This window comes from Anabas testudineus, chromosome 23 (assembly GCF_900324465.2).
Source record: "Anabas testudineus chromosome 23, fAnaTes1.2, whole genome shotgun sequence".
NCBI lineage: Eukaryota > Metazoa > Chordata > Actinopteri > Anabantiformes > Anabantidae > Anabas > Anabas testudineus.
The window spans coordinates 8,493,971-8,782,328 of NC_046631.1; the positions used below are offsets into that span (position 1 = coordinate 8,493,971).

The 288,358-nt window shown below is 39.8% G+C and overlaps 8 protein-coding genes across 12 annotated transcripts; 5 read left to right on the top strand and 3 right to left on the bottom strand.

Moving 5' to 3' along the window:
* Positions 1 to 778: 778 nt before the first annotated feature.
* Positions 779 to 54,774, bottom strand: chchd3a (coiled-coil-helix-coiled-coil-helix domain containing 3a). The gene is made up of 9 exons (XM_026363748.1): positions 54,532 to 54,774; positions 53,589 to 53,822; positions 52,937 to 53,027; positions 46,760 to 46,853; positions 39,256 to 39,436; positions 23,865 to 23,948; positions 16,061 to 16,131; positions 4,578 to 4,713; positions 779 to 1,446 (listed from the first exon to the last, which is right to left on the bottom strand). The coding sequence occupies exons 1-9, from the start codon at positions 54,607 to 54,609 to the stop codon at positions 1,423 to 1,425; spliced, it is 993 nt and encodes a 330-aa protein (XP_026219533.1). The 5' UTR covers positions 54,610 to 54,774; the 3' UTR covers positions 779 to 1,422.
* Positions 54,775 to 59,565: 4,791 nt separating this feature from the next.
* exoc4 (exocyst complex component 4) lies at positions 59,566 to 158,328 on the top strand. Its single transcript, XM_026361889.1, has 20 exons — positions 59,566 to 59,672; positions 60,600 to 60,789; positions 60,996 to 61,190; positions 64,284 to 64,477; positions 65,753 to 65,862; positions 67,801 to 67,901; positions 68,064 to 68,218; positions 73,465 to 73,645; positions 84,356 to 84,501; positions 84,755 to 84,843; positions 96,307 to 96,403; positions 121,806 to 121,908; positions 122,033 to 122,149; positions 133,195 to 133,331; positions 134,687 to 134,842; positions 136,387 to 136,565; positions 143,506 to 143,644; positions 146,165 to 146,343; positions 146,528 to 146,687; positions 156,187 to 158,328. The coding sequence occupies exons 1-20, from the start codon at positions 59,593 to 59,595 to the stop codon at positions 156,422 to 156,424; spliced, it is 2,946 nt and encodes a 981-aa protein (XP_026217674.1). The 5' UTR covers positions 59,566 to 59,592; the 3' UTR covers positions 156,425 to 158,328.
* A 661-nt stretch (positions 158,329 to 158,989) lies between these two features.
* Positions 158,990 to 172,349, top strand: lrguk (leucine-rich repeats and guanylate kinase domain containing). 3 transcript variants are annotated; one of them, XM_026361890.1, is made up of 20 exons: positions 158,990 to 159,012; positions 159,489 to 159,584; positions 159,723 to 159,804; positions 159,967 to 160,067; positions 160,380 to 160,461; positions 160,658 to 160,782; positions 161,935 to 162,078; positions 162,716 to 162,796; positions 163,058 to 163,144; positions 163,228 to 163,334; positions 163,977 to 164,096; positions 164,592 to 164,688; positions 166,609 to 166,722; positions 167,363 to 167,564; positions 168,139 to 168,252; positions 168,408 to 168,571; positions 168,883 to 168,971; positions 169,368 to 169,436; positions 170,771 to 170,886; positions 171,130 to 172,349. In XM_026361890.1, exons 1-20 carry the CDS (start codon positions 159,007 to 159,009, stop codon positions 171,339 to 171,341), a joined length of 2,208 nt encoding a protein of 735 aa, XP_026217675.1. In that variant the 5' UTR covers positions 158,990 to 159,006; the 3' UTR covers positions 171,342 to 172,349. The 3 variants fall into 3 exon arrangements, with proteins under 3 accessions (XP_026217675.1, XP_026217676.1, XP_026217678.1); XM_026361891.1 differs by having other exon boundaries at positions 171,157 to 172,349; XM_026361893.1 differs by lacking the exon at positions 161,935 to 162,078.
* Positions 172,350 to 188,032: 15,683 nt separating this feature from the next.
* Positions 188,033 to 231,979, top strand: col7a1l (collagen type VII alpha 1-like). Its single transcript, XM_026361089.1, has 107 exons — positions 188,033 to 188,108; positions 192,528 to 192,708; positions 192,897 to 193,056; positions 194,475 to 194,568; positions 195,704 to 195,877; positions 196,212 to 196,375; positions 196,486 to 196,615; positions 196,701 to 196,817; positions 197,184 to 197,339; positions 197,794 to 197,910; positions 198,039 to 198,185; positions 198,282 to 198,401; positions 198,632 to 198,790; positions 199,125 to 199,238; positions 199,379 to 199,528; positions 199,984 to 200,121; positions 200,706 to 200,852; positions 201,008 to 201,127; positions 201,658 to 201,804; positions 202,307 to 202,534; positions 202,655 to 202,794; positions 203,289 to 203,412; positions 203,753 to 203,896; positions 204,006 to 204,193; positions 204,321 to 204,392; positions 204,521 to 204,538; positions 204,635 to 204,661; positions 204,776 to 204,841; positions 205,082 to 205,162; positions 205,257 to 205,283; positions 205,475 to 205,519; positions 205,640 to 205,714; positions 205,794 to 205,889; positions 206,051 to 206,077; positions 206,268 to 206,321; positions 206,504 to 206,575; positions 206,700 to 206,759; positions 206,870 to 206,905; positions 207,006 to 207,050; positions 207,199 to 207,234; positions 207,378 to 207,422; positions 208,029 to 208,100; positions 208,189 to 208,221; positions 208,861 to 208,932; positions 209,078 to 209,137; positions 209,274 to 209,309; positions 209,667 to 209,747; positions 209,966 to 210,001; positions 210,136 to 210,180; positions 210,660 to 210,731; positions 210,830 to 210,865; positions 211,135 to 211,161; positions 211,332 to 211,370; positions 211,461 to 211,523; positions 211,809 to 211,847; positions 211,984 to 212,019; positions 212,143 to 212,175; positions 212,685 to 212,750; positions 212,958 to 213,002; positions 213,137 to 213,172; positions 213,279 to 213,305; positions 213,386 to 213,457; positions 213,629 to 213,691; positions 213,951 to 213,968; positions 214,058 to 214,093; positions 214,179 to 214,217; positions 214,316 to 214,351; positions 214,452 to 214,586; positions 214,774 to 214,866; positions 215,325 to 215,522; positions 215,765 to 215,872; positions 216,687 to 216,731; positions 217,146 to 217,223; positions 217,607 to 217,639; positions 217,745 to 217,789; positions 217,934 to 218,023; positions 219,287 to 219,334; positions 220,587 to 220,640; positions 220,711 to 220,770; positions 221,037 to 221,606; positions 221,738 to 221,773; positions 222,510 to 222,536; positions 222,632 to 222,691; positions 223,082 to 223,207; positions 223,308 to 223,379; positions 223,593 to 223,628; positions 223,794 to 223,853; positions 224,180 to 224,224; positions 224,335 to 224,370; positions 225,401 to 225,436; positions 225,543 to 225,599; positions 225,707 to 225,778; positions 225,852 to 225,923; positions 226,041 to 226,076; positions 226,191 to 226,271; positions 226,365 to 226,418; positions 226,520 to 226,573; positions 226,702 to 226,764; positions 226,853 to 226,915; positions 227,141 to 227,257; positions 228,307 to 228,384; positions 228,567 to 228,620; positions 228,723 to 228,771; positions 229,992 to 230,165; positions 230,991 to 231,062; positions 231,623 to 231,808; positions 231,915 to 231,979. The coding sequence occupies exons 1-107, from the start codon at positions 188,033 to 188,035 to the stop codon at positions 231,932 to 231,934; spliced, it is 8,928 nt and encodes a 2,975-aa protein (XP_026216874.1). The 3' UTR covers positions 231,935 to 231,979.
* Positions 231,980 to 235,335: 3,356 nt separating this feature from the next.
* On the top strand, positions 235,336 to 236,760 carry ucn3l (urocortin 3, like). Its single transcript, XM_026363794.1, has one exon. The coding sequence runs from the start codon at positions 235,338 to 235,340 to the stop codon at positions 235,797 to 235,799; it is 462 nt and encodes a 153-aa protein (XP_026219579.1). The 5' UTR covers positions 235,336 to 235,337; the 3' UTR covers positions 235,800 to 236,760.
* A 1,377-nt stretch (positions 236,761 to 238,137) lies between these two features.
* copg2 (COPI coat complex subunit gamma 2) lies at positions 238,138 to 245,090 on the top strand. The gene is made up of 24 exons (XM_026363022.1): positions 238,138 to 238,264; positions 238,836 to 238,888; positions 239,020 to 239,100; positions 239,191 to 239,262; positions 239,387 to 239,466; positions 239,620 to 239,695; positions 239,817 to 239,909; positions 240,035 to 240,121; positions 240,209 to 240,366; positions 240,509 to 240,642; positions 240,868 to 240,935; positions 241,102 to 241,290; positions 241,502 to 241,597; positions 241,862 to 242,105; positions 242,295 to 242,370; positions 242,491 to 242,594; positions 242,685 to 242,810; positions 242,916 to 242,984; positions 243,155 to 243,336; positions 243,457 to 243,586; positions 243,701 to 243,798; positions 243,940 to 244,078; positions 244,218 to 244,316; positions 244,684 to 245,090. Exons 1-24 carry the CDS (start codon positions 238,228 to 238,230, stop codon positions 244,812 to 244,814), a joined length of 2,622 nt encoding a protein of 873 aa, XP_026218807.1. The 5' UTR covers positions 238,138 to 238,227; the 3' UTR covers positions 244,815 to 245,090.
* Positions 245,091 to 245,128: 38 nt separating this feature from the next.
* On the bottom strand, positions 245,129 to 249,672 carry mest. Of its 2 annotated transcripts, none has more exons than XM_026363023.1 (12): positions 249,599 to 249,672; positions 249,195 to 249,384; positions 248,937 to 249,016; positions 248,721 to 248,798; positions 248,473 to 248,609; positions 248,317 to 248,375; positions 248,164 to 248,204; positions 247,985 to 248,055; positions 247,791 to 247,892; positions 247,632 to 247,708; positions 247,271 to 247,334; positions 245,129 to 245,680 (listed from the first exon to the last, which is right to left on the bottom strand). In XM_026363023.1, the coding sequence occupies exons 2-12, from the start codon at positions 249,346 to 249,348 to the stop codon at positions 245,563 to 245,565; spliced, it is 981 nt and encodes a 326-aa protein (XP_026218808.1). In that variant the 5' UTR covers positions 249,349 to 249,384; positions 249,599 to 249,672; the 3' UTR covers positions 245,129 to 245,562. The 2 variants fall into 2 exon arrangements, with proteins under 2 accessions (XP_026218808.1, XP_026218809.1); XM_026363024.1 differs by having other exon boundaries at positions 249,195 to 249,399.
* Positions 249,673 to 251,856: 2,184 nt separating this feature from the next.
* On the bottom strand, positions 251,857 to 285,551 carry atp2b1a (ATPase plasma membrane Ca2+ transporting 1a). 2 transcript variants are annotated; one of them, XM_026361691.1, is made up of 22 exons: positions 285,457 to 285,551; positions 276,086 to 276,570; positions 268,671 to 268,868; positions 268,130 to 268,387; positions 267,826 to 267,951; positions 266,205 to 266,366; positions 265,285 to 265,323; positions 263,158 to 263,313; positions 262,740 to 262,954; positions 262,036 to 262,278; positions 261,686 to 261,927; positions 260,816 to 261,053; positions 260,283 to 260,462; positions 260,111 to 260,198; positions 259,885 to 259,991; positions 259,526 to 259,717; positions 259,140 to 259,353; positions 258,806 to 259,017; positions 258,533 to 258,640; positions 257,505 to 257,693; positions 256,792 to 256,881; positions 251,857 to 254,356 (listed from the first exon to the last, which is right to left on the bottom strand). In XM_026361691.1, exons 2-22 carry the CDS (start codon positions 276,276 to 276,278, stop codon positions 253,970 to 253,972), a joined length of 3,837 nt encoding a protein of 1,278 aa, XP_026217476.1. In that variant the 5' UTR covers positions 276,279 to 276,570; positions 285,457 to 285,551; the 3' UTR covers positions 251,857 to 253,969. The 2 variants fall into 2 exon arrangements, with proteins under 2 accessions (XP_026217476.1, XP_026217475.1); XM_026361690.1 differs by lacking the exon at positions 256,792 to 256,881.
* Between the last annotated feature and the right edge of the window lie 2,807 nt (positions 285,552 to 288,358).

Here is a 288,358-nt window from a genome sequence, read left to right on the forward strand (position 1 = left end):
GCACACACACACACACACACACACACACACACTACCTCTCTCGCTCTGTCCACCACACACACTTTCTCCTTCTGATGCTGAATTAAGATACTGTCTCTTCTGCAATTGCTCGCCTCCACATCAAACCCAGACTTTGGCCCGTCATACTCAGATGTGAAGGTGTTACACACACACACACAAACACACAAACACACACACACACACACACACACAGTGCATCTAATAAAAGTGTGGCTATCTGCATTACTTCCTCACCCACGCACACACCAGTCAAAAACACACATAAATGCATAGTGTTTGTCGAGCTAGTTAAACCCAACCTGGAGTCTAGCAGCGTGCAGACCGGATGGAGAGACTGTGTCCTCCAAGGCAACAACAGACGTAGAAAGACAGAGAGAAGTGAAGAAACCACAAGAGAAGAGGGAAAAAGAGAGAATAAAGAAGACGCAGGGATCATTGCTCTTTCCACTGCACCATTACAACGCACACAGGATTCATAGAACAGAAGTATCTAAAGAAAGACAGAAAAACAGAGGGAAAAATAAATGAGAAAATCCGAACATCTGGGACGATCGTTTCCCCTGCGGTTCAGACCCCCTCACTAGAGCTCATTCACTCCATTTGGCAAAATGTCGTTGTGACAACATGAGGGCTGTGTATCCATCAAAGATGTACAATGCTTGCTGTAATTAACATAACACGCATACACCAGCACACACACACACACACACACACTCAAGAGACCACTGAATATTTATGGAGAAAAGTTCGACAACAGTTCCTGCAACGTTTCGTCTTTTATTACCTCTGATCAGACGCTGTCACAAGTGCTGCTGCTGGCTGGATACTCAACATGATGATTGTTTTATTATTAACACAAACTTACACAAACAGATGCAAAGAAGACACAGATGGATCCGTGTGTATGTGCACAGGAGAGACGCACTGGGAGCTGAACAAAACACAACTGACTTTATAAATATAGACTTATATTTGACAAGGTGTTACAGTGAGTGTACATGGGTAAAAGTGGTTTGTGACAGAGGTGGCTGGCTTTCCTAAGGTGGTTTATTGTCCTGTTGACACCCCAAGGTCACTGGGTGATGGGTGCCATTGGTCTATGCTGTGATGCCAAAATGGCGGACAGTACCGCCGCCTCTCTGCCACTCTCACAGGAGAGATAGACAAAGGGTAAAGGAGGATGGGAAGGAGATAAGAATCGTGGAAACGGGTGTCTCTTTCACGCTCAGGATGCTGCGTTTGGTGCCTCTAGTTCGGTTCGATTCAGTTCTCCACAGGGTTTTGAGGGTGTGTGTCTTGGTGCTGACTCATTCCTCTCTTCTTCCACTCTGGTTTGGTCTGTCAGTCGGTCGATAATCAGTAATCCCACACAAATAAACTCTTCATTGCTCCCTCTCTTCCTTAACCTCCGGTTCTCAACTTGTTCTGCAGACAAAAACCGAGAGCCGAGTGCATTAGAGGGATGAAGAAGCAAATAACAACAACAGCAACAACAAAAGAAAATACATCAGAAACAGACAAACAGAAGAGGAAGATATTATGTCACACAGGATAGACGAGGCAGAGGGGAGAAAGGCCTGAGAGTACAATAAAAGGGAAGAGGTTGGAGTAGGTTCAAGCAGTAGAGAAAGGACCCGAGGGCAGTGGATTCCATGTTAGCGATAAGTGCAGCCACAAATCCCCAACACTCCCTGTCAATAATCATTTGAACCGGCCAATTGCAGCTGATGCCACTGGATGAAAACTGTCTACGAGAAGATGAGAAAAGAGGGAGGGGGGAAAAAAACACTGGGTACAAGGAGGGGAATAAGTTACGAAAGCAAAAATGTAGAAAAATCTAGTTTGAGTTGATAACAGTAAATATAGTTAATAACAGAGTTGTGGATCGAATACGTTCATGTGAGTAGCATTTCATTTCTCAAAAGGAGTTTATTTTCCACACTATTGATCAGACCGTAAAATGATAATCAATAAAAAAACAGCTGCTTCTACTGCAGATTTAAAAAATATACACTTAAGGGATGTATACAGTTTTTTTTACGTCTTGGATATATTTTTTTTTGTAGTTCTGGCTGTCATCATTTCTATTTGTTATCCTAACACTATCTAGAGCACCAAGGTAACTGCTCAGATCTGGGAACAACAAATTCCAGTGGGGCAAAAAATATCAGAAATGCACCAACTCAAATCACATGTGCAGATACTGATCTTAATAAATGTTCCCTGTGGAGGCTTCATGTAAACAGAGAAATATGTTTATATTCAGTGTTTGTCACCAAATTGCATGTATCCCAGAAGTCTATCAATTGATTAGTGTAAAACCAATGTGTGCATATGCATCCTTCAAGAACACTTAAGAACAATATTGATTCAAATAAGGTCTGTATTATAGATGATGGGACATCTGTGCGAGCCTGCTGCAACAAAACATCCTCCGAAATCACAAACAGGGATCTAGCTTGGTCCTTTGAGAGTAAAATGGAGATGGAAGGGTCAGTCTAAAAAATGAAGTGGAGAGGCAAAAGATAGGGAGCAAGAGGCGGTCATGCGGCAAGAATATGGAATGAGGAGGCGAGCAGTGGATGGAGAGATCGGCCTCCATGATAAAGTCTTATTCATAGAAGGAGAGGCAGAGAGAAAGAGAGACTTTATCTGTCCTTCAACCGCCTCTTCTTCACTGTTTGCTATCTAGACCTGTTAAGTGGTGAATGCATTAGAAATGTGACAAGGGATGAAGGGATAGTGGATGGAGGGAGTGAAGGAGGGATGGCGGCAGGGCACAGAGGGCACAAAGGAGAGCAAAAGTGGGTCTAAATGTTATCGCTGACTGTGCTGATAAGAGCTCTAATTATCAGTGACAAAGGCCAGGTGGCTGACAATCCTTCTGTCTCAGCTGATTCCACATGAGGAGTCAGTTTTGTCAAACTAGGATCTGGGGGAGGGTTTTGTTTTCATCCTCAGTGAGACGGCCTCCTGGGCCTACCTAGACCCATAGTGCAGCCGCCTTGAGTGGAATTTCAAATTTGAAGGGGAAGGACGTAGAAGGGGAAAGAGATTTGGCTTTTTGCTATCAGGTGTCTTTGACAGGGACAGCAAGAAGATGAGACAGATATTTGGAATAGAGGGTGTGTTTGGATCTTTTGACCTTCAGAGGTCAAAGTCACGTCCTTTAACATTTCTTCTCGGTGCAGCTTCCTGCTCGGCTCTGATAAAGCTGTGTAAACATCCTAATCATCAAGCTGCATCAACTCATATCAATCCTCCTTCATTCCTTCCCCAGTTTTGTCGGCTGTGTAATTCTGCATATTATTCCTTTACAGCCTTATCACAGAACTGTTTCTTTTGCACCTAATGATTTTAAAAGCAAGTCTTATCCAGATAAGCACAGATGAACAGGAGTGTGCCGTGATTGCTGCAGGGTGATAAACACAAGCGGATTACCATATCGTCTCAGGCTTGCTTCCAAACAATTTACAAGATCATAACAGGATCCGGACTGTGAACATACCCTTGCTGAATCTCGACGAGGCTACAGGTAGCTCTCTTAAACGCACACACAGAAATCCACGCGATGAATAAAACATTGTGCAATTTACATGATGTATAGCTTAAAAATCTGCCTGCATCTGACTTTTAGATGTAATACTAATACCCATGAGAGTGAGTGGGAAACACAAAACTCAGTTTTCTTCATTTCCGGCAAAACAATGCAATTGTAAAAAAATCTAATAGAAAAGCTCTATGAATGTAAATTGAGTCTTTCTGAAGCAAATGGATGTTACATATTGCAAAGTGAGAGGGGGGGGGGAAATCAAGTTAATATCAACCTGGGTGACATTACTCTTACCATACAGTGTGTGACCGCATGAGACTGAGGGCGAGGAAACATTTGCACTTGGCAATGAAAGTAGCAACGGCTACTCCCTTGGTCTTATTACATTAAAACACACACAGAGACAGCTGGTGGAACGCCAGTGTCAGCAGGTATTATGGAAATAGGCCGCAAGGTTTAAACTAGATATTTAGAGTAAGCTTTATTCAGGCGCCAGTAGCCCAGTGGAAATCATATTCGTCTGGCTAAAAGCAAGGAGCCAGCACATGTAAATGGACGCTAGTATGTATGCGTGTATGGTGTATATATTATATTAACTGGTTTAGACATTTAAAAAGGGAATGGCCACAGAAATCAGTGAGCGAAATGACGTAGGCTATAGCCAACATACAGGGAGCTACTTTATAATACACACTGATTAAGCTGAAAGCTACACTACAGGATTTGGAAGCATTACAACTTACACATCATCTGTCCATGACGGTGTATGCGCATACTTGTCATTCTTGAGAGGGAGAAAAATGAATTATCTTGGAGGTTGTTTTAAGAATTCAAGTTCAGGTTTCACGCATTTGTTTTCCGTGTACAGTAAATAAAAAGTCAAATGCTCATTCTTTTCACTTAACGAGCATGCAACACAAACATACATCACTTTCTTATCAGATGCTAGTGCTGTGTGCAAAATTATACTCAAAATGAATGGCTTAGTTCACTGAATACGTACCTGTTTGGCATTGTTGACACACTGTAGGTAAAGGGAAGCTATGTTGGAGCAGTGAAGGGTTTTTCCAACATTCTCTTTGTAGCATGCCAGGATCTGGCCCTGCAGGTCAGCACACACAGGATATGTCTCATAGCGCCTGAAGGGGTGAAAAGGAGAGAGAAATAATGTCAAGGTGGGGGAAAACATGGTGTTAAAAAGGACGGGAAGAAGGGGCAGCAGAAAAAGTGTAAGGATTGAAGAGATATGGAGAGTGGATAAAAGTATAAAAACGTCTGAGTCATAAATATGTGAGTGAAAAAAAGAAAGAATCAAGAGGCAGAATTTGAGGACTGTGCATACAGATAGGCAACACAGAGAGACTGAAATTGAGAAGACAAGAATAGAAATAAGGACTTATTGTTGGTTTGGAAAATGAGCATATTGACAGTCATTTTTATCTGAAGAGAGCTCCCGCATTATCACAGCACACTGAGCTATACTGCAACAACAATGTGTGTACATGGCTGCCTTTTCTATTGCTACTGTCCTTGCCGTCCACAACACCTTAAGCAAAACTCAACATCACTGTATCTGCACGGTGGAAGATCAAAAGTCAATCTAGCCTCCACACTCCGCTGTGGCAGTGAATGCATTGTAACATGCCGGCAGAGGCCAGAGGGTTTTCTGAAAATGGATAATAAGAAGTGTCAAATAAAGCTTGCAATAATGGCTTCAGCCCCTAAAAAGGAAGATCCATCAGTGTCACGGGACTGCATGGAAGAGAAGCCAACTCTGCAGATCAATGGGTACTGCAGAGCGAAACAAGACGAGAGCGCTGGTTTAATCTAGACGAGCAATAATCTTTAGTTGTTACAATGTGATGATGATAATGATGATTAGGTTAGAATTACCTGCAAGCTAAGTACACTTTGCTGTTTGCAGTTAGCCCCTCCTTCTGTGTCTTAGCGCTAAAATCCTTTTAAAAGGCCTCAGAGAAGAGAGCATTGATTACTCTACTGGACACTAAGGAATCCATACATTAATACAGAATGAATACCTGAAAGTGTTAACCATTTACAAACTGAGTTTCCCCTCGCACTGGTTTAAATCACACTCAAATCTGTCCTTAAGCTCCTCTACATCTTTACTGCTGCTGTCTCAGCTGCTGTGATCCTAATTCTAGCTCTTCTAATGACAGATGCTACGCTAAACTCCAGTGCTTTCACTAGATGTATACAAGAGTATGATCCTTTAGCCAACGTAAGCAGTGGGACGTACCACCAGCACTGATGCCTCGCCCGATGTTAACTGCTTTTGTCCCGTCTCTTCACACACCCCATAAAAATCCATAATGACGACACATGCCCATGTGAGGGCTATTATGTTAATGGCGGTGTCATCGTTTTGTTCACACCAGTGCTCAGGACACTCCATCTGCCCCACTAAACACGCTTTGCATGTGTGTGAAAGAGAAAAAAGATTTTGCCCGTCAGCAACTCTGGAGATCTCAAAGGAATATTGGGGAGTGAAGCAGAGCCCCTTTTGTCAGAATTGGATGTTTGATTTGCTCCCTGGAGTGAGAAATTATCCCCCACTGGTTACAAAGCAGGGGATTGATCGCATGGGTCATTACACAGGGTGCAATGCAGCAGGAACCCAGTGCAGTGAAGATGTGTGCAGGACTACATGGTCATATTTGTTTTGGATGCCAGAAAAATCTATAGTCCTTGTATGTGCAGGTCAGTCAACAACGGGAGAGGTGCTCTCCACATGTTCAACAACTTAAACACTACTCTGAATAATCAACACACATTGTCTTTGCTCAGTTGCCACAACAGGCAAGAAATACAAGTATATACAATACAATTCAATTTTATTAGAATTAAAACATGAGATTGGGACACTATCACACTAACTGACTTTGTTGGCAAACATTGCATGAAAAGATTGATACCAGTCTGTATATATATATATATATATATATATATATTTATATGTTTGTGTGTGTGTGTGTGTGCAGTATATATGAAGTCAAAGCCAGCAGCCACTTAGCATAGCTTAGCACAAAGACTGGAAGCAAGAGCCAGCCTGGCAATGGTTCAAACTTCGTCTGGTAGTCACTGGAGACTGGAGAATTTCTAGTCTATGCCAAGAAACAGTCTGACACGTGACCTTTTTTACACTTTATTTATGCTGAGGGTTACATGTGTTAATTAGTGAGCTTTGTACATTAGGTGCAATAGGCTCACTGTTTCCCCTGCATCCAGTGTTTGAGCTAAACCAAGCGGCTGCTGCCTGTAATCTCTATATCTACTGTATAGACAAGGGAGATGTGCCATTTTCTCCACTAACTCCCTGCAAAAGAAGATAAGTTTCCTTCAAAATTGAGTTGATCCCAGGATAGGTCTATGCCTTGAACAAGCCCTGACATTTCCCACTCTGTGAGCAGACTGGAACATGATGATGCTGGGTTTGGAGAAGGTTCTGTATTTGTGGACCCATAAGGGATAAATTCAGTCATTTGCTGGGAGGCATGACAAGGCCATTGCTTTGCGTCAGGGTATTGAACAATGACAGCAGTGCAAGCAGAAATTGCTGCCATCCTATGGATCCTGGCTCTCATTTATTACACCGCCTATGGGCATCTCGAAGGATGAGAGGAGCCACATACACCCACTAATTACTTTCTTAAGCGTTAGCGTTAATGCCAGGTGCATCCTGCTGATACAAACCACAGTGTTTATCACCACTAATGGCCTCTGAGAGAGAGAGAGAGAAAGGAGGACAGAGGAAGGGAGGGAGAGCGAGAGAGAGGATGAGGGGTGGATATAAATGAAGATGATTTCTTGATGAGAAACTAGACAGTAGTACTTCTATTTTTGCTTGCCCTCATGTTCTGTGTGGGGAAAGGGCTGAGACAGTGGCGGAGTTAATCATGGAGACAATAACACTGTCACACACTGTCTGTGGCGGCACACTGCATCCTCTATCATCTATCATTAAGATTAACATTAAGTTCCTGCCACCAACCACACGGAGCTGGTAGGAAAAGACCACAACCTTCCCTCCCTCCTCTTCACTTTTACATTAGGTGTCCTCATATCATTTACAACAGTAAGACTGCTATAGTGCTGTGTAGGATGGAGCAGATGCAAATAAGACAAATAACTGAGACATTCATTATTAAGCTATAAACCTTAACAACTGGAAGAACCACTTGAAGACGGATTCTTTGTGTTCTGTGTATGAAACTTTGCATCTTTTCCTATTCAATAATAAAGCTTGTTGTTTTTCAAGTCCATTTCCAGCCCTGTCATAGAAATACGCTAAAAGTACCAGGAGCTATATGCTGCACAGTAAACGCAGCGTAAATCCTTCTACTCCGAGAGTCATTGGGTAGAATTAGAAATATACTTACAAAGAATCATCCAGTACAGTAGCTTTAAAGCATTTTGACATTTTGGCATTGATAGTCCTGATTTGTCTGATTGTGCTTTTTCTTTTAATGAAGCAATATCTACATGTGACCTCTCATCACATGCACCCACACTTCAATTTCACACAGGTATGTGAAGCATGCCCATGGGTTGGAGGCATTTCAAATGAACAGTGATTTTCCCTTTTCTCACTGTGTAATTTGAATGATTTTTAGAGGGCAGGACATGTTAAAAAAGCAACTATTAGAAATTTCTGCTTTTATCTGTTGATCTCATATTCACTCTGGGACCCCATCTGGGTACTGTAACACTTCTGTTCTTTATACAACACTGTCAGATAAACACACACACACTTCAGTTAACAATGCATAATGAGAGAAATGTTACAGTCAGTGTCTACACATGTGAATCAAAAGATGATTCTACAAGTTATAGAACCAGACGTTCATTAAAATGCTCCAAAATGCCTGCGCTTTCTCTCTCTCTTTCTTTTTTTAACTATCACCTCTTTATACTTCCTTCAATTCCCAGATGTTTGTGGGATATTTAATAAAAGTCCATGTGGAAGCAGAACCTAAAACAAACAGACACATCTAACCAGATGCATTAGGTTATTTATTTGAGTGTGTGTGTGAGTGGGAGTAAGGGACAGAAAGGGAGAGAATGAGAAAATGTGCATGCTGCTCCCCTGCACCCCAGAGACAGTAAATCCAAACAGTCATATAGGGGTCTCGCTTCATGCCATCAGTAGCAGTAAAGGTCTCTTCTTAACGCCTCATCCAACCCAACCCCCAACCTACACAAACCAAGTCCATATTGCTATGATCCACTGACAGAGGGAGGGATGAAACGGAGGGTTGGTTTAGATATCTATATCACAGCTTCACAGCTCTGTGTCATAAATCACACAGCGGAGACAGGGAAAGACAGAGTGGAAAAAAAGGAAAGTGGACAGAGGAGGAGAGGGGAGGCACTCCATTGAGAAAATAGGCTTTATTAGACAAACAGAGACAGAGAGGGCCGAGATGTGTTTGTGAGACAGAGCACAGAAAAGAAATCACAGAAAAAAGTTGTGTCACTGGAGAAATGATATAAGAGGTAAGAGAAAGATATGAGAGAGGTTTAGGACTAGAAGAGAAACCTGTGAAGCGCTCTCTTTTCACTTCCTTTGCAAAGTTTTCCCTTTAGGAGAGAACAGAAAACGAGGTTGAGAGGAAGGGCAGAAACGATATGAGAGGGTGAATGTGTCCCATTTAACATGTAATAAAAGAGAACAGATTACCTGCTCGCTCCCTCTCACTGTCCGTCTCCCTCCTCAAGGTGTCCCTATATCATTTAATACAATCCCTTCTTTGAAGCCTTCCGCTGCAGCAGTCAGCACATTTCCATGGATAGGACATATTCTGAGGGGTTTATGGCTACAGCTTCATATTTTAAGAACTTATTGACTGCAAGCACAAGAGAACGCATTGAGATCGATATTGAGATTTACATACAATATGCGTATTATGCCAATAGTGTGTGGAGTGCTATTAGTCCATCTTTCAAACCAACATATATTGACCATGACTACCATCTGCTGTAACAGTGTAGAGCTGTCCACTAAAATAACATTCATAGATCTCTGTTAAGAACTGAACGTGCTTCAATAGTTCAACAAAGTGCCAGTCACATCTGGAAACATGTATGCTCATCTTTCATAATTTGATATTCATTACAACTCTGAAGAAAGACAAGAGAAAACCACCAACACAGACGCCTGGGGTTTGGATGCATACACACAAACACAGAGACTTTAGACACAGGGCCACATGACAACTAATGGTGTTATCATTCCTTTATGGTTAAAAATCACTTGACCACAAACAAGCAGTAGTCATATTATGGTCTGATTTAGCCAGCTGTCATACACGTTGCCAGAAATCCTCTTACTGCACATCTAACTGCTTTCTTTGTCTGTAAAAACAATGCATTCTGCATCTCCATCGACAGTATGGATTACTCCAGTCTACCATCAGATTGAGTTCCCAATCACCACATTGTCTATTTATCATCATTTGGGTCCACTTAGGGGTTAATAGGGTTAAGGGGCGGGTGCCGGTTTCCCTTTAAAAAGCCCTCATGTTCTCTCTAGTTAAAGCAGGCGTCAGGACCGAGGGGGGTAAATAAATACAAATGATCCAGTTAAGGAGAAAAATGACACACATTTCGCTCACGCTGCTTTTTAAAAGCAGACCTGAGTGACCCCCTGCAGTGAAATCCATCAGCATGGATAAGAGGCTGAACGAGAGAGAGAAAGAGAGAGAGAGAGAAAATGAGAGAGAGAGGACAGAGAGTGTGATGGGTAGAGAGAGCGAGCGTGAGAGACAGAATCAAGAAAGCGTCAGGGACAAAAGACTGTCAAAGAACGCTAAGAGATAATGTATGAGCGAGTGAGGAAGGCAAAAGCAGACAATAACAAAGATGGAGTGAGTGAGAGACATTTAAATTAAGACAGAAAACTCGGCTCCTAAGTGAGCAGTGATGGAATCAAAGTAGTGAGAAGAAAAAGAAAGAGAGCGTATGTGTCTGGCCTCAAACAGAAGAGTGCTCCAGATATTTAACACAGTGCTGAAATCCTGGGCTGAAATATGTTGACTGCTTCAGGTGTTCTTCTTTAAGAAGCACACCATAACATTACTGTAGAGCTTCGTGTAAATATGCAGGAGATACATATCCAGGAAATGCTACATGTCACTTTAGTGTTCCATCATTCATGTCACCGTACACTTAGTATATGGGAGGAAAAAACACAAACAAATAACACTGAAAAGCAATAAAAGCTGAGTGGCTTTCTCAACCATTTCCAAAGTCACTAAATCATCCACTAAAAGGTGTGCATTGTGTGTCTATGTGTGCGCCCACGCAGGTCCCTTGAATTCTGTGTGCTTTTTACAGCCAGCACTGCAAAGCTCTTAAGGCCAAAAGAAGAGCTTTTAAAGCAGTTATTGACTTTTGTCTCCTCAGCTGACCACCATCTTGTATCTGTGCCCTGGTTGCCTAGCTACGGGATTGTGGTTCACCTTTACCTGACAGAAGGGTCAAAGCGCTACTCAGTCCCTCACCTTGCTGACCACTTCACAGACAAATACCCTTCCAGCAACACATCAAGTGCTTGGCAATAAGTTGCCTGCTAAATTAGTTCCTGTCATTTTTGGTAATTGCTTGGCACAATTAAACGTTAATAAATCATGACTTAATTAATTTTGGGGTATATTATAAATTAAGCATTGCTCCCTTAAACAAACAGGACCACTGCCAAGAAAATAGGAAGCCTCTACACCTTATTTACATTTTCTGGCAGCAGGAAACCTGCTAGATCCCCTTTAGCTTATTTATCTTTTTCAGATATGTGAAAGATAAAACAAATGCACAATGCAATAATCCTGCAATGCTACTGTATGTTGCAGGGGTTTTGTGTTAGATTGCATTAGGTTCCATGTGATTACTACATTTTGTGTCCAACCTTCTGACAAAATTAGTGGTTTGCAGAAAATTAAGTAAACTAGGTATTAAAGCTAAGTGACACTACTGGTGATAAACAGGACGGCAGTCTATGCTTACTGTAATTATACTGTAAACATAGACTACAGTACACAAAAGCAACTTCATTAATAAGGAGGTTGTTGGTAATGTCACACAATGCGTTAACAAAGAAGAACGCTGTAAGTAAAGCAAGTCTGCAGTTGGTGAATTTATGTATTGCTGAAAGTGTATAATGGTCTAAAAGACTTTCTACTTTCTCCCATATGGTATGACGGAGAAGACAGATTGTCAGGTATGGTCTCTTGACCGAGACAGTACAGCACACAAATGTTGAGAAGCAAAACAATGAATTCATTTACATTCAACAAGTTTTGTTCCACTCCTACTCGTTCCACCTTTGTGTGTGTACGCAGAGAGACAAAGAGAGGACTGTGGCTGCTGTTTTTGTCGACTGGATTAAATTTGAAAAAAATAAAAATAAAAAATTATTCAAAATAGCTAAAATATAAACAACAGAGAAAGGGAGTGAGTGTGTAGCCTGAGGGAGGAGAAGAGTGACAGAGAAGTGACAGACGAAAATGAGATTTTATTCTCTATGGCAAAGTGTACACACACTGACACACACATGCACACATACACACATACACAACTGTAAAAAAAAAAAAAAAAGAAAAGCCTCATAGCCTTTTCTGATCTTATGACAAATGTCACCATCAAGGCAGAAAACTTAGTCTCAGTTTGTCAGACTTCAGAAGGGCGATAGAGACATTACAGTTAATGTTCTCCATCCTTGCAGCATTACACAGTCTTATCAGATCCACCCATTCACCAATATGGGATGTCCGTGTCCCAACTCAATCCTGCAGGGACCCTGGACAGAAACAGAATGACTGGCTTCAACAAAGAAGCCCCAAACCCAACCAAAGGTTAGCACTGATGGGAGGGCTTAGCACTACGCCACCGTCCTTTCATTCCCCATTCCATCTTTTCACATAATCTCACATCTATCATTTTCTTCTATTGCTGTCAGCTCCCATTTCAAAGTAAAGCCCCGTTGGGTCACTGCAGCCTGTCGAGACATCTCTCACGCACACCTACACACACACACACACACACACACACACACTCACACACACACAGTGTTGATATCCACATGCAAATCTATGTACGTGAGCACACTCAAATGCATTCCTCTTCATATAGAAAAGCACACAGACATAAGCGCTCTTACATACATGTACTGCAGTAAAGGTCACACATTCTGAACTGGACAGTGTGATAATGCATCAGACTTGGATAAACAACTAGTGGTGAAAGTGGCAGCATATAAATCAGGTGCAGAGAGAGATAGCCTCCTTTCCACAGGCAACTGGGAACTCTTATCTGCAGTCAGTGTCACAGGGAGAATGAATAAACACTTTGGTCCTACGTGCATGCCTGTGTGTCTAACAAACGGTGTTATTACATTATCTACTACACGTTGCGTATTTTCACCTATACGTGGAAGAACTGTACAACAAATGGCTTTTGTCTAGCTGGGGTTGAAACCCTGCAGTTTATGACAGCAACAATTTCAGACTGAAATTGTAGTGACTTTTTTCCTTTCTCATATTGTGGGGAAAACTTTTTGAAGCATGATGTATTTTTTGTTTTTCTTTGCTTTATGGTATAAAATGCTCAATTTCAAAAAATGTAGCTGTGAGAAAGATTGAAAGTGTGAATGTGGATATGTGCAATTCTTAGGAAAATGGACAATATTCAATCAAGATTGATTTAACGTGACTCTTATTTAATGATAAACAAGTCTCCATTAAATAATATAACTTTATTAAAAGTATAAAACTCAAAAAAAGGGATCTGCATTTAGTAACCATGTGAAAAGGGGACTACTAAGGGAGGCCACCAAGACACCACTGACCACATTCAACTGTGTGACTTTCTTCCTTAACCAAGTGGCTACAGTAGTGATGATTTAGGTGACTTACTTTCTTTTTATTCTCATGTTTTTATTCTTAAATATATTTTTATAGCCATTCTCTGCGATGGTTTTCTGGTTATGTGTTTGTGCCACTGTATGTGCGTGGATGTAATGAGGTCACAGTGATGCAGTAGCGTTCTGGTTTGGAGAGCTCTATCATTCTCATATAGCTCTGGCGGGAATACTGCAGAACCGCGGGTAACACCTGTGCTGCACACCTACTCAAACAGCTACACACAACAACCCCCTCCCTTGAGTAACTATATCTTACTTTTTAATTTATTTCTTTTGACATTGAGAAGGGGATTCACCACACTGTACCACGGCCGCTGTATGAGGGGAACATGTACATGGACTGGATAAAATCACATATAATAATAGACCCGAAAAGGTGAAGCTGTTCCTGGCAGTAGAAATACAAATTCAAGAAGGTGATACAGGAATGACATATTCATCTCAGCGTAATTTCATTAAATCGTTTTTTGCTTGTTCCGATCCATCCACTTACACTGCTGATCCTGTTTCAAACCAAAATAATTATTTCCCAGGCTGTCTATTACAGAGCATCCAAAGAGCCTGTAACAGGTGCTGCATATACCTGCGGCACAACTATTCTTCCCAAATCCTATCCAGTCGACAAGTTTTCTGTCCTGTCCTGATGTCACTTAGGAACAACAGCTTTCGAGAGATATTCTATGAATATGGCTGTAATGTATATTTGGCAAACACAAATTAACCAAATGTCCTAAATACATTTTGAAAAGCATATGCACAGACATTATAACCCTTAACAGACCATCTCCTCTTATTCTTAACTATAATAATCCATAACCTGATATCAGCCCGAACACTAATCAATCCCTGGAGTACTATCACTCTCTTTACGGATGACATGAGATAACGTGGGGAAATGAAGACACTGTAATAAGAAAGATGTCATCTCCCTCACTTTATAACATCCTCACATTAACATATCAAATGTTAATTCTATCAAGTATGGATAAGACCTCAGCTTTTCTTTCATTTTTTTTTTTTTTTAATCTCTGGGGGACATTTTCAACTTTGAGGAAATCAAAAGCCAATGTGAGACAAAAAAAAGATTTCCTCTTATTATTCGACAGAGGCCACAGATAGCATCTTATCTCTGTAGGGTCTCTGTTGTCAGAGAGAAAGCTTTGAGGAAAGGCACACATATTACGTTGACGTACGAGTTCATACGAACACACACCATTACATATGAACACACACAAATAAACAAATATGGGCCAAACACGCCCTGTTAAATCCAATTAGCTCTCTGCTCGGATCCCCTCAATGCATCTCTGCCCAGGCCTTGTAACACCAGACTTTCCCGCCATTTCATTAGCACACACACACACACACACACACACACACACACACACACACACACACACTAATGCATCTCTGCTAATGCAATCCTCCAATCACTGCTCTCCGTGCTAAAGCCTGCATCCCGTGACTACCCGCATGTTAGCCCGGCGTTGGCTTGCAGTTAGCACTGTCATTTGGCACTAATGTTATTTGAATGTATTTTCTTCTTTAATGTGATTTGGGAAGTCTCAGCTCCGGCTTCCACCAGTCTAGCGCTAAACCCTCTGTGGGCTAGGCTAATCAGTTTCCAGCATTTCTGAGGGAGACAATGATCCCAGTGTTAGCGCTGGCTAATGACAAGCTAACACAATTAGCCGGGCCTCCCTGGAGTAAAGCTCACAGCCACAGCCCATTCTTGCCCCAACTCCTGTGGGCTCCTCATCCACTCTCCCTACATTACTATGGAGCCTAATGGTCTCTTATTAGAAAGACAGATGGAACACGGATGGGGAGGGATTCTGCGTCTTCTTAGGTTACATACAGTATACGTGTCGGATATGTGCTACATCCACAACGGCTTGGATGTTTAATATTATCTCCTCTGCTAACAGCTTCAATTAAGCAGCCTTTGGTTTTACTGCAAAGTGCAGCTGTAACTTGTTTTGGATCATGATGTAGGGTGTAGTATAGCAGAGTTAAGGTGTCACAAGCCGACGTGTGTCCACTCATAATAATATGATGCACTTTGGATACAAACAGAAGCCAAGAACCTTCTTACTATGACTTCAGCACAGAGATATGTTAAAAAAAAAAAAAGATGACAAATGAGAAGATTAGGTCCGGCCGAAGTTAAACTCTGCACAAACACTGAACTATAAAAAGAGCCCAAGGAAAAAACCCTATCAGCTGTCATCAACATGCTGTGAGGCGGCTTATCAGTGAACTGCATCATCAGCACCAGCTAATGCGGTTCTGATTGAAAGACATAGGTTAGATTGTGGCGAGCATAATTAAATGCTGTATTCACTGCTCCACATGGACTTCTAATCTTTTGTAAAAGCCCAGTTTAATGTTTTAATGCTTTTTGTCACGTGAAACTCCACACGAAGCTTACTAACATTTAAGATCGCAGATCATCTGTGCATAACAGCACATTTTCTGTAATATTAATATTAACACAACAATAACTTAAATAGTTACTGAACTTCATTGGATCAGGTCGTTGCACTTACTTGAACTTGGCATTCACTTGATCTGCAGCTTTATGGTAGTTTTCTGCCGTGACCTTGTAGAACTGAGCACTCTGCAGGGAGAGAGAGAGACAGTCTGAGGAGCCAGTTTGTGAGAAAATGCATCAAAATGATTGTAATCTCTTATATAGAAAGTCCATCCATTGCATTAGTAGGTCTTCCCTCCTTTCAGGTTGAAGCTATTTAGGCAAAAGAAAATATTAGAGCAGAGTGACTCTTAACAGTTTAGATCGAATACAGTCATAACTACAGGCCTGCCTCATCTACCACCGCTCAAACTTCATTTAAACTTCATGGAGAGTGACACCGAGGGCAGACGTTCATTATTAGTCTAGTTTATTTTCCATAACACAGAAGCTATCTCTGTATGTAAGTGGTTAAAATATCTGTTGTTGTTTTGAGGCTGTATGTTTCTGTGTCTGAATTATTGTTATTTGTGTGTGTATGTGTGCGTTTATGTGTTATTCCTTCACAAAGACTTCTGTAATAACAGCCAGCCATCCTGTAAGGTCAGAGGGTTGCTAGTCAACAAAGTACAGGCCACCGGTCATAATCCCCCAGTGACCCATAGCGAATGAACTCATAGCAGGGACCACTCAACCTGAATTACCTCCTCAAACATCGCTATATAACCCAGCTCCTACACACTTTATACGATTCAAGAAAAATCCTTTTGTCAGCTCTTAGTGGCTGTTCTGCACATTTATGATGAAATGGTGAGAGGTTGTGAAGTGTGATGGATATCTTGATTGAGAGCTGTAAGAGGTTTAATCCAGGGGCCAAATTAGGAAATGTCTTCCACTGCCAGTGTCTTCAGATTAAGAAAACATCATACTGGGATGTAAGGAAACCTTTAAATATAAGCAGATGTGTTGTGCCATTCCTACGTGGAACCAAAAACTTTAGTGATCACGCACGAGTTATACCTACAGTAGAAATGTGATAAATGTAAGCCTCTTGGTCCTTTCTGTCTTAACTTAACCTCCTTACAGGGAAGGCATTCATCATAGTTCAGAAAAGATCAATGAGAATGAACAGCGCTGCTAAAAAGATCAATAGTCATGTGTTGTGGAGCTAAAAGAAGATGAGACATGACAACGCTGACAAAAGGTCTGATACAGATTTGAGCCCTCTTCATTTGAAGAGTCCTTTGCAAAGATTTCAAAGTCCTTCACATTTTTACACTGCATAGACTTATAGATGTAACGGAAGTGCGTTTTTTCCTACATCAATATGCACACGATTTTCATACATATTCAAAAATAAATGTATACAGAAATAAATAATTACCTTTTTTATGTATTCAGCTCTTTTGCTATTGTACATTTATGGACACGTCATTGCCTCAGTTTTAGCACTGCCAAGGTGCTGTGTGAAACAGAATTGATTGGAAATTACTGACGCCTATAAAAGGGCCCACAAATACCTTAGTTTAGGAAACCCTCATTACATTGCCTCTTATGCTCAGGCATAAATTTGCAGGATGGTGTAAATAAGTGAGATAATTAGGTTTAATTCTACTTTTAAATCTTTAATAATACACATTTAGTGCATAACATAAGAAAATAGAGTGGAATACTTCACTGACCCACTGTAGTTGTCCATCAGGCAGACAGACGTTTGCCTGATGGACAATACAATTAAATAAAATACAATATAATAAAGGAGTATACACAAAGTTTAGGAGTTAACTTGTAAGCTTGTGTTGTATCTGTGCCCCCTTTGGCCTTGAATCAAGCGATTTTCGGTATAGACAAAGAAACTGTCAAGAGCTACGGAAAAGGATTTAAAAAGAGAAGCTTATTCACAGATAAAAAGACTAAAGAGATTTTGGGAGTTGCTAAAGAGGCAAGAATAAGACTTCTCCTGGGTGCTGAGATTGAGCCATTGGAAGAGAAAGAGGGAGACAGAAAAAGCTGGATTTGGGTCTCTGTATAGAATACTAAGTGTAAGGTAATAATACCTGCCTAAATGGCTGAGCTGGCACTAATCAGTGCACTAATCCACCTGGGAGGACAAAAGGCCACGTGTGACAATGACTGTAGAATCACTCAAATAACATACACTCAAATAACATACACACAAACAACACACACACAAACACACACACACACACACACAGGTATTGGCATAGGTACATCGCTATGGGTACACAGCCAAAAGCATCTATGCATATCCTGGTGGTTAGATATAGTGACACACACACACACACACACACACACACACACACACACACAAAAACACACACACACAAAAACACACTCTCCTCAACAGACAGAGAAGCGTGCAATTTGTGTGATTACTGAGTGGTCTCAAATTGTGATTGTAGTCCTGACCTTTTATTAGACCAGAGAAAGGAGACCATGCTCAGTGCCCCTAAAAACATTATTCCCTTGACCAAAATGAAATCTTTTCAGTGGCTGTAAAACTCAACCTTGATTTATGTTTCACAGAAATATGCTTTTTGATCACTGCTGAGCAACTCTTTGCCAATGGATGAACAGAACTGTGACGCCGCAGGAACCTGGTGCTGTGTATTTTCTCATCTGGAAGTGACTATCTACAATCTCCTGGATAAAATGCTTCTGGTGTTCATTTTTACCCTGTTTATTTGTTTTCCACTAGATTTTTAGCTCATCTGGAGCCAAACATAATGCTGGTAGGGGGTGTCATAGACAAATTAAGTCATTACAGCTAATGCGCTGCAGCGATACGGAGAAGATAGAAGCTGCACCCAAACACAGGCTCCAGCTCAATTTAGAGAAAGCCCTACAATTTTTAATGAATAAAACAAATGACTCCCTGTGCTGATGGCTTATTTCTCTTATCTGCCGCTGAGCAGGAGGGCTGAGATGGTGAGAAACCCCACCATGGCCAACATTATGGTTCTGAGGAACTATAAAATAAAATAAGACATCAACTGTGTGACTCACTGACTTGCTCATGAAGAAATTAAAGAGATTAATGTTATTGAGCAAATTCTGCATCCATAGAACAAACGAGATGTTGTAAGGTTTGGCTTTGAGGGTACAAACAAACAGATAAGACATCAAGTTGTCAAAATTTGCAGTTAACTTCCACAACAACATACCGACACCTATAACCACACCTGCTCAAAAGATGCAAAGTAAAAATTCACGCTGTAATTGGAGTGGAAGTGTAAAATGAAATACAGGAGCGGTAGATTCTACAAAGAAACAAGACAAACTGATCTTCACTAACAAGTAATTTTCAATGCTGTGAGTGCCACAAACTAAATTTGATTCACCCAAACGGAAATCTGTGAAAGATTTATTTCAAAATGTGGCCAAATAAAACTATCACATGCAGAGTACAATAACTGAGGCAGTGTTTCATATAGTTCAGGTGGAATAAGCAATTTAATCACCGCCTGTCTGCAGTCTTTGTGCAAAGCTACGTTAACCAGCTGCTGGCTGTATGAAAAGGAGGGATAGTTAAAGTTACCAAAACCTGGTCATAAAATGTGGGAACTTGACTAACATTTTAAGACAAACTTGTCAACCTATCCCGTAAACGAAATGTATGCACCACTGATTCTGTACACGAGGACAGACTGATACAACACCCACACCTGTGGCCTACAGAAATGTATTACTTGAAACTAAATCTCTGGGACTTAGGTTGAACCAAAACTGAGCCCTATAAGCTGACATTTCAAAAGTTGTGTCTCAGCATTCATTATTTTATCTTGCAGAGCCTTACTGTTGTAGTTTATTTCCTTTTTATAAATGAACATGCTGTTCTGTTGCCGTAAAATCACCATGAAAAGACTTCCAGTTAAATCCCTGTGAATCCCATCATGCGGCTATAACAGCAAACAGTCTCAGACACAATAATTCAACACTACAGCACGCTGCCATGTGTTCACTCCGGATTACTGCGTCTCCACTTATACAACCAGCAGAGCCGGAGACACTATATTGATTGCTTCACGGTTAAAGATTAATCCTAAAACATCTTTATTCTTATAATACAGTAGCAAGGCGAGAAACAAACAACTGTTCTCATTTTCAAATTTTAACTTTAACACACATGCACTTCAAATTGGAGCTCCAGCCTCCAGAGACAAGGCAAAAAAAAAAAAACTGACAAGGAGAGAGATTCTGAAATGACAGAGACAGAAATGAAGATACCAAGTCAGAGACAGAGAGAGAAGCCATTACTGTTTTTTAATGCTCTTTCCCCTGTATTTCTTCCTTTCAGAGTGCTGTGGAACTTTGCTATGAGATGGCAATTGCTGCCGTGATTGTCCTCCATGGGAGAGCAGAAAAATCCAATTTCATCGATATACAATGCGAAAAAGAAAGATAGCAAAAAAGAGAAGAAAAATCCCCTCCGAAAAAAATGAAATTGAGGCATGCTGAGAAAAAAAAAAAAACACTATTCAAAAAAAAAAAGCTGAAAAGGGACAGATACAGAGAGACTGATGTGCAAAGGGAGGGCTGGAATGAGACATGGTCCAAAAAAAAAAAAAGAAAAGAAAGAAAAAACGGCAAGTTGATTGTTAAATATGAGATTGTTTTACAGCAGGGCAGGTATTGAGTGAAAATGTAATAAATATATAGATATTGTTTTCAGGGGGCTATTTGGTAGTTGTGGCCCCAATGAACAGCAGCAGCAGAGGCAGCAGGCTGAGCTGTCTGGGAGCCTCGTGATGGCCTGTCAGTGGAAGCCCCACTGATGAATGGCCATGTTGGATTGGAACAGACGTGTAATATATATCCGCCTTACATTCTCTCTCTCGCTCTCCTCTGCCGCTTTCTGCTGGTGTGCAAGACGCTGAGGAATCTCGAGGTAAAGGGAGGAATGGAGGAAGGGTGAAGAATGTGATGGGAGATAATATTAAGCTGGCAGTTCACTCCGACTGAAATCTAATTTGGTGCGTTTGTGCTAGGAAAACTGAGGCTTTGCCACCAAAAAGAGACGTAGCACTGGGATGTGATAGCTACAGTGTGACAGACTGATAACTGAGAACTATAGTTTTGTGTAATGCCCACCACACGCACCACATTCAACTGGTCCTGCATATAATTATTTTTCTAGGCTGATACTTGTGTACTTTAAACACCTCTACTTACAATGAATGCAAAGCACAGAAACAACCATCTACAAACCCTTAATAAACAGAGTAAAGTAATAATCTGAGCCCCACATGGATACATATGTTCATGGCTGCTTTTCTTTGCTTAGCTGTATGTCGGCATCTTCCTGTAAATTTGTTCTTGGTATTGTCCTTATGTATTGAGCTTATTTGCTATTAATCAAGTGGGAATGTCAGGGAGTACACAGTGACAGAACATGCCAAAAGTAATTTTGTTTTGTACACTGCTGGGCTTATGTTGGACAAAGAGAACCGGGAGTGAAAGAGGCTGGACTGAGTGCCAAATGGGGTGCTGTAGCCAGAACAAGAAAAGGGAACGTTATTAACACAGTCCAAACAAACTGCACTCCCTATGGAGTCCCAAGCCGCTTTCTACGCAATAGGGGCAACATGCAATATGCCCACCATTGATCCTCAGTTACACACACGATCTCCACTCAGGGTCACACACCATCACACACAGCACACACATAATCGCCACTGCTGTTGTGTTGTGCCTCCACAGGCCATAAATAATAAAATAATCATTTGCAAACTAAAATATTGTTCATGTGTGCAGATATTCAGGGTAAAGTGATTTGGATATATTATTAATTCATCATAAATTTCTTGCACATAAATCAATAAATAAATCCATGTACATTTTCACAGACCTTTGCAGCGTGTCACGCTCCCAGTTTCTCACACTTTCGTCATCTCTTTCTTTTACTTTTGTTTTTTTCTTGCTCTTAATCTCTCATAACTCACTCATAAATCACTTAGATGCTATAATTACTTGTGATACTTTCTCTGGTATCTTCTCTTTTTCTATTATGTAATAGAAAAAGAGAATTTTGTTGAATCTTTAGGTTTTTTTTGTTTGTTTATTTTGCTTTTAGCTTTTGTCTACAGCGCAGTATTTCTTTACCTGTCGTCTGTCCATACCTCTCTCTAAATCTTCTGTCTCTCTCTACGGTGCTTTGTTGACAATTTGATGTAAGGAATATTGACCGGAGGCCAAAATGGCTAATAAGTGGCAAGTGCCTAAAGGTGATGATAAACTCAAATTTGCTCCAATACAGTATGAAAGAGCCAACGATCCAACAGTGCAACATGAACACAGAAATTAGAAGTGAGGTCAGTGGTACGGATGATTCTGTGGAAGTAAAAAGTCATCTTTATATCATTGTTTTTCTTTGCCAAGCAATTAACTTTCTAAAGCAAAAACAGGAATAAGTATAGTAAGTAAGTTATAGCTTTCTAGAAAATGACCCGTCAATCACATTCTCCTGAAGGAAGTAAACGGCCTCCTCTCCTCTCGGCTGCTGAACCAAAAATTTACAAACCAATGCACTTCCAATTACTGACCACTACCTCGGCTTAAGAGTTCATCTTCAGTGAAGGAGAGAACATTTGCAAGCTTTATTGACCCAGAGGGAGACTGTCTTGTGCATAATGGGGACTAGCACATCCACACTATAAATTTTAAACAAGCATAGTTACTGCAATAGTGAATTATTACAAGTCTGCTGCTGTTAAATCATCTACAAAAAATAATAAATTATGAACTAGATAAAAGATATGATATTTTACACACTGCATTCATGTGGGCTTCTGAGGAAAAGAATATCCAACTGCCTCTTTTTTGGACAATAAATATCTGGCTTCATAACAGTATGGAATTTCCATTTAGCTTTCTCTATAGAGGGCATTTGACTTTTCACACTCTCCAAAGGGGAGAAGACTCCTTCCCAGCATGAAGGTGTCATTTTAAGCACATTAAATAGGGCATTGCATCCTTCCTAAGATACACGTACGATTTCAGAGCAGCATGAGGGCGTCCCTTTTACCAGACTTTAGTGGGGCATTTGACCCTGGTCCCCTGCCTTGCAGGCATCTCTCACTGGGACCAGCATGGAGCTGCCATTAGAAGAGCGCTAAACATGGCAGCTGACCCTTGTCACCCTCCATAGGGCACTGATTTGGCAACAAACATCAGGGTAGTGTCATTTTCAGGCAAAGGAGGACACACGCAGGGATGAATGTGATTTAACCCTCTGTCCTTCAGGTGAAGGAATGGAGGGTGAAAATTAGAAAAATGGGGGCAAAAGAGTGGAAAAGAGACAACTAGAGAGAGAGAGAGATACACCACGCTGGGGCAAGCATGCAGAGTTTAAGTTGAAGGATGATGATACAAACAGTGGGGCAGTAGGATGAAGAGAAAATAATATGACACTGTAGTTAGGCTGAGCCTCATGGTGACTGGGCTCACTGTGTATGATGGCTGAAATATGTGCATGCATCTGTCTGCACCTCTGTGTGCATGATGGTAGTCGTGTTTCCATGTATGCTACTGAACTTACTAATAATTGCATATTATATTAACAGGGTTAAGCCATGAATACTCCTCCAGTGGTAAGCTGGTATGTTTTAAAAAATTGGAATGATGAAATTAGCGACTTGCCTGCTGGACCCTGTCTGTTACATTATGGGTTGGTTTCTATTTAAAAAAAATCTGGCATCTGTATATGTGCTTCTCCATTTTTGGTTAAGAATTAAACACAGTGAACAGTTATAAAAGTCACATTATCATAAGATGAATTACCTAGGTGGTGTGGGTTAGATTATGCATTTATATTTGTCAAGTCCATTTTTTTTTGTGTAAATGGTGCCACCTTTTCTTACCCTCTCCTCCAGACGGGCCACCTGCTCCCTGTAGAAAGTGTCCTGCTTCCTTAGGTCAGCTTCTCTGGCTTCTAGCTGCTTGGCCTAAACACACACATACGTGCATACATACCAATGCACACATACCACATGAAGCATACCATACACACATGCACACAAAGAAGAGAAGAAAACCCGTTATTTATAGAGTGTGGAGCGTTGTCAACTCCCATATTGACAACTTAAACAGTTCATATAAAGCTGAGACAGAAGCTATGTGAGTATGTGTTGTGTCTGTAAGCATGCAGGAATATGTGCACACCTTCCTTAACGTTCAGAAAGGAAGTGAGACGTGTGTGAGACTGGTCATGCTTTGGCAGGTACTGTGTGATCTTCTTTGACCTCTTGTGTTAAATCTTCAGACAAACTGCTATCAGGCCAAGAGGATAACATCAGTTCTCAGTATGGACAAGCACCATAGTCTGGCGTATATATTTAGCCAGCCTACCTATCTCCATTGTGCTCCCTTCTACTGTGACCTTGACTAAATGTACGGCTGACTTTCTGAGTGATACACAAAGCAGATAAGACCTGGATGCATCTGCTACCACAGTTAAAAAAAAACCCCAAAAAACAAACATTTGAAAAGAGGGAGAGTGACTCAAATTGAAAGAGAACTATGGATTAAAAATCTATTTCTCTCTATAAAAGTCCTCACAAACAGGACAATGCTTTTCAGAGCTGCACATACCAACAACAGTAGGAATTGATTCAGTCGTCATACCACTACGCCTCTGCCTAAAAAGAGCATGCAGGGACGGCACCTCTGACTGCTGTTCATTTCCTTGTGTGCATATGAACACCGTCATAAACTGCCTATGTGTGATTTGACTGGTGTAAATAAACACCGTACAGGGTACACTGGCATAGCATTGCTCACTGCTGGCTTAGTATACTCTGTGCTGGCACATGAGTGGTGGTGCATGGGGTGGCGATCGTAAATGCTGAATGCTGAATGCTGTTTCTGTAGTGTTAAATAAAATTAAACTAGATTAAAAGAGCAATAAAACACCAAACGGTGGGGAAAAGGAGAAGAATTATGACCTCTCTGGTCTCCAGTAAATTTTAGGACCCAACCAAAAGCATTTTGTACTGCTGTTCCTTTCTGTTAATAAGTCTTCAGAAACAACTTGAAATCATCCAGCCATATATACTCCAGAAAGCATTTAGAGCAAGAGAGCTGCAACAAAGGATAATCAAAATATAGAGAAGGTAAAATACCGAGTGGAAAGAAAAATGTAACATGTCAAAGACTCAGAAATCATTCAGAGTCTTGGAGATGGTAAAAACCTGCAACCTACCTTACGTCCAATCTCCTGAATAAGGGAAGCATTGAGAGAAATCAAGAGAGAGAGAGAGAAGGAGAAAGAGTGTAAAGAGGCACTGATTCATCCAACTTCTTCAAAGTGACATTTGGAGAGGTTTAGTATTCAGAAGCTAGGGGTGACTGGCTGCCACATTGTTCTGCTTGAATACTCACACTCCACCCTCTCCATCTCCTCTCTCACACATGCACTGGTACATATGTTAAAACTTTCTATGGAAAGCAGCCACGCAGCTGGACCATTGAATCTTTTTCCTTAAGTACTACAGAATGTCAAAGGACACAGAGTAGGAAGAGAAGTGTATAGAGAGAAATATATCCAATCTCTACTACGCTGATAACCATCTGTGTTTGGCTACTTAATGCGCTGCAGGCAGAGCTCTGTGCTCTGTGCATTGTGGTGAGGAGCTGTGAAGAGGGACTGTCTTTGCATGAGATGACTGAGGGAAGTTTTAAGCCACGAGGATGCCCCGAGCTTACCCACCAAACACAAGACAAAAAAAAAAAAGAATGATGGCAACTACCTGCATACACACATTATGCCACCTTTGAACACCACTTCATCACATTCCTGACAGCGTCATCAATTTGCTGCTGTTGTACTCAGAACAACCTAACATTAGCCAGTCTTATTGATGCGGTCAGATAATTGTTATCATTGTTCCCCCTTTCCAATCCGAAGTTTTATTGTGTGGCCAGTGTTACACTAAAATGCATACTGCCTGCTAGTCATGATGGAAAGTTCCACTTTAGCATCACTGACAGCAGTGGGTGAAGAAACCCTGAAGTTCACCCATAAAAGAACGTCGTAAGTACCCTTTTAGTAGAACTATTATGACCTTTAAATGTATTATAAGTGTGCAATAGAGGCAAATGGCAAAGTTTTTGAGTGGCTGAATTACATTGGAAGAGGTGCCAAAAAACTGTCTCCCACCAACAGCTCAATTTAGGATGAGGAGAAAAGGGATGGAGGGGAACAGACGACGGGATTGGCTGGGGGTTGTGTACTGTCACAAGTGTGTCCAAACTCAATGTTACGCTGATAGGTGGTGACTAAAGAGTTTAGCTTTGCAGAGACAGACAAAAGATGCACACAGACACAAACAACAGCTCAGACACTGATCCGAAATGCACACATCATCAAATACACATATGCACATGCTCACACCAGCCGGAGCAGCTGTGCCCAGAGAGAGCGGGTGCAAAGATAAATGTGTGCTGATGGCGAGACTAAAGGGGTCATTAAAAGAGGAGAGGTTGTGACAGAAATGTGCACCCAGGGATTTTCTCTTTTTTGCTGTGTGTGTGTGTGTGTGTGTGTGTCTATGTATATGTACATGCACCCATGCATGTGTTCAATTTCCATGCAAGCAGGTTGGCCCTCCTCTTTGACGACACACAGAGGCCCAGACACACAGGGATTACTTCCAACTGATTAACCCCATTCAGCAGACTTTAAAGATAATCTAATCATACTAAAGGCCAAACAATGGGACAGACTTCACCTCTGCCCATTCACCTTTTGTTCCTCTAATGAAGAGGTGGTCGCGGGTGGAGGAGGTGATCTGGGGAAGGCATGGGGGAGGAAGAAGAAGAGAAGCGTAGGATAAGGCTGGAAAATGGAAGTGAACTTGAGAGTAGAAAGCCCCGACAGATAAGAAGAGAGGACAATAAAAGGTGATTTATCACTGGAGGTGTCAAGAATGGAGAACTGGCTGTTAGATGGGACATGGAGCCTGAGCCAAGTGTGTCTGTATAACTTTAGGAAGAAGTTCAAGAGAGAAAATGATCACATAGAACAGGAAGTGACAGAAACAGAAAAAAGGGGGACACCTGAGGCTGCTGGGCTTTGTTCCCACTGCCTTTTAGCACAGCTTATTAAAACTAGCAGTCGACAATTAATCGGGCAGATCTTTGATAATTCTAATTAATCAACATAGGTCAATGTCTGCACTCACACTGGCCAATTAATAAACATTTGTAGACAGATGAGCATTCAACACTGTGAGCAAGCTGCATTTTTCAGACTTAGTGAAACTTTGCCTGGACACAGTTCACAGTACAATTTTCTAGTTTAATGTGTAATGATAATGTTTTCTTATGTTAAAAAAAGAATGACAATCACACTCATGTTTTCCTGATTTTAGTTATATGAGGAATTTCTAAACTTTGCAAGTCCAATTCATTAATTCTAATACAACCTAACTCTGTCTAATTTTCCTGTGCAGCAACCCTTGACATTAAAAAAAACAAAAGCTTTGTAAAAATACAAACATTCACAACAACACTCTCCCACACGGTTCAGAGTACACACACTGTTATTTAGTAGCCCAGGAACCCATATTAACATCTACAGCCAACTTTTACATTGCCCTTCTGGTATCCATCTCCCCCTGGTCTCTTATTAAATACAGTAGCACAATGGTTGAGGGTGACAAGCGGCTGCGAGACCGTGGTGGTCAGATTAAACGGATCGTTTAGGCGAGGTGAACGCCTCTGTGAATATCAATTAGCCAGCCGCTGAATAATTAAGAACAGCCATGTTTTTTAATTAGCCAACTGCCGCAGTTTGAGCTGGGAGTGAGAGCGGCGAAGAAGCAAGGGAGACGGAGAGGAGGGGAGGAGAACAGGAGAAGCGGATGGATGAGGGATGAAAAACAGGTGGATTTTGCTGTGTCAGGCAACCCCTCACCCACCGCCTGTTCTCTCGCTGATTTGCTCCCCTTATACTCAAGTTTCTTTCACACCTGCTTATTTGTTTAAAGTCTTCTCTGACTTTCTCCCCTTTCTTTTAAAGAATTCAAAGGGACACATACAAAAATAACTCCTGCCAAACAACTGCATGTGTAGTATATGTATGTGTATATACTGTGTGAGACCACAGATAAGTCTGCTTGCCATAAAATACTACTTTATTTACACTGATAGTGTGTTACATATTTACATTCAAGTTACAAAGCCCTCAAGCTGTTGAAGGAATCTTGATGAGGGCAAAGAAGGAAGTCATATTATAATGATATTGAATAAAAGTCTGCACAGGCTACACAGACAACCCCACCATATTCCCTATATTTAACCAAATAATTATGAGCCTAAACCTAACCCTAACCAAGTCTAAACTATAGCACTGTGACGAGAACTATTAAAAAACTAAGTGACTACTGTCAGAGGAAGGACTTCAGTCCTGCCTTATTCACTTATATCCCATAACATGTCTACATCAATTATTGCAATTTTAACAGGTCTCTAAATTTCACCTTGCTCCTTCTTAAATTGTTTCATTGTTTAATTTCTTATGTCACATCAGTGGTCCAGACCTATGTAATATGGTGTTCATGGTAATGGTGAATTATCCATTACACTATATGCTGACTACATGCAAAATCATTCTAGATGAAAATAATGTTGTGAATTGACATGATCAATAAAGCAAAAATCTAATCTCATCACATTAACCAACAGCACCTCATCCATAACCTCGGTTTATGGAACCTCGGCTCCTTTGTCTTCCCACTGCCACCATAAGCTCAGCCCTGATTCACCCCTGTCACAAGTAGCATCATAATCAATGCTCCCTCACATCATCCAAGTGAGTGTTGCAGCACGGTGGGTCAGAGCTCCTCAGTCGGGCCCATCTATCACAGACCTGTGCGACAGGGCGCAGTGACAAACTAATACTGAAGCCAAGGGCCTCAGGTCCTATGTGCTCCGACAGGCAGAGGAGGGTCAAAGGGCAGCACAATGTGACCGTGCTCGGGTGTTAATTGGCATGGCAGAGGTGTCTGTATTATGTTAGAGGTTAGAGATGGATAGAGGGAAGGGGGTAGAGAAGATGAAAAGGAGGGAGAAACATGGGTCAGTATGTGGAAAGAATAAGAATGACAAGAGACTGGAATTTTTATTTTTTTTTTACTTTTATATGAATATTTTAAAAAAGGGGGGGGGGGGAGTCATGAAAAATACCTGAATATTTTACTTTTTTTGCATATAGAGACAAAAATTTACAAAGCTCATTCAAACTCGGTTTTAGACATTCGTCTCCCTCACCAATCATCCTGGAACTGTCTCTAACACCACTGCAACTCTATCTTCAAAAGCTATCACTGGTACATCAAATCTAAGTGATGGGAGTGTAAAATGATATCATCTAAGGCAGGACTTACTGGCAGTGTTACGCATTACCCTTAGAGTCACTAATAAAGCATAAGTCCTGGTAGCAGTAGCTGTAAAACTCCATTGGAAACCACTGTGTTTTGATGGTTAATTAGCATCACAATGTTTTACTGCACAGCAATAACACTTAGGTTCAAGGCTAGCTATTAGTCTCCATAGGAGGTTGTAGGGTTGTGGGCAATGTGATTGTGTCAGATATAGAGTGGTCAGTTAACGAGCTTAACCTTGACTGATAACACTAGAGGACAAACACACTGTCAAACACTTATTCACACATACAGACAGCTGACGGTGTGTGAATGTGAAGGAAATGATTCTAACAAACTACAGCACTAAGCCTGTATCTACTGTAGTCAATTTAATTAAAGTTGCTCTGAAACTGGACAGTATGGCTGCCCTGTCACAACATAATAAGAAAGCTCTTCTAGAGAACTGTTAGTGGAACTGGAACTGATCACATGATTTTTATTCATCAAGATTGTCATTTCTAATTACACCTTAGAAAACGTTGGTAACTTGACTTGATCTTGTTCAGATGACTGACACATGAGCTATCCTTGTAGAGAAAGACATCAACGCTACAGGCTGCAGACAGAATTACTCTCCCCGGGGATCTCTTGGCACGTTGAGTAATGATTCAACGACCTTGTGGGTCAAAGGAGTGACCTGACCAGGACAGGGACTAAGGGGCCAGAGCAGGGACCAAAAGGCCAAGACGTGTAGGTAGTACGTGTGGGTGTCTCACTGTTTGGGCGTGTATCTTAAACTGTGGCTGTTTAAGGGAGCATTAAAATGAAGTGTCCTTGTGGAGTCTGCAGCTCATTGACTGTGAACAGAGGTCAACAAAGGGCTTGATCTGAACCAGCTGGCCTAAATGATGCTGAGACAGGGGAATATACTTTCTTGCACTCCTCTCAAGTCTGTATATTTCAAAAATGAAGTATTTTATTCAATACACAGTGCAGTTAATAATCATAAGCCTAGATAACTCGGACTATACTTCCTGCATTAGGACTTAAGTGAAGGGAATAACATAGGAAAGCTGTGAAATAAATGATCCTGTAGTGAAAACAAATGGGCCTATTGAGCGCACAAAGGTTGAAATCCTGGTAGAAACATGAAAAATTACTTTTCCTTTTAACTCCCACTTCGAGCCCCTCGGCCTTTGTTGGAGACACCATCTCCACCACTCTAGCGCCAGTTCTTTTGCTGAGGGACAGCAAGAACATCTGCTGGCTCAGAGATTGATTAATTGGCTGATCAGGCACCTGCGGTGTAAACTGATTGATTGATCATCTTGTGGTTGGAGCTGCCTTTATCTAGAGCCCTGGGGAGCAAACCTCTGGAGGTCCCCAGTCATCTGTCATGTCCAACACACAGGGGAAGAAGAAGGGGAGATGAAGAGCTGTGGGTTCATTACCAAGACACGGGGGGCATGTATGGAAGTAGTCTCAGCCAAGATGGGAACAGAGGGCATGCTAAGAGAACAATAGGAACATGCAGACAAAAAGCCTGAGAATCAAAGGAGGGGAGAACATGGTTTGGTGCTTATACACACAGAGATGTACGATTACATAAATGTAAAAGGAAGAACGAGAAACAAGTGTTTCCAAGACAAGAAGAATATGGTGATCTTGTCCATACAAGACAAGATATTCAAAACAAGAAGATATATGCAGACATATAAAAATATTTATTTAACTAACTTTCACAATTCAGGATTGTGTTTTATTTCCATTGTAAAACCCACACCAAAGAATACAGGGAGCAGAAGGTGGCAGATTTAAAGTGCGGAAAATGCTAGTTCGCGTTTAGACACAAAAACCAAATGCCTTTCCTTGACAGCAAAGGACACAGTGAATGACCTGAGAGTCGAGAGAGGCGTATTGCCTGTGGACAGTAGGTGCCTCTGGGGAGCAAAGTGAGCCGGGAAGAGAGCAGGAACAACCCATAGCTAAAAGAAGGTGAGAGGAATGTAGAAGGGAAAACAAAAGTGGAAGACATACAGGGAAAAAAGCCCCTAACCATCAGCATATGTCGCTGACATTGGACCTTAAGGATAGCTCCAACCGCATGTGTGTATGCTTAAGCATATGTTTAAATAAGAGGCTATGTTCCAAGGTCTGATGAAGCTGGAAGTGGTGCTTCTGTCATTCAAGCCCATGTCAGAAGAACCAGGATCACCTTTAATTGACCATCCTCTTTGGCTCATTATATGCCTTTTCCCTTTCCTTACGCTTAAATTATATTATCACTTAGTCATCTGGCACTTTTATCCTGACAATAAGGTACAAGGCAAACTAAATATCTAAGCCTATATCTAGGTTTAATGGGATAAACAGGTAAGATCCACTTCAGTGTTGATTTCCTGTCCTAAATCACACTTTAGCTTAATTTATACTGTATATTATTTATATTTAAATTCCATTATCCTTTCCACCTCTATTTCAAATCCCATCAATGAGTATCTATTCCTCTAAAATTATTCCTGCTTGCAGATACAGTGCTATGCTGTTACTATTCCTTTCAGGTTTTTTGGCTTTTGTTTAAAGTTTACACTTTTTTTATACAAGAGCTGTTTTCGATCGATCTGTTTCCTAATTGGAGTTTGTAACCCTGTTTTGAAAACTGCTCAGTAAATCAATATCATTTTCTCTCTGGTCTGTTGTTTCAATACACCTCCATGTACTCCCCATATCATTTATCTTTCCATTCTCTCATCACTTCTATATCTCATCCAAATTTTCTGATGCTCAAGGGCTTCTTGGGTCCCCTTTCCTCTTCGCTATCTCCATATGTTTAAGTTTTTCCATCATTCAATCAAAATCTCTCCCTCTGGCACTATTAGTTGAGCCGACTGTTGCCTTCCATAGAACCCCATTAATACCACTCTCCTGTCAGAGCCAAGAGAGAAAACACAGAGCAAGACCAGGAAAAGAGAAAGGGACGAACTACCTGTCATATTACATATCCAACATATCTACTGAACTGAACTGAGCTGAGCTACACACATAGCTTTGTTGAAGCAACTCAACACACTTGTTTCTCTCTCTATGGTGTCAGATTTAGAAAATAAATACAAATAAGAAGCTAAGAAATCACAGATATACAGCACAGTCAAACGAGCAAATACTTAAAACCTGTTCAAAACTGACACGACTAAGATGCACTAAAATTGAATTACCTTTACGGAATAAGCTTGTACAGAAAAAGAAACGTTTTGCTGTATGTATCTTTAGCTGTAACGACATTTCAAAAATGATAAATAAAGTTTTGACCAAAACAAACACAGGATGAAAACATGCATACATGCACTGCCCAGTGAGGCTAAAGCAGTAATTTGACTCTCTTGTCAGAAAGAAGCATTCCTGACACCAGTATCCATCCATCAATCGAAACACCGCAGTATCCCAGCCCTGCTACTGGACGCTTGCAGTGCCAATTAGCTGGCAGGGTGAGTGCCAGCCACAGGCCCTGCCAATTAGAGACTGGCCTCCTGTCTAACCCTAATACTGGCCCGGTGTGTGGGTGTCACAACTTGGGCAGGGGTGAGGTAAGGCCACCAATATGTAAAGAATGGTGAGTAGACTACGTCAAACACGAGAGAGAGAGACAGGAGACAGGAGAAAGTGTTGGAGTGAGAAAAAAGATGAAAACAGCTACTGTTTGTATATTACACTGTGAGCAAGTTGCCCTCTTACAGTATACAAATCATTAATTATACTTTATTCCTTAGACCTAACAGTTACATCTCTCCTCCAGAACGGTTAGTATCTGCTTGTTAGATGTAATTGTTGCTCCCCTGTGAGCCAATCAATGGAATTCTGATAATGTTGGAGTACAAGTGCCACTTACGTACTTTCTATCTAAAGCTGCTTTCACACATGCGTTGATGGCCTGAACTTCTCTAGACATTACTCGGGTGGGCTGCATGTAAGAAAGCAAACATCAGAGTCAGTCATGGACATTATCCTGCATGTACTCTAGTACAAAGTCCATTTAATGTCCCTTTAAGTCCATGTATGAATACAGGAAGTAACAGAATAAATCCATTCAATGTTGACTCAAATATTGTATGTCATGGGTGAATTGATAAATAAAAATACAGAGTACAGCACAGTACACTGTCTTCAGCAAAGGACAGGTGTAGGGTAAACAGATATGGAGGCTGTTTCCAGACTTCAGACATCAGTGTCAGTGCCAGTGTGTGTTCCACAGTACATGTTAAGTACATGTCTAACATCAACACCTTCAGTTTTGGGCACAGCCTGTGATCCATACAACATCACTTTAGAGTAATCCTACTTAATGAATCAGCAGAGCAAAAACACTGGAAAAAAAAACACTTTTAACTTCATATTAATCAACCAGGCTGACAGCACTCTGAAATATAGTTATATCAACCCTGCCAGGGGTTACTCTTACTCAGAGAGCTGTAATTAGAAATAGTATGAAATTTGTACTTGGCAAACTGAGCAAATCCAAACTATATGTAAATCACACTGTACCACTAGGCCTCTTTATTTTCAAAAGTAAAACGACACGAAGAACCTTTCTCCCCTCAATTTCCCTTACAATCTGTGATGTGGAGGGAAAAAATAATAAGTTGAGAGAAAAATAAATGCTCTCTTTTTTTTTTTAACCATTTCAAATACCACCAACCGGCAACAATTCAAAAACCAGCAAGTCTCCTTTAATACCTGGGAAATTAAATTGTCGGCCCATTATCAGCCAGGTCCAGTCGTCTGTATCTGAAGTGCAACAGCGCACAACTGAAGTACACAAGATTCCCAAAGAAGCAGGACATTTGCTGGAGACTGCAGTTTTTAGGGAAGCCAGTACTATGGTGATCAGGGTTTGGAGGGGAGAGGTGGGCGAATGTTAAGGCTTTACCCAAAGTAATTTTCAAGCAAGCCAAGCATCAAATGGAACACAGTTTAAGGAAAAAGTAGGTACTGACTTTCTCCAGGAGCTCTGACAGGATGTACAAGTATGTGTGTGTCTGACTGTGTGCGTATGGAGCAAACAAACATTGTTGGTACGCTGTATTATCCCTTGCTGTGAAAGCATAGGTGGTATAAAAAAATCACGGAACATCACATTAGCAATGGGTTTGCGTCACGCTGTGCGTGTGTGTGTGTGTGTGTGTGTGTGTGTGTGTGTGAGAGAGAGAGAGAAAAAGAGATAAAGACGGAGACAGAGGGAGCAATAAAAGCATGATAAACAACTACAAAGTTAATAGGTGGAACGAGGCTCTGGATTGATGCTCATGGTGCACTCTGTCCTTATTGCACTTCATCACCATATCAGTAATTTATGTCTTTATGTGAGTACAGCTTCAAGCAAAAGTTAAAAAGCTGCTAATGTTAACTGATGCCTGGTCTTTTTCCATTGGTATTTTTTCTCAACACATCTAAAAACAGGCCCATATTCTAAATTATAATCTGCTGAGAATCACAACAGAAAGGTTTATTAAGGTATGTACTGTATGAATTTGTAATGGTCAGGTGCTCAAGAGAACGACAATCTGTTCTAAATAAATGAAAACAGCCAATGTCTAAATAAAGCCAAATACCTGTATGTGGAAGGCATGAAAGAAACCCGTTCCTCATAAAGGTTACAGTATTCGGATAAAGTGCATTGCATTATACAGGTGTATTATGCTGTCCACATTATTTATATGAATAGGGGTAGACTACATAAAAGAAACACCTCTCAGTATAATGCACAGTAACATATTTATATACCGTGTCACATTTCATAGTTACATTTAATCAGAGTATCAGCTTAAGGTCTAAAATAAAGAAGGAAAAAAGGAAATGTAAAATCTGATCAAGTGTTTTGGACCACTTGCCAACAGTAGACAAAACCATTGCTGCCAGGTAGAAGCCACCCAAGCCACTGTTTGGAGCTAGGAAAGATTGATGACTCTGGGTTTGATTGAAAAGTCTGCCTCAGGGTTAGAGCTTGTGTCTGGGTGAGACGCTGTGGCCAATGATTGATTGGCCACTGGGCCACTTTGGCACTGCAGGGAGCAAAGTCGTTGAAAATCAAAAGAGGGGACAGCAGAAGTCTATGATTTCATTAAAACACAGATGTGTGGACTGACAGATGGTTGTAGACTGAATAGAAGAGTTACGTACACAATTTGTTGATGGCTAGTATATCAGTGTCACAAATTCTCATTTGACAGTAAACAAAGACAAGACTATATCTGTACTATCTTAGTCAACAGATCTTCACTACTTTACATTGAACTGCTTTCCACTAAAAGGAATCACAAATCCTTAATTGATGCTGCTGGATAATTAAGTGCTAACTGACCTGTTATCTGATTAAGGGTCTATTTGTGTGTAACGATGCAATCATTTGACTAAGTAATACCTTGATAAGGTTAACTTGACCATGCAAAGTTACCAATAAGAGTTCCCCCAGACGGTCTACTCATTAAATCAAACTCACCAAGAAATTATTCAGAACAACCACATAATAACAACATAAAGTCTTAATGCTTTCAGAGTGAATTTGACCAGCTTGATGCTTATTCTTATTTTCATAAGATAGCTGCTATTTCCAGCTGCAATCTAGAAAATGTGTCTTTTTCTCATCATGAGAAAATACACTACCTGACCAGCTGGAGGGCTGGACTCTGTAGTGGCAGTTCCATGTGTAAAAATGATGCATCATCATCACTATTTCACAATCTGAGCCTTACAAAGCCTGGCTCTGTCATCTGGGAATATGCCTGTGTCAAAATCCATTGATGGAAAAACCTGGCCTTTCATGGTGGTATCATCTGGAACATAACGCATTCATCACTGCAGTAATTATCCAGTGAAAGGCTTTTACTTATCTGCTTTTGGGACTGTTGTTTTGGCCAAGCTGTGTATAAAAATATCAAACACATTACAAACCTCCATTGCCACTTTTTAATAACTGTGGAGCAAGGGCTCAAATAAATGTCAAGAATTGAAGTAGTAATTGCTTCTGCTTGTTTCCTATCTTTTCTATAGCTCATATAGCGAAACATGAGTCTATGCAGAACTCTTATACAGCGCTGCGCAACAAGCATAAACCCCTTCTGTATGCTGGCGACCCTCTTTGGTTACTGCAGTTCCCCCTGAGTGGCAGAACATGTGTGAGCACTAACACTGAACATGTTTCCTTCAGAAAACAGAACCACAGGAGCCCAGCGACAATGACAGCGCACAACCCCCGCCTAGACTGCTGTGAAGTTTCAATTACTGGTAGACGAGCTGGCTACTGCCAGTCAAGCTGACAGGAGAGGAGAGTGACTGGTGGTTCAAAAGCCTGAAGGACAAGCACTCACAGCAGGGTGGTAGGAACACGTAAGGCCCTGGCTACACTTGATGCCGGTGCAATGTTTATTAAAAATAACTATGTGGCAAGTTTAGTTTTAGAGAAACAGTATTGTAACAGCATGCTCATAATTCCATATGACATAGCTAAAATAGTCATACGATGTATATGAAAACACACAAAGAGACAAGGGACACAAAACTCAAGTATGCATGACAGGAAGGAGAATAATCGTATTCCTGTGTATTATAACTACTGCTTGAGTTACAAGCTTGAGTGCTTGTGCTCTGTATCTTAGGGAGTGGGACAAAACTTTCAGCCTTTCAGGTTTTGAGCTATAGTTACAGCATTTACTTTCGCCTTTTCATAGTTTCTATAGTTCTACAGTTACTGTGAGGTACCATCTCTTCCTGCTCACATCAAAACAAACTAAAGGGAAACTGTCAAAGCAAAGTCACTGCAATAATAATAAGAACACACATGAAGTGTTAACAGGTTTGATGGAAAACAAACTGAACATATAACCTCTGAAACCTTCGTCAGCCACCAGATTATGTGGTTATTACAGCAAACCACAACTCTGCCTCAGGCTCAGCGATCAGAAGCAACATCACCTTCCAATTACTGATGTCTATGTTCTTTACAACAGTGTTAATGGGATATAACATGTACACAAAGGGTTTTGTACTTAAAAGTAGTTAAAATACTTCGTAAAACGGGAATGAAAGGTTTTTATATTTCAAGTTAAATTTCTAAGGAGTCGGCCTTGATATTATCTAAATTTTGACTAAAAAGAAATTCTCATACTATGAAAAGGCGCGCGCACACACACACACACACACACACACACACACACACCGACCATTAAAAATGTTTTATGTTTCATTAAAGATGCATTCACTGTGGGTAGCGTGCAATTCTGTAGTTTGACAACACACAAAGTGAAAAGACAACTAGGGACCATCTAAGGCAGGATGCTGCCTTTTAAACAGAACGTCCATTCCCAGTTGAAAAGAACAGTGACTGTGTGGAAACATCTGACTCAACAATTACACGAGTTGTGTGAATGGCACTGCTCCTCCACTGATAACCCGTTGAATTCTATTGAAAGAACACACGTACACACACAGACAGACACACAATTTTCAAATGTGAGGTTCGAGAAAGTCACGACAAACTGGAAAGTTGTCAAAATCAGCTAAATTGATATTAAACAACTGTACTGAATCGGCAGCCACACCAGCGTGCTGTGCTATCTGTAGATTCAAAGCCAGCTCATGGCCCTAGGTTAGCCTTGGGGCTGCAAGCGAAAGCTTCACAGGGCATAGGAGAAAAAAAGTTCTCTCAAGCACAGTGAGTTTGTAGTTCAGGAGGATGCAGGCAATGACTGGCTCAAGGACTTTCCTCTGTGACACTTCAGTAACACCCACCACCTACTATGCTGTTTCATACATAACAGATTCAGAGCAGGTGTTAACATTCTTGTCCTTCTTCCCATCCTACTGTCTCCTTCCCTCATTTGTCCTGTCTCCCTCCTTATGAAAAACATGATAAATTAAATTACAGAAATGGCTGAAACAGCTTTCTACACAGATGCTAGAGGGAGAAACACATCACATCATGTGTCTCCCTCCCGCATGTCTGTCTCTCTCCCCACCTTTTTTCCTCCTTTGATTTGATCGCCGTTCCAAATGAGGGATCCCTCATACACTTGTCCTGCGGCGTGGAATCACGTCAACGCGCCTCTTCTTCTCCCTCCCTCTCTCTCAACAAAATGATTCATTTTTCTATTATGGCAATGAGCGTGTGAAATGAGCTATATAATCAACAGCATAGGTTTGTAAACAGCAGCCACACTCCAGGGAAAATCTGTTTTCTTTAAAAAAAAAAACAATATGCTGCCTATATGTGTGTTGAGGATCACTCATCTGACAGTGTTTAGAAGGACAATTTAAAGAAAATAAAGACACAGGCTGCCCAAAATGAAGATAGCTTTTACGATATAACAGGCCAAGATAAACAAAACTAAAAATTACTACTAGATTTAACTGTGGATGAATAGTATGTTTACTTACTGTGTGTTGTAAAAAAAATGAATTGAAACTGAGTTTGTATTATTATTGTAGATAAAGCTATGATATAGAGACTGTCCTATGAAAATAAAAAGTGGTTATTTTGTGTGCATATGTGTCCAGACTGCCATAAATTACTGCTCATAGAAATACATGCACATTCACAACTGTGACATTTGGAACTGTGACCTGTTGATTACTGCAAATAGGTTCACTTCAGTGTGTCTGTGTGATAGAGCAGGAATGTGTGAACATAAAATGGGACATATCTTAATGTAAAATGGGACTCATCAGTGTGTCTGTGCTTTCAAGGTCATACGGTTCAAATATTCAGTGTCTTTTACATTGTAGTGCACATTTGAACCAGCTGAAGGTGTGAAATTCTTTGACATGATAAAATGAGATAGCAGAGTTCACAGTAGCTACCATACAGAACATCAATGCTGGCCGAAGACAGACTTACAAAGAGCTGGGCACGGAGCTTCTCATCCTCAGTGGCGATCCTCTCTCTTATAACCGCTTGCTGGATGCTCTCCTTGGCTAAAGCCCGCTCCACAGACAGGATCCTTGACACTTCATCCTGGACCTGTGACTGGGCCTCAGCATGAGCCTGTGCTGATGCACGGGCCTTCTCCGCATGAAGCCTGTGGAGGGTCAGTAAAGTTTCACATGATTAATACACTCACCACACTCATTGCACCAAGGGTATAATAATATGTAGCGTTACCTAACAGTGCAGGACTACAGTACATTCTTTCCTTCTACAGCTATCTGTGTAATGGATGACACTGTTGATGTGTGAAGTTATGCTTTCAATAGCATGGTGCACTGAGTGTTTCTAGCACCACCTACATTCATTTTACTGTTGTACTGCATGTTACACTGTAGTGTGTATCCCAGCAGAATTAAAAAGGTCATAAAGGCAATTACAGTGTTAATGAACCATAGATATAGGCCAATATACTTGTATATTGATTTTCAATCTTAATGTCAGATTCATCCATGCATCCTTGTGCTGTCTATTCTACAGTTGCAGGAAGGGCCAACATTGAGAAGTCATACTCAATCAACACTGAAAGGTAAATGTTCAGCTCCAGTGTAAAAAAGCCGGATGTACCGCAGTCAGAATCCATCAGACAGTTCAAATCAACTTATATTATTTCCAAATAACTTCTAATAAAGAGTGGCTCAACTATAGTTAGTAGCAGCACATTCTCTGCAGACACAAGACCACCATTTGAACCCTGTCACTGGGTTCTCATAGTTGCCTAGCAACGCACTTCCTACTTGGCGACAGCGTGCTTGATTAGAGAAGAGGAGGAACGTCCCTGAAACCCTGAAAGTCTTCCTCTGCTAGGAATCACACTCGCGATAAGGTAAAATAAACACAGAACGGTGCATGCCTCAGTGAATTATAAGAGACTGAATGAACACAGTGAGGATCTTAATACACTTCTGCCTGAGGAAATTCCTAAGAGAGACCTGAAAGATAGCCTTGATGACAAGACGGATGGTTGAGAGTGATGGTGAATGTAGACTCGTTGTGTGATGTATTTCACAGATAGGAAAATAAATGCCGCTTTCAAAAGAACCATCTGTGATTCATCATTTGTTAGACGGTTAATTTATCAGTTATTGTATGATGGCTCCCGAGTGGAAACACTGTTTAACCACAGCAGTTAAAAGGTTGGCATATCGGAAGGCTTTTTCTTCTGTGTTGACATTATTTCTTAAGTTGTGCTTTAAAAAGGTGTTAAAGCCTTTTCTGATGTTCATGAACACCATGACTCGTTAACAACCTCATCAGGTACGTTCATTGCTCATTATGGTAATTTTAGTGCATCATCTTGGTTGTGAAGCGTGGGGTAACAGGCATGGGTTTCTTCTTTTTTAGTAGTAGCAGTATTACTCACTGAGCTATCAATGGGAATGGTTTTGATTTGTTATTGTTATTTGTCACTCACCTGTGAAAATACCCGAAATTCAGGCAGTGGTGAATAATGATGGACAGACCGGTCTAACTGATCGCCACCCCGTGTCTTTGTGTTTGAGCAGATGACAAATAGGACTAATAAAAATCTGTCCGATTTTTTAAAGCCATCAGTGGCCCTGCAACACCACTACTGTAAATGTCAGAGAGCAGGGGAGAATATCACAAGATGGGAGGACAGAAAAAGAAGGAGAGAGCCAGAGCAGTGGCGACATGACATGTTTGGCCCTCAGGAATTGAAGCAAAGAGAGAGTCAGGCAGAGAGCGGGAGAAAGAGATGCAGGAGACGGTGAGAGTCCAGCCATGTCCAGCCTCACAGTCCACTGGGCTACACGTCAGCACACTCCATCCATCATTGGGCTTAGACTCACACGCACGCAGACACATATGGGGAGCCTCTTAATGGCCTTTTACATTCACCATTTCCCCACGATCCACACCTCTCTGCCTGCACTGCTAATGCACCTAAGCTACCTTTACTCAACAAGCTCTGGCTTTTGCTATTGCTACTACTATGACAGAGAGGGGTCAGTTTAAACTGGGTGGGCCAGCAAAAGCAGCAAATTCACCCTTTATTACATTAACCCTACCCCCTTGCAATTTTAGACAAATGTATATTTCTCTAAATTAGAATAAAAACCAACCATAGTTAACAAGTGCCTAACAAAACCTGCTAGATACATGTGATTAGACAGGATTAAATGCCAGATGACATTTTTCACCAAGACTTTGCCTCCATTAAACTACTGAATGTTGTTTAAAGAGCAGCATTCTTCTACGCACCTGTCAGCAACACTGACACTTGGGAGACGAGAAACCCACTGTTTGCCTTTTTTTTTACTAAGTTTCATAAATAAAAGTAAACATGACAGACGGCGAAGCAGAAGTGAACCAGGCTAAGTCAAACCATAATAACAGAAAATTGGTCTCTAGGCATTTTGTTTTGCCAACTTAAGTAAAACACTAAAATACTGTTGTTCTTAGGGATTCAAATAAACAAAAAAATAACACTGTTAAACACACTGCTAATTATATAGAAAGAAACAAAAGCATGAAATGTAATGGTGACCAAAAGTTACAACCTACACAAATGAGAGGCCAAGAATAGACAGCCTTGCAAAAAAGTCTATCTACTCACTTCTTCACAAGTGCTAACCCAAGCAAAGACTGCTATCACTAGCTGGATGCTATCTGTCTGCTTCACCTCTATTGCTTTCCAGTCATTATTACCCTGTCCCTGGGATATTGGACACATTTTTCATTCGACCATAGAAGATTGGCAGTGGGTAGGAAAAGAGGGCTTTGTGGAGGAGAATGGTAGAGTCAGAGAGTGCGAAAAAAGAAAGACAGCACCTATGTATGAGAAAGAAAAAAATATCATGTCTTCCGAGGATAAGTGGATGATGTTCGGTCTTTGCACTGGATAGGAATGGGGGATCATCTTTGTCCAGTAGCCCGTGTTTTGATGGCTCAGTGGATCAAGCCACGATGGGAAGACAGAACTAGTGAGGTGTCATTAATTTCAGAGAAGTGGAGTACAAGTGGGAGGTTCTGTGTTGGCTTTTCCAGAGAAATAAGCCTCCTTTTAAAACATGGGAATACCTCCCAGTTCTTTAATAACTCCACATGTGAAACTAGATTTGTGGCAGCTCACATGATTTTACAGGTGAAGGACAGAACATGCTGCAACGTAAGGTTAAGTACTGTGTGTGCACATATGTGTGCATGTGTGTCATTTCAGATATGATTACCCTTGTGCAAATATCAGAAGAACAGAACTCTTAAATCCACGTCTCCTAGTCTTTCCCTTTTACCTCTTCACAAGCTACCTTCTGCCTCTCTCCTCAGCTCTTCACCCATTAATGCTCCTTGTTGTCAAGCTGTCATCTACACAAGATGTGTCTCAATACCGACAGCCTGGCAAAATGGATCCTGACAGACCTGCAAAACAGGGCAAAGTCGACCCAAGTGCCTTGAAACAAAGGCATTTAAAGGCCCAATGTAATATTGATGTTAGGAATAATGTTGCTGAATGCTGGCTATGAATATTTTATGGGCTATGCACTCTCCCTGACACACAAGCGCTCACACATAGACACCAGCATACACCACACCTGACTGTGGGTGTTATGAAATGTTGGGACAGAGTTAAAATTAAGTGTACGAGGAACAAAGAACAGCGCAGTGGGAAGATTCATTTAAGGGCCCCCACACTGCAGAAGGAACATAGAAAACATTTTGTACTCCCCCCTCTACTCTGCCCACAATGAAACTGAAGAGATAGCTTTAGTATTCTTAATGCTACAACCTTATATCAGATTCTAATATTCCAATATCAGTTCTAATAAATGAAGCTCACACCTGTAACATCCAGCTAAATAATACAGTTAAAGAAGCAGAGGTGAAATAGATGGTTATTATCAGCAGGTGTGTCTCATGTAGACGTGTGGACAGATTATAGACTGGACTAAAGACTTAGATGATCTCTAAGATGATCACACACAGACATATAACTCCCCAAAAGCAACACATAAATGTGTACAGAGTGTGAAATGTTCTGTTGCGATTAGAATATAATGAGTAAATAGCAAATGCAAGTAAGAGTCTTGGACAAAGACTAATAATGGTGCTGATTGAGACAAATATAAGGAAAGTCGATTAAAGCAGGTTCTATTCAGGAACTGTTTGTTTTCAAATAACCTCCCAATTTTCTAACTATGTTAATATGAGTGGAACCGAGAAGAAGCACTGAGGAAAGGTCAGCGTTTTCACTAAAACGTGTGACATGCAATTACATCGCAAAAACCAATTGATGCTGTTTGTCACTCAAACACGTGTTTTCCATGCGTGGGACAAAAGATAGAAAACGGTACAAAGAAGACATGAAAGAGAGCGAAACACAAACAGAATGAGATACAGAGGAGATTGAGAATAAGACAAAGAGATGACCTCAGGAATCCAGAAAATGTAAAAAAGCTAATACAAAGGGATAAGGAGGGGACAAAAGACGGGGAAGGTAAAGTGGAGGAAAGCCTGATAGAATAACAGAGAGGAAGATCTGGATCGAATGGTGACACAGGATTTGTTAGGCTGAGCGAGGAGACACAGAATGGTGTAAAAGTTCCCCCACCCCCCCGTCCCTCCTTCACTCTCATCCTTTTTTCTGAGTCGTTCTGCTCTGATGCCTCACAGAGAAGCGGCAGAGGCAAATCTGCTCCCTGCAGCCGCTTCTAGCTACAAATGAGTTTAGGCTGCAACCAAATGAACTCCTCGCAGAGCCCTTACTTCACCCCTAACAGAGCAAAACATGCAAAGCCAGATCTCTGGAGTTCATTTAGGCCTTAAAGCCAAACAGAAATAGTACCTAATCTGTTCCTCAACATTTCCGAGAGCTGTAGCCTGTACGGCACCACTGCATAGGATAGCATTACAAACTGTAGATGACCATGTAATCACAATGTGCATCATAAACCTCTCGAGGTGAACGACCACACTCTGTCCTTATTTCCTGCCTACGCTGGATTTCCTAATAAAGCCATAACAACAAAGTTTCCTAGTGTTAACTAATTATCTATCAGTCTACAGTAGCTTCATCACTCAGACTGATGAAGCTACTTGAATAGGTAGTTAAATGTTGCCATGATTCAACTTCCAGAGATCTTTATTTTGTTGCCTGGGTTCATTTATTTTGGCAGGTTGAGTAAGAATTTCATTTTAACAACCAGTACACTGCAGGAGCATTTGTTGGGGTTGAACATGACCTTCAGATTTTGGTTTTGTGTGTTTTTAACTGTGTGTACTCTATCCCAGTGACCTAGGGGGCGATCACATATTCTTCCATTTCCCTGGGTTCAAGCTGTGCAGCAGTTTCACTGCAGGGTTCTATAACTAGTAAGGCACTGTGCAGTCTTGTTAGCTGAGCTTTGATACACTCACACAGACACAAAAATATTTTACCTCTTACTCCAATTTCGCAGCAAAAGCTATTCAATCTACTTGCTGAGTTTTCCAACACAGTGAAGGCCATAACCACTGTGTCTTAAACAACTCAAAGCTCCCTGTAGTTTCTGCCTGCTCTGATGGAAGCTGAAATTTAATTACTGTTTAAAAGTCCAGAAGAGAGAAAAATACATTGTGCTCCTCTCGTCTTTTTCAATTATAACGACAAATTAATAAATGTTTAACTGTGTGTAACCAAAAAAAAAGTGGGAGACATCAGCTGTGAAGAATGACGGCCCATTAGCATAAATCAACGCACCGATTTATAAAGTGATTATTTTAGAAAGCATTATACAACAGATCTAACCAGAGTTGATAGTGAATGCGATGAGCTAAGCCACACCCTGATATGGTCAGACTTCAATTATGATCAAATGTTGGATAAGTGTGGTGCAGCAGTCTCTGCACAATCTGAGCAAACAGTTATAGTAAATATTTAAGTGTCTCTTATCTCAGCATCATTACAGTTTTTTTTCTGATACCAGTGAGCCAGTCCTTTGAATTTATCCCTAAACTAATTACCTGAATTAATGCACCTTGATGATTGTCCCATGTATTGCTGCCTACCTAACTATTAGCGAGTAAAATCAACATTCAGGCACAAATATACTTTTATATAAAACATAAATAAAAAAGGAAATTTGACCAAGAGGCAAAAAACTCACAGCAAACGAGGATACATTAAAAACTCAATAACAATTACAATATACTTGGACACCAAAACACACATACACAAGTGCTGACTGCTGATTTCCCTTTCCATGTTCAGTTAAGTATTCTTAAGTGAAAAAGCAGCACATGCTAAGCACAAACCAAAGTTGAGGGCTTGAAAGCTACGTTGATTTCAATTAACTGCAAAGAGGGCGTAATTTTCAAGCACTTACTCCCCTAAACAGACATCAATAAGTGAGCTGTAGGAAGCAGTTACATCAAAAAAACTAAATAGCCAGGAAAAAATAATCAATCAACAAATGATGTCTCAACACCACTTCTTGGTTTCTCTTTTCTTGAATGACCCTCAAAAACGAGGCTAATCGCTGGGTTAGTGCTACTTCCTACAGGATATAGAAAGGTTGTTTTTTTTTTCATCCCCATACAGTACAAGGATGAATTTACTGACTAATCACAGTTGTTCAATCACTAGGGTCTGCTGGAAATCATCCAGGCCTATTAAAGAAGGAGCAACATGATTATCACACATAATGTGCATGTGCACCTGGTTCTTTAAGAGAGGAGAGGAGAGGAGAGGAGAGGAGAGGAGAGGAGAGGAGAGGAGAGGAGAGGAGAGGGAGAGGAGAGGAGAGGAGAGGAGAGGAGAGGAGAGGAGAGGAGAGGAGAGGAGAGGAGAGGAGAGGAGAGACTAAAAGTGTGTTTCTTCATCAGGCAAGGCTAATGGATCACCCACTCTACACCCAGGAAATTACCTCAGGACAGCACACTCCTTTCTTAGGCATGATTAATTGATCTGGAGAGAGCCAGAGAAGGAGAGGAGAAACAGAAATAGAGGAAGGAAAAAGTGCTGATGTGCCTCAGAAGAGAGGTGGATTGGAAACCATGGGGATCGGAAAGACTGACCTTTTTGACTATTAATGAAAGGAGAAAATGGTCACATCTGAAAATGTCTTCGATTTCTCATGACATCCTGGAACAGGAATTCACACTAGTGTAGTACCCTGATCCAGTCTATTTTAAGCCAAAAGGAGAAAGGTAGGGGAGAGAGGAAAATGAGAAGTGGGGCGAGGAGAAGGATCCAAAAATGCACACCACATCATGAACACCAGAAACTCTGGCTTTTAGCAAACTCATAGATCTTAATTTCAACTCCAGAGAATAATAACATAAAATACATTATTACTGAAACAACAACAACTTTGCACCATCTCCAAACCAGCCATGCATTGTACAAACAAAAACCGGCTTACAACTGCAGGCTAGAATCGTATGTCTGTACGTGTGTGTTTGTGTTCTTGTATCTAACCAGGCTTGCAGCTCTTGCTCTGTCTTGGCTCTCTCCTGCTCCAAGCCTTTATACAGCTCATCAGTGATCCTCTTCCTCAGGGCTTCCTCGTCAACTGGGGGGCAAAAAGACAAACAGAAGCAGAACCGGAGAGAAGGAGAGTTAGAGAGGGTGATTTTTAAGTAAACAGCTATTGTTTGCTGACAGGCATACTGTATTTATTTGAACACTGAATACAGGAAAATACAAAGGTGGGTGTTTTTCCAACAGGTGTTCGAATTCTGCATAAATCAAAACATGTTTTGCTCAGAATGAACATTTAGACATTAATGACTGAGTTGTTTTTGTACGTGTTACATTTGCTGTGTGCTATTAAATATAATGGAGTGCTTGTGTTGATCATGCTTGCTGTGAGTGAGGTGAGCTGGGACAAAAATCTTGGCCCTCAGGCTTCCATGTAATATGAGGTGTTTGCTTGTGTGTACACATTTGAAGTGCAGCAAAAACACACCTCAGCCCCAGCAAGGTACGATTCAGCAATCCTTGAAATCTACAAACAGATATTTGCCTAAACATACTGCGCATGCTCAAATCACAGCAATATATGTGCACCCTGGGTACATATATTGCTGTGAGAAACATCATACATGTATGATTATATGTCTTCACTGGTCTATCTCTGCAGGTAATTAAGCATGAAAGTAAAGATGACAGCCAGCGACCAGGCTAAAACGTGCTTTGAACACAGAAGTGCCATGTGGTGTGCTGTGACACTGCAGTGACGGGGAGTGTCTGAGTGTGTCAAGATTACTTTACCACTGCATTAGTTAGAAGGGATAATCCCTATTGTCAGAGTCAATTATTACCTGGTAATATGTGGTAATAGCAGGCTAGCCGAAATGCAAACAACACAAAGAAAAACCTCGTTGCAGCTAAATTGGATAAACAAGAAGACCTAAAATGTGCGATGTTACTATTTTTCTTGGGTAATCTATTTCACCATGTGCACCAGTAGGCCTGCATATTTTATTCCGTGATTAAAAAAAAGTGTTATTATAGCCACATCTGTCCCTCCTTAAATCCATGTGGTGTTAATGGTGGCTTGATTTCTACACGGTTTTCTTTTAATTTTGCAACAGGATGCAGTAAAAGAGAAACTGTTCCTCAATTTGCCTCCGTCACTTTGAATTTAAATAGATTTTTAATAACATACGGGTATGTGGTTAAAAACCAGGTCTATCCAGTTTAGTTTTATTGTTTTGATTTGAAAAAAGTTAATGGTTTCAAAGTAGAGCCCCCAATTCCAGATCAATATCATTGTCTAATTAAATGTTTTAAATGTTACTTGGCCCAAAGCCTGTTGTCATGGATATCTATTACAGGCTTTCGAGATACCTCGTGGACACAAAACTAAAAAATTAAATATTCTCACAGTTAAAAAACAATTAAGACAAAATTGCTTCAAACTGATATGTTCTCTCGTTTTGATGCAGCCGATTTAATAAGAGCCACATGCATTAATCCTGTAAGTGATACTAATTTTCAATCACTCGTAGTGAAAGTTTGATTTTAAAGTGGATTTTTTCGCCTAAACTTCAGCATGTTTTATTTACTGTGAATATATAAAAAAAGACCCACAAATTTCACACTGAAAGTCCATGATACTGTTGAACTGCCTGACACCTGTTGACAAGAGCTGACTAAATTTAACGCAACTCAAATCACGGATAAACAAAATTACTCCGGGTTTCAGGTTTCTCTCTCTCCACTGTTTTAGTTTTCTTAAACTTGTCACACCCACACTATAAATTATATAATAATAATGCTCTCGGGTGACATTCCTATTAAAACAGAAATATACAGCTACAAATAATATTTAGTGCAATAAAGAGAATGAATGAGCGCCGGATAGAGAAAGGTTTAGGACAGAGTTTCAGAAGAAGCACCGGTGCAAACAGAGGACATGACTGACAACTTGACAACTTTTTGCTGCACAGTGTATCCTCACAGACAGACAAGGGTCCTGTCACCTACTGTCCAGAGCTTGAGAAAACAATATCCATCATGTCTGACAGCACTCAGAAGCAGCATTGATCTCTCTGCACAGAAGAGTGTAATTACAACTCTGTTACGAATAACAGCAGAATGACAACCTAAATACCATGGCTAAAGTCCTGACAAAGGTTTTGCCATAAGCACATCTGTAAAGTAACAAGAAGACTGTCAAAAATGGGTACTTCAGCCACACGTGAGACAACAATGAAACCTCTGTAGAGAGTTGATGAATACAGTGCGTAGTAGAATCTATCAGATGATACTGACATTTACACACATTCAAAACGTACACAGATCAGCCACAACATAAAGTGTGTTCTGACACCTGTTGATCTCAGATCCAACATGTCATTAAAATCCAGAGAATGTGTTATGTTGGCTGATCGGTGTATACCCTTTAACACAGCGCTATGAAAAGTAAAAATTTAAAAGTCCTCCAAGTTCAGGCAAGCCTAAGCAACTCCTAATTTATCACCACATCCTCTCTAGCTCTGCAGAGAGAGGATTCAGATAGCTAGCAGGCCCACAGGGTCAGCCAGAGAACAGGTTCTGATATGATAAACACTGTCTGGGGTCCTTGAGGGAGGCTGGTTAGGGTCAGAGACAATTCCAGATTGACAGAGTCTCTGTCAATCCTGAGTAGGACATGTAAATGTTAAAAAGATTAAAAACTCATCATCTTTTTAAATGTATCCCCCTCCTCTCCTTTTCCACCAATCACTAAACCCTGTGGAAAAGGAGGAGGAGAGGCGCTGAAGCACAGGCTATTGGCAGTGGAGATAATAGATGAAGGCAAATTGCGTTTCTCATCAGAAGTTTCATTAACCCCAGGACCCGCGTGGAGGGCATAATCTGTAACATTACCACTTCCTCACGTTTCTAGCTTGCACTTAGTTGAGTCACCACACACCTTTCACTATGTTCAAATAGGAAAGGGGAAAAAAAAGGAGAAGCGCCAGCAGCAAGCTTGCAGCCCTGGCAGGCAGGTGTCATTTCTGATTCTCTTTTATTCACACACTTCCCTGTTAATTCAATCTCATGTTATGGAATAGGACATAACTGATCATTTCACATTTTCTCAAGATAACAAGAAAAGTCCATTTCAAAAGCAGAGTGATATATTTCTCAAGTTTCACACTCACATTTATGTAGACACATACTAAGTCACCCACGTCTCTCCCATTCTCCTATTGTCTATGCTGCACCTGGGAGACATCTTTAAGCAGGCTATTAGTCCAGCGCAGTGTGTGGGCTCTGGCATATGAATATTTATAGCACATTGGAGAAAGTGTAGGAGGTTCAACCTTGACTATGGTGTAATCAGCACACATTCTGACTCTGGTCATGATTTAGAGACAGTGGACCTGCTGAGAGCCTCACTCGATTTCAAACGCTCGTGGACACACATAATCAATGTCCGCCTCATTAAGGGCGTACCCTTTCAGGATTGGTCTGAACTTTGCAACTTTTTAACAAGATTCACATTCACATTCATCATACCTTTCTGCTTGGTTCTTTAAAAAGAACATGCTTGATCAATCATCCAGGTTGACCTTTTTTTTTTCTCTCCTTAATACTTTGGTAGGTTGTTACATGCTAAGCTCTAAGGTGACCTTGCAGAGGGTACATTCAAAATACCTCCGTTCACGTTACTCACATTTTTGCTGTGTGACAAATATGAGGGTGAATGCCTGTCAGCAATCAGCTGCTTTCTTAGAGTTAAATGGAATCTCTGTAGTTTTGACTGTGTAGTAATATAAAAAATACAAACAAAATAAGCACATAGTCACTATCTTGAACACTGCAGATACTGTGCACACAAACAAATGTCGAAAGAAAATCGAAAGCAAAAAAAGACCTTTGTTATAATGCAGCTTTCACACTCCACACCTGTAACCAAATTAAATTAGATATTGTTATATTTATCTTTTAATCTGAAAACCAATTAGTGCAAACAATGGAGAAATAATTTTATTCAACAGGGAGAAAAATGAAACCCGGTGCTGACAGCGCCCCGAGAGCTAACGGAAAATGTACGACTGACAAACGTTTTGTGGAATGTACATGAGTAACTTATTTGAATTGTCTAATTGTGTTGCTACTGTGCTCAAATAAGCAAGTAGTTCACATAAAATTCTGTGTCACATCATGGAAGCCCTATAGCAAAATAAACATTTAACACACAAACACACACCCACCACCTCCTTCCCTTAATGAGGCCTGGTGATCTGTTGTGTGAAACTGCGGAGGTGTCGTTTTAATCACTAGAGTCAGTGTGGCGTGGCATAAGTTGGCCTTTTTTAATTACCTCACTGATTGAGCACAGTCAAGGATGGGGAAGCCTGCTCACCCCTTGGATGCCACCCTCTGACGAATCTGCGCCCACGCCCCATTGTGTACTGTGTAATGAGCAGGTGACATTCAAATGCCCTCTGCAAGATATGTCAAGTGATAAGGGACTTGTGGCCACACTCAAAAAAAAAAGGCTAAAACTTTACTTTGACAGAGAGACAAATGGGAACTAATTAGTTTGTCAGTTTGTTTAAGTTCTTACATTACAACTCAATTAACCCTGCAACATCACTGGAGTTTGATTTTACATTATCTTTAGTGAGAGGTATCAGCTCGACAAATTGTCTTTCATATCTTACTTGTTGTTTGAAGTTCTAATACTCTCTTTGCATTTCTCAATAGAAACTCTAACAATTTTCATTATGAGCAACTTAGAGGTCAGTTTCTTTCCCAAGAAAACTTCAACATGTAGATCAGAGGAACTGGAATTTAAACCTCCAATGCTCTATCCCCTGAGCTACAGCCACCCTAATTTAGACAACAAGAAACATTAGAATTCATTTGGACTTAAACATGAGTCCATGTCCAATATTAGTTATCATCTCCACCAACTGCAGAGGAAATGATCTGGCTCTTAAACAGCTGAATGCTCCATTATAGTCACCAGCTAGTTGACAGGTAATATGTATTGGGTTTTTTTCATTAGATGAAAGTCATAAGATTGGACCAAAGCAGTAAAGCTGTGATAATAAAAACAAAAAATGCTGTAAAGCTGCAGAGACAGCTGTTCACCACAAGTGATCCCTTACACATCTAAGTTGTCATGATTCTCTGGATTATGTTTGTCGAAGTAAAAGTAAAACTATTGATTAAAGCCACTTTGCTGAAAGGTAAATTATAAAAACTTCCTGAACAGAAAAAAAAGTCTAAATACTGCAAAAACAGAGTCTACGAGTGAGGTGAGACTCCTCACTACTCTGAGTGCTCTCACGACTGCAGGAAGGGGAAGAGTTATCATGACAGCTTCAGCTTCATAGTGATGAGGCAGAATCCAGAGAATTAGTGGCTGAGGAGCTCCACTAATTACAGCATCAATTTATTAACATTATTACAAGAAAAAATTAATCATTTCATGAACAGTTAGGGGATGGCAATGAATCATAATACGACCATGGCTACCGTGAGGCCCATTTTTAAAATGAAGACTAATTACAATCTGAATGAATAGTTGAGGACAAAAAGCTTAAGGTGGCTTAAAGTAAACAGTCGCACAATAAACATCATTATAATTCAATGTAACTGGACTTAAAATTAAATCCTCGGACAGTTCATTTCCTCATAACCTTTACTTTCTAATTATCCAATGCTACTGAAGAAGTAGTAAACACATTCCAGGATAAAATGAGCCACTACTAAGAACACGTTTTTATAAATGAGCATTCAATCTCTCCTGCTAGAAGGAACAAGACTGTTTGTCTGACTGCTTTAGAGGTCAAAAATCACAACTGCACTGCTCTAGTAAAGACAAAGACATTTTGAGTTGGAAAATGTTTCTGGTCTGCAACTGTATTCGCTTTAAATCCAAAAATCATTCCCTAAATCCTCAGACTACTCTTCCATCTGTGCTACTAAATTAAGTGGGATTGTTCTCAGCTTATCTATCTCTCAACATTGATTAAGTTACCCTTGACCACAAGAATATTACATGGTTTAAATCAGTACAATATTACTGAACAGCATACATCACAAAGCAGTAAATCAATTGCATTTTTCTTTTCTGCAACTGATCCCCGATTTGTTTGTAAAATATGTTACTAACAAAGACTTTCATTATCTGGGAATACAACTCACCGGCTGGTGCAGCAGGAGGTGTAACTGGACTTGCCTTGGGCACTGCCACTGGCTCAGACACTGGAGCAGGGGAAACTGGTTTCACTGGGGGCTGAGAAGGAGGTGCAAGAAGTTCACAAGGAGCACTAAATTCAGGTAGGGGAGGTGCAGCAAATGGCTCAGGCTGATGGGACAGAGTGTCTCCTGAAGGAGGCATAGGTGGTGGAAGGATGGTGACAGGCTGAATAGGAGGGGAAGCGATAGGCTCTGTTTTGGTAATAGCGGGAGCAGTGATAGGTTCAATCTTAATAGGAAGAGGAGATGGTATGGGTTTAGCTACAGAAGAAGAAGCAATGGATTCAATTACTGGAGGAGAAGAAGCAATGGAGTGATTTATAGGAGGAGGAGAGGGTTCGAGTACATGGGGAGAAGGAGCAAGTGGAGTTATCACTTCCAAAACAGCCGGGGCAGGACGGGGGGAAGGAATTAGGGAATCATTAGGAGGAGCAGTAGGAGAAAGAGGGAGCGATTTAAGCAAAGTTACCGGCTCGACAGCAGAAGGAGGAGGAGGTGTTGCCACAAATTCAGTAGCAGAAGCAGTAACAGCATTAGCAGCATTAGCAGAAGATAATGAGGCTGGGAGCACCATTTCAGAAGTGGTGGGTGCTGCTACCTGTTCTGCAGAGGGTTGAGGAGGTGGTGGTGGTGGAGGAGCTGGATGTGCAACCGGTTCTACTAGAGGAGGAGGTGGAGGCAAGGAGGGGACTGGATCAAAGACAGGAGGCACTGGTCGAAGGACAGGTGGAGGAGTGTGGGTAGGTGCTCTGGAAGGTGGTGGAGAGGGGGCATTTGGGTTCTTAGGAGGAGATGCAGGTTCCCTCATACGGTTGATGACATTCTCAGAAAGCTGCAAAGGAACAGTAATATCAGAAATATTGACATAATGAATATTACAATATTCAACAACAACTTTAGATTAATATGTTTTATTGAAAACTATCTACTGTGTTTATCCAGTGATAATAATAAGATTATTAATATCTGTTAATACAAACATTAAAGCGTTGTCATGAACAGGACACCTCACTGAAGGTAATTTTAGCATCACTTGGTTGGGTTGCCAAATGAGTGATAATAGACAGAGCCATGCCAACTCAAGTCTTATCTGTTGCTAAAGCCTCTCAGTCTATATTTAACATCAGCTGACTGCGGCATAGGAGAACTCGTGGCATTAGTTGTGTGTAATAACAGAAACTGACACTCACTCCACTGACAACACGTACATGTCTCCAGCTTTAAATGAAAACTCCTCCAAAAATACTATTATCTCCAACCAACAACGCGACTGCCTCTTGCTTTCATTCATACACGAGGCTGGTGACGTCGATGTCAACATTGCTAAAACTACATCCAAAAGTTTGCTCATCATAACCACTGCAGGGGCTATTAACTATCTGTTACTGAGCTTGAAACCTTTTATTAGCTTACGTTAACCTACTGTGCAGCTCCTAAAACTAAAGTTGTGCACATTTCACCACTGTATTCCTGGATCGTGGATTAAGGTAGTCGTGTCACACCTATTTACCCAGCACTGAGTAACTTTGTCTGTCACATACCCGTATGCCCTTCACCACCGTGATATTCTCGTTCTCATCTGATTCAAATGACACTCGGCGGGTGTTGTTCGCTCCCATGATCAGACTGCAGATTGTCAATAAGTGTCAGTTATCTACATGGAAAATATAAGACTGGTATCCACTTGTGTTTTGGGACAGTTTACTTGCGTTAGAGTCAGCTATAACTAGCTAAGTCCCGCACTCCACTGACCGAGAACTGTCCGCGCTTCCTTAGCATGACGTATTTGAAGAACAAGCAAGCTGATTGGACGGAAGTGTCATACGGCCACGTAAAAGCAATTTTGATTGGTTATCATCCAGCGAAGAAGCTCCTGTCTGCAACTTGGAGTGTCAGGGCTACTTGTGTGAGTATGACACTTATTCTCTAAATAGCCTACATCATTTTCTACATGTTATTGCTGAGCATGAAATATATACAACATTTTATTCAAAATGCAAATGCATAACTAAATAAACTCGAACCTTACAAATTATGACTGAAGTCAGACCATGCACCTGGTTAAGAGTATGTCTCTGCCTTAGCTTTTGGTGTGGTCTATTAATTCAGAGATTGACAGTTTTATTACAAAATGCTACAATTTACCATGTACAATGCTGTCTGAATTCAAAAGTAGAAGCTTAGATATCCCACAAATTGAAGCAGGCTTGGCAATCATTTCATTTACTCTGCATATATCTGCATAATGCTGTTCTGCATGTAATATGTTATCCAAGTTAAACAATATGAATCACAAGACTAGTATTTTAACCACAAGAAACCTAGTAGGCTATAATATTTAAACTGTTTTGTCAGTTGCGTCACAGACAAATGGTTCAATAAATTATAAAGATAGCAGTTGAAGTCAATACAAAACTATTTATTCATTGTTATTTGTGTTGTTCCTTAAGCTGAACAAAAAGAAAAAAGGAGAAGAGAAAAAAGACAGAGAGAAGAGGAAATATGTGGCCCAGTGGATGGAACAATTTCACCAGGTTGGATTTAAATATGGCATGATTGGCAGAATGAGTTGCCAAACTCATCAGGGTAAGCAAAACAACAACTAAAATAGAAAAAGTGCTGCAAAGAAAATAGAAGGAGACAGAAGTGAAATAAAATATGACCAAATTCAGTGGCATATTCTAACTGAGATCCTTTGCTCCCAAACTGTTGACTGCTCAGTCTTTTCCATTCATCATTGCTGATATTGTAAGAGAGGGTGTCTCACATTTGTCTTCAGTAACTTACAAATAGTAAACACTTTATGATGTTTTCCAGTGCAGGCCTTTGTTATTTGTATAGCGAAATATCTAATCCTGGAAATTAATGTTATTATTGATTTTCTTTTCCACAAGTGTCTGAATAATGCTGCTCATTTTCTGAATGTGCTCTCTGCTTCCTGTAGAGGAGATGGGTGAATACAAAAGGAAGGCTAAAGTCAGCGTGGACAGGTCTTGGATGCAAAAGCAGAATGATGAAGCACTTACTAACACAGGCTAATGTTTTTTCTATATGAAACACTTCATATATGATCACCAGCCGTTCTTCTAAGACAACGGGTTAAAGGATTATAGCCTATACTTTTTGGTGATATATTAATTTGGAGACATCACATGTAACTGCACCAATTAAATGGCATCCTGAAAAAAGCGATAAAAAAATAAATTCTATGTCATTGGAATACCAGATATATGATACAATAAGCAATCACAAAAAATAGCAAAAGTTCCCAAGATCTGTTGTATGGAAAAAACTAAAATTACTGATAATCAATTGAGTACGCAAGAAAGGTCAAAATTACAGTACATGGTTTTTCTTACTTATTTTCAGCTCTACTGTCAGCAGGGGTTTATCAAGTAATAAATCACTCATTTAGAGATGTACATACAGTATGAATTGATTTAAGTGAATCAATAAGTGCGCTAAGAAAATCCAAATTGTCTGTGTAATTGTTTCCTTTTCATTTTATAATATACTGTTTGCGTTTGCAGGGCATAGCAGCTGAAAATTTGATATACCTCAAGAGGAGAGGATATTATAAGAAACAACCGTTCATGAGAATCATACTCTAAACTTAATATAGTGCAAGCAATAACCTAATACATATTTTATAATGCTATTTTCTGATGATTTTGTGGGTTTGTGTTTTTCTGTTTTATATACTTTGGATTCTGTGCAAACATAAATCAATAAAAACCTTTTTAAGTATTCATTGTGGCTGCACATGCTGCAATGTTATTGGGAAATTCCATATACTCTGAAGACTCACATTCAAATCTCTCAACTAATACAAACCTTCATCAAATCAAATGTGATTATTTATGAGATTTGGCTGACAACACACTACAATACAAAACATAAACACATACATCAACCTTAATATGTGAGCAAATTGAAAGACAATGCAAAAGATAGAGGTTTAAATGATGCCACTCCTCTACTGATTTAGATTTGAAAATCAGATATGTTTACATTGATATTGAAAGATTTCACAGATGACGAGGTGGTGATTCCAACACTGCTATCAAAGAAAGTAAAAGGTAAAGTTGCCTGAGGTTTTTAAAGCAGGACTTTACGTTGGCACTATGAATCAAAGGTGAGTCTGCCCAAATTACATTTGCGCTATCAGCCACCCATTTCAATTTATATAGGCTACATTTAATCACACAGCATAGTGTAATTCATGCAGATCCTGAGGTTGTGTTTGTTTTACATAATAAAGAATTAGAATGTGTAGCAATGCCCTGAGGGCAGTCTCTGAAAAGCCTCAGGCTGTGCTGAGAACAGAGACGTAATTAAATAGTAAAGTGTAGAGAATAGCACTGCTGTTTATGACAGCATTATTGTAGTAAACAATTGTATTGTTATTAATATAACTGATGCCTCCTTTTGATACTGAGCAATTATGCTGCTTGGTGATGTGATTAATTTACCTGTAATACTTCATTCACCGCAGAGGTAAAACTGGTTGCTTCGTGTTCAGTGTCCTTATACATTTTTCTCACATGTTACTGCCACCTAGATGTCTGATAATGTGAATATAATTTGCATCTTTACCTGCCACTGTGTTGTTGTTGCACTTCATTCATACGTTTATGTGAAACTGTTTCCATTTTTGCCTTAAAATATTAAATGACATGAGACAGTATTCCTTCTGTTTATGTATACTTTGTTTGATTCACATGTTGTTACCTTCTGCCAATATCTCTTACTTTTTGTGGCATTTGAATTGATGCATCCTTAAATCGTTATCTAACTCCATTTCTCTCTTTGTCATTTCAGCAAAATTAAGTGCTCTCATCAGTAAAGATATCATCTGAATCCAACATGTCTGTAAAAGGAATGGGATGAAATCTAAAATCTAAAACTAGTTGGTTCATTGACTTGAAAATCTGAAACAAATGTTTTGTTTGTTCCAGTTCAAGATTATGTGAAAAATTCAGAGAACATACAATAGATGCAAACCTCTTAACCACATTTCCATGGAAACAAGTAAGGAAGTATCTTCTCCTTAATCACCAAAGGATGACATTTTGTTACAAATTTTCAAGGGTAGTAATTGGAGAGGTGAAAATATTTTTGCAGCCTCTGTTTATTTCAGTTGTATTTCTCTTTTGATAATTGGAAAAGCTTTTATCATACATTCACAGTGAGTCATCAGTTAATTAACCTACAACCCCAAATCAAATGAAAATAGATCCCTTTTAAGAACATTAGTTATTTAATGATCACAAGGACCATACGGCATCTTATTCCCTATCATTTTGTTTGCTATTTGTTTAGGTAAAGTGGCTGCGTCCTTATTCAAAGTGCTGTAAAAGTCAGAATTTATTCTTTAGTTATGAGATGCAGTTTTGACTTTTACATGTAGGCCTTTATTCTGGATATCAACAGATCAGAGAGGGATGTCCTACAAAGACCTTAATGCCCTCATACTGTATTTAATCCACACACAGGTTAGTCCTTCAATGGAACCACTTAATGTCCAAATGTGCACCACTGAACTGAAAGAAATAACCTTGGTGCTGTTTTATCACCCTGTGGGGTGATAAGAATTTCAAAATTAAACTTGGACCTGGGAAACTAGGCGCCTTCAGGAAAAAATCAGTGGCTCCTGAACGACACAACATTTGTTTCTTTTTCTTTTCTTTCTTTCTTTTTTTTTTTTTTTTTTTTTTTTTTTTTGAAATGACTCAAAGATCACCCACAATGTTATCTCATCAGTCCACCACCACATCAATCAAGGCCCAGGTTGCTGGGAATCGACCTCTTTTGCTCCAGAATCAATGCCCTCTCCTATTCTCATTGGTACAGCAGTGATTGTCAGAGATATGGTGTAGGAGCGCCCCACCAAATCCAGCGCTACATGTTCTAAATGGGAAAGGCTATTAACTCGCTGACACACACTCTCTCTTGCCTTTCTTCTCTGCTCAACCTTTCCTTTATCAGTCTCAAGAGGACTGGATTGAAAGTGTTAGAATGATTTTTTTTTATTGAAGCCTACTATTTGTGCTGTATATGAACAATACTTAAAATTGCATTTTAAAATGATCAACATAAATAACTAACAGAATCATTATCACTATCCATAACAGTGTGCACAGCAGGCTGGATATCTCCATGATGGGATCAATACATACATACAAGGATGCCAGGAATATAGGATTTAGAATATACAAAATGTGACAGTTTAAATGACTTATTTATTGATAAAATAATTTTCAATAAAAATATTCCTACAGTTACAGCCTTATTATTGTATCATGCTTAAGTTTTTAAGTTGCTCAAACACAGCACCCACTAACATTTGGAACATGGCTGTAAAATACCTTTTCACAAATAATATTTTAACAATTTACCTATAAAAAAAATGTGTTTATTTATTTATGTTTGTCCTGTTTCATTTACTCTATAACAAGGTATTTACACAATACGTTTCATTAAAGCAGAAGTCGCTGTTAATGTACTGTTACCGTAGCAAAGCTGCTCGAACTACAGCTCCCATAATTCCACAGTGTAACCTTACTTCCCTGTCTTCCTGTTTGGGTGACGCAGCTGTAAAAATGGCAGCTGATACAGGGAGATATAGGAGTGCTGTTAGCAAAAACAAAGACCCTTCTGGTCTTCTCATCTCTGTTATCAGGTAATGTTTATCATAGTCTATATAAAATATTATAAACCCTGGTATAATGTCAGGCAGCTTTTGAACGGCGCTCGCTTTTGCTCACGGGTTGACAGGTAGCTTTTTATGCTAGCTATTAGCTAACGTTACATCCTTCCTGTATTGTTAATTTTCTCAAACCATTTAAAACGCACACATTTACCATTTTTATTTCAAATAGAGTAACGCACTATCGCGTAGTTTGTAGTTTTACAAAATAAGTAACTAACTAGCTAACTAAATCAGTCAATCCTAACTTACAGCTCAGAAAGTACTCTTTTCTGTGGTACAGTAATGTAACGCTAAATATTTTTGGCTAGGCAAGTGCAAGAAGTTCATTAGTTAATTGAACTGAAGAGATGTTTCTTAATAACGCTGACTGTTGCTGAAATGACTTGCTAGGTTTTTAAAAGTTTAACTTAACTACAGTTTGCTTTATAGGAATGCTGTAGCTTATATCAGGATGCGGATGTAATCATTACTGTAAAGAATTATGAATTACCTACGAGTCACATGTTCAAGCCCTCTATAATGGCATCATCTTTTAGACTGAGAAACAGGGAGCATGACTTATAAAAGATTAACTTTTAAAGGGTTTTTAAAGCTGAGGTCCAACCACTCCTCAGTATAAAATACAAAATATTGTTTGCTATAGTTTATATAATGTAAGTAAGATGTAAATGAAGGGTTATTTTTTTAACTAGTAGGATCAAATAAACATATGTGGCTAATGTGATAATATGCAGTCATTGATAATTTGTTAGATTGTGAATGTATATCTATTAATGTTGTAATGTTATGCTGCCTATACTGCAGGGGTATGTTGGCATACAACTCTTGTGCCATTACTGTTAACTGTTTGGATTTGGTTATTGAGCTGAATCCTATCTTTCCTGTTCCCTGATGCAGAACTCTGTCCAGCAGTGATGATGTGCAGGACAGGGAGACAGAAAAGGGTCGTCTGGAAGAGGCCTTTGAGACATGTGACAGAGATTTAGATGAACTGATTGTTCAGCATTATGCTGAACTCACCACTGCCATCAGGACCTACCAGAGCATCACAGAGCGTATCACCAGCTCACGGAACAAGATCAAACAGGTAGGAAGAAGAGACATGTTTAAAAAAATGTACACTGCAGGAAATCATTTGGAGAATTGGGAAAACCATTACTAGAATTTGCGTATACATAGTTTTCACTTTGGATTTTAGAGCAGTGACTCTAAACTGTCAAATTAAAAACAAAAAAGAGAGGCCTAGTGTATAAGATTAAACTTTGCATTACTTTATCTCACTTTTATGTGCAGGTGAAGGAGAACCTTCTGTCTTGTAAGATGCTTCTCCACTGCAAAAGGGACGAGTTGAGAAAGCTGTGGATAGAAGGCATTGAGCACAAGCATGTGCTTGAGCTGCTTGATGAAATTGAAAGCATCAAGCAGGTGCCCCAAGAGCTGGAGGCCTATATGGCAAGCAAGCACTACCTTCATGCCACAAACAGACTGGTGAGTAAACTGATGGCCATACAGTAGATGGTGTTGTATTGAAATAATTTTTTTAGGTCTGAACTGTGGAATATTTTGATAGGGAAAGACAGACTGCAAGAGGACAAAAAGAAAAATGATCCAAATATGTTTTGTCGTGGTTGGATGGAGGGGATATGAGCTGAAGAAAGTGGGAAATTGAGTGAGAATAAAATGGTTTTCTTTGTTTGAAGTTATGGGATACCTATTGACATATGCAAACGCAGTGAGGCGATTCTGATGAGAGACTCATGGTGTACCCAGGACACCTACATAAACACCAGTGTTTTTGAAGTGTTTCTGCTAAGATTGATTTCATCCATTTAAAGAATCACTTTCTAGCCTTGAACAGTCCAGTGAGTGCAACTCTTTTACTTCAAATGAGCATCATCAAGTGCAGTGAGGGCGCTGCAGGTGTGTGTGTATGTATGCATGCATGCGCTCCTTTTCTTTTGATGTGTGTTTTGCAGTATGCACAACAGGGGAGCTGGAGGATGGCATTGAGGATGAAATGACCAGACTCTGTGATCTCTCTGTTGTGTTCGTTTCCTTCTCTTTTTGCTCTCCCTTCCTCTGTCACTCCCTCACATCTTCCTTCAGACGTCGGTAATAATTAGTTTGCTAGAATAGGGTTATCTGAGGAGGAGGAAAAAAGAGGAATGGTGGTGCACCCAAAGGACCATGAAAAATCCTCTTTGTGGGGGTGGAAAGAAGTGGACCTTCATTCAACCTGTCCTCAGTTAGTACAGCATGTTTTGAAAGGTTGTGGGAAGTTCAGTCAGTTGGACGCTTTACCTCTCTCTTGCAAACTTCCAAAGCGCTTTAGTTGATTAGGATTGTGCAGTTTCATTGGTATGTAAAAAGCACACATTTTATTTGCCTTTACATATCAAAAAGCTATTTGTTAGTCACTCTGGCTTTTGCTTTGGTGACATATTTTTGCAGTTCATGAATAAATAATCTCTGAAAAATCAATTTGAAATAACTTACACTTAAGGGAAAGAAGCGGCTGTTAGCAGTTATAAATGGCAAAATGGCATTCTTGAAATAACATATTTGGTTTGTGAGTGATTATATAAACCTTCCCGTTATTTTCTATGCTTCTGATGTGACGTGATTAAGGCAACTTATGACAGTTCATATATGCTGAGTCAGTTGTCTCAATGAACCTGAACATTTTGTTAGATGTTTTGATTTGTTTTTTAACTCTCTAACCCCATGTGAAACTTTTTCTGCATCTTTTTAAAAATTTGATGTTTAGACAAAATATAAGATTTTGATTAACAAATAAAATTTTAAATTGCTGAATTTTTCAGTATTTTCTGTGTTGTATTGTATATTCACAACATACACACTTTGTGTCTCTACTGTAACATCGCATTGCCTGTGTCACTTCTTTGAATCCCTGATGTGCTTATTCCCATCACACTGTCACTCATTATAGCACTGATCCGTCTCCTTGGTTTTCACATGCACCATGGTTTTCACTTTCCGGTGCTTCTTCTCTCCCACTCTATTCCTTTCTCACTTTCTTACTCAACAAAAGTTGCAATGTTCTGGGCTTACAGACACATTTTCTTTTATTTTGCCATTACTACAGCATAAGGAGACAAGCAAGGGATATATAGTACTTCCTAGCCTCCATATCACCCTTCTTCCACTGTTGCATGCTGTCTATAATATTATATGTAAGTGTGTGTGTGTGTGTGTGTGTGTGTGTGTGTGTGTGTGTGTGTGTGTGTGTGTGTGTGTGTGTGTGTGTGTGTGTGTGTGTGTGTGTGTTTATGTGAGGCTTATCTCTAAGGGTTGGCAATTAGAATTCAGACTATGCTATCTGTCTGCTATTGAATGGCAGTCCCAGACCGCATGGGGTTGGTTAAAAACAAGACTGGCTTTGGTTTCAGAAAATCTCCTCTCCTCTCCTCTCCTCTCCTCTCCTCTCCTCTCCTCTCCTCTCCTCTCCTCTCCTCTCCTCTCCTCTCCTCTCCTCTCCTCTCCTCACAAAATCCAGGTGCACACACATACGACTACTGATACCCCCCTTCGAGTTGAGAGCTTCACTCCTCTCCTTCTCTCAATTTTTCCCAAGCAAATTCACTAGAGGCTTCATATCCCTCATTACGCTGACAGGCCTGGCCCCCTAACGATGTTAACCAGCCTTCTTCTGTCATCCCAGCCCAATAGTAATGAGATACCCCCCCCCCCCCCACATGAGTGTTAAATGATTTACAGTCATACAATCACACACATATAATCATACACAGAGAGAGCTGAGAGGTGTGTACACACTCACACAGAACATGCAAAGCCTTGCAGACATGCCAAGTTATTCTATTAAGACAATGGGTGCTGATCATGCAGCACATTAGCTCATCTCATCACTAATACGGAACTCATTTGCATCAGTACACACTTGACCGATGCTCCCTGCCCAGTATCTTTCTCCCCTGGTTCCCATTCCCTTCTGGCCTTCCTTGACCATGCAAATATGTATTCTTTGCAGTGCTGTGATCTGGCCATTAGCGTCCTTGGAGTACACACATAAATGCACACATTTAATTACACAACAATTTATTAATTGTTGCTTATCTTAATACAAACTGAGGAAAGCGTTGACGGGGAAAGAGTGCGAGAAAAGGGTGTGTGAATCAGAGGAGTCTTGGATTTGGGAGGGAAGTATGTTCCTCCTAAATGGTACAGTATGTATATTTGGTGGTAAATTAAAAATAACGTTAAATCCTCAAAGCATTTAATTAATAATTAAAATGAGAAGGTGTTGTTTGTGTAATTAATGTGTGATGGTTTTATTCAGAATTGCTACAAAATGAGCAACATTTAGAGGCCTGTCATAGAGTGGAGTGTCATCTGTGTGTGTGTCTCCTATCCAAGCAAAATTTGTCTTGCAGTGTCCCTCTTAGTTGGCAGAATTTCCAGTTGATTTTATTTCCAGTTGTCTTTGTAGAGAACTAACAAAAACAACATGTTTGTGGGTTTTTTAAGTTGTCAGCAACCCTATGAAAGTTAAATCTATAGCTAAGGTTAACTGATGCTTGGCTGATATGTTGTCATATGCAGGTATCAGCTGTGGAGTCCTTGGAAGGCCCCTTACTGCAGGTGGAAGGGCTTGGTGATCTGCGTCTAGAGCTCCATAGCAAGAAGCTCAACATCCATCTTGTGCTCATTGATGAGCTGCACCGACATCTCTACATCAAGTCCACAAGTCGCCTAGGACACAAGAACAAGGACAAAAATGCAGCTCGCCTTCCAGGGTAAGGGTTGTTTTTTTTTCTCTCTTGAATTCTTTTGTTATTTTTTTGTAGTTGTATCACTAATATACCATATAAAAGTGTTCAAGGCTGTGAGAGACAGAGGGAGTGAGGGTGAACAGTCATAGACTATCTTTAACCAGTTTGTTTGCTCTGATGTATCAAAGGCCTTTATTGTTTGCACATTATGTAGTCGACAGAAATATAGCCTTCAAAGAGCTTTCTTCTGTGAAAAGTTTAGGCTGTATAGATGTGCCTTCATTATAAGTTATTTCATTGCTGGGACAATGAAGTGTAACTTGCCAGTTATTTACTACATGGAAACCAAGCCAATTACTGACAAAAACAATTAGAGCTTGTTTAACTTGTTGCTCTGTTTCTTCATGTTTGTACTTTGTGCTCTGAAGTTAAAAAGAAACACATGAAAACCAGCCTACATTAAAAAGGGAAACATCACTCATAGGGAATTAGGAGGGATGCACTTAGAGTCACGATAGGTGCTACGGAGAAAAAAACAAAAAACAAGGCATGGATATGCACAGCGTGTTTTGGTTTGTTTTTCAGGAAGCAAAGCTTTAGCTTTTTTTTTTTTTAAGGTGGGAGACAATATCAGTTGCCAATTGTTAGTTATAAATAAATAAAACAATAGAATACCACATCCACAGTTTCTGTGTGGCACCAGTAATTCTTCAAATAATAGTGGTTTTGCAGCCACTGGGAGAATAACTTAAGCTATGCCTCCATGACCCAAGAGCCAGTTTCTTAGTTTCATGATGCAGTCGTATAAATTATTAGGGATAATGCGGCACAATGGTTTCAAACACCCTGTTGATGCTGTTGTGTTGTGTTGTGTGTAATGCATTCAGTCTAAGTGTGTTTGCACTTTTACACGTGTGTCTGTGTGTGGGTGTAGTAATTATGGTAGTGGTGGGTTGGTGTGTTAAAGTGATTTATTACTGAGGGTGAGCAAGTGACAGGTCTTGGCCTCATTGTATTGGGTCGCCTCTAACAACAAGCCAGCTTCCATATACCCCACTCACTTAGCAGGCACACTGTGTTTATACCACCCAGCTTAAAGAACCTGGATTGCTTCCACCTCCATCTTAAAACTTGATAAATGGCTCATTGGAAAGCAGCACCAGACCCTCGCAGAGATTCAATGTTATAACAGTGTGCTGTTTTGCTAGAGATGGGGAGGTTGCTGTGTATTTTCTTTTAGGGCTTTCTAAACTTTGTGTATGTGTAACAAGCCATAATTCCAGCTTATTTTCTTCACAGCTCCACAACCAAAGACACGTCACCAATGCCTGTGTTGGATGTCAGCAGCTTGTCCACTCCCCGTAAGATTCTGGATTCATCACAGTTCAGCACACCTGGATCCAGCAGTGGTATGGACCTTTGGTTATATTGTATAGGAGGGTAAGAGGTCATACAATACAAAAATGTGTGTGATGGCTTTACAGAAAGAGGGTAAGAAGCCAATAGTGAAATAAGGGAAAAGATGTGGATGTTGGTGTGTTAAGTGTTAAAATGAGATCAATTTAATCAAAATGAAAAACCTTAATTTTTATGAGTAAAAAAGCCAAAAGCGAACATTAGGAGAAAACATACTTGCACACAAACATATAGGGCATCATTTACTAAGATCTCATAGTCAGTACTAAATTGCATTGTTTCATTGGTGGGCACTTTGCAGATGATCTGCTAAGAAAAACTGCACGACAACAGGTGCAAACATGGTGGAGGTGGCCGTAGGTAAATTATGGTTTCTCGTGTTTCACTGGTGTCTCTCACAGAGAGTTTGCAGAATAACTATACCATATAAGCTCCTTCCTTTCATGCAAGTAATGATTTTACAAATCTTACAGTGACACAAACTCTTGCACAAAGGACTGAATACTAAACGCTGATGCTTTCCTGCACATACACACCAGCTTACACCCACGTTTCTTTCATTAAGTGTTTGTCATAACATCTCTGTGATCATAATATACATTTCCTTTGCTCACATTCTAATTATCTTGTCCCTCCTATCTTTACGGTTAGTCAGCCAGCGTCTCTGTCATCACAGCAGGGGAACAGCATTCATAACAGTCAAAACGGTAACCAGTACTTTAGCAGGGACTGATATGGGGACTAGAACTGTGTTCGGGAACACATGAATTCTCTCTTGATTGTAGGGGCGTACAGTCGGCACTGCATTCCTTCCAGGCAGAGCACAGAGGAACACAAACAAGAAGATAATGAAAAAAAGTTAATCCTGCAATAACTTGGCGTTCCCTTGGTGCTTCTGAGTTTTTATATTAAGCCTGCCACTTTTTTCACCACCCACTCTTAGCATTCTAAGTTAGCGATTCACCATTTCAGCTCTGTGGATACCAAGCCACTATACATTGTACTGTATCATTTAGAATCCACAGACCTATTATCATATTACTGCTGCAACCCTACGTGTGCGTGTGTGTCTTTAGTTCTATTATATCATGCAGCTGTTAAGTAAAAGTTACAGTTATAACAGTGTGTCTTTTTATTTTTGCATTTACCTCATACTTAACTAAGCTACGATTGTCATTTCAGTGATTTGTCCTCTACTCTGCCTGTTTGTATTCACCACATCATCGTGTATGTGTTTACTCTGACCTCAGACACACACACAAATGGACAAATTACCTCTAATGCACAATAAATATCTGTTCAATTCACCCACTCCATATGCCTAAAAGTAAAAGCTGAACCACCGTTTTGCCCGCATTATGCAAAGAGAAAATACACAATTAGCTACCACCAGGCAGTAAGTGCCTATACACCATCATGCTAACAACTGTGGTCACGACACAGCAGTCGGCTTCCATCAATGGCCTGGCTTGCCATTTTGTGTAATAGCATTAGAGCACCTCATTTGTAGCTAGTAATTGTCATAATTATTAACACAAACTACAGTTGGAATGGGGGGAAAGAGGAAATACACCCAAAGTCCATTAACTTGCCATAAACATTAACTCTCTTAACGCGCTTTGATGGGGAATTGGGAGGCCCATCTAATGGAAATTAGAGCATCACTTGATGCTGCCACTCTCAATTTAGCTGCTAATGTGGCTAAGTCATGTGGTAGGATAATTTAGGGAGGAGCAGGGGTAACAGGATAGGTGGAGGTGTGTGTTTAAAAGAGAAAAATTGAGATGTACATAAAACATAATAGACATTAATAAGATAATATTATCTTTTTGTGTCATCGTTTTTTCCATGTGTCTTGTCCTGAAATAATTGGGCTTGTGTATTTACTTGTGTAAGCAGTTACAGTATGTGTATATATCTGTCTGCTTTAGTGCGTGAGCTGCAGCAGGATATGCGAGAGCTGAACCAAACCGACCTCTCTGAAGCAGATCCAGAAGAGAACAGTGCTAAGTTCATGGGCATCCTCATCAAGGTACATACTCTACATGAACCTTGAATTGCTATGCACATGTTTAATTGTGAATTGTAACAACTTGATAATATTCAAATCATCTTTGCGTTCTGTGTGATTATTTCAGTGTCCCTGTAGTGTTAATTCTTCAATTACTATGTTCGTGTTATCTTTTTTCTTCAGGCTCTGGCCAAGTTGAAGAAAATTCCAGAGACCATCAAGGCCATAATGGAGCGGCTGGAACCTGAGCTGAAACAGATCGTCAAGAGGTCCACCACTCAGATAGCAGACCACGCTTACCAGAGAGGAGAAAACCTGGCCCAGGAGAGCCAGCCAAGGTAAGGCACGGATATAGGGAGGATAAAGGAAGCCCACTGAAGGAAGAAGGTGTTATGTTAAAATATTGTGGCAGCAAGGTTGCTGCAGATCACAAAAAAATGAAGTCATTGGAGTTTTAGAAATGATTAGTCATTAAAGAATAATACACACGGATGAACGCCACGGAGTGGAAACTATAAGTAGTTCTGTGGAAGATGAAACCTGTCTTTTTGAAATGATAATGTTTACCTCATAGAAAACAATAAGTAGCACGAGCAGTGTTTCCCAAAATTATCAGTGTCAACAGCAGGACGCAGCGACTGTTGTTACTAAAAAAAAACTTAATACCCCCCCCCCCCCTTGATGTTATAGCTATGCAAAATAGTTTTTTAAGCAGCCTACTTGCTTATTCTTCTGTAGGTGTAATATTCCCATTAGAGACAAGTCCCCAGTGTCATTACATAAAAGGTGCCCACTCTGCTCAGTGGTTGGTGAAGTTCTGTGTATTCTCTTAATATGTCTTGATAGGAATTTATTACTCTCCCCTAAAGATTCTTAGTAATACTTGATAACTGTTTATAAAATAAATGCTTACATAAGTCATTTTAGTGTTGCATGCAGTGGGCCTTTTAGGTATATTAGGGTTGACATTGAAGGCAGTAGACAGCATATTTTGAATGCATTCCCAGGGTGTTCATAGTCAGACAGTCAACCAAGTATGAAACACAGTAAAAGCCAGGCCTGGTGACATACCTGCCTCAGACCATGAAAACAGATACTCTGCTGCTTTAAATCTAGACAAGTCATGGTTAAACACACCCGTACACATACAAACAATTTCACACCTGCTGTAGAGGACTGCTACATTTTAAAAGCAGTCACGTCAGCTCCTGCAGGCATACACATACAGAGAGCCGACTTGGGAAGCACAGGTCTCAGTCCACCGACCTTGAACCATTTAAGAGGAACGTCTTGTTTTCTGTCAAGGATGTTCTCTCCGGCCTCATCTGCCATCTTTTTCCTGTTGTTCACTGAATCTCATTTGACCTCAGTGTAATAGGCCACATGTAGCTCATCCCCAGCTCTGCACCTTACAGATTGTTTCAAGTTTACCTGCATGTGTGCATGTATTTTTACGCTAATAATGCTATTTGAGTCCGAATGCAGTGTGCAGTGTTCCATTTGGACAAAGGTGTGTGTATGTGTGTGTTTGTATTTGGATACATACACACCTTGTTCTGCCTATGTTCACTTCAACTTAAAGTCAAGGCTTGTTGCTATGGAAACTCCAACCGATGTACCACTTGTAGGGAACAAGGGTCTTGCATATTGCACACTATATTTTATAGCACTGCAGACTAGCTGGGAACACTTAAGCACTTTACAGCATATACAGTGGTGTGTGACTTGCTTTTAGAGGCTTATGTTCTCATTCATATCCTCAGTGATCAGCCACACAGGCGGTGTATTTTCATCTCTATCTTGAGCTTACTTTGACAGAGATACTCCATACAGGTTCCCAGTGCATGCACTAGAGTTATTTGCATGCACCACTGATCTGTGAGTATTTCGATTTAATTTACAGCAAATTAGACTTGTTGAACTCATTCACTATTTTCTTTTTGCATTACAAAAACAGAACCTTATTACTCTTTTTTTTGTTTTTGGTAAATGGGCGATTCTGAATCTAATCTGAATCCCTCAGAAAAAAAAGTTGATTTGAAATGAAGAAATGCATGAATGATCAAAGAACATTAAAATAAAGAGCAAAGTATTTTAAATCTAATTTAAAAAAACAAGAAAAACTCATTGATCACAAAATTGATTGTGTTTTTCTGCTGCCCTGTTTAGTTGAGTGGTCACTGGAAAAGTGCTATCATACATTTATGTATGTTAGCAGGATGACCTGACACCTCCGAAGATGCTATAAACACCTATTTACAATTGTAATCAATTGTAAGCTATCAAAGCTCTGCCAAAGTGAAACACTCTTGTGCTGTTGATCATTAGTCAGGGACTGTATAGCCACATGTGCGCTCCCTGCTGTCTCTGCCAACTTTTCATCCGCCACGTGTGTCGGCTTCGATCCTGAGGGGAAATGAGAAGTGAGGTCTCAAAGAACAGCAGATATGGATTACCATGGCCTATGGCATGGATCCACTGAGATATAATGAGGAGAACTGGGCTCTTCACACCCTGTGTGTGCGTTTGTGTGTTATTGGGTGAGATCGAACAAAAAGAAGAGGCGACAAGGTCAGAGCTGTAAATTTTGCCTGTGTCCACCTGTATGCAGCATATGTGTATCGTGTATTGTTTGTCCATTTCTGAAGGTTGTTGTTGACGGCCGATCCTTTTTCTTGTCCATTGTTCATGTTTATACATGAGAGAAAGACAGACATAGAGAGAGAGAGGGATGTCCACACTTGTTGGCATTTCACAGCTCCTATCTGCGCCTCTTCCATTCTCTGAGTTATAGCTCATAGTGATTTGTGCCTGCTTTCCCCTCCATTAATAACATTTACTCACTGCTACTGCCAATGTAGTGACAGACAGCCAACCAAAATGCCCCCTAGTGAAACATCCATCTTGCCTCTACATTATCCTTATACCTTCACATGAAACCTTGGCCACTTTCCAAAACTTTGGCCATGCTTTCTTCTTTTTTGTAGCATTTAAATCTGTGCTAATTTGTATTGAACCAGCATTAATAAGGCATGAGATGAGGTAGTTTTGAGTATACATAGCAGAACAATGTTTGTTTTTGGCACTCACAGCTTTTCTGGTTTGGAGACTAAATTTATATTTAGTTTTGTATGTGTCACTGTATAAGCACCCAACTTGTTTTTCTCAGTTAAGTGAGTGGAAATGCTGATTAGAAGCTAGCTCCATCAGTGACCTAAAATAGCATTTACACTGTAGTAAACTACAAAATAAGGGGGCTTTACTTACCACCAATTAAATAAAACCCAATTGAAATGCCAGAGGAGCATTTTAAAAGACCTGTGGTAGACAAACAGTGTGACTATATTTATATTAAGTGTAATATAAAAGTGGGCACTCACTGGCATGGGTGCACTGGGTTCTCATTCAAACTCAGTTAATGTAACCTTTGCTTTGAAAGCTTTGTCCTTGTACAGAAAGCAGGTATGGCAAAGTCTGCATGAAAGCATTAGTGTAGATGAGCCAACTGTGAGTTTCTAATCCAGAGTGTAGCACTTAGATCAAGTGGAAGGTCAGTTTGGTTTTGGCGGCACTCTATTCTTCAGCCAGAGCCTTTTAGGACTAATGGGACTAGCTGTTCATTTGAGTCCAGGTTGGGCTCACTACTGTTCAATAGCCAGCCTAGGTGTTGGTCTATTATTGCAGTAAAAAATCAGTGGGTATCAGCTGAATAGGAATCTGTGAATGAAAACAGAAAACTGCAATAACTTGGTATGAAGAAATATGAAGTGCACTGCATGCTACACATTAAGAATTTTACACATTAATTTAATTTTATATTATGTAAGTGAATACATTGCAGTAAGAATCATTTGATCATTCAGAAGAATCCATCTGTGCACATATACTTGCTTCTAAATGAGGAGTTGAAACAAAACTTAGGATTGAACAAAAGCTGGACAATAGTCTTCTCACATTAGTATACGGCACACTTGAGCTGTTATAAAATCATGCTATATTATAGATATTATGAATTCAGAAAGCAGTCTGTAACTGAGGCAGTACTCTAGGGTAGTGTTTAGTGTGCAGACTTTTCATTTTCATCATTGGTGAAAAAGCTGTTAACTAGTATGCTGGCTGGCACCAGCAGTATCACCACATGCTCACCCCTTTGTCTATTATTCAAATAGAAACTGGAGTCCTTCGTCGTTTAAGAGCAAGTCATTTAGTCTAGGACAAGTCTTTCCTAAATAAATATACACTGCTCAAAAAATAAAGGAAACACTTAAAAAACACATCCTAGATCTCGATTAATCAAATCTTCCAGTTGAAAATTGTTATTCATTACATGGTGGAATGTGTTGAAAACAAAATAACATAAGAACGACCAATGGACAACAAATAATCCCATGGAGGTCTGGATTTAAAATCATACTCATAATAAAAGTGGAAAAGTCAGATCACAGGCAGATTTAACTTCTGTGGGAATTTCTGAAGACATTTCAAAATGCGGCTCAGTAGTGTGTGCAGCCCCCACATGCCTGTATGTACTCCCTACAACGTCTGGGCATGCTCTTTATGAGACAACGGATGTACTCCTGAGGCATCTTCTTCCAGACCTGGATCAGGGCATCAGTCAACTCCTGGACAGTCTTTGGCGCTATGTGGCATTGGTGAATGGAAGGAGACATGATGTCCCAGAGGTGCTCGATTGGATTCAGGCCAGACCAGGCCAGTCTATTGCATCAATGCCTTTATCACGCAGGAACTGCTGACACACTCCAGCCACATGAGGCCTAGCATTGTCATGCATCAGAAGGAGCTCAGGGCCCACTGCACCAGCATCTGGTCTTACAATGGGTCTGAGGATCTCATCCTGGTACCAGTCAGTGTACCTCTGGCTAGTACAAACTGGTCTCTGCGGCACTCCAAGCCCTCCCCAGTCCATTACTGAGCCACCGCCAAACCAGTCATGCTGGAAGAAGTTGCAGGTAGCAGAACATTCTCCATGGCATCTCCAGATCCTCTCACATGTGCTCAATGTGAACTTGCTCTCATCCGTGAAGAGTCTGTTTGTCTGGAGTCTGTTTCTGACAGTTTGATCAGAAACATACACATTAGTGGGCTGTTGGAGGTCATTCTGTAGGGCTCTGGCAGTGCTCCTCCTGTTCCTCATTGCTCAAAGGAACATTTATTGGTCCTGCTGCTTTGTTGTTGTCCTCCTATGTCCCCCTCCACATATCCTGGTGTCTTGTGGCCTGTCTCCTGGTATCTCCTCCATGCTCTTGACATTGTGCTGGGAGACATAGCAAACCTTTTGCCACAGTGCGCATTGATGTGCCATTCTGGATGAGCTTCACTCCCTGAGCAAGTTCTGTGGCCTCATATGTAGTAAATGACTTTTGCAACTCCTATATTTGACTGTGAAAGAGAAACTTTCAAACAATTATAGCATTTCATTAGTCTTGTTATCCCAAAAATGAAGACTGTATCTTTGTTATGTATTTATTTATGTTTTTTATAAAACAAATATGATTTTTTCTGTCCCACTCTCCTCTTCTCTGTTCCTTGTCTCCGTTTCTGCTCTCTCTGGCTCCCTCTGCAGGTTGCTGCTGGAACTGCTCGAGCTGTTGTTTGATAAATTCAAAGCAGTGGCCCAGGCTCATAGTGTGGTGTTGGCCCATCTGCAGGAGATAGCGGTGCAGTGTCCAGGTGGAGCCCACGAAGAAGGCATCAAGCTCTACGAGCAGGCGGACGTTTCTGCCAAAATCCAGACAGTTCTGCAGGTCAGTTTTGAGCAACAGTGAAGACCACCAATGGACAATATGTGGTCAGTCCACTTTAAAGTAGCATGATGTTTGTGGCAGATATCTGACTGCTACAACCTTATAGATAATAATGAAGACACACTGACATCCATGACATACGCATGGGATGCATTCTACATTATACAACCAGAAGCTAAACATGTGTCTCTCAGTCCAGTAGATTCTAGTTATTTAGTGAATATGTATCAGTCTATGGGCAAAAGCTTGATTTTACCACTTAAGACTATGACATTATTGTCTCTTTCTTTTTTCCATTATAATTAACATTATTTAAATATTGATTCATATTGTAACATTACACCTAATAGACTCTCTCATGGTGTTTGCTTTGTCTTTCCATGCTTTGTCCTTTACTTTTCATTCACTACTTTAGAGATGTGATCCTTGATTTATCTTCTACTCCTTCTTTTAAAATAGTGTTTTGATTCACCTTTCTTGCAGTATATTGATCAGTGGAAAAAGTGGCAGCAATGTGATAGTGATAGTGTACATCTGTCAACAAAGACAGGGGAAGCTTGACTGGTTGGACTAATTTTAGCTTATTTAATTGGCATGTATTTATGCTGGGTTCTTGCTCCCTTCTCCTGTTTGATTGGTTGAGGGGATGAGCAGCTGTTGAGCTGACCTATGGTGAATCTCAGAGGAGAATCTGCGGCAGTAGTGCCTGTGTGTCTCCCTGTGTGTGTGTCCATATCCAAGAAAGCATTGTGTTTCAGGCTGCTTCACTCAAAGAAATGTTAATTTATTAATGTTTGTTTAATTTTCTGATTTATTAGGTGTATATCTCTAGACATTAACTGTTATGGCAGATTCTGTTTAAGTGGTTGTTCATATATTTCATTTACAGTATATAACTATAAAGACACTAGACTTGACTTCGTAGGACAAAATAGTTGCAGCAGGAAGCAAATGTTTTCAGAGAGCATTCCTGAATGCATCCATTGTCATCATGGTAATTAATAGCAAGAACGGTAATTAAATGTGTTCTTTTCCTCTGCACACAAAGGTGTTTTTAGTCGTCATAAAAGTGTACAAATGAAGACAAGCACATAAAGCAGTTGCCCAATTATATTCAAAGTGGATCCTTTTTCTAGCTCATGGACCATGGCTCATCTGCTTCCAATAACTTCAGATTTCCAGCTGGCATGCTTGGATGTATAAATACAGGAGTGTTTAGGTGTGTGTATGTGTGTATCTGAGGCTGTAAATGTGCATAGGCATGTACTGTAATAGCTCTGCTGTACCAGTGCAGTTATAGAAAGCATTAAGCTATTCCCCAGCTTGTGACCACTGCCAACACCCAGTTGCCAAGGGCTCCACTCTCTCCGCGATGTGAGATAATGTAGTCTCTTGATTAGAATGCTCATTACATGAAATGAGGTTTTCTTATTCACTCACTCGTGTTATTATTTCCTCACCGATTGTATCAATATGAAGGCCCCTTGTCCATTTCTCCCTCGCTCTCGCCATTTCTCTCATCTCTTGCTTGTTGATTTGTCTTGCTCTCCCATTCCACACTTCCATTTCCCTTGCTTCTTCCTCCTTCAGTATGATTCCTAGTGGCTTTGTATGACAGGCTCTCAATTTTCCCAATACCTCGTGCGTACTCCTCTTGCACCTTGTAATTTCCTTCTTAATCTTATTATCTTGCTTTCTTTTTCTTCACAGCTTTCATACTCCCATTCACCCCCTTCATTTAGCCCTCTCTGTTTTAGAGAGTCACATATCAGCAGTAAGAAAAATTAAATTCCTACTGCTCCCACAGTGGCTCTGTTAAATTGAACTGGATACTGAGCCAGTTCTTATCTCATGTCTAAAGACATAGAAAGGGGTAGAAACCTACTCAACACTGGTCAGAATTTGGTTATGATCTTTTTGCTGGTCTAGCTACTGTAGCTCTTTTTTGTAAACTTTCTAAATAGAACATTACTAATGTTTATAAAATATGCAATTTATTTGAGTTTACACCAAGACAATTTCTAGTATTTAAAATGGGTCCAAGTAAATAATCGGGTTATATACTTGGAGACTGTTGAAACCTACCTCTTTGCCACTGACTAAAAAGACTGTGTTTTAGTATATTTTCCCCCCTTCACAGTTAAATCATTTGATTCCCTTCCTGTCTGTCTTATGCCTATTACTTATTGCAGTTCACATCTTTGACAAGTACAGAAACCTCTAGGGTAGGTGTTATCTTTCCCCCACTTTGAGTGGTGGAGAAACCAGGTTGACCTTTCCACGCATGACATGCCAGCCGACAGATGCAAGAACCGACAGAAACACAGGGTGCGCCCAGTTACAAGGCCTTGGCTGAGAAACGTTGTTCATCAATGTGTGACTGAAGCCCGGTAGGCATAGAACGGGGAGTAGGTAAAGAAGCTTTTGAAAGTCAAGATTCATGTATTACTTTTAATCCTTGTTCAGGAGTGGTGCAGATGCTTCTGCTGCTTGTTTATTTCAGTGTGGAAGTATTGATTCAAGGCATAAAAGACTGGATGGTAATCGGTAGTATTGATGCTGGAAGGAGTGTTTTATTGCCACTTCATAATTTTTCAAGCATCTTTCAGTAGAATGTGTATGAGTATATACATCGATTATTCACACCATTATTGAATTTCCATTTCTAAGTGTACACCATTTCGTGCCGTCACTGCTCTCTGTCTGTCTCCTGCTGTCTTTTTCCATTTGCCATCAGAAACTATCGTGTTCCTCAAAGCAATCTTGCCTTTTCAAATAAATCACAGTGAGTGGAATTTGTGTGTGTATCCATAAATGTTTAATATGCATCTTTTTCCTCACCGGAAAAAGCAGCACAGCACCGTCACACAATTAAGACAGCCTGTCAGCTTGGCAAGTTTAATGTGCTGTTCTCTGAGTTAAAATGTTAGCCTAAACAACATTAGGTGCCAAGTTAGAACATCCACAAGTTGCTTTTGAATCATTAATGAGATGGAAGTTGCAATATATTATCAGGTAATTGGGTAACATAGTTCATAAAAGATGGCAGTTCATAAACCTGTCCATGCATTCTTCATTAAGACCACCTAGTGGGAGTGTTATTAAATGTCGAGTGTCTCTGGCTCTACACATCCACCACCCTTTGACCTTGATGGCCGTTTGGTTTCAGGTGTGTGAGTTTGTTAATTAGCTCGCCATTTGCGCATTCTGCAAGGTTTTGTGGCGTGGTGGCTGCTTGCGGTTGTCTGCTGCAAGTGTGTGACCAGAGTGCAAATCACACTTTTAATGAGTTTCTCGCTGCAGACAAGAAACTCTGAACCTGCACTCAAAAATATGGATGGATTCTGACTGTTATCTGAAGACATAGTCCTTAAAAAGGAAACTTTGATTAAATTAATAGTTAGGCAACTGTTCTTATTTGTTGTAATAAATATATGAAGCTGTATGAAGGTGGAACAGTTGCTTCCTTACAGCTAGAAGATATCTGGTTCAGGCTTTTCTGTGTGGAGTGTGCATGTTCTCCCTGTGGGTTTCCTTCGGGTAGTCCAGTTTCCTTCCAGACATGAAAAGACGTGCAGGTAAGTGTGAATGGGAGTGTGAATGGTTATCGGTCTCTGTGTATCTCTGTAAGTCAGCCTCGATAGACTGGCAGCCTGTCTAGGTTGTACTCTGCCTTTTACCCAGTGACAGTTGGGACTGGCTCCAGCACTTCAGCAACCCTTAACAGCAAAAGTGGTTTAGAAAGGGGGTGCATGTAACAAATAGTAAAGGTTTTCATATCTTTTTTTAACATTTGAAGTATGTTAGAACACCTTTCTTCGATCCATTTCAAAGTTTAATGTATTCCTCATCACATTTCCATTCATTTCTTCCCTTCATAGGAAAGCCGAGGCTTAAACTAAATCAGCATCATAAATAAATGATTTTATTTTATTAGGGTCAGGGTTGGCCAATCCTATTCCTCGAGAGCCAGTGTCGTGTTTGTTTTCCAACTATCCTTGTCCCACCCACTGCTGATTACCATCAGAAGCTGTAAGTGCAGGGATGTTTGGAAATGAGCAGGACGGTGGTGCTCGAGGACCAGGGTTGGCCAACCCTGCCATAAATTGTCTAAGGCAAAGGCGGGCTGTCATATTTGTGCCAAAGTATTTAAATACACAAGTGGCTTAAATATGCACCGCCTTCTCTCTGCTCCTCAGTAGAGTGAAACCGAGGCGAATTGAACTGCCAGAGAGCAGCCAGAAGACAATGATCTCTTTTAATTAGATATGAAGCACAGACAACGCTACGTTGTTCTCACCCAACATTTTAATCAATGTGTCACATTTCTTCTGCCCTCCAAAGCACTGTCATATTTACTCATCACTGGAGCACAGTGAAGTCTATCATCATAGCGTCTGTGGTGTTGCAAAGTCTCAAGTCTCTCAGCACCATCCTGCACTTACATCTATTACATACTTAATGAAATACTGATTTATGTTTTCAAACTCTTTCCTTGACCTGTTGATACATGTTATGACTGTGTTGCAAAAGGAGCAAAAAACATTTTGTCCTTTGCTGTAAAGACTATTGTTTTCAGTTTTAAATCAAATGTATAGGTACAGTCAGACTACTCAGAGAGTACAGTTGAAATGTCAGCCTTACCTAAAGATTGTGAGTGGCCAGATTTGTATATGTCTGTCTATTACACTGAAAGGATGTCAGACTCGAACGTGAGGTCATGTGACATACAGTATAAGCCAGAAAGGTTTTGTAGCTCCCACATTTGCTTTTGTGTTGTGCATCCCTTCTCTCCCCCTATACTTAGTAGATACTAGTTACTAGGTTGTAACGACATCACAGATTTATAATGCACCTTTAAAGATCATGGTTCACCAGCAACAGTAACTTATAAGAAATGCAGAGTCTGTGAATGTGTGATGTGCATAGAGGTTTGTGTGTTTCTTAGATTAAGTTGCTATTTCCACCTTTTGGAAGCTCATTAATGCTGCACTATTGTCAGCATTTATACCTTTACACTACAGTTGGTTTATGAGTTCTTAATGAGCTTTTTTGCCACTGTCCTCACATTCTCACAGACAGGGTGGTAAGTTAATCCAAAAGGTTCATATATGACTAAACAACACAACATTATCTTTAATCCAATAAAGATTACTCACTATCATTTTAGTGCACTACAACACAAAGAAAAAATTACTTTTAAAGGTTACTACAATTGTAAAGTTCACCCATAATTTAAGACAAATTGTGATGAATGGTAACATTATCAGTAGTATATAATTTGCAGTTTTATCAGTTCAGTTCTCAGCTGTTTTTCCTTTTAAAGTAATATAAATGGTAAATGTGTGTATTCTTAACAAATAGTTTTCATAGAAACCCCGTTCTATTTTTCCTCCTTTATTTTAAGTTGAAACAAAAAGTAAACATTGAAATGTTGCTGCATCAAAAACAATATGGTGGGGATGCAGCAAGGACATGGAGAGGAATAAAATGGGTTTCAGGGAACATGCTTCCTTTCCTCCATCAACAAGATCGCCTTCAAAGATTGACTAGATGTGGCCCACGCCAGGTGGGAACCCCCACTGGTTAACGGTAGTTCAGTGCTGCGGGAGTAGTTGTAGCTGAAGCTCTGTCAGAACTTGTGAAGGTTATTGAAGTTTCTGGAACACAATCAATACGCTGTGTGTACAGAACCCTTTCTTTGACGGCCAAGGACACTTTGAGCTTTAACTTCAAGCTAGCAGCAAGGGATATCAGTCAATATGTTTTGTGACAAGACACCAGCCAGGGGATTTAGTGGGAAAACAGCCGATTTCAATAAGGCCTTGAGAAAATCCAAAGTGTTGAGATTGTTCTCTGAGCTGCTTTTAGTGCAACTTAATAAAAAAGGAGGGTGGAAACAAGGTAAGAGGATATTAAGTAATATTTATTTCTTTAATTTCAGCCAATTGACTGACGAGTTTAACCAGTGACAAGTGCTCACCTGCAGAGCCTTGAGTGTTGTTCTCGTAATTGCAGTGATTTGTTGGGTGTAAAGGCTCTAATGGAAAGAATAGAAGATGAGTATACACTTTCTCCCAGCACAAAAGGTGACATTTGGTTAGGAACAAATAAATGGGAGTGCTGGTAATGAATGACAAAGGCAGACTTCCATGAAGCCTTTCTCCTTCTTTAATACAACTTAGCACTCAGCCCAGTAGACTGATGTGAGTTTGGGATGGGGCCCAAGCCACTCAAGTGCAGAACAAGGTTGATTGGTTGATAGAATTACATTGAATAGTTGTGGTGGAAATGACTTAGTCAGAGGAGCCCTTGAGAGAGATGTGTTTTGCATGCACACCCACTCACACATAAACAAACACAGACATACACTTGAGTTGAGGATGAACTCTTGAGCTTAGTCTTATTATCTGGTGTGAAGAGCCATTTGCCGTGTCTCACATCTTTGCATACCACTCCTTTTTCCATTCACTGTTTCACAGGTTTTCCCCACGAATATAGAGATTTTGTGAATTCAGGCAGCTCTTACCCCCCTTTCTGTATATTCATCAACTGTCTGTAACCTTTGACTGGATGTCACAGTGGAAGTTCACCAAACTAATGTCATGTGGACTTTTTTGCGCTAACTTATAAAAATCCATTTACACTGAGGACTGCAGTGGCTACAGTTGATACTTTAGGGTTTATTTTCCACATTTCCAGACTGAACTGTTCAAACAAAGAAGGACGTGTGGAAACAGACATGAGTTTGTCTCCATCTGGTACTAGCTGTTGCCAGTGTTAAAGGCGTTGAGAGTGGGAGCCAGTGTGTTAACATTATACTGGTGTCATTTCTATAAATTTCCATTTTCACCTGATAGCAAATCCATTTACATCAGATGTTACCAGTGCTTCTCATTTTTTAAAATTAGAACTGGTTCCCATTTTGGAAATGGGCTCCAGGGGTCATGGCTAATTAATTTTAATTAAATGAAGGTTGTTAATTTCTTTATTTGTGTCACTTTTAGACCTGTGCAGTTACGCATAGTTGCCATTCTCTGAGTCACTGAGCCAGCTCTTTGCAACTGCAATGATGAACCTCTTCTATTACTACCTTTCTCACTTTTGTCCTTTTTATTTGCATTTTGTGTCACCATTGTGTCCTAATTACACTGTTTTGTGTGTGTCTCAGTGCATTGCTCTCCTTCACCCATTCATTCACCATATTTCATTCATTCAATAATATCATTTGGCACCTTTATGTCTTTTTTACACTTTTAGCATAATTCTGATTGGAGTAATGGCCATTTAAAAAAATATTTATGCTTGTCCTGAAGCGTAAGAGGCAGGAGAGAGTAAAGACAAATTGTCCTGTTCATCATAGTATAGCATATTCAACTAATGTATATGTATATGTATATATTTTAGCTAATTGCTAAAAATACTTCATAGATAGGACAAACAAATGTTGCTTAATGAAACAAATATGTTGTTTTACCTTTAGTTAATTAATTTGTTTTAAAATAAGTTCTTGTGTGAGGTTGGATCAGTTGAAATGCAGTTATATTGACTTATATTCTACTTGTTACATTTGTAATTGTGCAACAATTAATACAGTAAATTTTTAGTAATGTGAAGGTTAATGCAGTTGTTACCCTTAATCACTAAGTTAATCAAGGATTGTAGCCTTGCGTGCACAGTTTTCTGCTATATTTGGAACGCTCAATGCTAAGCAACTAGGTTGTACGTTTTTTGTATGGAGCAGATGCCAGGGAGTGTCACGTAGGTGGTTGTTTACTTATCTCGTGTAGATTTTAGTTTGTGGATATTTAGTTTCTCTGCAGTACTTGAATAGAATAGCTGACAGCTAGACATGACATTCAGTCACACCAGTGCTTGTTTTAAAACTTTAAGGTAATATACTTCAAAGATAAAGTGACTTTAATTAAATAAGTTGCTGCCAAGGTGCATTTGTAATTGTAATAGTTTGTTCTACGACACTTTCTTGAGAAGAAAGTGTTCAGCTTCAAAAAATAGTTTTGTTGTTCTTGATGGCTGTCGAACTGCACTGTAAGATTAAGCATATTTAGTCAGTGTTATCCTATCTTCTTGTAACAAGATTTTTTCTTATTTAAAGAAATTTGGCTTGTTCAACAAAGTCACTTTTTTAAAACAGGTGTACTACTTGTTGCGGAGGCAAGACCTAAAGAGCTTTGAGAAAATGTAAGGTGAAAATAACAAAAATGTTATTTTTGTGAGATATATAGAATGCATGTTGTTTGTGTGTTCATAGAGTGCCTGAGTTGTTCTTAATACGATGTCTGTAAGCTTTATAATGGTGTTGTGGCTGTGTTGCTATGCAGTCATTGGTGAAGAGGGCAGAAGATCAGCAACACCTTGTTGTTTAACTTCTCATTTTCTTCTTCTCATTTCCATTTTCCCATTAGCATTCTGTTTGCTCTTCTTTCTCCACTTAAAATCATTTGCTCTTTCTGTTCTCACAACTCTTTTCCACCTTTATCTGCCCTTCTCTCCTTGTATGTTACTCTCTGCCTCCTGTCCCTGTATCGTCCTCTCTGTCCTAGTTAATTGTCTCCAAAGTTCACTCAGTCTCAGGGCTAATGCAATTTAAGTAGGGTCGGAGCCCCTTCATCAGCCCAGCATTGGCATTTCATTAAGTCTACTTGGGTATTAGCTTGCAAGCAAGTCGGGGTTTTGCTCCATCAGCTCATCATTAGTAATTAATACACTGATAGGATTAACTGCAGCATGAGGCTAGTGGCAAGTGGAGGCCCTGGTGTTGCCAGTTGGAGAGGGCGTGTGTGATATGGCCTCCATCACTGCCTGTGATGAAAGTGAATTAGGGAATAATGGTGTGTGTGGTGGAAGATTGAGTGTGCATGTTTAACTTGCATATTTACACTTGGACCCCAGACTCATTTAATGAGACATGACATTTTAAGTCACAAAGCCACTTTTTTATTATATTAAACAGAAATCATATTTACGTCTTTTTTTGTAGTGCTCCACTGAAGCCTTTTAACCCACTTATCAATAAGCTTTTTAAAAACATCAGATTTTCCTCAGGATCCTTCCTCTTGCAAAACTTTTTTTATGGATGTACACTTGCAAATGTGCGTGCACTTGAATTAGTATCAGTGCATGCATGTGAAGGCTTTCCCATGCATGACGGGGGGTGCTCTCCGCAGTGTTAATTACATCATTATGGTCAGGATGGATCTCCATCTGCTCTGCCATTACTCCTGTCCCGTTCTGGGCTGACCCACACTGCGCCACAGAATTAGACACACACAGGCTAAATGGCCCTGCTAAATTATGCAGCTATTAGATATGGGAGGCTATTTTAGAACATATGTATTCATACAGTGAGAGGAATGAGGGAGGGTGAGAGAGAAAGGGAACGATGAACTGAGTTAGACAGAGCAGGAGAGAGAAAATAGAAATATGAGAAATGAGAGATGAACCACTAAGAGATTTTGAAGAATGAGAGCCAATGAAAGCAACAGAGGGAATGTACAGATATAATGATGGAGTAGAGGAAGTTAACTTTCTCTGTCTGGCCAGATTTTCAACGTGCTTGTCCTATTGTTAGAAGTTGATAAGATTTTTATGAAGCATGATAAGACGTTGATGGATTTCACCATGGATCATGTCGACAGAAAACGGAATTGGGGATGAGAATTTTAACATTGGTCGTCAAAAGCATTCAGTCTCCGAGATTTGATTTTATTTTGTTGAAAATAAAAAAATGTTGTTTGTTTTATTCTACTTGTAATGGAAAATACTTCAGACAAGGTTTTAAATGTACTGTATGTGTTGGTGGTGCGTTGGGGTAGTTGACTGGCAGTATGAGAGAGACACACAGACACAATGCTCTTTTCCACAGCGCAAACTGTCTAAATTAAATAAATACACAGTGCAAAGTGACTTCTTCAGACATCTACAGAGCACTTTGTGTTGGTTTTAGTTTTAGTCTGATTTTGGGCAGAGTTGAATTTTAGAAATGAGACAGCGTTTTCTTCGTGTAATGATCTCTCCTTTCATCCAGCTGCTCCTCTCTGCTCAAAGTAGTAGAGTGTCTATGTCTGCAGCCTTTGTCATGCAGTTGCACTCTTGTAAAAAGCTGATTAGAAACATAGTCACACATATACATGGCAAAGATATTGGAGTTTTCCAAGAGAAATCAGGTTTCTCTAATCGCTTACCCCGATTACGGAAATTGAGGTTCCCGTTTACATGACAGTTAAGAAATGAGCTTACACAAGAAAGCCAGCTTGTCATTGGGAATGAATGTAATAAATTTGGTAGCAATATAGTGTCATCAAGAAATCTTTTCATTTTTTTCTGTAGTTTGAGAGCCCTTGTAATTGTTTATGATTATGTAGCACACATAATTATTTAGTTTTCTCTGTTTCAGTGCACTTTATATATATTCACATTCTCACCTCACATGCATATTAAAGGCCCAGTTTAATTTTATGCAGAACGACTGCTCTTAATGGGTTCGCACTCACTGCTTCACGTGTTACTACAGTATAACATTTTCTTTTGACAAATGGTGAAAAATCTGACACCAGTACTAATGTGTTAAAGATTAGTTAGTCATATAAGTATTGTAATATTACAATTTACTTATTTATGGAACAATTTCACATTTAAGTAATGCTAAGATGTATCTGATTCCTTCATTATTCTGCCTGTTTTGTTTAGGTTCTGCTCATGGAGTATCTTGATGTAAAGAACAGCCGCAGTGCCACAGAGCCGTCGGCTCAGCTGTCCTATGCCAGCACAGGCAGTGAGTTTGCTGCTTTTTTTGCAAAGAAAAAGCCACATCGTGCCAAGCAGTCTCTCTTCAAGTAAGAATAACAACCTTTACTTTATTAATTGCGCTTGTCACATATGAAAGGTTCCTCTGCATACAAAGTATTTTTCATCATGACCCTTTTGCACATCTTTAATGTAAATATCTCAAAAGACTAAAAATATATTTAAGCTTGGGTTATTCTGTTTAACATCTGAAACTCAAGGTCAATGCTTTTTGTCATTTGTCCTGTAGCATTCTGTTCTGTATTTTGTGCCCACTTGATGAACCTTTTGTATGTTTTGTAGGTTTGAATCATCCTCCCATGCCATCAGCATGAGTGCCTACCTGAGAGAGCAAAGGCGAGAACTCTACAGCAAGAGTGGAGAATTACAAGGTGAGGGTGGAGATTGAGATATATTGCAGAACAAAGTGGGCAGATAGAGAGAGCGGGAATACAGAAGACTCCTAAACATCTGTGATGGTGGATAGATAGCATGATCAAGGGAGGAGAAAAAGCGATGACTGGGGAGACAGTGTGAAAAGTATTGACCTAATAATGACAAAATGGGAAAATATGACAGAGAAAATTAAATCTGTATCAGTTTACAAATAAAAGAAAAGAGATCTACTGAACAAAGTGAAATTACAGGTAAGTGCAGCTGTACACATTGAGAGATTATTAAGAGAAGGCAAACAGGTGTGTGTTGGGGACAGGAAACACTTAGCCACACAGTCAGGGAGAGGTTTTGAAAAACGGTGAGGTGGAATGGAGAGCACGAGGAAGACGTAACAAGGTGCTATGGTGATAGGAAGGACATGTTGCAGGTCAAGAAGCTGCACTCAGGAAAAGAAGGGCAGGCTACAGGGGTGTGGAGAGGGAAGCAACCGTAGAGAGATTGACGAGAGGCAGAGAGTGGGGTGACTTTGCAGAATTCGCCTACAGAGAGAGAGGCCTTGAAAACTTCTCACTCACTCACACACACACAGACGCACACACTCTAAAGAGCACAGTGAGTGAGCCACACAGCCAGACCCTGGAGAGTCCAGGCTGTTGTACTGCTCCTACTCCTTCTTTCTCTCTCTCTGGCTTTCTGTTTCTCTTCCTGTGACCTTGAGGTTTCAATCAGCAGTGCCTGACAGCGCTGTTTGTCTGCTACTGTTCCTTTTTTCACACCAAGCTCTTCATTGACATTGCTGGGGTAACATAGAAAAGGATGAGATGAAGAGATGAAGTGACAAAATAAGAACATTTAATCTATAGAGACTTATCTGCATGAGTAATTGGTGTTAGCAATGTAAATAATGTAGCATTACTTATGCTTAAATGATCAACATTAGTAACAACTCCATTAGACTTCAATACAGGTTGTACTTTTTTTCTAAGAAACGCCACTCATACAATAGGTAGTATGGTAATGTATGCAAAATTTACTGCCTCAGCCTTACAAAAAGAACACTGATTAACTGTGGATAAAGGAAAACCCCAAATGGTCTTCAAATAACAGCTCACTTTTTTTCTCCTTCCATCTGTCGGTGCCTCAGAAAGAACAGGGAGAAAAAAATATTTTTTTGACTGGCTGAATGCCTCGGAGCGTTTATAAGAAGATGAGATTTCTCTGGGCTTTCATTTCACCTGTCACAATGCGTAGCACCGGCCACAAGCCCAGGCCGGGGCCTGAATGGCTGCAGAGAGATTGAAGGAGTAAGAAATCATTTAGAAAGTGAAATAAGTCGACTGTGATGGAGGGAGGGGAAAGATGGATGGAGGGGAGGAGGGGGAGAAGAGGAAGGTTAAAAGTCATTGTTTTCATCAGGGTCCAGCGAAGAAGCCATTAAGAGATTTCTGAAGGAAGAAATTAGAAAAATATGTATTGAGATGGTGTGGAAAGGGACTTTTTCTCTTTCTTCAAATTAAACTGACTGTAGGGAGGGAGTGAGGGAGAGGAAAAGAGTTAGAAAAGAGAGATTGAATTGATGAGTTCTCCTGGCTATGGGATTACTCAACACTTAAAGCTTAGTCATGTGTGTCTCTTAGTCTCTCCACTTGGAGTTTCCTAAACTCTTTTTTCCTCATCGGTCTGCTTCAAGTCAATATAGTTATTAACTCAAAACCACACCAACACAGCTTTGGAAATAAGAGTTTGATTGTTCGTTTTAAATCCAGCTACGCGCATTTAACAAATGCATAAAAATGGTCATGCTCTAAATAGAGTATGAAGTTATAACTACAGCTAGTAGTAGTTTGTGCAGAAGTTGCTTTCATATTTGCTGTTTTTTGCATTGTTACATTTTTTTATGTGATCATAACAATATAAAATACATTTTTACCTCTGAGAGGTTGCAGTATTTTACATCTTTTATAAGAAAAAACTGAACAGCAATATTGTTGAACATGTAATGGTCTTGCAACCTCGTAACACTCACATGTCTCTAATGGGTTTTAAATTAATCTGTAATATCAGTACGTTGTGTCTCCTGAGTATAAGGACTTTCATATATCATTACACAGATGCCTCATATACACATGCAAACACAGGGGAGACTTAATCACTTCCTTTCTCCACTGAAGCGCATCTCATGCACTTCAATTAATCCAATGCATCATCTAAAGACTTTATTACAGCTCCATATATAGCCACATCTGGAAAGATTATTTTAAATGCACTGTATGTGGGGAGTCTGCGACAGTCTGCCCAGTATCTAGTCTTCACATATACAGCAGATCCTCAGCTGTCTGTCTAAAGGTGTAAACATTGGTTGTGGGTGTGTTTGTATCCTCGGCATAACCACTGGTCTAGGATCACACAACCTCATCCAGATTCAATCACATTCCCTATGAATAAATAATGAAAATAACAATATTCCAGCTATAGATATGTGCCCAACACAGTCCTCCACATGTCTCCCAGCCTCCACACTTTTATGTCCTTGCCCTCTGCTTTCTTTTTTATTACGTCTTTGTCGTGTGTGTAGGCAGCGGATGACTCTGAGTGCCCCAGTGGTCATCTGCGAGGTGAAGTGTGAATATATCTCAATAACTACTGCAGTCTTGCACCATGCCGAGTTAGTAATGCATTTACAGCATTTCTTTGATGTTATTTCTCTTTATGCTGTGACCGTTCATTGTATTTGGTGCGAGATTATGCTGCCCCAGGGCACGTTTAAAGTGACAACCCCCCCCTGCGTGACAACTATACACAGAGCCTATTCCCACACACTTGCACATAAATGCACATAAATAAACTTACAACTTTCAAACCTGCACCTATACCTGCAGACATATACAATTGCTCCCATTGTCAGTTCTCTCTCAAATCACACCTCACCCCAATCCTACAATATATATATATATATATTTATAATTAACTCATTTCACACCTTGTTTTCCTTTTCATATTCAAATGGAGTTGTTTACAGGGCGTCCAGCAAACAACAGAAAGCCGGTCTAAGTCGTCTATGCAAGCATTTTAGTTACAAACAGCTCTTCTAGCCCAAACAAAAAAGAGTCTATGTTGTTTTAGGGGTTTCTTGTTTATATATAATAGCATCATGTTCCCTTGAGAGAGGAAGGAACAGGGAAAGGGGGAGAAAGATAAGAGTGACTGCTGGGGGCGACCAGAAGTGGTGTTCCTTGTCAAGCTGATTTGTACACCCCAACGGGGAAGGGAAGGAGAGGAGGTGAAAATGGAAAAATGTCTAGTGGGGGTGGAGGTGCCAGTGGGTGGGATGCTGGGTGGGGTTGGCAGATGTTGATAGCCACGTGTTCACAGGAGAGTGTGTGTGTTTGTAAGGTGAAGTAGCAGAAACAGCATGTTCCTGCCAAGTGATGTGTGATGTTGCACGCTTGGCCACACCGGGATTGTGATTATTTTTAGGGCAAGGTCAGTTTTGATCTCATTATGAAATTCTAAACAGCTTATAGAAACCTTAGAAGAGACGCGTCACCTTCCTCAATGCAGCATATTCAGCATCACACCATTCACAATTTGTTCAGACAGCACCTTGGGATTCCAGTATGATCCTAATCATTATCAGATCAGTTCCTCACTTTTACATCACACTCCAGATTGCCCTTAAGTCCCTTTTAATTTGAAAAATCAGTTACTTGCTTTTCCAATGATTGTTTTTCCAATAATTCATTCTTTGCATTTGCTGTCAGAATTCGAGCATACTGTAATGGTTGTTCGCTCATCATATGGAATGATCAATACTTGACTTCCACTAACCTTGCAATTATGATTTATCATAATTGCATTCATAAATGGATGGATGGAATTGAACTTTGTCAGGTAAAAAAAAAGTCAATAACTATTAAAGGATTATGATGCTGGAATGTCAAAGCTCCTGCTTAGCTGTGATTGATGCCCATATCTTTGTATTTTCTTCGTCCACTTCTTGCTCTCCTTCTTGTACAATGATGCTCTGTTTCTTGTGTGTGTGTTAAATTTTTCTAGCTCTTAGCCACTAGATTATTATAATGTTTTAATAGATGTGGTCGTGAGTGTGTGGGTGTCTCAACATTGAAGACTTGGTCTACAAACCATAAGCAAATTAAATTCTGTTAAAGTAAGCAATGTGATGGATTTCATATAAAAACACTAGAAGTAAATGTCAGTGATATAATTTAAACAAACCTTGTAATAAGAACCATAGTTCTCAGAGAAATGTAGAATCACTTTTTTATATTTCTTAATATCTATAGAATAAACTAAACCAAACCTTTAAACAGGAATAACATTTTAGTTTCTTTATATAGCAGAAAATGTTATTAGCTTTACCATTTTTTAAAGTGACTTTGAATTTATTTATTTATAATAGAACAATAAGCATAAAGCTAAGTGATGTAGAAAAGACATGACGTTAGCTTTCATACTGGCCAAGCTGTGTGTGTGGGTTACATGTATGCATGTCGAGTTATGTCATATATGACAAGTACGACATACTCTAACTGATTGACATGTTGTAATGGAGTCTGTACAAATTCAGACCAGTGACGGATTGTCACTAGAAAATGATGTTTCCCCTTTTGCTCTAGTGTCAGACCTTTATGAATTCCTTTGTTTCAGCACCAACATAACAGGGCTTGTAGATAATATGCAAGGTACCCTGGTTACCTGACAGGCTATTACTGTGAATAGCCATTACTTGTGTTCAGCATGAAAACAAATATGGAGCAATCCTGCATATTGAGGAGAAAATACACACGCACACACTACTGCAGATGTCCTAGCTCTTGGTAGTTATTCCAGCTTCCCTCAAGACATGAATGCAGGTACAGTTTCTCCAGAAAATATTCAGATTCCCTAACTTTTCACACACTGTGTTGTAGATGTAATTTTAAATAGATAAAATTGCCATGTTTGCTTATAAATTGGTGCTAAGTAATCCATACCACCAGAGTGAAAAAAGGTTTAGGAATGTTTGCACATGTATTAAAACTCAAATACTGAAATGTCTCACTGACAAAAGTATTAAAACCCTTTGCTGTGACACTCCAAATTGTTGGCAAATTAATCCTGCCCATGAGTTTTGCTTGATGTGTCTTTAAGCCAAAGTTGCATAAGTTGGATTCTCATTTACTGTGGGATAAATAATAATTAAATTACAGTTGCTCTGGTGCTAAGAGTAGGGGAGTGAAACATGCACTGTGGCTTCTAATAAGAGGTTTTTACCATAGTGTAACTCATCAAGTGAACTAAAGGAGAGAATCTCTAAAATGTAGATGACATTGCAAGGTTTTCAAAGATATTTTAGAGTTGCTGACATTTGACTCACTGTTGTCATCTCTAATATTTGTGGACTTTTAGTCTTTACAAAATGTATCCTATTATGTTGCTCCTTGATTTTTCACTTCATTTATTCTCTGTGGCCTTTCACTTGTAGGCAAAATGTGAATGTGATTATCCAAAAATAGACCAGGAACACCTGCTGAAGTAACATAGCCTAGGAGTAAAACTGGATGTCAACCACAATTACTGTTACATAAACCAAAGCACTTCCACACTAAACAGGGCATGTGTGTTTCATTCAGTCATTCCATGCATGCAGTGAGGGCCTTGAAAACAAATATTACCAACAAACGAGAATGCTGTTTCTTGTTACCATGCATCAGACATTGTTAAATAGTGTTGAATTATGAGATTTTGGTTTAACATCAATATTTGCTTGACATCAAATGCAATGAGAAAATTGAAGTAGGAAAACTCAAATTGACCGAGGGATCCAGAGGACAGCTGAAGGAGAACAGAACAAGGATGTAATAGTTTACACAGTGCGGACATTTAATTAGAGGGAAAGAGCTGGGTGTATTTTTACAACCTGAGGCTAATTTTAATCAGCATTGGTCTTGTCATTATTGGCGGCTTTTGCTGCCACCTCTTTGTTTACTTTTAATCTCAGACCTGCTGATTGGAGAAGATGGAGGGATGAGCAAATGAAATAAAGGGAGGGAAGGAAGGAAGAACTGGTGCAAGAAGGGCACATGGGACTTGAGGCTGTAGAGACCTTGGCACTTGCACTATAGTGGTTTCACTAGCCAGACAGGAAAACAGAAAAACACCCACATCTCTTCCTTTACCAGTGTGCAACAGGCACTTCCAGTAAAGTAGAAGGAGTCAATATGTGGTCTGATTCCCTGCTGGGTCCAATCAAAAAAGTGATCACTTTGTTTTTTCGCCAATTAGTTCTTTCAGTTATTGACACACACACACACATGCATGTACTCAATCAATATATGTTATCACCACTGTGGTTGGTGCAGTGTTATATATAAGCACTGGGCTTACTGCCAGTCCTTGAGCTTGGGGTTCTTTGCTGTAGGGAGGAATAGCAGGTTGTCTTCAAATCACTGGACTGTGGTTTGATACCTGGTTCCCAATTTGCTCCCAATGGCTAGGCCAAAACCTTGAAATAATGTGTGTGTGTGTGTGTGTGTGTGTGTGTGTGTGTGTGTGTGTGTGTGTGTGTGTGTGTGTGTGTGTGTGTGTCAACATGCTTTGGAAAAAGAACATAACAAATTTGTGTTTCAAATTCTTCTGAAGTTGGACTTCTATATTATGGGTGTGTCTGAGCCTCAGGGTAGAAAATTACAGACAGACAAACAATCACACTCACACCAAAAAACAGTTGGGTTTCTAACATGTCGTTTAGTGTGGGAGTTGCTGTACTCCAAACACAGACGAATATGAGACCATGGTGTGAAACATTTAATCAAACTGGGAGTGATTCAGTGTGTTGGATAAATATTTAATCTCTTTTTATGTTTTTTTTTCTGCTCAGACGTAATGTGCAGGTTGTAGCTACAGGATCTGAACATTTTAACCAGGAAATGATTCAGTTTCTATCTTCTTTTAGAAATTTAAAAAATATGATAAGGTCTGATTCTCAAGAGTTAGATAATAATATTTCAGCATGAAATGTGATGTTTACCTTTTGCATAAATTTAACAAATCGATGTTTGGAATCTAATTTAAAAGGTGTCAGTTTTCAGTGTTTTGTACAAAGATAGCTGATTTTGTTTGTAAATGAAAATTTTAATTTTCTTGACCGTCTAATGCCAATTTTCCAGCAGGGACCAGTTCACAGACTCAAACTGCACTGACATTGCTAAAGTTTGAAAGACAAACACCATATATCTCCAGCTGTTGAAATAGTCCCCCGGCCCAAAACGTCCCATGTTTGAGATGACACCTTCTCATGTCTCAAAAGACACATCCTGCACAATTAATATTCATCTTGTTACCGGAGTGCATTGTTGTCATACCATCACTGACAGATGTGCATTCATTAAACTCAAGACCACAGAGACACATTGTATGCTACAGTGACACTTTTAATAATTAATTCAACTCAATTTACACCTGAATTTATTTCTACTGTCATTTATTTATACCGTTTATTCTCAGCTGAGCAGTGAATTTGGTCTCCTGGTTGGTGGAGTAGCAGACACCATCCCATCAAATTAATTTTAATAATAGAAGACTCTCATTAAGACCCATTCAGACATGAAGACAGTCTGAGTGGAATGGGATGCCCGAAATTGACCGGAAATTCATACATTATTGACACAGAAACCGATCTCATTAGATCAGTGGGTTTCAGTTCTGTGAATATGCAACTGACTGCCAGTTTGATTTCTTTGCTAGTGCACACACACACGTACACAGCCCCATTTAAATACAACTGATAACACACGGAGAATATTACCTGAATTGATCATTCCTAAACTAATTTTCGTAGCATAACAGCTACACACAGATGAGGCCATCGAGGTTGAAAATTGGATTCTTCTATATGTTGCTTTCTACTTGCACAATTTAGCTTGGAATGTGTATTCAAGGCTAAAGGCACAGATTAGTGGCTTCGATCAAACAAAGAGCGCTGCCTCACTCTACTTGTTTATAGACAATTACTGTACACACTGTGAAAATGTGCAGATATGAAAGAATCCTCTCTGTCACATTTCAAGTCGTACTGCTTGAACGTGTACTGCTGCATTACACCCAAAAAAGGATTGTTGATTGTTTTTATTTTGCCATTAAATTCTCCTCATGCTGGCTTGACCAGCACCGCCGATTGTTTACAGCTTATTGAGCCTACATTGTATGTTTCTGAGTGAGGGACATGATTGTGAGTCAGTCAATCACCTAGTTGCCCTCCTGCCAGTCCCAATCAGAATCTAGCCAGAGTGATCACAGGTGTCTTTGATCATCTTGAGTTGACCTTTTTAGATACAGGCTTAGCGGCTATAATTGAGAGATTACAACTGTGATCACAAGGTGTGCGTGGCTATTGCAGTGACACATATAAACAAACACAGGTGATACACATTTATTTTTTTATTGTTTAAAGGACTCAGTATGTGAAAGGGCAATGATGTACTGTAGAATATAATATGAAACCATGCTATTTACATACATGTTGTTGATGCACTGTGTTTGCTGGTGTCCTTTTCTCTGTGCACACACACATTTACACACGTACAACAGATTCAAACCACAGGTAATTTAGGATTTACTGCTGTTCCTTTGCTCATCTGTCTAGATTTCCTCATCTTGCTTCTTCTCACACTCACTAATGCATACAGAAGCGCACCGGTCCCAGGAGATGTTGAAGTGTGTTAAAGAAAGCATCACACGTTCATTCTGTCTCTGCCTAAATCTGGGCAGGCCCAGAATTCATCACAGGATCAAACCCGTTTCTCATCAAACCCAAGAAAGTGTAGCTAATGCAATTTCACTAAGTCAGTGCCTGACTTGATTACATGTTGGCTGGGGAGCTCATGCTAAGGCTGAATGGGTGTCACTGTGTGCGAAGTGACAAATGTGTATGCCTTGTTCTGTTTTTAAAGCCATTGTTTCAAACAGCTTGCTCTGTGTGTGTGTATGTGTGTATATATATATATATATATACATATACATACAGTATATAAATATATTTGTGTGTACCTGTTTCTTTTACCCCTTTAATCCATGTATGCTTTTAGAAGTTGTGTGCCATGTCTGCTTAGGTGTGTGTTACAGATGGGAGCTGTGGTCCTCGAGGGGGATTTCAGGCAGATTTGGCCACATTAGAATGTGTCAGTTCTTCCTTCCCAGCTTGCAGTTGCCGTCCCACTGAGCACCACACCTCCACACACCCCTCTCACTAATCCTGGATCAAACCACACACACAAATTGCACTTTTACACATTGTGTCTAGAGAGGACTGGCAGCAGTTTGGTGGCATCCTGACCTGAAACCGGAGAAACCCTGTCACGTCTAGACAACTCTGAAGAATCCCATGCATATTAATGCTGGCCTATTTAATATTCATCAGTGCTATGCCCTGTTGGCAGCTGGTCCCAGACCCCATGGATCAATGAGGTCTCTTCCTCACCCCTTTGTCTGACACGGATGCAGATGTTTAGAGCATGAAATTAAATTGGTCACTGTCATTGGGAATACATGCATGGTACTCAATTTGGTGTGTGTTTTTTGTGTACATGGATTTGTGTGTTGTTGCCAGTTAGTCGTAGCTTTTGGAGGAAACAAGTAACGCTAACTTCTCCAGAGTCTGTGACATGTTGATGTTATTCATGGTAACTTGTGTGTTTGCAAGTTGATGACAAGGAAACAAAAGTTTAGCCAGCTTTTTCCACATTGATGATGAGTGAGTGAGAGGGAGAGCGAGTGAGAGAAGTTGATGACTGAGTAAGGATGAGCAAGAGAGTGCGTTGGCGGCAGCTTTGTTTAGGAGCCAGTAATTGAGTCTTAATTGAATTGGCACCTAGGGAAGTATGAATGGATGGAGAGATGAAGAAAGAGAGTTTGAGTGAATTGGACCTCATCTCGGTCTCCACTTAGCAACACGAAAGTGAGCTTACCGTGCAAGCAAATTTCATGGCAACAGATCAGAATCAGAAACCCTTGATTTGAAAGTTGTGCATGGAATGAAAGCTTCCGTTTTCATTTAAATGAAAATACGCCGAGTGTTGTCTCCCCCACTTTTCAAATGAAGAACTTGTTCCATTAGAAATATATTATGGAGCCCGGCACAGGGAACAAAGGGGTTGATATGCATTTGAATGCAAGGCTAGGCAGGCTGCGCAGGTAATGCAGAACAGGCTTTCGCACTATGGCGAGGTGCCTTTGTGTTATATCACATGAGCTTTGCAAGACATGGAAATGAAACAGATGAAAACAGCAGAGCAAGGCTTTGTGCCCAACTGAAATCTCACCAATTCAGAACACACACATGCATACACACCCTTGCTGTTCAAAACTCTATAGAAGTAGCTTGGATCACAGACTTGTTTGATTTATGTCCAGCGTTTCCACTTAGCTTACTCACTTCTCTCAACATCACATCACATCTCACTTCAACTGACCAGAATATAATAGAAAGGTGCATTGAGCAAACTGTGTTATTCATACAAAGTCCTACAACTTTGGACTTTATGCAAGAGATTTACCATACAGAGTTGAATTCTTCACGCATCAGACTCCCTTGGTTTTAAATCTAGAAAGTTATTGTTGTTTACTGTCTTTATTTTCAACTCGTCTATTTGTGCTGTTACTTTGTGACATGGAAGTTGCAAAATGAAAAACATTGTCTTGACTGCATGAAGACAGGAATGCCAGCGCCTCGCTGCTCCTTCACAATTTGCTTGTGAACGATGTATGAACATGTGTGCAGGCATTCATGCGTAGTATTCTTCTAAAGATGCATACACACACACACACACACGTTCACACATAGACAGTTCTCCTGCAGTTTGCTGTATTGACAAGGAGATGCAATTTCTTCTCCATCAATTATATTGATTACTTCAGGATGAGTCGAGGTAATGAGCTTCGGGGTTCTTTCTCTGTCTTATGATCTCCCCTGTTCCACTGTCTGCTGCCCACCCCCTTTTCTCTGCACTGTCTAAGCCCCCTACTCTTTTCTAAGCATGTTACATGGCAATTATTTTCTGATTAACCCTGTTAGCTATGGGGTTCACCCATCCAGTGATGCAGGGGAAGGGAGTAGCATGAGCATGTGGGATGGAGTGATGTGTTCATTATCGCTGAAAATAAAATTTAATAAAAGGATTATTCTGAAACATATGGATTAATGGAGGAAACACTATTGTTGTACACTTGTCTATGGGCTAATTAGAATTCAGGGTCACTTGAAGAGAAGCACCCTTTGGGCTGGTTGGGATTTGATATTTTATTAAAGGACACAGCGTAATGGTGATTATTAAGTTTTGAGTGTGGGTTGAAAGCAGACTTGCAGAAATACCTGAATGTTTTATTTGCCAGCCTATATATACTACAGTGTATATGTGTTCACTGTGACATTTTTGAGTCAGGTCCTGGTTTCTGTATTCTAGGTGGTGCAGATGACAACCTGATTGAAGGGGGAGAAATGAAGTTTGTGTGCAAGCCAGGAGCAAGGAACATCACTGTGATCTTCCAGCCTCTTCTCAGGTACACTGAATGAAATGCTTAAAATGCAGCCAAAAATAGATTTTAATGTGATTTCATGGTGTGGTTTTAGTCGGGAATGTGGCCAGTGACATTAAAAAGCAGTGTATAGTATATAGTCTTTCATCTGTAGTGAGACTTTGTAATGATCTCACTAGCTGCGGTGTCACTGCCTACTGTATGAGTAACAACTAAAGTACTAGTGTGATGACAGTGGGCTGAAGAGCAGAGACACAAGAAATGATATTTTCAACATTTTCAAGTGTTAGCAAATTATAATTTCACACAGCCTTTACTTTTAATTTGATCTGGGTGCCAGTGCTGCAATGCAAGTAAATTAGTCATGGCACACTGACTACCAAAGATGCTGTAATATTAATACTAAAGTGCTATCGTGGCATGGACAAAAGCATCACAGTGCTGCTTTCAGCATGCATAACACCAAGACATACTGATGCATGACAGCTCAGATTTCCAGCAATATAGGACTTAATGGGATCAGATTAAAATAAAGTTAATAAAGTACAAAGCCTTCTGTCTTTACAGGACTAGTTTGGCCAAGATTCCATTAACATTACAAAATGTATGTGTTAAAGTGCCATAAAGTAGTGTCATACTGGTCTGTCAAACAGGAAGGGCCAGGCCACAAACATACAGCATCAAGAGTGGAACATGACTCAATACCAGTAAAATGCAAACTAATTATACTACAAAGCCTCTTAGTGACTCTGTGTTGATTCAGCCTTTTTAATGTGCAGTAGGATATCTTAAATTAGACTGGAAACATTGAGTAATATATATTCTATATATATACTATATACAATACTGTATAGTTGCTATACTGTATTATAGGCTCAAAAATATTTTGCTTATACCATTCGGTAAATCGGTGCAACTCGCACACTTGCATTTATCAAAGTTTATATTAAGGGTAATGTTTGTAGTAATGATCTGTATGTCTCGCACTTCTATACAGCACCTTCGTCCCAGTGGAGTTGTGTAACTCAGTGTAAATCTAGTAGTGAAGCAATTTAGTTGAATTGGCTCGTGTGCAGTAACACGCTACCTTCTAGGATCCATTAAACAGAGATGTTTTCTACTTCCACACTACAGTGCTTGACATACATTTAATTTTAACATGATGGTTATATAGGAGACTAGCAACGTCATGCTGTTTGCAGCCTACAGTCTTTCTAATGTGTGTGTGGGTGTGTGTATGTGTGTTGAAATTCTCGTGAATGCATTTATTTATGCATGATTTAAGGTTTTACTTTGCAGGTGGTTGCCTGTGTGTGTGTGTGTGTACCTGTGCTCATGCTTTGGTCCTGAATCTTACTATTTCCCTGTTTAACACGTGTCATTTCTCTCTGACACACACACACACACACGCTGACGTTCCACCTGTGTTCACTGTGGGTCTGGCCATCTTTTTGTCTGTACAAATGACCAAAAATAAAACCATGACTAGCTCTGTGCCTACCTCTCCCATGTTGTCTGTAATGGTTCATATCAATCACACCAAAGTGCCTTGCACACAGCGCTCTCTCTTCTTTCTCTCCCTCCCTCCGACCTGCCCTCTCTAGACTTCTAGTGCCAACGGAGCACTGTTGCTTGCAGATGGTTTTCTAATGACAAAGCTCTGGCACTTTGCTGATGGATCACTACACCTCCTGCAGCCAACCATGCAAGTCATGGCAGCTTTAATGACAAAAGCAGTCGGGGGGCTGCAGCACAGGAAATCAGTGGTGTGTGTGGAAAATCTGTGGGAGTATGAGACAGAGGGTCTTAATTTTAGTTTTGAGTGTTGTGGTATATTTCTTTTTCTTCCTGTTGTTTTATTTCATCTGTGGCACATGTCACAAAGTGAGATAAGTAGGTTAGCCAGCTGCTATCTTTGGACTTGAGTGTAGTACCATGAAGCTAGGTCACCTCTAATTAGGATAGCTCACCATGGTAACCTATACCAAATGGCTAACGTAGAGAAACAGTTTTACTTTAGAGGATCACATCAACGTGTCAACAGACTGACTAGTTATCAGACAATTTTAAAGCCTTACATTATAACTCCCGCTGCTATTATATTTTATAGTTTTATTCTGTTCTGTGACTATATTTCATCTTTGCCTCAGTGAATATAACTTTCTGCTGCTGTATTTCCCTAATTTCCCTGTGGGTTTCACCATTTTATCTCATGTCATATTAAGTGCCCACTGAAAATGAGCTTCATGATATCGGCTGTCCAGCATTGTCCAAAAAACAACCTCCCACTAGGAATATCCTTCAGGCCGGTTTTAAGGTCTTTGTCAGGCTTCGTATTAACTGAGCGATGAAGATTGGTTCAATCCTCAGGTACAGAATGGCAACCATATGTGTCAGAGCAGAAAGTGTACCGTATGCCTGTAGATGTGCTCACAAATATGGGGCAGACATGGGGGAGTGTTTGTGCATGTAGCAGCCAATTTAGTTTGACTTGTAGGGTCTCCTGTTGACATTTGGGTGGCATTTACACCCCTTGCTCTGGACGAGGTTGGCATTTTGAAAAGCTTCAGCAGGCCCCTAATCTCTCCCTGTTCACCATGCACAGGATGGCCAGGTATGGCCATGCCTCTACAGTGTGTGTTTTCATGTTTGTGCTTTGTGTATACAGGTAAAGTTACACATGCAGTTCACACCATATGATCACTAATTAATTAGAGCCAAAGCACACACACGGAAAAACACTTCCATATTTAAATCAATAAATGTAATCTCTGATGTTTTTGTGTTTTTTAAACTGTTAAAGGGCAACTTCTCAAATTGGGAAATAATTACCATGGTTTCTGTTGTTGGATTGCGATTACACCTTCAGGAGTCTGGGATTTTATACATAAATTATTATTTCTAATCATGTTACTGGGGAAATATATGCCATATTGAAGCTGAGAAATGAAATAAAACAAAAGACTTGACAAACATTGAGGATAGCTTATACAACAATTTGTAATGTCTTTTTTTTTTTTTTAAAGTATTAAATAATTATGAGAGCTGTGAAGAGGAACCCAACAAGAGCAGTCAACCTCTATAGAGCAGAGGTGAAGACTTCATTCATCCTGAACTCTTCCCCAAGATATTAACCCCTCATCAGAACTAATAATCCAAAAAAGCTAGGTTGGAATTGGCAAAAAAAGGTGAGCCACAAAAGTTCTGTAACAAAGTGGACTGCTGAGAACAAGATTAATCTTTACCACAGGGATGAAAAGGTCAAAGTGTGGAAGAAGAACAAATCTGCTCATGATCCCATCCATATACTGTAAGGTTGTCTGAGCGGCATGGTAAAGATAGTTTCACCAGCTTCTGGAACGGGATAATCATTGTTGATGTAACTCATGCGGGCGGCAGCAGGATTAGTGGAGAGATGGACAGATAGTCTGCCAAGTTACAGAGAAAGACTGATACTGTTATTGCAAACAAGGGATTGGTATTGTTAAAATCTGGGTGATCTGATACAAATGCAGCTATATTTTTTGTTACTTACCACACACCTTCAAATAAACTCAGATTTATCCATTAGAACTTAAACCCAGTGTTCAGCTAAAACAATTGAATTAGCCTTACCATCCTGATACCGTTTGAAAGGGCTGTATATGAATGATATTAAACTTCCATCTGCCTTCTTCTTATTAAATTATCCCTATGCTTCTTGCAGAAACACATTTCTGATGATGTCATCTGGTTGCTCATAATACAGAGATTTTAGTCTTCGTCCGTGTCGACCTGCTGCTATAGAACTCCTCCAGATCGTAACTGATAAAACCTTCAGGTAATGTAATTTGGAGGGTTTTTTCAGCTAGAATCAGAGAGATATTTTAATATAGATGAGTGAGGGAGAGGTTAGGCCATATTGAAGCATTAAAGATTTCCAGCTATTTGAACCAAAAGATGGTTTATGTAGAAGATTCAAGTGAACCATCTTGTGGTCAAAAGAAGCTACCAAAGAAATTTGAATGCTCATTTTTATGTGTATTGATACACTTTGAAGCAGTGCATCTTAGTTAATGACTTTCGAATTTCAGAAGGTTGTGACTACATGTCAGTGTGTAAGTTTTTGACATTCAGAGATAAGATAAGGAATGTGTCTCCAACTGAGCGTGTGTCCCAAACAGTCGCTGTTTTCTTCCATGTGGGCAAAATAAAGAATAGAACAGTAAAATAATACAATAAATGCCAAATACAGGGAAATATCTGAAACATATTCTAAGAGAGTCAAAGTTATTTTTAATAACCCAAAGTCATCCACTTGCCAAAGGGCTTAGTAAAATAGTAACAAACTAATTTACATTCTGACTGACTTTATTTAATGTAGTTTCTGTTTAATTACTCGGTATGACTCTAAATAGGATTTTGGCCTGAACTTTGGAATTACCTGTGGGGGTGCTGCTTTTGAAGAATTCAGTCATCTTACAAAATTAATTATTGTGTCATTCAGAATTTGACTCAACTCTCTTTTACATGTATATGTGAAAGTCTTTTATTTTTTGCCTGTACATTTGGGTACAGGAAGCTTAGCAACAAAGTGCATGGCCTTCACATAATATCCAACTGGTAGGTTGTAGCAGATCAAATACTTAACTACTGTTGCGGTCGACAGAGAACAGAGCTCTCAGTGTACACACACAGTGATAGCTTATTAAAAGGACAGTACTTGTGTTGATGTGCAGATACTTAAAAGCATGCTCAAAGTTGGTTGTGTTTCAAGTGTTCATGGTCAAGTGAAAAAGTGCGAGGAGAGAAAAGAGTCGGAAGGTCGGAGATTGACAGAGAGTGCTTGGGGGAAGCACAGAGGGAAGGACAATGGCACAAACGCTGAAAGGAATAAGTAGCGGATAGAGAACTAGATGACAGGAAAAGGACAGAAGGGCTCAGCCTCCCACTGCTGTAGCATGTGGTGAAAACGATACACACCATAACTCTGCACTAATTTCACACTCTCATTAACTCCCCTCCTGAGCAGCACACACAGACCAAGACAAATAGACAGAGCAGGAGTTAGAGGTGAAATAGGTGTATCTTTAAAGAAGTTTTAGAAAGAAAGGTTTCTCAGAGGATTTAACTCAGAGTTGCACTGTTGAATTCTCAGTGTTTCCAAAGGAAAAAGCTTTAACATTTAACAACTTTCCACATTACTAATGGCACTCAGAATGCTCTGCTGAATTTCAATGGAATTACAATTATTGTACTTAATAGGGATATAGTTAGTTGTTACAATTGTTATAATTGGTGATATGATTTTTTTTTTAAAGATGTGATTGCATAGTGTACGTTCTGTTTTATGTGCAAATCATACATATCATGAGTGAGACAAATATAGTGTTTCATCAACACCGTGCTCCTTTATCATTTTTTGTAGGTAATAGTACATACAGTAATGACCTGACATGATTTGACAGAAGCAGGCAGTTACAGTGTTTTTCCACATTTTATTTATTATCTAATGATGACCAAACAGATGAGCAAGTTTTATTGTTGTCTCTTAAACCGGTACTGCAGTAGTCGCTCTTCATTCGCTCCCTACTGCAACATGGAAAATAGCAGCCGTATTTATGATCCATACAAGTCCTGAGATTACACATTTTTATGATGTAGATCTACTAGGCAAGTTGTAGGTCAGCGTGAGCAGCCACATTCTCAGTAACAGACAAGACAGTAAAGAACGGGTCCAAAAATAATTTAAAAAACCTCACAGAAACAAGGTTTGTTGGATCAAAAAGTAAATGTTTAAAATCAATTTGTGACTAGATTAGTGTTTGTAGGTGCACACTAAGTTGGCCTGTCTATGACCTATCTCAAACATGCGAGTTCCCACTGTGGCAGTACTGTAAATGGCAAAAATAATTTGTGTTTGAACCCTAACCTTCATTTAGTTACGCAGCAGCTTCATAATTAGTGGTGAAGAATGCAGTTTTCCTTCAACAACAACATCTGTAGTCAACCTCAAAGAGGTGTCTGCACACAGGCTATTAAAATGCAGCATGGAAGTTCTGTCTTAAGTCTTGCTCACACATACAAGCACAAACTGCTTTTCTCTGCCAGCCTTTGCTCTCTTTTCTAATCTTTTCTCACTCGTTCAGGAGGCTTTTCTTCAGTAAATAGCACCAACCTTCTCTCTCTCTTTCTCTCTCTCTCTAACCCACATCCAGTAAAAACTGGGAGTATAGTTGGGAATCAGAGGAAGAAAGGATTTTACACTGGAAAGGTCAAAGAGAGAGAGATAAAGAAGGTAGAAGAAAGAAACCAACAACAGAGAAAACGGCACAGATGGGAGGCAGCGGAAGAAAAACACAAAGGAAAAGATGATTTAAAAAAAAGCCACCAAACAGACGTGGGATGAGAAAAGGACGAGATAAGACCTAAGAGGAAGAAAGATGCAGATGTAGAGAAGCTTAGATTGGGTGGCATGTTAGGTGACTGAATTCACGTTGTTGATATGCACATGGAAACTGTTCACATATCTGCACTATAGTGATCTGTACATTGTGAGAAAATAAAAAGGGGAGGATGGAACAGAACTAGCCTATTTAAAAGTGGGTTATAAACAGTACGTGAAGTGTTGGGAAGTATTGATAAGAGTCTGAGAAAAAGATTTGGCTACGTTCTTTGTGGATTTGTCAATATAGCTGCATATTTGTTTCTTGTGATGGTTTCTTTTAAATAGTTGCCTCTGTTGTCTGCATGTTTTCAGTCGGTCTCCTTCTTGTCAAAAGCTCCATTTAGACAACACTATGTAAAACTTAACCACATATCTGGCATAATACAGCCATCTTTCTAACCATCTAAGTGGAACAGCACAAAATGCATCATAGTTATTGCAAGTGTTAGAATGACACACAGATCAATCTTCTGCTAATCAATAATGTTAGTGCTGTTAATCCTACAAACACATCTATCTAAAGAAAGCATATAGGGTTATTAAAATAACCAAGATTTTTGCAGTAACTCCCTCACCATGAACAATATCTCTGAATCGGATAATTACACACACCTGCTAAATGGTAAATAACTTATTAACTTATTTGAAGCTATAACTAGCATGTCCCAATAAAAAGACTAGGACAAAGAAACAAAGACCCGTATGAAACAAAAGCACCAATAAACAGATGTAAAGTTAGTGTCTATTAAAAAGGTAACCTGCTGGATGTGTACAGATCACAATGCCAGTTAGCTATGAATTTGTCAGGTGCTTCTACTTGTCAACAGCTGCACCACCACCACCGTATCTTTATTCTTTTATCTGCCTGGTGCCCTCCCCACAGGATACACACACACACACACTATACACACCATGCTGTAAATAATACTGCTGGTTTTATCACTTCCCAAAAAGTGCAACTTCAGCCTCTTTCTAGTGAGGTGTAGAGTTTTCAATCTCCTCATGTCGTACAAGCACATGCATGCACAGAGACGGGCATACACACTGTAGACATGAACACTGCATCCGCACACGTACACCAGATATTGTGCAGCAGATTAGAGCCATCATTGTGGGGGTCTTTTCTCTGGCTATAGAAGGTGGATCAAGTCTTTGATTGTATTTATCCATCCCATAATGGAATCAGACTGGGTTTCTGGGCAACCTGTCCAGCAGTCTCCTGTGAAGCAGGCAGTCGTCAGTCTGAGCTTAAGGGGGGTGGGGGTCTAGTTTATCTGGATGCTCAGCAGTCGACCTCTTATGAAGTCGGCTTTGAAGGCCCAGAGGTTTTAGGTCTATGTGGGGAAAAATAATGGGAAACGTTAGACAGATTAGAGGCAGGAATTTACATTTATATATAAACACACACACACGTTTTCTACATATGAAACGTTTCCAAATGACCAGGTCATAATCGCACAAATGTTCACACAGTCATGCTGTCCCCATTAATGTCGTCCCCCACAGTTCCAGATTGTCTCTGATTGGTTGTTTTTGAAAAGAGATTAGATTGTAATCGCCGGAGATTTGTAGGTCTGTGTGTGCCTTGGTGTCTTGTGTCACCAACAATAATTTAATGAAAAGCAAGTCTCCATTTTCTTGAGTGTACAATAATTTAATTAAGCCTAATATGGTTCTTCAGACCTGTTGCTATGAAAGGACAGAAGTGGGAGGACAGAATGCCCTTAATGCTCATTGCACGAATGCCAGAGGGAGCCACTGCCAAGGAGAGAATTACTGCACCACAATGAAGAGACATTTTCACCATGTATTGCTTTCTGCCACATTCTTCAGCCTTCTATTTGTCTCACTACCTTTCTTCAATTCCCTTCATTTTACAAAGATGCAATCAGCTAAACACAGGTAAAAAAAAAAACAGTTTTACAAAGTTTTATTACCCTCTAAAAACTGAAGTCCTGAAAAAAATATGTATTGCATTTATGAAGAAACGTCTTAGCATCTCCTGTTCTTCGGCGAGGGATGTCATGGTGAAGACAGAGTGCCGGAGATAGGTGATTTACAGATATTCTCTTATTCCTGCCCAAGACATTTCTTTCAGTGTTTTCCTCTGAATTCAGCCTTAGACGTCTGTCTTTCCTCCTTCCATCCTTCCATCCCTTGACAACATGAGCTGCCACTCTGTGTTACTGTCACATGAGTGAGCGCCAGCCCCCACATCACAGCAGCCTTTGATTGGCCAGGCCTTTCCAGGTCGGTGAGCTGCTGCCTGATAATAACCTTGTTTGATTGCTGGAGCAGAGATGTAATTGATTGATCTGCTCACCCTGTCTGGGGCTAGGCTTCTGAAGTAGCCTCACGGATGTGTGTGTGTGTGTGTGTGTGTGGGTGTATGTATTGAAGTGGCGAGGGGAGTCTGTTGATTGTTGAGGGGTGCTCTAGATACGTAGACATGAACACAAAAAACGTGGCTTGGTACTGATCAAAGCACACCAACATGTATAACCACACACCTCTATGATTGTATAGTATGCAGTAGGGACCAAAGGTGTGTGGATGACATAGAATAAGGGCTTCGGCACATCTGCCCTGTGCACCTCTTTAAACAAACCCTACCAACTAATCAACAAGTCATTAAATCTCATTAAATTTCACCAACTCCCTTTGAAGGAGTTGTTTGTTAGTTCCTAATTGGCGGTTATATAAGTTAGTCTTTGCAGATAGTTAATTATTCTCAAACATAGATGGTCTCAGCTCAATACAGCACCTAATCCAATAGTGACTAAACAGACTCTAAGCAGTTCTAAGACACACTATTTGACAGTTAATAATTGGAGTTGGAGAATTTTTGTCATTTATGTGGGTAAAATATTGAGTTTTAAAAGCTTACTGAGGTTATGTTTGTGTTTTTGTGTCACATCATGTTGTTTGCTTTACTTCAACTCATACTACTCATTTGCTTACTTTAATTATTATTGGGTTATTCACATAATGGCCTTGAAGTTTTATCTCATACTGCTCTCAGTATGAGCAGAAACAAAATAAACCAGTTGTTGGATAACGAGTTTATTTGCTGCTCTTGTCTTCAATTTGTATTTTTTGGGTAATTTAGCCTCTAGCTCTGCTCACATTGCTGTTGTTCTGAAGGATCATTTTTGTGTATTGTAATATTTATTTCACCCAAAACACTTTGAGTCTGGCCCAGTAGAAATGACTTATTTCTAACTCTGGATAGAATGATTACTTAATGTGACTCAGCCGTGTTTATTTTGAATGGTTTGATTATCAACCAGTCACACTGGAGTCATGGTGTACCTAGTAAGCATGCAACCACTGGAAATGTCAAACTGGCAGCTTCTGATTGAGTCTCTCCTCTCCTCTCCTCTCCTCTCCTCTCCTCTCCTCTCCTCTCCTCTCCTCTCCTCTTCAAAGACTATAAATTTGAAAGCATGCAGCTGAGACAATAATCCTGTTTCCTTCCAAGGTTTTAAATTCTGGCTCAGAAAAAGGAACGTCGATGCACATGTTCATCACTTCCCTTTAAAAGTTCTCTGAACCAGCGGAAAAACACATGGTTTATCCACTTTGCACTATCTGCTTTCCTGTTTGTCACTGGAATAAGTGAAGCATGAGAAGTCAAGGGATTGAAACACTTTTGCAATAAAGTGTAACAGCACTGAACTGCCAGGCTTTTCCTTCAGGGTTGATGAGCACCAAAAGTGTAAACACATTCCCTATAACCCCCTGTGCTTGTAAGTGGCCTCTTCTCGAAACCTGTTTGGCTAAATTCATTACATCCACCCAAAATAGAACTCGCATCCACAACAATGAAGATTGGAGGGGAAATTCAACCATAACAGGACCGAAACAGACTCTAAAAGAGGAATGAACAACATAAGGGAGGTGGGGAGTGAAGGGAAGAGGCGAAAATCCATTATGTTTGATGTTAGTGTCTGATCCTGGCAGCAAATGCTGGTGGAAAAACCCTGTGAAATGACATTAGGGGCGTCTTGTAATGTGATTTTTGCTATGTGTGAATATGAGATTTCTAATGGATTTGAGCACATTAGAACAGTCTTTATCTGTAGTATTTATCCCCCCTGGTTTCAAATGCAATTTGCTAAGGATGACGTTTCACTCTTCTCCAGCTCACTAGCTTTCTGGCTAGAAGGGATGTGGAGGTGGATTATATTATTTTTCCTTTTTTGTGGCGCTACATAAAGATATCATGATAAATATTCGAGGCACAGCCTTTGTGACAAATTGGTATATTATGAGAAAGAGAGATTTGTTCTACAATGTGTGCAGAGAGTGCAAAGAAGAATAGTTTGATGAGACCTTTAAGAGTCTGTTTTGTCCTGTCTCGGAATTAAAATTGTTGAAATTATGTGAAAGTGGATTTAAGTTAGTTCACATTTACTTATTCTGCTACAGTAAACTCATAAATAAAATAAAATTAACACGTTTTGAGCTGTTACCATACTTGCATACATTGTCAATGGCAAAGTCTTTAGCATGTAGTATAATGGTTATAAACAATGCACATAGGAATGTAATTTGTTCCCAGATTACAGTTCTAATGTAGACGTCAAACTGAGTGCTTTTGAATGCTCACTGAGAAAACAAGTGCATAGGAAAATGAGACAAATAAGGAAATGAATAAATAAAATGCACGTCAGCACTGTTTACTAATTTGTAAACATAGAATAATCTGCAGCAGCTCTTTTCTAGTCAGGAGATCCAGGAGTTCTCGGTGCACTTGTCAGCACAGTGGTGTTCTGAATAAGATTTCCACCAACCCTTGTGATGAATGAACAGACCAGTCTGGTGTAAGACTCCAGTGTTCTGACAGTGCCATTTCCATAGCACTCCACCCCTATCTCCCACTGCTTACATTATAAAAAAGACAAAGACTTATGCTCGTCTTCAATTTTCCTGACATCCTAATATCTGTCTCTGACTGATTGGGGTCATGGCATCCCTGATTAGCATGCACATTTACGTGTTCCTGCCAGCATTTCCGCAAATTGTCCCAAATCAGCCAATGTGGTGCACTCTGAGCTCTCTGCAGGCTTAATGAGCTAGATTAAGAAGGAAGTCATTTAACCCCTGCCTGCGACACACACACACACACACACACACACACACAGTCTAGATAGGGATATGTACTTATCACGAACAAACAAGCATGAGCACAAACATGCACACTCACACACCACCTTACCTCCACCCTGTATTTCACTAGATCGGAGATGGAGCGAAGCCATTATGCAAATGTCAGGTGTCAAGTGTAAATGAGATTGGAGGGATGGGAAACAGAAGTATTGAATATCACACTGGCTCCCTTGGCAACTGCACCAAGGTAATGAGAGCATTCCAGGACGTAGGTTGGCAAAAGCCTTTGTTACACTGTAAGATAGCAGAGTGAGATGAATAAAAATTGCTAAGAGTAAATCCACTGGGTCTAGTTGATCTAAGAAAGAGTAGATAACACTTTACTTTTTCGGACTAAGCAAGGAGTGCTTTATGTTGTTTCCTATGTTTTTGAATTGTTACCATGTTGCTGTGCATCACAATACAAAGGAGCTTAATGTTCACACCTTGTATTTTAGTACATTGAATGCACATTGGCATATCTTTGACAGTATATTGGCATAAGATCACTGAAACACTGGATATGCAGTTTCAAATATCATTAAGTGTTCAGGCAAAAACAGTATTTTGGTGAGGACTGCCAGATCAGGAGAGCTTTAATGAATTAAAAGGTACAAAATTAAAAATTAAAAGTTAAACTCTTAGTGATTAACAAACTGTGCTCAGACACCGTTTGTATTATGCATGTGTTATTTAAATGTCTCTAACTGTGGGCATACCACAGGTGCTGTAGACTACAGCGCAGTCAAAGGTGTTAGATGTGCACCAACAGTACTTTATTTCACAGTTGTTGAGCTAAAACATTATTAGTTATATCTTGAAATATGTCATACAGAAATGTTGCAGTGATTCTGGTCATTACATCTTCTGCCACAGACCTTTGCCACAGCTGTTGAAAACTGCTTACATATATCTATCTCACAGTCTCTCGGTTCTATCAGAATCTCTACTCTAGCTATAACTGTAGACTGTGTACTGATTATTCTGACTTCTCATGCCTAATCCTCTTTTATTGTCTTTCCATCTCTCCTTGTTCCTCTGACTCCCCTCTTTGTTCCTTTTACTCTTCCTGGCTTATCTGCTTCTGGCTTATGTTCCCCTGTAAGAAAAACAAAAAGATGAAATTTCCCTGTAATTACTGAAACCTCAGACTACAACAGTGAGTTTAATAATGGTAGCTCTGAACAAATAATTGTACAAATGTCATGTAAATGTTAAGTATAAGCTTTCTCATTCACATTCAGTAAACGTACATTATCAGAGTAACTGACCCACGAAGACAGAATTCTGACTCAATGTAAAACCATACTTTATTAAAAAGACTGACACTTTGTATGAATAAAATCTGCTGCATCTTTTGATGATGTACATTATATATGCTAAGTTGCCTTCAGATATTCCATTGGAATTCAGTTTTTGGTTTAAATATTGATAGCAGCTACAAATTTTCCCAGATAATTATTTCTCTGTCTACTTGTTCAGCCTAAACAAAGCAATGAGATTTCTGCTGACCTTTAAGAAACATGCTTTTACCCAACAGTGTCTTGACTGTTCTCACGTACATTTACAGTGGCAAGAAAATGTATGTCAACCTTTTGGAATTTAATTGTTTTGAATAATGACTGACAAAAACAACTCTAACTTTGAGTCTGCTCCACAACAAAAAAAAGGAGATGCTTATGTGAGCAATGTCTCACTAAAAGGAGCTTTCAGAAGATCTATGATCAATGATTTACATAAAACTGGAAGGGGTTACAAAGTGATTTCAAAGACTATAGAAATTCATATAAAGACTAGATACAATTTGTCCTATGAGAAATTTTAGATGAGACAATCCCAAAACTAGATGAGGCAAACATTATTTAAAGTCCATCATGGAACTGATATGATTACCAAAGTCATATACTTGTGCCAACAGTGACAGGAAATACTACTAAGTATGTTAATCACTTGGAGCATCACCATCTTATAATCCACACAGAGTGCAGGACCTTACAGATTCTCCAGTAATTGGAGACTTCACCAGGCATGACTAATAGAGAAACGGCCCCCACAACCAATTGTAATTGTAATTCGTGTTTTCGGTACTCATCGGTCATTATTTAGATTCCAAGGCCACCCTGCATTTGTCACATCAATTTTGAACTGTTCTTGGCAAAGATCCTGACCAGTGAGCTGCCACTTCCATGACAGACTGTTCCAACACCCTCACACATGCTCATTAAATTAAATTAAAAGTCCAAGCCGAATTCAGTTTATACAGTAGCCTCTAATTTATCCTTTTATTAGTTAATTGTGTAATTATTGTCTGCTTTAATAAATAATAAAGACTGTTTTGTAATGATGTTTTATGCTAATTTATTTCAATTATAGTTAATTATCTTGTTCAAGTTAAAACTGTTCTGATGTGAATTCAAAATCACTCAGTGGATGTGATAATTTCACTCATCGAGAAATAGTTTGCATTCTTAAGTCCACTGCCCTTCTCACCCTGTCTCTCCCTTTAGTCATCCAGATACCTGAGATATTTAATGGTTTTGCCCATATGGCCATGTAGACGAAAACACACCACTCACACACAACACCCACACACATCTGTCACTTTTTAAAGTGAAACACACAAAGTTAAAGGTTACTGCCAGCTCAAGGTTGTGTCTCTGTCTCCACAGAGAACCCTTTCAAGTGGACACACAGACAAAGACATGACAGTACAACAAGTAGACTTGGACAGGATATGAAAGGATCAATGAATAATTTAACCCCTAACATCATATTTCCCCTGGCAGTAATCTATACAGAAAACCAGCATGTGCACGTGATGTGTGTGCCTGCTCGTGTGTGTGTTTCCACGTTCATTTCGTGTACGCTCTATATGCTGAGAGGTGGCTATTTCGGCAATATAATGTGATGTGTGTGGGTATTATCAGAGCTGTGGGTATGACAGACACACAGCCCTAGAGCTGAACTTCCTGGAATTGCATTTTGTTGGCTGTCTCCAATATGAGACCTGTCACCTTGCTCCCTCCAGGCCATGCAAACCATGATTGAAGCATTTCTGTGAAGTGTCACTATCAAGGGTGCATGCTTGTGAGGCTTTTTGTGTTTCTGTCTATGCACTTGTATGCGATGGGTAATAGGTTGGTTTTCGTGCTGATGAAGACTTTTATATATTGTCAGTCATACCACTTTCCTACTTTCTCTACTTATATTCTCTTCTCTTTCCAACCCCTCTTCTTTCCTCTCCTTCTTTCTTTTTTCCTGCCACTGCTTCCTTTCACCTTCACTTTGTCCTCATTCCTCACCTCCTTCCATCTTTTTCTTACGTGTCTCCTTTCCACCCATGCTCGCCTCTGGTGCTTCCCTCCCTTCCTCTCCCTATCGACACAGTCATAGCTTGGGGAGCCCTTCAGTGTATTACAGACCTCTCACCACTAGTTCTCTTTATGGCACTTTCTCTTTTTAAATTCAATCAGGCTTCAATGGAATCCCTTGAACCATTTCAATTTACTACCTGGACGCCATGGGATGGAAAGTCCTATGCTAACAGAAAGGTCTAAATGGATTGGAAGGCTAGCACACAGAGGGAGAGAGAGAAGAGAGATGGTGCAAAGGTATGGTAAGGTAGGAGAGGAGGTGTATTGCAATGGTGCCATGGAGAGATAACAGCAATGGAGTGGTAAAAATAGAGAGAGGCAGGGGAATTAAGAGAAAGATGAGGGAGAGGGAAGACTCTGAAGTGTTACAGGGGATAAGAGACCAAACATGACAGCAGGGGAGAGGAAAAAAGGAGTAAAATGAAGGGTGGGACATAGAAAGGCGATAAAGGCATACAGTAACGAGTAGAGCTGATAAAGTGTTTTGTTTTAGTCAGAGGAGATTGGGATGTGAAGTGCCTCACCTAGTAACTGAAGGAAAGCTTTAACCTTTATATGTTTATGATACTATGTAGTGCTTGTACACTGTGCTGGTATGTGCTGGCTGGGAGCTATGAAGAAAATACAGAGCACTGAAATACTGAAATGGAAATGTAGAATGGCATTGTTTCAGCTTTGGCCAAATATCACAAACCATTGCCCATTTCATCGCAGTAGTCCTTTTGACCTCAACTTGCTTATTTTCTTCAGGGCAAATTTCCATTCACTCTCCGCTTTGGGCCACAATAAACTCCTCGCGTCCATCTTTTTGTGTGCAGGTTAAGTGTTTTTCTCAGTAGTTTTCAGTGGAATGGAAAAATGCCTTTGCACTTCGCTCTCCCAGGGATAGTTGCCATTTCGGTCTCGCTGAGTCATTCGCTGAACCACGAGTGTCCTCCAGTGGCTCAAAAGGTCTGCATCGTCACCATCAACTGTGATTACAAAAGAACACAATATGTGTATACAAGTGTGTCAGTGTTTATGAAGGCGAGGAAAGATGGGCTTTAACACTCACGAGTTTGGCTCCTGAGCTTATCTGCTGCTCTCTTACTGCAGCACAGAAAAAGTTAGATTGACTGTGCGATGACTTTCTCCAGAGGCGGAAAATATTAATCAAGACTTCACTGGCCCAGATAAACATGTCATGTCGTATGAGCTCAGTGGTGACACAAAGTATGTTTTTCTCGCCTTTTTTCTGGCTCTATGTAAAGACTGCAGAAATCATAGTGTAGATGGTAGCTTTAATTAGGTCCAAACCATCCCTCTCCATCTTCATTCTTTGACCTGAAATCCTTCAGTTGTTGCTAAAAGCAAGATGTGAGTCACACAGAGATATGCCAAAGATGTGCAAAAAACTCGGAGGATGGGTATCACATTTTAAAGAGCGTATACACACTCAATTACAAGATTGTTGTCACACTGGGTTCATTTATTGAGTCCAAACTCGAGTTCTGTCTTTAGACTTCCTCAGTTATGTGAATTTGAGCATGTTTCAGTCCAAAGCAGCATTCAGAAAAAAATAAAAATGATGTACAGTCTGCTGAAATAAAGCTGATCTAAGATGAACCGTGGATGCAGTTTAGTTAATAATTTGAGTCACTTTATTATGAATAATTTATTGTTGGTGTCTGTGCATTGCTTTATCAGCTTTGTTTTTTACTTCCTGCCATACTTTAATAAAGCTGTCTCCTTCCCCCAGTTTCTGTAAATGTCACCTGTGGGAGGCCACTTAGAGCTTAGCTTTTTAATCAGACCTGTTTTATAAGAAGGAGATGAACACTTAAATACTTAAGCATTGAACAGAGGACAATCAAACCAGAAAGAGTTTTCGTCTGCACCTGCCTGACAGACTAGGGAGTTGTGGTGTGTGTGTGTGTGTGTGTGTGTGTGTGTGTGTGTGTGTGTGTGTGTGTGTGTGTGTGTGTGTGTGTGTGTGTGTGTGTGTGTGTGTGTGTGTGTGTGTGTGTGTTCCAGAATTAAGGAATAGCCTCTGCTATTTAAAAAACACAAAAAAAAATAAAAAAAAGAAAGATTATAGTGACACAGACACACACAAGGGGACCAACAATGAACAGTGCTTGTCACCTGCCTCTCAATATTGACTGACATTGTAAAGTGTGCACAAAAGCAGTAATTTAGGCTCGGTGGTTGGCGATTGTGACAGTGAGGCATCTTTGTCTCTCAGTGGTCTTAATGGCTCAGTGTAGCATGTGGCAAACCAAAACTCCCTTTGCAGCCCACATCTGTCCGGCATTCACTGAATAGAAAACACAAAAATTACAGCAGTTAGCTGCTATTGTAAATAAGTGGGAGATGTGCTGTGTTGCAGTGGGAAGATTTATGCAAAACTTTCTTTCCAGTATCAGTAAGAGCATATAACATGAAGTCAAATCAAGACTTCATATAACTCAGCATATAACTGTTGCAATGTTATTTTTATTCTACTTCTTTGTGTTATAATAACTGGTCCTCACTCATTAGCCAGTTTCTATTCCACCAATCTGAGTACTTATCATTCAATTAACAGCAAAGATAATTCCATTATATAAAACTAATATTTCAGTGACAAACTAAACAAATAAAAAGCTTTGGTCTACTGTTAGTTAGTTATTCCTGAATAGGAATGGACCAGCAGTGGCCAGTTTTGTTCCCCCTCGCCTTAGACAACACTCTAGGGAAGGTGTGTTTTTGTGTTTGAGTCTTGCAGTGCTGTACACACACAGAATCTAATATAACACACAACTGTGAATCTAATATTATTAGAATGGGGAGTAGATAATGATTCACCAGTAACTATTCTTCACCAGTATGCTGGTGTCATTGTGCAAGTCAACTAAACCTGAATTTATTTTAATAATAAAACTTTGTCTCCACGTTACTAAACCGACCACATTAGTGATTCTCATTACCTTGCGTTTCTTCTGAACTTAACTTGACTCGCCCGCCCTGAATGCCAGGCTTTTAATGACCAAAGGCTTTATGTGGCAGTTTGGGATCAAAGAACAGGCATAGTGTCTGCCTGTGCACATCTATACTTAGCATCTGCACTATATTAACTGAATTTACCTTGACAACATTACTCACAGGAAAAAAAAGACTAATGAGAGAGATAGTCGGGTAGAATTAGAGAGAGATAAAGAGTTGGAGGTGGGAGAGCACGCTTTAGGAAGATGGAGGAGTAGCCCAGTAGCGGCAGCAAGGTGGTGATTTGTCTTTGAGGCTCTGTACCGTTGGTGTTGGCAGCGTCAGCTAAACAAGGCCATCTCATTTCCTGTTGTCTGCAGGAAGCAGCTGTCTGCTACTGCTACTGCTGCTGCAGCCCCTGGTCATCAATCTCCCCTGTTTTAATTGGTCTGCACCACACTGCGACGGGCCAGTGCACACACACAAGCACGCTCACATTGACAGAAATAGGTACAGAGACATACAGCAGTTGTGCGTGCAAGCAATACGTGTGTGAAATCACACTCATGTACATCCAGAATGAGCATGTGGTGTAAATATACACATATACACCTGTTTACTTCTATACCAGGAATAGATTACTACTAATGGGCATCACGCTAATTTTGCTATGTTTAACCTAGTTTTACACACGAGCCACAGTTAGTATGTTCTATCACTTACAGGACATGTACTACATATCCTCATCATTAAATGTTTGTAATATCTCTTGAGATGCATTATGTTTATTAGGTAGTTGAGAGGCCCAGGTCCCTTAATATCACTGTTGTATGCTAATGCAGTCCTTTTTTTTTTGGATTAGACATTTGGCTTTGTCACAATATTATAATGATAAATTCATTGGGTTCAAATGTCCCATTAAATCTTGATTTTAAGATGAAGAGGTCATGATATGTCTCCTTTTCCCCAACATTCAGAGCTCTATACCTGTTCCAGTCTAATTTAAATACTGTTCTCCCAAAGAAAAAAGAACCACATCCTGCATTAATTACGTATTTTCATTGATTAATATCTAAACAGACTGATCACATCTTGCAAATGTGTTAGAAAGCAGTATTCCCATACTAGCCATTAACATCTGGTCTTTGGTATCTTTCTTTGAGTTCTTGAGGAGAGCCGCAGGATATTACGGTGATGATTGTGTGTAGCAGTTGTGCTGCTATGGTGATGTTTTACAAAGCAATATTTTATAAGGACTCTGTTTAAAGAATGACACACATTTGACAATACTCTTTAGAGGTTTTGGGCTAAAGATGCATCTTCAGCATACTGGGAAATTGGAGTTGCCACCGTTTGGGATGGATGTAAACATTGTGACCCAAAGACATTTCATGCAAAACAACGTATTTATTTAAGACACATAATTGATAACATATCTTCATGTTGTTTCAGCTGTAGTAATGTTGGACCTTTCTTTTATATCATATTATCCTCACTCTCCCAAGGAAAGGTCCTAATTATAAATCTCATTTGTACCTGCATGTGGACACGACGACATCATTTGCATAATTCATCTGCTTCTCTTTCTGTTTTTCATTCTAATGCCCTTCCCACCTATTATACACCCACATACACACACACACACACACACACACACACACGTTCGCACACATGTACAAACCCACCGAAAGCCGTGATGCAGCAACAGGGGCAAGAGCAGGGTATAAACAGCAGGGACTCTGGCAAAGGCGTGGGCCGTGTGTGGGAAGGCTATATGCTTTTTACAAGGCACTGATGAAAACACACGCTCGCACACTTAATCACACCGAGTTCTGTCACATCAAAAAGAAAAGTGGGAAAAAAACAACATATTAACCCATCTCTTTCTATGCGTCTTTGAATTCTCTCTTACCCTTCTCACACCCATGCAGCAAATCCTGCGCAGGTTTCTGAAGGTACACACCAACTGGAATCTTAATTTTTCCTCAAAACCATTTGTGGAAAAAAAAAAAAATGAAGAGATTTAAGTTAACTGGTCAAAGCTGACACAGTGACATCCAGTGGTTGTAGTGGCAATTGCTTAGAGTCTTAAAAATTTCACAGGACAAGAATATGTGTATATTTTAAGCAATACATATTGTGGATAAAAAGGTGTTCTGAATCAAGCCAGTAATCATTCACAGTCTTTCTATTTTTAAGTCCTGAATGCTATGCTACAGCTATGGGCTTTGAAATCATTTGACTAGGTCTGTGTATTAGCACCACTGTAGAAATAAGTAAGTAGGGTGTATTAGAATGTATAATATTTCCAGAGAATCAATAGTAGATAGAGTTGTGAAGTTGAACAACAATTAAAAGCTGCCATTCTAGCAGTTCTTTTTATGTCTGATCTATTGGAATGAAAGCTAATGTTGGTTGTGCCATAAAATCCATAAAGTGTCCCCATCCATTAAAAACATTTTATGACTTTTAAGTCTTCCAGAAGTGTCTGTGCTGTGAGTAAGAATAAATGCATAAAGATAAGTGCTTTCAAGTGTCACTGGATGTGGTGTATTGATGTATTGACATGTGGCTGGAGATTGTATGATTGTATGTGCGTGGTGTGTGTTAGTGTGGCAAAGACGGGCTGATTTAGTATGTGTGGCACACACAGGTATGCACGCACGCACACGTCAGCACTCACTGTCTTTCTCTCTCTGAGGCTCACTGTGTCCTGTCCTTGGTGTGTGACAGGTCTTTACAGAACAAGCCTTCCTCTCTGGGCAGTAGAATCAGAATATCACCATAGCTGATAGGTTCGTGCCTGAGGGGAATTCTGGGAGATTTAAAAATGCTGAGTCTCTAATCGATCTTAGCACACTCTTATTCTGCTGTCTTTCCTAAATCTTTGTCTTTATCCCATTTCTCTTTCGGCATCATTACGCCGCTGCCGCAGATAGAGATGGATGATAGGATCCCAACCCTTTCCATTTAAAGGAGCATTTGTTACCTTAGGTTTAGTTTCCAGTGGGAAATGAATTCAGAGCTACTGCTATAAAACATCTTTGCTCAGTCTCTTCTCATTTATTTGGCTATCTAAAACATAAAACGTTCGTGTTTTCTGAATAATCAGAGAACCATTAGCATGCAGCAGATACAGGGATTTGACTCATTAGCCAAATCCCTGTTGGTATAAGTACATTATGCCATTCAGGAATGTTATTTCTTGACATACATACACATAGGGCATGGCATCGACAATTACCCAGCTCCAACACCTAAGCTCTGACATCTGTTTCCTAATGACAGATAATTGCATGCTGTCAAGAGCAATCATCAGCGGTTGCTGCTAAGAAACTGCATTTGGAGTGCAACTGGTGAAGCCTTGTTGCTTCCAGGGGGAGATGACACACCCTGGGGGGAAATGAGGAAACGCTATGGCACACTCCTCGTGAATCTGAATATCAGTCTGAGCGTGCATGTGTTTTTGTACCTGTGCATATACATGGGCTTCAAGTGCAAATTATGAGTCCTTAGTACCAGTATGAAAATGCTTCTGTGCGTCTGACTATCATCTTCAAGATAGACAAACTGATTCAAACTAGGATTTTGTGATTTGGCATGGTTAACGTAGCAACAGAAATAATTTGGTTGTATTATTAAAACTGACATCAGTAGTTAACTATTAACCTGTGCACTATTTTCTTAGCTAATGGATTAATCACCTGGAGTAAAACAGCATACACCCAGATATGTCCATTATAATTGTAATAAGCCATTTTCATAAGCCACTGGTCATGTGTTGTATCAAATTAATAGTGCAAAATCAAAAGATGCTTCGATTCTTCATGAGATAAAAAGACCAGAAGATCCTTAAAGTGAAGCACTATAATGTTACTATACCCTGTTACTATACCTATAATATACTATATATAGAAACTATAAATAATTTCTATTATGTTAAACAGGCTAAGAAGCAAATTAATTGCTTCAGTTCTAATAAAGTGTCGTATCCCAGTTACAGTTTAAAAAAAACAATAACAAATAATTCTGAAAGTCTTACAGATATACGTTTTCATTATGCATTCAGTGGTTCAGAAGGGTGGCCTGTTAGTTCAGCAGATTTCTCTCTTTACTAACGGGCATGGACTAAAGTTCCATATTGTCAGACATATGCTCTGCTTTAGTCTCATTCTAGTGCATAGTTTGATAATTAGTGCATCATTTATGTTTTAATTGATTTGATTGACTACAGTGACTAGCAGCAGTGCTTATTGAAATCGGTAAATCAGTTATTACCACTAACTTCCTCTTGTTCTCTTGCTTTGATCTCACTCTCATCTTGTAACTGATGCTTACTATCACAGCTTTTGCTGCATGCCAGTCTGTGCGTAAATGTCTGGCACTGTAATATTTAGGCCAGTTGGAAATAGTGTGTGTGAGAAGGTAGATAAGCAGATTATTTAAGGTTATTAAGATTTCACACACAGGGGCGAGTTCACACTGTGTTGTTGCTGCTGTGTCTCTGCAGCGCTGCCACAGCGTCTCCTTAGCGACTTGGCTGACACCTCTGCAGCGTACAGCTGCCATATGGTTGGCTGGTGTGTTTTGTTGTCACCTGGCAATGAAACTGACATTGTTAACGTCACGTTGGGTCCAATTATAACAACCTCATAAGATGAAGCAGACACCATTACAGAATTCTTGTGGTTTTGAATCAGCTGTTAGCATTCTTTGAATAAGTGATGTTTTTCTGGTTGGTGTTTGTATAAACTTGTTTTTTTCTTGTTTTATTTGTTTCATTTATGCATTTCTTTGCCATTAAATTGGCTTTTATGTAGGATGATGTGCCTCTAAAGAGAGTTAGGCTTTTGCCAATGCAACTGTGCAGATAAATTTATTCTAATGCCAATAAGGACTTAAAAGTTACCAGTTACTTGGTTTTTTAAAACTATGCTATATTTCCCTTAAAACATGTCTAAAATATGCTTTTGTTATTTAATGTAGAGAATCTTCAGACTTTTTTTTCCATCACTAATAGAGAAGGAAATAATAGACAAGCAATCAAACTGTGTCATTTTCTCATGTATTGTACGGGGTCTCGTGATAACTGAAGAAAATGTCCATTTTGACCAATGTAAAGTCGAGCTCTGATTTAGCCTCGAGAGATAACGCGAGACTAACTGCCATTCTTTGCCAAGGGGTCAGGCTGTCTCACTATGTTTCTGTGTAGGAGGTTTGGCTCAGAATAGGAGTTTCTGCAAATGACCTTGAACAGCATGCAAACAGTGCTCTTCTGAAATTTTGTTTGTTTAGTTTGGTGATTCATTTGGAGTTGAGACACTTTGATGGCTTTTGAATGGGTATATGTGCATGAGTTTTTGGCTGAGTGTGTGTGTGTGTTTTAACTTGTTTGGTGTCCTTTGTTATCACCTCCATCATCATCACCAGAAGCTGTTATTTTCTGTACAGTATGTCATGCCATCAGCAAGGCAGACGTTTGGAAGATGTGCTTGTAATGATAATGTCCTGAGATAGATTTTCTTTCAGGATCCATTTGGAAATCTTTAAGCTCTGCTGTGCTTTGCCCCATGTTATTTATCCATTTGCATTTTAACGAGCCTCACCACTCCATATTCCAAAAGATTTGTCTGAATCCTCAGAACATTCAACATAATGTTCTGTCCAATGCATGTTGTCTTACTGACTCAACTTATATTCCTAAAATGTAAATTTGCCAACATGTGCTCTTGAAGCAGTTGAGGTCCCCAACAGTGCGCTTAGCCCAGTTATCTTGTCTAAAGTTCGTTGCAACACTCATGGGCATGGCGCCCTCGTGAAGGGGCCTGCGGCTCGACTCCAGATGGCTGTCTGGATAGACAAAGCCGTTTTACTGCCTCATTGCTGCTACATTACTCAAATGTTATCACCCCTGCCTACAAAAATCCATCTGTGCTCACACACTAACTTGAAGATCCATCATCTTGACACTTGTATTGAAACAATGACAATAATGACATCACGAGATGGATTTCAGAACAACACAATGCATGTTGGAACTGGGAACTTTTGTGCTAAGAACGACTCCTGGAAATGAAGTTGTCGGCCACAATTGTTTGGGTTTTTTTTTTTTTTTTTTTACAAAGGAGGGGCATTTAAGGTATGCTCTGTACATATTTAGAGAGAGAAGCAGTATATCTGGTCTCCATTGTTTTTGCAAGCTTGACGGCTTTAATGAGGCCACAGAAGAGTTTCTCCTACTTAACTTTCTGTTGTTGTAGAGTTTCAGTGGGAATCAATGAAGGATTTAGAATGGGTTTAAGTTCCTCGCTCACTCTGTCTTTCTCTTGCTCACTCTGTCACACGAGGATGCATGCATAGACCAACACACACACTCGCCCCAGCTCCTGCTGACTAATTGGGTGTGGATGCTGAGTAGTGTGATCTTAAAGCTTGTGCTTCTTGTGTGTTTTCTTCCATATGTTTTTATGCGAGCGTGTGCGCACACATGCAAGCTTTACTTATCCTAATCAATCATCCGCCCCCACTGATCTATAGTTCATGAAAAGACTGTGTATCCATGGTTGTCTACAATGCTGCAGCCCCCTAATTCTAACTTCCTCTTCACATTACTACAGCACAAACACTGTTTCCAAGCAATGAAGTCTTCCTCTTAGTGTTCACAAGTGACTTTGTCCAATCAAATCCACATCTACAGTCATCTTTGTTGCTTCCTTTTCAGCGTCTAACCTCGTTTTTTTTCTTCTTTTTTTTTCAGATTTTCTATTATAAAACATTCATCATTTTCTTCTTCTTTGTACTGTCTCTCTCTTCTAAGTTTAGATCATATTTGGTATATTACAGGTCTTGTAGATCATAGAATTCTTTAGAGTTTGATTTATCTGTGCATTTATATGTGGTGAGCGCTCGAGAAGGTGCTTGCTCTTGCATGGTTTGCCCTGTGGTGTGTGTGGGACGAGGCCAGTGACCAATGATTCTCTGACAAACGAGGTGTGCATGTGCCTCTACCAACCCATATATAACTGTCTGACCCTATATGACCAAACAGACACCAGCTTCCCAGGAGAATTTAGAGAGCATACATAACGGAAGCTGTGATCTTTTTTTAAATGCTGTAAATAGCTTTGGTATTTGCAGTTATCCTACCCTGGAGGATAGTTAGACTTTTACTTTACCTTGGAGAGCTGTTTTGTGGTACACATTTACTACCGATTAACACACTAACATCTGAGATTTGCCTAATTTAACTAAGGTCTACACTAATGGCACCGAGCAGCTCCTTTGGGGTCTTTTAGGTGCTCAGAAGCATTTTAAAAGTTATACAGAACTTTCCAAAAGTAGCTCCCATGGCAGATCTTACCCTTCCAGAGGATCCACTGATACCCAGTTACTGTGTTTCTAGTCGCAAGGCTGTGTCTCATTGCTCCTGTGATAATATTATACTGGTAAATTAGCCTCCATTCACATCTGGTGCTATGCTGTTGATGGTGTAGCTGATCTGATGTTTGTTTGTCTTGACTGTTCTGCCCAGATTCATTCAGGAGATAGAGATGAACATGGGACCGGGCCAGGCCAAGCCATGTCAGCTCCGAGCTTTCCTCACTTACTACATCAACGACCTCTTCCTCAACCAGGTTAGTGAAATGACTAAGCAACTAAGTGAGTGCAACCCTCACTTAAGTAAGTTCTCAAAACTAATAACATAAGTGTCGACTCAGGAATCCCATGTAATGTAAACATTTGTTATTGAACCATTAGGTGCGAACAGAAATAAACAAAGAAATAGAGGCAGTGAGCAAGACAGCTGACCCCTTGAAGATTCTTGCAAGTGCAGATACCATGAAGGTTCTGGGAGTCCAGAGACCGCTTTTACAGGTAAGGAACCTCAGACATATTCAAAATATGAATGTATGGGGGGAGGAAGTCTTAATGAATTTGTGTACAAAATAATAATATGTCAGCTTTACAAAGCATGGCCTTCAAAACTACTGTAGAGTTTAAACAGCATGCTTAATTAAAGGTGGACTCAGTAGGCTTCACAGCATGATTATACAGTTATTGTAGGTGTAACTATGGATTCTCCAAATATGTTTAGCATTGATTAAATTTAACTGGTCTGCTTCATTTAAACATAGCATTTTAAAATGTTATTTTTGGGTGTTCATAACCTTTGATTTTTGCTGACACTTTTAGTCAGATTCCCACACATGCATGCGCATTATATGCGTGTAGCATACCCACATGTGAGCAGTTAGAGAGGCCTAAAAAACCCACTACGTGTTTGTTTGGCACCACTTTGCCTTTGTACCCTTGTTCAATAGAGGAGGGCTCTCTTGAGTACACTCACCTTGCAGTTTCCCTGTGATCTCTGTTGGTTCAGGGGCAGGCAGGCACACACATACACTTTTTCACCCTCTCTGTTTTTCTCTGTTTTCCACCCTGTCACCTATCTCACAGTATCATAATTGCGGCTGAAATAGTGCTTGATCTTTTTTGAGTGTGTAGCTGTTGCTAACTGGTGGTTATATAACTTCACACGCGTACACACACACACACACACACACACACACAATGCTTGTATCTACCATTTTCTCTTTTCTCCCAGGGCCATTTCTCGCAGAAAGAGTCTCTACCCAGAGAAGTTCAGAGTTGAGGTTTAAATTCACTCTGCAGCCACACAGGACACGTACACCATGACTGTGTCACTACATGGCCACTCTGGTGTTTGTGCTTGTAGGGATAAGTTTGGTTAAACCAGAGTGTGTGCATGTAGATATGTTGTCTGTGTTTGTGTCTACAGTTTACTACAGTCACATTATAAAATATTATATAAAACATATTTCCCTCCTAGTTGTACTAAAAGTGGTGATCAGATATTTGGAGACATCAGCCTCTGACTCTGAGATGAACTCCTTTCTAGTACTCAAAAATTAAATGTGAAAGAAAATAAAATTCCTAAATTTAAAGAAGAACCACAAACATACAGAGAAGTCAAATGATATTGACCGCCTTATTGACTACACCTCATTCATCCACAAGCTCATCTTGCTGGTTTTGGCAGCTTCTCGTTTTGCAAACAGGGTCATGACAGGTTGAGATTGCAGCAGTGTCAAAGTCAGATCCCAGCAGTTGGCAAGATTTTTCTAGTATGTTTCAGCAGTCAAATATTGTTGATGTTTGGGGGAGTATGACTTTCCATATCTACAGTTTTGTAAAAAATATATGTTTCATATGTCATTTTTCTGTATAATGTCTGGTTATGTGGACATTTTTGACCATGCAGTTGTAAAGGTAAACAGTGCCCCACATAGGTAGTTTGTTTGTGCTCTAGGTGTTTGTGTAGCAGACCTTGGGTATGTAATTGTCAGTGTGTGTGTGTGTTTGTTGCGCTTTGAGGTGTGTTTGTTTCTGTCAGAGCCTTCCTGTCTGTGTGACTCGTTCTCTCACAGGGAGGGAACAGCGGTGGCAGTTCATTACAGAGAGAGAGACCGTGGGCGTTTGGAGTTCAGCAGGGTTTGTTTACGGCTCGGGCCCCTCCTTAACGAGGAGTGCAGCATCTTGCTAATTATGCTGCTGTGGCTAATGAGCCTTTCTGCTGATAGTGGGGAGTGCAATAAAACACTCCTTTTGTTTGGGCTTTTGCCTTTTTTAATTGGACTAAATAAAAGAGCCTTCCGCTCTTCTTCTCCTGCCATTCACATTTGAGGGTCAGGATGGCATTTGTGTGTGTTTCTGACTTTTTCATGTGTGTGTTTGTAGCCAAGCAAGTCTGTTTTGCTACCTGTGTGTGGTTGTGTTTTTGGTCTCCAATTTGAGAGCCTTCCCACTGTTTTCTTTGATGGCCTTCATCCGCAGTGTCACTGTTATGACAGACTGCTCACTTCCTCAGTTTGTGCTTCTTATTCACTTAGTTGTTGTGAGTGCTTTTGATAAAGGGGTTTGACACCTTTTTATCTAGGAGATAGAAACTAAAGTAGTCTTTAAACTGGGTTTGGCAAAGTGCTTCATGTCAGGAGTCTATAGCTGGCCAGGTGGCAAATCTATCCAACTCTGTCACTACAATGGATAATTAAAGATTATACTGACAGAACTATATAATGGCTGCTAGAGTTTCCAATAATGGACCAGATGTGGTATTTGGTGTGTGTGTGTGTGTGTGTGTGTGTGTGTGTGTGTGTGTGTGTGTGTGTGTGTGTGTGTGTGTGTGTGTGTGTGTGCGTGTGCGTGTGTGTGTGTGTGTGTGTGTGCGTGTGTGTGTGTACAAATCAAAGCGCAAATGTGAGTGCACACATGTACTGTACATGCCCCATTTAAGTGCCATGATAGTTTCTCTGCCAGGTGTTATCAGAGAGAGACACACACCGCTGGCATCAGAACCAGCATGGCTGACAGGAGGCAGCGAGCTCAATATTGCCACACCACATTAAACACCCTCTCTCATACACCTTGGCTGCAGCCACATAGAGAAACCATAGGGGAGCACATTTTATAGATGCATCTGCTCTGTGGAACCAGTGAAGCACCCATTAATGTGTGCAATAGTCTAGATTTGCGAAAGACATTAGCATTTACAGAAATGTAAAGGCACACATGAATATGCCAACAGTGGACATATATGCTCAGTAAGGCACTATTCTCCTTTTTTTCCAAAGTTTACAGCATATCAGCTAAATATTGACTACATTATTTTTTCTGACCTTGTGCTATTTGATATGGGATAATGTTACTCCTGTTCTGTGGTACCTACTCCCTTGCTGCTTGGATAGAATATTTATAGATGCATTTCCATACGATTAACTTTTGGAGTGGACCTATGTTATTAAATACATTTATATTATATGAATTATTTGACCCTTTGTCGGGGATATCTCACCAGTAGAAATGGACAAAGTGGTTTTGTGAAAACACTGCACAGGAGTCAAGGTGAGGATAACACCTCGAGTTTGCTCAAACAGCTCATAATAATGAATACACATGCAGTCTGGGCTTAGGTTATTAAGTAATATTGATATGGGCAGTGATTTGCCTATCACTAGGCACCAGCAGTGTTGAATGCTGCATTTATATATCATGTACATATATTACATAATAATGATATGATTATGAGCCTGACACTGGGTATATATGTCCAGCAGGAGCATGAGATAAGGGCTGACTGGAACATCATATAGTTCAGTGGTAAAGGTTAACGTCCATTCATGTGCCTGTGTGATAGCATAGGCTGAGCTGATAAGTCTCTACAAGAGCAGTGGTGTTAGAGAAAGGAAGAACAAGGCCACAAGTATAAGTGATGTTTTTGTTGCTCTCTACCTTTCATCTATTGTGACCATAGTTATTCCTGTTTTGTACTTGTTTTTCTTTCATTTTGTCCATGGGCTAGACTCCAACAGTATACCAACACACAAGCACACACACTGTTAGCCTCAGTGGGGTGATGCTATCTGTCCAGCTTTGGTATTGCCACTGATTGATTCATTTAATTAGAGTTAGATCGAGGGAAAGGGGTAGAGGGGGTTAGAGAAAGATGGGGAATAGGACCGAAGAAGTAGGATAGGGAGGGTATGCTCACTCTGCTGGATAGCTCTGGAGATTGGCTCCATTAATCTTGGTAGAACTGCCCCCACCCCCATGTCCCCTTTACACGCTCACTTTGGGACACACTAACATACAAGCATACACACACAAAACAAATCCGCCAAGACAACAAATAGGCAACTACATATCTCTGTCCTATAGACAGTGGTGGAGCCATCTGCATGCCCACTTGTGTAGTATGCAAGTGTTTATGAGAGAGTCCACAAGTGCAGATGAATTGTTTGTATTCTGCGTGTTTACCTTATTAACTAACTAACTTAGTCCTTTAGTAACTGCACGTGTGTTTGTGCTGTAAGTGTTCCTTCTTTTGTTATTCATACTTGCATCTATTTGTGTGTTTTCGGGGTCTTTGCATGCACATGAACTTCTTGTGGAGCCAGTTAAAAACGGATTTTATTCCCTCATTGTCAGCTAAGCTGACTGTACTGCAGATACATTCAGCTGCCAGTGGCCTGCTAATGATGTCGACCTTTTAAATTTCATATTTACTTTTAGCTTTGTGAGAGAGGAGGCTGGAACTAGGCATACACACGTGTTACTTGTGTATGCACACTCACCCGCACATCCACCTCCAGTAACTGTAATGACACTGACCTTTTTATTTGTGATGATGTGTGTAGGCTATGTTTATTTGTGGGGGGCTGATCGCTTCCTGTTGATTGACTCCCTGCAGTCCCCTCACAAACGCCCCGCCATCACACACGAACATGCACATACACAGTGGAGATTAGAGTGTGGGGATTGGGGGGGTTCTTTTTATTAAGGACACTCTCAACACCCAGCTCCCATCAACAGACACCGCAATCACAACACAATACACCTGTTAGCTGCATCAGTCGTGCCCTATGATTGGGACACAAGTGGGAGTGGGAGGCAAGAGGGTATTAGGGTGGCTTGTGTATGTTCAATGCTCAGGCAGAGAGACACACACTACTAACATGACAAGAAACAAAATCAAAAGCCATTCCCAGGTTTATTAGTAAAACGAAAATCCCAGTGAAATTGCACAGCATCCATTTAAACTTTGCCAAAGTAGGCAGATCAAAATAAAATAAATTTAAATGCTTTCCCATTTAGTCCAAATGTTTTCTGGATTCCTCTACTACGTTATCTGCAATGAAATTGATTGTGCCTAAGCATGAGCTAATGAGATATAGTTCTCCCTCCGATCTCCTTTTTCCTTTGCTTGCACAAAATAAAACCTTGAAATCACAAAGGCAGTGTGGTGTTTTTTCACATACTGGTTGATTTTTGTGTTCTGATGTTGTCTTACTTGAGCTTAAATGAGGTCTCAAACTGCTCAGATCCAGTCTAATATTCTGTTTCTGGCGTTTTTTATGCTTGGATCTATTGAATCCTGTGTCATACTTTTCTCCTAAATCATGCTTGAAGGTAGACACAGTCACCAATTCTCCAGCACTTTGAATATATCTGTTTATATTTGATAAATCATTGTTATATTTTAAAATGTCCAGATATACCCTGTTCTAGACTGATGGGCGCATCAGGGTAAGAAGAGAGGCGGGTCCTCCGTGGGGGCAATGCTATGATCTGGCGTTGCTGCAGTTGGCCAGGTCTAGGTTCAGCAATGTTATGTGCCACCATAGCGTGCGTGAAAATGATGCCACGGTGAATGTGTGCCGTGATCAAAGCTAAAGACGGTCCAATAAAATATTAGAGTGTGTGACTTTTTTTTGGATGGGCAGTGTATTTAAGTCTATGAGAAGCTTAGAAGAGCAAACCTGCCACCGAAATAATAATCATATATGTTATATTGTGGCACCCTGTGTAATCTTTTTGATAAATTACTGTATTTGTTCTGGTTCAATAAAGTAAAAGAAGTCACCGCCTTATTTTTCTCCTAAATTGACTCAAATCCTGATAAATTCTGTGGTTGTTTTTTTAGTCTCGCTCACCTCAAAGCCTTATTTCTGTTCTGTCTCCTTCCTCACCGCTTAAGGTGTAACAATCCCCACCTCGCCTGGTTATCTCACACCAAACACATGTACTCCTGAGGCTCGCACCCACCTACCCTGGGCCTCCAATGTGCCTCTGCCAAGGAGATATTCCTCACAAATGACATAGCTATGACTTGTATGCTTTTCATGTGTATATTTTTATAATAGATATATGTAAAATATATGTGTGTATGTTTATTCCATGCACAGTGGAAGTTACAGCGTTTAAATGTGTGAAGAAAACAGTTTGAGCCTTGACAGCCTAAGGTAGTACAGGTTCGCACCATGCAGTGCTATTGCTGACAGTCTCTGTGTGTAACAAGACATAATCTTTGCCTTTGGAGTGAGTGAGTTAGAGAGAGAGACAGAGAGAGAGAGAGAGAGAGAGGGAGAGAAGTTGAAATGTCAGCTCTACCACAAACATGCCCTTTGGTTTGAAGGAAAGAAGGTTTTGGCTGTGGGCGCCTGATAAAAGTTACAGCTTGAATTTTTAGAGGCACGTTAGCACCCTGAATTTCCAAATGACAAATCTTTGTCTTGCTGTGAACACACACATTGTTTGTGTAAGTGCCGCTACGCATGTGCACCACTGCAATACAGTGACTCCATATGGGCCTGATGGGGCACAAAGAGGAATATATAGCCCACATTTTAATTTCTCTTTCACTCACTCCGAAATGTATTTACTGTCACAAACCAGTGATGGCTTAACCCAGCTCCTTTGATAAATAATGCATCATAATTGATAATAGTTAGTACCAGATAATTATATGAAATGGTAAGGACCCTCTCATACCCACCAGAAGGCAATGATACAGCGTTGAGTGTAGAAACACCAAGAGAATTGTGGGATCGTTAGTAGAATGGAGTTCTGGCCACTATGTGAAATTACAGTAAATGGCAGATCTGAACTCTGAGGTGATTTCTAGGATTAGATTATGCAGAAGCTCCACATTTGAGCCTGTATTTGTGTGTGTGTGTGTGTGTGTGTGTGTGTGTGTGTGTGTGTGTGTCTGTGTCTGTGTTTGTGTCTGTGTGTGTGTGTGTGTGTGTGTGTGTGTGTGTGTGTGTGTGTGTGTGTGTGTGTGTGTGTGTGTGTGTGTGTAATATGGAAGCCCATCTGTAATCAGCCAAGTGTGATATTGCTCCTCATCTCTCAATTAGAACACTTACCAACACTGCATTAAACTCTGCATTAGAAGTGATGACAGTGGAGGTGAAAGGGAAGATGTGTTCTTTTAATAACCAAATTTTCTCCTCTCTACTGTATGCACTGGTATTTATTTCATATTACCGGTAACTTGTTTCTTGTGCATTTCTGTCAGCACCACAACTAAATCGATGTGTACATCTTATTTGCTTTAGTTGTTTCACTCCCTTCCACTAAAATGGATCATTAAATAATAACTCGCAACTATGATGTCTGGAATTCAATTTGTATATCTCCGAGTTTATCCAAAAGCAAACAGAAATGATTAGCTTGTTATGTAAATGCACATGAAGGTTATAATATTTACTGCAGTCCATCAGAAGAATGATTACTTGGACTTGATTAGAGGTGACAGCTCTTGATTGGTGACTTCCAAATCCTACAGGGAGAGCTGAGGTGCATTAAACGTGTACGTGTGTGTATGTGAGAAGATAGGTGCATGCAAATAAATTATGGGGTTCAGAATGATTTTGAATATGTATATTGTACCAATCCTGGACGCATTATAGAACCCAATTAAAAGCTACACAGATATACATGCCTTTTTCCACATGCATTTAAATGGCTCTTATCTTACTAAATTAATTCCCATGAGGGGCAGGGGCCACGTTTGTATATGACCCCTGCCCCCTTTTCATGATATTATACACACTTAAGAAGACAAAAACACACTGCCTAATTGTCAGAGATTAAACAAACCCACTCACATGCACACATACAAAGAAGCATGTGTTGTGCTTGAGCAGGCACAAGCATGAGAGCCATGCAGTGTGTCAGGGGAATCTTGGAAGTGTGGCTCTGCTCTGACGTTGATGAATGATCTGTCAAGACAATGTCCCACTCATGCCCAGCTCCCCTTTACTCAGGAGAGAGACAGGAGGTGTGTGTGGGAAAGGGGGGAAACAGAGGTTATCTTTGCATGTGTTCTTGGTAGCTGGTGGGTGAGTGCAGCTGTGAATGTGCACTGCTGAGTGTGTGTAATTTTGTCAACCCTCAGTCACATGTGAACAGCGTGGCAGAGGCATTACACGAGTCAGTGGTTTGGGGGTCAGGGTGTGAGTGAAACGGCAGAAAGCATGGGGGTAAACACTCTGACCCCTGCGCAACCTTGGGGGGTGTTCCACTACTCGGGAAATCCATGATCCATTTCCGATTCCAACCTGAGGTCCTCATGTCCCACTTTGACATCCGAGAAAACACGTTACAGAAACCTTTTGAAACACTCACACAAAGCATGTGCTTTCAGTAAAATACACCTTCTCTTTCAAACTTATGTTGCCAGTCTCAGGACCACACTTTATTTAGCTAGTACCACATAGCGACACTTAGTTTAGCGATGTACCGTACTGTATTAATGTGAATCCCTGCGTTGTGCTTTTTTACTCACTACACCACAGGACATCACTTCTTTTAGCACCAGCTCTGGGTGGTTTCTGTAGTCATGACATGCATTAACACCTTTTTTGCTGAGGCGCCAGTCAGAATGCTTGCTCTGCCTCATTGCTGTGATTAAACCACTGTTGCTGAGGCCTTCATTTCACTCTTAATGACAGAAGTTTACCTCAGCAAATTCCACAGTCACATTTTCCTCAGTAACTATGTTTTTGAATCACAAGAGGAATATGGGTGCTTTTCATACAATGGCTGAGTATTGTTGACCTTCAAGCTTGAAACATTACATTAGACATAGATAAAGAGGAACTCTATAGTGTGCGCTGTCGTATGTAACAGTCAAGTAAGACAGAGGAGATGTAGCCAAACATGCTCTTTCCAGCACTCCCACTCCCTCTCTCTCGCCCAGCCCTCCCTTTCTCAGTCTGTCCCTTGATTACTTTTTAATGATTTCTGCTGCCTAAGACAAATGGCTGTGTTAAATGAGCAGAATTAGACAAGGGAGCTGAACGCAAGAGCATTTGTTAGAGCAGGAGTAATGGATCGGGCATTCGTTTACTCTTCTCTATTCACTGGTATGACCTGCTATTGAGCTCTATATTGTCAAAACAGCAACAGTGAGCATGGAGGGATATGGTTGAATTGTAATTCTGACTGCACAATGACAACAACAATACCTCCTTATGCTACCTTGTAAGTTGCCCTGTTCCTTTTAAGTAGCTTTGGATAAATGGCTAAATGTAAATGTAACTTACTGACAATAGTATATTTTTATAAACTCTAAATTGTATGTAAATGTTTTTCTTCTACTTTTACATTTTTTGAGGATTTTCTCATATTTGTCCAAACTTTTATAATGAATTACTTTTTAATATAAAAAACAGAAGGCTGGTCAGTGCCACAGTACGTGTGTATGAATGTGAATGTAGTACTGTATCCTAATGGTTCTTTCTATTGCAACAGTCCAGTTTCCTCAAAAGCATTGTTGCTGTGAGTGAATTAAATCAGTCTAATTAGTTTTTACTAAATGTTCTAATTGTTGCAAAGTGAAATGAGTCATAAAAACTGTTGCAGCCTAATACACTCCATTTATGCTGAATTGTTGTCTGAGAAAGTCAGTCATGCACTCTCCTGAAGTTCCCCAGAGCCACTGAATCCCTTGCAGCCCCCACAGTGCCATCCCTACAACCTGACCTCCCTGGATCAGGCAAGTGAGAAAAATGAATTTCTCGCCAGGGATCACAAAAGTAGCATATCATTATAACTACATTATCACTGTAGTCATGGTAACAGAAACTCGAAGCAATGTCACTGACACTTTTTTTTAATTATGTTACGTAAAGCAGTTTGCTGTACCACCAACCTACACTAAGAATGGGAAAAAGCTGCTGCCTGAGCTAAAATAACAGCTAGCCCCCCTGCAGGGTCTGTGTATTTCTTCCTACCCTGGCAAGCTGACAGGGAGTCAGACATGGACAGTGAATGGTGTTCCCTTGGCAGAGACAAGGCCTTGGTTAGCACTCCACGGGCATGGGCACTGCTATGGATCATTAGTTCCCTCAGCGGAGTGGCTGCTGTTTGCATGTGTGGGCATGTGTGCGTGTGTGTATGAGCTTGCTTGCCTGCTTATGACAGAATGAGTGAGGGGGAAACTGAAACTGAGAAAGAACTATTAATATTAATATAATTTTATAACATCAGGGGTCCTTCCATATATTTTGATGATTAATTACAGTCACTACTGCCCCCTACAGTCTTTGCAGGCTCTTCAGCAGCTAACTGCTAAAGTAGCAGAGGTAATACGTATCGCTGAAGGATTCAGACTTGTACATGTTTATTCTGCCTCTCTGATATTCAGGTGTTTGATTGACATTGTAGCTTAATACATATTTTACTCACAACCACTTATAGTAAAGTTGTTTACTTTTGAGTAGACCATCAGGCACTAAAGATACTGATTTTTTACCTCCTCCTAAATACATTTACATATGCAGAGTAGTGAACTGAATCCCTGTCTCCATGGTGTATGGGATTACTCTGCACCAAACACTACAGCTTTTGTAGTCCAGTGTGTTTCACAGTAGCTGCAGCGAGGCTACTGCCAGACTAATAGCAAGTTATCACTATAATCGGAGATGTAGAATAGATTGGTTAAGTGCTAGGAGCAGACAAACTGGAACATACTGAGTTGTAATCTCATTTAACAGCTCGTGAATTGCTCAAAGGTGTGCGTTTTGAAAAGTTTGCTCTCTGTGTGTATGTGTGAGTGTGTCTGGGGATATGAAGCTGCTCTGCTGTTCCTGGGCCAGCTATTAGTCACGCAGGAGTGGCTAATCTGTAATGGCTGCTGTCACAGCCCTGCCATGGCTCCTGGTGATGGGTGCACTGTGACAAATGTGCATGTGCACACACAAGACGAGTTCAAAACGCACACAAATATGTGCACTCACGCTGATTCACTCACACACAAAGACTCATCCATTCCACCAATACAGTGTTACGACTTCCGACAAGCTCTCCAGCACCAGTCATCAGTCCAGCCGCAGGTGACAGATAGACAAGTGAAGTTAGACCCATCCTGTTACATCGGCACTATAGCAGACTGGATCTGACTTGACACTTGCATAAAATCGAGTCCCTTTTTATTTTTCCATGTCTCTAACTTTGTCTGTTTTCCTTTTCTTTAAGCTGGAAACTTTGAAAACATTGTTATGTCTAACCATCCAGCAAAACACTGATTGCTCTCCTCCTGTTTCTGCCTGTAGAGCACGGTGGTAGTGGAAAAGTCCATTCAGGATCTAATGAGCCTGATGCAGGACTTGAGTGCCTACTCCAACCAGTTTCTCGAAATGGTCTGTGACAAGCTCAAAGAGTTCAAGGAAATCTGCAACACAGCCTACAGGTAAAAGAGGAGGTCAACTTACCTAAACAAATTTTCATACTAGAGGACATTATTATTTGCTTTTCATAATTTTTGATGCATGTACTTGTCTGTTTTGAGTAGATGTTATGAATAATGAGCTGCTAATACATGCTAACTTGCTTAAAATGTCAATTCAACAAGAACCACAAGCACATTTGAGCAGATTTTAAATGTTATGTGGGAAAAGTTCTTTCGAAACAATTTAGAAAGAACTGCTGCTCAACTCATGCAGAGGATGAGCAGGGTTTTAGTGTCTTTTTGGCTTTTAGATAGTAAACTGTTGTGGGAATAAATCAAGCTCAGGTTGCAGTCTGTATAAGTGCAAAGCTTTTGGAAGCTTCCCTTAGTGAAACTGAGCAAACGCTCAGTTATTCATCTCACAAAAACTGAAGTTTATATTCTCCCTAACAAAATAAAATCATGGGAAAAAACTAGGGTGCATTTTTATGGAGCCTTCACAGCACATCATAATACCGTTTGCTTTTTTAGAATATGGAAAAAGGTTTGAATGTTGTTTTTATTGCTTTGTACACATCTGCAATCACACATACACATCCGTGCTGTGAAAGGCCATTCATCTGTGCTCCCCTGAGACCATGTAACACCTGGCCAGGTAAAGAGAGGGTTAGCAGATATGGAGGGATAAGAGAGGGAGTGATGAACATGGCCAGGAGACACAGGAAAGGACTGACAGACTGCTGGGAGTCCATCTGGTCTCTGTCACAGGTCAGCTTCAGTCTCACTAGGGTCTTAGAGTGATAAAGACAAAACAGCAGAGGCTGCCAACATGTACGTGTGTCCATGTTTGTATGTGGGTGTGTGTGTATGTCTCGTATATGTTTGTTGTTGCTGTGTGCCTTTTACACACAAACAGGGCTCTCAACCCCCTTTTTCCTCTGGATACAGTATGTGTGTGAAACTCTGGAGTGCCTGTGTCTCTTGTACAAGGTAATCCTATGATAGTAATTGGAGAACCAAGTAGTTTTCCCAACACAGACACATGCAAACAAAGCAAACACATGTCAGCAGTTTACCACAGTGCTCCTTCAACGCAAATCAGATCTGCTGTAATTATGTTTTATACAGTATGTCAGTACAAATCTCCATGAACCACATGTACAGCTACCTTAGTATCAATACTAGTCTGTCTGAACAAATGTTTTGCAATATTTTCTGTGTGGCTCTTGAGTAGCGGTACTGGCATTTTTGGTTTATAGAGAATTAATGCAGTTAACTTTGGTCATTGCCTGACTTTACTCTGTTATATTTTGCATCTTGTCTTTGTTTGTCTGCATTTCTTTACATTTTTATTATCTCTTCCCTCACTTCCTCAGGGGTATAGTTCAGTGTGAGGAGAAGCTGACCATCAGTGCTTCATGGTCTAAAGATGAGGACATTAGTCGCTTGCTCCAGTCCCTCCCCAACTGGGCAAATATGGCACAACCCAGACAAAACCGTCAGAAGAGAGAGGATGAAGAGGACTATACACGGTACACCCACAAATACACACAGAAAACATATGTACCAGTTCATAGAAGTCAGATATTGATGGCTAACAACCTTGAAATGAAATCTTATATATACTTGTAAACAAACTAATGAGGGAATCACACACCTGGCCATGATGTAGTATAGTACTGCATAGCTCTGGGTGTCATCATTGCTTTGGACCTAACATTTCAGGGTTATGTCACCAACATCACAAAACCTGCCTTTTTAACATTGAAAGAATAAATCTAAAGACTTGCGTTATATAAATATATTTTGCCTTGCTTTACTTTGCTATAGTCAAACAAATAGGCTAAGAAGTACAATATAAACACACAAACAAGAAGAAGTAGACATACACAATCACACTTGAGCACTCAGGCAGATAATCCTTCCCTCCCGTCTTTGCTCTTTTATTCACATATTATTGGACTCACGCTTGTTGACTAAGATGCAGCCATAAAAGAAGCCATGATCGCTCTTTTAAACACCCTCTATCTGAAGGAAGTGAGGAAACGAAGGAAGAGCAAAATAGGAAAATATAAGGAGAGCAGACAGAGGAGGGGAGGGGGGGGTCAGTCTTATCAAAATTGCCTTTGAATGTGTGCACTCTTCAGGGAACACTGAAGCTCATCGGAGCGGAATAGTAAAGTAAATAAATAAATTGGTTATGTGGCCAAAGAAAGTCAATCTGTTGTGTGTGCACCCTCTCTCTCACTTTCCCTTTTCTCAGACACACACACACACACACACACACACACACAGCATGGAGATAGCAAGAGGCAGACCATAAGGCTATTTGATTTGAGAGCAGTAGCTGTTTTCATCACTATGAAAGGGGAATTAGCTTCTGCACGACTGGCAACCCAGTGCTTTAATAAAGCCTCATTAATAAGCTACACATGCCTGTTTGTTAGTGAGAGTGTATGAGTTTGTGTCTGGTGTCTTTTTTTTTTTTTTTTTTTTTTTTTTAATACCCATCTGTTGTTTAGAGGATCTTGATCTTGTGGGCATCCTGGCGACTCTGGAGGCCAGTCCACATGCCATGTGTTTGCAGCACTGCTGCGTTTTGATTTAGTTATCTAACTTCCCTGCTTTCCTCCCATCTTTCTTTCCAGTCTCCATAGTCAATTATCCGCCTAAAAACCACAAGTGATTTTAAATATAATGCAAAGGGTTTTGATCTTCATCTTTGTTTTTCCACCCTGTGAATCTCTGCCTTCTGTTTGGTTTTAGTTTTGAAATGTTTTCTGTCACCTGTTGTTTTTCTCTTTGCCGACTGTTGAGCTACTGGTATCTCCTTTTTAAAGTGACTGTGCCCACAAAAATTCTCTTGACACTTGACAGTGTCTTCCTAATGTCCACCGACCTTCTCTTCAGCTGCTTATGTATCTATGTAGTTATCAACCCTGTATCCCTATTACTCTAAAGGTCGTCTAAATGTCACCATTTTTTGTGAAATGTTGCTTTCTGGTTGAGTGATGTTCAGTGATGTTTTCTTGCCACCTTATTCTTATATCCTTCACTCAACCTCTCCATTATTCAGGGCGGCCTTTGCTAAGGAGTCAGAGGTGCTGACTGGGAACCTGGGAGACAAGTTAATCCCACAGAATGAGATCCTCCGTGATGTAAGTGACCTGAAAGCCCTGGCCAACCTTCATGAGAGCATGGAGTGGCTTGCTGGTCGCCTCAAGACGTTCTTCGCCACCCTGCCTCATGCCTCTAGTAAGTAATGGGTTGGATTTTGGAAGCAGTTGACTCTTTTTTTGCACATAAATTAACTGTTTAGAGAAAAAGAGCCTCTTTTTCATTATGTCATATTCACATATATATTCACAAACTTGAAATATTTTAGGTCTTAAGGTCTAAAAGGCTTAAAGCTAAAAGCTACAACATCCTAGTTAAATAGTATTATAACGTGACTGACAGATGGTATGATGATGTTTATCTCCTAATTAACTGGACTCTCCCATACTTACCCAAACTCTATTGCGTCAATCTGGATACATCGAAAGGTATTGTTCTGTTAATGGAATTAAATAAAACAAAACATGGTAATATTTTTGACACAAACATTGACATATGCAGGACGGTTTCCGCCTGCATCCGGTACAATGACACCAACGCAGACATCTGCTGCTGTTTATTCTGCTTATTGAACAACTGAGTATTGTCACACATGCATTCTGCTTATCAGATGGTGAGATTATTCTTTGTCATTTTGTTTCTTTGGTTTCATGTTTTTCCCATTTGGCAAATACAGAAAGTCTACCAAAATGACAATATCTGGGAAAAGTCTAAGTAGACTGTGGCTACAGGAAGTGATCACACTCCTCATACACAAGTGTTTGCTAATGTGTCTCTACAAGCTTTGCACGGTTGGATTTAGGGTTCATCCCACTGTACCTGGCAAACCCTCTCTCAAGCTTCATTAGATTAAATGGGAAGCAGCAGCAGTTACTGATCAGAATACAGTAGAGATTAAAAACATGGTGTAGGATCACAGTCAGGGGCACATGAAGTTTTGTCATCCTCAGCTGCTTTACTTTTGTAGCAACACCTCTTACCTGTGCCTCATTAAGTTCTTGTTTGAGTGTATTATCACACACTCATTACCTTCTCCACTGGAGTTGTCAAAGAGCACTTTACACACATGCTCATTATGCTTGGCTCTGCCTTTGCAAGTATGTGCGCATAAATGCATACCCTAATCAGGACTCCTAAAAGCATTTCAGTCCCTGCTCAGTCATCACTTTAGTATCATTAATCACTGATCAAAATGAGGTTTGTGTGTGTTTCTGTCTAACACATAGTTTGTGAATCTTGTTAATCACTTATCATTACAGTAATGTTTTTATCCTCATCATCATGTTATGAATGTGTTTAATCTTATAAAGATTCTAGCATATTTTAATATTCTTCTTCAAGTCCATAAATTTTTATTAACATCATATGATAGCAATCAGGGAGTTATTACTCCCATTAAAGGCTTGAAAAGTAGCGTTTGATTTCACTGTAGCTTGTAGAAACAGTCTCTTTTTTTCTATTTGCTAGTCCTTATTCCATTAAAACCGCAGTGTAAAAGCTTTTCCCGCTACCCTAGACTATCAACAGATTTCTTCATTCATATTAGTAAAGGCGTTTATTTGATATGTTGTTTTTTCTTTCTAATAAGTTAATTTAATATTTAAAATGTCTAAATGTGTCATCAGATTGACTTTCTAGACTTGGAAGGGTTACATGTTATAAGTTATATGTATCTTGACAAGATTAAGCACTTGAAAGTTTGTCACAGTACAGTGACCAGTACAGTGCATGTTTGTCTGACGCTCTAGTTGTGACCAGTATTAATTTATTATACAGTAAAATCATTCTTTTTTATACCAAAAGTTGCATAATCCTAGAGAGAACCTTTAACGCTGTAGCTTTAGACCACTGACTGTGTAGTCAGTTGAATTTGTGCTATTTCACTCTTCTGTTTCACAACTTTTCTTCTAGACATAAAATAATTAAATGAGAAATTTTCAGATATTCATATTTGAGCTTGACTTATTCACTATCTCTTTTTAAACTCTTCTCTTGCCTCTCACTTTGACGCTAGCTTTCTTCGTCTATTCATAGATAAGAATTCAATAAAAGTACGGAAAGAGACGTGACATAATTATCATTAATTCTGGCGGGTGGCACTAATGGGAAGGATAGGGCAGTCACTTATCATGCTGGGACAGCCTCCATATTGTTCATTATTTAGTGTTTGCCAAGCTGATGGCAGTCTGTGTGTGTGTTGGTTTGGGTGTTGGTGTGTGTGTGTGTGTGCATACATAAGCATGCACGAGATGGGACAAGGGTACTGCACAGAAAAAAAGGACCCCACCTTATCTTGTCCTCCGCCACCCCCCCATCTCACGTCTATGCCTCTCCAAATTGGATTTTATATTACAGAAGCAGTCAGGTATGAACAACTCATTTTCCTCTCTTTCTTTTTGCCTTTTCTTTCTTTCATTCCTCTTTCTTACTTTCTTGCTTAATCTCTACTTGGCATTTCTTTCTTTAATTCTTCCTTTTCCCCTTCTCCTTGCCTCTGCTCCATCTTAGCGGTGAGAACATTGTTTTTTCTGTTCTTCTTTTACTTTCAGTACTGAGGGCCTGCTAGTTTTTGTCCATGGCTGGGTGATCTTTGCAGTGTCCATTGGGTTTGAGCACCTTCCTGTCTGACTGAATTCTCCTGGATGTGTAGTTACACACATTACTATGCTCTGAAGTACAGACAATAAGAAAAATCCCTGTACCTTTGATCCACCTACTTGTGGTACTGAATCTTAATTCATTTCTAGTATGTGCTCATCTCTGTTTGGGTTTCTGTGTGTGTCAGATTAAGAATTTTTGAAGAGCCTACTTCTGTGTGTGCGTGTAGACCACTGCTGGCGATTGGCTATGAAGTTGGCTGGACGAAGGGTCTTATCACCCATTTGGTCGCAGCACTGGACTTATAATCCACTCTGACAATATTTACACAACAACACACACACAGATGCCTGAGGGGCAGTGACAGCATGGCAGCTGTTTTCTGTTGACTGCTGTGTGTCTGTGTATAAATTTGAGGTTTCTTTCTTATTTGCATGTCGTTGTTGGATCTGAACGAGGACCTAAAGGCTGTAGATCAGGCACAGTGTGAAGGTTTGTCTTAGTGGGTAGTCTTTTTCTTGCAGACCTTTCCTGCCTGCCAACTCTTTGTTTACTCATGTGCAAATGCATGCGTTCAAGTTGAAGGCCTGGCCATCATTAGGTGCATAGATACCAGTCTCTAATCTGTGCTGCAGGGTTTCTAGATAATATTCATGTGGTCTTCCATTGGGAGTAAACCCCTTCTGTCTTTAGTGGTTGCTCTGCTTCATCTGTGAGGGCCTGGAAAAGAATACACTTTTCTAACTTTGACTATGGTGAGTGTAGGTCTTTACCCTTTAGCAGTGATTTTTTTTTCTTGACTCCGTTTAACAAGGCAAGCTGACTAAGAATACATTCTTATTCAGTGCTGAGGCCGAAGGGAGTAGCTGCAGTGGGAGATGATGGTGTTGTTTTGTCAGTATTTGTAATATTGTCTTTTGTGCATCCAGTCTTTAGTTTTGTCCTAAATTTCCGGCAATTTTTTTCTCCTCTCTCATTATAAGCAATTTGCTGTCTTCAGATATCAAAATCTTCTAATCTCATGCTCATTTTTTATCCATCTTTTCTCCTCCTCGATTTTCTTTATATCTCTCTGGACAGAAGTTCAGATCCCATTGTGCAGATGTTCATCCTCTACCAGAGGCAGCAAAATAATTAATAACTCTTCTCTCTTACTCAGTCAGTCATTTATGAATCATTCATCACTCCATCCCTGCAGGATACTGTCCTTCCCTTTCTCCGTTTTCTCTTCCGTACCTCTTTTCTGTTGGTGTGGTACTTTTTAAACAAAGCAGATGGGGATTTTTATTTATCACATTTTCACCATCTGCATTTGCCAGTGCCACAGAAAATGTCAAGTTATATTGTTTTCTTGTTCCTTATTGCATTGTTTATGCCCTTAAAGGAAGACGGGACATTGAGTGTACTTATGTACTGTCTGAATATGTATGCATTTGCATGCTGTATCCAAATGAGTTCCATCACTGTTCTTCTTTCTTAATGTCTCCCACCCTAATCTTCTGCAGATGGCAAGCAACAGACGTTTGTCTTAGATGGGATTTGAAAATAATTGGATAAGCACAGCTCACGCACACACATATATGCATGCCTACACATGGTTGTATAAACAGATACATGATACACACATACATATCCTCACATTTAATCATGCATACTCAAAGAACTTATAAATAAGACATGGGAGTAGTTCGGTTTGAGGAAGAAGAAGACGGAGGGAAACAAAAAGTGAAAAAACAGAGCGTGAAAGTTGTCAGTCAGGGCCAATGAGTCGTCTCCTTTTGCCCGTCTGTCCCCGACTCTAACGGTGCCCCCCATGCTGCGACGCCTCCCTTGCATCATCAAAGCAGCACAGGCTGGGAGGCAACAGAAATACGTGTGTGTGTGTGTGTGTGTGTGTGTGTGTGTTTTTGGGCCCGTGTGTATTTCACAGGCACCCCCTGGAGAGACCTCCAGCAGTGTGTGCCACAGCAAGCCCTTTTTTTCTCCTTTCTGCTGCCAAAGTGAGTGAGTGTAATGCACATGAGAGGAAACAGAAGCCTTCGAGTCACTTTCACACACATCTGTGTGCACACCCCCACAGGCAGAGCGAGTACAATACTCTTGCTCTCTCACACAAATGAAGTAAAAAAAAAAAATAAACAGGCACAAAGACAGAAAAATAGTCTATATCTGACAAATATACATGTACCATTTCTCAGCTGTGTTAAGACTTTATTGAAACACAAAATGGCAGCTTTGTTTCTGTATATACAATCAGCACACTGCACTGCACCAAACACTTGTTGATTTAGTTTCCGTTCCTTTACTGCCAATAGACACCAGTAAAGTCATAGATCACTTAATGCTGCTTTCAGGTTACAAGCTGTAAAGGTACTATCCTTGTAATTGTGGCTTTCACTTTGAGTGGGAGTATTGTATTTCAGTGCTGCATTCTGTATCTGTTAATGATCTGATAAGGTGACCTGGGAGAATAAACAACTTCAGCTAAATCCAATCAAATGAAGTCAATTAATGTCATTATGCTCCACTCTCTTGAGAAATCATTGTGGGTTTTTTTCTGCTAAGACCCATCCTGTTTATTGTTCCTGTGGCTCATTTAGCTGGATTAAAACTCATATAGAAAACCTACAGATCTGATCCATGGCACTGTGTTCCCTGCCAGTGAAGGATGTAGTCACTAGTGAGGATATTACATGAGTTTCATACACTAATAATAGATGGATTAATAAAACAAAACAAACAATATATCTGCGCTGCGTCTATTAATTTAACTTGTTTAATGTAAAATAGTCACATCAACAACATAAAGACTAAGTTAGCCATCCTCTCGCTTAATTATCTCAGAACTCACACAAAAGGAGGTCTCCTAATTTCTGGTGTACAAACAATGTTGAGTTAGCAGTTTTTAATGCTCTCATACACTTTTATTATTAACACTTTTCTATTAATTGTTTAGAACTGAGGATTGTTATGTAAAGGGAAATGTTGCTTTGTATGTTTCCTGGTGCAGTGTAAAGCAGTTGCACAGGAATAATCAAGGGGTTTATTCATGATAATAGTGAGTTAACAAGTATGTTCATACATACAGTGCGTACGCATAGTGCTTCAACAGTACATACTCAGCCCCATGCATCACATGCACTTTAAATAAAGAATACAATCTTCAGCATTTATCTCTACAGTTTGTGTCCGACACACAAGCCATAAACCCAGCTGTCAAGATATCATATCCTACCTGGCTGAATTTGCTTTGTTGATTGGATGGGCATAGCACCAACCTCGTTACTGTTTGCCTAAGCAAATGGGCTCTCATCTTATCAGGGGTTAATTAAAAGTAACTGTAATGTGGACAGAAGCACATCACATCGAAAATGCAACCACATGCCCATGAGCGCATGAATAATGTTCATTAAATGAGTTTTATGATGTCAAACAGAGTAGGAAAACGTACGGGTTATAATTGAAGTTGGCATTATGAATGTGCAAATTATTCATGGACAGGCCATGTAGAGTAAAGAATTATACAGAAGAATACAGAAATATAAGAAAAGGTGTAGGATAGGTCAGTTGTGCTTATGCTGGGTATAGTAATGCTTTATGTGAATCAGTCAGATTAACAAGTTTGAAGCTTGTTACTGCTCCCGTGTATCCCACTTCCTGTTTTGGTGGCCATTATTCTAAAGTATTAGTCAGGAAGGAAAGACAAATAACTGGGCTTACTTAGACTTGCTGCCACTCTGTTCTTACCTGTGTGTGTGTCTATGTGGGAAACAGAGACAGAGAGAGTGCGTGTGCACGCATGCATACATGCATGTATGTATGTGTGACCTTCGAAAGGGCAGGAAGAGTAAGTGGGGAGCTGGCTCTCACTGCGGCACATCGATCGTGGACCCCTGCATTCTCCTGCTCACTCTGTCACTCTCTGTACACACACACTCTCACACACACATACACACACCCACGCAGTCTCTCGCCTCATTGACCAAATAGACTTACATATGACTGACGGGGCCAATTTCTCTCCCTTTCCTCCCCTTGCTAATTTATGGCCATTGATCTGCACTGGGCTGAATTTATATACACTCATCATGCTCTCTTGCTCTGTGGCCCTCTCTCTCTCTCTTTTCACGCACACATACACACAGGTCTTTTTCGAGGTTTCCAGTGCAGTGCACTGACACATGCTCCTGCTGTCTCAGCACAAGTGGCAAGAAAGTACAAGATCAAGCTGAAGGACTCATGAAGTGTGTGAAGTTGGACTAATGTTTTTGTTTTGTATGTACTGCACAATCTTGTGACATTGCAAGTACATGGAGTACAGTGCAGTGTTTGTCCTCAGGTTGGTCAAGGTAACACTGTGAGTGTCAGAGGTCAGTGTCACCTGCTCATGGCTCATGAGCCCATGTGTTCACTGTTTTATTTTTATATTGGTGTGTTAATTTTTTCTTTATGCTTCTTCCTGTCTGCTCTGTCTGATCAGGTGCTTCTCCATACTCAGGAGACAGTCAGGTTGTGGGAGAACGTAGCAGGGACCAGATTCTGCAGACCCTGAGTGACCTGTCCAGAGGCTTTCAGGACATTGCCGATCGCTGTCTGCTGGTATTGCACCTGGAGGTCAGGTATGCAGCAGAGACTCACTGACACTTCACAATCGGAAATAGGAAAAGTCCTAACCATAGTGTTGCAAGCAGCTTGGGTTGAACTACAATTCATACAGTATCGCTTTAAATCATATCAATCCCACAAGCTGAGAGGACAGGCCATTACATGATATGAACAAAAATTATCAGCAACATCACACTTGTGTCTTAAATGCACAAGTTCAGTATTTTATCCTGTCTTGAATATGGGTTTTGGATGTAAATATCTGAGTTAATTTACCACACCATATACTTTCTCCCTCCACAACCACTAATAGTCCTCCATCATCCTTGTCTGCTTGTTTCCATCCCTCCATCAACCACCATTTCCCCATAGAGTATTGTATAGCTTATGCAATATTGTTTATGATTTCAGTAGAAAACCCTCCCTGAGGCTGATGTCTAGCTCTACGCTACACTCCATTGACTCTCCCCATCTAGCGAATTTCCCCTGATAGTGGTACCAGCTAAATGAAGCCATGAGGAAGAAAGCCGAAAGGGGAGGGAAGAAGAGATGGGAGAGAGATGAGTGTGGATGTAAAAGTGGTGGTGGTGATGGGGGGGAATTAAAGAAAGGAGATACACAAGCTAAGTGAGAGAAATGATTGAATATAGAGCGAAGGAAGTGAAAGGGGAGGCATTGAAAATGTGGTGTAGTTGTTGGCTTTGCCTTAGGGGAAAGAAACATTCACCCATGTCGTTTTATACCTTCCTGCTCAGGGCACTGTGATTATGGAATTATAAGAGTATTGACTGCCCATGTCTAGACAGAAATGAGGCGTCTATGGACCTAAACGACCTCAGACTAAGATATAGGTGTTTAAGTGGACAGAGAGAAGAAACACATTGTCAAATTATTTGTTGATCTACCCATTACAATCCTAAAAATAATATTAAAGACGTAGTGTACAACTAAACTGTGTACACCCCTGTGCAATATCACTATAATGTTTAATATGTTACCATCTTGCAGCAATTGTATTATTTTCAAAGGTTAAGTATATTTAATGTATAATTGAAATCAGTTTACATGTAGATGGCTTGCAACAAAGTGAGTATACCTGTATTTTTTCGATTGAGGTTAATTACATGAGCAGAATTATAAAATAATGAAGAGGTGCGAGTTTGGCTCGAGAAATGGCTTGAGAGCAAAATACAGTTTTGTATAGGAAAGTGAGCATTTTCCCAGCATGACAATGATATCAAACACAAATCTCTCAAGTGTTTTTTTAAAAAAGAGTATAAAAAAGTGAAAACTCTGACCTGGTCAAGTATGTGTCTTGAATCTAACAGAACACTTTTGAAGTAAGTTATAGCAGGAGGTGCAGCAACAGAGGAGCCCCTTCAGGAAAGAGCAAAAAGAAAGCAGAATATCTCTCCCAGGAGGAGCGGATCTGTCATTTAAAAGGCTAACATACAAAATATTTGAATAAATAAAAGTGGACTAGTTAAACAAGTTGTTCTTAAATATTATATACATTTATATTGTAACATATCTCTTACTTCTACTTGGCTAAAAACAAATAACACTGGTCAAGATATTTAATTACTTAATATTTTAGTGACACTGACCAAGGACATATTTTTGTGGTGTTGTTATCATGCTAATAAAACCTTAACTTGGAAAAACTGGAGATAGGATTGTGAAGTGAAACGCGTGTAAAAGTGGTTGGGAAAACAAATTCTAAAAAACATTTGAATCAACATTACAATCTCTGTAAACCCAGAGCAAGCAGATGTCATCATTTGACATCTGCAGTTTTCCTTTTAACCTGGAGTTATTTACTTATCAAGAGCACAGTCTGTTTGTACCACATACTCTTTCAACTTACTGAAATAGAAAACATATAAAGTACAGTGTTTTCTTTGTAAAGACAAATGGACAGATGAACCTCTCGCCTCTCATCTACAAATTCAATTAAATGCTTTAATTCACAATCTCTTTTAAACATGAAAGGCCACATGGTGTCAAGTAGATTTGAAAAATCGTTAGGTTGTGGTATTTCAGTGACTGAAGTGGAAGACTCTTTAAATATAAATGTAATCTTTTCATACTTCTGAGAGTTATACAACACACTGTATTTACTACTCTTATCTACAATTAGTCTTTAGCTAATCTGATTTCACATCAGATATCTTGGCTGAATAGTATCCAGTCATGATGTAGTGGCAGTTAAATAAGTAGAGTACCTTTAAAAATGATGATTTCTGTTGAAATGATCATAGAGTAGTTATGCATATTAATATGACGAGGGAAATAAGAACAGTCGTTGCCCACTTAAGGGTACTTTTTAACAATGATAATAATACACCACATACATACTCACCTCTTTATATGAGACTTTTTTTTCCTTTTCTTTATATTTCCTGTGTTTTGAACATAAGCGCAGGTCATGGTTTTCCAACATATTAACAGTGAACAGTACCAGTGGCAAATCTAATTTCCAACTTTCTCTTCTGTTTCAATCACCCACACTATCTCCCTCTGTTTGAATCCAGGGTGCATTGTTTCCATTACCTGATCCCGCTGACCAAGCAAGGAAATTATGCCATTGTGGCAAATGTTGAGAGCATGGACTACGACCCACTGGTGGTCAAACTGAACAAGGACATCTCAGCCATAGAGGAGGCCATGGGAGCAGCCCTGCAGCAGCACAAGTTTCAGTACATCTTTGAAGGTCAGCACAGACTTGGGGTTAAGGATAAAGTATATTTCTCAGCTTCCTTCCATCTATCTTTTTAAAGACTATAGTCTGTGTTGTTATTGGTCCCTGATTTACTTTCCTCTTTCTGTTAATTTTCTCTTTCTCTCTCTTTTTTTATCATGCCCCTCTGTCTCGAACATTCATCACTTTCTTCCAGGTCTGGGGCATCTGATCTCCTGTATTCTAATCAACGGGGCCCAGTACTTTAAAAGGATCAGCGAGTCAGGTATCAAGAAGATGTGCAGAAACATCTTTGTCCTCCAGCAGAACCTCACCAACATCACCATGTCCAGGGAGGCTGACCTTGACTTTGCCAGGTCAGAATCTTTTTCACATTATCACATAGCAGCAGTTTTTGGACTTACTGATGTAATTAAACTTGTATTCTCTGTATACTCCCGTTTCTATCAGTGTGATTATTTCGGCCTGAAGATATTTTGCAGATATCTACATTGTCATGCTATTCTTTTGGCAATTCTATAAAAATACTTGTAAAATACTGTTTTCCCTTGAGTTTTGCTGTTGTCATGGAAATAAGGCCAATGATATCACAGGACTCTTCCTTGAATCGTGAGATAATAATAATCCTTAAAATAATAATATCAACACATTCATATGCTGGAATCTGGAACCTAAAGGTGATAATCAGAAGATATTACTGAATTCTGCATCATAATCATATTATGATTAAGATATGATATTAGCAGTTTCATGAAGCCGTCAAACCAGAAATTCTTATTGGCTGATATTCAGATTTTCATTTTAAATAAGTTGATGTGTTTGTTCAGCCGTATTACACCCCTGCACAGACACACGCAAGTTCAGACAGCAACTATGTCAATGCACAAGGCAGACAGATGGTCAAACAGATTGTCAACCACACTGCGTGTCTATGTGCGCGCAGTTGTTGGTGTTTATTTCTTATTCATGCATTTATATTTTGTGTCTACCTGCTGTTGCCCAGTGCTGTCCAGCCTTGACAGGCATGGGGGAAATGCGCACTCAGATATCTTTGTGAACAAGAGGGAAGGAGAGAGGGAGCGAACAGGAGGTTGGAATGAGAGAAGAAGACATAAATAGAAGGGTGATTTGTAGTATTCATATGATTTTTTCACCCCTTTTAAAAGTGTGTGTCCTTGACAGACGATGGTATGTGAGAAGAAAGGTGATGTAAACGATGGAGAATGAAGAGAGCGCTTGGGGGAAGGAAAATTGAAAAATCAAGTAAAAGGAAGTTATAGAAAAAGATGTCATGTTCATAGGACAAGGCATAGAATAGACTTAGAGAAAGCGTGAACAGTACAGAAAAGAAAACATAGGCTGAAATGAGGAAAATACAGTTTTAGGAGCTTGATTGAAGGACGCAATAAAAGCAGAAGACTTGTTTAGTAAGAAAAATGTATATCATGACCTTCTTAAGGCCAATATTCATTTTAACCATTATACTTATCAGTTTTATTCCTTACAGTATATTAATTAAATAAATAAATAATCAATAAATAAAATATACTGGTTATTAAGGCAGCACTCTAACTATCTAAATACCTTTCCTAACCTTCTCAGTCTTTCAGTGTGTAATATTATGTGTTTACATGTGTCTCACATGTTGTTGTTGTTGTGTTGTAGGGTTAATTAGCTTCTTTTCTTGGACTCCTTATGAGTGTGTCATACAATGTGTTTGAGTGGATGAGTCTATGTGCTGGCAGTGTTTGGACATTGCTATTGTTTGTATTATAACGGTACTGCAAGCCAAGTTTCCCTCCAGGGGAAAAAAGAAAGAACTGAAAACTGAAATGACCTGAACTGTACTGAATGTGGAGGACCATTGATTAGTATGTTATTTCTACCCTCTGTCAACTTTGATTAGGGAGAAACGCCAGTGATGGCTTTTCTGTCTTTTCTCTCTTTCTCCCACTTTCTCTGATTACGAGGCGTGGGTGGTGTGGAGGTGTTGATTGGGAATTGCAGAGCACATTGTTTACACATTCATGGCTTTTTGGATTGGCCGGCCTCCGGCTCAGAGACACACAATCTCTTGCAAACACACAAACGCACACACAGAGTCATATTACACACGTAATATGTATCCCTACCTCTCAGCCATGTGCATATACTCAACCAAGCCAGTCTGCATTTTGTTATCATCACATTATTGTTTAGGGCAAGAATATTCATGAAGCATGCTGCATACCTTACACCTGCTAGTGGAACTGACCAATTGGTCTGTATGAGAAAGTAAAATGACATTAAAATGATGACTTTGTGGTTTTAAAAAAAAAAACTACATGTAAAATGTAAATGTAAAATGCCTTTGTAAGGTTATAATATGCTTCATCACTTTAACTAGGGATTGTTTGCAAAGATACAGAAGACAGAGACGATATCTTTAAAAGTAACATTGGCCAACATGCAGTGGAAGGGTACCGTGAAGAGCAGGCACTAAAAGCATAATGTTCATCAGCATTTTATTACCATCTCTGCAGAAACAAGAGTGCAATGAGGAAAGGAAGTGATCACAGCAGGAAGCCTGCTTTATAGGCTGCAGATGTTTGCCTGTGTACCCATGTACTTTTGTGTTCTTATGTGTGTGTGTGTGTGTGTGTGTGTGTGTGTTTTGGCTGTTTATCCGTATGGGAAAGAGAGAGACCTGGATGAGGGCGCAGTAATAACCATTGATCTGAGTTAAAACTAAGGAGAGGCCCAGTAACCAGCACTGCAGAACTCACGAAGACACACACAGACTTTTTAGCACACTCACTCCTCTCTCCCTCTCCTACTGTTTGTTAGAAGGGATAGGGAAATAGTGCCACCTTGTGGTTGGATCCATGGTTCTGAACATCACAGTAAATACTTGAGAAACCTACAGTATGTCATTTTTTAACGCTGCATAGGTGGTTAAAACCTCAAACAGGTGTGTGACTTTGTGTGTTTGCATGGCAGGGTGCTATGGCAGTCTGTTGTCTCTCAGTCGGACGTTAGCTTGTGGGTGAAGGTCAAACACACACCACACACCTAAACAGCGACGCACAAGTGGACACACACAGACCATCTGCTCAGAAACCAGACAGAGGCTTGGTCCTATCCTGCATACCTGCGTCACTGCAATGTCGTGTGTGTGTGTGTGTGTGTGTGTGTGTGTGTGTGTGTGTGTGTGTGTGTGTGTGTGTGTGTGTGTGTGTGTGTGTTGACTGAACCTTCAACTTTGTCAGGCCATTGATCTACTCTCCTTGTCCTATGTGTCCACCTCTCTCTATCTCTTTATTTGTGGTTTCCTGACAAAGGCAGAGATGAGATCAACAGATGAGGATGCTTGTGAGGCTTTATCTTAGAAAGACCAGAAGCCACAATAGTTGTCAACAAAACTTTCAAAAACTTAGTGTTGCCTGGCAACAGTCCACTCCAACCCATGGAGAAATTTGACTTATTTTGCCCTGCAACAAATTTAGAGACCTTAAACAGACATTTAGAATAATTAGCTGTCACTGAGATTGGAAGTCTAAGCACAAATTGTCAGCAAGTGACCTTAGAGCCTAAACCTTAGACAGTTATTTTAATAATGCAACTCAGACTTTTCTTTTCCGCGTCTTGCCTGTCATCAAGTTTATTCTGCATTACATGTATCCTCATCCAAATGAATGTACATTTTGTTTATTACCTCGTCATGTTAGAGCTGTTTCAGATTCATTTAACTGAGACTGACTGGCTTTGTGTGATGTAACTGTAATAGGTTTTAATCAAATACAGACATTGTTAACGTAACCATTTCATGCAAATACACACAGGTTGAGTCAGCCTTAAATTGTATTACTGTTGGAATAAACTTTTCATTTTAGCACATGCATACAACAGATAATGTCTTACAGCAAAGGTAAATGTGAATAAATGTGCCTGTGTAAATAACCTAATTTTTCTCACATAGCAGCATTTAAGTCTGTTTTTCTAGACTAACCCTGACACACAAACAAAATCATAACACACTTTTACTATCATAAACACACATACAGGGGAGCTCTGAGATGCCTGCTGACCCGTGTAGGCAGGTTGCCGGGCTGTCATAACATCCCTAGCAAACTTGCAAACCCCTTAGTCCGTAGCTAGGCTAAACACCAGTTTGACAGGCTCACTGTAGAGATGCCCCAGGGTTCAGCCCATGGCACCCACCTGTCTGCTGCTGGAAACTACTACAGCGAGTAGCTGTGCATGTGTGAATTTTACAAGAGCCATGGGTACTGTGTACTGTCCCGAAGTGTGCTGCCCCAGTCTTTGCATGTCTCTTAAGATCCAGTGTGTGCGTGCCAGTAAATAAAATGTCTTGGGTTGAACGTGTGTGGCTAAAACCTTGTGTGTGTAGAGGTGACAGGCTGGTATGTCTGCAGAGAATGTGGTAATAAGTACAGTTGACGGCCGTGTCAGGAGGTAGTGGGTGTCAACAGATAAAACTGTTTGTATTTAGGCCTGGCTTCAGTACACTGTCACTTCGCTCGGCTTCTGTCTCCCTTCCTGTCACCTTGCGTCTCTCCCTTTATCTCTCTCTTCCTCCTCTCCCAGTCCCCTTTTGTTCATTTTCTCTCCCTGCCTTTTTTCCTCTTTTGCTGTCTTCCAACCACCTGCACAGCCTCTGCTGAATTGTTACTCTCTCTTGTCTTCTCCTTCAACCCCTCCCTTCCGCTGCTCCTGTTTTCTGTGTGTGCGTGCATGAGATACAATATGATGAGACTTTGCTGATGAAGCCTGTCTGCGTGTGTATGTGTTTATGTATGTGTACGACACAGCATGGTGACGCTGGTCTTTGCTGATGAAGCCGGTTAGTGTGTGTACAGTATGTGTGTGTTTATATTGGTGTGTGTTTGTTGCGCATGGCGCAGCATGATGGGACTGGTCTTTGCTGATGAAGCTTCACTCTCAGAGTCTCTGCAGACATTTCCTCATTACCCGAAGAGAGACAAATGTACTGCTCAGGAGGAAGAGATGCAAGAAGGAAGGGAGGAAGACTTTAACAGACTCATGAGATTGAAACACGCGCAAGGATGTATAGACTTCATCCATATAAAGTTGGCTAATTTTGACAGCAAATTTCCTTCGGAAAATGACAAACATCTGCATTTACCCGTTTGGGTTGTTTGCATAAAGATCCATCTTCTGTCACCCTTGGCCTCCCTACAGTCATAAAAAATTCTTATGATCCTAAAAATTAGGCATTTAATACATTTTTCTAATGTAACAGAACGGAAGAATAAACTTCTTAATCACCATATTTAAAATCCTGTTTGTTATGCAGTTATGCTGAAGCCAACACTGGTCACGATTGCTTGTTTGCTGGTTGTCAGTGTAATGGAGGATGCTTTCTGGAAGTACAGCAGTCAGAAATAATGACTGTCAGAGCAGCAATGGAAAGGATTTTTACTGTAAACAAAGCTCAAACAAATGTAAAAGATGTCACATTAAATCAGACTGTACAGTAAAAAACTACTTCTCTTACAGCTTTTTGTGGACAAGGGAAGAAAACTCTAACATATATGATTCGTATGTGCTATATGTTATCCAGCATATTGACTATTGAGCATAAGTTTAGTGTTGACACAGGGCACAAATGACCACATTTAGCCAACTTAATGTTGATACCAGTGAGGCTGAGACAAAAAAACAACATAGAGCAAGAAAGGTCTGTTGCCTTGTTGTTGGTGTCAGTAACCCTGGTATTTGTTACTGCAGCAACAAGCCTTGGTTCCAGCTGATGGAGAGGAACATCCACTGACTCTCCCACCCCTTCTTCTCTTCTTCCTTCCTCGCCTCATCTCTCTCCCACTAACTAATGTGTTGTTCCGAACACGCTGACAGAGGCAGCCTGTAATGGCCTTAATGTTGTACACAGTGGAAATGAGGGGAAATGAATTGTGCTGATTCTTGTCTTTCCCTCACTTTTCTTCTCTCTCTGTCTTTGTCTTTTCCCTCCTGCTCCCCTGCTTTTTGCTCCACGTTTCTCTCTCTTGCACTTTTGTGCCATTGACATACGTATCTGTCTCCCCTATGTTGCATACACGCATCATAAATTTACTTAATATTCTCTGTATGTGAGGAAAGGGAGGGGGGGCGGCTAATTAAAATTTAATAGAAAGCGCGCTATGGAGGCATGCTGATGCACACACACAAGCTCATTTCCAAAGCAGTGCTCTTCTAGACTTCTAGAGGATGCAGGTGGAAATTGGTCAAATCTTTGTGTGCGTGTTTGTGTAGAGAAAGTGTGGGTGGGGGCAGTGAAAGAAGCTCAGGGCCATGAAAAGAACAAATCTCAAGGAAGGTGGCAATCAAACAACAATTCACTTTATTATTGTTGGAAAAAAAGAATGCTGGTTTCATTAACTAGCGCTATCACAGATAAAAAAGTGAGTGTGTGTGTGTGTGTGTGTGTGTGTGTGTGTGTGTGTGTGTGTGTTAGCGTGTGTGTGTCACTGGGGGTCCTTTCTTGATGGTGAGGCGCAGAGAGATTTTAATCTTATTAACAGCCCCTACACTGTTTGGCAAATGGCTTTCCAACTGCTTGGGTAATGAACTGTTTGAAAGTGTTTTCAGCACACACTAACGTACATCACTCAGACAGATAGACACACACACACACACACACACACACACACACACACAAACATACCTTATAGCCCCCCTCCCCTTTGGAGTGAACAGAGGCCAGATTGCCAGCTGTCCTCACGACTCAGACATGCACGCAGACACACACACACACACACACACACACTCAGCTGACACCACATCATACTGGCTTCTTCTAGATGCAGCTTTCCTCTATAGATATTAAATGCTACAGAAATTGCGACAACAAACTGCACAGTGGATTTAGTACCTCTTCATCAGTTATAAATGAGCATCAGTCGATCTGCTTTTAACAAACCCTGTGTGGGATTTTTCCTAAACGTATTACTGCCAAGTGAATTATAGTTGCTATTATACTGTAGTTAAGCCACGTTTTATAGCATTGATGAGGTATTTTTTTATTTTCTTCTGCTGGCTGCTGCATTGACAGATGGGTTCCAAACCTTTCCAGCCACTTTCACTACTTTATCAGACAAATAGTTTTTTTGGACCAGAGAAAAATATCCACATTGTGTATTGGTATCTGTCACAGTCATAATTTCAGTTTTCAGCAGGCACGTTTGTTGTTAATTTCCCACTGTGTGCATAACTTACCAGTCTACCAGAAGGGGTTTGTTAATTGAAACAGGGAGCTGAGCCGAAGAACTTGTCAGTCAGTCAACCAGCCTACACAAATTCAGCTACAAGGACTTAGAGATAGTTTGTACTGATATCGTTTTTTAATTTTTAAATGTTATCATTATTTATACCCGATCCACCTCCTACTGAGTGACAGGCAAGTTGACAGCCCTTAAACATATACTGTAGACATACACTTAATTGAACACAAACTGACATGCCTTTGGACCCACATACAATAGAAAAGAACTGTAGTGCTGAAGAAAGACGAGCTAATTGTAAAGTACTGTACACAAATATAGCACATAGAGTTTTGTAGTAATTAACTGTATGCCTCTTTACAAAGTTAAATGAAGCAGTCTTGGCAAGTCAGGTGTAATTTTTAGTCATGTTTATTGCTCTATTCAGAATTCAGAAAAATTTCTTCTGAGCTGTTCTCATTTAGAGCTGAAGATATTTATAAGAGGGATGTGTTCTGTTCAAAGCTCCTTCCCTCAACAAAATAAATTAATAGGTTTTTTTTGTATGTGTGTCTATATGTGTTTTTCCCATTAGATCATATAACGAGGTGATTTGCCTCCAGCATGCAGTTAATCGCTGGGTCTAGGGAATGAAATAGTGTTGCTTTGGAGCTGGTGTTTTGCTTAAACACACACTCTAAACATTCAAAGCAGAGACACATTTAAAGGCACTAACATTCAGACATTGATCAGCCAGAAAGACAAACACACACGACACATTTCATTATGAGATAAAACCACAAGTGGGACCCGTCTTTCTCTCGTTCTTTTTGTCTTTCTTCTGTCTTGCCCCCAGTTAAGGAGAGAACCAATGTGACCCTCATCAATATTGACAAGCGTTTTCATGAAATGAGCTCAGGGATGGAAAATGAACAAGACCTTGGAGAGAAATTGAGAGCAGGATGGAGAGTGAGACAGAATGCAAATGCTTCGATAACCAAGGGCATTACTTGTCAGGGGGAAGGCCAAAAAACAGATATTATGCCCCTCTGTTTTTCACTCATCTCTTAAGTCATTACTCTTTTTCGCTCTCCTTCTATCGCCTAATCTCCATCTTTTTCATTCTACCCTTCCATCAGTCTTTCCATGTCTTTTTCTACTGTTGAATCTCCACAGTGACAGCACATAAAACACCTTGGAACAGAAGCTCCCTGAGTGCTCATTAACGCCTCGTTAGCACTGAAAATGATCATCTCAAGAACGGAATGGGCCTTGGATGGGTGGTGGAGCTAAACAAATGAGATAAAAATATCTTTTCTTAACAAAGTGTCTTTTTACTGCAGCATATCAGAAAGATTTGAATCCCTTTACTTTCAGCTTCCTCGGGCACAATAGAGAGCTTAACCCTGTCTTTCCAGATGCTTTGATGGACATAATCGTAAATGAGTCTTTTTCTCTGCTATCACACAGAGAAAGATTTGAAAACAGGTGGATGTAACTTTTTTTTTTCCTCACATTACCTCCAGGGCCTTTCTTCAGCCAAACAATTTCAGAACCACAATTATCTCCCTTCATTGAACTGCTGCACTCACAAAGCAACAGGAGCCAATGCTGTTGGCTGAGTGGCACCTGCCCTTGACCCAAGGTGGTCAGTTAACTCTAGATAGGAAGTCTGCCTGCAAGGATAAAACGTAGAACTGACATCAATCCCTTCCAACAGTCTGAATATATGTTCTGTGTTACACAGAAGAGAGATTCATTAACAAACATAAAACATTTGATTGAACTTTACACAAGTTGCAAGAGCTACCTTACTGGTTTTCATATTGTATAGACATTGACAAAAACCAATAGCTGCTTAGTAGGAAAAATGCATCTAAAAATTCGATCTGCACAGGAGTTTAAACATGTCGTCATGTATTTATGTACTTTCTATCGTCTTCCTCTGACTGTGTCTACAACTACTGTATTGAAGCATAACGTTTAGTGTGTAGGATTTGTCCCTTAGCCAAAGGCAGGTAGTGGTGAGGTCTAGTCAACTGCATGCCTGGATTTTGGTCTTTTCTGTGTATTTTAGAGAATAGCTAGCCTGACAACACATACACAGATGCTGCACTCTCCAAGGTATTTAACCCGTTTTAGCCCACAGCAAAGAAAAATAGTTTGTCCTGCATCCTAACACTTCATGGATTACCTTACCTCCAGCCTCTTCTCTGTTTTGCACAGGAATGTGTAAATTGTGTTTATGACAAGTTGCCTTCCAACTAAAATCCATATTTATGGCCGAACATTGTGTTCCCCTTAGTGAATTGATGCTAATGAATTATACAGTCATGTTCACATACACTGGAGCCCTACATCTGAATATTCAGTATTCAAAACACACACACACACAGTCTCCCTGCACTTTAGTCTGACATATCTGACCTTTATGGGATATTTTTGTCAGCAGGTGGAAGTGTGTGTTATTCAACAATACTCACCCTCTCTTTGTGCTCCTTCTTTATCAGCATCTACTTCCTCGACTTTTTGAAATGGCCCATTGTGACATTAAAGATCTATTAAATTCTACATTTATCTATAATCTGCTGTCGTGTCCTTTCTCTCATGGCATTCCTTCTGTCCTCCCATTCAGGCAGTACTATGAAATGCTGTACAACACTGCAGACGAGCTGCTGAACCTAGTGGTGGACCAGGGTGTTCGCTACACGGAGCTGGAGTACATCAATGCTCTGTCCTTACTCCACCGCAGCCAGACAGGTGTAGGTGACCTGAGCACCCAAAACACCCGGCTGCAGCGACTCAAGGAGATCATCTGTGAGCAAGCCGCCATCAAGCAGCACACCAAGGACAAAAAGATCACCACAGTGTAAAGATAAAATAATTGTCCAGAGGGGTGTTGAGTTACTTGGAATTCAGAGAAAATGACCATTGAAAGAAAATGGCTGTGTTTTCCAGGCAAATAACCTCTGTCCTACAAGGTTTCATTTCAAATACTTCAGATCTGAATAGCAGGAAAATGGGTCATGTATGCAAGAGCAAGGATTGATGAAGAAACTTTCAGGACAGTGGATATTTGAGAATTAGGTTGGAAAACACTGAAATAGATTCTTGCTCTAGACCTGGAGATCATAAAGTGTGAAATCTGTTGATGGAAAAGGTATTTCATCTTGTCTAATGCATTGCAGTCGAAAGCGGACACAGATATACGTTTTTCAAAATGGGCATGTAGATCATATATATATATATATACATATATATATATATATATATATATATATATATATATATATATACATATGTATTATTCTATCAGCCCATGCAGCAGTGACGCATTCTAATTGGAAAGTAAGGTGACAACCAACACATCTGCAAACTTCACATATCTACTTCCCTATCTATCTATGTCATACAGTAACCCATATAGTCAATTCCACTTTTAAAAGACAGCGCACGCAGCACGAACACCCAGATTCTAACAGCCACCTACTCACTATGACTCCAACTCCAGATAAAAGGCAATTGTCTTGGACACTCACCCAAACTTAGGCCCCATTGCATCTCATTTTCCTATTAGATCTAAACGGCTGCTCTCAATTACACCTCTATCTCTTCTTTCCTGCTATCCCCATGGGCCCACTGATTCTGTCTGCAATAACAGATGCCAGATTAGACTGTCTGAATGAGGCCACATCTTCCGCCGGCTGCCAATTTGGGTTGGTCCCCAAAGATTCCCCTAACTGAGACTTGTATCATATCTAGTATGCCTGTTAAAAATCTTTTTGTCTGATTTTTTTAGAGTTTTGCAGTAAACCTCATCTGCTACTGTAGAAAGTTGTGAGTTATTTAACACTTTTTACAAACTGGACAAAAGAGACGGACTCACTTTACTGATTCCATTCATCCTTCTGTAAAACCAGAACCAGGTTTATTCCAAATGTAATATATTCAAGTCCAGCACCACATACTTGCACTTTTTGTTAAAGGCATGGGTGTGGAAATACATTTCATAAGTGCAAGTGCTTAAGTCTTTTAAAGTAAACTAAACAGACAAAGTCGAGACTATCTCCAATCATTCCCCTCGTTGCAGCCCTCCCCATTTTTCGTTCATTAACTAGGGAGAGAAGTACTTAACAAGAGGAAGAAAGGGGAATGGGACCGTTGTCAATATAGCAGGCCCAGCACTAGTCTCCCAGAAGCCCATAGAGCAATCCATCATAATGACGCATAGGCAGGAATCGATGGGAAAACAACTGTGGAGCTGCTGAGGGAGTTCGCCTACCACTCTGAAATGTACACTTGGCGTAAAATCTAAAATCTGCTCATTCAGCTGTTCATTTCAGAGCTACTTTTGTAATGTTATAGATGGCAAACTTTAATACAATGTTAACTAACTGTGTCAGGTCACACACAGATACTATTATACTACTATTAAATTGCACATGTCTATAAGACTTGTGCGCTGGGCATAATCTATAAATCCCTTGGAGGTCAAACTCATCTGCTCTTCTGTTTCACGATTCTTCTTCTTTGCAATGGACCTTTATTTCGCACTGTTAATAAATGTATGGACTTGTATGTTTCAAGTAAGAATGTGTTTTATTCTTAACATCAAGGTGTGTTAGTCTTGAACAAGTTTAAACAACCTTCTTGCTCCTATGGTTGTTATGTGTCATCAGTAGTCTGAAATGTTTGTCTACTCTAAATCAAGCACACATGATTTGTCAATGCATACACTAATATACTGAAAAAATAAATTATCCAAATTCCAGCCATGTCTTGTTCTATGTACTTGTGCTGTTTTGTGTTCTGTGTTTTCCCTGTGTGGTTGCCACCATCGTATGTTCCATTGTGCAAAGTGCAGCTGGCAGGAGTTCATATATTTGGCAACACTTGTTCATCACTGTTTTGTAGAGATCTTACAACCTTATAACACAAGCGAGACAGATCCAAAACTAACACTAGAGGATGTCTTTACCTGACAGGTGTGATGTTTTGTCTGACACGATTTGAAGCATGTGTGTGAAGTGCTAAAGTGCAGCATATGAGAAAAATAAACACAGACAACAAGCCAGCTGAAGGTTTGTGTTACTCTGTGGGTGCAAATCCATGCTTTAGCTTTTTTTCCCCTCCCCACAGTGTTCTATTTACAGCGAAGGGCTGTGTTATTAACTGTATTCTGTCCAAATAAACATGAATTAAAACATTAATAATATTGTAAATAATGATACATCTTTATATATTCTATATATTATTATTTGCCTGTTTATTACACTACATGCTTCACCTTTTCTAATTCTATTTTTCTCCTTAAATACTGGTGCTACCATAATTAAATAATAATTGTACTGGCAGCTCCATTGCCGCATTTCTGTGCACACAAACTACATTACCCACAATCCTTATGCGTCGTATTCGTCTCACCGTTGCCATGCGGCTAGAAGAAAACACAGAGATGGAGGTAAGGCGCAGGTTATCTTAGCTTGTACAACTTCTGAAGCTCCGTGTTGGGTGTCAGTTCGTTTTTCAATTTAATTGTTTTCACCATGTTTGAATCAAATTAGGATGAGTGTAAAAAAAAAAAAAAAACTCAAATCCATATTTGTTCCGTTATGCAACAGGTAAAGCAGGTAACCTTGTGCAAGAGGTCTGGGGAAGTAAAACAGCACAGCAAGGTCAAATGGTTGATTATTTGTAATTTCTAACAGCTGCTTTATCAGCAATTAGAGTCCTGTGCATCCCTCTTAATTATAATATGTATGTGTGTGTGCTGCATGTGTAGGCCATGTACTGTAAATGTGTGCTTTGAGTAGCAGCTAGTGATCATTGTTTTAAAGAAAGCTTTTAGTTCACTGTTGTAAAAGGTGCAAGGGCTCCGTCTGTTAGCTTCACTATTCTAACAAATGAATGTGGGTTTTTTTTGTGTTATGTTTGCAGAAGTATGGTGTTTTAACTGCTGATCTAGTCTCCAGGTGCATGTCCCACCTTGGACATTTTGGCAGTGGACCTCACTTGTACCAGCTGTCTCTGCCTGTGAGTAACTTAAATGACATTACATGGTCTTTGTACGGTTTGATTCACCAATAAAAGGCCATCCCGGATTTTTGTACTGTTGATAGCGCTCTTTGCAGTTCAATTTTAAGTTTTTTTTGTTTTTTTTTTTTTGTCTAGAGTCAAAATCTCAGCGACATCTCCATTTTATGCAATTTTGTCCATCTTCAAAAGCTGGAACTTCCAAACAACAAAATAAAAGGTGACTCTTTTTTTTTCCTTCTTTCTTTCACGGATTACTAGCAAATCTTTATTCACATTAACGTGACTATATAGCAAAAAGCGTACAAGAAGATATAATAAGCTATGTTTTTATTCACATTTGAATGTTTAACTTTTCTGATGTAACTTTTTCAACTGGTAGATTTATCCTGTGTGAGCCACATGCCCTACCTCGTCATCCTAGATGTTTCTCACAATGAAATCTTCAACTTCTTTGGATTCCAGCCACCAAAGAACCTAAAGGTAACACAGGACCTTGAGCTGACAGGATAAGACAACATTTGATTGGTGGCTTGGGCTTCACTCACACTCACGCTATTCCCTCAAGATAGGCCTGGATTTACATAGCCCATCTGTAGTCACTTTGAATATGCTTACGAGGCATTAGCTGCCCTTGAATGACAGTGAACTTTACTGAATTGAAAATTCTTTCCCATACTCTTTGGATTTATTTGAAGAATTTCTTGGGTGAGATGTAGTGAAGACTTTAGCTGACTATGGATGTTAATAGTATGCTGTTGTTTTTTTTTTTTGTTTGTTTGTTTTTCTGTCCAGGAGGTCAATTTCTCCCACAATCGTATGACAAAAATGAAGGATTTGTCAGCCTATTCCTGTCTTAGTAAACTGGATCTGGACCGTATCCTTACTGAGAGACATTTACATTAATTGAAGTGAATATGCACACACAAATCACTTGCTGTAGCTTATTTTTTATCTTATACCCTCTTAATTTGTTTACATATTATTATACCTATATCAGTATATTTAATAAACACAATAAGTTAACCTGATTTTTTTCCCTGTGTATTTCTCTTAATACGACTGTGCTTCAGACAACAGTTTCAGCGAGATCAGTGGTCTTGAGCAATGTTGCAAGCTAACCCATCTCAGCCTGGCACACAACAAGATCTCAAGGATCAGTGGCCTAGCTAGTCTGCATCTTACATACCTCTGCCTGGTAGGTACTTCTGTATTATGATCTGAAATATGATTAATAAACGGATAGAGATTCACACACATTCATGCATACAGTATGAACAAGAATACAGTAGCCTTACAAAAATGCACATTAAGTCTTTTTTCTTAGTAACATTTTATTTATATGCTTTGCAGGAGATTGTTTTCCTCCATGTTTTATGTACTACCATGCACACACACACTTACTTTGGAGTTGTTCTACCTTGGTGTGTGTGTTTGCCTCTTGTATGCTCAATTTCACCTGTTTCTATTTGTCTCTCTTTTCTTTCCCCTCTGTGTTCTCTTTATGTCTATGTTATTGGCTGCATTTTTGCATTCAGTAAAACCTTGCCCCCCTGTTTGAGAATCACCATATGGTCCAACAGCAGGCCTTTTCTCTTTCCCTCACTCTCTCTCTCTCTGTTTCTGCTTGTGTGTGTGCGCACATGCATGTTCTGTCCTTTATCAGTGTTTCCTCATTGTCAAGTGCCTTTGGTCTGGCTGTGACTGCCCCGTCTGTAGCTGTGCTTTGGAATGAGCTTCTGGTGTTTGAGTGAGCCTGGATCAAGTTCACCACATACACACTCATATGTACCTTGGCCATACAGCATCCATGTAAACCCATCCCTGACCCCTGTACCTCAAACGCTCCCTCCCTGAACAGCATGGCCCTGTCAGCCTGATTCCAACCTCATCACTGCATCGACCCACAGCTTCAAGGGACCAGCACAGTCACCCCCTCCCCTCCAGTTAGGCAACATGCTTGGCAAGAGCAGGGTGAGGTGTGGCCAGACAGCTAGATAACAACTTTAGTCAGTGGAACACAGTGAGAAGTCAGCTGGAGACCCTGACAGGGGAGGAAAGCCCAGGTCTGGTTCTCTAGTTCATTAGCGTGCTGCGCTAGCACCTCGCCAGCTGTTTGGCTGTCAGTCCTCAGCTGTCAGGATTTAGCATTAAGAGGCAGGTCTGCCACTCAACTCGGCACCGTGGCGAGAAAACATTAAGGCACCCTGCAGAGTGACCATGGCGTGACCTTAATATTTATTAGTGGGAATCACTGACCATAAAGTGGGGCTTGAAAACCATTTATGTATGCATGCATATGAATATGATGTACTTGCTTTTCTGTGTTCGCTTTTCTATCGTTGTCCAGAGGGGGAACCAGCTGGAGAGAATTGAAGGGTTGGAGAATCTGAAAAATCTGCAAGTCCTTGACTTGTCTCAGAACCGCATCACAAGTCTTTCTGGCCTCCAAAATCTCTACCTACTGGGCTCCATCAATCTGGAGAAAAACAGGGTATTTATCTGAGAGAACCTTTAAACATGCAAACATTGTGTGAGGATAACTACCTCATACTACCTCAAATTAGCTGATAATGGGGTTCAACTTATTTGTTAGATTAATTCAAAAATATGTTTTTAAAAAATATACAAAAAAATAGCAATAGCCTATTTCATCGAAGTGGATTTCAACACAGCACATCTACTACTTCAAAATTCAAGGAAAACTATCTTTAAATGCAAATAAAAATAAATGTTTTATACAGTGCTTTGAAAACTTGCAGTATGCATTTTTTGTGTGTATCTCATACTAAAACAAAGGCAAGCTGAAAAACACAAAATGCAAGTTTTGAATAATAATCTCATTTCTTTTACATGGCCTGTGGGAAAAAGTGTTTATCTCCTTAGTTACCACATCCAAAGAACTACCAAACTGCATTGATTAGTCTGGAAAGGACTGGGACAGTATACACCAGACAGCTGATGAAGGAATGGGGAACAGGCTACCATAAAAGAGTTTCAACAGATGATGAAATATTTAGAAAATACTGAGAACTCAACATTTACAATATTTATTTTAATAACTACTAATTTTATAATAATATATAAGGTTTCCACTCCATATGTTTGAACTTATTGCTCTCTGATTTCAGATTACTGAAATCCAGGAGTGCAAGCACATTCATGATCTTTTCCTGTTGAGGGACCTCAATCTCCTGGAAAACCCTATACAGGTATCTCAACCCATACTCACAAATGCCTTTAAATTTGATTTGATGTGCATGATATGCACTTTTCTGCATCTGCAGTATTGCTAATGCATTTTGTACCATGAATTGCAGATCATCATTTCCTTTTAATGTTGATGGTGTATTAACTAGGTACCTTTGGGTGTCAATTGTATGTAGTTAGACAATACCTAAAATAAAATAAATGTGCTTTAATTATACATTCAACGCGTTTCTTGATACGTACCATGTGAATGTGATTGGTAGGTGCAACAAGACTACAGACTCTCAGTTGTTTTCCTACTTCAACATCTCACTGTTCTGGACCAAGAAAAAGTCACTGCTGAAGAAAAGGTATGAATATAATAACAATTTGGGTTATTTCATAATCAGAAGTACTTGCTTAAAATCGATCAGTTACTGACCTTAAATTTCAGGTATCATCAGTGAACAAATACGACCCCCCTTTGGATGTTGTAGCAGCAAGAAATCACATGACTCACTTGGTTTATCAGTTGATGCAGCCCCAACAGCTCTATGACAGGTCAGTGCAGATATACTGTATAGTGTTGATTAATATCCTGATTCCCTACTGGTCGTGTGCCTTGTTCCTAAACACGTAGTTGACAGCTCCAATTAAAACTGGCTAATGGAATGAGGTTATACATCATAATCTTAAGGAAAAAGGAACATTTAAAAGCATTTGGGAAGTGCATATTAAGTTTGAAAAACAATCCAAATGATGATTATAGTTAAATGATGCATATCTTCTTAAAATCAGCTACCAAGAAAGTTGTTTTCAAACATGAGCAGGATTTTATCGGCAGTGGTTCTGAATTGCTCATGTTATCTACCCTCTAAAAGGAAAAAAATGAGTTTGTTCATCAGCACTTTTTTTTGAAAACATCCATCATCAGCAAATAAAATGCTGCAGCTACAGTCAATTTACCATTCTCCTCTTTGTGTCCTAGAAAGAGTACATCCATAATGCCCACAAGGTTCTCATTTATATTGACTGTAGGAGAGGCTTTCAAGATGTGTGTGCTTCACGGTTTATTATGCTTAAGTTTTGCTCATCGTAGGTAACAGTGAAACTGGATTTGAAATGAAAATTGTATGAGTAAAGGTAAAGTTTATGAGAAACCTGTGTGTGTGTTTGTGTCTGTGTTTATGTTTCTCTGAGCAGTACTTTGCCCAGTGCAGAATATCCTTATCCTATGCTGGTGCTGACAGGTCCTCAAGGCTGTGGGAAGAGAGAGCTGGCCCACCGACTGTGTCAGGAGTTCAGTGAATACTTTGCATATGGGTCAGTCTTAAAATTTCTGTCACATCAGTCACATACTTGGTCACTAAAGTGCCAATATTACTGCAACAGGCACATCATTTGAAATCACAAAATTCAGTGGATTAAAAAGTGGAAATAACATTGTGTATTTGAAATTAGTATTGTAAAGACTTTATAAGATAATGTACCATATATCAAAATCAGTCTAATCTCAACATCACATAGTTTCTAAGCCAGTCATTTAAATTCAAGAGGCAGAACACATGTACAAGTATGTGATTCAAGCTTTCATCCTAAGGTCATGACATATTCGTAGCTTTCCCTGTGTGGTTGGTTACATTCCAGAAACCTAGGGCTCTTGTCCTGGCTGTTAGCTCTCCTACTGGCCCTCTTAAGTGGTTAGAGGTCTCGGATTTTTCACATACTTACATCTCATAAATTATATGACTGGATATATTGGATGAAACTCCAGACTGAGTGTTTCTGTGCTTTGTGCATGCCTGTCTGCTTTCACAGAATCTGTCACACCACAAGAGGGCCCTACTTTGGAGAAGAAAATGAAATTGATTACCATTTTGTCAGTGAGGAGGACTTTCAGAACATGATTCACATGGTGAGTTAGCTTGACACTAACCTTTTTTTTTTTTTTTCATCACAGGCCCTGGGATTGGTGTCATAAGTGATTCTGTATACTTATCAGCAAGTTAATCCATTATTTTTTAAGGTTTATCTTAAGGGTGCATAAGTCATATAAATCTTTAAGCAAGGTTTCATGCTGGCTTCATCATTTCATTAGACAGTGGCCCTCGAAAGACCAGGATTGGACACCACTGGCTTATGTGCTGAAAGGCATCAATATGCAGACAGTGGTCAGACTTCCACAAATTAGGACCACAGTTTTAGTCACTGTCTGAATCTATTAACATATTATTTTATTTGATTGTTTTGTATTTGCCGTAATTAACAACTAGCCTTCATTCATCACACAAATTACCCCTATGCTTTGAAGACAGAAATAGTGTTAAATGAGGGAACTTGGAGTTTTCTCATTCTGACAAATGGGTCCTGGGGTGCTGGACACATTTGTTTCTCATCTTGTCCCTCTTGTCAAGCTGCCAGTTATGTAATAGTGGAGCAGGAAGATGTATAGAGGTCTGGGTCACATAGTGATTTACACAACGAGGGCTTTGATGCTACTATCAGGCTGGTGGATCTGGTTAACTTGACAGTCTGTCCCTCCCTCTACTTGATTTGTCCATTCTTCACTTTCCTCCTCCATTCCTCTGTTGCCAGCTTCTTGGTTTATTACTGCCTGTCCTGCCTTTTTTTCTATTCATGCTTTGACTTTTCGCATGTTTGCTGTCCTCTTCCTCTCTAATTCTTTTTCCATGAGATTATTTTTTCAGTAACTATGAAATCTTAACCTCCTGAACCCACTTTTTGTGCCTGTTCTTATACAAGATTAACTCCAATCACTGACTCTTGTTACTTATTATATGCTTTACTTTGCCATAAACACAAAAAAAAGTTGATAGTCTGGTTATATGAACTCACATTATTCATGTTTGTAATTGTGTGTTCAAATACTTTGATTTGAGCACACAGCCAAAGTACACTGCCTGTCCAAAAAGTCACACATTTCGTTGGACTGCCTTTAGCTTTGATTTCAGCATGCATTCACCATGGCATCGTTGCAATAAGCTTCTGCAATCACAGCAGTCACAACATTTATTCCCGTTCAGAGTTGCATTCATTTTTGAATCAACACAGATTTTGCGTTGATGATGGGAGAGTCGCACCACTGCACAGTCTTCTCGAGCACATTCCAAAGATTCCCAATGGGGTTAAGGTCTGGACTCTGTGGTAGTCAATCTATGTGTGAAAATGATGTGTCATGCTCCCTGAACCACTCTTTCACAATTTGAGCCCGATGAATCCTGGCATTGTCATCTTGAAATATACCTGTGTCAACAGGGAAGAAAAACCCATTGATGGAATAACCTGGTCATTCAGTATATTCAGGTAATCAGCTGACCTCATTCTTTGGCCTCATATTGTAGCTGAACCTAGACCTGACCAAAAAATTATAACTTTTAAATGATGTAGTCTTTTGTTGATGCTGAGTTTACTGTGAAGAAACTTAACAAAACAACAAAACATTTGATGATCAGTCAAGCCAAAAATCAAGAAATATTTCTTTAGTTAGTTCACCAAATGTATTGGATTTGGCCGCAACCTTTGAACAAATGATACTGTTCAAATAATACTGCCTCTAAACCAGCAGACAACAGGTCAGGGATAATAATCATGAGAAGTAACAAAGAGAGAGATTTTTTGCCCTGAACACCAGGTCAAAAGTTCAGTTCACAGGTGGGTAGATGACCTCAGGTTGTTTATCTTGACAGCACATGCTAGTGGTGTACATGTGTGTCAAGTAGTATGTCCACTTGAGGAGATAGATATAGATTGTAGATTTTATTAACATGATGAATAGTGATAGAAATTCTCCTCATATCTGGAAATTCTGTTGCAGGGTAAATTTATCCAGACCATGCAATATGGGGGTCACAGCTTTGGCCTGACCAGAGATTCCATAGAGGACGTGGCCAGAGAAGGACTAGCTTGCTGTGTGCATATGGAGCTGGAGGTATGCATATAGAAAATGTATTTTTAAGAGTACATCAAGCAAGCTAGTACTGTATGTGGTTTATAAAAACAGTGATCTGACATTTAGTAAAAATAGAGAATCTACCAGAAACATGCTGCATATAGCACACACATATCCTCAAAACATCATATGTATGAACTAGAACTTAAAGCATCTTACTGTCATGCAGTTATTACTTTTGTAGTTTGATTGTAGTTTGGTAAGTTGCATTAATCTACATCATCTTCAACAAACCTAAAAACATCTATTAAATAATTTGAACCCAATTTCTGTGCTCTGATCCATCAACCCTTGCATCTTCTCAGCCATAACCCCCAGAGTATGTCTGCAGAACAGTTAGTCAGCTAAACTTTATTCGATCAGGAAAGTAATGCCTGAGAACAAATTACAAAAATACAGTATGCATATATAAATAACAGGAGAATAACAATACACATAATTGACAAATCAATACAGTACAGTGAATTCATTAGTTTACAGTCTCTCAAACAACAACAGTCTCTGACCCTCAAATTAGATAACAAAAAACTCAGCCCAAAAGAGATTCATCCAACTACTGTATAATTACAGAATATTAAACCTGTTTTGCTACAGAAATGCGTTTTGTCAATGCCTGCAGGGTGTGTTCAGTCTGAAGAAAAGCTGCTTTGAGCCTCGATATATCCTGCTTTTCCCCAGCCAAGTGGAAAAGTACAAGGACCGCCTGAAAAGCCGTGGTCTCTATACCCCAGCACAGATTGAAATGGCAGTGTCACGTATAGAGCTCTACGCCAAAACCAACAGACAGCGACCGGGATTCTTCGATAATGTTATCCCCTGTGGTATGGCAAGAAAACACTGAAGTAAAACAAAGTCTTTTACTACGCCATTAAATGATTATCTATGTTTTTTGATGCTATAGTTGTTAACCTCTTAGGCCTTAAACATTGCTACTCATCCAAACTACAAAAATTATTTTAGTAAGAAAAAAAAAACAGGTATTTTCAGGGGCAGTTTGTCACTATAGACACTCACAAAGATAAATACCCAGCCTTACCCTTGCTTAGTGCAGTCCAAGTGTCGTTGGTGTGGACTGAGATAAATTAACATGACTCGCTAAAATCCATACACTCCACTTTCAATCCAATTACCACATTTATTAAAGGCACATAGCTGCAGAATAGCTCTGTTTATCATTCCTTCATGAGAGCACTCAGACATGTTAGCTGTTTTCTTAATGAGATGAACATACAGGGAGCGCAGGACACTCATCACTTTTATGTACCTCATTACATTAAGGTCATAATCCCCATATATTTGATTCACTGCTCTTTGATGGGAGATGCATTGGCTCTGTTCACGGACATTTTTTTTGTGCGTGTGTGTGTGTGTGTGTATATATATACTTGTGAGTAGATGACTGGGAAGAAGCCTACCAGACACTGAGACAGTTAGTGAAGGAGTACCTGTTGCTAGAGGAGGAACCAGAAGGAGAAAACAACAGAGCATCCCCTGACAATACTTCCATTGGTGTGTGTTTGTTTACTTGTTCAGTTCATCATCATTATTTATAATTTTAATAATTTTTTTTAAGGCACATGGTGCAAAGGGCATTTAAGTGAATGCTGTAACCATCATATACAGTATTATAAAGTTTTGGTTTACAGTTTCTATCTCTCTCTCAGCTTCAGGTAATGAGCCAGAGGAGAAGCCACCTTTACCCCTGTCAAGGTCAGAATCAGGCATGCTCACATCACACTCTGCTGCAGCTCTTGACCCCTCAGATCCTCCTTATAGAAACTATTATACCAAGATCCAGGCAGAGCTCAGCCCTCAGAAGAGCCTTGCTGTGAGTTACCCAATGTCTGATGAAAGATGTATTTTTAATGAAGCATGCAAGTGAATGTTAAATAGACTCTATCAAAATAATCCCCAATTGTCTAAGAAGATTCTCTCTTTCATTTTCCTCCTCCCCCTCTCCTTACTGTCATGCATCATCACTCTTCCCTCTCACTTTTTGGACACAATTGTCCCCTTTAATCACCACATGAACTCTCCCCTCCTCTCTCTTATCTGCAATTCCTGTTTGTCTCACCTTCCTCTCACCTCCCTGCTTCATCTCCTCCTGCTCTTTACTCTCGCTGCCTGTCCTCTCTGCAGGAGCTTGTTTCCATCAGTAGGAGAGAGCGGCTTGTGAGAGAGGCCATAGTGGGGAAGAGTCCAAAGGTCTACAGCCAGCTCTTCAAAAGGTTCATTACAAGTAGCACACACTCCACTGCACTCTGATGCTTAATTTCAAGAGTGCACTCTCAGCTGAGCCAAATTAGTTTAATTGGACCACTTGTCCTAACTGCGTTTTAATGGTTTGTTTTGGACGACTGTTTGACCTTGAGGGTGAAGTGGCAGGTGCCCAAATGATTTGAAACTAACTGTTAATATGATGGGCTTATCTAGTGGCACTTTACAACCACATGTCCTAAAATATACCTGTCACCTCTTTTAACAATACCAAATATGCCTGAAAAAAATAATGAATACACATTTTGGCCTAGTGGACTGTGTGAAATTGCTGTTCCACATGATTTATACTGTTGAAGGAGAACCTTTCAATCTAGCAATTTAGTCTTATTTTTTGTTTACCTCAGCTCAGCTCAAAAAGCACCATCATCACTGCAGACTCTTGATTCTGGTAACCATTTTAGTGAGGACAGCAGGTAAGAACACACACACACACACACAAATGCACAATGCATACAGCATTTTAGCAGGCACACATACTTTTCAAATGGAGTTAGAAGTCACAAGAAAGCCCAGATGTTACTGTATGAGAATAACAGATACGCAGACGTAAAGCCTATGAGATTTCACTCTCTATATGGTTTCTAAATTCAGAAGAAAAGCTTTTTGATTTATAATGAAGTGAGGGAATCCAGAGGAAGTCTTCAGGTTTTATTAAAAAAAAAGGATCTGAAATTTTAGAAGCAGGAAGGTGCTTTTGTAGAAGTATTCTTTACTCTGTAGACCTGTTTTTACAACATGTTCAATTTTATAGAGATCATTTTACTGGTACAAGCCATGCGGGGACAAATCTGAGCACACATACACACACTTACTTACACACAAATATACCAACTCATAAATTGTGTTTTTATAGCTTTTGCTGCTTTTTGAGTCTGCTGTGTGTACACTTACTCTCAATAAACAGGCTTACTGCAGATATATGGATTTAATCATCTACCATACTATGTCAGACATCAATGAAGTATGTGTGCTGTGTGTGTAACAGCACACAACGTTCTCTGTACAAATAAATACCATACAAATCCATTTATTTCACTTATTTAGGAATTTTAAATATGTAGATGCAGAGATACAGTAAGTGCCTATTCAGTGATAATCTTAGAAGGACTTTTCATGAAACTTACTGAAGGTCTACAAGTTCTGTCATCACTGTGACTGATGCATGCCCCACAGTTTGCATTCCTCAGCCCTTCAGTGTTTCTGTAGCAGATTCCAGACATCTGTCTACTTGTTGGCATCGCTCTTAATAGGGATGTGTCTTCACTTGCATCTCACATTTTGTAACAAAAGACCCTGTTGTATTTTTTGATGGTATTTTTTGTGTAGTGTAGGAGTGTTTGTGTGCATGAAACATGTAAGGTCTAAAATATGGGAGAAATAAATGTGTGTGTATGTGTTTGTTTACTGAGTACCACAAGTCATCCCCAAATTATTATCCATTATTATACCATACATATCATGCATTTGGTCAAAAATACTGTCTACAAGTATACAGTATCCCCAGCTCCCCAAAGGGGACACTGGTCCTGTTGACAGTATGATGGCAACAATTCCAAAAGCACATCCTGCCAAAGTTTGTTTTTGCAGTAGCTCTTCACATTCTGTTTTCTCACTTTGATCACTAGTCTCTTTTACAACATTATTTATGCATTGCTGCCAACCTTACACTTCTCATTTCCCCTGTCGGTGGATGTATCTGTGGTTTGACTTACACTTCCATTATCCATTTTCCCTTTTTCACAAACAGCTCAGATGAGTCTCATGCCAGTTCAGCACTGTCTGTGCCCAGTTCAGCTGGGGCCTTTGCTGGGGCAGTGGAAACACTAGATACCTCTATTATGGAACACACCTTGGAAACAAAAGGTTACTATTGTGGACATTTTGTTGTATAGTTGATCAGTATATACATTAGTTAAGGCAAGTAAATCTTTGCGATACTTCTGCTAAGTTTAAATAGTGTTACATCTTCATGCATACTGAAGTATTTTGTTTGTAGTTTCTTGTAAATCACCTTCTACATTTTATTGTAAGGTAATGAAGCTGTCTGTAATAAGTTGTAAAGATCTGTTTCACATTGTATTTGAATTTCGGACCACCTGGTTTCAGACCGAACCCCCAATGCTAATTGTGCAGATCAACTAGCTGCAGCCACATCTCCCTCTTCTGATAGACGCCCTGGATCGAACGTCAAACCCATCCTGCCACCAATTCCAACTGGACGCAAGACACCTGCACTACCCAGCCCTGGTCCTTCACCCAGACCCAGCCCAAACCCAGCTTCAGGAGAAGGAGGAGAAACAAACATAGAGGCATTATAGATATTTTCTTATCTGACATCTAACAAAGTTGTAGAAAAATGTCCAATTAAGTATCAATCTTTAAATATAAATATAAAATTGCAAATTACATTAGAAAATCTCTATCTGCTAAAGTTAACAGTCAGCTGTAAAACCACACATTTGTTACTATCTCACCACAAACTACAGTACACAGATTGTGATGTGATATTTCCAAGCCAAACACTTGAGGTTAGATTTCTGCACTTGCCTTTTCCTGTCCTCTGTTACTCGTGCTACAACATGCCTGGATCTTTAGCACTTGTATATACTGTATATCTGATAAGCAACAGTGCTAAAGACCACATACATTCACTGGCCACCTTATTATGTATACCTGTGCAATATAATGTGATCCAGCACAGCCGCTCTGCCATGAATTCACCTTTACACAGTTATTATTATTATTAAATAAACATATAGTAGAATGATCACATGTTTTACAGTTGTTGTACCGTACTTAATAAAGTAGCCAGTGAGTATTTATGGTGAGTACAGTATAATTATAGCCAACATTGTGCCTTTCTTCTTTGTTGAATTACTGTCTTAGTGGCCTAAAGGTATCTAGTAAGTCTTTCAGTCGTGATAAATACAGTAGTGTGTTGAACAGAATAGCTTTTTTCCCTTTCATATTAATATGTACAGATTCATGACCAAAGCTAGTATCTGTTCATCTTGGAAAGGTTCATGTCTACGTCTGTATGGTACATGTCATGTTTTATGAATGTAGCATTAATTTTCCTGACAGTGAAGTGGCATTGTATTTCCTGTTATTCAGTAATGTCATCAAATAGGATTTGCCATTGACATCTAGATACTGATCTTTTTATATGTAGCGTGGGGCTCTTGTCATTGGATGATAAATACATCATTAATCTTTATCTCCTCTGATGGGATTATTTATTATAACTGGAAATGTGTTCATATGGAAGTTGTTGACAGGTTATAAACAGTGAGCCATCACACACACAAAGCTTGGGTGTGTGTGGGGCTGACACACAGCGTTTCACATTTTCTGTGTTTGTGAATTTAGTAAATATTGTTTATTGTAAAGTACAGTACAGTAAATTGAAACAGACATCTGTCACAGATGTGTGCATCGCTTACTTAACTGAATCCTCAGTCAGTCTGCTTGTAGGTGCATGTGAATGTGCAGATATGCATGTTGTGTTTTCTGGACTGTGTGTACCCAGAACTTCTACACACACAAAAGACACCTGGCCATCCATCACTGTCTGTCTTCCTCTCAGGCAGCAGATGTTCCAGCCCTGTCTTAATTCTTTGGCAGTTTGAAACCAGACAGTGCCTTTGGGCCCCTGGGGTCTAACCCACTTATACTGCAGTCAGCACCCCATAATACAGCTTATCACGGACTAACATGTTGTCGTCCTGCACATTAACATTACATTGTGTGTGTAATCTAATAATCTTCTTTTATACACACATTTATCTAAAGAAGTTACTGCAGCCTACATGTTCACAAATGTGGAAATGGATGAAAACATAATACATGTTAATGTTTCTAATGGCATTTTTGTGCCTGGTGAGAATGTCTTACAAGAACACACCCAGGGAAGTTATATCTGTAGTAGCAACAGCTGTAATTCTTCCTGTCTCTGGATTATATGCATCATGAACCTTTGCAAAACATTCTCCATGCCAAAGAAAGTTTTAAACAGCATACAGTATGTGTGTACTGTGTACTTACATACTACACTGTCTACTGAATCACTCGTCTTCCTTCACTTCACTAGCTGCGGAAAAATAAACATGTCACACACTTTCATCTAGACATAACTCCTCAAGACAGCAACACTTTTCACAAAGAAAAAAGCAGAGCACATTTTCTGGGAGAAACTAAGAGTAGCTTGCATCTAAGATTTATGTCTGCAGGAGGAGTTGTTATGACATAGATATGCAGAAGCACGTTATCAATTTTCACAAAACTCAAGTGCCCAGTGCTATGATTTAATTTTTTATGGTATTTGTAAGACTTGAGCAATAGGAAGAAAGATTAAGGAAGAAAAATGTATCTATAGTTTCATTCCAGAAAGAATATTGTAATAAATAACACAAATAGTGTGGATCAGTTTAGAATAAATAGAAATAAAAGGTATTTTAAAGTCAATACCTTTGTCTATACTGGACTTTACTAAACTACTACTAATACTGCTTTGCCTGCTATACTATGGTGCTACACTATACTAAACTTCCCTTTATTACCCTACCATATATGTACTACATTATAATATACCATATTGATAATACAGTAAATAGAAACATAATTTATTATTCTATATCATATGGTAATTTACTATTGAACTGTATTATAAACTATTATATCTTGCTATATAATAATATAATACTACTTTACTATACAAGTCTTTATTATAATAAAAATAATAATACTGTACAATGCTAATCTATATGAAGTCTATATTATGCTTTATGCTATTATAGTTATAATACTATATTATATTATGTTATACTGTACTATACTATAATATGCTACATTTAATATACTATACTTGTACACTAGAATATATATTATCTATGATACACTGTGTGAACTTTTTCTAACCTGTAGGAATGCCTCCGCAGGTTGAGAATGTTTCTGCTTCAACTCTACTGTGTGTTAAAATGCGAAGACAGTAATAATACATCAAAATCTGAACTCAGATGTGACATGACACACACAGTATTGATGCATCCAGCTTTTTCGCAGCCTCAAAATAAAAACCTGTAGTGTTTCTATATTACTTGTCCACTGTTCTATATCAGTACGTACAAAAACATTATATAATACTGCGTAAGTGGGATTTTAGTCTTAGAAAGATAAAAGTTAGTGTTGAAATGTTGTTACTTTGTACTGGAAGAGATTGTGTTTAGACAGCTAATGTATTCAGTCATGTTCCGCAGTCAGCTTCAGCTTAAAATAATGATACTCTCACATTGCCAGAGCTATTTCCACACTCCATTTCACTGTGCCAACACAGGATAAAGCTTTGTCTGAACCTGCTGTCATTTTGAGATACATTCAACCCAATCAGAATTGTCAGTGGAGGGGCCTAAACTCTGCTATGCTCAGTTGCACTGTTCAAATATAGCACTGTTTTTGGGAGTCAAACATGTACTTACCTAGAGCTTCAGTTCTCCATTCATCTTTTAGCCTTTTCAGCAGGATTACTTCCTGCCTATTGCTGCACTCTTTATCAGACATCTAGTCCTCTGACCAGGTGGACACAACCATCACTGGGAGCTGCCACAGTATTTCAAACTGCTTTTAATGAAACCCCTGCTTTATAGTGACAGCAATTATACTAGATAGAGTTCCCTTTTTAAAATGTCTTGTGAAAAGACAGGAGGAGACAGAGGAGGGTTATGAAGCTGAGAATTAACTTGGAAAATAGTCTATTACACTATTTTATGTTACAGACGCTGCTGATGTGTTAACTCTCCTTTGCACGTGCGCAAACGGCACAATGAGCCCCTACTTACAACAAAGCAGAAGAAAAACTTTCTTTAGGCCTTCAGTGCTTATCTTGCTTGCCAAATATTTTCTTTAAGTCTCTCATCACCCACTTCATAAGCATAAATGATGCTTCTCCTCAAGGGTAAGAGCTACAGATTGGGAAGCTGTTTCCAACGGCAAAGACTGAGCTATTCCAGCAGAACACACTGGATTTATCTCTGCAACCTTTCTCTCTCTGTGTGCTTGTCTAGAGGATGTTGGAATAGGTCACGGCGGTGATATAATGAAAGCTTAAATAAGACACATACACACAACGTACACCTCTGCATTAACTCTGCCGCATGATGCGGCACCACACTCAGTAACTATGGCAACGGCACTCTGCACTGCACCTCCCCGTGTGTGTGTGTGTGTGTGTGTGTGTGTGTGTGTGTGTGTGTGTGTGTGTGTGTGTGTGTCTGTGTGTGTGTGTGTGTGTGTAACTCTCCTCTGTGTTCCCTGCGGACAGATTAATTCCCTGCCAGATTCATTCCCTGTCAACTTGCTGAAACAAAAAGTTTCTGTTTTAATTAGTTTGGTGCAGTGTCTCGCTTCATCTATCTATCTGTGGAGTGTCTCTCTCTCTCACTTTCGCTGTCTCCCTCGTTGTCCTCCTTCACTCTTCCTCTTGCTCTCTAGTGTAATTAAAGACAGTCAGTGCGGATAATAGAACCGTAATAGTGTGTAATTGCAATAATCAATACAGAGTGCATACTAAGGAACTCACCATTCATCAGTGTACAGATGCACAGCGAGAGAGAGAGGATCTCGCAGAGCAAATGCTTGAACTTAACATACAAACAAATACATCCATTACATGAATGGTGTCTTCACCAATGAGTCAACATTTTTGCAAATACGCTTTTTCATTTTTAGTTGTGTATTTATTTGTTAAGTGGAAATTGGATGACAATACCAGTATGTAGTGAGTTTCACTGGGTCACTGTCAACACTCGTGTTGTCTGAGGTATTTCCTCATAAGTTGGTAGAGACTCAAACGAGCCAAAACAAGTGAGTATTTATAGTAAACACACAAAAATTCCACTGCACTCGAGTCCTATCTAGATATTTATTTATTGATAATTGTACATTATTGCAAATAGAACAATAGCACGGATTAACTAAAAGGATGAACTTTAAATAAAAAAGATTTTTATAAACTAGATTTTTCTGGTCAAAGGTCAAAATCCAAAGAGTAAAAGAAGTGTTCACACCGATTCTTAAGTAACGTAAGTTGCCATTCGTTGTACCTAAACCCTCCAGCTGTTCTAGCCAGCTCGCAAACATTAGAGGTGACAAGCCAACACCAGCAATAATGTTCAAAAGGTCAACAGAAAGAAAACTGAATTAGACAGATGAACACACACACACACACACATGCAAACATCTCTACTGTATGCGTGTCTACCGCTCTCACGCCTAATCTGGCCGAACTCCTCAGGGTGCGGGTGAGGTAAAGGGAGATTTCAGTCGATAGACTTGTCCGAACAAATCTCCCACTGGAGCAATACTACCCCCCTCCAGGGTGAGCTGACCTCACCTGAGAACCGGGGAATGGCTGCCTGAGGGGAGCAGGGTCCAGCTGGGCTGAGCAGGGGAAGGAACAGGAGATTGGGATGTGATTGTGTTTATGTGTTTCTATGACGACCGGAGAGATCTCATAATATGAGACGGTGTATAAGAGTGGGAGAACGTGTGAATGTGTACTCTTATTGGAGCCTTTTTTGTTTGTTTGTTTGTTTTTTAAGGGTTTTGACCTTTGATCAGACTCTCTCACCTTTGCTTTGACGGACATCCAGAGGTTGATGACAGCAGTTTCAACCTTCGTCTCCTCTTCAACATCTGCCCCCTCTCCTCTTTTTCTCATTTCCTTTCCTCATATGCGTCGCAGATGTTAAGCTCATTTGATTTCTCCCATTCTTTCCTCTCCCATGAGAAGTGTTGAACCACACCATATTAGCCAGACAGACTTCAGATGCAAGTCTTTACTGTTTTGATCGTCCTCTTCAATTCTCCCATGTCCATTTCTGTTTTGGATTTCATGCAATGTGCATGTAATCCTGACCCTTCAGCTGTTTTTCAGCCTGAGAACATGGTATTCGCATTGCTCTCTCCCCTCTCTGTCACTGTGTCTCACTTTTCAAACTCTTTCCAAAAAGTTGCTGCTTTGTACACCCACAGTTCATTTCCCACGGTGTCTTGTGATCCACTGAAAATGTCATCTTCATCGCATCCTGAGGAGCGTTAGACTCCAACTATCCAACAAATTGCTGCCCTCACACCCCCAGCTGTGCAATGCATAATAAATTAAACTAAAGTGAGACATTTCAAGACGCACGTGATGGTGCTGAAGCGTCAAAAGAGACAGCAGAGATTACAGCAAATGCAGCCGAGGCAGAGGTGTATCATGAGGACAAAGGTTATGTGACAGATGTGAAAACCCCCAGGTGTCCCCTGCTTTGAAATTCTTCACCCTACCATATGTTCAAGCTATAATGAATTTGTGAGTCTGGGTTTGTGGAGTTCAGTGAGCATGAGTTTTATTTAGGAGACGACCCTGTTGGTGCAGAACAGAGGCTGTGATGTGATGCGTTTAGTTTTATTTTGCTGTTGTTTCCATAAAACCTGAATGTTGTGAATAAACAGTAACCCTACCTGCAGTAATGAAAACACACCAGGTCCCAAATAATGTTGGGAATTATCCGTCTGCCTCTTTTCTACACTGTTGAACATCATTTACCTCTTCACGTCTCTGGCAGCTATCATTTTTATATGCACAGAACTACTTTTTATGCAAACACTTACTTTTGTATAATGCACATAAAGCAGCAGTCCGTCCCCCTGGCCATTTTCCATTTCACTGAGTACTGCTGCAGAGCTCCAGTGAACTGCTCTCAGCAGACATGAGGCAGACTTGTCTCCACATGTAGGTGTGTGTGTGTGTGTGTGTGTGTGTGTCATCCTTCAGCCCTGGCCTGCATGCAACATTGTACAACACAAGAGGACACATTCCACTGAGTTCATTGCCTGACTGGTGCATTCATACAGTATTTATACAGTATTCAGTATGTACAGTCGTCAGATATGACATTATATCCACATTAGGATAAATATGTGGTAAAACTCTCCGTGAAATAACAGAATATAAATAATCTCAGACCAACAGAGGCTGGTGAGCCTTCTTGTCAACAAATCCTATTTATCAACCAGTGTAGAAAATGTTAATTCTGCATCAGTCCCACACAGAGTGCACCATCCTGCTGATGTAGTTGTTTCTAGTATATTAAATGTGTATTAATCCACAAATTAAAATACTTTCATTAGCAAAAGTAAGGCAGTGAAAGATATAATAACAAGACATATTTATTTACATGTAGCTACTTCAGTATATATAATCAACTTGAAAAATCCCAAACCAACAGTTTGTTTTTATTACACTGTAGAAATGAAGTGTATTTAATTATAATCATTCTTATCTATTTAAAACTGATTGCTGTTCTTCTATTTTTACACCTATCAATGCTGTTTTATTCCCTACCACCTCCTAACTATATCATCTATATCATGTCGTCTTTGTAATTATTGTAACGTTGCACTAATGTTGCTCCACTGCCTACCTTAATAAATGGAGCACTGTCCTTCACAGTCATGTTCCGTGAGCTCATTTAAATCCAGTTCTGCTCTGCTCACCAAAGCTGGATTAGGGTTACCTGTGCAGAAAAGGTACAAAATCATAATTCTAGCAGTAAACTCCTTCAGCTTGATAACTTTTATAGCTGAAATATCTCCGGTTTGAATAAATACTGTGTTTTTTTACAAGGGATCAGTCCGACTAGTCAGCCTGGGATTATACGGATGATGCACTCATGGACAAAAACATTCAAGCTGTTTAAAATGCAAAGTGAAAACAATTCCATAAACTATTATGCTATGTTGATACACATAAATTAAAATATTGCGCATTCACTGAATATCACAAAACGTTTCTGAAAAAGTTTTCAGTCATTTCCCACCAGATGGTTTGTACAGAGGTCTTGTGTTTGAATCCTGTACTGTACATTTTGTCTGCTTTACCCATCTAGTCTCGGGGATAGGTCAGGTTTAATTGTTAGAGTTTAAATCCCGATGCTTTTACCAGGTGGGATCATTTCACAGAAACACCTGGATTTACAATTCAGCAGTTAGACCTATATGTTTGTGCTTTGCAGCCAAACACTGAGTCTGCCAAGTGAGACGAGTCTGCAGGATGTAGTGTAGTGCAGCACGCAGGCAGACAGACACCCTGTCTGATATATAGATATAACACGGGTGAATGAAGGTACACACATATATATACACACAGGTTCAATCGTTCGGTTTTGAACTACTGAAGGTTTTTGTTTTCCCCTTGAGCAATGCGTCATTATATATGCATGGTAAAAATTCTCTGGAGATGCTGTTTGGACACGTTCAGTCAAACCCTGTGAGTGTTGGAGTTCTACGGTGTTTGGGATCAAGGCATGACATCATGTAGCTGAACTCATGTGGATTCCTCTCTTTGCACTGGGCTATGTGAGTGACATACATTCAGCAGCTCACTCAGTGCCTTGCATTGTTTTTTATAGACTATCTCGTTCTCTATCACACCGTATCAGTGGCTCTGAAAGGTTCAGGGCAGCTGCTGACCTTTGACTTTCTGGGGTTGTCTAGTTCCTAGAAATGCCACATGCACTGCATTGTATGCACTTTTATTTTTCTCTTTTAGTTTATAAACTATGCATAGCAACATAATCTCCAGTCACAACATTTTAACTGGCTGGAGGACTTTTTAATTCTATGCATTTGTAATTATAATAATTGCTGCTTTACATTTTAATGTAATCTAATAATCATGGCGCTCTGTACAATCTGATGTTCATAATTACGCATTGATTTTTACCACTGGTATTCAACAAGGCACAATAAACCATAGTTTTGTTGCTGTGTTAAGGCAAATTTTATAAGAAGATATCCACACAGTGCTTGTTGCTGTGAGGTTATTGACTCACATTTCTACACATGTAGCTCTGGTTTTCTGTTTGTGTTGAATATTGGATTTACTGTGACACCACGTCTTCTTAAGCACAGTGAACAGAACTGGTTTTGTTCATTATTTTGATATCCTTTGTTGACTTCAGAGTGGTAATTGGACACACACTTATGACTAATTCTTTCAGCCCAGACTTCCGCTGCATCTCAATTCTCTGCTCTGGTACAGCTTGTCCCAACAAACCAGCCTTCATGCTGCAACCGCTGTTTTCTTCTGTTGCCATGACAGCTCGTATCTCAGTCGGAGGGGGGGGTGTTGCATGGTTTATAAAATGAATTTATGATGACAAACACATGACATGTACAGTATCTTCTCCTCTGTCTATGCGCATTTCTGCTCTATGTGTGTGTGTGCAGGTGTGCATGTCTTTGGATGTATGTTTGTGCTTCTAAAACACTTGGCACAGAGCAGACCTTTTGTTGTTAGCAGCAGTGGGCACTCTGCCCAGCTTGTATGGTTTATGGATGTGACTCAGAATAACATTAGCCTCCGGTCAGAGAACGACTGCCCATCTTCCTGGTGTGAAACCTCAACAAATGAGCCAACACTGACAGCATTAAACAAAAACTGGATACAAGCATCAATTCTGCCAGACACGCATCCCATGCTGTCAGTCTATCATAGTTACATTAACGCCACACAAAAGGAGGCATAAAAGCAAATGAAATACCAGCATGAGAAAACATAGCCTCCGAGGCTGCTTTGTCACCACAGCAGCAGGTGACTGGTCGAGATTCTGCATTTGTAAAATGTTGTAAAGTCCAGGTGGTCAAAGTTCAGCTCAGTGTTTCTAATACATTTCAGGAGAGAAGTACTTCACGATCTGCATTTTAAGATCGAGCTAATGATATTACACTAATATGCCCACCAATTATACAGAACACTGTGTAAAGAAATAATCATTTCTGAATTTCAACTCAAAGCCTCAACTTTACATAATTAAACTGCCATGTGAGAAATTGTACAATTAATGTAGAGCTTTACAACCGGCAGCTAAAGTAATGTTTGATTCTCAAAATGTCTGTGATGGAGCCAGTGGAGCAAAAAAAAAAAAAAAAAAAAAAAAAAAAAGAAGGAGGAGGAGAAAGAAATGAAGATTTCAGAAATGCATTAAATCTGTATTTCATCAAATTAGAAGTAGAGCTCCTTGAAAAGCTGCCACAAGGCATGAATGGTGAATGACCAGGGATCGTCCAAACAGAATATTAATAGGTAATTACACCCACTTGTACCTCCACTTTGTACATCATCAGTGGCCTTGGTGGTAATGCAGTATGGAACTGATATGGCTTTTAAGAAACAGGAACTGTTAAAGATGTCTCCATTTTTTCCCTGCCTCTTTTCTTTTGTTCTTGATTCCCAGCTCGTATGATTGTTTTCGGTAGTTACCCTAAACTGTAAATGTAATCATAGCTTATTTTTGAGCCGGCGCCTCTTGTGTCTACGCGGGAACTTACACACGCTTGGAGAAGGCGCACAATTAGCTGAGACGAGGCTGGTTAATATTTCCCATCTGAATTCCCCCAACAGGTTCATAACACCTCTTATTTCTAATCACACCTGTTACTGACAGACAGTTTGGCTCAATTACATGTGATGGCAGGAGGCTATGAAGGAGGTAAAGTGGCAAATGTTTACAGTGTAAAGTAGGATGAATGATAAATGTTACTTTAAGTTATTTCCTCTCAAATTATGAAGTGAAAAAATCCAGTTGGCACCAGTAGCAGAGAATTGTCTCAACGCTGAGACGTTATTTACAGAATGAGTTGAAGTCACAGAGATATAACGTGTGCTCAGAGACTCTGCAGTGGAAGTGGTCCTGATTGATCTGCCCTCTTGAACTTCCTTGACATGTGTTGCGGGTCAGTGACAGGGCAGCTTGGTGTGGCCTCAGACAGCCCTGAGGCCACACCACAATATACTGCTTTTGTGTTTTACAACACAATACACACACATGGATTTGCTGTCGAAGTTCTTCAGTTACCACGACTGGTAAATCAGCTCGGCTGCGAATCTGCCACTTTGCTGGCAACTTGCACACAAGAGAGCAGAATTAGGCTTTAATTTATTTTTTTCATTTAATCCACATCAGTTGTTTTGTTGTACATTATTCTAAAGTTCTGTTGTGTGGGAACGTACAGTAGTGCTGCTGCTACAGGAACTATACACGTGAGAGGGAGACTATTTTACAGCAGCTGGCACTGTAATTTTGTTTTCTATGAAGACAGTAATGAATAGTTTCCAACATATATTACCACAGTATAATTGCATATTGTTGTAGCTTCTCCATTATTTACACCATCATCTAAATCTGCACCTCGGCTAGATGCTGCTGCCCCACCTTAGGTGTGCAGGTTGAGTTATAGCATGTCAGGACTGACAGCTGGCTAAACCCTATTAAACTGGTCAGCACATTCCTGGGGTCCACCATTAAAGGTGACCTATCAACGTACACAGAACACGCACGTCAGCTGGAATGAAATGGTCTTGTAAAACACGACAGATTAATCATCTTTCCTCTGCGTTCTGTTGTGAGAAAATGTTTGCTCTGCATCCTAGTTTGGCCGAGTTAAGTGTGAGTATACGAACCCTGAATACAGATGTATGGTGGGAATAGAAGGATTCATGTGTAAACAACCTGACCATGGCTGTGTCTGGTACTCGTATCATCATCATCTGGTATTCTGCTTATTATTTTATTTTTAAAAATAAAAGAATACTGTGTTAAAGCAGGGTAAAAATAAAGTTTAAATCACACTGAGAGTTTTTAAATGAACAAAAACAGCTTTTGTTGCTGTATGAAACATGCAGTAAAACAAATAAACAGCAAGGTCAGCACACAGAGGATATTCATGGACTGATTCCGATCTTTTTACTGTTTTATGTAGCATTTGTGTAACTGAGGCAGTTTTGGTGAATTTTAAAAATTCCTGACTGAAGGATTCAACTTCTAGTATGATTGCAGATGATGACAGACTTTACCTGCAAGCGTTTAACATCATTTTACACCATTTATCCTATTTCCCCGAGGTGAAATATTGAATGTCCATGTGTACATTTCTATGCACTATACACACACACACACACACACACACACATACAGTATCCATACACAGCAATGCATTCTTAACAGTACTCAGTAACCCCCACTTCTCTATCTGTCTCTCTCTCTCTCTTTCTAAGCCAACAGGTTGCAGCAGCGTCACTCCCACCCCTCTTCCCAGGTTTTTTCCGTGCTTCAACAGAACCCAGGAAACAAAGTCTGTATCATTCATTCACTCTTAAACACAGTCAAGCACACCCACTTTCTAACACCTACCTCCACTCAGATACAGACAACTAGATTCACATATTGATTCTCTTGTACCATCCAGTCCATTATCACTGATAACACCCTGTGCAGGAATATAATAGACCCGAGTTTTTTGCCTGACTTGGATGAAACTTTTTGTGTATTTTAGGGGATAATTTTCCCCTCTCAGCCCCGAAGCGATCACCTGGATTGGGAAGATAACGATGATTCACTTGTCTGCAGTGGTGAGTGAGATTGTGTGGGCCCATTTTAGTGCTATAGTCAAAACCCATTACTTTAACTGCACTTTAATATGGTGCTTTATAGAGTCGTTTTGAATTCTTAACTGCCCAGATACCCTTGTTACAGCCTAAGTGTCTGGAGTAAGGCCAAAGAAATCTTACACTGCATCTTTTCTACAGCTTTTTCCAGTACAGTTCTCCTTAAACAGCATTACTTGTGTGGTATTAGAGCTTGCACTTTGCTGCTTGTTGGATTTCCTTCATGTGATGAAGTGCAGTGAGTTCTGCAAATGTGTCGCTCAGTCTAAAAGAATGCACTTATATCACATGCATGTTTGCTTATGTGTGTTTGTCTTTGGCATGAGTACTCCACCTCTCTGAAGGAGTTAATGTGAAGACTTTTTTTGCCTCCAAAGTTAATCAGAGCAGAAAAACAAGATGTCATGCTTTTGACAATCATGTCAGCTTTAGTGTATTCATGAATAATAACAGCCTACCAGGTTGTTTGCGAGAGCATTGTCAAGAGATGAAGCTATGTGGAATAAATTGTGGATTTTTTTTCTTTCATACTTGTCTGAGTTGGTTGGCTGCAAATGTAAAGTGATGTTAAGATAGTTTGCTGCAGCTTAATGAGCTGTAGATGAGAACCTGTGCTTTTTAAGTGTGTTAGTTCTAGCTCTGATACTAAAAACATCTGCTTTACTATGTTGCAGTCTAATATCTGTGCGTACCTTTTCACTGTTACCACTTTCCCACCTTTAGGGATAATCCATTCTGTGGAGTGCTGAAGTGGAAAATGCCATTATGTAGAAATAGCTGACATGCAGCAAGACTTGCAGGGCACACGGTGTGTGAGTCTGTGTGAGTGTGTGTGAGAAACGGAGATAGAGTGGTGGGTATAGCGAATAAAGGGACAGTTTAAAGGCCAGAGACAGTAAACTTTGAACATTGTTTAATCCTCTCGGGGCAGTATTAAAGTGAAGACCTCACACACTATGCAGACACATTTTCCTCAGTGAGGCTGCTGTGACTGATGGATGCTGTTTAGCTCGTGTGGTTTTTGATGGGGTATCATCGCAAACACGTTGTCTGAGTATCTGACACTTTCTTATCATTGAAGACGTTGCAAAAAGTTTTGTTGGCATGAGTTGTGTTTTATATGCACACAATATGTGTGTGTCAGGCAGTGGGTCCACACCGAGGACAATTAGTTGTCCTTGAAACACAATATGATACGATACTTTATTGTCAGCTCACACATTCAAAAGACAAACATCAACATCATCAGCATCAACAGTCATACAAACACAATCCCAAAACTCTCCCTAACATCACATTACACATTACACACTGAAAAATTTATTTGCAAACAATCAAGGCCGCCGATGAATCAATGGCAGTGATCCTGTGACTATTTCTCTGTCATTAAAATATTTTTTTAAATTGTTCCATAATCAGCAAATGTTAGCATGTTAGCACAACTTTTAGCATTTAGCTCAAGGGTTTTTATATTCTTTCAGTTTCTGTAGTGGCGAGTTATGGTTTACTAATTATTCGTGTAATTGCAGAAGTACAATCTAACTGTGCCAAAAAAAAAAAAAACTCTTTAATTTCTGCTTTGTTTCTCCATCCCTATTTTTTCTCCTTTGAAAGTGTTTCATCATATCAAAGCCATTGTAAAACCTTCAGGTTCTGGTTGCCTGCTGCTTGTCTGAACACCCATGCAAACCTATTTGAAAGTAATACGGAGATACATGCAGAGACAGATCTTAGATCTGCATTGGTATGCAGGGGAGAGAGTGTCGATTTTTGCCTGAGTTACATTCGAGTTCAAGCCCCGCCAGATCGCTCCTCCATCTGTAGAGGCTGTAAACTCGTCAGCCTTCAGCCATCCTGCCTCAGTCAGACCAGGTGGTTAAATCACATTAAAGAATTTTCTGGAATGGTATTTGTTTCACGTGGGTCTGATTTATTTTCATGTCATTATGGTATTCATTTATAGTTACAGTATAGAAATATAGTCTCACAGGGAAATATTGAACCTGATGTAGTGGTGGGGTGCATGATACAATGTGAATCTTTCAAACCAAATGAAATCTGTTATGTTTTCATCTCATGTGAAGTAGTCGACTGAATATCACTCTCTGTTTGATGTTATTCTTATAAATTAGCAAAAAGCACATTCCCACACACTTTTGTAGAGACGTTGGGGTTTTGCAGGCTAATGTAAAACAAAACAGCACAAACCATTTCCCTAGATCACAGTTAATGTGCTAAATGTGTTGCTCTCTGATGGAAGTTCATTCATTTCAAATGGGATAATCCATTACAGCTGTATGATTCCTTTGCCACTACGTTATGCGCTGATTTAAGGTTTGGATTTATTCTACTTAGGCATTCATTATGCTTACTTAAGTGAATGTTGTAGCTCTTTCTGTTGATACATTTATGTGCTGCTCAGTACACAGTTAAGAGGAGGGTTTTATGACGGCAGGATCCTCGAGCTGAATTCAGAGTGGAACACTGAGCAGCAAAAATTCACAACAGATCTGGCAACAAGTTACAATCATACTGATGCAGTATACTTCAATTTTGGTTTTAAATATCACCTTCCAAGGTGTCTCAATGAGAGATAATATGCCAGTAAAGCAGTTGCAATGTCTCAATGGGACTGAACTGCCTTCACTGAAAATGTGTTATGTCGAGTCAAAAGCTGCAGCCTCAGGTCTAATCTTTTTTATGCCAAACTGAAGTTTCCTCTGTCTGTCGAGGAAGAAAAGGGGGAGGATTTTCTTTGCCCCAAAGCATTACTATAACTCCATTCAGTCCCATGGACAGCTAATCCGCTCCTTCTATCTAGATTTGCCATGAAGAATGGCTGTACATTCAACAGTGAGGAACATCTGTCTAAATGTACCTGTCCTGCTGTCATTTCTTAGAAATACTGCCAGAGACCATCTCCACTTACCTGCCAACCACACATCATAGCAGGCCAATTTTGATTATGCTGACTTTTGTACCGGTGTTGACGAAGGTAATGTAAGGGGCCTTTGAATGCAGCTTAGAAAAAAAAAGAAATCCTTGAAAAATATTTTAATTATAATCCATAATCACAGCATTTCATATTTTACAGACAAGACTAAATCAGATCAAGTCATGTTTCTGTCTGTCTGTATGGTAGGAATGCCATTCATAAACAGTAGGCCAAAACACACACAAATACAAAAACATAACAGAGGGCAGGTGGAAACTGTAATTGGACACGGTTGGTGCCTGTTACTGCAGATTTGCCATGGTGCAAAATGTTTTTAACAAAGTGCTTGTTACTATGCACACAGACACATCGGAAATGATTAGCTATGCTGTCTCAGCCTTTGCTCTGCAGATAAACACCTCCATGGTGCGAGTGCATGGCACTACAGGTGAGTTATTGGGTAATCCTCTAAGTCTAAGAACAGGTGCATATGACAAAGTGAGGCAGCCCTTGTGAGCTGTCATTTTCAAATGATGCAGAATTTTCCCCTTTCTATAATATGCAGCCTCAAAAGTGTTTGAACGGCCAAGTCAGTTGTGTCTGTTATGCTGAAGACATTTTGATTTTAAATCAAGATAAATATGCGAGAGAAGTTCAGTAGTTCACAATTGATGGTATTTACACTTGAATGCATTAAACAACATAGAACACAGCACCACAAATGTTCCTTATAGCAAACATTAAACAAAACACCACTACAGTATATTACTTTAAATTAAAGAGACGGCATCTTTGAAGTTGAAAAAATTACAAACAGTGTCAACAAACTAGAATGGAGATTATATGAAGAATACATCCAGTTCAACTTGCAGGCTTTAGCAGCGTTTGGAGAAGGCTCTGCCATGTAAGATTACTGGGGTAATAACTTTTAATGTTCACTTTTGTTTAGACCAAATGACTGCTTTTAATAGCTGGGTTCATATTGGACAGTTTTAAAGCCTTTTTGATGTTTTTATTTTCTTGCTGTCATTGGAATGTGTTATAAAATTGTTCATAGGGAGCACACTTGCTTGCTGTGCACACATATTGATGGGAGCTAGTATAACATTATGCTACCCTTTTCCTAAAAATAAAAACTGTAAAAATTAGCATTAAAATGTGTGAGAGCCAGCTGAATTCTCTCAAGCAGCATAACAAGAAATATTTAATGTAATATTATACCTGATGGTAACCTGGACAAAAATAATTACATATAAAATGCGTGTTAAGTCTTTGGTGTTAGCCCGAACCACCACACAAATGCATTTAACACTGACATTTATCCTAACACTGATGTTTTACTTGTAGGAAAAACTCTTAGCAATTGCAAAATGTGCATAAGAATCAGATGTCCTTTACAAATTATTAATTGGTTATGTTTTATGTTTCAATATCTTTAATTAAATGTTGTCCATATAATTTCAGATAAGAGAAAAGAAGAGGTGCAATTGATGATTGTGGAGAGGAAGTCAGGACAGAGGCTTGTGAAGACAGGAACTGGGAGTAGAAGCAGGTGATTGAAGGTCGAAGAGGAGGAGGGGAAAACTATGGGCTGCTGTTTTGTGTGGCTCCTTCTACTCCCCCTTTCTCTCTCCCATCAAAGAGTCACAGCACAAACTGAAGGTAATTGACGACATTCCTACACCTGATTTACACACTTACACAATTTGTTGATTTGCTTCAACTAACATTTACTTTCCTTTTTTACCTACCTGTGCTTAGTCACATCATTTCTTCAAGTGTATAATACACTCATCAGCCACAACATTAAAGCCACTGAAGGGTGAAGTGAATATTGTTGATTATCTGATTACTTTGGCTTCTGTAAAGACATGAGATTGTGTTGACTAGATGAGTGGGTCAAAGTATCTCACAAGCAACAGGTCAGTGGTCAGTGGTGGTCCAAAGCAGCTCTATAGGTCCAACCCCACAGAAGAGCTTCCAGGGCTGAAAATTGCTGCAAAATTTAATGCTGACTCTGATCATCAGGTGTCAGAATGCACGGTTCATCACAGCTCGCTGCAGAATTGTAAAATTACCCATGCTCAACCCTAAAGCGGGCATGGACCATGGATCAGTGGAGGAAGGTGGCCTCGTCTCATTTTCTTTTACGCCATGTAGACAGCTACAGTACAGTAGGTGTGTGTCTTTTGTTTATACCTGGGGAAACGGTGGCACCAGGACACCTCACCGCCAACAGGAGTGAAAGGATATGCTGCTGATGTGTTGGTGCCACGTACCAGAACACACTCAGTGGTGGAGAGCATCCCTCAACCAGCTCACAGCTGCTTTGACAGTAAACAGGAGCCCACACAATACTAGACAGGTGGTTTTAATGTTGTGGATGATCAGTGATCACCTTATAGTACCAACACCTGAGTCATGGCCATATGTCTGACTGACAGCAAGATCTATGAATTGCATGACTTGGATGCTCAAGCCAAAGGAAGGGCAGGTGCTCAATGAGAACAGTCTGGGCGAGTGCTCCATCATTAAATCTCTGCACTTGGACATGTACACCAACCCAGCCCCAGTCTCTCTCCAGATTGTGTCTAGTCAGGGAATTGAAACATCTGCTAGCCTCATGTACAGAACAGCACTCTGTCTGCCAACCTGTCAAACCAATCTCTGTGATACAGAACTTTAGCCCCAGGTGCTATTGGATGTCACGAAAAGGTCAATCAGCCAATCAAAAGTTAGATTTCCTCCATCTGGAATATGGTTGGCAGAAAGTGATGGTAAAGTTGTTGGGCAGAATTATGAAAGGATAGAAATAGCCCAAGGGTAAACAGAAGCTACCTTTGCAAATGTTATCATTGTTTATTCCTGACAGTGTTAACTCACCTCCTGTCATTACAGTCCATGGTAATAAAGAGCAATAGGTTCAATGTAAGGACACAAAAGGTTATGTAGGCAATTTTAAATCAACAAACCAGCTGACGGCCTAAAGCTGCATTCATCAATATATTTATACAGACAATGAATCAAATGACTTCTGTAGTTGGGTTTGCTCTTATTGCTCTGCATGACCATGGAGCTTTGTAGCCTCTTTTCGATTAGTTGCCTTTTTAAGGCCTCCGCTGTACAGTAAGAATGAGTCACTTCTGTCAGCTGCAGCAGGAAGCTGTGTCATCAAATAAACTTTGATAAACCCACAGTAAGCTACCTGCCAACTATCAAAAAGCACACAGATATTAAAGTGACTTGCTGGTGTAGAAAGTCAAATATTCAGCAGCTAAAGAACACAATGTTTTGTCAGCTGCTGGTGGAGACCAAGACAGAGCCCGTAATGGAACATGTTGCTCTGTGTAGGCTCATTTTAGCCTTAACAGCTTTTCAAGGTCGAGGGATTTGTCTGTTTGCTGTTGAGTTCTGCTGCTTCAACTTGGCCAAACAATAATTAATGCAGCTTTATCAAAATACTTTAATACACCCACTTAGGAATCTATAAATGTCTCATTGTGCTGCCACAGTGGCTCATGCTCAGAGGATACAGTATGATAATTCAGCTGGAAGTGCAAGCTCCTGACCTCAGCTATGCTGTATATGTATTATCACAGCTTTCTATAGTTCTAAGCTTTACCATTCATCTACCATAGTTTCAGCAATCGCCTTGTTAGCACAATAAATCATTCAGCGCTCAGTCAACACATGACGTTGTTCACCCAGCAGGTGCAAGAGATGTCGACTTCCTCAACAATATGTAAAGTGGCAGTAGGTAGCTAAACCCTTGCAAAGGAGAGTAGTGTTTCTCAAAAATGCCGGAGGCTAAGCATTGTCATCAAGTGACAGGGAAGCAGGGATTAGCAGTAACTTTAGTCATCCGTGTGTGTGTGTTGTGAGCTGCACTAATTGTTGTGTTTGATGTGCGTGCACTCAGCACCGGCTGTGGTCTTCACAGAACAATGCAATCCAAATCAAAAAGACTACATTTGTTAAAATCTGACATAATACCTTATTATAGCAAGAAAGGAGGACTTCATTTAATGAGGTGGTAGACAGTAAGGCAGAATCAAACATGTACTTACAGAGTTCGGAAACGACACTTCAGAATCAGTCGATCTAGTTGACTCAGGATTCAACCTTGTCCTGTGTCGCCCAGTCAATGGCTTGTTATTACTAATATATATAATACACAGTGGAATGCATAAAATGTTAATTAGAACCACTATGCTGTTAGTAGAGCTGTACACTGATTTGCCTTTTAAGTGTGGCAGTGGAAAGTCATTGTTTGGGTGCATTTGTTCGACCAACTGTTAAAATTTGGTCTTTCTAGTCTTTCTATAGTTTTATATTTCTGTTCTACTCTCAGTGTCTCTCTTTCTCTGTGAAATAGTCTCCTGTTAGAGAAACTTAACATTCACCTGAACGTGAACCTGAGAGCTGTCGAGCTGCTTAAACTTGTGCCTTTTGGTGGTATCTGTCTTTTTTCTTTTATTATTGGAGCTGATTGCAACAGTGCATCACTATTAATGCTTTTATCCAAAGCGACTTACCAGAGGTACAAGGCAAGCAAAATATCTAAGCCAAGGAGAAGGACTTTAAAGTAAAGACTCTTTCTTTCCTAGCAGAGTTTTCTGCAGCATATGCCAAAGCTACTGAGCTACATCTAATGCGTAAATCAATGGTGGTCTAACATAGAGGTGTATACAACCTTTAAGATATCAGCATAGATAACCTTCAGGAAAACCATTCCTAATCCCTCAGCATGGGTTGTCTTCTTATCCCAGGCATGTGGTTCTCACCTGCTAGTCCAGACAGACAAACTTCTAGATAATTGATCTTGTTTTCTCCTCAGTCTGTGTCTGTCTGACATAGACCAACCTCCAGTTGCTTCCTTTCTCAAATTCTCAACCATGTGGTTTTATCTTATCTTTTGCAGAAGTCTGTGGAGTAGAAATGTATCCCAATAAATGGAACCACCACAGGTGTATGAATGGTGTGGTTGGCTGCTCATATCAGACTCGACTAAAGATGAAAATGATGAGCATTGTTGTGCCCTGTGAATTTGCATCAGTGGTTTAAATGTGGTTTCGCATCAGTGATCAATCCACTTTTGCTGAGTATATGACACTAAAGCTTCCATGTAGGTCAGCATCAGAGAAGGATCCGAAGTAGTATTATACTGTCATTTTTCCCCTAATGCATGGCTAGAGATGTATAGGTGTGTGAGCGAGAACACAATGTTAGGTCGCAATGAGCTGGAGACATATGTCACCCCCAGTGAATCCCGGGATTGCAGCCAAAGGAAGAAGTGTGAGATAATAGAGGGAAGCAAACTTGGTAATGAAATAAAGGACGGTGGAAAAGCTGAGTTATCACTTACAGAACAATCAGTAGTGCCCATCTCTTATTCACTAGCCTAATCAATGTTGTCGTCACTGTTGTTTATTGCATATATAATGCCAGAATATCGACTTCGAGGGCATGTGCAGACGCAGCAGATTCCTGTGTATACTGTACTGTATGTGTGTATCTCTAAGTGTGTGTACTGTACAACATGCAAAATTTGTGTAGTTGGCTTTATGGCAACTCCACATTGAAAAACATCTGCAACCTTCAAAAAGCAGCAGATCTTTATGTTAAATGCGTTTGTTTGCTTAAGCAAGGGGACTGACCCTGATTTTGGGTGTGTTTACCTTATTATTCTAAGCGTTCCTCATCGCTGTACTAAGGTTTTATTGCTGGAGTGCTCAGAATATTGATAGTCTCTCTGGCTCACTTGTGTCTCATTAAAAATTCATGGGGATTTGTGTGGCGCTCTGGATGCATGACAGAAGCAAATGAAAGGAAAAGCCTCAACATGATGGAACAAGTCTGCCATCTGGTGGACATGTAGGAATAAAATAAAAAAAGTCTCACTTTGTAAAATTTAAAACATGTAAACAATTGATTTTTTCACATTTTAGCAAATTTGAAAATGTTGGATTATAGTTTTTTTGTCTTCCAGATGGACACAACAGGAAAAAAGTTTGATAAAGTTTAGTTTGTCTTCCCTTTGTATTCAAGCACACACTAACTGATCCTTTCTTCTTCCCTCAGCATGCAGGACAGTGGTACAAGCAGACATAGTGTTTCTGGTGGATGAATCATGGAGTGTGGGCCAGAATAGCTTCTCCAGGGTCAAGGACTTCATCTCAGCTATCGCCTCCTCCTTTCAGGACAGTGCCATTGGAGCTGAGGGGGTCCGTTTTGGTGTCACTGTCTTTGGTGATGTCCCAAGGTAAAATTCATATAAATGAGTTTTGCAGCATTTTCAAGTTGAAAAACAAATACAGAGTGATACACTTTTCCAGTTTTGGGTCACCGCAGCAAACAGACTTGTCCACACACACCTAACAGTGTTTGTACTATGTATTTGTTCCATTATTTGTACATCATCCACTTTTTCCTCTAATACCTTCCTTGCAGGATGCGGATTGCTTTGACAGATTACAGCTCACTGGGGGAGGTGCTGAAAGCCATCAAAGACCTCCCTTATGCAGGTGGATCCAGGAGGATAGGTGATGCCCTCCAGTTTTTGGTTGACCCAGTGTTCAGCCCTGCTATCAGTCGAGACCACGCACCAAAGGTACAATGCTTCACCCAGTGAGATGTGTAGTTCCACCCGGGGTATTTGGTATTTTTCTGTTATACTGTGACAGTTTTGCATCCACAGAGTCTCTACAGGAGAATGATTTTCTTCCAATGCATGCTGAACACTGAAGAGTTTGAGTAATCGTGTTAAATGTTTGACAAAGTGTGGAATCACAAGCAACAGACAAACAACTGCTTTGAGTTTACAACCAACACTGCAAAGTCCACTGTTTCCAGCTGGCCACCAACATGCATATAGCGCATGTTGTGTCCCTGTGTGAAACCAAATGATTAGTCACGAGTCTGTATTTGTACTCCACAGGAATTTGTCCAGAAAAACAAACAAAACAAACTGGTCTCTCATCTTCACACCACAGCAAATCTAAAACCGATTCTGTTTAGTTTTACTCTGACTTTAGAAGAAAAGGTAATGTTGAAAGGTAGTGAAGTAAAAGTACATACTGTTCATTCCTAAAAGACACATTCATGGTCAGAGATTGAAAAGCTTTGTCACAGGGCCCATCCCACCTCAGGCCTGATCCAATCGGCCTCATCAAATATTCAAATGCACTTTGCTCCCAACAGCTCAGAGTTTCTGTCAGCTACATTTCTCTGTCAGCCTAATACTCTAGTGTAGTGTGAGTATAACACGGCTGCTTAGCATTCCAGTCATCTCTCTATCTATGACTGTGTGTGCGAATCATCTTGCAGCAGCACACTTGACGTGGGAAGGCAGAGAATCGGGGATTAGGCTGATATATTGAATTGTGCAGCCAGAGCACATGCAAAGAAGCAGCTACATTCTCATTTTGATGATTTCTAGCCTCCGTCTTCATTGACTGAGGGGTGAACTTTGAATGAACTGAGTAAATTTTCCTTAATGGGAAAATTATCAGTCTCAGTGGCAAATCAGCATCCTTGTATTCCACTTTGTCTTTGATTTATTTAATTACGTATTCAATTATGAGCTAAACCATGTTAAGTCCATGGGGGCTTTTATGAGCATAATATTGTTTACAAGGATGCTCTTTCTGCACAAACAAACCGTTATTTGGAGGGTGGATTGAAACCTCCAGCGATGCCAACAATAGGGAAAACATAAAACATATGTTTTTAGAGTACACATCAAAGATAGAAGCAAAGCTACTAACCTGACCCTGCTTCCATTAGCTTTGTGTTATTTCACATCTAGAGTAGTTTGAATCTACTTCAAATTTATGAATGATTTCATTTTAGCACCTATTTGTAGGTTTTGATTGAACAGAAATCACTTTTCAATCACTACATTTGCATGATTTGCAGATTTTCAACAACTGAAGCTCAAACATTTAACCCATGAATAATTGGTATTTTGTCAGTAAGATGTCTTTATATCATACTGACTGACTTCATATTTGTCTCTTTTGTGTGCAGATTGCTGTTTTGATTACAAATGGACGTTCAGACGACCAGGTTGATGCCGCAGCCAGAGCTGTAGCTGACAACGGGATTACTCTCTTTGCAGTAGGTGAGCGTGGAAGTTGGTATTGTGAATTCCTTCAACATCCTCACTGCAGCGGCCCCTTAGATTTTATCCAAGCTCTGCCAGCTTATCTGCAGTGTTTGCAGTTAGAAATTCATGTCCCGAACATTTGAATTCATTGGAGTAAACTTTGGTATTTGTAAGCGTGTGTGAGACTCTTGGTTCGGAGTGTGTGAGTGAACCTCTGCAGATGTCTAGGTATGTATGTGCAAACATAACAGCTTCTACAAATAGCATCTGTACATAGAAATAAGCGAGTGGTTCATTCAGCTCATATATTGTCTATGTAGAAATACATTTTCTTAGCTTTCACCTTTCTTCCTGCTGATAAATACATTGCTGTTTACACACAAGTTCTTACACATATCTTACCTTCTTTCTCCTACACGCATGCATGAGCACACAAGCCAACAACTTCATCCTCCCAGGCAATAATTACTGCTCATTAGCCAATAGTGTGCTAATCGCAGCCATTTTTCATTGGGCAATTCAGTGTCCCCCATCTGTACCTCTGACACAGAGATCTACTTATCTCATTCATCACTCCCACAGAGAAGCTCCACATGCATTTTGTGTAGTAGTGCAAAACCAAAATGCTTGTAGAGCATGTGAAGCTTGAATAACATGTATGCGCTGATGTATACATGCAAATAGCCAGTAAGAAAACGTGTGCATTTATCTGGCATTGGTACACATTAGTAACAGTGAGTCATCTGCTATTTTATGCCCAGATAGGATCCAGGTATTTGTCTGGTCCCACTTTAACAAACAGGCCTGAAGAGCATACAGAATGCTGTAACTTTAGATAAGTGCCAGACAGCATTTGATTAAGCTTGTACATACAGTGCTGCCGTATGCATTTGTGTGGCTCCGTCTATCTTTTCTTGATTTAAAAAGAAATCTCTCAAAATCCCACATCTCCCCCTAGTGGTTTCTTTAGGAAAGGACGTGGAGGAAAATGCAAAGAAAACTGTTTAAATATGTAAGCGACACAACAACTTGTTGATCCTAACGAGAACTGTTGTTAATGAAGGCTGTTTTATGCTTTTCCTTGGGAAATATTAGTGAATAAAGCATTTAAATGGATGTCGCTGTGCCTTGATGTGTATCATATGACCAGGTGTTCAGGGTGTTGACGAAACAGAGCTGAGGAAGACTGTGACAGAGCCATATGAGGAACATCTGCTGCTGGGTACTGATTACTCTCACTTGGAAGCCATCCTTCCTAAACTGTCCCGCCGAGTGTGTTTTACTGCCTCTGAACCACCACGGCCTGTGAAAATGTCCCAGCCTGGTGAGTTAGCACAAACACAGTGTGAAAGCAAAATTTGAAAAAACTAGCTGAGATTGTCTGAGTGTTAAAGCTGTTTGCATTATTTCTTTTGATGAATTCGAGTTCTCCCTGCAGTCTGAAAAGTATTATAAAAATGAATAATAGCTTTCTATTATTTCACACAACTTTAATTCACACAGCCTTGAAGCGTTCTCGCTTAGATGGATTTATCTATCTCACACAGTTTTTCACCCAGACTGATCTGTATTGTTCTCTCCTCATCTACATTTCCCTTCCTCTTTCACTCATATTTGTAAAATCTCATCCTTCTTCCTGTATGTTCTCCCTCTCTCAGTTCAAGAGCTTATAGTGGGCCCTAGAGATCTTCAGGTCAGTGAGTTGGCTCACAGCTCCCTAAGGCTGACATGGAGCCAGGCCACTGGTGATGTCACTGGATATCGGCTCCTGGTTACCCCTGTCAACTCTAAGGGACACCTCCTCTCCCAGCAGCAGAGACAGGTGAGGAAATGTGCATGTGGGTGATGATAGATGTGTTGCTATTATTGCGATTAGACCTCGCTCTCGCTCACTTCTTCTTACTTCGTGTTCTTCGGCTCTTTATGCAACAGATCGATCTGAAGGCAGATGTGAGCACAGCAGTGGTGACAGAGCTGAGTCCCAAAACAAACTACTCCCTCACTGTCTATGCCATCTACCCCAGCCTCATAGGAGACTCTGCAACAGTAACCGCCCTGACAAGTTGGTGCCACCCCTTATCACCTGTTCAACAATTCTCAAATACTAGTTTAGATTTTACACTGAGCAACACGTTTCTGTCTTATAGCTCCTTTGCCTCAGGTGTCAAACTTCCGTGTTATCGAGGAGGGTCTGTTCTCCCTGCGTTTGGGCTGGACACCTCCTCTAGGGAAGCTCAATGGATTCAAGATCTTCATCCCAAGATGTATGTTGACATATGCCAGTGCAACAGTTATTATTAGTGGTAGTATATGACACCAGAGTCAAAGACATTTTATTACAAATCAGTATAAATATTTTTAAAAGATGTTTTTGCACTACTTCTCATCATGGTGATACACCTACTTTTATGTGTTGTTTTTTTATTAATTGATTAATTTTTCATTTTGTTGTGCCTTGAAACAAATCCTTCAGCAATACATACTTTAGTGGGATTTTGTTAAATGAAACATTCACATTCATTTCAGAGTTTCTTGTCTTTCTAACTCAAGGCAACATGGATCATAGGAGCAAGTTGTTTGGGAGGAGATTTGTATTTCATGTGTATTGACTCTTTTCGATTGTTTTGCAGCCAACAGACCAGGATTTACTTATGAGCAGCTGCTTCCTGGAGACACCTCTTCTCATGTGATTGACAGCCTAGAGGAAGATAAGAAATACCCTATCAGTATTTATGCTGTATACCCGGAAGGACCAAGCGAGCCAGTCTCAATCGTGGGCAAAACATGTGAGTTCATGCTTCGGTCAAAACATCAGAATATTAATTGAATTAAACAGAAAGTGAAAGATATTTATTCTTTTACACTTAGTCATGTACACAGGGAAAGAGCTGATACCTTTAAACAATCAACCAATCAGGATAATTTCAAGGTGAAGTCATGTAATAGGCAACAAATAAAATACAGTAAAACATGAAAGTGTAGTACTATAGTACATCCACAGTAGGGTGATGTTGTTCAAGAAAAAAAGAGACAAGAGCATCAGGTTGACACTCAGTGTCATTAATACTTCATCGTAGGCTTGAGAAATACATCTCATTTAGATTTGTTTATATTGGTACATAATTTAACTTTCTCCTCTATAAAACATCAGATCAAATCATTTATTTTATAGCTATTATTTTATGGAAAGGAACAAAAATATACATTCAATTGTGTGTGTGTTTTGGATGTGTTTCACAGTAAAGCTGGTACCAATTCAGAAGTTCCTGGTGGAAAATGCCACTACTGACACTGTCCAAGCCAGGTGGACCTCAGTTAAAGGGGCAACAGGATACCGTCTGACATGGTCATCCCCAAGTACTGTGGTTAAATCTTATGCTTTTTATCTGTGACATAGCACTAAGGTGTACCACAGTATCATTACACAAACAGTTGTTCCTATTTTTATGACATTCAGTGCTTCTGTGCTTCACTGTGTCTTTTAGATGATCACATAGAGAACATAAACCTCGGAGACAACTTTAATTTTTACATGATCCAGGGCCTCCATCCAGGTTCTGAGTACACCGTCACCATCGATCCTGTCTTTGGAGACGTCGAGGGACCTGTCACCACTACAAAAGTCAAGACATGTAACTAGAAACTTATTAAAAAATAGAAGCATGAGTTGTCTCAGTTTTAAATTAGATTTCATTGTGTCCATCTCTCACTATCTCTCTCTCTGTCAGTGGAAAGCAGTGCAGTACAGACTCTGAAGGTGTCCGCTGTGAGCACCAGTACAGCTATTGTCTCATGGAACAGTGTCCCAGGAGCTACAGGATACAGACTGGCCTGGGGACCCACCCCAGGTGATTTCACACATGATACCATAACATTCATATAGTGATAAGAGGCAGTCCTTCTAGTGAAACATTTCATGATGCTTATAGCTTTTGTTAAGATGCGACATAAAGGCCCATTAATCCTTAAACAGCAAGTGTATCTAACTGTATGCTATACTGTATATGTGTGTTTATCTTGTGATGGTGCCGAGCCACGAAATGTTGTTTCTAGAGTTAATGTTACGTATTTCTTGCAGAGTTTGTTGGTCGGGACCGTCCCAGGCAGTTGGCTTTAAACAGCAGCACCACAGAGTATCATCTGAAGAACGTAGCCCATGATACCGAGTATGTCCTCACTCTCTATGTGCTGTTTGGATCAGTGGTGGGACCTGGTATCACAGCTACCTTCAGAACATGTGAGTACCAGTATTCAGTGTGTTGCCTACTCACCAGAAGTATCACTGACAGTCAGGAATGATTAGAACACATGTCTACTGTACTATTTGGGCCAACATATACTGTCATGTCTTATTCTTTATGTCTAGATAGTTCACATCTGTCAGTGCACAATAACCCAGCAGCTAATTTGATCCCACTGTCCTGACTCGAATAAAAATGTCAGACAAGCATAAACTAGCTAACTGTAAGTTAGTGCCATATTTTATTTGAATAAATGTGTAGGCTATATACGGTAAAGAACATCTACAGACTATTATACTATTAGTATAAACTATTTCTCCTACTTCTCAGCTCCTCTGGGCTATGTGTCCAACTTCAAGGTGACATCCTACACTAGTACGTCTATAGATGTAGAGTGGAGTCCTATTGTAGGAGCCACTGACTACAAACTCTCTTGGAACACAGGTAATGTATTTAACTTTATTTTTTAGTAGGTATATTGAAAATGTTCTGTTTGTTTATTTGCAGGATGCCTCTTTATATTCACAGGTGTATACTGTTATTTAATTAATTACATGTATGCGTGTGCACCTGCATGCTTGCAGATGACAGCAGCCCCCAGACTCGTTACCTGGACCGCACTGTTCTCTCCCATCGCATCGAAGATCTGAACCCACAGTCCACCTACACGGTCACTATTTGTGCAGTTTACGGCAACTCAGAAGGGCCAGAAGTCTCCTTATCTCAGCTCACAGGTACAGAATGGAAGTGAGGTTTATTTAAATTTATCATGATTCATCTTTAGATTTAAATAGCGCTGAGCAGCTGTGCCCCATTGTAATTAAATGGGTGGAGACATCGAAGTTCTTCATCCCGTGCTCCGGCACCCTTGTGGTGTCTTCATGTGACTGACAAGTCATGTACTTTGGACTTCCTATTTTAACCACAGTTCCGTCGTTTACACTTGTACCATGTGCTACCGCAGAGCTGCTATCATTTTATCACTGTCACTGTCAATGTTAGTGTGTTACACCAAGCTGCCAAATGTATTACACTGACAAATGGCAGAGTGAGATTAGTCGCACCAGTTCACCCAGCTCAGAGACTTTGCATAGACCATTTTGTTGGCACTGTGATTTGAGTTGACGATATCAAATGGCACAAAATGAAACCACTATTAAATGACAGGTTCCACTTTGTTGTTTTTCAGCTGCTGTTTCAGACTCAGAGCCCATCCAGGCAGTGAAAGGGGTGAAGGTTGTGGATATCGGCGTCAACTCCTTTGCCCTGACCTGGAGGAAAACACCAGGAGTGTCTGGCTACAAAATCTCCTGGATCCCCTTCCTGGGTAAGGGATCACATACAGCATACAGTCAACCATAACAATCACATAGAGTACATGCACTCATGTGGACACACAGAGTCCTGCCTTTGTTTGCACAGCTGAATGCACACCTAAAGAATAGCTGTCTTGTTCCCACACTTAATTTAGATATGTTGAGTTTAGACCAAACTAATTTCTAAAATACACTCAGAACAATTTAACTGTTAATGTCATACCTACAGTGCCAAAGAATATCATACAGTGTACATACAGTACTGAGTATTGCTAAGCTGTGATTTTATTAACTCCTCCTTTTATTAACTCACTTAACAAACACATCCCAGACTAACACCATAATGCTCAATTACTGGCTAAAATCTTACAAATTTCATGGTTAGTTGCATAATTTTTCAATTACAACAAGTTGTTGCTGCTGCTGTATGTGGCATAATGGGTAATTACTCTTAGCTCTTAAAAATCACTGTTGAGACTCATTGAATCAAAGTTTCAATCATAAATTAGTACACAACTGGGTTTTTTTCACACTTTCATTGTTCATCATCACACTTTCATTATCTCTATGCTGGATTTTATTGTTCTGTGCTCAGGGGGTGATGAGAAGTTTCATGTGGTATCTGCTGCTTCCACCACCTTCACCATACACAACCTGCAGGAGAGCTCAGCTTATAAGATCCAGGTGTCCTGCATGGTGGGCAACAGGGAGGGAAGTCCAGTACTGGTGACGGCACGCACCTGTGAGTCCTGTCTGCCTCACACTGTTCACAATCATATATAAACCTGCAGTTTTAACATTGAGCAGACAGATTCAGAGCTTCTGCACCTCAACAGAAGACAAACACTTGAATTTGATGGGAACTCATGACTCTGTTGGTGTGTTCCTGTGTTGCAGTGGATCTTCCAAAGGTGAATAGCTTTGCTGCTTTGAATACTACAGACAGCAGCACTGTCCTGAACTGGACACGAGTAGTAGGCGTCTCTGGTTACCTCCTGTCCTGGAGGCACATCTCAGGTCAGTGCGCTCACACTGCAGTTTAGTATCACATTTACATTCATGCCGTATTCAGTCAAATAGTGATGTTTGATTCCCATGAGTTTAAAAGGTCAGCCTGAATAAATTCCTAGTACAGTATGACTGAATTAGAAATCATTTGTTTCTGGTCTCTCATGGTTTGAATTGATTGTACCATGGCACATGTTATTGCAATGTGTATTGAATATCAACATAAGCACACTTTTGGTGAAAAGAGACATTTAAAAAAAACACTTACAAAATCAATTTTCATGTTTTATTAGATCCGTTTTTTTACTGGCTCACTTTTTATTTACAGTATTTGAAACCTTTGTAAATTGATATAATTGCAGTGCTGTGTTAGATCTGGTCTATATACATAACATTTCTTAAGAAATGTCCTCTAGACATATCATATTTTCACCTGTATTTAATGAGCCATATGTTGCCACAATACTCTATGTCTTTTCTCTGATCATTTATATAATGTCTGATGTTAACACCGTCTCCTCTTCTTCTTCTTCTTTCAGTGTTGGAGACTAAATCAGAGACCCTTGGCCCTGGTTTCACCTCCTATAAGATCAGTGACCTCCAGTATGGCAGGACATATATCTTCACCATCAGACCTTTGTATGGAGAAGTGGAGGGCCCGATAAGTACCGTGTATCAGAGAATAGGTAAGATTTCTTCCAAACGTTTGATCTCTAAAACATCCATGAAACTCTGCCTTGCATGAGGAAACTACTAATTATTTTGTTACACCCATTCCATTAATTTGGACAACATGTGTCCGATATATGTTATTATCCATCTGACAAAACTAAAATTAGCTTTCTTATACGTCACTTTTTGGCTACCTTTTGTTATTATGAAATGTGAAATGTGTGTATTATGAAACCCTGTCTTTCCCTCTAGACCTACCTACATTGGCAAGGACTGTCCATTAAGTTTAAGATCACATGAGCTGTGGCTTTTTAATGTACATAAATACAAGGATTTAAATTCATAGGGCAAAGCACGGCAGCAGTTTTCTGTCCTGTCTAATTCAGCATGGATTCGCTGTTTGTTTCTGGTCTAACAAACTGTTCATTGTGGTAGAAATGACTGTTTCTCTCCAGAGACATCCAGAGTTTCATTTAGGGTTTTTAATCAATTATCTTATGGCTCTGGGCATCTCAGTGGGACAGGATCCTTCAGTGGCAACAGTCCAGACTGTGCCGCCAGCCACAGTAGCCCCGCATTCCCCTCACATCACAACAGCAACCCGGCACCCCATTGCTGTGCCACCAACTAAAGCTATAACCACCAAGAAGCCTCAGCCAAGTGTTACTGAAGCCAAAGCAGCAGCACTCACCTCCCCACGATTAACCACAGTCAGTGCACAGACAACAGCTCCACCACGGCCAGGTATTTTCCACAGATGACCCACTGGCTCATGGTTTCTGCATCAGATCTTGTTTTCTAATCCGCTGTGATTTGTATTATTATGTGTATATATTTTTATTATGCGCTTCTGTGTTTTGTCAGTGTGTGCTAAAACCAAAGCAGACATAGTTTTCTTAGTGGATGAGTCCTCCAGCATTGGCGCAAATAACTTCATCAAGATGAAAGACTTCATGTTCCGGGTGGCCACTTACTTCCCTGTTGTTGGTCCTCAGGGTACACAGGTTAGTTTCCCAGCAAAAACTTTGTGTCTACTTTTTCATTAAGCCTTGATAATGTGGTGAAGATATGGGTTTATGTTTGTATTTGGTCTCTGTGGCCCTCACTGTAGTTTGTTTAGAGTGGCAGGGCAATTAAAATTTGGAGTTAGTGCTTTTAAATGATAATATATGCCTGCAAGGTAGCGAACTGCTCCAGTGAGAATACTGTGCAAGTCAGTTCCATTAGCAGGATCATAATGAGCATTTCTTTTACTGAATGGGCAGGACTGGACTCCAACATTGGCAGGAAGGACAAACAAGGCTCAATGCCACATGGCTTGTGTTTGACTGAGTAATGAGTTGCAGCTGTGTTAGAACCAAAATGCATCTTATGGTGTCTTAAAGGGATGGACTTTAGGAAAACTTGAATTAAAGCTCAGCGCTGTATGACATTCAGTTTTAAATCACTGGAACAGCTGTGATGATGATGTGTAATTTCTCCGTCGTTCTTTTCTCAGATAGCTGTGGTTCATTACAGCGACGAGCCACGAATTGAATTCCGTCTTAGTGACTTCAAAGACAGAAGTTCTGTGCTGAGGGCGCTCAGAGCACTACGTTATAGAGGAGGCAACACTAAAACAGGTTAGTAATATTCACACAGTGTGCAATCACAAATGTGCACACGGCTTCGCCTCTGTTTCAGATGACAGAACATTTTTGGAACACAATAGAAGTCCTGCTGTTGCTATCATAGCCTGTAGCATCATCATACTGGTGGGAAGAAAAACACTATTTTTGTTCCTGATCCAACATTGTTTAATGACTAATTCACAAAAAATATTGAGTTAACGTTTATTGCATGCAAAACTATGCACTGCTTGCTTCCTCCTGTACTGTGCACAACGCAAAAGGGAGACATCACCTCACAATACATTGTTATGCTAACATAAAACAGAGTAATATTAATTGTTTATGTGCCCAGGAAAAGGCATCAGTTACGTTCTGCAGGAACTGTTCCAGGAGTCTCTGGGGATGAGACAGGATGTGGCCCATGTTCTGGTTCTGATCACAGATGGCAGGGCTCAGGATAATGTGGTTCCACCGTCCAGAATTGCACGTGCTTTGGGTCAGTTGAGAGTTAGACGTTATCCTGAAGCAGGTTAAATGTTGATGATGTCCTGTAGTATCTGAATGTTCAGCCTGGATTGTGATGTTTTGAATCTGTCTCTCTTTAGGTGTCAGTGTCTTGGCAATTGGAGTTTCTAATGCAGACATAGAGGAGCTGAATAAAATTGCAGCACCTGCAAAGTACAAGAATATTTTCTACTCGCCAACCTTCGACGACTTCCCCTCGATAGAGAGGGAATTTATCAACAGCATCTGTAGTGAGGAACTTCTATCTGAGTTCAAACTAGACGATGAGGTGAGGCAAGGCAGAGCAAAATACTTTATTTCTTATTTCACTGACAAATAATAGATCAATTAGACTTGTTGCCAAGACATATGACTGTCTGTTGACCAGTCTACAATATACTCATGTTCATTCTCAGTTTGCTCAGTTGGACACCCCGACTGAAGACCCAGAGGAGCCTGAGGGTCCCTGCCCGTCCCAGTGTGTGAAGGTTGGTACCAAAAGAGTCAAAATCTCCCTTATCCTTCTTGTTACCACCATCAAAAGCTTCATAAGTTTCATTAAATCATTCTTTTAAAAAAAACAGTTACTAATAACCATCATCATTTTCTTTCTCAGGGACAAAAAGGGGAAAAGGTGAGTGAAGTGGACGATCTTAAAGATTAAATATGCTGACAGTTCTTGTAAAACTTGGGTTATTTGTTCTCAATAATTTCCTTTTCATACCTCCAGGGAGATGGTTTTGGTTTTGGAAGTCTGGTACGTGCCATTAGATTTTCTTTTTTACAGTATCGGACTTGTTAATGGATTTTTTTTACCTGCATTTGTTTGCCCTTGTGACTTTTAACTAAACTTTTTGATGTGTTTATGTAGAAATTTAGGCAAAGCCCTGGACAGTATGATCCTTTTGCTTCTACCAAAGGAGAGAAAGGAGAGAGGGTAAGAAGTAAGAGGTGACCTAAAATCTGTTTACTGGCTTCTTAATCAGTTGCAGTATAGGTCAGCACAAAATTTCCGCCTTCACAGGTCGAGTATATCAAATTTCTCTTACTTACAAATTACTTTTTCATCTCATAAGCCTGCTGTCGCTGTAGGGGTGAGTGTGTCTTTGCTGTGTGTTTCTTCTATTATTATTATTATTATTTTTTCACCTTAGACCATCATGTTTTAATTTGACAGGGACCTCCAGGAACAGATGGTGTACCTGGGTTGCCAGGACGACCAGGGAGAACTGGACCCCCTGGTTCTGCCGGCCAGCGGGTAACTGAACTACACACTAACCTGGTTAAAGTTGATTTCATTTCGGCGTGACTCTGAAAATGCTGGGGTTTTTTTTTTTTTCTGTTTTGTTCAGGGCCCACCAGGCGTTCCAGGTGACATGGTAAGATTAAAATTTCACATTCATAAAACCTTCTTATGGATAAATATGTTACCTCAGTTAGCTAGAACTCCTGTTTAAATGGGAATACATATACATTTTATCTTGTCAAACTTGATCTTTTAGAGTTTGAATTGTTCAAAATAATTTTTATAGGTCAATAACCTATACACTTTCATGTCTGTCAATTGCAGGGTCTTCCTGGTCTGACTGGTTCAAAGGGTCAAAGAGGAGAGAGAGTGCGTCTAAGCATCATTTTCTGCAACACCGTTCAAATGATTATAATGCTACAACTATAAACAAGACAGATGCATTTACTTTGTTGTATCCCAGGTAACCTTTTAATAATTTTCACACAGGGAGAGCCTGGCTATGTTATAGCTGGCACGGATTCAAATTTTGTCCCTGGACGAAAAGGGGAGCCAGGATCATCAGTGAGTCTTCATGAAAACACACCATTAGAGTTTTTGAACCGTGAACGTCCAATGAAAGTTTGTTTACTCCGTGCTACAGGGTCCTCAGGGACCTCCTGGCATACCAGGCGTCAATGGGGCTCCAGGTTTACCCGGTCAGCCAGGACCTCCAGGGCCACCAGGAATATCTTTCAAGGTAGAATGGACCAGATTCAAGATTCAAACACTGTAAAAGCTAACATAATTAGAGTATTAGGAAAATGTATTGGTCTTTAGCTTCCTACAGAATGATAGTAAAATGCAACTTGAAATATTCACTACAACAACGTGACGTCACCAAATTCTTAAAAATTTTAGGGAGATCCCGGAGAACCTGGAGTAAAAGTAAGTACAAAGGCTGCTTTGTGTCATTTTATTAGTTTCTTTGCTTTCTTTGCATTGACTAAAGTGTAAACGGATCTAAAATGTCTTCTTAAAATTTACTTTAATAAATGTTGTCTAATTGCATAAGAGCCTCTTTTTAATATGCATTGTTTCATTCTGAATCTGATAATACTTTGATTATTTTTGAAAGGGTTTACGTGGGAAGCAGGGCGTGAAAGGAGACAAAGGAGAGCAGGGAGAAAATGTAAGTGCACAGTTGATAAAATGATCGTTACAGCTACTACAGAATATTGTTGAACACAAATAAAAGACTATTCAGTCGCCTTTTGAAAAAAAGTGTTTTTCTCATTTCTTTTTTTTTTTGTTTCTTTATTTTTCACTCTCACACACAACCTCTGACAAACACATGTGTGTGAACTACTTTAGGGTACTGCAGGTTTGCCTGGTCCCATTGGCATTGATGGGGTACCAGGATTACCAGGTCTGAAGGGAGATAAGGTAAAGTTGTTGTTAATCTGGAAATCACAACCTCTGCACAGGTACACCTGTCTACTATAATATTATAAATTAATGTATCAAATGGAGTAACTAGCCTAATAAATACTTTTTTTTTTTTTTCTAGGGTGAAGAAGGAATTGGCATAAAAGGTATTCAGGGTCCTCGTGGAGAACCAGGAGAGAAGGTACATGATAACGAACTAAACTAATAAACAATGCAGACTGAGGCTACTACTACGACAGACTTTAATTAAACACCTTTGAATTTAAAAAGGAATTTGAATTTCTTTCGCAGGGTAATATTGGTTTAACAGGACCAGTCGGCCAGAAGGTAACCAAGAGTAATTTGAAAATTATATTTCTTATTTACACTGAATAAAAGCCTTTTTGAAGAATAACACTGATATGTATGTCTTTTTTTTTTCTTTAAGGGTGATCGTGGTGAACAGGGCATACAAGGAGTTATCGGACCTCGGGTTTGCATTATTTTTCCCTCAAATGCCTATGAATTAATTTCAGCTTAGTCTAATGAGATGAAATTAAATCTATTTATTGAAAGGTAAAAATTCTGTAAAAATCACTGATGAAATGATTCAGAGGGGGTGATTTTATTTGTACCTGCAGGGAAAGAAGGGATTCAAAGGGGAGCAAGGGGACAAGGTGAGTTCATCCTCCCTTTTCATCAGGCTGATTAAATGAGATGTTGCTTCTTAATATGTTAAAGACAAAAATCTATTTTATTCAGTTAAGAGTTACTTGGATCACACCAGAAAAAATTTGCGCATGTGGTCTTGTCTTTTTAGGGAGAACTGGGAGAGATTGGACCAATTGGACCACAAGGACCCACAGTGAGTGAGGATTACATTTTACATGTGAATTAGTTGACAACACATATATACTTGCAAGTGCTCAGACAAAATCTATACGTTTTAGACCAATTCTTAAACATAGAAGGAGAAGCCAGGAATGCACTATCTAGTTTATTATTAACTGTTGCTTGTCTCGATGCAGACGTTTGAATTTATAAGTGAAAGGATGAAGAAACCACTTTGTTCTAGTTTGTCAAGATTAGGTTCCACAAGATATGCTTGTTATTAAATTTAAAAAAAGTAAACCAAACTGTCAGAACTCAATGGGTATCTTTTGCAAATGAGCCCTTATGTGTGGTTCACTGATTTTTAATTTGAGGCTGTATAGTCTTTTAGAAAAGATTATCACAGAAAAATACCGCCACGTGTCTGCCTTTTGTGATTCAGTTTAGCTTTGAAGATAACATTTAAAAAGATGAATCATTTAGATTTGCTGATAGCCTAAATTAGTTTTGATTCAATCGTTTGGGACGAATTATAAAGTAATAAGCGCTGGCAGAGGTGCTTGGAGTTAAAGTAACTATCATTCATAGAGAAACAGCCGAATAGAATATTTTATATTTATCATTTGTTTTGTTTTATCAGGGACTCAGGGGACCGATGGGGTTAAAAGGAGATGAGGGTCCAAGAGGAGCCCCTGGCGATCCTGCAAAGGGTGTAAGAAACAGTCTCTCTCCTTCATATTGTTTAAAATGTAAACACAATAAACTCAATACTCTTTTTTTTTTTTTTTCCCCCATCACAGATAATTGGTCCTACTGGAAAAAAGGGTGCCAGAGTAAGTAATTCAACTTTTAAACTTGTATTTATCCATGATGACTGAGTGGATGTGGTTTGATCTGATTTCATTCATATATGAACACAATACTGTTAAACTTGATTGGACGTCACATTTTTCTAACCAGGCGCTGCACACACAAATACACATTTACAAAACAATCTGTAAGTCTGTGTAATGATAATTGGTCACTGCGCAGCTCCACTACAGATTTAGAGTTTGAGAAGTTGTCATTTTGTTATATGTTGTCACGACATTGTATGTGTGAATAATTAATTTGGCCCTATTTATCCTAACTTACTCAAAAGACGTCAGGCAGCAGGACACAATTGTCCTAATGATTTATTCTATCAAAACATTGTTAATTAATTGTTCGGGGTATTCTTGCACACTCAAACTCAGTCCTCTGGGCCTGCTTATCAAACACAAATAAGATTTTCTCTCATTAGCTTCTGCAGTGGGACTGAATGCTTCGTTGAGTGGGACCTCTTCAGTCTCAGTCCACCGGGTGCCATTCAAAGTGAAGAGTTTTGTTTTGAAACTGTAGTGTTGATGCAGAGACTAGATTCATGCTGAGTGATGTTCTGTGTATTGTATGTGTTTGTTTGTTTGTTTGTTGTTTGTTTGTTTGTTTCTCAGGGAGACATCGGTCCAATTGGCCCCACAGGCCCCCAGGGAATAAAGGGTGAACGAGGAGACAAAGGAGAAAAGGTTTATAGTGAGAAATGTTGTGCATCATTATTTTATTTAATCACTTCTTTTTCACAAAACTTTAAAATAGAGCAAATGGTGTCAACTTGTAGAAAAACATGACATGGAGATAAAGTGTAGCTGTGATTTGTTTTGATGTGTGTAGGGAAGTCCTGGGTTTGGGATTCCAGGACAGCAGGGACCAAAAGGAGAGAATGGCGAGAGGGTGAGTGACTTGAAACTCCGACTCACCCACGTGACACTTGCTGTTCTTTCACCTTGTTGTCATTCTACAATTAAGCAGGAGATGCGTTTAATGTTATTACGTTTACTGTATGTTGTATCATTTTTATCATTCGCAGGGAAATGTTGGTTTGTCTGGAAAACCAGGGCCAAAGGTAAAGAAACAGTGATGGTTATTTACACTCACTTTCAAAATCTGCAATCTCCAGCAAATTTGTAGCTAGAAGGTCAGATATGTCCCTCAAGAGCCAGTGGAGACCAAATCAGGAGTGAATGTAGAGTTTAGTGTACAGTTATATGTTTGACACAAACACAAATAAAGAAATGCTAATGCTGCATACAACAAGTAACTAGCATTCGTATAGCTTGTACCACTACAACGAAGCAGCCAAAATATACATATGTGGTCTTAAAATTCTACTGTAAGCTTCTATTGAAACTATTAAATATTCCTAAACTATAATATTTAAAAAGATTTAGACTTTTACTGAGAAGTCCATTTATTTATCCAGGGGCAAGATGGATCCAAAGGTGATAAAGGGGATATTGGTTTACCTGGCAATCCTGGAGATCCAGGATTAAGAGGTAAAGATGTAAGTAAATCCTGAGTAGTTTCAAGTTTCTTGAATGGTGCAGTACAAAATCTATTTAACTTGCATTTCTTACATGTTTCAGTAATGTTCATAAACACACAGTAGAGTTTATATTAATTAAAAAACTTACCAATTATTCCTTTATTTTACCCATTACAATTGCAAATAAATATTTATATTACAGTATTGCTGACAATTACTGTGGTCTTTGTGTGTAGGGAGCACCTGGAATTATAGGAGTCCAAGGGATTAAGGTAGAGTTTGCAGTAATTTCTTGTGTTGGTGAGCATTTAAACATGTTGCTTACGGGATTAACAGTAATTTGTAATTATTACAGCCATGTCCACCATTAGATATTAACAAGTGATAGTCATTTTGTCTTTCATAGGGTGAACAAGGACCACCTGGAGAGCCTGGTGACAGAGGGATAAGGGTATTTATTTAGTATTTTTAAGGGATTAAATGGCATCAAAATAATAACAAAAATTACATGAAAAAAAGTTGAAAAATAAAAGTAATCAATTGTCTACTTAAAAAAAAAAAAAAAAAAGAAAGCAGAGGAACAGAGGAAGATATTAGATCAATATTAGGATAGAAAACTTCATAAAGAAAACTGCATGAGCCAGATGGGCAATTTAGTCAAACTCTTTGGCTTTGCTAGTGCAGTGTTCATAGGCATACAGATATGTTGACTAAGGCACAATATCTCATAATTGTCATGTTTCACGATGTGTTTCTGGTTTACTTTTTTTTATTTATTTTTTTTATACTGCATTTCAAATCCCTCACATTTACTAAACTAGTCACAGAGGTCACGGGGACATTTCATTCTTTATATTTATTTTGTATCTGCTGCCATGCAACAATAAAGCAAAGCTACATGCTCATTTAATTCTTACGCTTATTGATCAGGGTCCACTGGGATTACCAGGGCGACCAGGGGACCCAGGGGAGAAAGGAGATACTGGGACGCCTGGGCCGTCTGTAAGTTATTTGACTGAGCATATTAAATTGAGCCTATACTTTTACAAACCCTCATTGCTAGATAATTCAGATGAATTGTTTCTTTTCTTGGTTTAAAGGGTGCGGATGGAAAGAAAGGCGACAAAGGAGAGCAAGTATGTTTGTATTTACCATCTCTGACGTGATGAGCACGTTTATTGTTCCACGCTGCCTTTGAGCATTCTTCTGTGTCACTCACCATGTCACATCTTCACAACCTGCTATCCTCCTGTGACTTCATGATTTCTGTTTCGATATGTTCAGTAATTAACTTTTGTGTGTGGGCCACCCTTCAGTGCACCTACTATATTTGTTTGTGTCGTAAATGTGGTTCGTGTTTAGCAGTGTGACATCTTAGATTTTAACAGTGTTTTGTGTCACGCAGGGAAAACCTGGACTTCCGGGAACACAAGTAAACAAATTTTTATTATTACTTTTTGGCAGCTTGTCATCGGCTCAGCCATGTTTGACAGAGGCATTCATTATCACAAAGTTTACAAAGAGAAAGCATCACTCTAGCATAAATATGTTTGTTTTTCAATCGGCTCAATTAATCAGTTAGCTGATCATTTTGTTTTACAGATTGTTGGAGACAACAGCATACTGACCAGAGTGATAAAGGTAACGGTGATGAAGATTAAAATATACAGCATCTTTTTTATGAAGAAACTGAAATGCTTTTATTCATATCTTCTCTTTCCTTTTCTTCAGGGTGAACCAGGAGAACCTGGCCAGCCTGGTTTGAGAGGAGAAACGGGTCTGCCTGGACCAAGAGTGAGTATTCTATTACTTGTAATGAACAGGATGCATATTCTGCATATGCACAGGCACAATGATCTGGACTATGACTCACAGTAGTGCATCACACAGTCTTACACACTAAATAGTCCTTTTAACTGATTAGTCAACTGTCAGATATTGCCAGATATTCTGTGGTTCACTTACAAGTTATTATTTTCCTATTCTCTCTGTTTTACATAAATATAATTCATATTTTAGCTGATAGGAGTTCAATCAGGCAAATGTTCAGTCATCTTATTTCTCTTTATCTCTTCACAGGGGCCAGAAGGTAAACCTGGATCACCAGGACCATCTCTGGTATGTGTATATCTTTCAAAATATTTTTATTGTGGGGCTCTTTGGATCAGTGTGACTTCCACAGTCACAATACCGTACATTTACTCGTTTAGACCATCAATTTGTCTAAAGCGACATGTATGTGTTTGCTTTGCAGGGTGGTTCTGGAAGAGATGGGAAACCAGGAATGAAGGTCATAAAAACATTAAAAACACATTAAAATTATTAAGAGTCATTTGAATGAATTAGACACAGCTTGTGTTTAACAGCTTACTTACAATATGTTTTATAACAATATACTTCGTAATGACTGCAGGGTGAACAGGGACAAAAAGGCGAGTCTGGTCAGGTGAGTGCTGCATTTTGTAGCTACACAGGGTGCATGTATGCAGTCTTACATACATTACATATATTAGCAACCACCCACGGATGGAAAGTATTTGCTCAAATATGATAAACAGAGATATTTAGCTTTGAGTTGAAGGTGTGCAGTCATAAGACAACATGTGAATCAACATATATATAAAAAGTATACACGTGTTTAAAAGGATTATCTGGTCATCCTTCAGGAGCTGTTAATAATCCAACACATGAATATAGAAAAAATGGGAAAATAATGTGATTCACTTCACTCACATAGGGATTCATTGGATCTCATTATGCAATTTGAGGTTGTGACCCAGGTGCTGCAAAGGAACCTACAGTGAAACTAAAGATAAACACAAAAAATGGTCATGGGGTTTATGCTATATTATCTAACCTACACAAAAACATTTATAAAAAGGGGAGAACAGATGTATCCTTCATTGAACCTTCATGTATTTTGAGTTAGAGCTGTTTGCATGTGCATTTGAACAGAAGGGAGAAAAAGGAGACCAAGGCCGGGTCGGGATTGCAGGAATGCCCGGTTTACCTGGAACACCAGTGAGTATCATGATACCTACTCATCCTTTTAAAGCTGTAATGATGACAGCATAGACAACATTTACGCCAAAAGAACAAAATGTATTGTTGTTTGAGGCATGTAATTAGCATTAGTGCATTAGCAACCTTCTGTTTCTTCCACTGTAATGATCAATCTGGAAAAACATCTCCAGAGATAGTGTTTGTTTAATTTCCTCTGCTCTACAGGGAAGACATGGCATTGATGGGAAGAGGGGGCTGCCAGGAAAAGATGTGAGGACCATTTCCATCTGACACTTACAGCACTATGCTGTGTAATTCTAACTGGATTGGTGTTGAGTTTGATCACTGTAATATTTTCTACATGTTCATGGTAAAGTAATTGATTGTGTATTTTGTTTTCACAGGGAGAAAGAGGATCAAAAGGAGAAGACGGTGAAAAGGTTCTTACAATTTACTGAAATCAGTTTAAACATTTACAAAAATCAAATACATGCTACATCACATATTACAGTACGTATACAGTACTCGCTTTCTGCTCATTTCCAGGGGGAGAAAGGAGACCCAGGTGCAAATGTAAGTGGCTCTTAAAAAATAAAAAAACGACTTTGGGAGAAAATTGAAGTTGCAGTTTAGTGCGTTTTGTCCTTTCACAGGGTAAAGACGGTGGTAAGGGGGAACCAGGACCTCCAGGTTTGCCTGGAAAGCAAGTGCTTGTCACTGCAGAGGTAAATATAATCACATGTATTTTTTGTGTTAAACAAATCACCGAAATCTATTTTTTCCTCAAATAAATAAATCAGCCAATAATCATTAGCACCTTGACTCAGTTCAGAAAAACGTCAAAGATGTCAATCTAGACCTGCCTGGCTGTTTAAACTTAACCCATTTGTTTACAGGGCGCCACCATTGACGAAATTCGACAAGCATTTCCAATCCCGATGGGTCCCCCAGGAGCGACTGTGAGTTTGACGCTTGCACACAACATGTTTCTGAATAGATATACCTCATGAATAATGGCACATAATTTAAGCTGTCAAATGGTATAATGTGTGTTTTGTTTGCATGGCATCTGGGTCATCATTCAGTTATGACTAGAATGCTTTTATTGTGAGTTGGAATGTGTTGTGCCATTATCTATGAACAGATATGGCAAACTTGACGTCATGCATTGTAGATGCAATATCCTAACGTATTGCATCTCTGTTTTTGTGTGTTTAGGGCTCACCAGGAATGAAGGTAAGACGATAATGGTGTTTGATACTATTGCAGAGTTATAAAACAAACAGGAATATTTGCTTTAATGCTCGTTTGTCATTTTTTTGCAGGGTGATAAAGGAGAACGAGGCCCGAGCGGAGAGAAGGTAGTGCTGACCGATCCTATGCATCAAAAGCACATGTATATGGAAATTACATTATTTTCACTGCATTTACTTGATGTTTTCAAAGGGTGATGCTGGAGCGCCTGGAAAAGTTATTGAGATGAAGGTGAATACAGCATGTAGTTGTTTCCCCAGTGGGATATGCTAAGTGTTCTCATTTTGCAGTATTAAGTTTTGGCTCAACACATTTTCTCTCTCCTTCAGGACATTGAATTAATGTTTGAAGCCTATGGAATAAGGGTAAGTTGGAAGTTGCACGACACAGTATGAATTCTGAGCATGATAAAATTGTAATAGTATCACAGTTTGACCTTCTAAATAAAAACTTTTGTTTTTTCAGCTGCCTTTGCTGAAAGCTTTGATTGATAGGCTGCTGCAAGATGGAGTAGAGGAGCTGCTTCATGTGCTTGGCACGACCAAGAAAACAAAGGAAAGCACAGATACTCACACCTCCAACGTCATCACTGAGTACACAGTACGTAAACCCGAGGAAAAAAGTGCATGTGTGAGAGTTTATTAATAATACGTTTGAAACCTATACTAGATCAAGAATTGATGTGATTGTTGACAACTTCAGCAGGTCCAGATGCAATTAGTTTGCTATAGCTTGGCTTTATAAAAACAGACCGTCAGGTTTGAAAATGGTTTTGTTGTCTCAGCAGAGTTCTTTGAAATTTGACATCACCAGCCAGCCTTTGTCCGAGTTGGACACCCTTGATGACCCAGATTTAGTTTTTCCAGAGTCTTTGTCCATTGTAAGTAACATGAAAACCTTTATTATTTGTGTCTTTTCTTGATTTACTCTTAAACAGTCAAACTGAAAATTGAAAAAGTATGTGAACCTTTTGGAATTTTATGGTTTTCTGCATTCATTTGTCATAAAATCTGATCTGATCTGTGGTGTCCTGCCATAGACACCCGGCTTGTTCAATGTTTTATCTACTGTAGACTCATGCACACGGCTTTTAGCCAGTTTCAATGATTCCTTCTAATGTTTGGCTGTCACTGTGGGTTGTTTCTTTACCTTTATAGTTGAGTGTTTATTGTGCTCTTGGGCTCATTTTCACTGGCCGCTCACTACTTGGTAGAGTATTTTTAATAAGAAAACCAATCAAATGTCTGAGATTTTTACAGTATGTACTGTTATGACATGATTTAACCTTATCTTGTGCTTATTTTCTCACTTCCACTAACTCTGTCTTTTGATGTGAAGGAGCCTTTGAATGAAACTGCAGAGGGTCCCACTTTATGGACCGTCACTGCACTGAAAAGTGAGCAGGTGGTTGACGAGGCTGAAACCAAGTTAAAGGAATCTGGAAGGAAAGAGATGAACAACAGCGGTGAATTGCCTTCGCTCAAAATGAATCTAACAGTAGTCAGTTCTACTTTCAATTATACTATGACGGAGGAGGTAAGGATATTTTACAGTCTTATTCCAACTTCACATTTATAAATCTAGTGCGATATCGTATGATGTTACATTACTAACATTCTTTGTTATACTGTTGTTTAGTGCATTGGTTTCCAATCATTTTATCCGTATGTCCGTAAAAGCTTTACTTTTAAGTTGAAAATCATTTTTAGGTCTGTATCTTTATAGATATTTAGTGATATTTAGCTTTCTAAATAAAGTTATTAAACTGTGTATGTCAGACGGTTTCAGGGTTACCCGGACCTGTGATGGAGACTGTTCTTCTCACTCCGGAAGAGTCTCTGAATAAGAATTCAGGACAAAAGAAGAAGAACAGGGAACGTGGGAAGGTAAAGCCACCACGGCTGTTATATGAATGAGTTTGCCACTGACAAGCATGCATGTTTCTTGATTGCCATTGATAACTACAATGTTTATTATTAATGGACCATACTAGTATTTCATGTTTTAGCTCATCCTTCCACTCTTTCAAGTTTTTATGACACTACAGTATGAAAATGAACTTAATTGTTTAAGAAAAGTGTGACCTTAATTTGGTTTAGGTTAATTTAAGCGTTAAACGTTAAGCTACTGTTGCATGGTAATTCACACACCAACAGGGAGTTATATTATGCATATATGAGTTATGTTTTCAGTAATTCACAAAACAACACTGACCATAGAGAAGTCTCTTTAAGCAGATTTTATGTCTACATTTACTTTACCCTTGCACAGAGAAACTGTATTTAAAAAATATGAATACTGCCTGCTGTATAATGTTTGATGCTGTATATCCAACCGTGAATAATATTAAAATACAGAAAATCTATTTTAATTTAGTTTATGAAACTTCTGTGAAATGAGTCCATAGTAATTTAAAGTCTATTAGAAGCAAATATGCTGAAACATGTAAAATCTCCAGTGTGGTCCTATAGATACAAATAGGTCTAAAACATTTGTAAACTTTAATACTAAGGGCACCTAAACATCTTGGTGTGAAGGTGTTGCATTTGTTTTTGATATTCATTAACTACTTATTCCCCTCTTAAATATCTCCCTAAACTTACAGTATCAACTCATAGTTTCATACTTGATCATCAGCAACGTCTGAAGCATGAGAAACCTTTATCTTTTCTTCTCTCTGACTGTGAACGTCTTAACCAGGCCAAAGGAAATAAAGGACGACATAAGAGGCAAAGACAGCGCCTGGTAAATGTCCTTAATGGGGTGTAAATTAAACCTGGAGACTGAACTTCACTTTTTGCGCCAATTAAATAAGCAAACTAACACACCCCACAGAATTTAAACACAGACTCTAACCCTCGCTAATACTAATATGACATTAACATAACATTATTTGGGTAGAATTAGTACTAAACTAATAACCATAATAGAACACTTTTGTAAATATAATGAACACAATTAACCACTGAGTTCAACTAAAAGCATGCATTTGTTTTAATGCCATTTGCTTCTCATTATACTGGGTTCTGATAAATTTGATAAATGGGTCGTCTTGTGCAGCACTTGATTGACATTGTTGTCTTCCAACCATTCACATGAATGATAAATGATTGTAACTCTATATTCCTGTAATGACTGTCATTTCTTTTTTATCTAAAGACAAGTGAAGAGGACAATCAACCAGAGGAAGGAGAAGAGGAGTTTTATAATGCGGAAGAATACAGTTATGAGTATGAGGTAGGCAGCCGCTGCGATGAATGACTAATTCGTGCACTGTGGGAAACTTCAATTTAAAGTGATGATTGGTGACGTGGGGCCGTTACAGATTTGGAGCGCTGTCGTAGCGGGTGCCTTCTTGTTAACAGATCTGTCAAACTCATAATAAGATTTCCTGTATTTTTAATTTATTTTTTATACATGCAACATCTCAGGGGACTGAAATATATCTATGCCCACGCTAAACACTGGAGAGACTTGATTAATGACACACCCACAGCCTGAATTAATTATTAGGTATAAATTGCTTTGTCATTACAGCCCACTGCATCTGCTGTGCACATCATCTACTGGAGTGTGGTTAAAAGTAATCATCTTCATGTCTTTTTTCTTTTTTTCAACAGGAGCAACTTTCACCAGATGATAACAACGGACAGGTAAATTTGCTTCAAACAGCATCCTGTCATCTGTTCAGCTGGATTAGGTAAAATGTTGTGATTCATTTTTAATGTTGAATGTGTCCCATGTTTTTTATTATGCAGCTTGAAGTGCAACCAAATAAATTCCCCCATACGATGGAGAAAAAGGTAAAACATTATTAATAACCAAATAATAATACAATCTTATTTTCTGTTGCAAGCTGCTGTGATGGAAAGAGAGCTGAGACAGCTGAGCTCTGGTGTCTGTATTTGAAGAACAATATCATGTTTATGATGTTTGTGTTCGTTCAGGAGGAACAATTAACCACATACAGTCCTGTCCAGTTAGAAACCTCCAGTCATCCTATATCGTCCCCCTCAGAAAGTGAAACATATGCACAGGTAACACTTGATGTTCATGCATGAAATATTAAATATGTATTTTGTTTCTCATTTTATTGTTAACAAGTATTTGCAATAGCACCACAAAGAAACAATAAAAATATATAAAGGACCCCACCCCAGTGTAGAAAGAAATGAAAAAAGACCCAAATTGCAAACCTAGGGGTGTCACAAATGTTGCAGTGTCAACAAAGCTTCTTTGGAAATGACCATAAAGGCTGAAATTGTTTGAGGATCTTCACTGAGCATGATTTAGAAATATGGACGTACAGGGACACATGATACATAGGCACATAAATAAGACTGTCATGTTTTCGTTAATCAGTAAAGACAGCCAGTATCTTAGCAAATTTATACAATGAGTCACTCAAGGCGTACTTAATCTCCTTTAAAAAAAGAAGTAAGATTATCATTGAGCCATTTATAAAACAAGGGCAAAACAAAGAACAAAGGTCCACATCCTGCTTTAAAATAATATATTTTTCTAACTAACATTATAGCCTGTCATGTCGCAAAGGTGTTTGACAGATATCTTCAGTATTAAAATGTAAAATAAAAACTTTTCAATGCATTTTAAAAGCAGCCAGCTTGTGGTTGATGAATGTGCTGCTATAGCTGGGTTTAAATCCCAGGTAGGACAATGTGGGTTCTGTGGTTTAATTCAAGACAAGATAAATAAAGTTTATCAAATGTTTAAAAATCATTAGTTGTTCTGTCTTAAGTCATAATTTATCTTAAAATTAAGAGTTAAATAAAGAGGGTTCACTCAGCTTGCTAAATTAAGTTGATAGGATACAAAACAAATTAGCAATTTAGTAGACTTCCCAGCATGCATTTGTCAAGTTAATGCTCTTAAAATATTGTTCTTCAAATATTGTTGAATTCAGTCCGTACTCCATTACACTTAAAGCCACTTGATAAAGCTTAACGTGATTGTTATCTACTCTTTGATTTGTACATTTTGGCTCGAGCAGAAGCTGGTATTTTATGTTAGCTGCAGTACCGTGGTTGTTTTACTCAATTAGAATAGTTCTTGATTGAAAGAAACTGAAAACATTTTAGAGGTTGTGTGAGTATTTTTACTGTTGAATCAACAATGCTGATGTACTGTATATACAGATTGTTCAAATGAAAACAGATTTTCAATCAAAACAACAACCTAACTTGTTCATTTATCTAATAAATCTACATCAACCAAACTGAGTTTTTAAGTGTGTGTGTGTTGATCAATGTCACTTATCTATACTTTATGCTTACAAACAGGATGAAGTGTCACTGCCTACACCTCCCCACACAACAGAACCAGAAGAGGTATAGTTTTAACTTTAAATCCTATAACTGAATGTGTCTGAACACGGTTGCATGCATTGGAATGCAAAGTTTTATTAACACTTAAAACACGAGGCCTAACAAGTGATGGACAAGTGCTTGAACTAAATTAAGGTCAGACTTCACGTTCTCTGCACATGGCATGGCATATTTCAAGACCTTTTTTTTCTCTCTATTGCCTATGAAAATTTCACCAGTGCAAAAGGTGCATGTTTGTATAAATCTAATTTAAATATAAGACCAACACAGATTTTTTTTTTTTTTTTGTTTTTACATTGGCAATAACTGAAACATAAGAAAGGCTAGCATTTAGGAGCGGCATGCTTTCTAAGTATTGTCTGAATGGGAATGAGAAAAAAAGACTAGATTATCCTCAAGTAAATTCCTGATTAAAAAAAAGACTCCTGAGAGTTATTTTTAATATTTATTTCTCTCTCATTTTTTTTTTTTAAACAGGACATCTCTTAATTCCCAAGAGACCGCGACACACTATAGAGTGTTAAGCATTCATAAGAAAGCACACACTACATGGAGAGTGTGAATAAACTGTGAACTTTTGCTGGTGAGGAACCATGAACCTGACCAACGTTTCATGAGCGAGGGGAAGTTTGCACTCAGCGACGATGTCACTCACCCAAAGCCATGGCCATAACATGGTCACTGTTGTAACAGGGCTTTTGTTAGCCGAGTTTTATTCAATATCAAGCACCAGTGATCCAAAAAATCCTGCCCACATGTTGACAGTATTGTGAATTTGCCTTTAGCCTTTTTACCTTGTCTACAATCCTAATTTATTTATTGAGACAAACATTTCTCTGTAACAAACATGTGCCAAATCATCAATATCTATACTTCTATTCAGATTGTAAAATGTTATTTATTGAAACATGGAAAAACGTTCTGTTTTGACTACTTCAATACCAATCATGTTATTCAGAATGTAGTATAGTACAATACATAATACCGTAGTCATTAAACTACTTAATTAATTAAACGCTCTTTTCACTGGTGAAATTTTTCTGTTATGACATTGTTGTGTCTGTGTTTAACCTCTTTGTGCATGTATCTTTCAGTAAAAAATGGTAAAATTACTTCTAAGCAAATCTGTGTCTTTTATTTCTTACACTTTTATCATCATACACAGTACATCACACACTTTATCTCAACTATTTAATACAAAACATCACAATAATAACCCTAAATTTGCTCATGAAAGTTTTGGGGCACTTTACAGGTGCCTCAATCTCAATTCAGGGTCAAAAGAGACGTCCCCTGGCCTGAGTTCACGGTAAGTGTTATCTGGTTTTATAGAAGACCGATTGATAATAACCACAGTAGTAATCATTTTTATATTTTAGGTGTTCATGCCAGGTGCAGCAGGTGGAAGAAATCGATTCAAGGAGAAGGAGGCACAAAAAGTAATATCATTCTACTAGATATTTCTAGTCTTTAAAAATTAAAATTTCATAAATGCAAGACAAATTGCACCAAATAATGCATGAACATGCAATTTCATAGTGAAGATTTAGCTCTTCATTTTAATTTCAGTATGTGTATTCTGGAGCTCGAGGTTACAGCAACTGGAATGTAAGTATAATAAACATTAGATGATAAATATTAATCCAAATTAAAATGGCATGAATCATAAATACACTGGCATGTGTTGTAAAACTTGTTTCTCTAGAGGAGGAAGCAACAAAATCCTGATGTCCGAAAACAATTCAAGATAGAGAGGCAAGAGAGAAGAGAACAACGGAGATATAGTGATTCAGAAATAGAAATTCAAGCAGAAATTCAGGGTGAAGGAGACGAACAAATTGAAAAGGTGGAAGAGAGGGAAATGGAGAAAGAGAAAAGTCCTGACGGACCTACAGAAACTGGCTCTGATCAAATCTACGAGGAGGAGAGGAGTGGAGACTACGACTGGGAGACAGAGGAGGATGTTGATCGAGAGAGGGAAGGGGAAGAGGATGACATGGAGAGGCAGAGAGAGAGGGAAAGGTTGGAGATGGAGAGAGAGAGGGAGGAGCTGGAGAAAGAGAGAGAGGCCGAGCTGGAGCTGGAGAGAGAAAGATTGGAGGCTAGGATAGAGCAGGAGAAGAAAAGGACAGAGCAGGAAGGAGACAGAGACTTAGAAAGGGAGAGAGAGGAATGGGAGAGGAGGAGAGTGGAGATGGAGAGGAGGAGAGGAGGGGACTATGATGAAGAAACAGGACAGACATACCCGTACCCTCCAGAGTATTTTTTCCTAAAGGTAAAGAGACAAAGTACACATCATCATCATTAAAATATTCAACATTTGTTTATTCATACCGGTTCAAAAGTACATGTCCAGTTTAATTATGCAATTCTGTTACCGAACTGTACACTTCTTTTTTTTAATAGGGACAACCAGGTGAGAATGGAAAACCTGGACCAAAGGTGACTATAGCTAATGTATTTAAACATTAAAATAAAACACTACTAACTACGTTTCAATGCCCAAAAAATGTCCTGATGTATGTAACATCATGACGTATAATGTATTAGTTTTATGTTGGGATAACCATGATGTGGATGATTGAGAATCTTCAATTAATGCCAAACTAACTGAGGCAGCAGTGACAGAAATGACAATGTGCAATTGCGGCGGTCTGCAAGGTGAGCTACAACAAGAAGAGCTAATACAGTATATTATGTTTTGTAAATTTTAAGTGAACTGACCCTTTTATATGAAACATACTTTTATTGTAAACATTTACTGAGTCCCGGATACTAATAAAAGTATCATTATCATCAGCCGAAGATTACAGAACAAGTATGACAGAAGCCACACGAAATGTGCCACATTTCATAAAAATATCATCGCTGCCCTCCCTGCCTACTCGTATTGCATCAGTAGATGACATCAGAGCTCAGGGAGAACTTCTCTCCCGTCTCGCCTGTCAGTAAAGCCAGATGAGTCCAGGCCTTTGATGTCCCCTCGCTCTATTTCTGTTTGACTGTGAGACAGTAGATTAAAGCAGACATTAATAATTCCCCTTGTTAAACATGCTGACAAGCCTGCTTATTCTTTTTATATGTCAAATTCCAAGTTTGTTTATTTTTGCTCGTGAAAAAAGATGCATTGTCATGCACGGCAACTTTCCAACTCACATGTGTTTTGTATGCGTTTTAGGGTGAAATCGGCGAAAAAGGACAAAAGGTGATGCTCATAAATGACTAAGCTGGGAGCTACATGATTCTTTTAACAGTAAAGGAGGGAGTTAAGACCTCATGTTGACATGTTTGTGTGTACAGGGAGAGCCAGGCATCGGTTACAGAGGGCCAGAAGGCCAAGCTGGTCCTCCAGGACAGAAGGTGAAGTGTCCATTCATCCATGCTCCTATGAAGTAAAAAACAAAAAGACAAGAAAAAAGAAAATGCACTTACACGGTGACCCCTACTGAATCAATTAAATCCCAGTTTGATTCCATCACGCTCACTTTGATTGACTCTGTTTCTCATTGGGGTTTTAATTTAGGGAATTTAATTGACTCAGTGACTCACTGGCTCATTTAAAGTTGAGCTCGAGCTTTTAATTTGATTAAAGAAATAAGGACTTTATTTGAAAGCAATAATTCAAAAGTAGTAGAGCTTGAACAAGTGACTCTACATGAAACAAGTGACCTTTAACTGGGATTAGCTTCCAAACATTTCATTTGTCTCATGTGTCTCTCTGTCTATACTCTTTTCTCTGTTTCGCCTCAGGGTGAACCAGGTGAGCCAGGCCCCCCAGGTGCTCAGGGCATTCAGGGTATCCGCGGCAATCCAGGCATCCAGGGTTCACCAGGTCTTCGAGGTTCCCCAGGAGACCCAGGAGAGCCAGGCAGAGTGGTACATTATTACATATTACTGTATATTACAATTTACTTTCTAAAGGAGTACTTTATTATTTACTTTGTAAGTAATGCAGACATCTTGTGCCATGCTCCAGGGTGACCAGGGTAAAAGGGGTAAGAATGGATCACCTGGATCTCCTGGACTTCGTGGACCGTCAGGACCTCAAGTAAGAAAATTGAAAACATCTAGATCAAAGCGACTGAATATTTAGTATAAAGTATTCCAGCTTGGACGAAGTTAAAGCTCTCAACTCTTATTTGAAGAGGTTTTCTCATGATTCAATGTCAGAGACATATTTTGTTTATATCTGATTGTTCATCATATAAAAATTATGGTCAATGATATTTTCTTTTGCTGCCACTTTATCTCTCTAATACAGGGCTCTCCTGGTGTGCCTGGAGTAAAAGGAGAAAAGGTGCAAATGCAGTGTATATGGTGTTTGAGTCTAATCATTATGACTATTAGTTTTCTGTTTGTACCAGCACCATAATGTTATTTTCATTTTTATCTGTTGTCAAAAGAAAAAAAAAGTATTGTTACTGTACTATTACGTTGTAATTTTCTTTCTCATCTTCATCAGGGAGACACTATTCCAGGGGATCCTGGAGTTAAGGGATTCGCTGGTTTCCCAGGCAGAAGGGTGAGTTCAGCTTGTAATTGTCAGATAATGTTAATGATTTTACCAGTGATGGTGAACAACACCTTGATCAGTTTTAGTTTGTGTTTGGATGTGGCAGGAAATTCCTCCTCTCAGCTTTTTTAATGGAAAGTATCTCACACTCACTGGGATCAATAGTTAGTTGACAGTTTGGGATTATATCTGCTTCGACTTTCTTTCTCTTTAAAGTATACCATTCATCATACAGTGTTTTGTCTCTGTGTTAACTTCATTTGTACAAATCTGGTCTAACTCTTAAAGCTTTAAATGATTATGCAGAAAACCTCCAATATGTCTTTTCTTTTCAGGGTGAACAAGGTACTCCAGGTGTTAAAGGAGCTCCTGGGCATGAAGTAAGAAACCATTCAAAACTTCACACACAAATTTCACATAAGACCATTAATTGTTTCACTTCTACAGACTAGGACATACATGTGTTTTCTTTCATTACCTTTTCAACCAGGGCCCAAAAGGTATGCGTGGCAGCAAAGGCGAAAAGGTGAGTCATCACATCATTTATAGAAACAGTTATGTTGGACATTTAAGCTGCACCACTGTGTGGCCATTTTCATTACAGTTCTTCTCTGTTTCTGTCTCTTGCTACACCATAACCAAAAGTATCTAGTACTAATATTGAAATTCTGTGTTTATTCTTTGCAGGAATTTCATTTTTCACAAGTACAAGCTATTTAAATAAGTGTAACTAGGGGTAGACTGAGTATGTAAATCATGTTTTAGATCAACAATGGTATTTTATTAAATTCTGCTCTGTATCTACCAAGAGAGACAAATCTGTACGTTCTTCCACGACAATGTTCCCAGAATAGTACATGATATTAATACCACCCCACACTGCTGACAGCGGGGAGGATTGAAGATAAATGTTTGCACTCATTTCATCTGTGTCGTCTTCTGACCCAGTGTCAGCGTGTGGTAATGGAACCAGGCTGAGGAACCAGACATCATAAATACTGTTAACCAGTTTCCTTCTTGCTGTTTTCTGACCTTATTCATCACTAAAGTGTGTTCACCCAGATACCAACACCAGGAACTTCATATTTTAGTGTTTATGCTTCAGATTTGAGATCCAGAATCAACTGTCACCTTTTTGACCTTCCAAGTCTGCCTAGTACAGAAATGCTACTTAATGCTGTCTCACAATCTTTATTTATACATGACTCAGTGTTGTGTTTGCATCAAAACAAGGTATGAGGTTTGAGCAACGGGGTAATGTTGACATTTGAATTTCTAGTTGCTCACAGCAACTCCTGTCAACCTTAAGACAGCAATTTCCCATTCTTTTTAAAGTGCCAGTAGGTCCAGGTTGTGTTGACAGGGGTGATGTCAATTGTCAGTCAGACCTCCTTCATATGTTTCTTCTCTTTTCATGTGTCACCACTGAGGTGTCACTGTGTGATTTATTTATCAGGCTCATTCCTGTCAAATACTGCTAAGACCTGAATCATAGCTCCTGTTATGAGCTTTTATTTATGACATTTTGTCATTTTAGACATTATGTTTGTTTGCAGGGTGACCGTGGTTCACCTGGAGTCAAGGGAGAAAGGGTATGATGATTTTTCTCTGTAGGTAATGTCAATGTGTATAAATTGATTTATTTATTTATTAAATGTTATATTAATTTGAACTTTCCAATTTAACCCCTGTCTGCAGGGTAGTGTGCTTCAAATTCAAGGACCTCGTGGATTTAAGGGATCCAAAGGAGAGGCGGTGAGATCTTTTTGAGAAAATGTAGAATGATTAGTGAATGTATGTATATCTAAAAATACACACAAAGTAAAGCCACAGTGAATACTTGAGTAGACGTTTTGTTTTAGGGCGAGCGAGGTCCACCAGGTTTTGATGGTGATAAAGGAGAAAAGGGAGAGGACGGTCCTCCTGGAGTCAAGGTAATTAAAGAGATATGAAACATTAAATTTGCCAACGAACCAAGAAAAAAGGAGTTTATATTGTTTTTAAAAGGGCGTGAAGGGTGCAGCTGGTACCAAGGGTGCACTGGGTCGATTTGGAGCACGAGGCCCAGTAGGCCAGAAAGTAAGTAAAGCTTTGTTTTATTATCTTCACTGAAACAGCTGCAAACAGCAAACAGCAAGTTAACTACTGATTTGTTTTTGGTCATACTTTATCTGAAAGTGTCCGTTTTTCCTACAGGGAGATCCAGGAGAGCCAGGACTGAATGGAGTTATGGTAGAGAGACAAACAAACAAATTCCCTTAACTTTCATTACATGTATAGCTGTTTAAAGCCACATTAACATCAGGTAGTTGCACACATACAGTAAGACATATGATGTGATCTAAGGGTCGCAATGGGGATCATGGACTAGATGGAGCCAAAGGGGACAAAGGAGACATAGGATTGCAAGGTCAAAAGGGGGATCAGGTAATCTGAAAAACAGTACACCATATCAGTGGTGAACATTTTCACCAAGAATCAGCTTTTGTATCATTTATATGTTTTGTTGTTATTTCACAGGGCGATGCTGGAGAGCCAGGCTTACCAGGAGACAAAGGGGAGAAGGGAGAGAAGGTGGAGGCTTAAATTTGAACTGTTGTTATTGTTGTGTTAATTTTCAAGCCCTCTTTTTACAGGTGAATTCTGTATTTTTGAATACTTACATTCTTTTCCAGGGTTTTAGAGGTTTCCCTGGACGCATTGGGAGTCTAGGCCTGATTGGAGTAAAGGTTAGCACTTAATTTGATTCTAATAAACTCACCCCTGAGTTCTGCATCAATATCATCTTAAAAGTGATATCAGTCATTTTAATAACTCTGTCTATGTGGCACGTTAACATTGAGTCTTGTCAAAACAGGGAGATCCTGGGCCACCCGGCACCCCTGGTATACCTGGACTGAATGGACTGACAGGGCGCAAAGTAAACATTCAAGTGTGCATGTACTTCTCCTGACATTTAGTGTTTTAGTTTTCTTTTCATTTATATTTTTTCTCATGTGAAATGGTAGGGTGACAAGGGAGAAGGGGGAATCAATGGTTCTAATGGGGAGCCAGGACAGAAGGGGGAAAAGGTGAGTAAATGAACAGCAATACAAATATTATGTAATATAATTCAACTTCCGAGTCATTACACCACTGATTATTATGTGCTTCTCATAGTCTTAACTTGTTTCATTTACCTTTTATTGTTGAGTTTTGGATTTTGCAATAGAATATTATAATGTGTTTCAATCTTAACGTGCACACTGAGGAACCATGGTGTGTCAATTTACTGTCATTATTCTTGCTTGACTCAGGGTGCAGCAGGTTTCTCAGGCTTTCCAGGCTTTAAGGGATCAGCAGGGAGTCCAGGAAGGGATGGAGATGAGGGCCCACCAGGACCACCAGGTCCCCGTGGTGACACAGGGCCTAAGGTACAGTAACCGTAATGATGCTGACGTCTAATATAAAAATTAACTGTATTATTGCCATATTAAATGAAAAATAAATGGGCTCCTTGTCAACATTACAGCTTAATTATTTTGTTATATCAAGATATCAAGCTGTTAATCACAGCTTCATCATTACCTCAAGATAACAAATTATGCCATTATATCATAGTAAAACTGATTTTTTTTAAAATCATAATATTGTGACAAATTCTAATGATTGAATTTATAAAAACCTTTTATGTAACAAGAAGTAACATGATTTAATATCTTTATTGGGGTTATCATACAGGTGAGAGAGGGTTAAAAAACACTTGAAGGTATAAAACAGCACTTTAATGAAGTACATTCAAGCACAAACCTACCTACTACTGTCTTTAACTAAACTGTACTGTACAATCAGGATATACAGTGTATGCAGTATTTCTCCTGATGGTAAGATATGTTCAATTATCAGTCTTGAAATGCTTCCAGGAGTCAGATAGGAGGATCAAAATTAGAGCCTATGACGTCAATTATTAGTGTGTCATAAGAAAAAATAACAGCACACATCCAGAGCTGTACGAACAAAAACAAAACTCATGTGAGTACATTTTTGTATTCACAAAACACAACTTAAAAGAACAGAAGACAGGACAGTGACAGAACACAAGGAGCTGAGCTTGATTACAGTCATCACAGTGTCTGTGCCTTTTTTTGGGAGAGCGGCAGCAATGCTGCAGCAGTGGATACAGCAGAGACATGTCCTTAATCAACACACACACACAGGTCTATTTATGTCTGCAGCCTTCAAGTAATATCTTTCTCAATTAGCTTCTTTCAACTACAATTACCAGACCCACTGTGTTGACAAAGAGTGGCTGGAAACCTCTAATGAGGATATTTCAAGGATGAACCTAATTGGTTTTCTTTTATGCTGTTTAGAAGTGAGTGGGGAGATGTGCTGCTGTGTTTTTTTCTTTCTTGCTATATGGAGGAATTTCAAAATTAAGACTCTATTTTGTCTGTGTGTCGTTTTTTTTTTTCCCAAACAGGGGGAGAGGGGCCGAAGAGGCAGGTCGAAGCCATGTCAGAGGGGATTACCTGGGACACCAGGACAAAGAGGAGACTCTGTGAGATTCACAGTCAATCACTCACCATTCACACCCTATAAACACACTTCTCAAGTCTCCTTACAATGCAGAAACCAAGCTTTCCAGTTGGATTGCTAGAAACCACATTGTCATAGATCTGACATGAGGTCTAAAAAGCCAAAACATTTCTGAAAGATATTTAAATGTGCTTTTTCTTATAGGGTACTGTGGGGACTGAAGGAGCAAAAGGGGAGAAGGGAGATCCTGGACTCTCTGTACGTGTTTACATTAAATTACACATAGATATTTAAAAGATAGACATACAGTTATCCAATAATATTAAGCTAATTAAATGTGAATTATGTTTTTCTCTCAAGGCTGAAGAAGTGAAGGATCTAGTCACCAAGGCAGTGGTAGAAAAGTGTGGTAAGAGACAGCGCACATGTTGGTCGGAGGTGTTGTACCGTCCATTTGTACATTTGGAACCTTTTACAGTATGTGTGCTTGTACTTTTCTGTACATTTATCCTAGTGTACAGTACAGTAAATGTGCTGCAATGGGCCTACATATTGTGTAAGTGTGTTTGTGTGGTTGTAGAGCTCCTGTGGCAGCAGCATGGCACCCGTGTGTGTTGTACCATCTGTTATGTTCTCTCAGAGGAACACACCCCATGGTACCAGCAACAGAAGAGCCATTCACAAACATGAGACTGACATTAAGTGGGACATCTCACCAAGAATCCACTGCACTCTTACAGTATACTTATACTTTAAGCATGTTGCTGTTGCAAAGTGCTCTTTGTAAACCTTTGTGCAGTATTTCTTTTTCAGAGAACACATGACATCATAGTATGAAATGCAAAGGTGCAAATAATGATAATGACTGAGTTACATTTAGGTGTTTCAGGTTGACACGTTGTGCACACTGGCTGGAAGGAAAACTTAAATAGGACAAAAACAATGTTATTGCTAGTAGAAATACATGTGCTGTTCTTGCTTTCACAAAATGTGTGCTGCAACAAGAGCAGATTTACATTCAAATAATCAGAACAGAGAGTCATGGACTCATGTTGATCTAGCTATTGTTGTTTTGGCTCTTAGATTATGGTGTGTTTTGATTTTCTTTGATTTCAATGATGCTTCCTTTCCCCAAATAGTTTTTATTGTTTTCAACTTTTGCTGATGCAGTAGTTTCACTTTGTTTTCTTTCCTTTCCTTTTGCCACGTGCAGTATCACACTCTATAAATACTTATGAACGTGAGGTTGACATGAAAATGTAATCACATTAACTGACTTCATATATAAATACATAAATTCATCATGCAGATACCTGATGCCCTCAAGTCACACCCTCTTCTGCCCCACATTATCTAATCATACAGCCCTGTTTCCCTCCACCAACCCCCTGTTACTCTTTCTGAAATAATCCCCTCAGTATACCTACAAAACATTTTCCCATTGCTCCTCTTCAAACTGTCATAGCTTTGTTTTGTGGACTATAATCTAGTCTCTAAATACTTTCTAGTTATTCTGCATCCCTGTTTTGGAACAGTGTCTATTGTTGGACACTTTGCCTGTTCTCTCATGCTGTATCACTTATGAGTTGGCTCTTTGAATGTGAACATATCGTGTTTGAATCATTACAGGTTTGGAATACAAGTTCATGGTAAAGTCTGTGGATCCAGATGGAACAACTGCTGTGACTGACAATAAAAATGAAGAAGGGATGGAAGAGGACGAATATGGAGACTGGATGGAAGAACTGACCAGTCCCGCTCCTGTGATCCTTGGAGAAAAAGGGATCTCACCAAACCACACTGGTAAAAATCATGCTTGAGCACAGTCCAACCCTCTGGCCAAACCCACAGATGCCTGAGATATAATAATTTCCAAACTTTCAAGTTGTCCCCAAAACTATTTTATGGATGTAATCACATGTTCATTATGGCTACATATGTGTGACACTTGTTGAACTTGAGGCCTTGAACTTTCCTAGTTTCTCTCGGTGAGCTTCAAAAAGCTAAAAAGTTAAACACAGGGACAGTTTGTACCAAGAAATCCCACAACGTTTCACCAACCTCATTAGTGAAAATGGCCTCCAGGCCAGAATATAGTTCTGCATTTCAAATGATTGCAGCAATTGTTGCTTCAGGTAACTCTAACAAGAAAACTAATCAAAGGGTGTCATTGCCCATTGCCAATGTCAGCATGTTTATTCATAATTTACAATAATCCAGTGTAGCACAGAGACAGTTTGTTCATTCTGTATACAAAATGATGACGACAGATGAACATGTACAATTGAATTTAGAGACTATAAATGAATTAAAACATAAAATGCCACAGCATTTGACACTGAAATGCAAAATGCACGTTTCTTGAGGCAGAGGCACTTTGGTTTATACTTATTGTGGCCATTTCATACTTCATGCATGTATGAGAGTATCCAGAGATGCACTCTTTGCTCAGAGAACACAAACTCTACCATTACCCACTGCTTACCTGCGCTCTCCAGCTTTAAGTCGAGTCCCAAGTCCACTGGCATGTCATGTGTCGGTCCAGTCAAAGCTGCTCCTTTATCTCTGATGGTTGAGTCCACCTAAATGTGAAACTTTCTTCTTGCTGGTTTTGTTTCCTGGCTTCAGATTCTCTTGAGGGAGGGATTGTGGATTTGGGACAGAGGAAGAAGAGAAGGGTTTTTGGAACAAACGCTGCTGGTGAGTGGCCAAGATGACTCATTTTCTTCTTATCTTTCTGCTCCCTCTCATCTTTTCCTTGTTTACTCGCTCTGTATATCAAAACTCTTGTTTTGTTTTTTTATCTGTGTCTTTCATATGTTTGTTTCATCTACTGTTTGAGTAATGAGCCGTAATTAAGAGCATAAGGTGTGAGAGAGTGATAAGACCAAAACTTAATCCATGAACGTTGGACAGCCTGTGCTAGATTTCATGAGGCAGTTTTTGAATACAATATATGCAGTGATAAAAAAGATCTGAAGTATAAAGAACAATGTGGTAAATAAACCTCATGTTTGTGCCAAAAAAGATAAATGAATGGTTCTGTTTATAGTTACTCATTTAAATTACTTCTCAGGCACACTGTGGTGTCTACTGGAGTTCAGGTACCAGTTTACTTCAACACACTAGCATCAAGTGGTCTCTACTGATACTACGTAATCAGAGTGTTTTATTGAGATGAAGCGACAGCTTCTTACTTAGTTAATCAGCTTTAACTTTTATATTTTAACCTTTTCCCTCATGTTTTCTTTGATCCACAGTTTCAGGGACAGACCGCTGCCTTGAGCCCATGTCAGAAGGATTCTGTTCAGACTATGTTCTGCTCTGGTACTTCCACCGTCTCTCAGGGGAGTGCAGACCATTTGTATACGGGGGCTGTGGTGGCAACCAAAACCGGTTTTCCTCAAGAGACGAATGCCAGAGCTGGTGTGAGATGAAGAGGAGAGGTAGGGAGCAAATCAAATCACATAGGAACTATATGTGAAGATACTGTAAATGTTCTGTTTGCCCTTATAATAGTAACCAAAAATTTACATTTTCACAATTTCACAGGCACAGAACCCTGGAGATGAAGCCAGCAACCCGGAGCAAGATGATAAGATGTTTGTACATAAGTGTGTGAAATGTTATTGCTTTGTGTTTTAATATTACTGTTATTTATATACAGTATTTACAAGCTGTTTCTTCATGTGTTGTATGAACAAAGCATTTTTTTTACTGTATAACAAATTAACACAACTGAAAAGTGAAATTCATGTTTAGTTTTGTGATTTGTTTTTGTCACGTCTGTCTCTTCTTCTTCTCTCACGTCTCTATAGTACATTTCTTTATCTCTTTATATAACACTCTTCTTACGTTTCGTCAATTGTCCTGCATCCTGTGCAGTCCGAAAATTAGAAGCTGGTAGCTGACTGCCCGCTGCCTCCTTCAGCACTACATATGTTCCTGTGGCAGGGGGTGTTATGGGTCAGGCTGGGAGCCAGATGAGGGGCCAACAGGGGCCCAGTGAGGGAGCTCACGCAGTGACTGATTTAGAGGACTTTCCATCAGACCAACGCAGCAGTAGCAGGGGATTCCTGTGTGGGTGCTGATGTCGGGGCAGCACGCACTGAAGGGTTTTTTTTCTTGGCAACGAAAATGCACGACACAACTTGGACTACAAGCATTTCATTGGTTGGTATTTTGAAGAGGATACCGTGGTATTATTTTTGAAGTGTGGGCTGAAATGTCAGCATTTAACATCTTCAGTGCAACGTGCTGCACAATTTCAATTCATCCAAATCCACTATTAAAAGCAGAGTTTTCATTTCAAAATGACATGAGTCTTTCATCAGTGAGCCTCCAAAGACTCCTTCACACTTGTCACGATTGTGCTCTGTAATATACTCCCACATAAAATTATGCTTCATGGATACGGTTATTCAGTCTACAGTGACAGGCTGTTGTCAATGAACCACGCCCTCTGCCAACCACAACAAATGAAGTCCTTTGACAGTCCCACGTTGCAAAAAATTATCCAGTTTAAGAACACTTACGTTCAAATGATCTGTATATGGACGGGCATGAAATTTGGTACAAATATTCAGGGTTCTCAGACAATAAAGCTTTGATTTTGATAATTTCCTGACTTTGCCACTAGATTTATAAGGAGGTCAAAGTATTAATTTCTCTCATAAAATGAAGACATTAAATAAATAAAATTAATAAATCAGTGATGAAATGTGTAAAACTATATGGTGCAACTCAACAATTCACATCCAGTCAGGCTCTGTAGCATTTATAAACTTGCTTTTGGATTAAGATGGCAAAGGAAAGAGATCTAAGTGGCTTTGAAAGACAGTTAATTGTTGGCACCCTGATGGCAGCAGCTAATTAGTAAATGTTAGTTTGCTAACGTGCATTAGGATGATGAACATCTCACCTACTAAACATCAGCATGTTAACATTACAGTAAAGAGACTAAAACCATGTCTGTGAAACTAACTTACGTGTATTATTCATCTGTGCCATAGACCTTCCTTGTTGTCTGAAAACCTTGTGCACATGAAACTAACTCAGCCTTGACTAGTAGATTTTCTGTTACCTGTAAAAAAACAAGACTAACAAGTGTGTAATGTGTTCGCTACACTTTTACACATACACTGTACGAAAGGTAGAAATACAGTGTCTAACAGCAGGTGAATGTGTGATTTTTCCATTGAAGTTGAAGGAGAGCAAATAATTCAATTTCGAGATCAGTTGCAGAGCAGAAGCAAGAGTTGCGCAGCGTGTCACAGACTGTGATTACTCCTGCTGTGAAGACAGTCATATTAATCTTATATTGTCACTGCTCATTAGAGCTTGACCCAACACCCTTTGATCCTCTCACTCCTTTCAGTCTCCTTTGTCAGTCTGACATGGTACTATGGGTGGTTTCAATGGTGTGTGTGTGTGGCACGTACACTGAAAGTTTTAATTAAAGCACAGTGTTCTCCAGAGATCTCACGTAACCATCTGTTCGACTTAGCACCTTGGTTCTGATAGAAGTGACTCTGTACTTTATAGCCTACGTTTTCATTTCATTCAACATTTTCAATCCCGTGTTTGAAACGTCATGCATCAGTTCCCATCCTCGGTTTCCAGTTTGTGAAAATCATTCTGGCTTTAGTTTATTTTCCCCCAGTGTGACTCTTGCTTGTTGTTGTAGTCTTATCTCCAGTATATCAAGACTACTTCGTGGACCACATGAGAATGTTCCCACTGGAAAGAGGCTGCAGAAAATCTGAACCTAAACCCAGTTTTACCAATGCATTATGATGTAAAGGCTGCAATCTGTGAAGATGATGGTTTAATGGGGTGACACCTACTGGCTTTGCTTAAGGGCCTCCTGCAGACTGATCCTCTCACCATCACCATCTACCACACACCCCTTCATCACTGCAATCAGTACAGAATCATTCATTAAGTTACTGCAGATGCAGATTTGATATTTATTTAGAAAGTAGTAGCCTACCAGTTTTTTGTTTTTACTCAATTTACCTGTTGAATTCTGCTCTATGTCTTATTTGCTCCCAGTTTCTCTAAGTTTAACGAAGTGTTTCAGAAAGACATTGGGAACTGTCCCTGGTCCTGAAGTGGAGCTGCTCATGGTTCTGGACAAACACAGAGCTGCTGTCGTTTATTCTACTAAATGTCTTTTATTGACTGGCAGAGTGTTAATTCAAGACTTAATAAATAATAAAACATAAAAACACTTCAGCTGCATGTGAATCGTGCTAATAACTAATAAGTTTTCCCTCTTTCTGTGATCGTGATTCACCGACGGGAGGTCACATCCACCAACTTTTTCATTTCCCACTACATCACCGCATCACAACCAATGGGGGAGTTCACAGCAAAACCAAAATGTCAACCGTGTGACGTTGTTGCTGGCGTAGGGCTGCATTTTGATGGCTCCTACTAAATGAGTGCAGTGTGAATGGACGAGCAAGACGCACGGCTGGTCACACAGTGCGCGCTGCTGACCTCCGCTCTCTCCACAGTTCATCCGGATTTCTTATCGGAATTTCACTTGTGAGCTTTTCTGCCTGATACTTGTCGGCTGACCTTAGATTTAATCTTTATTGTAGGACACGAGTGGTAAGTTCCATGAAAATGATGCTTACACATGTCAGGGACAGAGCTGAATTTGAACCTTTTGCTCGCTTTTTAGTCCATTAAAGTTTCTTGTGCAAAAGACTTTTTGTGTCTTCACTTTTCTGAGGCACAGACTTAACTTGGTCCGAGCTTCGTGTCCTAGATCCAGTTTTTAATTAGGGACCTGATTCTAGAGAAGCTAGATAAGCAAACCAGCTGCAGTGAAGGGAGCGTGCAGTTAGGATTCTGTTTGCTGACAGACTTTATACAGACTGTGGTCAGGTTAATAGACTACATTGCACGAACTAAACCATGTCTTTCCACTCCCTCATCACCTGGGACGGTGCAGGAGGACACAGCATGCTGTCGTCCCTGAAGACCTTGCTGCTGCTCTCGGTCCTGTGCACGCCGACCTCCAGTCTGTGCCTCCGCCTCTACCGCTCCGACCTCCTGTGCGACGACCAGATGGCCGTGGGGGTCCGCAGAGTCGAGGACGAGCTGGGCTACTCCCCCGTGGACGGCTTGGGGTCCCTCCTGCAGTCCGCGGAGTACCTCACCTCGTCCTCCGCTTCTGCTGAGTCCAGCCGAGAAAAAAGGACTTCAGGTCCCGCAAACTACCGCTTCATGAGCCGCACGAAGCTCAGGGGGCAGGTGCTCCGCAACAGCAGCAACAAGGGGGATCGGAGGAGCAGGCTGACCCTGTCCCTGGACGTCCCGACCAACATTATGAACGTCCTCTTTGACGTGGCCAAGGCCAAAAACCTGCGAGCCAAAGCGGCGGAGAACGCGCGTCTCCTGGCGCAGATTGGCCGGAGAAAGTGAACATCTTGGACAATTCAAGTGTAACAGAGAGCCAGGACCAGAGTTGGTCTCCTTACTCAAATGTTATGAATTATTTCATATTCACCTTTAGAGTAATGCTATTGATTTGTTTCTCCAGGGGAACTGTCCACTGTCAGCAGGTGAAAACCTGGGAGTGAACTTATGTTCAACTACAAGTTGGATGATGAATCCTGATTTTTGGTTTAGGACACATCAGCTTCTCAGCTGCTCTCCACTGCAAACTGTCACATTTACGAACTTATTTAGCTTTCTGTGAAATGAATTTTTAATGTTTTGGTTATGTAACAACTTGGATTCATATGCTGTGGTGGGAATAATCCACTTTTTTCTTTATTCGCTGTAATATTTTCTGGCAGTTGCATCCCTATGTTGAGTCAAGAGCCTTAAAGCCATTCAACTTGTTGGACTGGATGTTTCAGTGAGATGTAGTTTTGAAATTAGCTGATTGGCTGATTCCTTTCAAATCTTAAGAGGATTTATGTAGGAGATGAACAAGAGTTGCCTTAGAAGAGGCATTCCTCTAGTTAAAAACCTTAGATTTCTTTTTTCTTTAAATAAAATGAATGTTTAATGGGGTTGGTTTTTACCCCAGAGTCATCAAATTTTAAATATTGGACTGAACAAGAAGAACAAACACGCAGACAAAAAGACAAATGAAATGTGTGATCATTCTGTTGCATATTCATAATATTCTAGTTTTAGAGAGAATTTTTAATCATACTTTTGTTTTTACTATATTTACTGCTTCATTCATGAATATATTATTGTTATTATTATTACTGACAGTGGCAAAAACACAACACTACACACTTAACTCTGATCTAATATTCAAACCGACCACAGCATCACGATATACAGTAAATGCAAATGCATGGGAATGTATGTGTTCATCAGATGTCTGTTATTTTTATACTCAAAATAAAAGGATTATTTTTCCTCAAATAAAGCAGCTGTAACTACATCCATGTGTCTCTTTAAACATTATTTTTGAACAATATCCAGGACTCATTAAGTTATTATTAATAGCCTGTGTTCCCAGCCCTATGATGAACTGACACTGCTAATATTAAATAATACTAGCTATGTTTCTGCTAGGAAATATACTCAGTCATATCCATATGTGTGTTTTATATGTCTGCCAGTAAATAAGAAGACGTTGCATAGAAATAAATACCAAGGAGGTTTTTGAGTGTGTGTCACTATTACATATTTTATCCACCAGAGGGCACTGACACGTTTATTTTTCATTTACAACAACTCAAAGAAATCTTAAACCACATTCTTCAAAATTTAAATCTCGGGGATGCAAACATGTTGATATTGTTTGTTCATTTACAAAAAACTAATAATAAACCAATATCACAATTCATATCAGCATTACCCTGAAAAATAAAATGTTGGTTAGCGTCTAGTTAAAACCAAATAGATTTCCTCAAAAAAGAGTTTGGTTTGGTCTGGTTTTATTTTTTGTTTATTGGTTTTGGTATAGTTTGGTTTATTGGTTTTATTTATTCCTTGTTTTATATTTAAAATGCTTTATATTTAAAACAAGGAGTTCACCTGCATCAGACAAAACTCAGGACACAGAACAATGTTGACTCATAGTGGCCATGTGTAATAACTGCAACCTAGACTGAGTCTGACAAAACAAAACATAAACATCAAACATACACAGAAAAAATAAAATAACTAAAATAAAAAAAAGGAATAAATTTACTTTTAGTAGGCTTCGGCATATTTTTCTAGTCTGCTTTGTCCTTATGTATCAGTATTCTGCCCACATGGTGCACATTCATAAAACAATTTTACCAAATTACAGCAAACTACTTGACACTTAAGCGGGTTATACATGCATTGCTGCTCATTTTGAATAAAAGGACTATGATAATAATTATTACTAATCTTTCTTAGTTCTTAATACACTTTTCAAATACCTTATGAACTCCTTCAAACTCCTGTGAAATGGCCATGTGGGCAGATTACTGAGCATCAGTAATATCAATATTAATGTGCAATACACTGTTATGAAATTAATGATATGCTTTCCTCCATATTGTATCATAATGTCAAATAAATGTATTTCCTGTTGTATCATTACCATACTATTCTTTTTTATTATCATCTCACTTTTGACCTTTAAAGTGTCATAAGATCATTTTTGCTCACTCATTATATAATTCATTTATTAATCTTTAGATTAGATTTTGTTAATTGTTACTGACAAATTAACAAACATGCACCGGAGCGCCCCCTGTCGGTCGCAGCGCGGCGCCGCTCTGACGTATGTTCCGTAGACGTGGACGTTGCTACAGGAAGAGTTTTTCTCTTTGGCTACGTGGAAGTAGCTTCTGTTCCGACCGAGGCTGGGAGCATCTTTGCCCTCATCCGTCGACTTTATTCCGCTAACATGATTAAAAAATTTGACAAGAAAGACGAGGAGTCTGGTGAGGATTGCAAATGATCACTTTAGATATCCACATCCACGTGAGAAATCGTTTGAGGTCTGACGAGATGTTGCTCGCTATGAGAGCTAAGGCGGTGCTAGCTTATTAGCGTACTTGCTAATGCTAACTCTAGCTGTTAAGACAAATGAACCTGAACTGTGGTTTGCAACCTAATTTATAGTTCTGCAACTCTAGCTCTTAGACAGTTGCAGTTGCATTTCAATTTCCAACTAGTGTTTTTGTTGACACGAAAGACCAGTGTGTTTCACATGGGGTTAGCGGTTAGCTGACTCGTATTAGCATTTAAAGCTAGGCAATGTCAGCTGGATGTTGACATGTTTCATTTTGATTGTGGTTGTTATCAGACGTTTTCTCTCTGAACTTGCCAAATTACTTAAATTTAAAGCTCTGTCAACAAATGAACTTTTGTTATTTATGTTGTGATTCACAGGTTTTCTCATCTTTTCTGCTTCCTATCTGTGCTATCTTTGAATGAACTTCAATAAACGACTAGGACTAAGTTTATTTATTTGCACGTCTGACCCTCTTTGCTCTTTGTCTTGACATTCAGGGAGTGGGTCAAACCCTTTCCAGCACCTGGAGAAGAGTGCAGTGTTGCAGGAGGTAAAGTGTCAACTTAAGCTTGCTTAAAACTCTTTACTTACTCTTTGCACTAGAAATACAGATGAGAAATAAGTTGGGAGGAAAAAATACATGGCACAAAAAAAAATCATAGATGCTTTTAATTTTCACAGGCACGCATCTTCAATGAGACCCCCATCAACCCAAGAAGATGCCTCCACATTCTCACCAAGATTATCTACCTTCTCAACCAGGTAAAAAGTAGTTTGCCAAAGCTTGTATACCATGTTCAGTCTGGCTTCTCTTTCCCCATGCTAACGTCGTACCTCTCTTTCGTTGTTTAGGGGGAACATTTTGGGACCACAGAGGCCACAGAAGCATTCTTTGCAATGACCAGGCTCTTCCAGTCCAATGATGTAAGATATGATGGTTTACTTGAACTTTAGATTCAGTTTTAGCTTGTACATCATTGAATCAATGTGTTATGTATGTCCATAGCGTTAAACATTACATGGATTAAGGTTAAATTCTTTGTCTCAGCAAACCCTGAGGAGGATGTGCTACCTGACCATCAAAGAGATGGCCAACATCTCTGAGGATGTCATCATTGTCACCAGCAGGTTTGTGCCTTTTCTTGGCCGAGTGTAAAGATATCTTAAACTGATGGCTTAGCACCAGTGTTACAGAATACAGAAAGCATCTTGTTACTTTGGTGTTGATTTATCTTTTAAGGTCACGGGTTAGTTATTTCTTTCTTTTATGGTATTTTACAGCCTGACCAAAGACATGACTGGAAAGGAAGATGTCTACCGTGGACCTGCAATCCGAGCCCTCTGCAGGATTACAGATGTGAGTTCTGCTTTTAAACTTCTTGTCTTGTTTCGCCATCTCTTCTTTCACTTTGTCACATAGAAAAACACCTGCTGTATGTTCAACTATATTAACCATATTTTACAAATATTCACAACAGACCACCATGCTTCAGGCCATTGAACGGTACATGAAGCAGGCTATTGTTGACAAGGTGCCCAGTGTGTCCAGTTCAGCCCTGGTCTCCTCACTGGTAGGGAGTGTTACATGTCATATTTTAACTTCAAAACAGTTAAGATAAGCTTGTGTTGTTGTTTATCTGTGTTCAATTGCTTGTGGGTTTTGACATCCTGTCTGTTTCTGCTTGCATGACTTCAGCACATGGTGAAGATGAGCTATGATGTAGTGAAGCGTTGGGTGAATGAAGCCCAGGAAGCTGCTTCGAGTGACAACATCATGGTCCAGGTGGATAGTAAAGACACAGATACTGACTTAAAAATTTATAAACAATCGCAGTTCAACATTTTAATTTGTGTATGTCTTGTCCTGCAGTACCATGCCCTAGGCCTGTTGTATCACCTCAGGAAGAATGACCGTCTTGCTGTCACCAAGATGCTCAACAAGTTTACCAAGTCTGGTCTCAAGTCTCCCTTTGCCTACTGCATGCTCATCCGCATTGCTAGCAAACTACTGGACGAAACAGAGGGAGGGTGAGTAGACCTGTAGTAATTTGATACACATCTGTTTCCCTACTGATAAGTTTGTTGTCATATGTGGTGTCTCTTATTCAGACGAAATACATGCCAGTGATGATGGCATCTTGAAAGTTGTATTTCATCTTCGTGTTCACAGTCATGACAGCCCCTTATTTGACTTCATTGAGAGCTGCCTGAGGAACAAGAATGAGATGGTGGTGTATGAGGCTGCTTCTGCCATTGTCCATATGCCCAACTGTACTGCCAGGGAGCTGGCCCCTGCTGTGTCAGGTCAGTATTTACCCAAATCATATCCACTGTGTTTCATTATTTATTTGGCTGTGTCTCTTTTATATTGTTGAGTAAAAAAATAAATTTTATTATGTGATTAACTTTGGCAACACAAATGTGGTACTGACAGAAATCATTTATATTTGACTGTTATTATAAATTGGGCTTTCCTTTTCATTTTTCTTGCCTATGGATCAAATTGTAAATATTTGTGTTTTCCTGCAGTGTTACAACTCTTCTGCAGTTCTCCAAAAGCTGCCTTGAGATATGCTGCAGTCAGGACTCTCAACAAGGTATATATTTCTCTCTCCAGTCGTCTTCTGCATGGCTGGTTTTGTTAGACATTATGCTGAGCGGTTCAAAAGTTGCACATGTTAATTCACAGATAACTTAGGCGTGGCCTGTCTATGTTTCATGTAGTCTACCGGCATGTCGCTTAATTTCCCTTGTGTCCACCAGGTGGCGATGAAGCATCCCTCAGCAGTCACTGCATGTAATCTGGATCTGGAAAATCTGATCACAGACTCAAACCGTAGCATTGCCACTCTGGCCATCACCACTCTGCTCAAGACCGGCAGTGAGAGCAGCGTGGACCGACTCATGAAGCAGATCTCCTCCTTTGTTTCTGAGATTTCAGATGAGTTTAAGGTCGTGACATTTTTGTTTTAGATTAACTTTATTTAATAGCAGAAAAATGGAATATCACTGCTTTGTTTCTCTTTATAAAAAACAACAACTTCTGAACTATCATTACACATTTATAAATACTGAAAAATATTAACTAAAATAAATAAATACATTGAATTATTTTTGTCTTTTCCTCTGTTATCTAAATCTGTCCCTGATTTCCTTTCACCAGGTGGTGGTGGTGCAGGCCATCAGCGCTCTCTGTCAGAAGTATCCCAGGAAGCACAGCGTCATGATGAACTTTTTGTCCAACATGCTCAGAGATGATGTAAGATGATCATCAACAGATCAGTGACTATATTTTAGGCTTTGCCCTGTATGGGGCAACATTAATTATCTGTGTTTTCTTGATTGATTTTATATTGTTTTACATAATATTTAATATTCAGATTACTCCAGTCTCTTTTTCGTTTCATACTGTAGGTCTCAAAGCACTCTAATCACTATTACCTAGTTAAGGTCAACAGTGTATGTTGCAGTTGTTTCAAGCTGAACACAAGAACCACAGTTACAATCTCTCCTCTCCCTGCAGGGTGGTTTTGAATACAAGCGGGCCATTGTGGACTGCATCATCAGCATCATCGAGGATAACCCAGAGAGCAAAGAGACGGGCCTGGCCCACCTGTGTGAGTTCATTGAGGACTGCGAGCACACGGTGTTAGCTACAAAGATCCTGCACTTGCTCGGCAAAGAGGGACCACGCACCCCTCAACCATCCAAGTACATCCGCTTCATCTTCAACCGAGTGGTGTTGGAGAGCGAGGCTGTGCGTGCAGGTAAAGCAAGAGTGGGATGCTGTGCAAGTATCATGAAACACCACAGCACTTTCATTTATTTCATCTTAACTTCATCTTTAACAACTCCAGAGGCAGATCTTAAATATTGATCAGATCATATTGATATTTCCTGTAATTCCATAGCATTTTGTAACCACTTGAAATGTTGCCTTGTGCTTTAACCCTCAGCTGCGGTCAGTGCTTTGGCTAAATTTGGAGCTCAGAATGATGATCTGCTGCCGAGTGTCCTGGTTCTCATGCAGAGGTACATATTACCTTTCACTGATTCACTTGATGAAGTGACTCCAGTAATCTGTAATCTGTACTGTACATTCTTTATTTGGATGAATTTATCATAGTGTAACTTTAACATGTGCTGCCACAGGTGTATGATGGACAGTGATGATGAGGTGCGTGACAGAGCTACTTTCTACATGAACGTGTTGCAGCAGAAGCAGAAGGCTTTAAATGCTGCTTACATCTTTAATGGTAAAAACATCTCACACACATCCCTCTGTTAACTGTTGAATAGTCATGAATTCACTAAGCTAAGTCTCTTCCTTTGTATGTTGCTCTCAGGTCTGTCTGTTTCCATCCCGGGTCTGGAGAAGTCCCTCCACCAGTACACGTTGGAGCCCTCAGAAAAACCCTTCGACATGAAGAGCGTCCCTCTGGCCACCACTCCTATTACAGAACAGAAAACAGGTATAACCCTATGTTCACTGGTCTTCACAGAGTATACATAATAAAGCCATAAGGGTCACTATTTGGATATTTATTAATTGTTTATATTGTTTTCTTTCTCATTAGAAATCGCTCCTGTAGCCACCAGCAAACTGCCAGAAAAGTTGGCCCCATCGCGCCAGGACATTTATCAAGGTACAGTTGTCAACACTGTTTGTCTTTCATGGGGTTCGAAAGAAGCATAAATCAGTCAGACACTCGCATTCGTCTCTGTTATTGCTTTCTGTTATTATCTGATTAAATATAGTTTATAAATTCTTTCCTTCATCTTGGTTTCAATCTCTTTCTGCTTTTCATCCTGACAGAACAACTGGCGTCCATCCCAGAGTTCCAGGGTCTCGGTCCACTTTTCAAATCGTCAGAGCCGGTGCAGCTGACAGAGGCTGAGACAGAATACGTGGTTCGCTGCATCAAACACACCTTCGCTAGACACATGGTGTTCCAGTTTGACTGTACAAACACTTTGAATGACCAGCTTCTGCAGAAGGTACCAGCTGGACAGAGATTTATATTATATTATATTATATTATATTATATTATATTATATTATATTATATTATAAATATGATAAGCTAAAACGACTATAATGTGCGGTTCTTTGTGACAGGTGATAGTACAGATGGAGCCATCAGAGTCCTACGAGGTCATACACTACATCCCTGCCCCCAGCCTCCCCTACAGTCAGCCTAGTTCCTGCTATACTCTGGTCCGTCTGCCTGATGACGATCCCACCGCTGGTAATATTATTAATACTTATCATTGGAACAGTACCACTAAAAAGAGTGGTTGGTTTGTTTCTATTGAAAATAAGAAGAAAGAAAATGTTAACGATGTTTCCTGTCTGTCCACAGTGTCTTGTACTTTTAGCTGCACCATGAAGTACCTGGTCAGAGACTGTGACCCCAACACGGGAGAGCCTGATGATGACGGTTATGATGACGAATATGTGGTACGTGATCACAGCATCTCCACAAATGTTATCAAGCACTAATAATGTTTGTGTATTTCCACCTGTTTTCTCATTAGTGTGTTTTCTTTCTTCTCCACTTCTTTATCTTTGGACCTTTTTGTCCTTCCCTCTCTCCTTCAGCTGGAGGATCTAGAGGTGACGGTTGCAGACCACATCCAGAAGGTTTTGAAACCAAACTTTGGAGCGGCGTGGGAAGAAGTGGGAGATGAATTCGAGAAGGAAGAAACGTTTGCACTTGCATCTGTACGGACTCTTGATGGTATGTACAAGGTTTAAGGAAGCTGAGTTTTTAGTACATCTACTCAATATGTTCGTCAGTGTTATTTCTGCTGTATGTAAAACACTTCGTCATGGCACAGTGTCTAAGATGTCATCTCTTGGATTTTTTGTATGTGCAGAGGCGGTGGGAAACATCATCAGCTTCCTGGGAATGCAGCCATGTGAGCGTTCAGACAAAGTTCCTGAAAACAAGAACTCACACGTCCTCTTCCTGGCTGGTGGGTGTTGGACGTTAGGACATTGGTCACTGGTTTTTGTCGTTTGTATCTGGAAAGGCCATAAACTAATGTTCTAAATTACTCTTATTATTAGTTCAGTTTTTAGCTGTTTAGAAATTTCATATACATATACACCTACACCTTTGCATACACACAATTGAACCTCATAATTCTGAGCTTCATTAATTTTTATACAAATTGTATTATTGGAAATAAAATCACTTGAGGTTCCTCTTGTAAGATCATTTTAAAATAATCATGACTGTAAATCTATACTTTGACATGTTTGATAAGTTATGGCTGTGACAGGTGTGATTTCACTGGTCAGCAGCGGTTTCACTGACTCCCTCCCTCCCCCATTCTCCAGGTGTGTTTCGTGGAGGTCACGACGTGCTGGTTCGTGCTCGCCTGGCGCTAGCTGATGGCGTCACCATGCAGGTGACGGTACGCAGCAGCGAGGAGACCGTCGTTGATGTCATCCTGGCCTCTGTGGGCTAAAGTGCCCTCTGTGCAGCTTTGGAGGCAACGCAAACCACAAGACCTGTCAGCTGCACGATGGACTGTCTGAAACGCCACTTTTCAGTCTAATATGAAATGTATAATGCCATTCTTGTGATTATGCTGACACAACACAACCTGAAAAAACATTACGTGTAGTAATATAAACCTAAATGTTTCCGCTCTGTTTCTTTATACTGTCTGCTGGTTCTAATGTTTCTTTAAAATATGAATATTCTTCTGTCAAATCTACAATAAAGTCTGACTGTCAAAGTACTTTTGTTAAAACATTCCTTTTTTACAAAACTAGTTTTATTTGAAGAAAAGTTGAAATTTAATTTTTTCATTAACATCAAGAGAAATGTAGAAACTCATACCAAAATTTGTTTAGAAGAGTTTAGAAGACGGCTGATTACAGGACTCAACAAAACAAAAACAAACTGGAAGGAATCATACTGATGTCCACAGATGATAATAATAATCATATAACCCCATTACACTATCCATGCTTCTTCAGACGCCTCCTCACATTAGTCAGTCAGTTGCATTAAGTACGAGTTTTGTTTCTAAGCTCGCATTTTATGGCAGTAACTGACGTCTCAGGGTTTGATGCTGGTAAAAGAACCCATCAGCTGTGATTCAGTCTCTATCAGCATTCCTCCTGCTTACAATCATTAGACTTTGCACCACACATGATTATGACGTTGGTAAACTATCATTCCTTAACACGGCCGTTGCATTTACCCCTTCAGAAGGAGTGAATGAAATTGAAATATGCGTTGAGGAAGCCGGTGGGATCTTCCAGTTGAGGGTAGTGACTGATGTGTTCGTCCAAAATGGTGACTGTGGACCTCTGGACCAGCTGCCTGAAGGGACGAGATTCATATATATTGAAATTAAGACATTGTAACTGAGTCATTTAAAGCAAGTAATAAACACAAGGTATGATAAGTTTACACTGCAACTTCTTTTAGTGGCCTAGAGGTTTGAGGCGCTCACTCTAAATTATAACAGTTTGAGTTCAAATCCCACTGATGACCTCAGTTTCATTTTCACTCCATGTCTCTACTAAAATGCTCCAAACCTGCTTGAACGTTTCATGATGTTGCATTATGTGAAATACCTGAGGCAGCGTTTTACTGTAGCAGACTGTGTAAACTGGAAATCAAACTCTGAGTGAAAATGTTTGAGCTTTTAAATAAAAGTGTGTTGATTTTGATGAGACAAGTTCAGCTGGCTGCTGTGTTTCCTCAGTAGTACAGAGGAAATGTCAGAGGTCATAACCAGCTACAGGCTACAAGTTCAAATCCCAGTTGGAACCATTTAGGCAATTTTTTTCTTCTGAATGTTTCCTGCAGCGTCATGAGAAGAAACTGAAGCTGAAGCTATATGTGAAAGATGGTGGTGAAGTGGTTAAGACGATGGCCACTAATGCATGAGCGACTGGTGGTTCAAAACTGAGCTGAGCCTCTGAGGAGAGACTCTGAAATGAACGAGATTCCTACATGACGGCAGAAAGACTGAATCAGTCAAAACGAGATTCCCAAACTGAAGCTGAGTCTCTGAGGAGAGACTGAAACGGACGAGATTCCTACATGACGCTAATGAAAGATGGTGGAAAGACTGAGTCCAGTCAAAATGAGATTCCCAAACTGAAGCTGAGTCTCTGAGGAGAGACTGAAACGAATGAGATTCCTACATGACGCTAATGAAAGATGGTGGAAAGACTGAGTCCAGTCAAAATGAGATTCCCAAACTGAAGCTGAGTCTCTGAGGAGAGACTGAAACGGACGAGATTCCTACATGACGCTAATGAAAGATGGTGGAAAGACTGAGTCCAGTCAAAATGAGATTCCCAAACAGAACGACCTGAAGAAAAACACTGAAACCTTGAAGAGATTCCCTGAACACGAACTGTGAAACCTCAACAGGAGAGGGGCAAGACTGCAGGAGCTGTAAGACTCCACAAGAAATGAAGAGGGAAAAGGAAACCAAACAAAGTGGGGTTGAGCAGAGAGAAGTGTTACTTTTTTTTTTGTTGTTGTTGTTGTTTTCAGATTTATTTAAAGTTTTAACATCACTATCCCTGCAGCTGCTGCACCACCCAGGATCTGAACCCTGAACCTTCAGCTTTCCAATCCATCTCTCTACCTCTGCACCACCAGCTCCTTCACACTATGATACAGGTTGAGGAGCCTTTTGGCACAATTCACAAAATGGGAGTCCCCAAAAAAAAAAAAAAAGTAAAAAGAGAGTTTTAATAAAAAAAAACAATAAAAAAAATTAAAAACATATTTTGTAAACTCAGGTTAATCAGTTAATCACCCACATAGTCAAACACAGAGCTTCTAAAGATAATACAAGTTTATCAGCAAAAAAAAAAAATCTGTCAGGAGAGGACGTGCATTACAGATAAGCTGAACTGGGTTTAACAAATGGAGGGCGGGGGCACTCACTGGTAAAGACGGATGAACTGGGGATGAGGGTTGACCGGGTCCAGGGGTCCATAGATCATGTGCACTGTAAGACAAGATGGAAGTCTGACGTTAAGAACAGGAAGAAATGAGCTTTAAATCCATTTTAAAAAATTAAAATATGTGCATTTAATGTAGTTCACACCTGCTGGTTGGAGCTAAACGCTAACAATACCAGGAGCAACCCCCACCCACCCACAAGTCTGCCCCTCACAGCGTAAGCAGCTTAATGCGAGCAGGTCTCCGGTCGGAGCTGCTGGGTTAATGCACCTTAACAAAGTGTTTGTCCAACACAGATTTCTTCACATGCACACTGGGAGGTCGGATGAGACCGTGTACTCACGTGGGACTAAGGTGGAAGTGAGCGCGCCCACCCAGCGCTCCCGGTGTTTTAACCTCTGGTTGATGTACCGCAGAATACTGAGAGAGAGAGAGAGAGAGAGAGAGAGTGAGCAGAGAGGAGCAGTAATAAGGAAACACACACACACATACACACACACACCTGTCCAGAACCAGGTTCCCATCATTGTAGCGTAAACCCGTCCACATGTCCCAGAACTCGGCGTCAGTGGGCTGTGTGTACGGACCAAACACTTCTCCAATCCTGAACACAGAAACCAAAACAGCGAGACACACAACTTCACTTCAGACACTGGTGTTTGTCTCACTGAACAGCCGAAGTCCGGCTCTGCTTACCCCTTTTGGAACATCATATAGTTTGTGAGACGTGTCAGAACTGGGGCCAGAAAACTGGAGTCCTTCAGAAGCTTTTGGGGACAAAACCACAAAGAAAAACCTCATGAATCCAGTTCTACTCTCACTGTCGTCATCATCAAGTCGAAGAGCAGGAGAAGAAAAGTGAGGAGGTGACTCACAGTCTGCAGCAGGCGCGGGTAGTGCGTTTCTGGAAATATCCCTGTTGGAAATAAAGGTGTCAGGACCGTCTGTGGCCTTCACAACACAACAGTCCCACTCGTTGTTATTAAAGAACTCCAACATTAAAACATAGAACACAGTGTGCACTGTACCTCCATTAGAAAGACACAGGCTGTTCAAAGTCAGGTGACCAGTGCGGTTCTGTTCACTTCTGGTTTGGGAGCAAGAGAAAGAAAAACACAGAGAGAAGGAGTGACGCTTTGATGTTCCGCTTTGGGTTTAGTTTGTTTGATGTGTGGTGCACACACCTGTAGAGCAGCTCCAGGGCCACAGTGTCGCCGTAGTCATGAGAAACCACATTGACCCGCTGGTTGATCAGACCCAAGTGGACCACCAGGGCCTCCACCACGCTGGCCTGCTCAAAGATGGAGTACTTGTGTGGTCGCTGGGATGTTCAGGAACAGGAGAAAACGAGTTCAGAGCAGGAACTCAGCCTCTTAAATGTAAAACTAAATTCATTAAAGTGATTCTGTTGGATTCTTCACCAGTCACTCACGGGTTTCTCACTGAAGCCAAAGCCCAGGAAGTCCGGAGCAACCACTCGATGGAAGCGCTGCGTGAGGGGCTCCCAGATCTGAGGAGAGACACAAAGTTCGTCTCTGGTTGGTGGGGGGGGGGGCCTCACAGAGGCAGCCCCCCCCCCCCCCCCCAAAAACAAAAACACATGCAACCTTCCTCAATGACTTTTCTACTGAGCGTGTGCAGTGCATACCTTATTCCAGTCGTAGCTGGACGTGGGGAACCCGTGGAGCAGAATGACAACATCTGAGCTGCCTAGAGCACCGTAAGAGTCTGGTTTGAGGGGTGGGGGGGGGGCACAAAAACAGAGCAAGACATGTTTACAACAACAGGTGGTGCAGGAAAGGTGCTGTAAGACCTCCAACACACCCCATATCAATCACTGGGCTAATGCAAATAGAAATCTGCACACACGCACACACACTCTTGCATCCTCCACCTGCACTCTGACCTCTGTAGAAGACCTTCCTGCCCCTGAAGTAGAACACCTGTCCCGCACTGTGCCACTTCTGCAGGGCAGGTGAGAGCTGCGGGGGCGGGATGTGCAGGTAGACGGCCACCAGCGGGATGCAGATCAAGCCCACATGAATCCACCACTCTCTCATCTTGAGCTCAGCGGTGGTGGAGCCGCATTCATGCCTCTGGGAGATGGAGTCCCGTGGGGGGAAAGACGAGACAAGAACAGGTGAGCGTGCAGGTAAGGCAGCAGAAACCTATGATGGTGTCTGCGGGAGGTTTGTCACGTTAACGGTGCACAAACAGACATTCACACTCAGATGAGATAAAGCTCAAATGCTGATCTGCACTGAAACTGGGCTGTGGAGACTTTACCTCGCTCAGGAACAGAGTACTTACAGAAACTGTGCGACCTGTCACTAGCAGAGCTTCGCTCGGTGCTCAGGCTCCATTACTGCAGGATAGACTGCCACTGAGCGGACCGGAAGCGAAGAGGCTCACTCTGCTCCTGCTTCCGTTTTTCACAAAACCAATCCCCGTTTACCCAAGATTGTATATAATCAATAATGATCTGTGTGTGCAGTGTATTTTTTGAAGATATATACGGACATATTTACTTTACACTTTTCTACCCACACTGTGAAATCCTGGCAAAATGATTGGCCATAGCTACATCTGGTGTTAACGCTAAGAACGAGTGATCCATCACACTAATACACAATCTTTGAAGGAGTAGAAGAAGTAGTGGCCCGGAATAGAGTCTGCTGCCCTCTGCTGGTCCGGATTAGTAGTAACGCACTTCCTGAGGTAGTAGAAGTACACAAAGTACTACTATTACAAAGTACTAGTGCAAATACCTGCCTTTAAAAAGTAGAAGCACCACTGAGTATTAAGTACTCTCCTAAGAAGACACATTTTAATAGTACAGAATCTGATACTGTCGTCATCACCAATGTGCAAATCTCTGAAATTTCATCAAATTACGGTAAAGAAAATTCATAGTATATAATTATATATAATTATAAAATGTAGAGATAGAGAATAAAAACAGCAGCTGCTGAAGGTGGAGTTTATTTTAACCATGTGTCCTCTAAATCGTCAATGAGTTAGAGACGGTAGCAGTGAGAAAGAGACAAGAGGCTGAGATGGAGGTAGCAGAGATGAAGATGTTGAGGTTCTCCTTAGGAGTGACCAGGTTAGACAGAATAAGGAACGAGTACATACTGTACAGACTGAGATGGTTCGGACATGTGCAGAGGAGGGATAGTGAGTATATTGGTAGAAGGATGTTGGAGATGGAGCTGCCAGGCAGGAGGACAAGAGGACGACCAAAGAGGAGATATATGGATGTCTTAACAGAGGACATGAGGTTGGCTAATGTTAGGGTAGAAGATGCTCATGATAGAGTGAGGTGGAAAAGGATGATTCGCTGTGGCGACCCCTGATGGGAAAAACCGAAAGAGAAGAAGAAGTCGTCTGAATACAACTTTTATTTGTATTAAGAATCTTTATCTCTAAAAAGTAACTTAGCAACTAAAGCTGTGAAAGAAATCCAGTGGGGTAAAAAGTATTTCCCTTTAGTATTTTAGTGGAGGAAAAGTAAATTTGAGTATTCTAAATTGCTTATGTCTGTCAAAATACAGGCCATGTAAAACTAAACTGATATATTTTTGTCCTAATGGGCTGTATTTCTGTTTGAATTGTTGTGTTTTTTAAATCCTATTTTGTAGACTATATGTTTTCTCTCAGTAATAACACGTCAGTATTTGAGTATATTAAAAAAGCAAAAATAAATAAATAGAATTTAAATAGGTTAATTAATAAAGAAATCCTCTGTATTGGATGAAACGACTCATGCACAAACCATCGAGCCTTTTCCTGTAAATGCTGAAGGAGAAATGAGGAGCACGGTCCTGCAGTTAGGCTAAATACATTTTTTATTTTTAAAAACCATACACATTACTCGACAAGTTTCAAATGTAAATCCAATCACGATATCCATTTAAAATGCTCAAGATAAACAGACATGAAGTACTTTTATTTCCAAATGTTAAAAGATAAAAAAATAATAATCCATAAAACAGATGGAAAAACATTCATTCCCATTACAGGAAGAAGCTACAGAACAAACTCCTCACATGGATTCTGCTTCATTTCAATTTCTCACTTTGTTTGCAATCCTAGCTGCTGCTTTGTCGTCTGTAAAACAAGGAAAACAAGCCACTTCCTCAGAGAACGCTGTGATTGAACATTTTCACCTCCTTCTCCTGTCCGCCGCCGTTCAGGTGAAGGCGGTCAGAAGGCTGCAGGAGCAATCTGCAGCCTGCTGCCCGAGTCGTCCCGTGTGGTCGACAAGCACCGTCCAAAACATTTAATCAAGTGTTGTAATGGACAAACTAAAACAGGCCTGTTCTCTTTCACACCATTTGCACCCTGAGAAGAATATTCCAGAACAACACACATTTTAGTGGCCAAAACCCTCCCCATAGAACGAGATTGGTGTCAAATCATCCAAAATTGGTTTAGTACGACGAAAGGTATAATCAGTATTGTCATAAAAATACAAAGGTACATATTTTTATTATTATGATTTGTATCAAAATTCTTCCCCCCCCCCCGAAGGAACGCTATGAAATAAAGTACCCTGTGCAGATAGATACCAGTGTATGCCTAGGCTTTATTCTTGAAAAATGCACAATCCAATAGTTTAGCGTTTCCAGTACATCAGGTGTCAAAAATATTTTACAAACAAATCAAATGCAGCAACATTTATTCATAGTGAAAGGAGTCTGACGGACAGGGTTGAATTAAAATAAATAAAATAAAACCTTTACTCCGCAGTTCCTGATTTTATTTTTTTCTTAAATGTAAAACCAGAACTTGGAGGATTACAATTACCTTTGTGCTAAAGCATGATCTTAAAGATTGAATGAAATATGAAAATAATTCACTTGCTTTTTAACCGAGACAATGTTTTACTACCTAAATACACAAAGTCTTTATCGATTTATTTTAAATTAAATACTTTTGCTTTGCCTGAGTAAACAAACGTCAACATTGTACATTGGCAGGGGCTAATATCTGTTGAAAAAGAAAAAGAAAAAAAAAAAGATAATGCACCGATTCTTAAAAAAATTAAATAAAATCAACCAGGGTCCGTATTTAACAAGCATCCAGAGGGATGAAACCAGTCCTGACTGGCCTAAAAGTTAAGAATGAGGATGATATGGTTTAACTTTTAGCTGAAGGAGTAACAGTATTTCTTTCCTGAACAAAGCATCGTCTGTATTATTGTTGTAGCCAAGGCACGTTCACATTTAGACTTCATGAACTGAAAAATAAATAGGTGCACTGGTGGAGCAGGTCACAATAGTGCTAGTCTGAATGCAAGTGGTCTTAACAAAACAAACAAACAAACAAACAAAAAAAAGCCGTTAAACTGCGAGTCTTTTTAGTGCTTTAAATGTGTTTGGCAAAAAAAAATAAATAAAAGAGAATAGGAACAAAACAAATAGCCATTATGTGCATAAATTAGCTTATAATATAGCAACAAGTGAAGCAGTTTTCCTTTTTCCTTCATGAAATAATCTTCATCTTTTGAATGTAACTAATAACTACTGCAAGAAGACACTTTAATTTTCTGGTTTAAGTGTTTTAAAACCACAGCTTCATAAAGACCTCCCGTCCAACTCTGAGGTAAGACTTTGTTTTCGAGTCCAACTTTTCAGCATGATTTCTAGGTGTCGTTCTGAGATGCTTGCTAAATACGGGCCCGGATTTCTACTCAAATCCCTTTAATGAGTGAACCTTTCAACATATGGAAATCCTTGGACACAACATAATGAATGAAAAGAGAATCCAGAAACTCCAGAAGGTTTTGTGCACATGAAAACTATCGAAGAAATGGAAGAAGTAAATATTTATAGCGATGTTAGTGGACAGAGGCCCTAACTGTCTTTCCCGTCCCGTCGCCTGTGAAAAACCCAACGCCTGATGGACCTCGTTTCTATACAAGCCTTAGTGTTTAACCATTTGGCTAAAAGGTTCTATATTTATCTACAAATATATAACAAATAAAACTTGCAGGCAAAAATAGTTAAGTTTCAATAGAAACACCCTTTTCCTGAAAATACAGCAGTATCTGAAATAATCCTCATTCATTTTATATTCTGTCCCAGTTTTCTGCATCATAGATCAGGAAGCTCTTTTGCCTACAAACAGAAAAAAAGTATCTACAAACTTTGTAAACAGACCTGCTTTTTCCAAAAACATAAATAACTCAAAATATTAACAGCCAATGGAGCAGAAATAAGTTTTGAATGAGCAAGGGCCAAAGAGATAAATATACAACACCATTCAGATAAAAGAGAAGCTAAAGGTTCTTTCAGAATTCTTACAGACGAGCTTCAAGCCAGGAGGAGGACCTCCCCTTCTCAATTAAAATAACAGAATAATAAAAACAGGTCACTTTCAATCAGTTTATAATCACCCCTTGTTTATCGCGAAAAACAGAAAGTTATCGAGGAGGGAGGGGTGGAGACAGAGTCCTCGTGTTTCAGCGGGGTATTAATAAGAACCAAAAATAAAAGAAGACCAAAGCATCCACACCAAGCTGTACATTCCTCTGAATGTTTGCTGTTCTTTTAGTCCAGCTCAAGCTCACACAAGCTCTCCTGGCCTTTCGTCTCCTCTCCAAGTGTTCGTTCGTTTTTGCTGAGCTCCTTGGTGGCAGGTAGAAAAGAGCGGTGACGTGTGGAGCTGGGAGTCAGATCAAAGGGAGGTCTCCAGGCTGTGTAGGGGGCTCCCTGGGGCCGAGGGGGTTCCTGATTTGGGGCCCTCTGGGAGGAGGTGGTTACTGCTTTCCACAGCGTTATTGTTCTGGTTTGGGGAGGGGGAAACTGGCGTGGTGGGGGCTGCAGTGGTGGCGGGCGAGGGAGAGGGTGGCGTGGGCGTGGCGTTGCGGGGGCTGGCGGAGTTGCGCTTGGTGGGAGCGTCGTCCTCTGCGTCTGTGTCATCTATGAGGGGAATATGGGGCTCAGAGTCCTCTATCCGAAATTCGGGGTGGGTCATAAAATTGTGGATTGATGATCGCGACTCTGGCTTCTCCAGCCCCTCATAGAGGGAGATGGAGCTGCGGAATGCATTCACCACCCGGATCTGGAGGGAGGGAGAAGGGAGTGGGAAAAGCACACATTTAGTCTCATTCAGTAATGACGCACGTGTGGTTCGTTATAACACCTTCTTATAGCACGGCAGAAAAACCGAGGGCAGAGATTTCACTGGGTCAATGATAGGTGAGTTTGGTGGGTAAAAAAATCATTGAGAAGGAAACTCTCCGAGACACGTGCAGGTGCGCAGTTATTTCTAGTAGTAACATTACAACTTAAAAAACAGTTAATTGTAAGTTTTCCATATTCTGAGCTATGTTAGCTTCAAAACCACCTCACCAAGTCCTCACTAGTGTAGCTAAAAAGTGTGAACGTGAGCAGCCAATAATCTTTAAAGTTAAATTCAGTCTCTGTGTGTCATGTCCTGTTACTCCAAGTCACCCTACACATTTATCTCAAGTACAGAAATAGCAAAAATTTCATTTTTCAATGACTTAAAGCTTATTCATCTGGCCCCAAACCTGGTGCTCATAGAGAAGGCATCAGCTTTCAGTATCTTTGAAAGATCAGGCTGCAAAACTGTGCAGACAAACCATTACAGAAGGTGTCAAAGGTGTCAGACCTAATGTGATGTGTGATTTTTTTTTTTTATGTGGTTAAGTACAGTCGTAATAGTATCACCAAACACTTGGTAGAGGCCTGCGTCTGATTAATTAAAAATGCAAAAGAGAACCAAGGGATAAGAGGAATGTTGTTCTTTAGACAAGAACACATCCAAAGTGAAAAAAAGAGGAATCTGGACACAAGAATTTACTGTTGGACATGCTTAGAAAAGAGTTAAGAGAGAGACAGAGACAGAAACAGAGAGAGAGAGTGGGCAGAGGACTAGAGACAGAAGGAGAAAGACAGAAAGGGGTGGTCAGTCGTAGCTTATGTTTGTGGAGTAAAAACAAAAAAGCTGCAGCAGCCAAGCATGTCTACAAGCTGGTATACAAGTCAAGAAACAGCACAAAGAGAGAAAACTCACAAACGAGACCAGAGACTTTGAACCCATGCAGAGCGCGGCGCTACCTTGTGTTCAATGGTAGTAAACCTTTGAGTATAGCCCATGACACATTTCACAGAATCTAAAGAAGAATATGTGGGGAGTCAGTGGGTTTCCTTGTTTTTGGGGTTATTTAAGATGGACACAGTCTGGCAATAAACAACTATTCACACAGAGAAAGACGTCAAGAAAAGCTCGTCCACGTTTGTCTGGAGCACCTGAAAGAAAAAGCCTTGAGTTTAATATGGAAGCACCCACTGGCTCTTAAAATGTGAGAGGAATCCCACCTGAGACAGAGACATTAAGAAAAAATTACACCAGGGAAACACAGCGTTGGATCTGTTAATGTGTCTGGGAAAGATCCCACATGTTTACATTCAAGAGCAGAGTCATTTATTCCATTAAGGTTTTTTGTGGCATCTGTTAAACATTTAAAATGCCTCAGAAGATCTGAAAGAGAAAAAGAGTCATTGTCAACACACATGCAATCCTTGTAAGGCCACGATCAGGAGGGGAGACTTTGGAAATACCAGTGTTAAATGATCTGTATCCGTTCTCAACACACTGATCTTCCAGCAGCATGATGCTAAGGGCAGATCATCCAAACCCACGCACAATCTTGCACCCAAACACACTGGGGAAAAAAATGCAAGCTGATTATCCATTACAGGGTGCATTTGGAACATCTTCGCAGGAAATGCTGTCCCAGAAAGAGCCACAGCTGGAGAAGAAACTGTCATTATTTCACAACTGACTGACAAGACATCCACTGACACTTCGATTTTCTCACATAGGTCCGTGTCATGGTTCGTCTCTCTCTCTGTTTTTTTTTTTTTTTTTTTTTTTTTAAGATCGTGCTCATGGGCATATACTCAAAACATTTACCCAACCAGAGAGCTGCAACACAGACCCATGGGTGCTACAGGGGGCACAGAGCAGACTGAGGCAGCTGCAGACAAACGTGGTGACCCGTCAATCCAGAATGTAATTTGTCAAATATTAAATGCACATCATCACCCCCCGAGATAACGGGAACAATATTTTCACTTCTGAGACCAAAGCAGAAGCAGAACAGAAAACATGATGACAGAGAAAACACCTTGACGCCAGAAGCGACCTGGTTACATGGTACATATACAGTATATACAGCAGTGTTATCGAAGCAATATGAGAGATGTGGTATTTTTGGTATGTTTCTCTTTTTTTCCAAGAAAACAGAGGGAACATTAGGAGAAGCATGAGAGAGTCAAAGTGTCAACGTTAGGTGAGAAGAAGAGTGGAAGAGGAAGATGTTAGAAGAACAGAAGAAATAAAAAGTCTCATGCACTAGAGGAGAACACGCACTCACACCCCACAGTGGCAGAAGCGGTGTTGGTGGCAGTGGCAGTAGTGGTAGTAGTAGAAAAGGCTACATGTGTAGGGCTAGAAACATTGGTTACATCGTGCTGTTGTTGGCTGGAGTTGGAGGCCTGCCGCCTTAGAGCCCCCTGAAAGGAAGTTCCACTCTGGAACGCACTCACTACATCCATCTGCAAAGAATCAGACAGCGTGACAGGAGAAAGCCCAGAGGAAATAAAACACAACACAGCCAGAGGAGAGAGAAAAGAGAGAAAAAATAAAGAAAAGGCACCAGTAACCATAGAAAAATGTCACTTAGAAATTGGATTTAGGCATTATAGTTGAAGAAAGAGGAAAAGGGGGGGTGGTTGGGTTTAAAGGCACTGATTGGAGGGAGCTCTGACTCCGAAATCTGACTTCACTTTCACTCTTTTCTCTGCAGAATCCTTTCATACTTCCAGCTATAGCCATGCCAATACTCTGTCAACATTCAGCTGTTCTATCGTGCTTTCCATCCGATCCAATTGGTTTGCTTCTCATCAGTACCTTCAAACTAGTCTTGTTTAGCAGATAGAGTCAGACTGGGTCAGAAATAGGCATAGGAACCTGCTTTAGCTCAGAAGCAGAACTGAAAATTAGAGGAAGGGCTTTTGTTTTTAGGGCACAAGCCATTCTTTAAGAATGCCAAGAGAAAGAACAAAACATAGATCTTAAGCTGGAAGAGCAATAGAGAGTTAAAGGATTTATGGCTTTGGATTCCCTTGGTGTTGGGTGCAGTGTTGGGTGGTAAACATGAGGGTCCGCAGATTGTTACCTGAGTCTGGATGCGATTAAGGCCTCGGAACCAGAGGATCTGGCCTCGACGAAGCTCCCGTTCAGCATGGTCGATCTCGTCCATGTCCTCTAGCTCCTCCAGCTCCTCATCTGGGATCTCCTCCTTCTGGGTGCCATGGCCTGCTGTTTTCAAGAATTTTAAGCGGCTGGTGGGTATTGAAGAGATTACCTGGACAATTTGAAAACATTTGGAAATGAGTTACTCAAAGCTGCTGCTGATGTTGTAAGTATCACTCAGTATTTTTCCCGTTAAATGCTACCAACATGCTAGCTCTCTATCTGATGTTAAGCATCATTAAGACACCAGTGGTACCAATAATCTTGGTCCTCTTACAACACGACCACCTTTTTCAATTCTTCAGCTACTAAGGAACACACACACTTGGCACAGCCTTGTTTATCTGTATCTTGTCAAGTAACGCTGATATTGCCATTCTTTCTAAGATGACGAGTGAGGATAATGACATATTACGTGCACTGCTGTGTACAATGAGAGTGGGCAGTGAGAACAAACAACATTGAACACTCATTGTGAATATCTGCTACTGTCCACAACAGCTGAGAGCAATATCTCACAAATTATAGCCATGCTGTTCCTTTTAACTGCAGCTTCACCAGAACAATAGTAAGCATAATAATCTAAAGCAGGCACTTATACAAGGTAAAACAGATTCCTTGATTTATCAATGGAGATTTAGGTTGGTTATAGTTATAGAAAAAAGAAGACATCATCAACGTACGGAGTACATTGTGATCAGTGTATTCATGTAAAAAAAAGTAAGATTGACTAAAGCTATGTACTTAACTACACCATAGGATTTGTTCAAAACTGATATTCACTGCAAGTAGTGAGAGTATACCCATTAATCCACAGCAGTAGAACATACCGTGACATGCCTTGCCACCATAAGACACCCACTAAGCCATTTCCAACACAAGGGGGCAGTGTCACCTCACATTTTTGTAATCTAACAGTACATAAAGCTCAGCTGTATCATCTCATCATACCTGTCCCCATAGCAGAGAGCCAAAGCCTAAGAAAGTGCACCACAGCCACTGGTCAATGGACAGAGACACGCAGCTGAACGGTTTCCCTCCGAACTGCACTATGACAATCTAGAGAAGCAGGGAGACAGTAATTAATTAGAGAGCAAACTTTTACATTTAATATTTTAGAGGATGAAGTCTTGTAGAACAGAAAATTTACTTTCATGTATTAAAAGAAGTACAAGCACATTTACCCAAAGATGAAACAGTTAGGCAGCCTCGAGTCTACTGTACCTGGATGATGAAAGTGCCAAAAACAATACTACAGAAGATAGGGTTGTTGAAAATGCCGTCAAAGACATTCCTTTCACCATGGATCTTTCGGGCATTGATCTCATTGAAAAGCTGCATCATTACAAAGGTATTGAAGACAATGGTGTAGTGTTCTGAAGGTGGGGCATGGAGAGGTGCGTTCCTGCCGCTGTCAATGTCAAACATTTTCTCCCCTACAGAAATAGTCAGAGAGGATTTGTTGAAATACACGGATGGACTTAGCTAGGAACTACAATGTCTTTAAGTTTTAAGTCTTTAAGCTACATGTAAAATTTTGTCTGTTACAGCTTCTTACCAGCAAAGAGCAGAGAGAAAATTATGATTAGCTGATACACTCCGTGACCCAAAATGTTCTTCATCATGGTGCGAGAAATGAGAGGCTTGTTGCGGCCATATGGCTTCCTCAGCAGCAGGGCTTCTGTGGGGGGCTCTGTGGCCAGGGCTAGTGAAGCAAAAGTGTCCATGATCAGGTTGACCCACAACATCTGTACTGCTTTCAGTGGAGAGTCCTGGTGGTAAGGACAGAGGTACCAAGTGGTTAGATTTTTACTTAATTACCACAGAAATTCGTAAGCTGTGGAAATATGAGCATTGACTGATTTTTTCTCCACAGATTTCACTGTTGGATGTCAACAAGTGTATATTTATTTTCTACCAACTTGAAACACTGTTGATGCCAACCTGTGTGATACAGGCTCCTGTAAATGCTACGATGACAGCCACCACATTGACAGTTAGCTGAAACTGGAGGAATTTGGATATGCTGTCGTAGACATTGCGTCCCCACATGACGGCTCTGACGATGCTAGAAAAGTTGTCATCAGTCAGAATGATGTCAGATGCCTCCTTGGCCACATCTGTACCAGCAATACCCTGGAGACAAAAAGATGATCTAAAATTTGTGTATTGGACCTCCTATATACACACCTGATATGTAATTAACATTCTTATGTTCCCATATTCCCATTATAGCTCAAGAGAATTCTTTTGGTATCATGTCTCAATCTAAATATAAAGTGGAAAAAAAAAAAAAAACTCACCATGGCAAAGCCAACGTCGGCTTTCTTCAAGGCAGGGCCATCATTTGTACCATCTCCTGTCACTGCTACTACCTGTCTCTGTTCTGCCACTGTGCTGTCAATAATACCTGGAAGAGTAGAGCATGAATATTTAAAATGACTAAAATAAGATAAAATAAATAGCAAATAAACTCATGACAACCACAACATTAGTCACATTTTTCCCTGTAACAGAAAACAAAATTACCTTTCACTAAAGTGTGTTTGTCTGTGGGGGAAGAGCGAGCCAGTACTCGTAGTTTGGGCCAGATCTTGTCAATGCGTTCTTGTTCTATCTAGAAACATGAGACAAAACCTAATAGAATCCCAACAATACATCTGCAACACTCTCTGACGTATAGTATTTTGCCTTGGCCCACCTCTCCTTTTTCATTGCGTATCCTTCGGTTGAATTCTTTGCCCTCCAGACAGAGGAAGTCATCTCCAGGCTGTAGGATGCCACACTTAGTGGCAATGGCTCGAGCTGTGTTGATGTTGTCCCCAGTCACCATTCGCACTGTGATGCCAGCACGCTGGCATTTCCGAATAGCATCTGGGACCTGAATTGAAAGCAGAAACATAAAGGAAGAGGAAATGCATGTTATTTTTGCCTGTCACTGGGGATATTACAATTAAAGCTCAGCTAAGTCTACTTTTGTATTTAAACAATCAAATGATTCCATGTGTTGAAGAAATTGTAAGCATAACAGTGGTTTGTAATATGTTTTAATGTGAACAACTGAGTGCAATGTACAAGTGTCTGTGTGAAGATAACTACTGTTAAGGTACCAATATAATTATAAGAAATACATACAAACCAATTTTGTTCATGAAATTAAATTCTTAATACCAGTTTGAGTTAAAAAAAAAAAAGAAAATTATCATGCAACTTCCTGGATGTGTAGCCACTGACCTCAGGTCTCACAGGGTCTTCAATGCCAACCACACAGACACAGGTCAGTCCAGTGAGGATATCGTTTTCATTTTCCCAATCAGGCTCACCCTCAGAGGCAGGGAAATCTCTATATCCAAGGCAGATGGTCCTCAGGCCCTCTGAGGCCATGGGCTCGATCACTTTCTTAACCATGTCATCTCTGTCCCTTGGGCGGAACACCTTGGGCTCACCATTTGCTGTCAGAATTTTATAGCACCTGAGAAGGGAGAAGGGGATATATTAATCTGTTAGTGTGGTGAACAGAGTAAAAAGACAGAAGTGAGGGGTACAGGATGGCGAAATCAACAGATGAGAAAAGGCATTACAAGAGATGGAACAGAAAAATGAAGATAAAGTAGAAGATGGGTACTGAACTGTAAAGAGAGAATAAATTAGATGAGACAAAGTGGGTGAAGAACAGAAGACAAAGCATGTGAATGGTGAGCTGCAGCACTGAGAAGTCACACTAAGCCATCTGTGGGTTAAAAAGAAGCCTGCTTGGTTAAGAGGCTTACAGAGTTGTTACCAGCTCATTTTCTCAGTGCCTGTTTTTAAGTCACAAAGTAAGGGGCTTGGGTGGGATGCACTTGAACTTCTTAGCTGCTTAAGCAATTCCATCTATCATTTACTCCGAAGTTTGGTGAGCTGGAACAAGTAAACTACCTACAGAATATCCTCTCGTTGAGTAGAAGAATTTATGTGGAAAGGACTGGTAAGATTTCAGTCGGTGAACATCTCCAAAAATAATCCAAAACACTTATAAAGCCAACCACCAACCAACCATACAATCCCATATTTAAAGCACAGATCATTCAAAATAAAGACCAAAGATGAAAACAGTTTTCTTACTTTTTTAAGAGAATTTCTGAGGCCCCTTTGCTGAACATACGATAGCTGCCATCAGCCATCTTCAACACAGTGCTCATAGATTTACGGACTGAGTTGAAGGTGTAGACTTTGTAAAGTTTCTCTTCTGGGATCTCATTGCGGATAGCCTGGTAGTCACGCTTCAGGTCATTAGCAAAGCCAAGCAAGGCACATTCGGTCTTATTACCAACTTGTCGTGGCAGGCCCCCTTCCTTTTCTGGAGGCTGAGGAATAATTAAGGAGAAAGTCAGTTAAGTTCCTAAAGCCAAAAACATGATAAAGTAATTCGGTGTGACACTAAAGTTTGAGCTTCACCGTTTTCCCACACTTACCATGATCTTTGTGGTGTAGGCGCAGTTGACTGCAATGCCCAGAATCAGGATGTCTAATGTGGAGGAGGGGATGTTCTCTGGTTCAGGGACTTTCTTGTAGTGCTTTTCAGCAACGTAGGCTTGCACCACAGTCATGCGGTTCATGGTGAGGGTACCAGTCTTGTCTGAGCAGATGGCAGTAGCGTTGCCCATAGTCTCACAGGCGTCCAAGTGACGCACTAGGTTGTTATCCTTCATCATTTTCTGTAAGTAAGATACAATAAAGCTATATAAAACAGGCATAAAATTTCAAATACACTTTCTGTGCTGAAAACAATCAGGTGAGCAACCCTATGAAAGCCTAGTATTGATGTTAAAAGAGGGGATTTAGGCCAAGTTGTCATAAATCTGCTGGGCCCCTTGAAGTGTGACACCATTCTCTAGCTCTAACCTGCCTGACCTTAAGCGGCTTTCTACCCCCACCCCAGTAAATTTAACTTAGAGGGAAAAAAATGTGGGCAAAGGGTATAGGATTAAATTAAATAGCTTCTTGAATGGATCAAACCTCCTGTGGGCCAACAACTTCAGAAGAGGGGATCATTGCTTGGCTTGAGGGTATCAGTTACCCAGTCTCCTTGTCTTATCAGCCTGGCCTGCTAGTTTTAATAGGCTAAAGTATAAGCTGGTCAGCACTGGGGATAGGTCACTTGGCTAGGAGAGTTTACCTTAACGGAGTATGCCAGGGAGATTGTTACAGCAAGTGGCAGACCTTCGGGAACAGCCACCACCAGAACAGTGACACCAATGATGAAGAATTTCACAAAGAACTGAATGTAAATTGGTGTGCAATCTTTGGTCCACTCCAGTTTCTGTATCCAGAAGGTGTCTACTACAAACAACACCACCAGGATGATAACAGTGATAGCTGACATAACAAGTCCTAGACGAACCAGGGAGAAAAGGAAGAAAGAATGATACAATCAATTAACTGAACATCATGTACCAGCATGTTAGTTGTACTAGCAGTCATTCTAAATAGAAAACACTGCAGGAAGTTAGAAACTTAGAAACATAGTTAACAAAACAGCAGCGAATGAGATAAAAGACAGAATTTGCGGGTTCATCTGGTTTGACTCAACACACCTGCTTTGCCAATCTGTACAGCTAGTTTGGTCAGTTTGCCCTGGAGAACAGACTTCTCTTTCTTTGGCAGGTTGGCTTTCTTCTTCTCCTCTGCATCAGCCCCCTCATCACTGTTCAGAGGTTGCATTTCCATTGCAGCACCATCCTGTGCTTTAGCTTCAGCAAGGAAAACACAAAAGCAACTGTTAAATTAAACTTACAGCCTGTGCTGGACATTACATTTTCCTGATATCAAGTAATATACACAAACTTGATATTTATACAAAAAAACAAAACAAAAAACCCATTGTGGAAGAGGTTTTAATATTGAAAAAGATTCCAGGATTTATGAAAAGAGCAGTAATCTGAAATGAAAAGGATTTCTGATCAAACCGGTCCAACAGTTGTAATGAATCTGCATAACCCAAAGAACACACAAGAGCGTCATTCTTCAATCAGGCACTACATGAAGCCTACATTTGTTTATTTGCTTATATTGAAATTATAAACCTGAAATTAAAAACTCTGTATAATCAGCCTTACACAATTGGATAAATAAACTATGGATCAAATTAACGACTGTATTGTATTGAAGTAAGTTCATTTGTACATTTACGTACAACATTTTGTCAGACTTACTGGATTGTGGGACTATTTAAAGTTTAAGACAACCCCATGCTAGACTCTAGGGAAATTTAATCAAAGTAAAAATTGACTTTGAAGCAAAGGGGAGATATCACTCAAATTTTCAGTATGCTTTTTGCTTCCCTTTTATCCATGGAACTTGGGAAATGTCACTATAATTATGTTTGCAGGGATCTGAGCGCACAGTAATTAGCTGAAAGATTTGGAAGAGTAATTATCATCCTCCCACCTAGAGATTTAAAGAACAGGTTAACTAGCTAGTAGCACTGGGATCTGTCGGAGGAATCGCCTCCTCCTTCGACAGCAGCCACAGCAAATGTTCCCAGTTAAAATTCTCACAGATCTTTTTTACCTCTTCCTCAGCATCTATCAGGTATCTAAAGAACTGACAACAATCTCACCCCTAAATCTAGCCAGGTTAGTTCTACTTTATATTTATTACTAAGGTCATAGTGGGTGGTGGAGTCGTACTGGAATACATTACACCAAAAAAGTGTTTCTAATGTTTTGACCCCACCATTTACATAAATCGGTTGGCCAAAACATTAGAAACACCTCTTAAATTAAATGCACTGCAGTAGGACTCCACCACCCTCTATGACCTTAATAATAAACATATAGTAGAATTACCATCTTACAGTAGAATGCATGGCAGAGCTGCAGTATTGGACTGAATTAGATACAGGTGTACCTAATAAAGTGGCAGTGTATGTTGCAGTGAGAGAAGGGGCATTATCACTGGGCTACTGCAGCTGCCGTGGACTGTGGCCTGCTCTGCACTTATATGGCCTGTGTAATCTCAGTCTAAAGGATTACCGTTGATTCCTGGCAGGCAGAGGGAATCTGTGCACCAGGGACTAGCACCAGGGTTGTGGTCATAGACCCAAGCACTACTGATCATAGTGTCCCAGCAGGACTACAAGTGTGGCTAGCTGCCTGTGGTACCACTAAACAGCCTCATTATCATTGCAGTCTGTTTGAAATTGCACCAGTGCAAGTCTTATGGTTTGACTGTGAATAGTTCAGATTGGGATGTCAATAGAAATCAAACTGTAGGGGCCTGAGGGAGAGTTGGAGAGAGAGGTGGGTGGGAAAGCAGATGTTCTGGCCCTAGAATTGTTGCATGGCTTTAATCCCCTCATCACTAATCGCTATAACTGGATTCAGTAGCACCTGCTGCTCAAAGCACAATGTGCCAGGCAAGGACGAGAAAAGAGGAGAGAGATAGACAGAAGGCAGGGTCAGACAGTACAATGGATAGGCAAGAACAGCACGTACTAAGTATACACTGACATGGGGTCATGGAAAAATATGCAACTCCTCATTACTTGCATAAAACAACTGCAGCCAATTATTAACAGATTGAGTCTTTAACCTACATCCAGTGCTGTTAAATAGGGAGATATTGCTGAAGCCAAGAGCTACATAAGGTATGCCCTAAGCTGTAAGGCAATTATAATATATGGTTGTGTGTGTCACTCTGTGTGTGACCAATCAACGTACCTTTCTTACGATTCTCCACAGATCCATCCTGCTTCTTGTCTGTGGTAAAATACACCATGGAGTCAGTAACAGTAAGAAAATATATATATATATGTATATATATATTTATATATTATTATGTTTTGATTACAATCACGGTAATTCACTTTGACTTAGAACGCAGAGAGAAAAGTCTAGAATTCTTACACAGCACTAACAGTAAGTGTAATGACACTACTGTGATGTTTTACAGAGAAAATGATTCATTAATGACATATCTCACAGGTAAATGAGTACTAGAATTAATGTCAGCTGTGGCCCAGATGGCAACAACAACAGCTTGAGGCTGAAAAATGTGGACGATCTTTAAGCAATGCAATGTCACTGACTCCAGCTAGATGCTTACTATAAAAAAAACCTGGCAGAAACTGTTAACTTGCCTGCTGCTCTGTTTTAACCTGATAGTTCTTTTGTAGTTAATATTAAGGAGTTGGACTGAGAGAAGAATTCAGTGTGTTTACACATTTACATTTAACATTCTTCTAGCTAGCCAGCTAATGAGATCGTCATTTCTGCCTCTGGAGTTGTCTCACAGTTGGAAATGTTTTTATACGTAAGGTGAAGTTGTCATTACTGATATACAAATACAACTTTGTGCCTTAACATTTAGCAGCTACAGCTCAAAGCAGTAATGACAGTGGCAACTGGGCTTAAAGAGGGTTCCAGTGCAAACCCCGCTACATCCAACTTTTTATACAGTCTATATCACAGCCCTGGACTTTGAATCTGCAGCCTTTTCCTAAATGGGTTCCTAAATGGGTACACCATATATGGTGCACAATGGTGAAATCTTTATGCAAGACGCAATAATGGGGTCTGTGCATAAATGTGATACTGACCAATCAATACCAAAAGAAACAAGAAATGTGAATGGTACTAACTTTTTCTCTGTTTTTTCTTCTCCTCCTTTTCCTTTTTCTTTTCCTCTTCTTCATCATCATCATCATCGCCACCCCCAAGTAAAGTGAAGATAATTCCAGTTTGAGAGTTGACACCCACAGCAGTGACCACCATTTTCCCTGAGCCTTCCATTACATGAGTGCCTTTGGAGAGAGGAGGGAAATAAAAACATCAGACAACACTGGAGGGAGGAAAAGAGTATGGACCGTATATGTCTCAATAATGTGTGCTATGTTTCACTTAGTTTCCAGTGTTACTTGGACCTGTTTATAACTGAGCTGTTGCTTTAACTCTATACAAACATACACTGCTTTGACTTTTCCTTTGCTTACTGACAAGTTGGTTTAGACTAGTCAGTCAGTTAGTCAGACTTTCAAGTGGCATGTTCAGTTAAACACAAAGAGAAAATAAATGCACATTTTCAAAAACAAATGTACATACATTCAAACATAGTAAGGTAATGGTAAACCTGCAAGTAAAAATAGAAAGAAACACTGATCTTTGACCTTTCATCAAAAGCCAATTGTCAGTCCAGACAAATTAATGGAAATCTGATAAGCTACACTACGGTTTAGGTTTCTCCCAAGTTTAATACCTCTGGCTCACTATCCCTATCAAGACACAGGACAATCTTGGTTTACACAGGAAAGGCAGAAAACTGAAACAAAACATAACAGCATTGGAGTAAAACAGAGTGACAACAGCAAAAGACTAAAGGTTCACTCATGCCTGTGTTAATTAAAGGATGTTTTCCTTTCATTTGTGAAAACGATGGCAAAAGAGAATGGCCTGCGCCAGGGGCAATCAAAAAGCAGTGTTAGAGGAATGCATACGCACACGTCTGTCTAGAGTGGTGTGGGCACTCACTGACATAATGCATTCCCTAGCTCTTTATCCTTAAGCAACCATAACAACTAAATACGTCATCAAGTCAAGAAGTCATCCCTAATGCTAACCTAAACCTGATTCTAACCATAACACTGAGACCACGTCTTAAACCTCAGACAGTACTTAAAATTTCTGTTATATGACTGATAATTGATAACTCAACAGCGCTATAGTGACAACAATTCATTTCAATTCTATTTCAGTTAGCCGCTCAAGTCATGCTAATCCACATCACAACACTGAGTACACAGAGACTTATCTATTGGCAAATTATCATCACAACATCAGCATTGCAGACCCAAAGCACTGGTTACTCACACTGCCACAGCTCTACTTCAGGTGTTTTCTCTGAAAATAATTAATGTTTTAAGTAAAATTGGGTCTGTTTCCCCATAACCTCCATGTGCATGTGACCAACCTTTAACCATGTATTGCATTTTAATAAGATAAAACTGCACAAAGGTTAGCTGACATTTAAATTTAATAAAAGAATGAACTTGCATAAAGCCATACTTTGAAGATGATGTGTATTGTATTATTAAAATGAACTTTTAATTAACTCTTAATCAGTTTGCAGTGGTCTACAAACGTTGCAGACCATTTATTATTTATCAAATCACATTTTAAACACTACAGCCTTCCCAGTCCTCTGATAACAAAAAGCAAGTAGAGGAAAAAACAAAACGCACAAAACAAAATGAGACTTCATATTACCTGATAACAGCATTGGATCTTTTTCTTGTGTTTTCTTAACATGGTCCGACTCCCCTGTGAGTGAACTCTCATCGATCTTCAGATCGTTGCCTTGGATGAGGACTCCGTCAGCAGGCAAAAGGTCACCTGAAATACAAAAAGGCAAAATACGTCTAATGTAGAAGAAGAGTAGTATACAAAAATAGGAAATGTGTTATTATTAGATCATGATTACCCCAAACTATTAACCCTAATCATTTTAAGTGTATTTTCATCATTTTAACATTTATTTACTTAAAAGTCATAGACTGCAATCTTTTCTTACCATATTTTATTTGTGCAATGTCGCCCACCACAATCTCAGCCACAGGAATTTGGATAACTTGTCCTCCACGGACGACAGTAAATTTCTGTTCCTGCTCAATGCGGCTCTGGAGGCCCCTAAACTGCTTCTCTTTACTCCAGTCATTGAACGCCGTCACCACCACCACACAGATAACTGACAGAAGAATGGCGGCACCCTCGATCCAGCCCGCTTCTGACTCATTTTCATCCTCCACACCACCAGCAGCCCTGCCACAGTCTGCAGAGTGATAGGGACATCATATTATACTGTTCCATCTTATCACATTTTGTCTATTAGGCAAACTCAAATACACAAATTAAGACCAACAAATTCAGCGGAAAACACTAAGGTGGCAAGTCATTTGATTTTACCACAATATAAATCACTTGATAAGATAAGTAAAAAGGCAAGTAACTGACAAATATAAATTAGTTAGTTATTCAGGTAAAAGTTATTTAATCAAGTAATACACATATAAACAGGCCAACAGTAGCATGAATAATAAAGTATTGTTGCTTACTTTCTCTTTCGGTATCTGGAGGTCTATAAAAAGAAAGGCATAGTGAAACTATGGCTGCCACTTCTAGAATAATCAGTGTAACATCCTGTAGCGCCTCCCACACTAACTGTAAGAAAGTTTTGGGCTTTTTGGGTGGTATAAAATTTTGCCCAAACACTGTTTTCCTCTTCTCGATGTCTCCAGGCTGCCCGCTAAGACCTGGTGAGGGAAACACAGAGGGAAAAAAAAAAACATTTCATTCATATGATTTTCCTTTTTTTTCCTGCCTTAATTATTGTGCCACATAACTTGCGCACAGATGGATGAATTACTGTAGACATTTACAGAATTTTACAGCAGGAGAGCTTGTCTCAAAAAACGAGTGAGCTCGTTACTGGGACTATAAAAGCATGATCCTTAAAAGGAATCGGCATTTTTAACAGGAGACCGCGCAGGGGACAATGACACAATCTGTGGACATTTCATTAACATTTTCACCTATTTCGGGCCTGCCAGAGAATGTGAGAACAGGGATCAAATCTAATCCCATAAACTGCCTTTTAAAATACGATGACTAATTGACTAGCAAGGCTGAATCAGCTTTAGACTATGCATTGTCTATGCATACTACTGTCCAGTAAGGGAGTCACCTCTCTGACAAATTACATCACCCATTCATCCATGCGCACAGAGAGCACGCTGTAGCCACCCATTCAGATGCCTCTACAGTCAAGGCACAGTCATGTAATCAAAAGGGCCTTCGCACATTTGATGATGCATGACAGTTTTCCAGTTCTATTCATGCTGACTGTGTGTGGGTGGCTGTGCAGACAGGATTGAACTGTGTGTGTGTGTGGTAGAGAGGAGGTGGAGCAGAACTGGAGGCCAGGGAAGAGTGTCTGTGTGAAACTGCAACTGACAAGCAGATGGGGGTGGGTGGGGGTCAGGGACTGAGTCTAATAAAGAGTGGAGTTACTGACTGTTGAAGGGAGGCCCTACTGGGAATAACAACATCTTAACAGGGAAAAGGGATCAAAAGGGTCAATTTATAGACACACAGAAGGACAGAAACACACACAGACACAGACACACACACACACACGTAGTAGAGGAACGATGCAAATCATGACACCACATTTGGATAATGAGTCTGTGCAAGGACAACAGCACAGACAGTAAGGTACATGTAGGTTGTAAGGCTGTTCTCATGTTGTTAAGTTTGTTGTCTTATGTATATAAATGTGGCCAAAATGGAGCAAAGACAGTGGAAACAGCAGTTAAATTCATGGTATTTTACCACAACTGCTTGTTAACAACTACAGGAAATCTGCCCATTTATCAGACAAAGCTTTAATACATTTTGTTCCTGCTACCTTATAAAACCACACACAGCCTGAGCGTTCTGATTAGGATTTCATTACTACAATGTTGTGCATCCCTAGATCACCGAAATAACAATATATTAAATTCTATTGGCAACAATTGTAAGATAAAATATTGAGTAACAAGACAGTGTACCAGAAGCTGGGTCATATAGTTATGCTACACGGGCTGCAATGATTCTCCAAATCCACGATTCAGTGCAATCCTCGTTTTTGTTTGTTTCTGGAACTACAGGATTTCACAATATAGACGTCTCATGACACGAATGACCTACACCATACCGTCACTGTACCTGAACACAGCACAGCAAAGCAACAGCTGACAGACAGCTCATGCCGAACATGTTACTGTCTTAACATGAAGCACATTCACAGAGGCATGAGATACGTTATCTGACAACAAAAAAATGTTTTAATCAGATTTCCAAGATGTTGTTATATCCTATTCAGATGTCATTACTATCTATGGAAGTTAATCAGAATATTGTTAATCCTAAAAACATCCCAAAACCAGGAGGACTTTGTTTTGTCCGACCAACACCTTCAAAATGAAATCTGTGGCTGATTAACTTTCTGTCAGTTCCATCAAACTAATCACCCTGTGCTCTAAATAATAAAAGACATTTCACTTCAAATCAATATAAAGGAGCAATACATTTTTTGTAAATGCAGGTGGCTTTGTCAGAGACTATAAGCAGGCTGGTATGTGTCAGTGGTCAGATCTAGTTCAGTGAAATCATAGTCTCTCCGTTTCATCTTTTACATGGAGCAAATTCTGGTATAATTCATTCAAGAAGAAAATAATCCTGCATCGCTTGCTTACGTGGCTAATTGACATTACAACACTAACACCTATTTTTCTAACAGAGAGGTGAGATGACTCACCAGCACATCACGGTAAAAAGGTAATTGGGTTTATTCTGCATAGTTGCCTGTTGCAGCTCTCTGACTGTCTCTCACCGTCTGCTTTGATTCTCTACGCCTCTAATGAAAACATGCTGACAGCTAATACCCTATTCAATTTTACACCACATTTTCCCTTAGCATTAGAGCAATAAATACAAGTGACAGAGGGCGATCAACACATCGCCCCTCCATTATATGCACGAGCAGAAAATAGGTTGGCCTTGGCCCCTCAGATCATTTTATCACCCAGAATGTCTCTCAAGTCAAGCAGCTAATCATTAACAATTTAATTTGGCTGCTTGTCCCAAACTGACCCCTCAGCGTAATGTCATTTTAGCCACCAGAGAGGGGTCAAGATATGCCTACTCTCTGAGCCCTTAGCAATTAAATAAAATAGGGTTGCGATTTATTTTATTTTTTATTTTTTACACTGCCTTCACATAACTGTGTGGACAGAAGTGCCAACACGCTGTCCAGTATAAGACGTACTTAACCTGGCAAAAAACAAAGAACATATGCATTTCAGATGATGTAGAAAAGAGAGGACTCATGCACATTGTTGTTTCACGCACAGGGAACCTTAAGAGTCATGAACCATTAGACCTTAAGTAGACTGCAAATACCCAGAGATGGAATTGTTTAAGTGGTGTCAAATATCTTTAAAGTACAAATAATACACAAGTAAAGTGACTCTTGCAGCATGTACATTATGGTTTTCAGTTGTACATGAACTCTTAACTAAATTACATGATAGGTTCAGTTAAAAAAATGAAGTAATATTTAAAAAGAAGGTTTACATTGCTCAAAGATTAATCCCAAATCAGGGAATGTTATTATGATATTATGCTCAGCTTAGTCTAACAGGGATAATTGGATGAAAGGATTTCAATCACCTCTCCTCATATTATTGTACTGTCATGTTAATACCTGAAGGTCCCCACTGATTATCAACTGATACACACCACAGAGATACTATTTTTAAAACATCCCTCATCAGACCTGTCCAGGGTGTAACCCGCCTCTCATCCACTGACAGCTGGGATTGGCTCCAGCAACTCTGTGACCCTTAACAGTAAAAGCGGTCAGGATAATGGATTCACTGACGGATGGGGGATTGTTCCTTCATCAAGTAGAATAACAAAAAAATCGAGTATCAAGAGAGTAACTGAAGACAAATAAAGACCATTTAAATGCTAAAACAATGTCTGGTTACCCGAATGGAGCAAACCTCTCAATTATACTCATATTTATTTAAGTTGGTTTTTAAAACTTCCATTAGCAATTACTTTCCAGTGTTTCTAAGCAATCTATGAGTGTTGCTGTGCATAAGTAGTTTCTGTGGTATTGAGCAGGGCTTTGCTTAATACCACAGAAACCCCCATAACAGAATGATCATTCTACTTCCACATTGGGAAATTGATATTCTCATGCAATTTCACTAAAGACTTCAGGACAATTTCTATTCATATTAAACTAATCTATAATATAAATAACCATCTTTTGTGACTTAGGAGAGGAAGCCCACTGAATGATGTAATGGTCCACATGACAAGCCACAGAAGGACGACAGTCTTTGAACTGTGACACTAAATATAAAGTGTTTATAATGAAGAGTTGGATCAATTCTTCATTAATCAACTTCAATCAAGTTATACTATTATCTTCCTGAGAGACAGAAGGTTCTGAAGTCATAGAGGTTGTACGAACCGACACAACCTGCAACGCTTGTGCAACCTTAATAACTAAATACAATGTAACACAAGAAACTAACTATGCTGACAAATCAGTTTTCAAGCCAGAGATTACTAAAAGTAGATTAGCATACCACCCCAGTTCCTACTGGATAGCACCACCAGCAGAAAGAGGGACCATATGCTACATCCACTCACTGGCCAAAGCCCACCTAACCACATGATTTTGAATTCTGACATGAAGACACATTATACCGCATACCCCATAAACTGAATTTTTTTAATTTGACAGTCTGAATCTTCCTGCTGAATAAGGGGTTGATGTCTGGAATGACAGATACAGAGAGCATGTCAGCTTTTGTGATTTGCAGTCCTCTTGTGGAAGCCTCACAGTCAAGAGTCAATAGGATCAATAGGCTGAACCCCAAATATTTGACTACACAAAAATGGCAGTCATCAGGGAGTAACCGTAAAAAAGGAAAATAGGGGAACACTCTCAATAATACTGATGAGAATTGGCCTTGTCCATTTTATAAGCGGGGACACAGAGAATCCCTCTGGAAGAACTACTGCTGTGTTAACTTAAGGTTAAGGTCTTAATGTATTGATAATAAGGTGTGATCATCTTCCCAAAATTACAGATGCAAGACTTGACACCTGTTTGTCCTGGCTTCTCAAGCAAGACTACAAAAAACAAATATATCTTACAGCAGCATCATTGCTATTACCAGCTGTGCCTAGCTAACTCTTTTGTAAATGTTGTCTTAAATCATTACTAAACCTTCAAAACATGGAAAGGCATATGATTCATTTAACATAATGCACCTCAGAAATGCAACTATTTGAGCCTCCCCTTGATGTTAAACACCAATGGCTTCCAAATTCAATGCTCTATGTACATAATGCAGGCATCAAGTTCAAAATCTAATCTCCAAACCAAAGTAACCCTGGTGACATGCTGTTATTTTCTGTGCTACACAAAACATAACTTTCACAAGCCGGGTGGTGTTCCCATGAGTAAACTGATTTTGATGTGTAAAAACGTAGTGGAGTTCCCCCATTAAACTCTATGTATACAACTGACTTAGCAACTAGAAAACAAAGGATATGAACAGACAGAGAGGCAACTGTCATTGCAGTTACTTACTGAAGTAGAGAAAGCAACAGATAATTTGCATACACAGAATTATGAACAAGACGAGGCTGACTGCCGTGTTTCAGATATTCTATAGATATAGCTCTGTTTTCACCACACAGGAAGATCTTAACCACTGAAATGAACAGAGTTTGTTTGAGAACTACAGCATGTAAACTCAACTAGGTCATATATTCACACAACTAGTTGGTTTAAAGGTGTTTGTGATTAATGCAAATTCCTGCTTTAATTGCATTACCATGCAGCACTGTGACAAACTCACAATTGAGAGAGCCCATTGTACAATGTACCAAGTGAATTTGAATTACAACTCTATGAATTGAAACCTAACTGAAATGGGAGACTTTAGAGATACTAAGCCTGATGTGGTAGCACAGAAACTGCATTTACATTTGCTCTAATACAAAGGGCTCAGAATTCTAGGTCTTACATTGTGAAAACTAGTTAAAGTAAAGTGGTACATTCATGGACGACTGGAACAGGAAAGTTTAGTCAACTTCTCTGGGTGGAAAAAAAAGAGCATGGAAATGTGGAGGATTAGCAAAGGATTGGCTTAAGGAGTTCGAGAAATGACCAACCAGCTAATTAGAAATCCCTTTTCAATTGTCAAGCTCCTATAATCTTAAATGATGGCTTAATTTCCCAAGCCAATGACGAATGAGCTGATTGAAACTAAGCATCAAAACCCAGTGGCTGCAGACCAAGTGGAACAGCACTTGCTATGAGGGGAAACAATATGTAAACCTAGTCAAGCTTATCAGTGCGGTGCAGCTGCAAATATCTGCAAAAACATAAGTAACAAATTCTCTAGACTCGATAAAAGCTACCACTGCTTGCGCGTTAACAAGTCAGCTGATAGGAAGCCTCGTTTTCAATAGAAGTTTAGAAATGTATCGAGAAATACCATATTTTCTAATATTCAATCATCTAAAGATGGTAAACATACTGGTACAGATGCAGCAACTATATCAAAAGTTTAAAAATACTGGAAAATAGCCTGATATTCCAAATATGCTTTCAGTATTCTGTTACCTATTCAGAGAGTGGAGAACTATGTTTAGACTTATTTGTGCTTTATCGCAAACAGTGCTGAAAAGCTAATAGGCCACATTCTTTTTTTTGCAGCGTAGACAAGGTAGAAGGAGCAGGGGAGGACAAGTACACTTATGAAACGACCAATGTCACTCATGCTACAAATATGACAGGACTCCTGGTCACCAACTTGACACAGCCCTAAGCAGGTTTAAACAACTAATGCTCTCCCCAAACAACACAAGTTCCCGTTTAACAATATCTCCACAGTTCAGACAAAGACCTTGTGGTCTGTTTAAGTCATACCAGAAACAGCAGTCTAACTTGTACACTTACCATACAGTCAGTAAATGAAAGGCTAATAGTTAAAACAGTAAAATAACAGTTGTTGAATTTTATTTTATGCTGTCGAATGGCATGGTATTTATGGTGTTCTGTTTTGTTAGGATGCGTTTTCCTTGCTTTGAGACACTACATAAAGAGGACTGTTGCTGCCACAGTGAATATGTGGTGCCGTTTTAATCTGGGATCAAACTGAAAATCCCCTCCCATAAGAGTTCAGTCAAGGTCACGCTGGCGATTAGGCAGACTGTCTATAGAGAGTCAAACTGAAATAGAGAGAGAAAGTAGAAAATAGAAAAGAAAAAAAAAAAACACTACCATCCCACTGGGGTTCTACTGTAGCTGTAGCTAGAAATCTTCCACGATTATTAGCATGATTCATTAGTTCACATTGAAGAGTGACACAAAAGACTTGTTTAAAAGATGAAAATTTCTTCTCATACATGTTTAAGTCACTACTATAGAGTCTTACAGCCTCCCGTTTTGTCCGCCACATGTGGGACATTGACCTGCCTGAAGCCTGGTGCTGTGCCCAGGCAGACAGCTGGTCTGTCTGAAGCCTACGCACAGAGGCACACGGACACGCACACACAGATACACAGAGGTGAAAAGGGAGAAAGGGAGGGTGTAAGGGACACATCCACAGGCCTTGAAATAGAGCAGGACTGGCCCAGGTCAGAGCCAGTCTGCCTGGCCACCTGTTTAACATATGAGTTTTCCTAGGAAGTGATGTCAAGGTATCCACAAAGTGGTGACATGGCCAATGACATGCCTCCTGAACTATGTATGCACCACACTGGCATTCTAACAGCACTTACTAGCACCTGCTAGCCAGCAAACTGCTAACACTGTAGTGGAAAAACATCCTATCTTTGATCCAGTTAAATAACAGGCATTATGCTGAATGTAGTAGTAATGTTACTCTACCATCTGTAGGTGATGTTTTTAATCGGTTGCAGAGTCGTTGAACATCCCCATAAGTTTCCCCAATTTTGCCTAGTGCATCTGCGCCTCTCAGTTCCATAAGAGAGCGCAGTTCATTGAGTGTGCAGCCAAACTCTCCATCGTGGTTGGCCTCAACCATGGAGTTCTTTACCCCGCTGTACGAGTTGTTCGCCATTGTCTCACTGCTTCCCCACTCTATTGCAATGCGTTGCTGCTTCGGCTTGAAAGCAGGGGTTAAAAAAAAAAAAAAAGTGTTGTCCTGGAAAAGCTTAAATCCTCAAGTGTGCAAATGCAGTTGTAGTTCCCATAAACAGCTGACAGATTCGTCACAGGCAGCTGGAGTCATACGCCAGGTAGCAGGGTAGGGATAATACAAAACAAGCCATTTCTTTTGGAGAGCTGAGTTCCTAGTCTTTCATGGTGACTGAGGATCACCCACAGAGCCGGAGATCACCATTCATGCAGCTCTGAAAGAGAAAAGCAAACAGAAAAAAATGAGTATCTGATATTTTAGGTTTGTTTCACAAGCACCACAATGTTGGAGTTAACACTGGGCTGGATGAGTTCTTATTTTTATTGTCATTCCCAAAGTTATTAAACAAAAAAAACCCTTGCTAAGAACAGCAATATCAATCAGACATGATTCAAGACTGAGTAAAGTAAAACTACTGATTGTTTCAAAACATGTTCAAAATTACGGATGAAATGCCTGAAATGTGTGCAAACTATGTATTACTGAATGGCAGAGTGAGACTTCTTCAATTCCATTTAACCCCACTGAGATTTCTACATTGCTAATAACTGAAATTCTTCTTTTCTCGAAGTTAAATTAAAAATTTAATTCTACTTTAATAAATTGAATAAAATAAATTAATTATAAAATAATATTTATGTCATCCAAGTTTCTCTTATTCTCACTTAAATAAATCTCAAATATACTCCAAGTTACTGGACAACCATTTTATCTTCACAAACCTCCAAATAAAAATGAAGCGCAGCATTTGCACCTTTTCATACATAAACAGGTGCAGCAGGTAATAGAAACAGAAGGATATTACAATGCACCAAATGGCTTATTTAGGTACAAAACGCAAGCTTTGCATCTTCGTAGAAAAGACAGCAGACAAAAAAACACCATGACAACATGTTTTCTGTGTGTGTGGCTGCGACATTAGCAGTGCAGAGTGGAGAGCAGCTTCTGAGATGCCCTGCAGAGCACCCGGTGGAATCACAAGCATTGACTAGAGTGGCAGTGATCAATTCCGTCCTTATTCATTTTATGAATGAGGACAAAACCATGATACGCCCCCAGCATTTCAAAGCACGAAGTACTTATTTTATCCTGAATTCGAAACCTAATTTTACATCCTTGCAGATTTGTTTAATCATTCGAATTTCATCATCTATCTCTATTATACAGCTACAATAGCAGACACCTTTGTTGGTGCCTATTAGTGCATTAAGGAAACACAGATGTCCTTAGACAAACTCACTAGTACACAGCCATCATCTTTTGAACTTTGTACATAAGGGATAATAATATAATGATAATAATAAAATACTGGATACTCTTCAATTTCATCAGAGTATGCAAGCAAAGTGGAGCATTAGCATTCAATCACTCTGCACCTCCCAGGGATTTCCCTGCAGTGACTTGTTAAGTAGCATTTTCCCATTTTCAATGTTTATCTACAGTTAATACATACTCAATACTTCAGCTATTTCACATAGAAACTTGCCTTTCTACATTTAAACTGACTCTCTGTGTTTGGCTGCATTTTATTTACCCACTATAAATTTTATAGCCTAATTAAACGGAAATTATCACTTTGTCATGGGGAACATAAATATGGGTTAGTAGAGCCCAGTAGACAATTAGCATGGATTCTTCAGCATAATCATGGCTACATCAATAAATACAGAGCAAACCAGGTTTGGGCACAAAAAGTATTCACCTAGCTTTTATAAAATCCCTCATTTTGTCCTCCTTACATGGACCTCTGCTCCTGTCATAATTACCACAGGTAGTTTAAATTTAAAATGCTGATACAATACACCTTCTGACATAAGTTTGCCCCACACTGAAGCATAATTCAGTATGGGGTAGTATGTGATAACAATTGATAACACCCACTTAATGATGTTGGGATGTAGAGGATGTAGATGTTAGATTCTGGTTTCTTGAGCTCCAGCCTGCAAAGGCAATTTACAGTGTGGGAATGTGACAAATTATCGGAGAAGCTTTTACAATGTCAATGTTGACTGCCACATACTGTAATCTTATTCAACTTTACAGCTGAGATGATTGAAATGACTGAGCTGACAGAAAATGAGACAAAACTGTTGTATTGTTTAGTGGTTGTTACCGCAGTTATTACAATGAGTTTTCGTTGTTTTAGACTGTTTAGGCAAATATTGCTTTCTGGTTAATTTAAAGGATGTCAAAACAAAAAACAAAATAATTTTAAAATAAGACCAAAGTCTCAAGCTTCCATGTGGTTTAACAGGTGGGTAACGTAGTCAGCAGAGACCAACGGACTGATTACATCAGGAAAAGCCTTCTGTTTAATCTAATTAAGACTATCTGTGGCATCAGGGAGCTCCATGGTGCTTTACATGGGAGAGTCCATTCTAATGAGAGGCTGCCGCCTTTTCAGCCTAAAACAGCAAAGCAGATTCATTCATGTCAACAAGTTTGCTAGGAATGTGTCTAGTATCTGGTGTAGCTTAGATAAAAACTAACACCGGACTATAAGCAGAATTTGCCCCATTACAATTACAGATGCTGAAGCATGGCAGGTGTTTTAAGGAGAAGCTGATTTAGTGAATTTCTTAGAACATTAGGGGACAAAAGCAGATTTTTTTTTGCAAAGATTCAACAAGACTGGATTAATTAATAATCTGGAACAATTGTGTGAAACATTAGACTGCACTTTCAGGTGGGAACCCATGACAGACTATTATCTGCATTGCAGTGATCCTGGATCCAGCCATTCGATCCATAAAGACAGGCACCAATGCAGACAGACATGTCTTTCCTTGTCGTGAAAATGCTGCAGTTATCTTTCAACTGGGGAGGTTTTACTTTCTCCATTCATCAGTCTTTAATCCAAACATGTCTTCAAACATGCAACCCCAAACTAACACGCAAAACTCAAAAATATGTCAGAACTTTAAACTGGGACGCACACGGAGAAGGGGAGAAGATGTAGCTTTCATTACTGCTCAGTGCACAAATGAATGCTTGCAGCTTATTCCATTGAGATCCTTGGAAACTATTCTGTCACATGTTGAGATTCTATTTGGAGCCATCTGCCATGGAAAACGGGACAGAATTTATTATTTATTGCACTGCATAATTGCAAGACCGGGTGTATTACTGAGGTGGGAGAGATCAGAGAATGAATGTTTTGAGGAAAAAGTACACCTCTTTGCACCTCTTGTACTTCAGATTTAGGAAAATGTCTTAAGAAATGCAGTTATTTCTGAATGTTATCATTTTATTTTGATTCAGACATTATTGATTATAGTTTAAGTAACATTAATGCCACTTTAATTAAATTCAAAACCTGAAAATTAAGACTATAAATTAAAAGAGACGGGACTGATAGTCCAACAACTGATAGTCAATAATATTACTGTTGATTGTAGGTGCCATCAGTCCCTAACAATAGCATAATCTGTCCAACTTCCAACAGAGATGGTTGCATTTAAGCAGTAATTTGCACCTTTCAAAAACATATGGCTTTGTAAATGTGTAAATGGCCTCTAAAGGACTTATCTTAACCTTGGGCACCACGTGGGCAGAGCACATGTGCAGCAGCCTATAGTAATGAAAGTAATTTTCTGCCTTCGTGTCTTCCTCTATGAGCCTTCTCCCACATTCACACCCCTTAACCCCACAAGCAGCAACAACGCCAAGATGAAGGAAGTGCCAACATTTGCTGTGGTGCGACAGTTTCGGGTTGCGGAGCAGGTCACATGTCACAACAGTGGAAAATCATTGTGATCGGATCTCTAAGCCAACAGCTGGCATGGTATGGCTGAATGACAGAGGCTAAGGTTAACCCTTTGCAGACAACAGAGACAAAAATGTAACTCAGAACGACTATGTGCTGGTTGCACCCAAGGACCAAAGAGTTGTCAGTAACAAGTCAGTCATCTACCCGAGCTATTTAAGACTGCTATCACACATTAGTTGCTCACTAATCCTAAACCCAGAAGGCTATAGCAAGTGCAAACAGTGGACAGGAAAACATTTTCGACATCTCAGAAATAAACTCATATCGTTGTTTCTTCACTAAGGAAACCCTCTGGCAATTTGTACACCTCTACGTGCCAACGGCTCGATGCAAGTCAAGGATAGCAATTCTAGGGATCCCTCTGCAATAGAGCTGCCTAATGCGAGGGGTGGTATTTTTAGCTTCCCCCAGACTGCCCCCTCCCCCCACTGCTAGCCGCTGCTGAACTGGGTCAGGCCATGTAAATGTAGAGGGTACAAAGCAGAGACACCCAGCCCTTCTTGTGCTGCATGGCTCACAGCTGACTGCGCTACTTCACGCAACAGACTGGAACCTCTACACAGCTCTCAAACTCTGTCAGGTTGCCAGTTCATAAGAATGCACAGTCAGAGGTGTCACTGTCGACACGCTTTTCCTATCCAGCTCTTCTTACTTCATTATAGAGGAACATAAGATGGCCTCTAAAGTGGAAATAAGTGATCGTCTATTTGACCGGGATGTAAAACATGGAAGCAAATATTTACTTGATGTGCAGCTGATGTAAACAAATTAAATTAAACAAGATTGAATCCCTGTTTCTACATACCCAAGTGAAGGTGACTGAGCTCTTCCTAATAAGTCTGTTTTTTTTTTTTTTATCATAAAACTGTTACTTGCAATCAACAAAATACAGCTGGTGTAAAAACTGGCCATTAAAGCCCAAGACAAGAATTCATCAATTAATTTGCTTTTAAAACTCTCATCAGTGAACCACGCAAGATGTCACAACATTAGAGTTTTACAAAGTTTCTTCACATCATTACAACTTTTAATCATTGTGAAGATGTTTGTGTAAACAGTGAAAGGTCATATGGTGCAATCATCAACTTCCCATTTACCCAATAATTTCCAAGCTACTACTAAGTGCTGAAAACAATCCTCTTCCTAAGGTATAATTACTGCTGGAAGACTTTTTTCACACCATTAAAACTGCTTTCTTTGAAGGAACAAATGTGCCAACTACCAAATATTTGTAATATTGTCAATGCTGCACGGTATTCTTCAACTAGTGCAGCTGATTTTTTTCCTTTAATCAGAATTTATCTATACCACCTTAACTCTACTCTGACTCTGCTAAATCCATTTTTGATATCAATAATGTAAGTGCATGTCTAAGTAGTGGCTGTGAATATATATTTTCCATTCAGAGGTATGAAAGCCAGGAGCGATGGCTTTATTTAGCCATTACAAAGTCCTACATGCCCAAAGGATGGAAAAATATTCCAAAATGAAGCATCTTTCAATGAGCCACTTTGAAGATGAGAAGCTCTGTGTGTTCTTTGTTATATGTGATTCCAAATAGCAGCTCAGTGGCCTGAGGTCCTTCAGCCCTGCCATTTGCTGCCACTGTCTGACCTTGCTGTCCTTACCATTTCATTTTCAGAACGCACTAGAGTTGAGCATTAAGCTCACTTCACTAAGGCAAGTTGGTAATGTCGACAGTCCTATTATAAATCAACACGGAAGTAAATCAAGTCTGAAATTTAACTTTTTGAATTTAAAGTGATTTACCATGAGGTTGCTACACAGTTTTAGGTAAGATGGTCAAAACTAATATGGTCAACATTTTTTCTTCATGCCACTCTTCTTCATACCATTATATATTCTACAGTAGTGTATCAAGACTGATGAATTATATAATATATATTAATAATATTTTATTATTATAACAGTATGACTGCAACAAAATAACATACAGTGCAGTTCTACAACGTTATTTTTTTGTGGAAACATATTTTAAAATATTTGCATGGGTGGTAAATGTTCACTTGGCTACACTAGTATGAGAAGATGCCACCACTGGCCTCAAAACAATTTCAACAGTTTTTGTTAAAAGTTTGACTGTGTGAAGAAGGTTGAACTACATAGGACTAAATACAATAAGTGACAAACCCAGAAAACCACAAATATTTTATAATGAAACAACTTTTGGGTATAGCTGTATGTTTTTGTTTCTGATGTTATTTAGAACAAAGAAAGTTAAAACCTCTACCGACTTATATAAAAAAAAATATTTTTGATTAGTGGCATGTCAAGCCTCAAAGCCCACCAGCCTTTCAGAAATGCCAAAACTAACAAATGCCTGGTAGAATGCTTACAACATAGTTAGAGCTTCCAGCTGTTTTTATGACTAATTCATGATATTTTGCAGTGTGTGCTTTACTATTTTTTGGGAGGCCAAATTTGCATCCAATTAGTTTTGCAATTTTTTTTATGACAGCTCCATTACTCTCCCTAGAAGCTGTAACACTACTAAATTTAAAACTAATTTAAAGCTAATTAATTTTAGCCACACCTGTGTAGTTTTACTAGGGCAGCTTTGAATGAATGTGTAGCAATGAATGAGTTAAAGTCCAGTAATCTAAAACCTCCGCACCAAATATTGCAATAACAGTGGTTTTACAATCCATACAAGAAAAGAAAGATAAGCAGAACTCCATCATATGTAAATAGTACTGTGAATACATTGTACCTAATGATACAAAACCAGACTATATTTAGCTTTCCATGCCAGTTTACATGAGGCTCAATGTCACCTTTGATTAATGACCTGCAGTATCTTGCTTTCCAAAATAACACTTTCTACCAGGCACTTACAATGTTCCTGAGAAACACAGACTGCACAGAGAACAAGTGTTAGCAATTGTTGCTATTGATTTTTTTTTTCTTCAGACTATGCTTCTAACTGTCTTCTGTGCAGACCATGGAAATGAAATAAGTATATCCAGCAACAGTAAGGGAAACTCATAGATGATGAGCTAGGGACAGATTTGACAGGTGATAACTGCCTAGAATAAAGTGGATTTCATGAAATTTCTTCACTGTGACTATCATACAGCTATGACAGCAATTTTTTTCCCTGCTGAAAGCAAGTTATGATATTACATTAGCAGAATTCACATACTCTCCAGCATGCCTTATAAAATGTTTTGCACAAAGAAGGAAAAACCAGAGATGTTATCTTAAAAGGCTGTTAATCTACAAATATAAGTAAACAATATCCAGCTGTTTCACATGACCAAGGAGGTCAAGTGATCTCACCTTTGAGACAGAACCATTTTCCAAAACAAGTATAACAACTGACTCACATCAGTTTAGTCAGAACAAGCAGTACAGTAGTGTCGACAGTCAGCATTACAAAAAAGCATACTATAGCAAAGAATAAAAAAATATATTTTTGCCATTCTTGAGTGACAGCGACAGTCTGAGTTCAAAGGGCTTAGACACAGCAACAGATTGTGTTACTGATGGTTTAAGTCAATCATTAAACAAACTGAATGTCTATATACTAAGCTGCACAGCTGTAAAGAAACACCACGAACTATACTACTAATCATTTTTCTGCTCATGTAGTAAAATTGAGAAGATGTAGACACATTATTGAAAACTGAAACTGTGATTACAACAAGCATTTAATCTGCAGTAAGGTATTGTAACTGTTATAATGCCCTCCCTGCCCATGGAACTGCTTAGCAGCCATTATGCAGTATTATGTAATGCGTCTACAGATAACTACATGAGCTGACTGGAACACCTTGTATCTCAGTAAAGCACAGTCCAACTTTAAACTAAATTCAGTGTGCAAATGTATTTTGATAGCAGTATAATACTGCTTGCAAAACACTGCAGGATCACAGGCCTTGCACAAACACAGGAAGACACTGCTGGCGCTGCAGCAAGCCCGGGGCTGTTTAATTGGATAAGGAGTGATCCCTTCAACTAGACACCAAAAGGTGCTCAGCGGCTGCACTCCACATCCGTCTGGAAACTTGCAGGTAACGTTAGAGAGTGCGAAACTATATTACATTGTGCATCAAGGTCAAGAGTGTAACGTTAATATGCCGTAATCAACTTGCAGTAGCTGGAAAAGCTTAGGAAATACGAGACACATCACCGTTATAAGGTAACTGGCTTGGTAATTTAAAGCGACGTGCAGTGTTTTGCGTAAGTGAATTTCAGCAGCAGTATTAGTCGTAAAGCCTTTTAAAAAGCGTTTCTGATTGCACTAATAAAAGTGTCAGGTTCCTATGATGATATTTAGGCTCATCAGATGGGTCCGACGCAGAATAGTGGACGCGTAATCCGGATGGAGATTAATGTTGGACAGGTGGATGTTACGGAAAAAATAACGATGGGTAACACAAATTAAATGTGCAACAGAATTCACACCGGCAAATGTTCATCCACGAATAGATATTTTAAAATGACAGCAGGGGGAGGCGTCGCTGGACACAACTAATGCTCGCATTAAACTGAATAGTAGTGACAGGCAGACGATAAAATGACTTATGTGCCTTCGTGCGTCTCCGAATAGCCGGTGAGGGTCGGCAACGTGGAGTCCAGCCCCGTGAGGAGACCGCCTCAAGCCGGTTGATATGACCCCACTAACGTTAGCTTACTGACACCATCTATCTGCTTAAACACGGGGAGCAACATAACGGACTGAATGACAAGTCATAAAACGCACCCGGTGTCTCTGTGGGGTTGGTATCTCAAGCTGAAAAGCGGGTAACTTTCCCAGAACGACACACGGGGCTCCACGTTTTCACAGACGGACTCTAAACGGTGTCCTGACGCCGGGGTGCCGTCCACGGGGGGGGGGGGACCGCGGCGTGTCAAGTCCACGTTAGAACAACAACGATGCAGGCTAGCGTGCCATGTTAGCCCACTAGCTGCCAGGTTAGCTCCTGCTGACTGCAAAGAAGGCAAATGCACAAAAGCTACTTCCACCGATTGACAAGTGGGAAAACTTAGCCCAGGGCAATGCTCAAGTCTAAATAAACGAAACACAAGCAAGGAGATTTTGGCAGCATCCTGGCTGACCTGGGGTGGAAAACAGGACGCCCAGCGTCAGTATCTCTCCAACGTCTAGTGTAAGCTAACGATGTTAGCCTGGTATAAAAGCTAACTACCCAGAGCAGCTACCCAACAGTGGCTCGTTTATCACTGCACAAGAAAATAAAGCCTTAACTAGTCAGAGGTTTCAGTGCAACGTGTATAACACAAGGAAGCAGCCCTCATCTTGCGGCATTTTGTCGCGGTAGCACAGAAAATACAGCCCAAAATACTTACTCCGTTCTCTGAAGAGCACCCCAGGTCCCTTTCTCTCTTTGACTCCCCCTCAGTCTCACCAAAGACTAGACTCTCTCCGCTGATCGGAGGTAAAGTCCCGCCCACCGCGCTGTCACAACTGTCAAGATAGTTCCCATCCCACGAGAGCCACTCCAGCCCCAGCTGCACCGGACCGGAAACCGCAACACACGCGTACAGCTGTGTCAACTAATACTCAGCAGCTACTTACGCGAACAATGCTGATGAAAAGCACAGTCATTCATTAAAAGATCCCCTCATCAAACAGCAGGTGAGGACCGAGAGCGCCTGCATTTAATATTACAGCAATTACATGCGCCTCTCATTATATTATAATGATAATCACTATTATATGATAAGCAGAAGATCCCTATTATATAATAATCACTTCCGTTTGCGAATATAAGCATTAAGATGTGAGTGGAAAGACACGGGGCGCAGTGTGGGGCACAATCAGGCAGAATATTAAGCTGTCCAGTTTCTCTAATGGAGAGTATGGCGAAGACGGAAGTGCGCCGTGGTGCAACATCTCGCCTCGCTTGGTTCCTTTCTGACAGAACATCGCCGGGGACGTGCGATGCGCGTCAACAGGAGGATGGGTACGGACCGCTCGTGTGGATTCTCATTGGCTTAGCCAGCATATCAGTCGCCTATGGAAACGGTTACGTCATGATCCCCTCGTACTCCCTCTTTGCTCCCGTGTCGCTTTATAATAACAGGATTATTCAACAGTTCGCCCATCATGGGATGGAGCCTGCGTAAAGTACGCACCGAAAAACTGACTGCCGCTCCGCGCTGCTGTCTGAAAATGCACCTAAGCTACACACAAGGCTCTTCCCTGACGTCATTCTTTCCATGACGTAGCGCGTTTTTTTTTCTTCTTCTTCTTCTTCTTCTTCTTCTCCGGATTCAATGGCTGTATTCTTTGCGATTCTTAAGTCCTGTTGAGAAGGGGGTTACATACTCGACAGTTGCCCTCCCTATTCGTGGGGCCCACTGCAATGAACGGCATTGCATTACAATGTGAGCAGAAGTCCATCCCTGCCTTTATCATTCCCCATAGACTTCTGCTTGTGCTACAGAAAGTGCACACTGATAAGATACTACATAGTGCACGATACCGAATAATCTTTATGTTCATAAGGGCAGTAAGCACTTTTCAGTCAAGGTGAACACCTTGTCTTTTGACAAATCTGACTATGTGATGGATCTATCATGAGACAAGTAGGGGTAGATGATAAAACAAACCAAACCTCAGTGTAACATACTTGATTGCTTGACATATTAGGATTTATTATTCACACAACATCACAGTGCACAGAAACATGTTTACAGTATTTTTGCGTGCAAGTCCGATTAAAATAAAAGGGAAGAAAATAAATTTGGACAGAAAGCAGAAGAGACTTGATTTATGTAAGATGACTTGTGCAATAATATAGGCGACTGAAAAGTAAAAGAAAATACTGTCTATATATATAGATAGAACTTAGAGTTATGTGTGTTCTTTCACTAGTCTGACACATCAATATTTTTGGTTCAATTATCCTTAGTAAAATAGTTACTACGTAAGTAACTATGACCCTTATTTGGTGAGATAGTAAGATAATGCAGGCAGTTGTGTCTGGGTGTGTCTCTACCACACCCTTCACACATTTTTATCTGTCAATCTTCAGTTCTCAAACTTCAAAGTGGAGCTGGAGCACTGGCACACAGACTTTTCTGTGCAGGCCTTCAAACCCTGTAGTGCTGAAGTTGAGACAAGACCTATTTTTACATCTGTCATTTTTCCAGTTCACTGTCAGTGGTTTTGGTGGTTTTTTGATTGGCAGCCTGCAGTATTTTGTGTTTGGCAAGCCCTGAGCAGATGCCCCTCTAACATGACACTGTTGCCGCCCATTTCTCTCTCTTTCCCAGTCTATCATTGTCTGTCCATCAGTCTGAGTATCCTCCCTCCCTTTTTACCTCTTACTTGTTCAGAAACTGCTGAAACCAGGGCACACATTAGAATTGAAATACCCTCTCAGAAAACCATTTACAAGGTCGTTCATTTAAAGGAACTGCATCAACATGATACCCAGTGACTAACCAGATTAGAGGAAAGAAAAATATAGATTCACAAAATTACTTTTGCTTATCAGTGGCTAACCCTAACCCAGAGGATATTTAGCATAAGCAAAGAGAAAAACATTCAGCTAGCAGCTTTCTAATTGTTAGCCAGTGCTGACTGTTTTTTTCCACTGTTAAAATGAAAAACCTTTCTGAGAGCAGGTTGTTCCAGGTGTCACTAGTGAACAAATGTCCTGAGTACTAGATTAAAGCTCTATTTAGGACCAATGTTTGCAATCTATGTCCAGTTCCTGTTATATCCCACTAGTCACACTATCCCAGTTATTTTTTCATTTATATCATTAAGAATTTAAGGTTGTAAACTTAATATTTAGTTCCACAGATATAGTATTTGGATTAAATACCTCTTGAAATCAATAAGGTAAAAAGAGACTCTCTGAAGAACTTGTCAACTTTCCATGACAATATTTTCCTTCCAGTCTGTGGTTAATGTTTGCAGTATCTATTCTTTATCTAAATATTACAGACAATAAATTAAAAGGCCCTATAGACATTTACACAACAATTATATTGGTCCTTTGACTTTTTAATGGACACAGTGATTTATTCACTCTTAGAAATAAAAAGATCACATGTATCCAAAACAGAGAGTGGAGCTCTAATTTCAAAAGAGATTAGTCAATTAATCCTGTTACTTAATTCAAAAGGAAATGGCATCTCTGAAAATACTCAAACACTCAGAGAGACATGTAAGTGTTTGAGAGTTTTTAAGTTGGGGAGACCAATAATTTCCCCCCACAGCTGTTGTCTGACTCTG

Bases quoted from the DNA above. Each gene is read 5' to 3' on its own strand.
- chchd3a (XM_026363748.1), bottom strand. From the start codon at position 54,609: ATGGGAGCGAACAACACCCGCCGAGTGTCATTTGAATCAGATGAGAAC. The intron at 46,854-52,936 runs GTGAGTTGTATT...TTTGCCCCCCAG, and splicing joins ACCTCCTGCTGCACCAGCCG to TTGACGAGGAAGCCCTGAGG. The intron at 16,132-23,864 runs GTAAGAAAAGGT...CTCTCCCTGCAG, and splicing joins TGGCCCGTCTGGAGGAGAGG to AGTGCTCAGTTCTACAAGGT.
- exoc4 (XM_026361889.1), top strand. From the start codon at position 59,593: ATGGCAGCTGATACAGGGAGATATAGGAGTGCTGTTAGCAAAAACAAA. The intron at 61,191-64,283 runs GTGAGTAAACTG...TGTCATATGCAG, and splicing joins TTCATGCCACAAACAGACTG to GTATCAGCTGTGGAGTCCTT. The intron at 122,150-133,194 runs GTAAGGAACCTC...TTCTGCCTGTAG, and splicing joins TCCAGAGACCGCTTTTACAG to AGCACGGTGGTAGTGGAAAA.
- lrguk (XM_026361890.1), top strand. The intron at 166,723-167,362 runs GTATGCATATAG...CAATGCCTGCAG, and splicing joins GTGTGCATATGGAGCTGGAG to GGTGTGTTCAGTCTGAAGAA. The intron at 170,887-171,129 runs GTTACTATTGTG...ACCTGGTTTCAG, and splicing joins ACACACCTTGGAAACAAAAG to ACCGAACCCCCAATGCTAAT.
- col7a1l (XM_026361089.1), top strand. From the start codon at position 188,033: ATGGGCTGCTGTTTTGTGTGGCTCCTTCTACTCCCCCTTTCTCTCTCC. The intron at 200,853-201,007 runs GTGAGTCCTGTC...CCTGTGTTGCAG, and splicing joins ACTGGTGACGGCACGCACCT to TGGATCTTCCAAAGGTGAAT. The intron at 201,805-202,306 runs GTAAGATTTCTT...TGGGCATCTCAG, and splicing joins TACCGTGTATCAGAGAATAG to TGGGACAGGATCCTTCAGTG.
- ucn3l (XM_026363794.1), top strand. From the start codon at position 235,338: ATGCTGTCGTCCCTGAAGACCTTGCTGCTGCTCTCGGTCCTGTGCACG.
- copg2 (XM_026363022.1), top strand. From the start codon at position 238,228: ATGATTAAAAAATTTGACAAGAAAGACGAGGAGTCTG. The intron at 238,265-238,835 runs GTGAGGATTGCA...CTTGACATTCAG, and splicing joins CAAGAAAGACGAGGAGTCTG to GGAGTGGGTCAAACCCTTTC. The intron at 242,595-242,684 runs GTAAAAACATCT...TGTTGCTCTCAG, and splicing joins TGCTGCTTACATCTTTAATG to GTCTGTCTGTTTCCATCCCG.
- mest (XM_026363023.1), bottom strand. From the start codon at position 249,348: ATGAGAGAGTGGTGGATTCATGTGGGCTTGATCTGCATCCCGCTGGTG. The intron at 248,799-248,936 runs GTATGCACTGCA...GTCTCTCCTCAG, and splicing joins CCAGCTACGACTGGAATAAG to ATCTGGGAGCCCCTCACGCA. The intron at 245,681-247,270 runs GTGAGTGCCCCC...TCGTCCCTTCAG, and splicing joins CAGTTCATCCGTCTTTACCA to GCAGCTGGTCCAGAGGTCCA.
- atp2b1a (XM_026361691.1), bottom strand. From the start codon at position 276,278: ATGGCGAACAACTCGTACAGCGGGGTAAAGAACTCCATGGTTGAGGCC. The intron at 259,718-259,884 runs GTGAGTTTTTTT...TTTTGTCTCCAG, and splicing joins CCGACGTTGGCTTTGCCATG to GGTATTGCTGGTACAGATGT. The intron at 259,018-259,139 runs GTAAGAAGCTGT...CTATTTCTGTAG, and splicing joins TTTCTCTCTGCTCTTTGCTG to GGGAGAAAATGTTTGACATT.